At 37.1% G+C, this 288,358-nt stretch overlaps 2 protein-coding genes across 3 annotated transcripts; one reads left to right on the plus strand and one right to left on the minus strand.

Moving 5' to 3' along the window:
• The first annotated feature begins 100,168 nt into the window (after window positions 1-100,168).
• ABCB5 (ATP binding cassette subfamily B member 5) lies at window positions 100,169-202,035 on the plus strand. The gene is given in 27 exon segments (XM_059073986.1): window positions 100,169-100,221; window positions 102,408-102,462; window positions 104,099-104,249; window positions 106,617-106,671; window positions 114,066-114,272; window positions 114,339-114,510; window positions 117,119-117,161; window positions 117,164-117,231; window positions 118,514-118,717; window positions 130,083-130,106; window positions 130,108-130,203; window positions 144,155-144,316; window positions 148,212-148,358; window positions 160,558-160,695; window positions 161,656-161,760; window positions 161,955-162,032; window positions 166,426-166,509; window positions 175,524-175,635; window positions 175,638-175,726; window positions 178,484-178,584; window positions 179,455-179,595; window positions 189,036-189,180; window positions 189,182-189,193; window positions 192,202-192,399; window positions 194,217-194,423; window positions 199,829-199,975; window positions 201,838-202,035. Coding segments are annotated over 27 exon segments (3,192 nt in total).
• Window positions 202,036-224,300: 22,265 nt separating this feature from the next.
• Window positions 224,301-227,023, minus strand: SP8 (Sp8 transcription factor). 2 transcript variants are annotated; one of them, XM_067041686.1, is made up of 2 exons: window positions 226,897-227,023; window positions 224,301-225,895 (listed from the first exon to the last, which is right to left on the minus strand). In XM_067041686.1, exon 2 carries the CDS (start codon window positions 225,864-225,866, stop codon window positions 224,394-224,396), a length of 1,473 nt encoding a protein of 490 aa, XP_066897787.1. In that variant the 5' UTR covers window positions 225,867-225,895; window positions 226,897-227,023; the 3' UTR covers window positions 224,301-224,393. The 2 variants fall into 2 exon arrangements, with proteins under 2 accessions (XP_066897787.1, XP_058929695.1); XM_059073712.2 differs by having other exon boundaries at window positions 224,301-225,899.
• Between the last annotated feature and the right edge of the window lie 61,335 nt (window positions 227,024-288,358).

Genomic DNA, 288,358 nt, shown 5'->3' on the forward strand with positions numbered 1-288,358 from the left:
CGCTAAGAGACTAGATATCAATTACAGGAAAAAAAATCTGTAAAAAAATACAAACACAGGGAGTTGAAACAATACAGTACTTAATAACCAAGAGATCACTGAAGACATCAAAGAGGAAATCAAAAAATACCTAGAAACAAATGACAATGAAAACAAAATGACCCAAAACCTATGGGATGCAACAAAAACAGTTCTAAGAGGGAAGTTTATAGCAATACAATCCTACCATAAGAAACAAGAAGTATCTCAAATAAACAATGTAACCTTACACCTAAAGCAATTAGAGAAAGAAGAACAAAAAAAGCCCCAAAGTCAGCAGAAGGAAAGAAATCATAAGACCAGATCAGAAATAAATGAAAAAGAAATGAAGGAAATGATAGCAAAGATTAAAAAAAAATAAAAGCTGGTTCTTGGAGAAGATAAACAAAATTGATAAACCATTAGTCAGACTCATCAAGAAAAAACGGGAGAAGACTCAAATCATTAGAATTAGAAAGGAAAAAGGAGAAGTAACAACTGACACTGCAGAACTACAAAGGATTATGATAGATTACTACAAGCAACTATATGCCAATAAAATGGACAAGCTGGAAGAAATGGACAAATTCCTAGAAAAGCACAACCTTCTGACTAAACCAGGAAGAAATAGAAAATATAAACAGACCAATCACAAGCACTGAAATTGAAACTGCGATTGAAAATCTTCCAACAAACAAAAGCCCAGGACCACAAGGCTTCACAGGTGAATTTTATCAAACATTTAGGGAAGAGCTAACACCTAAACTTCTAAAACTCTTCCAAAGTATAGTAGAGTGAGTAACACTCCCAAACTCATTCTATGAGGTCACCCATCACCCTGATACCAAACCCAGACAAAGAGGTCACAAAGAAAGAAAACTAGAGGCCAATATCACTGATGAACATAGATGCAAAAGTCCTCAACAAAATACTAGTAAACGGAATCCACCAGCACATTAAAAGGATCATACACCATGATCAAGTGGGGTTTATTCTAGGAATGTAAGGATTCTTCAATATACACAAATCAATCACTGTGATACACCATATTAACAAACTGGAGAATAAAAACCATATGATCATCGCAATAGATGCAGAAAAAGCTTTTGACAAAATTCAACACTGATTTATGGTAAAAACCCTCCAGAAAGCAGGCATAGAGGGAACTTACCTCAACATAATAAAGGCCATATATGATAAACCCACAGCCAACATTGTTCTCAGTGGTGAAATACTGAAACCATTTCCTCTAAGATCAGGAACAAGACAAGGTTGCCCACTCTCATCACTATTATTCAACATTTTGGAAGATTTAGCCACAGCAATCAGAGAAGAAAAAGAAATAGGAGGAATCCAAATCAGAAAAGAAGAATTAAAGCTCTCACTGCTTGCAGATGACATGATACTATACTTAGAGAATCCTAAAGATGCTACCAGAAAACAACTAGAGCTAATCAATGAATTTGGTAAAGTAGCAGGATACAAAATTAATGCACAGAAATCTCTTGCATTCCTATACACTAATGATGGAAAATCTGAAAGTGAAATTAATAAAACACTCCCATTTACCACTGCAAAAAAAGAATAAAATACCTAGGAATAAACCTACCTAAGGAGATAAAAGACCTGTATGCAGAAAACTATAAGACACTGATGAAAGAAATTAAAGATGATACAAACAGATGGAGAGATATGCCACATACCTGGATTGGAAGAATCAACATTGTGAAAAAGACTATACTACCCAGATCAATCTACAGATTCAATGCAATCCCTATTAAACTACCACTGGCATTCTTCACAGAACTAGAACAAAAAAAATTCACAATTTGTATGGAAACACAAAAGACCCCGAATAGACAAAGCAATCTTGAGAATGAAAAATGGAGCTGGAGGAATCAGGCTCCCTGACTTCAGACTATACTACAAAGCTACAGTAATCAAGACAGTATGGTACTGACACAAAAACAGAAATATAGATCAATGGAACAGGACAGAAAGCCTAAAGATAAACCCATGCACATATGGTCACCTTATCTTTGAGAAAGGAGGCAAGAATATACAGTGGAGAAAAGACAGCCTCTTCAATAAGTGGTGCTGGGAAAACTGGACAGGTACATGTAAAAGTATGAAATTAGAACACTCCCTAACACCATACACAAAAATAAACTCAAAATGGATTAAAGACCTAAATGTAAGGCCAGACACTATCAAACTCGTAGAGGAAAACATAGGCAGAACACTCTATGACATCAATCACAGCAAGATCCTTTTTGACCCCCCTCCAAGAGAAATGGAAATAAAAACAAAAATAAACAAATGGGACCTAATGAAACTTAAAAGCTTTTGCACAGCAAAGGATACCATAAACAAGACCAAAAGACAACCCTCAGAATAGGAGAAAATTGTTGCAAATAAAGCAACTGACAAAGGATTAATCTCCAAAATTTATAAGCAACACATGCAGCTCAATATCAAAAAAACAAACAACCCAATCCAAAAATGGGCAGAAGACCTAAATAGACATTTCTCCAAAGAAGATATACAGATTGCCAACAAACACATGAAAGAATGCTCAACATCATTAATCATTAGAGAAATGCAAATCAAAACTACAATGAGATATCACCTCACACCAGTCAGAATGGCCATCATCAAAAAATCTAGATACAGTAAATGCTGGAGAGGGTGTGGAGAAAAGGGAACACTCTTGCACTGTTGGTGGGAATGTAAACTCATACAGTCACTATGGAAAACAGTTTGGAGGTTCCTTAAAAAACTACAAATAGAACTACCATATGACCCAGCAATCCCACTACTGGTCATATACCCTGAGAACACCATAATTCAAAAAGAGTCATATACCAAAATGTTCATTGCAGCTCTATTTACAATAGCCAGGACATGGAAGCAACCTAAGTGTCCATCAACAGATGAATGGATAAAGAAGATGTGGCACATATATACAATGGAATCTTACTCAGCCATAACAAGATACGAAACAATTATCTGTAATGAGGTGGATGGACCTAGAGTCTGTCATACAGAGTGAAGTAAGTCTGAAGGAGAAAAACAAATACCGTATGCTAACACATATATATGGAATCTAAGAAAAAAATATGTCATGAAGAGCCTAGAGGTAAGACGGGAATAAAACACAGACCTACTAGAGCATGGCCTTGAGGATATGGGGAGGGGGAAGGGTAAGCTGTGACGAAGTGAGAGAGTGGCATGGACATAGATACACCACCAAACGTAGGGTGGATAGCTAGTTGGAAGCAGCCGGCATGGCACAGGGAGATCAGCTAGGTGGTTTGTGACCACCCAGAGGGGTGGGATAGGGAAGGTGGGAGGGAGGGAGACTCAAGAGGGAAGAGATACGGGAACATATGTATATGTATAACTGATTCACTTTGTTGTAAAGCAGAAGCTAACACACCACTGTAAAGCAATTATACTCCAATAAAGATGTTAAAAAAAATTGCTCTAGACAGAATTTAACAGGCAAGGGAGATTTTATTCAAGACTATTGCAAAAGAGGAGACAGAAAGAGCTCAATTCTGCTGAAATAAAAGGCGGGAGAGTTTTTAAGTACCTGGTGAGCTATTGGAAAATAGTGCAGGGTATTAAGGAAGAATTTGCTCAATGTGATTAGACCAGCTCTGTTTGCTAACTGGTGCTTATCAAAGTCAGCCTCCTAACCTTCCACAGAGAGTGTGAAATTAGGCTGCTATCTTTCTTGATAATTAAAGGAATACCTCCTATCCTTGAGAAAGACATTCCTGGGTTATAAAACTGGCAAGTGCTAGGAGGATTTACATCTCAAAGGGGCAGAAAAAGTATTTATAATTTCAATTTTTCCAAAGTAAATGCTCCAAGAAAATGGAAGTCAGGGGACTATGTTCAAAAGCAAACTTGTGTGAAGATTAGTCATGCTGAAGGGAATATTAAGGCAATCTGGTTAGGAGAGAACATCCATGAGAAGGCAGCTGGCTAGGATCATGTTTGTTTGGGAATCATATCTTTCTGGACTGCCTTGTATCAATAATGGTACCATACTGTCATCAATTTTATTATTTTATTCTAATGGCTGGGTAGATGCAATGTAATTTTGCATGTTCAGCTGCTTATCAATTACATCTGTGACAGGTCAGATGAAAGCAGATTCTGGGAAACCAACTGGACGACAGATTTGTGTGCCAGAAGTTTACTGGCAAGTGTTTTTCTCGGGATCCAACTCTGTGGGGGGAGTGAAGAAAGCAGGGTTGGGCAGAAGGAGAAGTACAAACGTGTTGCAATCTCAGTGAAAGTCTCAGTCAACCCTGTGGGGAGCTTTAAAGCTAAGAAGGTCGGTATGGTTGTCTTTTATTAGGATGAGGTGCTCAGGTCTCTGAAAGCTTACTTGATGATTCATTCCATGTAAACTCCCTCAATAGCCTCTTGGAAGGAAACATGACCTTGGGTGAAGCAGTTCTCTTCAGCTGAAGGCAATAACTAAAGGGGGAAACTCAATTTCAAGGTGACTATACAATTTAATATATCCCATTCAGACTCTCCTGATCACAATTATAAATTATGCTTCACAATATTTACATGTATCATCACCTGAAACTGTCATGTTTATTTGTATAATTGTTTGTGTCTCTCCCTCCAACTAGAATATAAATTCCATGAAGACAGAGACCTTGTCTGTTTTATTTAACCTTGTGTTCACAACACATATGTAGCATGTTTCATGGATTATAGTAAATAGTAATATCAATATTTGCTGAGTAAATAAAAAAAAAATCCTCAACAAAATATTAGCAAACAGAATCCAACAGCACATTAAAAGGATCATACACCATGATCAGGTGGGGTTTATCCTAGGATTGCAAGGATTCTTCAATATACACAAATCAATCACTGTGATACACCATATTAACAAACTGGAGAATAAAAACCATATGATCATCGCAATAGATGCAGAAAAAGCTTTTGACAAAATTCAACACCCATTTATGATAAAAACACTCCAAAAAGTAGGCATAGAGGGAACTTACTTCAACATAATAAAGGCCATGTATGACAAACCCACAGCCAACATTGTTCTCAGTGGTGAAAAACTGAAACCATTTCCTCTAAGATCAGGAACAAGACAAGGTTGCCCACTCTCATCACTATTATTCAACATTTTGGAAGTGTTAGCCACAGCAATCAGAGAAAAAAAAGAAATAGAAGGAATCCAAATCAGAAAAGAAGAATTAAAGTTCTCACTGCTTGCAGACGACATGATACTATACTTAGAGAATCCTAAAGATGCTACCAGAAAACTAGAGCTAATCAATGAATTTGGTAAAGTAGAAGGATACAAAATTAATGCACAGAAATCTCTTGCATTCCTATACACTGATGGAAAATCTGAAAGTGAAATAAAGAAAACTCTCCCATTTACCATTGCAACAAAAAGAACAAAATACCTAGGAATAAACCTACCTAAGGAGATAAAAGACCTGTATGCAGAAAACTATAAGACACTGATGAAAGAAATTAAAGATGATACAAACAGATGGAGAGATATGCCATGTACCTGGATTGGAAGAATCAACATTGTGAAAAAGACTATACTACCCAGATCAATCTACAGATTCAATGCAATCCCTATTAAACTACCACTGGCATTCTTCACAGAACTAGAACAAAAAATTTCACAGTTTGTATGGAAACACAAAAGACCCCGAATAGGCAAAGCAATCTTGAGAAAAAAAAAAGAGCTGGAGTAATCGGGCTCCCCAACTTCAGACTATACTACAAAGCTACAGTAATCAAGACAGTATGGTACTGACACAAAAACAGAAATATAGATCAATGGAACAGGATAGAAAGCCCAGAGATAAACCCACACACGTATGGTCACTTTACTTTTGATAAAGCAGGCAACAATATACAATGGAGAAGAGACAGCCTCTTCAATAAGTGGTGCTGGGAAAACTGGACAGGTACATGTAAAAGTATGAAATTAGAACACTCCCTAACACCATACACAAAAATAAACTCAAAATGGATTAAAGACCTAAATGTAAGGCCAGACACTATCAAACTCTTAGAGGAAAACATAGGCAGAACACTCTATGACATAAATCACAGTAAGATCATTTTTGACCCCCCTCCAAGAGAAATGGAAATTAAAAACACAAATAAACAAATGGGACCTAATGAAACTTAAAAGCTTTTGCACAGCAAAGGATACCATAAACAAGACCAAAAGACAACCCTCAGAATGGGAGAAAATAGTTGCAAATGAAGCAACTGACAAAGGGTTAATCTCCAAAATTTTCAAGCAGCTCATGCAGCTCAATATCAAAAAAACAAATAATCCAATCCAAATATGGGCAGAAAACCTAAACAGACATTTCTCCAAAGAAGGTGTACAGATTGCCAACAAACACATGAAAGAATGCTCAACATCATCAATCATTAGAGAAATGTAAATCAAAACTACAATGAGATATCATCTCACACCAGTCAGAATGGGCATCTCAAAAAATCTACAAATGATAAATGCTGGAGAGGGTGTGGAGAAAAGGGAACACTCTTGCACTGTTGGTGGGAATGTAAATTGATACAGCCACTATGGAGAACAGGATGGAGTTTCCTTAACCAACTAAAAATAGAACTACCATACGACCCAGCAATCCCACTACTGGGCATATACCCTGAGAAAACCATAATTCAAAAAGAGTCATGTACCAAAATGTTCATTGCAGCTCTATTTACAATAGCCATGACATGGAAGCAACCTAAGTGTCCATTGACAGTTGAATGGATAAAGAAGATGTGGCACACATATACAATGGAATATTACTCAGTCATAAAAGGAAACGAAATTGAGTTACTTGTAGTGAGGTGGATGGACCTAGAGTCTGTCATACAGAGTGAAGTAAGTCAGAAAGAGAAAAACAAATACCTTATGGTAACACATGTGTATGGAATCTAAAAAAAAGAAAAAATGGTTCTGAAGAACCTAGGGGCAGGACAGGAGTAAAGACATAGATGTGGAAAGTGGACTTGAGGACACAGGGAGAGGGAGGGGTGGGCTGGGACGAGGTGAGAGAGCAGCATGGACATATATACACTACCAAATGTAGAATGGATGGCTGGTGGGAAACAGCTGCTTAGCACAGGGAGATCTGCTCGGTACTTTGTGACCACCTAGAGGGGTAGAATAGGGAGGCTGGGAGGGAGACGCAAGAGGGAGAGGATATGGGGATATATGTATATGTATAGCTGACTCACTTTGTTATAAAGCAAAAACTAACATATTATTGTAAAGCAACTATACTCCAATAAAGATATTTTTTAATTTTTTTAAAAAGACACAGAAGTTTGAAAAATCAATGTTGTGATTGGGGTCTGCTTTAGCACGTAGGCTCAGCTGTGCATACATTGGTAACATTAAATATGGGTATAACTACATGGCACATATTTTTTTTCGATATTTTGTTTTTATAATGAAACCAGCACTTCACTGGTTCCATCCAATATTCTATTTCTTTCTAATTTACTAATACCAGTTTATGACATGGAAGTCTCTTTTTAAGAAATTGCAAAGAAAATTTGGATATGTATTCCAAAAATGTATACAGTATTTCTTAGTCAGAATCAGAACTTTCTTTCAGAGCAGTCTCTTTTGTCTTCTTTCCTTCATTCCACATTTACTGAATCTTTTCTATTTTGATAGTTCTATGATTATGCATTAAATATCAGGTGGCTAGAAGAAGAAGGGCCTAATGCCAATTTATACCCAGTTACTATATAACTTGGTTTGTATCTGTTTTGAGTACATACAGTTCTTTTCTACACGGAGGAAAACAATGATTGTTTGTAAGCCATAGATAAACTAGAATTTAAATATTAAACAAAAAAAAAATGAAAGTGCTATCTAAACAAATTCTTAAAACTTTAGGTAGATCTAATTTTTATAACCTATAATATGTTTCTTATAATATTTAGAAACAGGACTAACATAAAAAATAACTAGGTAAAAGTGGGAATTACATGCTAGAACAGTTATGGAGTTTGACTAAATTAATCTAAAAATGTATTTTGATTAAATAAAGTAGAATTTATTACCTAGTAATAGACACTCCAGAGAAGTCAAAAAAAATATTACAATCTTACACTTTGAAACTAGGACAGTCTACAGGAAATTTTCAGAACATCTATGTACCTAATTTTTAAATTCCCATGTAAATTTCATTCCTTTTTCAGATATAAAGAAGTACTAAAATTTATAGTTATAATAGTAAAACAAAAATATAAGAAATAGACATACAGACAAATAAAATAGAATAGAGTACCCAGACTTCCAGGCTCCACAACTATGAGAAAATTAATTTATGTTGTTTAAGCCACTCAGTCTATGGTAGTTTGTTATGGCAGCCCCAGTAGGCTAATATAGGTGCCAAAACTAAAGGACAGTCTCTTTAACAAATGGTGCTGGGAAAACTAGATATCCACATGCAAAAGAATGAAGTTGGACCTTTAAATTATACTATATACAGAAATTAATGCAAAATGGGTCAAAGACCTAAACATAAAACCTAAAACCATAAAATTTTTAGAATATACAGGGGAAAAGCTTCATGACACTGGATTTATCAAGGATGTCCTGAATATGACACCAAAAGCACAGGCAACAAAAGTAAAAATAGATTGTACTATATCAAACTTAAAAACTTCTGATCATCAAAAGACACAATCAACATAGTAAAAAAAGGCAACCTACCAAATGAGAGAAAATATTTGGAAATCATATATCTGATAATGGGTTAATATCCAGAACATAAAAAGAACTCCTACTACTCAACAACAACAAAATAACCTGACTAAAAAATGCATAAAGGACTTAAGTAGACATTTTTCTGAAAATTATATACAAATGGCCAAGAAATTTATGGAAGTATGCTTAATATCACTAATCATTAACAAAAATGAAAATCAAAAGCACAGTGCAAAATCAACTCACACCCATTAGGATGGATACTGTTAAAGAAAAAAGAAAAAAAAAACAGAAAGTAACAAGTATTGGCAAGGCTGTGCAGAAATTAGAACCTTATGAATTATTGGTGGGAATGTAAAATGGTACAGGTGGGAAACAGTATGTCAAATCCCTCAAAAGTTAAAAGCAGAATTACCATGATTGAGCAATTCCACTTCAGGGTATATATCAAAAGAAGTGAAAGCAGAATCTCAAAAAGATATTTGTACATCCATGATCATAGCACCACTATTCTTAATAGCTAAGAGGTAAAACAACCCAAGTGTCCATGGACAGATGAATGGATAAATAAAATGTGGTATATGTATGTGATGGAGTATTATTCAGCCTTAAAAACAAAGGAAATTCTGACACATTACAATATGGACAAACCTTGAGGACTTTATGCTTAGTGAAATAAGCCAATCACAAAACACAAATACTGTATGATTCCATTTAAATGAGATATCTAGAGAAGTCAAATTCATAGAGATAGAAAGTAGAAATCAGGAGATTGGGATTGACATATATACAACTACTATGTATAAAACAGAAAACTAACGAGAACCTACTGATAGCACAGGGAACTCTACTCGGTGCCCTGTGGTGACTTAAATAAGAAGGAAATACAAAAAAGAGTGGATATATGTATACGTATGGCTGATTCACTTTGCTGTACAACAGAAACTGACACAGCAGTGTAAAGCAACTATACTCCAATTTTTAAAAAAAGAGAGAAAGTAGAATGGTGGTTACCAGCAGCCTGGGTAGAGGGAAATGGAGAGTTGTTGTTTAGTGGGTATAGAGTTTCAGTTTTGCAAGATGAAAAAGTTCTAGAGACTTATCGCCTAACAATGTGAATATACTTAACATTATTGAGCTGTAAGATGGTTAAGATGCTGTTATGTTATGCATTTTTTACTACAATAATAAAAAAATACAAGAAATCCACAGGATCCTTTTTTAAGCATAAAGTTAACATCTACCTCAATAGTGTTCCAGGAAAAGCACATTGAAAAAAAGAAAAATCTCTATAAAAGAGACCACTCCATGGTGAAATGGTCAGTGGTTTATACTCCAGATATGGATTAATCAGTCCCATTTTTAATTAAAATAAGTTTAATATGTTGGGAAATGCTTCTTTGCCTTGGTCAGAGGTGGGGAGAGAGAGAATTTAGACCAAGGAAACAATGGTTCATTCAGCACTGAAGGCAGCAAGTGTTGGCCTCTTTCTCCCTCTCTTTTTGTCCTGTAAGATATTTAACAAAAGTGTGATGTCACACAGATCTTACTGAGCTGAATAACTATGGCATCCATGGTGACCTTAACATCTGAATTCACACTCCTACTCAATGAGTAGCTTTTTTCAGAACAAAGGCTTTTTTTACATATTTGCTACAAAGCACAGCAAGATAGCAGGGAAAGAATATGTGACAGCTGAAGAAAATGACTACCCAGAAAAATTAGTAATATGGCAATTTATGGATGAAACACACATACACACTGGCTGCACTGGCTGCACTAATTAATTTCTAGCTAATTTCCAAGGAACAATGAATCACATGTCATTTGCAAATACTGGGCTTTTTGTTTCATAAACACCAACAAATGTGTGGCTATTTGGAATGTGAATATGGACACATAATAATTATCCCTTAGTCTGAAGACAGTGCTGGTAGGTCAAGAGAAAGGATTAAAGACACAGGAAGATACATCCAAGGGGGATGTGACTTTGTAAAGGAGGAAGAGTAATACACTCTGTTTCTTTCTATTGTTTTCTTAATTCTTTCTTGGAGAAAAGTTATCACCATCACTTATAGAATTCAAAAGACTCTACTGGATTTTTTGAAGGCTTACCATGTGCTGTGTCAAAGCAGGACCCTAATATCCTAGTTGCTCACAGTGTACTCTGGAGTCTGGCTCTTGAAGAGTTTCTGATACCTAGGGAAGCAGACAGGAATGTACACGAATGTAAAACTAAAGTGTTGGAACCCAGTCAGCCTAGCTCTTTAACAAATGTCAAGTTCTTTTTGGTAGATATTGGAAGCCTCTCATATTTAGACGTAGAAGTGGAGGCAATAGTCCCCACCCCATCCCTCACTTCCAAAGGGTCTTTTTAAATAAGAGAAATCTCAGACCACCTTCTGCCAAAAGCAACAGCATTTATTAGCAAGTAGCTGTGACCACTCTGAAGCTTCAGAGTTCTTCTCTCCAACCTAAAAAATAGCCAGCAGCCCCTTGCATGGAATGCTCACTGAAAAGGGGACTCAAAGTCGGATCCTGTAGTTTGCTCCCCATCTGCTAGGGCAAAGAGGTCTGCAGGTCCACCAGAGCACAAACCCGGAGTTCTGCTCCATTGACAGACACTTCTGGGCTAGTGGGTGTCTTCGCTTATATATTTGTTCAGGCTAAGGTAGTAGGTCCTGTATTACCATTCCAACCAACCCCATAACGTAAATATCATTCATTTCAATTTCACCAAAAACAACATTTTATTAATTAACTAATGCTAAGGCATTTATTTAGGATAAGGAACTCATCTACTAATTAACTCTCCCTAAATTGTTGACTATAGGTAACTTGTAGTTAACCATGTAGTACAATATTTAGCATGAATTATCCCACAGACAGTATAACCAGATGAGGAAGAACTGGAGCTGGGACTTGAATCCAAACTAAACTGAACACTTTCTAATTGCTAAGTCCTCCAGCTTTAAGATAAATAAGAAAAGGAAAGAAGAATAGAAAAAAGAAAGAGGAGAGAAGAAGAGAGAAGGAGTGGGGAGGGGAGGGGAGGGGGAGGGAACAAAAGAGAAAAGAAAAGAATGATTTTCTTTTCCCCCATGATTTAGCATCTATTCATGAATGATAACCAGGATGGTTGTTTTATTTGTTTGGTGGGTGGAGTGGGTGCAAATGGGAAAGTATTTCAAGCTAAGAATATCTGATTTCTACAGAAGCCTCTATGTGACTTCTTTATAAATAACTAATATATTGGGTGATTAAACAGAATAACTGAAAAATTTAGGAAAACATTTTCTTTCCTTCTTTTCTTCTTCTCTTCCTTCCTATCTTCCATTTTTAATTAGAAAAGTACATGTGGCCATAAACACAGATGCACAAGTAAAAGCTGAGACTAGAGAGCAGAAGAATCTCTGATTGATCTGGAGGAATCTGGCCTGTGACTATGTGGCTGGGAATTTTTTTTCTAATAGACTCGCTTGTACATAGTGGCTAGATCTAATACTTTCTCATCTCCCCTGAAACAGTCTCCAAAATTTGGAAGAAATCCTTCAGTAGTCAGCATATGAAGACACAAATCATAACATAATGAGGCAAATAAACTGATGCAGAAGTGATATTTGCATGAAGAAGCAGGTACTAAAGCCCCATCCTACTACCCCCAGCCCCACAGGCCACCATAAGATTGGTGGCGTCAACAGAGGGCCCCCTTTCACCACCCCTACATAATGTACAGGGTTTCTAGGGGACGTGCATACTTGGGCCTGGAGCTGGAGTCATGGAACTGGAAAATATCAAGTGTTCTCCTCTTGTCCTCCATGTGAGATCTTGGAAACACTAACACAAAGTGACTTCATTGTGGTCATTGTCCAATCTTAACTTTGTTAAGTGTGACCAACACCTCCCAGAAAAATGGGTTGCTAATTTTTGCCTCAGAGGAGCTGAAGAAATCCCAAATTGACAATATTAAGCACCAGCAAGGAGAGTGGTATTAACTTACATAAGGAACAGACAATTTTCTGTTGGAAGCAAAACCCAGAACTTGGTGCAACATTACCGGCTGTGATGTGTGTGCTTTGGGCCCCAAAGTAAATTCTTGATACTCAAACAATGACAAGTTAGAAAAACAACAATGGGAAACCACAAGCCAGATCTGGTATTAAGAGAGAGCTGATCACCTCCCCAGCCACAATATGGACAATGCTTTAAAAATGTAAGGAAAAAAGAGAAATAGAATCTTACCACAGCTAACACTCTGCTCATAAAACATAGAAACAGATTTTTTTTCAAGTCAGGAGATGAAACTATCTACTTTAAAACCTAGATGACAAGCAGATGGAATTATAATGCTCCTTTTAATCCCCAACTAGCTGACTCATTGCAGAAGGGTATGGTGATCTTAGTTTATAGCAGAGCCACCCACTAACACAGAAATTAGCAAGGAATGATGATTTTGCAGTGGAAGTAAAATTACAATATAAGGGGCTAGGTCTAAAATTTCATTACAACCAGAATCAGATACTCTAAACTACGCTCTAGATAAAATCAACTAAAATCACAAACAAATATATATGTATAATTTTAACTTTAAATGCATTACTGAGTTAAAAACTAAGAAAGGAACAAAAGGACCCCCACACAGCTGCACAGGAAACTTGGGAGACAAGCCAGATAGCTTTTCTCTCTGAGAGTTTCTGCCCAATCCTGGACAAATGAGTTTTCTCTAAAGACTGACCAGCATGCAGGGGGCAGGTGATAATGCTTAGGAATTGCCCAAAGTAGGAAATCCAATAAGGTTTCCTATCAGTAGTATAATAGTGAAGAATAAATAAAACCTGCTACCCAAAAGGTGGTAGCAAAGAAGCTCATCTGTCTTAAGCCAGGACATAGATGAGGATGAGGTAGGGGGCGCAGGAAGGAGAGGAGGATCTCTCCTGAAAATTCATAACCACAAAGTAACATTCATGGATCTATAATTGAATGTATAACACCTCTGTTGACTGAAAAATCTTAGGTAGAGAAGAAAACTTAAGTAACTTAATGAAATGCAAAGGTGATTGAAAGAAGCAAGAGAAAATCTAAGGAGAGAATTGGTGAACTGAAGAATATTCAAATAAATTATCCAAAATGTAGAGAAAGAAAACTATGGTAAATAAAATGAGAGGTTAAGATGGCATATGTGTAAGCGCTCCAAAGGAAATAACAGAAGAAACTGAGATGAGACAATACTAAAAGAAATAAAGGCTAAGAATTTTCCAGAAATATTGAAACACACTAACCATGAGAATGAGAAACAGCAACTATGAATTCAAAACCTAGGTGCAATTCCAAAAATAGTTAAATTTAACCAATAAAACTTAAAAATTTCTATATGGGCAAAAAACTAAGCAAAGTAAAAAAATAACAATAAAGGTGCAAGAAAGGCGTTAGGGAGAAACAGAAAAGCTGAGGCAAATAGCCCATAATAAAATGATACAACCAATCAAAATATATCAGTGATCATTATAAACATAAACTAATTCTTCATGATAAAAAAAAATTCATCACACTAAATTTTTTAAAGTTTTAAGGGCCTGTTAAATTTTGTTTGAGAGCTAAAAGAATGGAAAAGATATAACAGGCAAATCCTAAACAAAAGAAAGCTGGAGTAACTGTATTACAACAGGTAAAGTAAATATAAAGGCAAAAAATATTATTAAAGATAAAAATGGTCACCATAAAACAACATGGGGGTACCTTCAAGATGGCAGAGGAGTGAGATGTGGAGATCACCTTCTTCCCCACAAATACATCAGAAATACATCTACATGTGGAACAACTCCTACAGAATACCTATTGAATGCTGGCAGAAGAGCTCAGACCTCCCCAAAGTCAAGAAACTCCCCACGTACCTGGGTAGGGCAAAAGAAAAAAGAAAAAACAGACACAAAAGAATAGGGATAGGACCTGCCACTCTGGGAGGGAGCTGTGAGGAGGAAAAGTTTCCACACACTAGGAAGCCCACGGCGGGTGAAAGGGGGGAAGCTTCAGAGCCATGGAGGAGAGCGCAGCAACAGGGGTGCAGAGGGCAAAGCAGAGAGATTCCTGAACAGAGGATCAGTGCCAACCAGCACTCACCAGCCTCAGAGGCTTGTCTGCTCACTGGCTGCGGCAAGTAGGGGCTGGTAGCTGAGGCTCGGGCTTCGGAGGTCGGATCCCAGGGAGAGGATTGGGGTTGGCTGCGTGAACACAGCCTGCAGGTGCTAGTGCACCATGGCTAGCTGGGAGGGAGTCTGGGAAAAAGTCTGGACCTGCCTAAGAAGCAAGAGACCATTGGTTGTGGGTGTGCAAGGAGAGGGGATTAAGAGTGCTGCTGCTGCCTAAGCAAGCTCCAGAGATACACACGAGCCACAGCTATCAGCGTGGACCCCAGAGATGGGCATGAAACGCTAAGGCTGCTGCTGCAACCACCAAGATGCCTGTGTGCAAGCACAGGTCGCTATCCACACCTCCCTTCCTGGGAGCCTGTGCAGCCCGCCACTGTCAGGGTCCTGTGATCCAGGGACAACTTCGCCGGGAGAACACACGGCGCACCTCAGGCTGTTGCAATGTCACGCCGGCCTCTGCCGCCACAGGTTCGCCCCACATTCTGTACCCCTCCATCCCCCCAGCCTGAGTGACCCAGAGACCCCTAATCAGCTGCTCCTTTAACCCCGTCCTGTCTGGGTGAAGAACAGATGCCCCCAGGCAACCTACACACAGAGGCGGGGACAAATCCAAATCTGAACCCCAGGAGCTGTGTGAACAAAGAAGAGAAAAGGAAATCTCTCCCAGCAAACTCAGGAGACGCAGATTAAATCGCCACAATTAACTTGATGTAACCTGCATCGGTGGAATACCTGAATAGAAAAGGAATCATTCCAAAACTGAGGCGGTAGACCTTGGGAGCAACTGTAGACTTGGGGTTTGCTTTCTGCATCTAATTTGTTTCTGGTTTTATGTTTATCTTAGTTTAGTATTTAGAGCTTATTATCATTGGTAGATTTGTTTACTGATTTGGTTGCTCTCTTCCATCTTTTTATATATACATATATTTTTTTCCTTTTTCCCTTTTTCTGAGTGTGTATTTGTATGCTTCTTTGTGTGATTTTGTATAGCTCTGCATTTACCATTTGTCCTAGGGTTCTGACTGTATGTTCTTCTTCTTTTTTTTTTTTTTTTTGTTAGAATAGTTTTTAGTGCTTGTTATCATTGGTGGATCTGTTTATTGGTTTGGTTGCCCTCTTCTTTCTTTATTTCTTTCTTGTTTATTTTTTAAAATATTTTAAATTTTTTATTTTTTTTATTTATTTTTCTCCCTTTTCTTCTGAGCCATGTGGCTGACAGGGTATTGGTGCTCCGGCTGGGTGTCAGCCCTGAGCCTCTTAGGTGGGAGAGCCGAGTTTAGGACATTGGTCCACCAGAGACCTCCCAGCCCCACATAATATCAAATGGCAAAAGCTCTCCCAGAGATCTCCATCTCAACACTAAGACCCAGTTCCACTCAACAACCAGCAAGCTACAGTTCTGGACACCCCATACCAAACAACTAGCAAGACAGGAACGCAACCCCACCCATTAGCAGAGAGGCTGCCTAAAATCATAATAAGGTCACAGACATCCCAAAACATACCACCGGACATGGTCCTGCCCGCCAGAAAGACAAGATCCAGCCTCATCCACCAGAACGCAGGCACCAGTCCCCTCCACCAGGAAGACTACACAACCCACTGAACCAAACTTAGCCACTGGAGGCAGACACCAAACATAACGGGATTTATGGACCTGTAGCCTGCGAAAACGAGAAACCAAACACAGTAAGTTAAGCAAAATGAGAAGATGGAGAAACACACAGCAGATGAAGGAGCAAGGTGAAAACCCACTCGACCAAACTAATGAAGAGGGAATAGGCAGTCTCCCTGAAAATGAATTCAGAATACTGATAGTAAAGATGATCCAAAATCATGGAAATAGAATGGAGAAAATACAAGAAACGTTGAACAAGGACCTAGAAGAGCTAAAGAGCAAACAAACAATGATGAACAACACAATAAATGAAATTAAAAATTCTCTAGAAAGAATCAATAGAAGAATAACTGAGGCAGAAGAACAGATAAGTGACCTGGAAGATAAAATAGTGGAAATAACTACCACAGAGCAGAATAAAGAAAAAAGAATGAAAAGAATTGAGGACAGTCTCAGAGACTTATGGAACAACATTAAATGCACTAACATTCGAATTATAGGGGTCCGAAGAGAAGAAGAGAAAAAGAAAAGGGACTGAGAAAATATTTGAAGACATCATAGTTGAAAACTTCCCTAATATGGGAAAGGAAACAGTCCAGTCCAGGAAGCGCAGAGAGTCCCATAAAGGATAAATCCAAGGAGAAACATGCCAAAACACATATTAATCAAACTATCAAAAATTAAATACAAAGAAAAAATATGAAGAGGAACAAGGGAAAAACAACAAATACCATACAAGGGAATACCCATAAGGTTAACAGCTGATCATTCAGCAGAAACTCTGCACCCAGAAGAAAGTGGCAGGACATATTTAAAGTGATGAAAGGGAAAAACCTACAACCGAGATTACTCTAACCACCAAGGATCTCATTCAGATTCAACAGAGAAATTAAAACCTTTACAGACAAGCAAAAGCTGAGAGAATTCAGCACCACCAAACCAGCTTTACAACAAATGTTAAAGGAACTTCTCTAGGCAGGAAACATAAGAGAAGGAAAAGACCTACAATAACAAACCCCAAACAATGAAGAAAATGGTAATAGGAACATACATATCAATAATTACCTTAAATGTAAATGGATTAAATTCTCCAATCAAAAGACATGGACTAGCTGAATGAATACAAAAACAAGACATGTATATATGCTGTCTACAGTAGACTAACTTCAGACGTAGGGACACATACAGACTGAAAGTGAGGGGAAGGAAAAAGATATTCCATGCAAATGGAAATCAAAAGAAAGCTGAAGTAGCAATACTCATATCAGACAAAATAAGCTTTAAAATGAAGACTATTACAAGAGACAAAGAAGGACACTACATAGTGATCAAGGGATCAATCCAAGAAGAAGATATAACAATTGTAAATATTTATGAGCCCAACATAGGATCACCTCAATACATAAGGCAAAGGCTAACAGTCATCAAAGGGGAAATCGACCGTAACACAATCATAGTAGGGGACTTTAACACCCCACTTACACCAATGGACAGGTCATCCAAAATGAAAATAAATAAAGAAATACAAGTTTTAAATGCTACATTAAACAAGATGGACTTAATTGATTATTTATAGGACATTCCATACAAAAACAACAGAATACACATTGTTCTCAAGTGCTCATGGAACATTCTCCAGGACGGATCATATCTTAGGTCACAAATCAAGCCTTGGTAAATTTAAGAAAATTGAAATTGTATCAAATATATTTTCCAACCACAACGCTATGAGACTAGATATCAATTACAAGAAAAAAATCTGTAAAATATACAAACACATGGAGGCTAAACAATACACTACTAAATATCCAAGAGATCACTGAAGACATCAAAGAGGAAATCAAAAAGTACCTAGAAACAAATGACAATTAAAACAAAACGACCCAAAACCTATGGGACGGAGGAAAAGCAGTTCTAAGAGGGAAGTTTATAGCAATAGAATCCTACCTCAAGAAACAAGAAACATCTCAAATAAACAACCTAGCCTTACACCTAAAGCAATAAGAAAAAGAAGAATTTAAAAAATCCCTAAGTTAGCAGAAGGAAAGAAATCATAAAGATCAGATCAGAAATAAATGAAAAAGAAATGAAGGAAACGATAGCAAAGATCAATAAAAACAAAAGTTGGTTCTTTGAGAAGATACACAAAATTGATAAACCATTAGCCAGACTCATCAAGAAAAAAAGGGAGAAGTCTCAAATCAATAGAATTAGAAATGAAAAAGGAAAGGTAACAACTGACACTGAAGAAATACAAAGGATCATGAGAGATTGCTATAAGCAACTATATGCCAATAAAATGGACAACCTGAAGAAATGGACGAAATTCTTAGAAAAGCACAACCTTCTGACACTGAACCAGGAAGAAATAGAAAATATAAAGAGACCAAACACAAGCACTGAAATCGAAACTGTGATTAAAAATCTTCCAACAAACAAAAGCCCAGGACAAGATGGCTTCACAGGCGAATTCTATCAAACATTTAGAGAAGAGCTAACATCTATCCTTCTCAAACTCTTCCAAAATATAGCAGAGGGAGGGACAATCACAAGCTCATTCTACGAGGCCACCATCACCCTGATACCAAAACCAGACAAAGAGGTCACAAAGAAAGAAAACTACACGCCAATATCACTGACGAACACAGATGCAAAAATCCTCAACAAAATACTAGCAAACAGAATCCAACAGCACATTAAAAGGATTATACACCGTGATCAAGTGGGGTTTATCCCAGGAATGCAAGGATCCTTCAATATACGCAAATCAATCAATGTGATACACTATATTAACAAATTGAAGGAGAAAAACCATATGATCATCTCAGTCGATGCAGAGAAAGCTTTTGACAAAATTCAACAACCATGTAAACAGCCAACAACCATAAAAACCCTGCAGAAGGTAGGCATAGAGGGAACTTTCCTCAACATAATAAAGGCCATATGACAAACCCACAGCCAACATCGTCCTCAATGGTGAAAAACTGAAACCATTTCCTCTAAGATCAGGAACAGGACAAGGTTGTCCACTCTCATGACTATTATTCAACATAGTTTTGGAAGTTTTAGCCACAGCAATCAGAGAAGAAAAAGAAATAAAAGGAATCCAAATCCGAAAAGAAGAAGTAAAGCTGTCACTATTTGCAGATGACATGACACTATACATAGAGAATATCAAAGATGCTACCAGAAAACTACTAGAGCTAATCAATGAATTTGGTAAAGTAGTAGTATAAAAAATTAATGCACAGATATTTCTTGCATTCCTATACACTAATGATGAAAAATCTGAAAGTGAAATTAAGGAAACACTCCCATTTTCCATTACAACAAGAATAATAAAATACCTAGGAATTACCTACCAAAGGAAATAAAAGACCTATAAGCAGAAAACTATAAAACACTGATGAAAGAAATTAAAGATGATACAAACAGATGGAGAGATATACCATGTTCTTGAATTGGAAGAATCAACAATGTGAAAACGATTATACTACCCAAAGCAATCTACAGATTCAATGCAATCCCTCTTAAACTACCAATGGCGTTTTTCACAGAACTAGAAAAAATTTCACACTTTGTTTGGAAACACAAAAGACCTCAAATAGCCAAAGCAATCTTGAGAAAGAAAAAAAAGAGCTGGAGGAATCAGGCTCCCTGACTCAAACTATACTACAAAGCTACAGTAATCAAGGGAGTATGGTACTGGCACAAAAACAGAAATATAGATCAATGGAGCCAGATGGAAATCCCAGAGATAAAGCCATGCATATATGGTTACCTTATTTTTGAAAAACGAGGCAATAATATACAATGGAGAAAAGACAGCCTCTTCACTAAGTGGTGGTGGGAAAACTGGACAGCTAAATGTAAAAGAATGAAATTAGAACACTCCCTAACACCATACACAAAAATAAACTCAAAATGGATTACAGACATAAATGTAAGGCCAGACACTATAAAACTCTTAGAGGAAAACATAGGCAGAATGCTGTATGACATAAATCACAGCAAGATCCTTTTTGACCCACCTCCTGGAGAAATAGAAATAAAAACAAAAATAAACAAATGGGACCTAATGAAACTTAAAAGCTTTTGCACAGCAAAGGAAACCATAAAGAAGTTGAAAAGACAACACTCATAATGGGAGGAAATATTTGTAAATGAAGCAACTGACAAAGGATTAATCCCCAAAATTTACAGGCAGCTCATGCAGCTCAATATCAAAAAAACAAATAACCCAATCCAAAAATGGGCAGAAGACCTAAATAGACATTTCTCCAAAGAAGATATACAGATTGCCAACAAACACATGAAAGAATGCTCAACATCACTAATCATTAGAGAAATGCAAATCAAAACTACAATGAGGTATCACCTCACACCAGTCAGAATGGCCATCATCAAAAAATCTAGAAACAATAAATGCTGGAGAGGGTGTGAAGAAAAGGGAACCCTCTTGCACTGTTGGTGGGAATGTAAATTGATAGAGCCACTATGTATCAATTTGTATGTATCAGTATGGAGGTTCCTTAAAAAACTAAAATAGAACTACCATAGGACGCAGTAATCCCACTACTGGGCATATAATGTGAGAAAACCATAATTCAAAAAGAGTCATGTACCACAATGTTCACTGTACCTCTATTTACAATAGCCTATGGAAGCCACCTACATGTCCATCAACAGATGAATGGATAAAGAAGCTGTGGCACATATATACAATAGAATATTACTCAGCCATAAAAAGAAACGAAACTGAGTTATTTGTAGTGAGGTAGATGGTCCTAGAGTCTGTCATACAGAGTGAAGTAAGTCAGAATGAAAAACAAATACCATATGCTAACACATATATATGGAATCTAAAAACAAAATAATAATAATGGTCATGCCTAGGGGCAAGACGGGAATGAAGATGAAGACCTACTAGAGAATGGACTTCAGGACACAGGGAGGGGGAAGGGTAAGCTGGGACAAAGTGAGAGAGTGGCATAGACATATATACACTACCAAATGTAAAATAGCTAGCTAGTGGGAAGCAGCTGCATAGCACAGGGAGATCAGCTCGGTGCTTTGTGACCACCTAGAGGGGTGGAAGAGAGATGCAAGAGGGAGGAGATATGGGGATATATGTATATGTATAGCTGATTCATTTTGTTATAAAGTAGAAACTAACACACCACTGTAAAGCAATTATACTCTAATAAAAATGTTTTAAAAAAAGTCATCTTGTTAATAAAATGAACAAGGACAGAAGCTATTAAAAATGATTAGTGGAATAGAAATACAAAGCACTATGGAAGAGAAATTTTTCTCTTTATTATTTTCTTTTCTACAAAGCAATTTGCACCCTTCTGTGCCACGAATTTAACATGTATCCTTTGTTTCCAAACTGAGCCATTCCCAAATTTTGTAGTTATGTTCATCCTTCTGATAGGAGAAACCCTATGAGTGCAACATAGATTACACTTTGAGGGGGAAAATAATAATGAAAGATTTAGAATTCATCACACTTCAGCAATAAAAATACATTATGTGGATCAGCCTACTCTAAATGTTTTTAAAGCCGTTTAGAGATAATATCACCAATTATCAGAAGAAGGCAGATTAAAGTGAGCTGTTTTTAACCTCTCAAATTAGCAACAGCAAAACCAAAAAAAATCAGGCAATTTCCAATACTAGTGACAACCTGAGAAAATAGTTGTTCTCATATATATGGTGGGAACTTAATTTGGTCTAATCTTGTTTTAAAATAAAATTTACAATATTTACTAAGAGTCTTGAAAATATTCACATACTTTGATCTTGAATTCAACTGAGGTATGAAAATTAGAACATTTATACATGAACATGATTGTTGCAGAACTAGTTTAATAGAAAGAAAGATAAAAGAAAGAGAGAGGGGTGAGGAAGAGAAAGAAAGAAAGAGAAAGAAAGAAAGAAAGAAAGAAAGAAAGAAAGAAAGAAAGAAAGAAAGAAAGAAAGAAAGAAAGAAAGAAAGAAAGAAAGAAAGAAAGAAAGAAAGAAAGAAAGAAAGAAAGAAAGAAAGAGGGAGGGAGAAAGAAAGAGGAAGGGAGAGAGGAAGGGAGGGAGGGAGAAAGGAAGAAGTAAAGAAGGAAAGAAAGGGAAAGAGCCAAGAGTAGATGGTATATACCCATTAAAGATATAAAATTTGGGAAAATGAATATCAAAAGAAAGTTAAATATCAGGATTCTAAATTGTGCACATACACACACACACACACACACACACACACACACAATTACAACTTTATGAAAAAAAAAACTACAGACAGGAATATGTCATAATCTTAACGATGGCTGGGTTTGGATGGTGATGAGGCTATGGATAATTTTTATTTGTTATTGTTGTTTATATTTTATGTATTCTGTTTAATAAACATGTAACTTCTAGCTAAGAAAAATAAACAAAAATAAATAAAATAAAGGAAGTTAAACGATGCAATCTAAAGTATCAATGCAGTCATAAATTCAACTTCTTTTTCCTTCTATGAAAGATAGCACTATTGATTATTAAGGCTTACATATCAAATTTATAGGCCCTTAACATATTGATCCACTTCATAGCATTGATTAGTAATTAAAAAGAAAGACAAAATAAAATTTTAAATTTCATGAGGTATAATGAGTTAGCAGAGAGAGCAAGTGATTAATTTTGTTTTGCATTTCATGTAGTGTATTGAATAATACTAAATATTTGATATAACTGCAGTAATTTTTATCAATTGGTAAAAGCCAACTCTGAAGAAAGAATCAAGATATGATACCTCTAATAGGAATTTTTATTTTCTCCTCCTCAAATAGCAACCAAGCTCTATTCCTTTTAGACTGAGATTTGTTCACATTGCTTAAAGAAGCAGCCTAATGCATATATAAAAGTATGGTACTAAAAGGAAAATTATTTGAACCATTTCAGGACCAAAATTGATTTATTTCAATATATACTTGTAGGGACTTCCCTGGTGGTGCAGTAGTTAAGAATCCATCTGTCAATGCAGGGGACACGGGTTTGAGCCCTGCTCCAGGAAGATCTCACATGCCGTGGAGCAACTAAGCCCATGCGCCACAACTACTGAACCTGTGCTCTAGAGCCCACAAGCCACAACTACTGAGCCCATGTGCCACAACTACTGAAGCCCACATGCCTAGAGTCCGTGCTCTGCAACAAGAGAAGCCATCGCAATAAGAAGCACACGCAGTGCAATGAAAGAGTAGCCCCCGCTCACTACAACTAGAGAAAGCTTGTGCACAGCAAGGAAGACCCAACAGAGCCAAAAATAAAATAATTAATTAATTAATTCAAAATATATATATATATATACTTGTTAAAAATTTCTGTAGATACATAGATATCTAATGATGAATACTAGTTTACTCTATGCTTTTTCATTTCTCAAGTTATATTTGTAATAATTTGATGATATTACAATTATATTCTTTTTCAGGGAAATCTAGGAAGAGCACTTTAGAATATGATTAGTAATTATTTCCACTGAAGATACTAAGCACTGAAATAATAATTACAGTATAAAGTATTTAGGCCAAGTTAAGAATCTTCTAATAGTATTAAATAGAGACTTATGAGGTTAAATTCCTAGAAAATTATAAAACTAAGGTGGTTTATATTCCAATGATTATATCTAATGGAAATTCTTGCTAGATTTAAGATTCTATTTCGAGGGTTTGCTTGCTTATTATTGAGCAATCAATCTAACGTACATAACTAACTCCTTATTGCAATCTTAATCTCTACCTCTGTAACTTCCTCATAGGCTTGGACTTTTGGTCATTATCTTGTGAATTTTTATAAGGGCATTTTTATAATATTTTAAGGTTGAATTTTCCTTTGTATAAAAAAGTATGATTTTATTGTTTGATTTCACTTAATTTTCACATCTTTAGAAGGTATCACATAGATTCCTCTACCAAGTGGCATTTTTAAAGGTTGTGTATATATAAGTGACATTCGAGGTTTATTTAATGCAAATCTGAACCTGTGCTCTAGAGCCCACAAGCCACAACTACTTAGTACTTATCAGGATGACCAGTCATGATAATCATGATGGTAGAAATGATTTTCAACTCCTAAGTAAGTCATTAGGGTCCTGCAGCCCAATGAAGGAGTGAAATAAAGCTCTGGGAACAGGAGCAAGTCCCCAGGGTAAGGTCATCTTGAAGTGGTAAGGGAAAAGGAAAGACAGGGATACTAGCAGTAAAGGCACTTCTCCCTCAGTCTGTGGGGATGCTTCAGTGCTGTGTTGAAGGAACATGCTAGACTGTGATATACGGGAGCAATTCTGGCACAAGTAAATGTTGATTAAGTCACCCACTGACTCTGTGTTGTTTATACTTCAATACACAGTCTATGAGCCCCATGAAAGGAGAGGCTGTGGTGCTTTTTGAACCATACCCTTGATTCACATTATATCTTAGTGAGGGGGCCACTACACTGTTGGCAATAATATTATTGAGCAAATTGATTCTACTTCATCTTTAACATGCTGTCATTGTATTTACTTTAAAATCTAGATTGTTTACGTTGGTTCATATTTATTATTGCACCCCCATCCCCAGGACAGCTATATCTGGCATTAATCTGCAAGTGGCACCTGGAAACAAATACAACCACTCCATCACACACAGTCACACATACCCAAAACAGCCCTGTCAAACTCCAAGCTCAATAAGTAAATAAAATTTAAAAATCATGTAAAAATACTGCTAAAGGAAAATAGAAGGGACCTGTTTTTCAAGCTAATCAATCCTCTGTATTACATAGATAGGTATGTATATAATTAAATTTTACTTCTTGTGATAGTGATTTCAAATTGGCCTAAACCCTTGGTGATGAACAATTCTCACCTATTCTCAAGTTTCATGTGCTAAGGATTAACTCTGAGTTAATCCTAAAGTAGGATTCAAGGATTTTTAACCAGAGCATGGGCAAGGGCAATGGCAGCTTGTACCCTCCATATAACTACATTTATCTTTTTCACATTTGAATGTTAAATTTATGAAAATAAAAAATCAAAATGTTTAACTGGAATATTTATTATAATATGCAAAGGAATGATAAGATTGAGTAATACACTTACTTCAATACTACCTTCAATGTAGGTTCACAACTGAAAATATAATTATAATGGCTTTATAAAAAAGCACTAACTTAAGGAAAAACTAGTTAGGGATAAATAATGAAAAGAAGTTTCTACAATTTAAATGCAAGAAAAGATCATTGGAGGTTGAAATATCTACAGTCTTACAGAACTGACCATATTAGTCACGGTAGGCTAACTGCTATAACAAACAGTACCAATATCACTGAAGCTTAACACAAGATTTATTTCTTGTTCATGTCACATTCTCTTGCAGTCATTCAGAGACCCAGGTTTCTTCTAATTAGTGACTCTACCATTCCCTAGGACCTCAAAGTTTTTCAACTTCTTCCCTGAACCTACTGCCTCCCACTGCTAAATGATGGAAGAAAGCAAGTGTGGAATAATATAAATGTTATTTATGTATATACACACACACATATATATGCATATATATATTTAGGAGTCAAGAGATGTTTCCAACATACACTGAATTCTAATTCAAAGTATATTTTTATTATGATGTGGCAAAATCTAAAGGTTTTTTTTATAAAGTAAGACAATATAAAGAGATCCATTAAGTAATTAACAATACCACTATTGAATTTCACTGATGTGGCAATAGGTTTGTGAATGGCTGAAATGTGATACCTAAGATCCCTTCCAAGTTAAAATTCTATTACTCTACTTCATGAGTCTGACTTCCCTCAAGTTTCTCAGTTTCAGGTAATCATTTACAGTTAAGTCAATGTGTATAACACATGGTTTTGCTGAGGAAAAAGTTATGGGTATGCTGAGAGGACTCCCTCAGGCTTCAGCAGTCACAAGCATCTGTTAAACTGATCCCTGTGTGAAGACCAATATTACCATTTCCTATACATGCTCTGCGCTTGAAATAGAGAGAATTACTAAGATAAGTATACAAACAATACTTAGACTTGATTTTTTAAGTTTCATACGGCAAGAAGACAGTTCCCTTTTTAACAGATCATCAAAAATCTAGAGAAATTCACAGAAAAGCAAAGTGAGGCTTTGCTTTTATCCATGGGCCACGAAATTTTGCAATATTTTTGCTGAAATTTTGCTTGTCTGTGAAATGTTCCCAATATGTTTGACCTAATGGAATACACTCAGAAGACTGCTGACCAAGGATTATTCATTATTGTGGGCTGAATTATGTCTCCCTAAAATCCATATGTTGAAGTCCTAACCTCCCAGTATCTCAGAATGTGACTATATTTAGAGACAGGGTCTTTACAGAGTTAAATTAATTAATTCGAGTTAAATGAGCTCATTAGGTGAGCCCTAATGTCATATGACTGGTGTCCTTATAAGAAGAAGAGATCAGAACAGAGACATGCACAGAGGAAAGACCAAGTGAAGATAGAGAGAGAAAACAACTGTCTACAAGCTAAGAAGAGAAAACTCAAAAGGAATCAATGCCACCAATACCCTGCTCTCAGACTTTTAGCCTTCGGAACTCTGAGAAAATAAATCTCTGTTGTTTAAGCCACCTAGTCTGTGCTACTTCGTTATGGCAGTCCTATTAAGCTAACACACCCATGTTTACCTAAAATCCTGCACCTCAGTGTTTTCAAACAGATGCTCTCCCAACTCCTAGGACAACTTTGGTTTTCTCTAGAGTGGATTAAGGAAATTTATTGTGAATAAGATAGCCATCCTATCCAAGGGACTTGGATGAAAGGTCACTTAAAATTATAAATGATTTATGGTGGGGCCCATAGTTTCCCAATGACTCTTCCAGGCATCAATGCAGAAACAGCCCTCTAAGGCAGGCTCTAAAATACAAGACAAAATTCCCTCTTAGAAAGTCTTTGTACCAGTAGCCTCTTCTCTTGAGAAGGACCCCTTTAAGGGACTTGATTTCAGAGCAATACTTGGGTCTAGATAGTCTTATGCTCGGGACCCCAACAATTTGCAATTTTAAATTTAGAGGCTGCTTCTCAAGGTGACCTTATCTTTTCGGCAAAATGCACCAAAGCAGAATTTGGTAAACCACACTGTTCACCAAGAACATCACTATGAACACTGTTCACTATGAACAGAGAAAGAGGAGGAACAGGTGGCTGAGAAATTTTCAATCTGTGTCCCTTAAGAAGGGATAACTTGTCTTACTGCTATCCAAAAAGCAGAAAGAAGGAGTAAGTCCTGAATGGGAACCCTTTTAATGTGTTCTTGTAGACCACAGCAGTGTTTCCGAGAGTGATCCTCTTAGAATTCTAGATTCAGTAGATGCTCCTCATTAGAAGCGTTTCATGATCAAATGGATTTTGAAAATACTGCCCTCTCTATCACACACTTAGGGACTCACAATTTACAGATATATATATAAGGCCCTGAGAAATCCTGCAAGTAAAAAAATAAAAACAACCATTCAAGTCTGTCAAACCCAGAATTTCTCAAACCAACCTAACCATAAAACCTTTATTAGAATTATTAGCAAGCACCATGTGATATACAGTTTGGGACTAAGTTTTGAACAGGGAGTCATGAAGAAACTCTGCTATAAAGTGATGAACCAGATGAATATACATATACTGGAGTCAGAATGTCAAAGGAATTGAAATTCCCTTCCCTTAAAAATATTTAGTTGTTTTGAGCAAAGCAAAAATATACCAATATTTCCGTCATGACCTCTCACTTCTTAAAATGCTTATTTGATTATGTATTTCTTTAACTGCATAAACTATACTAAATGCTAAAGCACATACATGAACTTACAATTCAGCCTTATTTTTTATTTCCAAAGAATGTTTGGCATTTATTTGTAGTGGAGTTAATAGCCCCTCTGAACCGGGTTAAGAGGCAGCATGAAGAACAAAGAAGGAACCTTCTGTAAGCATGACTTGACTCCAATTACTTCTAACTGAGTAAGCTGAGTAGTTCTTTAAATATCTGTCAAAAATATGACTGGCTCTGAGAGGTTTGGCCCTTACCCCTTGGCAATCATTTTAGCTTTGTGATTACTTATGCCAAAAACAGTCAGGCCAAACTGTACATACTTCAGACAGAAAAGAAAAAAAAACTTATCCAAAATGGTACCAAGTGAAGTGAGGTGTTACCCTTTTTATATAAATTGATAGTTTTACAGTTTTATATGGAATATTTTCCTAACAGCCTTGACTGTAAAGGGTAGCAGAGCAAGTAAGATATATTTGAGATGTGAAATTAATATTGGATTGATTTTGTTTAATTTTAAAATATTTAGCCTGCATTTTTTAGAAGAACCTGGCCTTTGGAGATTTATTCACATTTGTCTGAAAAAAAACAGGTATCGTCAAAGCTAGGAAATATACCCAGGGTGACTCATCACAATGGAGTAGGTGAATGCTAACAATTTCTAACTAGCAGAGACCAAATTGCTTCATTACTTCAATTTACTCTGAAGATTCATAAGCAAATGAGCTAGTTGCCACTGTTGGTTACATGAGGTTTTAAGACGGTTCAGAGACAAACTGAGTCTGGCTTATTTCTTGATAAACATGTCCCAATCCCACCCAACCAAATATAACCCAATCAAAGGAATTTCTCCAATATCTTAGCATTGCTGAGGAATGACCTTTCCACTTAAAAGTTCAATTAATTCTAATTACTAATTACAACATTATTATTATTATTTTGACTCATTTTAAGAAATTGTACCAGTTATAAAATCAACATGAACATTAAATAATATATGCTCCTTTTTCACCAGTAAATCTTATAACTGACAACATCTTAAAGTAAAAGAAATAGAGGTCCATTATTTGTTTCTCTTTACAAGTCTTTTGAACATCATTGAATTAATGTTATGTGTTGGTTCATGACACAGTCATTAGTCTATATATGCACCTAGTAACAGAACACCAAAATGCACAAAGCAAAATTGATAGCAATGAAAGGCAAAAACGACACTTCAACAATAGGAGTCAGACATTTAAATAACCCACTATTGATAGTGGACAGAACAGCTGGACATAAGATCAACAGGGAAATGGGAGACTTGAATAAAACTCTAAACCAACTAGGCCTAACAGACATTCATGAAGTATTCAATACAACAACAACAGAATAAACATTCTTCTCAAGTACACATGGAACATTCTCCAGGACAGACTATATGCTAGGCCATAAAGCAAACCTCAGTAATTTGAAAAGATTAAAACAATAAAGAGTATGTACTTTGACCACAATGGAATGAAATTAGAACTCAATAGCAGAAAACATATTTGGTAAAATCACAAATACATGGAAACTACACAATTCACTCCTCAATAACAAATGGGTCAAAGAAGAAATCAGAAGGGAAATAATAAAATATACTGAGAAGAAAACAAAATGGAAACGCAGCATAGCAAAACTTAGAGGGAAATTTATAAATGTCTAAATTAAGAAATAATAAAGATTATAAATCAATAACTTAGTCTTCCTCCTTAAAACACTGAAAAAGAAGTGCAAACTAAAACTAAAGCAAGCAGAAGAAATAATAAAGATTAGAGCAGAAACAAATAGAGAACAGAAAAACAACAGAGTATTAATTAAACTAAAAGCTAGTTCTTTGAAAAGATCAACAAAGTTGGAAAATGTTTAGCTCTATAGACCTAGAAAAAAATAGAATACTCAAATTACTAAAATCAGTAGTGAAAGAAGGGACATTACTGCTGACATTATAGAAGTAAAAAAAATTATAAAAGAATACTATAAATAATTAAATGCCAACATATTAGATAACTTAGAGGAAATGGAAAAAATCCTGGAAAGACACCCTCTAACAAAATTAACTCAAGAAGAATACTCTGAAAAGTGAAAAATATTGTTGAAAGAAATTAAAGATGATCAAAATAATACTCTGAAAGAGAATAACAAAGTAGAAAAACTCATACTTCCTGATTTCAAAATTTAACTACAAAGCAATAGTAATCAAGACAATGTAGGAGTGGCACAAGGATAGACATATAAGTCAATGGAATATAATTGAGAGTACTGAAATGAAAACATTGTTATCTATAGTCAACTGACTTTTGACAAGGGTGCCAAGACCATTCAATGGACAAAGAATAGTCTTTTCATCAAATGGTGCTAGGACAACTGAATAGCTATATGCAAAAGAATAAAGCTGGGGCTTTCCTGGTGGCGCAGTGGTTGAGAGTCCACCTGCCAATGCAGGGGACACGAGTTTGTGCCCCAGTCCGGGAAGATCCCACATGCCGTGGAGCAGCTAGGCCCGTGAGCCACGGCCACTGAGCCTGCGCGTCTGGAGCCAGTGCTCCGCAATGGGAGAGGCCACAACAGTGAGAGGCCCACATACCGCAAAAAAAAGAATAAAGCTGGACACTTACCTCACACATTCACAAAAATTAACTCAAGATGGATCAAACACATAAATATAAGAGCTAATACTATATAAAACTTTTAGAAGAAAGCATGGGCTAAGTCTTCATGACCTTGGATTTGGCAATGGATTCTTAGCTTTGACATCAAAAACATGAGCTTAAAAACAGATAAATTGGACTTGATCAAAAGTAAAAACTTTTGTGCTTTAAAGAACACAAAAAAGAAAGTAAAACCCCACAGAATTATAAATAAATATATATACATATATATACACACAAGCATGTGTTTTGCAAATCAGATATCTGACAAAGGACTCATAACTAGAATATATTAAAAAAAATTCTTACAACTCAATAAAGACAACCTAATTTAAGCAACATACAAAGGATCCAAATACACATTTCTCCAAGGAAGATACGACAAAGGCCAATAGGCACATCAAAGGATGCTCAACATCATTATTCATCAGAAAAATTCAAATCAAAACTACAGCGAGATACCAATTCATGTCCACTAAGATGGCTAAAATCAAAAAGTCAGATAATAACAAGTGTCAGTGAAGATATGGAAAAATTGGAATCCTTATATACTGATAGTGGGAATGTAAAATGATGCAACGATTTTGGAAAACAGCCCGGCATTTCCTCAAACAATTAAACACAGAGTCATCATATCACCCAGCAGTTCTACTCCTAGGTATATACTCAAGAAATACAAACATATATGCACACACAAAATTGTACATGAGTGTTTATAGCAGCATTGTTCCTAATAGCTAAAAGGTTAGGAACAACGCAGATGTTGATCAGTGGACAAATGGATAACCAAAATGTGGTAAATTCAGTCAATGGAATATTATTTGTCCATAAAAAGGAATGAATACTAGTGCATGCTACAACATGGATAAACCTTGAAAACATTATGCTAAGTGAAAGAAGCCAGTCATAAAAGTCCACATATTATATTATTTCATTCATATGAAAGTTCAGATTAGGGAATCCCATAGAAATAGAAAGTAAATTAGTAGCCCTTAGGACAGGAAGGAAGGGTATGAGGGCTAGGCAGGTGATAGCAAAGGGTACGGGGTGTCTTTTTGAGATGATGAGAATGTTCTAAAATTGACAGTGATAACAGTCACATATATCTGTGAATATACTAAAAACCATTGAATTTTACACTTTAAGTGGGTGAACTGTATGATACATGAATTGTATTTCTAGAAAGCTATTTTAAAAATTAATAATAGAGCAAAAAATAGTTAATAATATGGCAAATTGATAAAAAATGACAATACAGAAAAACGTACTAATGGAATAATTAGACCATTTCACCAGCATAATGAGAGATTTGAACATATCTCTTCCAACTATTGATAAATCAAGCAGATAAAGAATCAGCTTACTATAGAAAATTTCAACAACCTAACTAAATAATATTGAACAAATGGACCCCAATATTAGAGTATACATTTTTCTCAAGCACAGATGGAACATTTACAAAATCAATGATGTATAATGCAATAAAACAGCTCCCCAAAGTTGAAAAAAATGTGTCACACAAAATCCCATTCTGTGACTAGAATGTAATTTAGAAATTAATAACAAAAAGAAATTTAGAGCCCATATATTTAGAAACTATCTCCTTGGTCAAAGGAGAAATCATAATAGAAATTTTTAAAATATTTTGACATATTTTATCCATTTCTAAGAAATATGAAATATGATAAGGCTATAAACACTACCTATAACACAATAAAATTTTTCACAGATAAGTATATTAGAGTTTTGCAGTTTCTCAAGGACTGCTGGGCTTATAAATATCAGTACCAAAACACAAGTAAGAATAAATTTCTATCTCATAGGAAACATGAATGGTTCTACAGGTAAAAAAGCTAATAAAGCCAAACATTTTTTTAGCTATTCTTATAAATACATAATTCTCCATATCTATTTCCATGGGGAGAAGTGTCAGAGAGTTCCTGAGTTTTGAGATCACTCTCCCAGCAACAATTATTCCAAACAAAAAGATACTCGGATATGAAGAGCCTGAATAAACAAGGCTTTATAAATAAAATTCTTTCCTAAGATTTTCCTTTCCCCACCTAAATCAGTCAAAGTTTAAGTACACCTATTTTAATAGGCCTCCCAGAAACAACATCAGAACTTCAACAAGCAAAAACAAAACAATATTTTTATTTCATGGGGCATCAGTTGACACAATGATTGCATAAATGCTACAGATACTTTATTGACCAACTTAAAATGTATTTTCCCTGGTAAAAATGGTATGTTACATACAGACAAAGTTGTACAGAATACTTAAGTACAAATAATTAGGAATACCACTAAGTTAAAATATTTTTCTAAGTTATGTAGATACAACTTCCAAAGTTATTTTTAGAACAAGAGTAATTGGCTAAAATATGTCCAGTATATATCTGATAGATACAACTTTAGCTACCAAACTAACATTTCTGGAGTCTAAATTGTCTTCTGACATTTAGAACAAAACTTAAAAAGCTAGAGGCTCAAACTGTAGCCATGGAACATAATAGAATTTTTGTTCTATACATGTATCAGAAATATGAAGTATTATATGGAATAAAAATCTAAGAAAAGTTTCAACAATATTAAGTTACTATATTAAAATTCTCAGTAATGTTTCAAGACATATGATGATAGAATTATTTATAGAATGTATTGGTTTCCTCTGGACAATTCTCAAAGTCAGGTATATCTCTCTATTCACTGCTTTACCGTCATATACACTAGAGCTTATTCTCTTAAATATACATGTTATGAGCACATTTCAATTCTATTTACTCTTTAATAAATGTCGTTAATAATGATGATGTCATGTTACCATTAACTATTTTCTTTGTACTAGGCTTTGTGTCATGTACTTTACATGATTTATCTCTAATCCTCATGGCAACATAACAAGGTTTTAGTTGTTATTTCATTTTAAAGAAATCAAATCTGAGACTACAAAAGTTTTATTAGGTCATCTACCCAGTAAACACTCAATCCCTAATCTGTAGTTCTCTTGAGAGTCCAGAATCTTTCCTCCATTCCATGATTTCATTTGCATTTCCTTGCTCATCAGTCGGTTATAAAACCAAATCCAAATAGGTATGTCTACACCCAAGTGTGTGAAAAATATAGTATACACTTGACAGTCTTTTAGACTCCAAAATAAAACAAAAGAATTCTGTTGATCTCGGGCTACAGACTTCTTGTCTTGCTTTTGGCTGGCTGTGCCTACCAGTGAATATCCATGTGTTCCCTTAGGCTTCTTTTATGGAGTTGGGGCTGTTGATTTACTTTCAAATAGCTTCCTGTTCTCAGGCACTTGTGTGTTACACTCGGTTTTGAATAACTTTAAAAGGTGAAATGGGGCAAGTATCATTTTCAATTTATGTTTTTCCAGCCTTCAGTACCCTCTTCTAAAGCAGCAGCTCTCAAATTTTAATGTGCATAATAAAGTGTGCTGTGGGACTTGTTATAATTGCCATATCCCAGACCTTTCTCCAAGATTCTGGCTCTATAGGTCTGGAATGGGACTGGGGATGTCCAAATAATTCTTTTTTTTCCAAATGATTCTGATGCAGGTGGTGTTCAGATGACACTGAGGAAAACGATTGGATTTTTATCCTTCTCCATGGTAAACGGAATATGATTATAATCATATTTAAATAATAAGAGTAGCGAGAAGATGAGCTCCAGGTTTGGATTGACAGATGGTTATGTTCTACTTCTGCAGCTTTCTAGCTCTGACCTAAGACAAATCTCTTAAACTCACTGAGCCCCAGTGTTATGAGGATTTAATAACATAAAATGTTAAAGCCCTTAACCCAGTGCCTACTACTCACCAAAGCCCTCAGAAAACATTTGCACCCTGTCGTTCACTCCACCCTTTTAAAGCTCAGATCTTCGCACTCCAAATCTTGTTTTCTTTCTCCTCCACAATATGACTAAGAGCAAAATACTGCCTGCTAGAAATGCTACAGCTCTAATATGCTGTCTGTCTTCTTAAACTCCTATGCATTAAAGCAAAGCTACTACTCATTTCCTCGATGATTTACCTTCTACTCGTCACTAGTTGAATTTTCCACTGGCACCAGTTCGTTTTGACATTTTGAGCCTTCTGTGGGCAATAATGACATTTATTTGGAAAAAAAAATCATGATAGAAATTCAAAACTTAAAAAAAAAAAATTTATAAGGTACTATGTTCCAAGCAGTAGGAATTCACCTGAGCTTTGTCATAGAGACTCACTGCTTTTCTGGTTCCTTGTGAATATGGCTGGCAGATAGCTTCAGTCATCACAGCCTGACCAGCTTTCACTCTGTCTTCAAATAGATGTAAGTTATCTTCTATTACTGGACACACTTCATGAGACATAAGTGCCTTGGAAGAGGCTAAAAGAGTACATTCTCTACACTGCATAACAGCTGTGCTATGGAAGAGGACAGCAAAGAAATGTAAAAGGTTGGGTAGTTTATACTTTAACCTTCATGTATATAGATCCTTGATATAGATTCAGGTTCAGGTTGGTGAAATACAAAAGAATATTCTCTCATTTATTAACTTCTCACAGTCTCTGGACTTTTCATCTTAAAGAGGCTCTTAATTTAAAATGATTTTCTAATGGAAAGCAAATGATAGTAAACTTTAAGAAAGAATAGAATGGTATAGTCATTAAAACATTATTGAAGGAATATGAAATACTTGTTTGAAATGACTACTGGCATAGCTAGAAAGGTTTTTTAACCTTTCAGTTAACTTTATAGCTGTAATTCTTGTTTCCAAATTTAGATTTCACCAGCATCAACAAAATAATAAAAAAATTAGCCTCAGTGTAGGTTTGATATATATTTAGGATTCGTTTTGCCATCTTTCACTTATAGTTCTCCTATAGAAAAAAAAATAAATATTTGGAAACAAAAATGAGATCAAATTATCTTTACTAGTACTTTATTTTGTAGCTTATTTCTTTCAGACAATAACCTACTCTCTTATTTCATCCAGAACTAAGTCTGAACCCTGGTTCTGCTGCTTCTAAGCTGTGTGCCATTGGCAATGCTACTCAGTTTCTCTGACACTCCATTTTCTTATGTGTAATACAGAAATAACATTAATTTGCTCATAGAGTTATTGTGAGGATTAAACTAAGTAAGCATCTATGACCAATGCTGGAACATAGTGGGCACTCAACAAGTAAGAATTTTTAACATACTATGGATAGTTAAAAATAAATTAAATAACAATAAAGACCAATTACAACTACAAAAGAAGAAAGGCAGAGTATTTTCACACAATGTCTAGTTGTTTGAGGACTAGAATCATAAAAACTTAGTTGCCACAGGAAACTTAGGAAGTCAAAATGTATGCATTTCTTTAGAACCAAAAGTTTGAGCTTTTGCTGTTTGAAGGTTGAGGTCATCACATTAGTCTTTGGTTTTAATGAATTTATTAGTGTTTGTTACTACAACCACTGTGTCTGAAACTCTCCCCTATAAGTTTACCTACAGAAGAATGCAGCATATCTACCACTTATTAATGTGGAGGTCTTGAGATATGGAATATAGCCTACTGTACCATGATACCTAGGATTTGAAAGCACATTTCTGTAAGAAGAATTTATTATAACTGTAATAAATTAAAGATACAATTTTCAAAATTCTAATTGTGTACAGGCAAAATTACTGAAGCTGCTAAATATGCAACAGCTTGAAGTTTAATTGCAACTGGAAAACTATGCTTTGGAAACTGTATGTGGATGGAAATATTTATGAGTTAGCACCAAGAGCTGGCACAGTACATTTGCTATGGAATAATTTTAACTGTAACCTTGTTTTACATTGCATACCTTTACGGGAGAGTTGAACAAGTCTATACATTTACTCTACATGCTGAGGTTTCTGTTTTTGTTTCAATTCCAGATATGCTTGAGAAGCTTTTGGTAAACTTTTTACACGAAAGTTATCAAATGAAACAAACTAGGGACATTTTCCATATAAGAATGACATGATATTTCACATGCTGTATTGTTTCATATATCATCAATTTTGCACCAGATTTTGGCAAAGGAAAAGATCCTGCCTCAAGAATTTTTATTTTTTGGACCACAAGCAAAAATCCAAAAGTAAACAAAGACCAAACCAAAGAAGAAGGCATAAAACAATAAAAATCAGAACATGACTTGCATATAAATTGGAAAAAGAAACCATATAATAAGTTTTATGCTCAATCTGATTACAATCAAAGTTTGTCAAAACAGAGTGGTCTTTCTCACAAAAAATTCAAAATCCCTAAGTTTACTCTTAAATATGAAAATAGCTACACTTTGGAAATATTATTAATCCTACGTGTTCACCTCTGAATGCATACCTCAAAAATACTTAATTTTAGGAATATATCTTATAGAAATATCATGGGTCTACCAAAGACGTTCACTCAATATTATTAAAATAGAAAAAGATATTTAAAATCTATATTTGTCCAAAGTAAGGAACTGATAAATGACATACATTCACAGTACATTATTCTGCAGCCATTGAAAACTTATATTGTAGGAAAATATAATGACATGGGGAAACTGGCATTTGACCTTAAGTGAAAAAATAAATAATAATCTGATCTTATTCTTGTTTAAAAAATGGTACTTATGCACCAGAAAAATGGTTTTTAGTTCTATTCACCAGTGTTTTTCTCAATGTGATATAAACTTACAGTAGTTTATTTGACATTGAAATTAAATGTATTTTCTAAGATTTCTAGCAATGTATATATATTATCTATATGATAATAAAGTATATAATAATTAAAAATAAAACCTATATAAATAGTGGCAACTACCTTTTTAAAGATAAGTAGACTGCTTCTCTATTGACATTTCTGCTTCCAAACTCTGTCAGAATGTTCAGGTGTGTCTAACTGAGACAAATCACCAGAAGAGCCAAGTTATGAATCAAGGAGGAAACCTGAACAAAGGCCAATAGCAAGTTAAGAACTAGAGAACCAGAGAAAGGTTGGAATCCAGGGAACCTGAGAATGTTACACAGGTCATCCCAGTGATCAAAGAGCCAGAAGCTGAAACCCAAGAGATAGAAGGCAATTGTTTCCTGCCCAGTTCCATCTTCCACATTAAAGGGTTTCTTTCTCCCTCAGATTTTAACAGAATTCTAGGCAAGCCCTAATTTTCCTGAAATTATATTAGGAAAGGCAACTTTAAAATAAATACATGAATTATGGTCTTCCTCAGATATATGCTCAGAAGTGGGATTGCAGGATCATATGGTAGCTCTATTCTTAGTTTTTTAAGGAACCTCCATACTGTTCTCCATAGTGGCTGTACCAGTTTACACTCCCACCAACAGTGCAGGAGGGTTCCCTTTTCTCCACACCCTCTCCAGCATTTAGTTTGTAGATTTTTTGATGATGGCCATTCTGACTGGTGTGAGGTGATACCCCATTGTAGTTTTGATATGCATTTCTCTAATAATTAGTGATGTTGAGCATTTTTTTATGAGCCTCTTGGCCATCTGTTATGTCTTCTTTGGAGAAGTGTCTGTTTAGATCTCCTGCCCATTTTTTGATTGGTTTGTTTTTTTGATATTGAGATGCATGAGCTGTTTGCATATTTTGGAGATTAATCCTTTGTCAGTTGCTTCATTTGCAAATATTTTCTCCCATTCTGAGGGTTGTCTTTTGGACTTCTTTATAGTTTCCTTTGCTGTACAAAAGTTTTTAAGTTTCATTAGGTCCCATTTGTTTATTTTTGTTTTTACTTTCATTACTCTACGAGTTTTATAGTATCCAGGCTTACATTTAGATCTTTAATCAATTTTGAGTTTATTTTTGTGTATGGTGTTAGGAAGTGTTCCAATTTCATTCTTTTACATGTAGCTGTCCAGTCTTCCTAACACCACTTATTGAAGAGACTGGCTTTTCTCCATCATATATTCTTGCCTACTTTCTCATGGATTAAGTGACCAGAGGTGCATGGGTTTTTCTCAGGACTTTCTATCCTGTTTCATTGATTTATATTTCTGTTTTTGTGCCAGTACCATACTGTTTTGATGACCACAGCTTTGTAGTATAGTCTTAAGTCAGGGAGCCTGATTCCTCCTGCTCCATTTTTCTTTCTCAAGATTGCTTTGGCTATTTAGGGCCTTTTGTGTTTCCATACAAAATGTAATTTTTTTGTTGTTCCAATTCTGTTAAACATGCTATTGGCAATTTGGTAGGGATTGCATTGAATCTGTAGATTGCTTTAGGTAGTACAGTCATTTTGACAATACTGATTCTTCCAATCTAAGATCATGCTTTCCACCTTTTTGTGTCACCTTTAATTTCTTTCATCAATATCTTATAAGATACATGCACCCCAATGTTCATTGAAGCACTATTTACAATAGCCAGGACATGGAAGCAACCTAAATGTCCATCGACAGAGGAATGGATAAAGATAATGTGGTACACAAATACAATGGAATATTACTCAGCCATAAAAAAGAACAAAATAATGCCATTTGTAGCAACTTGGATGGAGACCTAGAGATTATCATACTAAGTGAAGTAAGTCAGACAGAGAAAGACAAATATCACATGATATCACTTATATGTGGAGTCTAAAAAAATGGTACAAATGAACTTATTTACAAAAGAGAAATAGAGTCACAGATGTGGAAAACAAACTTATGGTTACTGGGGTGGAAGGGGGAGGGATAAATTGGGAGATTTGGTTTGACATATACATACTACTATATATAAAATAGATAACTAATAAGGACCTATGATTATAGCACAGGGAACTCTATCAATACTCTGTAATGGGCTATATGGGAAAAGAATCTAAAAAAGAATGGATATATGTATATGTATAACTGATTCACCTTGCTGTACAGCAGAAACACAACATTGTAAATCAACTATACTCCAATAAAAAAATTTTTAATAAATAAAAGAAAATAAATACACAAAATTCTAGAGGAAACCAATGGCCTAAATTTAAATTCTAAACTCCAAAGCAAAACTTCAGTCTCCAATTCCAGAGTGGTTTTGGTGTGCATATTATGAAGAGAATATGAGGTTGTATACTGCTTGGGAATGCACCTGCTAATGTGCCCCCAAACTATAAAGACTCTTCCAATATTACTAACAGCTATAGTGGGAGATGATTACTTAATTAATTTAAAATTTTTATCTCCAGATTAAAGTAATCTCAATTCAATTAAATTTTCTTCATAGGCTGACAGGTGGTTTGGTTTCTTTAATTCATCCCTGAATTTCTCCATTTTTTCTGAAAATAAGATGTCCAAAATTGAAGCTAGCACTAGTGCATTGACTATTACACGGATTCCATTCCCAGAACTTTTATGATAATTAATCTCAGATTATGAATAGGCAACAACTTTTAGAACAACCTGTGTGTAGGTACAAAGATAAAACAGAACGTGTTGATCAGATGATAATTTCAACTAGTGATTGTTATCTATTAAGTTGGTAATAGTAATGATATAGTTTTATTTCATTACATCTGTGATAAAAGTATGACCCAAAGGCTGGCTCTTCAAGCAGAAGTTTTCCAGCTGGCTTCCCAAATATTCCCAGCTTTCCATAGAGTCCCATTATCCCCCACTGGCAAGGCTCAAGGGTCAGAGCTTCTTCAAGCATTTGATCCCTCATCCTAAGGGTCTTTCCTTATACTTCTTATGAGACCTCCTTCACAGTTCATTTCAGTAGAGCTGCCCAAAACAGCTACTTTAAGTGCAGAGGCCAGTTTTCTCTCTGTGTGAAGATCTCAGGGTACAATATATTTCACCTAGTACAGACTGGCTACTCAATTTATGTTAGTATAGGTTAACATATAAATCCAGGATTTACAGCCATCTCCAATTATACTCTAGGTTCAGTCTGTGACATTTGAGCATCTGTGCTTAATCACACACCTACGGAGCCAACCTGACTAATTTCATACAGTCCACTAGGTGGCAGAGGTGTTTACAAGGAAGTAAAGATGAACAATGCCCAAGTCTCCTTAAATAGTTCAGCAAGCAGGAAATGAAAGAGAACCTAATTAGAGAAATATATGGCATTTATAAGTTACATAATACATATGTATTAAACTGTAAAACCACACAGACACACACACACACACACACACACAGACACACACACAAATTTGAATTCTGAACAAGAAACAAAAGTCCACCACAAATAGCAACAGCTACCTGGCTCAGCTAACACTGCTTGTGTTTAATAATTATTTAAATAAAATGGGCCTCTTTTCTTTAATTCTTTTTTGTTTTTTTTTTTTTTTTGCGGTACGCGGGGCTCTCACTGCTGCGGCCTCTCCCATTGGGGAGCACAGGCTCCGGACACACAGGCTCAGCGGCCATAGCTCAGGGGCCCAGCCGCTCTGCGGCATGTGGGATCTTCCCGGACCGGGGCACGAATCCATGTCCGCTGCATCGGCAGGCGGACTCCCAACCACTGCGCCACCAGGGAAGCCCTTTTAATTCTTAAAAATAGCTGACATTAAGAGGTAAATGGCCACTGTGTCAGGTCCCAGTTTGGCATTGATTCCGACTACAGCATTGCTCAAAATATTAAATATGGGAATGCTATAAAGATTATTAGCCAGGAAGAGGCTGAAGAGGCAGATAAAAGAAAAAAAATTCATGGCTTCACTGATATTGGCCTAAGGCACCATGGAAACTTTTCTCAATTTTTCTTCTTCATTATATAATCTGTTTATGAAATTCCTAATTCTGCATGACCTGCCATTATGGAGCAATAATAGAAAATTATCCAGAGTAGGTTGTGGCTTCGCTTATCGAGGTAAAGATGAAAACCCTATTTAAAAAGAACGATGAAATAAGAAGAGTGAGGAGAAACAGAGTTACATACAATGGCTACTCAGAGGACACAGGAGGGCACAGAATAGGAACTTTAGGTTTCAACATTCAGAAGAAGATTCGGGGTGGCCAAGGATAAGGAAATAATCACAGAGATATGGGCAAGATTGAACCCTGAAGACGTGCATCCAGACAGATATGAGGAATCAACTCTTTTCTTAGCACACAAAGTAGGACTTAACAAGGTTTCTTGCAACACGAGTTGAGAGTACCAGTAATACGTGTGTATCATACTTTGATTTTAGGAATGAATCAATATTCAAAGTGATTCTTTTTTTAAAGTATTCTATAAATGGGAAAACACTCAGAACCATATTGCTAAAAACATAACATATAAGATATCATAACAACCAAAATATCACATTATTAAATTACAATATTATGTAAATTGTGTAAAATCACAATATTATTAAAGCTCAAAATATTGCCATTGCAAATTAGAAAGCAGCTTGGATTCTGGAGATCTCAATCAGAAAAAACATTGGGTCCTTTAAATTGCAGTTTAGAATAAACAAATGCAGGGAATGACCAAGGATGACTATATAACATCTAATTATAAACTCACTATAATTGAGACCTTGTAAGCCTTATAAAGAATTCTACAGCTTGAAGCCATAGATTACAGGGTAAACTCAAGTAGAGATTAGTTTACTTTGTAGAAGTTACAGTTTTCTGCATGTCATTTTAGCCAATTTGTCTAACACTGATTACTAACCCTCACTTTACCTGGCTTAATTTATACAAGCTAACAACACAATAGTCCTGTTTTCCGACCTACAGTCTGGTGGGGATGTTTTTCCTAATTTTTGAAAGTCTTGCAAAGGCATAACAATTAAATGTATTCATCAAAGCATGTAAGAAATCATTTTTATTGAAAAGCATAAAATCACATGCAATAAAGGCTAGGAAAAACTGAGATAGTTAATCACAGTTAATCTTATCTATGAATTCAAATCATTGATGTATAACCAACTAAAAGTGTTTGATAGCCTTACATGAAAAATTATAATTTAATGTAATACTTTTATATTTTATTAGAAAAAAAATCAAGATTTTTGAGTACTCAGAAGAGTATAGCATGTTTAAGGTGTTCCACTTATTTATTCCTTTAAATTATTGTGTATGAATGAATTTGATTAGCACATTCACATAATTGATTTCTTACCAGAAGGAAGAAACCAGAAATAAATAAAACCACTACCTTCCCCCCAGTGCAGAATTGAAGAGGCAGCTCTCCAGGGGTACTTGTTTTCAGTCTGACAGGAAGGAAGCATTCAGAGAATCCAATTCCTGTAGCTACTACTATCAGTCTCCACAACCATAATGGAAGTCTCTCACCCTTCCTTGCTTTCAGATGTCCTAAAAAGTCATAGATATGCTTTCTCATTGTTTTAAAAATGCAAAAATAAAATACATGGATTAATAAAATACACATGGTGCCCAGAAATATATATTCGCTTTTGCTTAACTCTTAATTTGAAGGCATATTTTCTTTCTTGTTCTGAAATAATTTCAAACTTACAGAAATGTTGCAAGAATTATACAAAGGACTCTTGTACCCTTCACTCAGATTCATCAATTGCTAATTTTTGGCCATATTTGCATACTCTCTCTCTCTCACTCTCTATTTATTTGTATGTGCATGTACATGTAAAAAAATTTCCAGAACCTACTGAGAGACAACCTTAGACATAGTACTTCATTACCCCGTTAATGTGTGTATCTCTTGAGAAAAGGACATTCTCTTACAAAGCTCTAGTACAATAACAATTTTAGGAAATTAACATTGATGCTGTTATCTAATCCACAGTCCATATTCAAATTTCACCAATTATTTAGCCACATCAACTCAACAAGCAGACTTTACAAATAAACTGGACATTCTATCTTCTTTAAAATACAGTGGACCACTAGAAGCTATAAAGAGCCATTTATTTCCCCGAAGGCACTAGGTACCAACATAGATTTATAACTATGAACAAACATAATAGAATGTCTTCTGTCTACACAGAAAAAAAAATTCTTTAACTATGGTAACACAGCCTAGCTACCTACTAGAAATGGGTAACTAGGAGAATATACAAATAACAGAATTAATATGTAATGAGCTCTTTCATTATATTATAATCATGGAAGAAAAGTAGAAAGGTCCTTGTTTTTCTCTTGGAGCCTTAATGAATGAATTCAAACACATTTGCAGTCTGTAGAATTCTGATCTCACAGATTCATAAAGTTAATTTTCGCCTACTGCCATTTTTCAAAGTTTAACAGTGTGAAGATCTTCCAGTAGCATAGCAAAGGCTAAAGAACAAGTATTTTCTCAAAGTTTGAGTACAGTACTTGTGGGAAAAGAAGACTCCCTTCTGCTGAAGCATTCTTAGGGCTTAAAATAAAACCTACCCTTCATACCATGACAATTTACAATGAAATCACCAATATGGGAGAAATGGGATTAACAATTCAATCAATAAGGAGACTGCTAGGAGCAATCTATTTAAAAAAAACAAAACACAATATTCTTTGCATGACTGTACAGACTGCTCAGGAAACCTTGCAAGACATCACAAAAGATAAAAGTACTAATGTTAAGGCTGATTCCAGGACAACTATACAAGATGCAGACATCATGGCCACTTCTCTGAACAGCGACTGGTGAAACAGGAAATTCCAGCAGCTTTCAGTAAAAGACAGTCAATATTTAACTTTGTAAATGCATAAATACCACATTTGATAAACACTCTTATTAAAGTTAGAGCATTCTAGTCAAACAAAAATAATACTAGAATGAAGTTTAACCTAATGTACAATAGTACTGAGAGGGGGCATAGGGCTGTAAGGAGCAAATATGAGTGGAAATCTCAGTTCTCTTACTTTTTCACCTAAATAAAATCTTTCACTTCTATTTAAACTTTCAGAATTTCAGCCACCACAATACCTGATTTCTCCATATCTGCAATGGACTCTCTTAAATGTTAATAAAGAAAAACAACTGAGTCTGTATCTACTGACTGCATCACAACTGTATTGTACAATAGGTATGATGTATAGCTTAATATGCTCTATGTACTATGAGCTCTCAAATATTTCCAAGAAAAAAATAAAGAACCTATGCTCAGTGGGTATTTAGCCAAAGAATTTTCACCATAACTGCTACTATACTTTAGAATTACATATATATAAATATATAAACTTTTCTACCAATTCAAAATTTAAAAGATTAATTTTTAAAGGTATGTCATGCTTTTCCTTTAAAAAGAGATTATGTATCTCAGTCAATTTTTCTTAGTTTAATAAGAAAAGTCATTCTTATCTATTTCTGACTCAATTTTAACAATTACTTGGGTTTTTTTGTTTATTTATATATTTTTTTCATTTAGAGAATGCTTTTAAAAACCACTAGTTGGGAATTATGTAAACAATACTTACAATCATTTCATTTCAATCCCCTCTGTGTGGTTATGTAAGGAAGTCTTCTAATTATTTTGTTCAATTACGTTATATATATTTTATTTAAAATATTTTGTTTTTAACAAAATTCCATTGAGCTAAATTACAGATAAAGATAAAAAATTAAAAGGGCTTGGCAGATAATTCAATTATAATGTTCATCTTATGGAAATAAGGAATTTTAAATAAAGCAAGACATAAAAAATAATGTCCAAACCAAATCAAATGTGATACCTCATCTGTACATCATGTTCACATGAATAATATGGAAGAAGAAATTTAAACACTGTATATAAATTTTAATGCTTAGTTCATTCTTAGCTTCATTTTTAAGGATAATTAGGTTTTAATTTGAAAATTTTTTCTTTTAAAATGTATTGTCTGCTGATGCTATTACCAACAACTCTGGATTAAAATATTCCTGGAACCATCCCACCTCCTGACAGCCCATCCTACATGCTCCCTGCCTAAATCATCCAACTAATTCACATCTTTAAATTGTAATATTTAATCCTGAAGTCAAAGTTTTTAAAAGAATGGCCACCTAGGAAAAAAATTCAAAACTCCTTGGAACAGGGAATGTGAAAACATGGTAAGAGCTGCTAGGCACAGACGAAGGTTTTTTTTTTTTTTTATCCAGAGTAGAAAATCATTAAACACTCCAAGAAGAGTCAGAGACAGCTTTGACTTTCTGTGCTGTTTTTCAAAGCTTTACTACATCTCCAAGGAAGGGAGCAGCTGCCTTTAACATTTATTTGGTGGCAATTTACTTGGAGCAAAAACTGAGGGCACCTACTGAGCAGAATAAACTAAAAGTGCCACATTCTCTTAGATTCATCTCCCCGGATTTCAAATTCCCGCTTCTTCCTTCTGCTTTTCAAACTTGTATCAGTAAGAAGCAACTGGGGTAGGAGTTGACTTCACTACAAACTAGAGGGGCTTATGAGCAAACAACCTAAAGAAAACAAGATGAGTTCTCTGCTTACTAGGCTTCTTAAGCTGCTCTGACCAATTCTTTTCTCCAAAATGTACTGCAATTTTAAGTAAACTCAAACCAATTATTTCTGTTTGCTTTCTGAGTCATAAAATAAATCAAATTCCTAATCTAGATCATCATTCTCTTTGCTGTGCTTTTTTCTGAAGATGAGAATCTTTACATTCTGTTTTCAAAGGTATAAATTTCATAAATGTGGGTAACTTTGTCATGGAACCATTTAGGGAGGAAAAATCCAATGAAGGATGTTCTACTGCACCTGGACTCCAAAACAGACATAGTTTGTATGAATTCCATCAGAGTATTTATCAGCATTATGTGCTAGAATCTGACAACTTGATTTTTTTTTAACATCTTTATTGGAGTATAACTGTTTTACAACAGTGTGTTAGTTTTTCGTTTACAACAAAGTGAATCAGTTATACATATACATATGTTCCCATATCTCTTCCCTCTTGCATCACCCTCTCTCCCACCCTCCCTATCCCACTCCTCTAGATGGTCACAAAGCACAGAGGTGATCTCCCTGTGCTATGTGGCAGCTTCCCACTAGCTATCTAATTTACATTTGGTAGTGCATATATGTCCCTGCCACTCTCTCACTTTGTTACAGCTTACCCTTCCCCCTCCCCATATCCTCAAGTCCATGCTCTAGTAGGTCTGTGTTTTATTCCCATCCTACCGCTAATCTCTTCATGACATTTTTTTTTTTGTTAGAGTCCATATATATGTGTTAGTATCTGGTATTTGTTTTTCTCCTTCTGACTTACTTCACTCTGTATGACAGACTCCAGGTCTATCCACCTCATTACAAATAACTCATTTTCATTTCTTTTTATGGCTGAGTAACATTCCATTGTATATATGTGCCACATCTTCTTTATCCATTCATCTGTTGATGGACACTTAGGTTGCTTCCATGTCCTGGCTATCGTAAACAGAGCTGACAACTTGATTTTGAATTCCAACTCTAATGCAGGAAAGATCCCAGAAGAGCAAATCTCTTTACCTCTGTACCTCATTGATACATCTCTTTACCTCATTCATACATAATACTTGGCTCATCATATGGTAAGGGTGAAACTTAATATAATGTGTATAACTTTCAGAGCATATAATAGTATTCAACCATGTTTTTGGCTGCAAGTACCAGAATTCCTGAGTAACAGCATGTTGAACTCATACACCAAGTTGCTGAACGTGGGCAGTTGCACACATGGGCTAAATGACTCAACACTGTGAGGGTCACATCTCAGACTCATAGCCTTTTCCTTATGTTTGTAAACTCATGGTTACAAAATGACTTCCTTAGTTCTGATCATCACGTTAATGTTCTCTAGCCAGCCCCATCCCCCGGTTTCATTAACTGGAAATATGCAATCCCTATCAAATTACCAATGGCACTTTTCACAGAATTAGAACAAAAAATTTTACAATATGTATGGAAACACCAAAGACCCCAAATAGCCAAAGCAATCTTAAAAAACAAACCTGGAGGAATCAGGCTCCCTGACTTCAGACTATACTACAAAGCTACACTCATCAAAACAGTATGGTACTGGCACAAAAACAGAAATATAGATCAATGGAACAGGATAGAAAGCCCAGAGATAAACCCACACACCTATGGTTACCTAATCTATGACAAAGGAGGCAAGAATATACAATGGAGAAAAGACAATCTCTTCAATAAGTGGTGTTGGGAAAACTGGACAGCTACACCTAAAAGAATGAAATTAGAACACTTCCTAACACCATACACAAAAATAAACTCAAAATAGATTAAAGAACTAAATGTAAGGCCGGACACTATAAAACTCTTAGAGGAAAACATAGGCAGAATACTCTTTGACATAAATCACAGCAAGATCTTTTTTGATCCACCTCCTAGAGTAATGGAAATTAAAAAAAATAATAAACAAATGGGACCTAATGAAACTTAAAAGCTTTTGCACAGCAAAGGAAACTAGAAACAAGACGAAAAGACAGCCCTCAGAATGGGAGAAAATATTTGCAAACAAAGCAACCAACAGGGATTAATCTCCAAACTATACAAACAGCTCATGCAGCTCAATATCAAAAATAACTGGAAATAGATCACATGCTTAACTTCAAGAGAAGTGCCCAAGGGAGAAGGGGTGGAAGTGGGTGTTAGAAAAAATAATTGACAGTATCTACCATATTATTTCCTTTGAAGAATTGTGAAAAGTATGTTCATAATGCTAATACATCCCCCTAAAACAAAATATTTTGTTTTTACTCTACATAGTGTACATTTATTTTTGTCCTGAGCTTATTTACTTTATCGACTCCCACAACCCTCCCTTACTCTGATCTCAACAGCACATGATAGCATGTGTTTTTTCACAAAAGCTGATTAATTTGCCTTCTGTAAAACCTGGCACAGTCATCAGAACAACAGAGGGGACCTGTTCCAGGATCACCCTAAGGAAGAAAAAAATCAAATATATCCAATTATTTTATTTAAGCAATTTCCTAAAATTCTATTTTTTAATAACTTAATTATCAAATGGAGCAATTTAAATACAGTGTTTCTCAATGCTTTGTGACGACCTAGAGGGTTGGGATAGGGAGGGTGGGAGGGAGGCTCAAGAGAGAGGGGATATGGCGATTCATATATATAGCTGATTCACTTCATTGTACAGCAGAAACTAAAACAATATTGTAAAGCAATTATAATCCAATAAAGATGTGAAAAACAATAATAAATAAATACAGTGTTTCCTTTAAGTAACTACTCCGTAATTAGTTGAGTGAGGTAAGATGTCCTGCCTGAGGTTGCAAAACCTGACTCTATGCCTTGCACATTGCTTCTGCTAGCTCACACATGATTAATCTTTATTGCCATCTTCTGGAGGATTTGCTTTTATATGCAAGTAGGTAATACTGGGCCAATACAGCTCCTCTGGAACTGGGATCTGGAAACACAGGCCCTTTTTGGTGTCTCAAATTAAAACATAGGTCAAATGCCATAACCACAGAGCACCTTAGCCTGGGCCATGGAGGCAGTCACCTCAGAGTGCATTTCAGAAATAACAAGAGAGCCACTTGCCCAGAAAAACAAGTGCCCATTTATAAGCAAAAGCTTGTATTTCCACTGTTAGAGTTCCATCTTAATAGTATAAAACTGAACCATGGCAAAAACCAGGTACTACTGGAAATGGTGATCTTTTTACTGATATCAATCGACTCCACTTCAGTGTAAATGAGTTTGGAGTGCTATCCTATTATGATAGATCATGAATGGAGGCAGGGGTGAAGAATACAATACATGAATAACATGAATATCATATCTCTGAACATCACCTAGCACAGCCCTGCTGCCCAAGAGGTAGACAAAGAAGACATACTTTGAATCTGGAACTGCTTAGAGGAGGGAAAGACCAAGCTGTGAAAACAAATAGAATGATAATTTGGCAGCCAAGGCATGGAATCCAAGGGACTATGGCACCACAGTTTGTAAGCAGTTCGCATCTGGGAATCTGACCTCAATTCATTGATCATCCATAATACAAGCTGAGCAGTCATGGGAAATCCAGTGATGGCAGTGGTCATACTTCTGGTAGAGAGGCTGACAGGTAAAAACCAGAGAAGTCCATCAGCATAGAGTAGCACCTCAGCCACCAAGCCAGGGCTCATGGGTAAATACCAGTCTCTGAGTCCATGGCTATGAAAAGTAGAACAAATGCTCAGCCCTAGAGTTATTACGGTTTTGAAAGTATATTATGACAGGAAACAGACTTAGGACAGTGCAGTTCAACCTTCTTGCTTCTTGGTTTACAAAAATGGACACAGCTGCTCACAGAATTGGCTCTGGGCACTCAGCACTTCTGTAACCCTCCATCTCCACATACCAGATGGTACGATCCAATGGAGAGAAGAGACCAGACACTGGTTCTCTGAATGGCACACAAGGGCAGAGACAGAGGGAAGAAAGTAAGAGAAACTTGAAGCTCAAACTCAGGTCAGCAAGGGACCTAGGGTTGTGGCTGAGCTCTGAGTACAAGGCAGATGGCTCTCGTTATGCAAGGAGAAGGCCCAATACCTATAGTGTCCTTTATTTAAAGGACATACTCGTATTGTTCAAGCATTCACTCATGAAAAAATATTTACTGAATCTGCACTACATGAGGAGCAGAGTGTTCAGCACTACAGATACACCATGAACAAAATAGGTCTATTCTGTAAATTATTACTGACATTAAGTAACAAATTCAGAACAGAAGGCTTGTCCTAAGAAAGCACAATAGGGCCAGGTGGCCAACTACTTTGGGTTAAGAGACCAAAAATGATCTTTCTAAGGAAGGTATATTCAAAGAACATGCAACAGAAAAATGTAAGAAATTCTTTTTTAATATTTTAAATAAATTTAAACTTTAATATTATATATTATATATGTGATAGTATAGATGTATCAATAGTAATATATAATAATATATACAGATACATTTCTATAGAGGGATTATTGTCCAATGACAAATGGCAAACAACTAAAATCAACTTTCAAAAGGCTGGTTTTGCTATGAAATAAAACACACTACTGCTGGATTCTTAATGACCTTTCCTCTCATGTAAGAGAAGAGTTAACCTTTCATAAGAGACCCAGAAGATAAAGAGGGAAGAGAAAATCCCATATACAACTTATATATAGGTGTATCTACTTCTAAAACATCAATATTTAATCTTGGTTACTATTTATGCAATCTGAATATAACAGCTAAAATCTGGGCAAACAGGCAGACTCAAATAGGCACCTATGTTCAAGATCAGAGGCTTCCAAGTTGATAGAAGAATTCTGGGTGCTAGTGGATGAACCTAGCTCTGGTAAAAATATCAGAGTAATTTCAAGTAGTATCTACAGAATAAGCAGACAAACTTATTTGGGTATAATGTAAAATCAAATTCACAATGCTGTCAATTCCCAAAGGAGGGTAAGAATTCTAAACTCTGAATGACCTAAAGAGGATAATGGGCCTACAAATTTTGCTTTTATATATAGAAGTTTGTGAGTATATAGAAGGAAATATGAAGGGGTCCTCCTGGGGTGCATATTATATGGTGTGTTAAATGTGTGAAAATTTCACCAAGTATACACTTATGATTTGTACAAACTTTTCTGTTTGTATATAATATGTCAATGTCAATTAAAAGTGGTTTGTTTGGGGTTTTTTAGTCTGAGAGGGAAAAAATCAAGTCCAGGAAAATATAGACATCTTTTATGGGATACAATGGAACAAAATCTTAAAAGGAAAATTTAGAGCAGCTTTTACAAAATTGTGAATCAGTTAGTAAGCTGTAGCCAAGCATGTTACTTATTTTAAATAACGGGAGAATATTCAAGAGGTACACAAAAGCTAATGAAATGAGAGGTCATTGTATTTATCTAAAATAAAATTTCACCTTAACTGCAGATTTTAAAAATCAATGTCATCCTTTGATCTATGTTCTAATCATAGCTTTATCTTCACATATGGTCTTCATTTACACACACCTGTAAAGTTTTATATTTGCTCTTTTGCAACTTGAATCATTGATGCCTAAGGCAAGTGCTCATAAAACTATAAAAACTACACTTGCATCTTTCATCTATCAAGTAAAAAATAAAAGGAACAGGATGCTTAGTCTATAAGAACAATGGAGGAAAATCTGAAGTTGTATTTACTCAATAGTTATGCAACAATCTAAGTTAAATTAAAAAGTATCTCTCTTTGTCAAGACTCATTTTGCTATTCTTTTCTCTACTTTTGTATTTTGCAGATATTTTGAGACATGAAACAACTTCTTCCAAATGTTCATCCTAATTCTTTTGGGTATTTCCCATTTACTAATATATTTTTGATACCTTAATCCACTTGAAATTTTGGATTTCTAAATCACAGGTAATTATATAAGGATAAGGTTCTCTTCATTCTATCCTCATGGATTTTTCTTAGATACATACAATTGATGATGATTACTCCCTCTAAATGTATAATAGCGATGAAGCTCTTGAAAAGAATTAGGGTCAAATTTAGCCCCTAAGTAGTATATCATTACTCTTAAAGAACTTTTCAAACAATAACCTAGGACATAAGTTATACAGATTCACAACAGTCATTTACTTGTGAACAAAAGATAAAGGGAAAGAAAGGAGCAGAGTTTGAGTACAATGGAAAATTACAGTTTTCAATATTTGTGATTTTCTTAATGAATGGAGCCTTAAATTCACTGGAGAAAAAAAAAAATCCCTGAGTATTTGCTCATGCAGCGATTTGTCCCAACAGTTACTTCACATCAGATTATACAATCCTTCATTCACTTTGTGAAACCAATTACTCATGGTCACTCAGTTTCCATTTCTTTCTTATTGGACCCTAACAGAAGCATTCACCAGGCCTATTGTTCTCAAAGGTTAAAATACCCTGTGAGCCACGACATCACTTTGAAAGTATGTCCTGGTCATAGGAACAAACTCAACAACATGACTCCAGGAAAGGGAGGGGGGAGACCAGAATTTTAATCTGTTCTCTGCTACTATCTAGATGAGAAAAGCTCAGTTAATTGTTCCATCTCAAGCCTCTGCCTCACATACAATTTTTTTAATAAAAGAGCAGTTGTCTAGCGTAGCAGTTCATAAAACGTATTGCAAAGCACTAAGTTGCTTCACAAAAAGTTTGGTCAATACTGAGACCTATATAGCCCTCTTGGAAATTCACAAGGAACATTAACACAGTAAAGGTTCTGAGAATTCCTGCAGTTCTGTTTAATTTTGTTCAACCTATACAGAATATTTTACATTTTTTACAACCTAACATCCCTAAACATCTGTGAAGCCTGCACTGAGAAACTCTGCACTGGTGATTTTCAAATTATGTTTTGTAAAATCCTCTCAGGGTTTGCCAGCAACCAGAGTGAGGGGAAGCAAGGCGGTGAAGAGAAAGCAGACAGCAAGTAGGATATTGGGTTCTCTACCCCACTTCAATCTTTCTACTTTGGGGCCTCAAAATACAATATCACTTTGAATAAAAGAATCATTACTTTAAAAATTATTTTGTTTCTAAAACTCTCTGACTTAGAAATAATTTATTTCTAGTCTGAATTGACAAGTTGAGCTTATTATGGGATTACCCAGAAAGGGTCCACAGTATTTCCAAGACAGGTTCTTGTGGTAGATTGAATTACTATTCATGTCATTCCCTCCTCACCCTTGCCATGCTTTCCTAGAGGCCAAGTTCACTTCTCTGTCCCACTGATTTGGGGCCAGGTCATGTGACCTGCTTTGGTTAATGGGATGTGAGGGTCCAATGTACTTGTGTGATCTACCCCCTTGACCTCTCTTCACCATAAGAAGAGAATGCCCCAGAAATTAGAAAATACATGAAGCCCAGCTGATACCAACAAAGCAACAGCCAACCCACAGCCCTCATGCAACATGAACAAGAAATTAATGTTTATTATTGTAAGCCTCTAAAATTTGGGGATTATTTGTTGACACAGCAGAAGTTGAAAATGTAAATCAAATCTAAGCTGATCTGACTCTAAATCATATGCCTGCAATGTTAGCCTTGAATAGCTTTGGGCTAGAAAATAAAGTTTAAGGTAGGAATTGTTAAATTCACTAATAGTTTTGCAATATATTTGTATAACTTTAAGAAAGTACAATAATGCTATATTTCCTCACTCTATACACAGTTCCCTTTCCTCACCCTCCAAAGATAAATGCTTTACCCACCATGATTTGTAGGACAATCAATGATTAACAACATTGCCAATAAAACTCACTGTATATAGTTTTCAGTCATGGGAATCAAATGATTATCCCTTTGTTTATAAAGCCAAATACTGCTTTTGGGTTGGGATTTAATAAGAAAAATTCTAATATGCATTATCCATGGCTATAATTGTTTTCAGACTGCTTAATTACATCAGAATTAAAACACAGCTATGTTTAACCAAGTTGTAAATCAAACAAGAGCATTCTCAACCAACACACATGAAAAGCAATCCAGAAAGAATTTTTTTAAAAGCTTATATTCACTTTCATCCTAAAAATTGAAACCACATCTACTAAAAACAGGTATATAGGGAATGAATAAGCTTTCACTTTCCTCAAGTTCTTTAAATTTACAGGAGAGTTATATATGAAAATAATGTCCCATAGTATATGGAATGACCATTAAATTACTCTACTTAATAGAAATATAGCTGGAAAAACACTTAAAGAAAAAATTCTACTGGTGAGGTATCAACCCATGGTCATGTATAAAGAAACGAAAAATAAAGGCTTCTGAAAGTAATCTATCCTTATGGAGTTAAACATGTGCACAGAAGGGCCATACAATTAAAAGGAGAATTATATAAGAATGATGAGACAAAACAGCAGCAAGATTTAAAATTCCTAAGCAGTGAATACTAATAATACGTGTGAACTTAGAGTTCATGATTCTTTTGAAAAAGAATGAGAAAAGGATTTGTGATCTACAGGGGGAGAGAAATTTCTCTCTTACTTAAATAATTTAAAATGATACTAACTACTATTTATTCAGCACCAAGAATGTGACAGTAAAGAGTTGAATGTAAGTAGGAGACAGCAACCTGGCACAGTAAAGATACACTCATTTTACAGATGAACAAATGAAAACTTCCAGGGTTTAAGTAACATGTTCTCAAAACAATTAAAAAATGGATTTGCTTAGGGCTTCCCTGGTGGCACAGTGGTTGAGAGTCTGCCTGCCGATGCAGAGGACAAGGGTTCGTGCCCCGGTCCGGGAAGATCCCACATGCTGCGGAGCGGCTGGGCCCGTAAGCCATGGCTGCTGAGCCTGCGCGTCCGGAGCCTGTGCTCCGCAACGGGAGAGGCCACAGCAGTGAGAGGCCCGAGTACCACCACCAGAAAAAAAAAAAAAAAGGATTTGCTTAAATATAAATTAAAATGATAAACGATTAAGAAAAAAAGAGAAAATATTCAACTAAAATCAGAAACAAAAGAGAAGACATTATTATAACTAATACCACAGAAATAAAAAAGATCACAAGGGAGTATTGTGAAAAATTATACCAATAAACTGGACAATCTAGAAGAAAAGGGTAATTTCTAGAAACATACAAGGTACCAAGACTGAATTATGAAGAAATAGAAAATATGAACAGACCTATAACTAGTCAGGAGGATGAATCAGTAATCAAAAAACTCTCAACAAAAGAAAAACCCAGGACCAGACGGATTCACTGATGAATTCTACGAAACATTTGAAGAATTAATACTGATCCTTCTTAAACCCTTCCAAAAAACAGAAGAGGGAACCCTTCTAAACTCATTTTATGATGTAAGCGTTTCCCTGATACAAGCCAGAAAACACACTACAAAAAAAGAAAACTTAAAAACCATTATCTCTGATTAATGCTGATGCAAAAATCCTCAACAAAATACTAGCAAACCAAATTTAACAGCGCATTAAAAACGTGGTATTTATTCTTGCAATGCAAAGATGGTTCAGCATACAAAAATCAATCAAACGTAATCACCACATGAACAAAATGAAGGACAAAAAGATCTCAGTTGATGCAGAAAAAGCCTTTGACAAAATTCAACAATTATTTATGATTTTAAAACAAACTAGAAATAGAAGGAAATAATATCAACATAATAAAGGTCATATATGAAAAGCCATATATGAAAATTTCTGTAGATCCATTGCACAACAATATGAACACACTTAACACTACTGAACTGTACACTTAAAAATGGTAAAGATGATGAATTTTATGTCATGTGTTTTTTACAACAATTTGTTTAAAGTAGAGAGAGAACTCATGACCAGTTTTTTTCACAGATGTTTTCCTGCAACATGCACTTGGAGGTGGTTGAAAGGAATAAACAGAAAGTAGTCCACGTGGAATGAAGGAAGTGGTCAGATAAACAAGTATCAACAGTTATATGTGTTAAATGAGAATAACATGATAGGAATGAGAATTGTTACATGAGTACCAACATATACAGGAGCCTGTAGTTCAGATGTCAGGATGCGTACCTTTATAATAGATTTAAATGACTCAATGCCTTTTCTCTTCAAAGATTTAGTACTTACCTCATTATTATCACTGCATTAGTTTGCTAGGATTGCCATAACAAAATACCACATTCTGGTGCTTTTCCTCACAATTCTGGAGGCTGAAAGCCCAAGATCAAGATGTCAACAGGTTTGGTTTCTCCCAAGGTCTCTCTCCTTGGCCTGCTGATGGCCTTTTCTCAGTGCACATGCATCCCTGATGTTGCTCTCTGTATGTCCTAGACTCTTTATAAGGACACCAGTCAGATTGGATTAGGGCTCACCATAATAGCCTCACTTAACCATAATTACCTCTTTAAAAACCCTATTTCCAAATACAGTAATATCCTGAGGTAATGGGGGGTTACGACTTCAGCATAGGAATTTAGGGGGAACACAATTCAATCCATATCAATCACACAGTTTAATCTCCTAGTTAATTGTACATGTGGTTTTTCCTAAAGAAAAACAGAAGAGCTATGGACAAATAGTTCAGGTCATATGCTGTCAACCAGGGAAAATAGGAGAATGTAATTATTTTCTGCTCTCAGCATCACCAGCCACTTATGCTTCAAACCATATTTTTGAGACATTCACTACAGGCAATTTCACAAATTATACATTTCTACAGATGCAGCTTTTGTTTGTTTGTTTGGTTGGTTGGTTGGTTGGTTAGTTGATTGGTTAGCTATTCTACATTTTACTCAGTAGCAGGAAAAAAACATCAAAAAGCAGGCTGTCAGGGCCAAGTGAAAGCTTGGAAGAACAAGCTCTCTATAATTCTGCAAGACTGTTCCCAAGAGATTTCACCACATCCTTGGGGAAGTCTGAAAGCAAAACTTTTCCTCAAAAGGTTTTAATATTCTGGCCTCCAGACTTACTCTGGACTGGGAAGTCCCTAAGTATTTTTAAATGAAATTTAAAAGAATTGTAGAAATATTTCAAAAGATTTTTTAATATTCTAAATGAAAAGGCAATTTAATTCTGACCCCTGGAAACCAGATATATTTTCTCTTTTCCAGGTTCATTTTACAGTCATTTCTATAATACACTCAACAGCCATTTATTTTCTCTTCTGAATTTTTAACTGATTTAAATTCTTAAGAAAATTATATTCTTGCACACACTGACTAATTTTCTCAGTTGTCACTGATATCAGTAAATATTTATAAAGACCAGCTGGGTAAGCTGCATTAACTAAATACATATATTCTTGACAAAATACAGCTCAAGAGCTATTTTTAATTTAAGAGGCTAAATGGTATATTTAAGTGAATATTAATATGTGTGTTTATTTGTTGGTTTAGTCTCTATTAATGTAAATTCACAGAATTGAGGAAAACAACCCAATTCACAGCTTTGTGTAATTTATGAAGAGCTATGTACTAAATATATTCCCTTTTCAATAATATGAGATCTGGCACATTTTTCAACCTATAAACTAGAAAAATATAGGATAATAATTTAGAACAATTTCTAAATGGATGAGAAAATGAGATTGTTCAAATTTAATTATAATCTGAGAGACCAGTTCACCATATCAATTAGAACATCTTTGTTTATACAGATTAGATGTTTCCAACCACTGTATTTTTAAATGTACAATCAAATTTATGAACTTTACACCCCAAATACTGTTTACAAAGGCCCAAATTTTTCCATGATTTTATCTTACAAATATTGATCTACATTAAACATTATTTTTAAAGTTAAATATTTCTATTTGTAGGCTAGAGTGCTTATTAAATATTTCATTTAATCTCTCTATTACACTAATAACATTCTTAAATACAGCTTACTACATTAAAGAAAAAAGGCATTCTAGTTCAATGGGAATATCAGCTAGAGAACTGAATATCTATAATAGAACATTCAACATTTAAGTGAGGTGATCAGAATGTTAAACTTCAAATAGATTGATATAATATCAAATTTTCCTCTATCAACCTAGAGATACTGGCACACAATATTTTTCTACCTCCCTGAAAAGTTCAGGAAACAAATAAAGCAATGTCATATTAGTATTTAAAATGGTAACATCAAGGAAATAATGATGATGACCTATATGTTGCTCCCCTTTTTTTTAACTTTCCTTGGAGACACAGAAGAACCAATTTTTTATAACTCCCAGATTAGATTGGACACTGGTGTCCATTAATACAGCATAAAATAGGGGATAGGATGAGTTGAGAGTAAATTGTATTTAAATGTCAACTTCCACCTAGCTTTCAGAACACTGATGTCTTCTTGGCTTCTGAGATCATCCTAACAAAGTAAATATGAGAGCACTAATATGAGGAAATATTCCTGCCAGACAGTCTAAAAACATGAGAAGACAAGCCCATGACAGCCATTAAAATAAGCCTTCATCCTCTGCATAAGACTAACATAAGGCAAACATTTTCATCTCCTAATTGTTTATCTGTCACCCAGTGTACTTCTGGACTATCTTTTATCATCAATTTTTTGGCCTGATGAAACATAAATTAACTTTAGTACCAGATTTTTTTTAATTTTTATTAAAATTATATATATATAATATATTCTTTTTTTACATTGTCTTCCATTATACATTATTACAAGATATTGAGTACAGTTCCCTGCGATGTACAGTAGATCTTTGTTGGTTATCTATTTTATATATATTCGTGTGTATATTTTAATCCCAAACTCGTAATTTATCCCTCCCTTCCTCCCCTTTGATAGTCATGTTTGTTTTCTATGTCTGTGAGTCTGTTTTTTAAGAAAGTTCACTTGTATCATTTTCTTAAGATTCTGTATATAAGTGATATCATATGATATTTGGCTTTCTCTGCCTGACTTACTTCACTTAGTATGATAATCTCTAGGTCCTTCTGTACCTATATATATATATACCACATCCTCTTTATCTAGTAATCTGTCGATGGACACTTAGGTTGCTTTCATGTCTTGGATATTGTAAACAGGGCTGCTATGAATACTGGGGTGCATGTATCTTTTCAAATTTTCTCTGGATATATGTCCAGGAGTGGGATTGCAGGATCATATGGTAGCTCTATTTTTAGTTTTTTAAGGAACCCCCATACTGTTCTCCAGAGTAGCTGTACCAATTTACATTTTCATCAACAGTGTAGGAGGATTCCTTTTTCTCCACACCCTCTCTAGCATTTATTATTTGTAGATTTTTTAATGATGGCCATTCTGACTGGTGTGAGGTGATACCTTATTGTAGTTTTGATTTGTATTTCTCTAATAATTAGCAATACTGAGCATTTTTACATGTGTCTATTAGCCATCTGTATGTCTTCTTTGGAGAAATGTCTTTTCAGATCTTCTGCCCATTTTTTGATTGGGTTGGTTTTTTTGTATTTTGTTTTTTGTTTTTGTTTTTGTTTTTGTTTTTTGATATTGAACTGTATGAGCTGTTTGTAGATTTTGGAGATTAATCCCTTGTCAGTCACATCGCTTGCAAATATTTTCTCCCATTCTATAGGTTGTCTTTTTGTTTATGGTTTCCCTTGCTGTTTAAAAGCTTTCAAGTTTAATTAGTTCCCATTTGTTTATTTTTGTTTTTATTTCCATTACTCTAGGAGATGGATCCAAAAAGATATTGCTGCAATTTATGTCAAAGAGTGTTCTATGTTTTCCTCTAGGAGTTTCAGAGTATCTGGTCTTAACATTTAGGTCTTTAATCCATTTTTACTTTATTTTTGTGTATGATGTTAGTGAATGTTCTAATTTCATTCTTTTACATGTAGCTATCCAGTTTTCCCAGCACCACTTATTGAAGATACTGTCTTTTCTCCATTGTATATTCTTGTCTCCTTTGCCATAGATAAATTGACCATATCTGCATGGGTTTATTTCTGGACTTCCTATCCTGTTCTGTTGATCTATATTTCTGTTTTTGTACCAGTACCCATACTATTTTGATGACTGTCGCTTTGTAGAATAGTCTGAAATCAGGGAGCCTGATTCCTCCAGCTCCATTTTTCTTTCTCAAGATTGCTTTGGCCATTTGGGGACTTTAGTGTTTCCATACAAATTTAAAACTTTTTTATTCTAGTCTGTGAAAAATGCCATTGGTAACTTGATAGGAATTGCATAGAACCTGTGAACTGCTTTGGGTAGTATAGCCATTTTCACAATATTGATTCTTCCAGTACAAGAATACAGTATGTCTTTCCATTTGTTTGTGTCATCTTTGATTTCTTTCATCAGAGTCTTATAGTTCTCAGAGTATAGGTCTTTTGCCTCCTTAGGTAGGTTTGTTCCTAGGTATTTTATTCTTTTTGATATGATGGTAAATGGGACTGTTTCCTTAATTTCTCTTTCTCACCTTTCATTGTTAGTGTATAGAAATACAACAGAATTCTGTGTAGTAATTTTATCCTGCAACTTTACCAAATTCACTGATGAGCTCTAGTAGTTTTCTGGTAGCATCTTTAGGATTTTTTATGTATAGTAAGTATAATGTCATCTGCAAACAGTGACAGTTTTACTTCTTCTTTTCCAATTTGGATTCCTTTTATTTCTTTTTCTTCTCTGACTACTCTGGCTAGGACTTCCAAAACTATGTTGAATAAAAGTGGCGAGAGCGGACATCCTTTTCTTATTCCTGATCTTAGAGGAAATGTTTTCAGCTTTTCACCAGTGAGTATGATGTTAGCTGTGGGTTTGTCATATATCATGTTGAAGAACACCGAGATAAAAATATGGAGCCACATAGAGTATATAAGAAGGTCAAAGAAAAATACTTTTATATGTTTTTTGCCATTTCTTACTTTCTTGAGTGAGAAGTTGATTATAAATTATTTTATAACTGATTTTTATGCCTCTATTTCTCCATTAAAATATTACCAAGTCATCAGTGATTCTACCTTTGGTCAGAAAACCTCTCCTGCCAACACTCCTATCTAATCTTATAAAGAAAAAAATTACATGTTTACATACAAGAGCTGACATGCTGACTGTGTTTGATGGTTGGCAGGAATTGTAAAGGAAACACATTATCCAACAACCACAGTACTAAGAAAACAGGCTCCTTTTGCAAGATTTATCCCTAATTCTTTTGGGGTTACAGAGCAAAATGTGATAAGAAGGATTATTGCTTCTGACACCAGTTGTATTCCATTTGTCTCTCTCTAAAGGCTCTCCTGTTATCTCAGCAATCATTTTGATGTGGCTGACTCTAGCCCAACTCCTGCCCTGCCCTCCAGACCAACATTTCAGCTTTTCAACCTAACAGTTGACACTTCAAACTGGATGTTCAGCAAACACCTCTGGCTCCAAAATGTTCAAACTGGAGCCTCCCATCTCTGCCCTCCATCTACTTCCCTTTCCCCTATCTTAATAAACCTCCTTTCTCACGTTTCTGTTTCCTATTTGCCACTACTATCTGTCACCTGTCTTTGAAGTCATGTATGGGTCCTTCTTCCATCTAGATGCTACATCAGCCTGTCTTTACAAAGCTAAGTTCCTATTTTTGTGTCTACTATTGTCAAAGCCCTCAGTTTCTCCTTGAAGCAACTGGTCCTATATTCTGCTATAAGATATGTCTCCCTACAGTACAGCTGTCCCAGGCTACCACTAGCCCATCTGGTGATTTTGTACAAATCAGAAAAGACACCTCATCTTCAACACACTTGACTTATCTGTCAGGAAACCTGTCATAACATATTTACAATGACTGGTCATAATAAGTATAGAAATATACAGAGTTATCTTGTGAATGGCACCCTCTAAGATTTTCAGTGGACAATCTGCACACAACACTGGGTAGCCCTATGACCGCATCATCCCTCCACTCTACACATTTTAACAACCTCATCACCTGTGAAAATAAATGCACACCTGTCAGCCTAGTACAGGAAATTCACCATGCTTGGCGTCAGCCTGAATCTCCTGTATTATTTCCTATTTCTCACCTCCTTACATACCTATGCTCCACTCTAGCTGGCACACTTTCTCAGAACTGACTCACACCTGCCTATCATCTTGCTTTTAATCCTTTGTCTCCCTGGTATGCACTCTCTCCCTCTTTTCACCTATAAATATCCCAATATCCCATCTATTTTTCAAATGTCATTTCTTCCACGAAGCTGTATGTTTTCCCAACCCCAAACAGAAGTGAGCATTCTCTCCTTTGAATCTCGCTGAACTTTGTTTATACCTCAGTTACAATATGTATAATATACTGCCTTTTATTAGAGTTATTGGCTCATTTGATTAATTCTGTACTAGATGGTAAACGTCTTGAAGTTCTGGATATTATGTTAGATTTTATGTCTTTTTCAGGGTCAAATCGAGGATTTCATGCAGAATTTTTTTTTTAATTTGTTTAATTGAACTAAATTAGTAAGTCTCACTCCCAATAAATATGCATTAGATTTTTGTGGGTAAAAGTCTTCCTTATGCCTTAGGAACATTATCAATAAGGAATTTTTAATTTTTTATTTAATTGACAAAAAAAATTAGAATAAATAATAATGTTTTTAGTCTCCTTATCTACATCATATTCCATTTACTTCACTTCTCCATTAGCTGGATAACAGTCCATTGTTACAAGATGTATAACCCATAAGTCATATGCTCACTATTTTATTTTGTTCAACCAAGCAGTGTTAAATATGATTCCTTTTTTGTCTTTGTCTTATAAAGTTAGCCTATCACTGATTATATAGGTCTCATTCCTCCAACAACTTCAGTGTAAATACATAAGAAAAGTCTTTCAAAGAGAGTGGGTGGGCTTCCCTGGTGGCGCAGTGGTTGAGAGTCCGCCTGCCGATGCGGGGGACGCGGGTTCGTGCCCCGGTCCGGGAAGATCCCACATGCCGCGGAGTGGCGGGGCCCGTGAGCCATGGCCGCTGAGCCTGCGCGTCCGGAGCCTGTGCTCCGCGACGGGAGAGGCCACAACAGTGAGAGGCCCGCGTACCACAAAAAAAAAAAAAAAAAAAAAAAAAAAAAAAAAAAAGAGAGTGGGTGACGAGGTATTTTCTTATTCAAAAAGGAGCAGATCCAGCTCACAAATAATTATGGGACAGGAAGCATCTTTAATCCTCCACCTGCTGTGACTACTGCACCACTGTGGATTTTAAAGAGCTCAAGATCTCAACTGAATTGAGAACTATTCATTCATTTTATCATTTTGTTGTTAAAGCTATACAGAGACAGTACTAATGAGACATCTTTATTATTTGATTCAATTCGGATAACATAAATATGTGATAAATACATGATTTGTAAAGATTATGTCTCTCAGCCCCAAGGAACCATAAGCATGTGTCAGAAACTGGGCCCTGGATGTCAATTAAAAATTGTGAGGATCAATAATACACAGATACAAATGAAAGCAAGACTGACAATATTTATAATTTAAAATCATTTTAAAGTCCCTGCTATGCCATACTTCTTTCATTGATTGACGCCAGCAACCAAATACAGACACTTGCATTCAATTGCCCTCTGAGATGAGAGCAAAGAAAAGGTTCACTTGCACTGATAAACTCATTTTCTACCTGTTTATCAACTTGAGGATACATTTTCCTTTTTTGTTTTGTCTCTTAGGAAGATCAGAATTACCTGAGATTAAACTCTTACTTTCTAGGCCCCAAAATACATATGAATGCTGGCGTTAAGGAATTCCAAGGGTGGTAATTTTCAATCACAGGGATTTGAAATTCACCTGTTTACCATTCCCACTCATATCTGAAATTCCTCTACAGCTTCTCTAACATGTGATCATCTAATCTCCACTTTTAATGTGTCTAGTATTAGGAAGCTCACTGTTACACAAAGACGCCTTTTCCCTGAATTAATTCAAACTTCAGAAAGCCCTTCCTAATGATGTACTGAAACCTACCTTTTTGTCTAACTTCCCTTTCATTCCTATTTCTACTATTTCTACCCTCCAGAGCTACAAATGTTTTTAACTCCCATTTAAATCATGTTCCTCCTTTGAATATTTAATTAAAATTGCCTTGCCTGTCCTTAGATTTTAATCCTAGCTCTGCTACTTACCAGCTTTATTTGTCTTTATATGTCTTTAAAGACACTAAAGACCCTGGAAAAGTTACTCAATATCTTTAATCTTCAGTGTTTTCCTCTATAACAGGGAGATGAAAATAGGATCTATCTCATATGGTTTATCTTAAGGATTTCATGAGAAAAACTCTTATAGAAGTGCTTAGCACATTTTCAGTACCCCCTTTGATTATTGCAAACACCTCCTGTTTTTATATGGGAAGCCCTCTTTCTCTCAGTCCATCACCATCCCTCCATTTTTGTTTTTGTTCAAATTGCTCTTTCACAATGCTTTTTCCACCTGCCCAACAAACAAAGAGAAAATGGCAGTGATGTTGCTATGACCTCACACAATTCTAGTGACTCCTAGTAATACACTCAAGTCTCATTTGTTCCTTTGAGGTACCTTCTCTGTAGGCTGGAGCTCAGCACAATGTTAAAGAAGGTCACAATGCTGAGTAGCATTGACCATTGCCCTCTTGGAATTTCCACTCAGGGCTCCTCATCCCAGCCATTAATCCCCTCTCAGAGCTACAGAATCTAGACTGTCACAGATACTCTTTCTCCCCCAGCTTCTCTGAGGCCCCAACAGAGAAAACGTTAAGCAAACTCATATGCTCCATGTTCTTTTTTGTCAGGGCCCTTGCTAATCTAACAAATTTCGCTATCGAGCTAATGAGAACTAATGGTTTAATATTTTGTCTTTCCAAGTAACAAAAAAATGCTATATTTTATACCAACAACAGAAATTTGACTTGACTTTAAGTCTTGGAGAACACTTGATTTTATCCTGTAAGTATCTTAACAACTATGCTTATAAGTTTATTTTTCTTAGTACTTTAAATTTACCTTAATTTAATGTTCTGTGTGTGTGTGTGCAGGGCATCACAGATCCCCATATCTGTTAATAAGAAGTGGTAACTTCCTTAGAACACCAATGACGGCAATCTGAGGCAATGGTCAGAGATGGTTTTCTCAGTAAGAAATCTTGAGAATTTTTGTTCCCACAGAAGTCCACACCATATACTGCTTAGTCTAATCCTAAAACAAATTAATTCTGATCCTATGCTATGAACATACTTATATATAAAGAGATATTTCACAACTGCTGCTGTTGCTTTTTGGAGGTGAATGTTCACTGTCAACATATGATTACGTAAAGATTAAGAAATTAACCTAAAAAGAGAAAGGAAGAGATGAATGACAAATGTCCTAAAGCTAGAAGTAGTGAGCCTCTCTTTTCCCAATATTTTCCAATGCTTTATTAATGCCAGACTTCAAAATGAATCATCCAAGAAACTGAAAAGATACTTATCATTAAATAGACTTTTAACCAAAGTCAACAAAAGCACAACTTACTGGCATATTTTATGTATCTCCAAAACAGGAAGGGACTGAAATTCCTCTAAAAGACTATTCTCCAAACAGCATCCCCTCAACCTTTTCCATTTAGAAGTTGTCCATGCTAAATATGAGATCACTCTTCGAAGTAAGTTTACAGTAATATGTTCAAATTGAGTTTGCTTACATTAGTAGCTGGCTTTTCTGAGAAACATCTTCTATTGGCTTGTTTTCTATTTTGAGGGAAGTGGCAAATTTCAAGAAGCCTATCTTAGGGGACTTCCCTCGTGGCGCAGTGGTCAACAATCTGCCTGCCGATGCAGAGGACACGGGTTTGAGCCCTGCTCCGGGAAGATCCCACATGCCGCAGAGCGGCTAAGCCCGTGTGCCACAACTACTGAGCCTGCGCTCTGGCACCTGCGAGCCAGAACTACTGAGCCCACAGGCCTAGAGCCTGTGCTCTGCAACGGGAGAAGCCACTGCAATAAGAATCCTGCACACCTCAAGGAAGAGTAGCCCCCGCTCCTCACAACTAGAGAAAGCCCGTGTGCAGCAACCAAGACCCAAAGCAGGCCAAAAAAAAAAAAAAAAAGAAGGCTATCTTAGAGAAATTTAAATGGAAATAAAATAAGAAAACCAATCAGTGACTTGAAGGGTTGTTTCAGCTATTAAACAAGACACTTTGGGTCTTCTGTGCCACTCACCATAAAGAAACTATTTGTGTTGATCAAGTTGATTAAGTTGATAAAGACTAAGCATCAGTAAAGTTCATCTTTTGTTTTCACATTCAAAATTCTCATTTGTAAAACAAGGAGGAACATGATTATTACTCCACAAAAAATTGTAGAAACGACACAGACATGTCACGAACAAAAGACATTAAAGAGACTTTTTCTATGGAAATTGGATGGGGGTGTGGGGGGAAGATGTGAGCCAATAGGAATATTTAACTGGGGTCAACCAGTTAACCAGTTAACTGGGCTTGCAATCTGATGTCAGAGATGTTTCTTAAAATAATCAAAGAATAAAATACTTAAGTATCTCACATTCTTAAATACTTTAATTTCTAAGGAGATTAAACCACATTTTGAGTCAATATTCTACACATCCTAGATGTGCCATTGTTTTCAAGAATATGACAATTTCCTAATGTAACCAAAAGTGGGGTCCAGCTGCTCACCGCTCAAAAGCCAATAAAGAGGCCAGGTTGGTGGAAAGGAAAGTTTGCTTTATTTTGGATGACGGCAACCAGTTGCGGGGGGAGGATGGACATCTGTCCAAAGGCCGACTCCCCCTGCCCCAACAATCAGGGGGCAAGAGCTTTTATAGACAGAGGGAGGGGGCTACATGCAGAAACAATACAATCAGCTCTGCAGTCATCTTGAAATTGGTCATCAGTGGTCTGACCAGCATCATCTTGATTGTTTTAGGTACAGTTAATCTTCAGTTCCAGGGTTGTTTGTTTCCATTCCTTTGAGGCCACTTCTCGGAACTGTGGCAGCTTATGTCATGGCTACAGCCTGATCATGTAGTTAACTTCTTCCACCTGGTGGGGGTTTCATTATCTATAAGACAGCTCACAGGATATGGCTCAGAATATTATCTATACCCCTTAAGGAAGAACTAAACATCCTTGACTATGCTTAATGACTAAACTATTATTATTTGGTCTCCTTTGACAGTTTTCCTTTGTTTCTGCATTTTCTCACTTCTCTGATTAAACTTATTTTTGGCTAACGTTTTTCCACAGACAAAAGGCAGGCTGAGGACATGGGGCAGCAAGGACCATAGGGTCCTGCTCCATTTCACTAACACATGTGTTATCTTACTCTCTAGAAGCCCCTCTTGACCTCAAGGTTCCCTTCCCTTTCCCCTTTAGAACATGTATCAGGGGACTTTTCACAGTTATATGTCACCTTAGGTCAGCCCCATGCTGCTGAGACCTTAAATCTGATAAGGGATTACACAATGGCAGTAACTTACTCTGCAGCTCATCTTCTTACCCCTGACAAGTAAAGTATCGGAAAAAATCCTTTTGGAGTTAGCAGTCTTTGAGTGTCATATCAACTATGCCACCCATTAGCAATTTGACTTTGGGGAAATTACTATACTTCATACAACTTCAGCTTTTTTTTTTTTTTTTTGGCTGCTTTGGGTCTGTTGCTGCACGCGAGCTTTCTCTAGTTGCAGTGAGTGGGGGCTACTCTTTGTTGCAGGGTGTGGGCTTCTCATTGTGGTGGTTTCTCTTGTCGTGGAGCACAGGCTCTAGGCATGTGGGCCTCAGTAGTTGTGGCATGTGGGCTCAGTAGTTGTGGCTCATGGGCTCTAGAGCGCAGGCTCAGTAGTTGAGGTGCATGGGCTTAGTTGCTCCGCAGCATGAGGGATCTTCCCAGACCAGGGCTCGAACCCGTGTCCCCTGCATTGGCAGGTGGATTCTTAACCACTGCACCACCAGGGAAGTTTCAACTTCAGCTTTTTGAGTGTTTAATGAGAATAATACTTTGCTCATTTGCTCATTCAGGATGTATTGGGGTCTACTGAGTCCAGACATGATCTTCAAACCTGGAGACACCTCTTGAAACCAGACCCCGCCTCTCACCTTGAGAAGTTTATGATTTAAAAGAGGATGCAGAGGACTTCCCTGGTGGTGCAGTGGTTAAGAATCTGCCTGCCAATACAGAGGACACAGGTTCAATCCCTGGTCTGGTAAGATCCCACATGCCGTGGAACAACTAAGCCCGTGCACCACAACTACTGAACCTGCACTCTAGAGACCACAAGCCACAACTACTGAGCCTGCATGCCACAACTACTGAAGCCTGCACGCCCTAGAGCCTGCGCACCGCAACTACTGAGACCACGTACCACAACTACTGAAGCCCACATGCTCTAGGGCCCATGTGCCACAACTACTGAGCCCGCATGCCGCAACTACTGAAGCCCACAAGCCTAGAGCCCGTGCTCCGCAACGGGAAGCCACCGCAATGAGAAGCTCGTGCACCGCAACAAAGAGTAGCCCCCGCTCAACATAACCAGAGAAAGCCCGTGCACAGCAACAAAAACCCCACGCAGCCAAAAGTAAGATAAAATAAAATTAAAATTAAAAATAAATATAACATTTTAAATAATTTATAATAAATATTACTAGTAGAAATAATCTATATAAATATTCTATTCATAGTAAAATGTTTTATAGATTAAAAACTGACTAAAACATATCTTATTGATAGAATATATAGCTACAAGAGCAGAGCAAGTAACAACTGTACTTTATACAAATAAACAATAAAAAATTAAAGTTAACAGTAGTTAAGCCTCAATATCTTTTCACTTAAAAATACTTATACAGGGCTTCCCTGGTGGCGCAGTGGTTGAGAGTCCGCCTGCCGATGCAGGGGACGCGGGTTCTTGCCCTGGTCCGGGAGGATCCCACGTGCCGCGGAGTGGCTGGGCCCGTGAGCCATGGCCACTGAGCCTGCGCGTCCGGAGCCTGTGCTCCGCAATGGGAGAGGCCGCAGCGGTGAGAGGCCCGTGTACCGCAAAAAAAAAAAAAAAAAAAAAAAACTTAAACAGCTTCTATAGTTCCAGGCACTACTCTGAGAGCTTTAAAAAAACATAGTTTACAGGCATACCTCAGAGATATCGCAAGTTCAGTTCCAGACCACTGCAATAAAGTGAATATTGTAATAAAGCGAGTCACACAAATTTTTTGGTTTCCCAGTACATACTATAAAAATTATGTTTACACTATACTGTAATCTATTAAGTATGTAACAGCGTATCTAAAAAAATGTACATACCTTAATTTAAAAATACTTTAATGCTAAAAAATGCCAAGACAATTATAATAGTAACATAGAAGATCACTGATGACAGATCACCATAACAAATATAATAATGAAAACATTTGAAATATTGCAAGAATTAGAAAATGTGACACAGAGACATGAAGTGAGTAAATGCTGTTGGAAAAATGATGCTGATAAACTTGATCAACACAAAGTTGCCACAAATCTTGTTTGTAAAAAATGTATTATCTGCGAAGTGCAATAAAGCAAATGCAATAAAATGAGGTATGCATGTGTTAACTCTCATCATAGGATTAATCACAGACTTATCACGGGACATTATAAAAACATCCTATGAGTTAGATGCTAATATTATCCTCATTTTTTAATAGATGAGAGGAGTAAAACAGAGAAAGTTAAGAAACTTATCCCAAGTAACGCAGCTGGCAGTGGCAGAGACAGTTTTGGAATCCATCAATCTAGTCCCTGAGTTTGTTGTATGTACTGCTTCCTTTCTAATAAAACTTTATCATTGATTAGAACATTAAAGAAGACTCACATCTTCGTATCGGAATTTATATCTGCAAATTTTGATACAAGCAAACTGAGCTTGTTAAAAATAATAGCCACAAAACTCACAATGCAAAAGCTAAAATCAGTGTGACATGATATGAACAAAACAACTATGAATTAATAATTTCTGGGAATTTACACAAAAAACTGATTGTAAAAATAATTTTTGAAAAAAATAAAATAAACTTTTTAAATGACATAAGTATGCTATATGAAATAGCTATCTACTAGTGAAATAGGTTTTATGCAGTTAGCTTGTCTATATGAGTTGGGATGGGCCAAGTAAAGCTATGGTAACAGATGACAAACACATTCCAATTACTTCAGTGGTTTGAAGCTGAAAAGTTTATTCTTCATTCATGTTATATGTCTATCACATTTTGGCAGGGGTTTCTGTACCCATTGTTCTCTCTTGGGACTTTCTGGAGTGTCACTGATTGAGGTGACAAGTATCATCTCTCTTATTTCTTTGGCCACAGCAAGTCATCTAGCCATGGCTACCTTCAAGCAGGTGGGGAAATACCATCAGAAACAGAGGGGAACTACTTATTAGTGAGAAGTTTTCAATCAAGATTTATCAGCACACAGCTCCCAGATAAATACACAAAATCAGTGCTCAGATTAAAAGGAAGATAGAGAAGCAGGATGTGTCTATAGGTAGGCAACCAACATTTTCTGCCACCATCAATGCTAGAAATAGTAATAAACATGATAACAACAGCCAACATTCATTGAGAACTCACAAAATGCCAGTCACTGTGTTCTGTATGCACTTGTCATTTAATCCCAAAATCCCACCAAGAAAGTGTTTGTCTCTTTTCTAGAAAACAAAACTGAAGTACAGAGAAGTAAAATACCTTTCTGGACCTTAGAGCTGGTAACCTGTTGGAGCTAGGACAATAAACTAGACAATCTGATAAATACCCCCTCTTAGAATTGCTCCCCTAGACTACTTCCCTATAGTGTTTCTCTTCTGAATTGCACAAGATTCAGAGTTTAGAGCATTTTATTTCTGGATATTGCAGGCTTTGCAACTATATTCATCAGTGGATCTTGACTGCAAAGTAGAAACTGACCCTGGTGGTTTAGCTATAACTGGAAAAGACAACTTCCACAAAATTTTCTCATAAAGCCTGTTGCCAAGATCGTTGAGAACAGCATGTGCTTTTCCAGATTACAGTGCTAAGAAGGTCGACGTTGCTGAGGGCTGCAAGTCCTAACGAAGCAGCACGTCTCCAGGAGAGGGATATTTCCGCTGGCCTCCACAAAAGCCTGTGCAATGGTTTCTTGGGGAGCAGCTGGCTAAGACTGTTGGGAAACCACACTGAAGAGATTCATGCTGTTGGAAGGGCCATCAACAGGAAATGGTCACTAGATTGCCTTAAATCCACTGAGCTCGCAGAGGGCTGCTGCTGTAACAGGCTGGACATTACCATGCTGTCCATTCACTTGAAGACTAAAGGACCCCTCCTGTTCTAAAGGGGGAGTAATTAAAGAAAAAATGAGCTTCTGCCTAAATAAATTGTATTCAAATTACTCACTTACCCACACCTGGGAATTTACACCAATCATACCAAGAAAAAAGTAACTATTACAGTGTCTGGTATCTGCTGAGCTGTAAATCTCTTCAATAGGTGCTTCTCATGGGTTAGCAGGTGCTGATGTTAAATGGCCTCTAGCAAACACACGCAAACACACACACACACTCCCTCTCTCTCTCCCTCTCTCTCTCTCTCTCTCTCTCTCTCTCTCTCTCTCTCTCTCTCTCTCTCTCTCTCTCTCTCTCTCTTTCTCCCTATGTCTTCCTTTTATGCCCCAAGTTCTTTCAATAACATTGGATCTCTTTCTGCACCTCCACTGGATCCTTTCTCTCACCCTCGGGACACATAAAACTCTGAGGAGATCCTCAGAGCTATTAGATCAGGCACTTCATCAGGCCATAGCTGGTCTGCCACTCCAGCCCCAAGATAACCAAGGGTTTCTAACAGTATTCCACTCTCCCCTGACTACACCTTGGAACCCTGGGACATGATGAACCAATTCCCTTCTGCTTGGGAGGTGGGAGTGAGGGAACACAGGGCAGGATTTGGGTCTCTCTCATTAACTCTTACATCATCATACATTCTTTGATTTTGGCATAATCTCCATGCCTTATTACCTCAGGACTTTGGATTCTGATATCCAAAGCCAAGCACTTGAACTTTAAAGCACCTTATCTGTCTCAAGCACTTGGCTTCCAAAAATTTCATCTCTGCTCTACGTTTCAAAATCCATTCATCAATGCAACTGATGTTTCCTTTCAAAGCTACACATGTCCTCCCTCTGTGGGTGGTGTACAAAGAAAATTATATTGCAGAAGAAAGGTAATGGGTTCCAAGCTGCCCTACAGAGGAATAGGAAAGGAGGGTCAAGAACTCTGACAAATGTATCTCAAAATATCATTTGTTGGATATGTGTTCTGGAATGCTGGTGTTTCTCCTATTTTGAGGTTACTCTAATAACTGTAATAGCTACATTTATGTAGCATTTACTATGCGTCAGCACCTTAGATGACTTTACCCTCTAATCCTCACAAAACATATGAGTTGGAACTTTTATCTCCTTTCACAGATAAGGAAAGGGAGTCTTGGATATGTTTATTAATTTGGCTAAGTTCACACAGGTAGTAGATGGTGGAGCCAGGCACTATGTGAGTCCCTGAGCGTACAAAGATTAATGATACAAAGACAAATAATACAAAGATGAATGCACCAACAAGGTGTAGACATCAGACACTCAAATGGACCCTAATAGCCCATGTGGCTAGGACTGTTACTGAGGTTTACACACATAGGCAGGGGATTTGACTAGGATTATGGCTGACTTCCTAAAGATATTAAGACCTGAGGTGATTCAAGAAGGCTAAGCAGGAAGTTTAGGCAAGTGAAAGAAATGAGAGAGGAAGAAAATAAAGGGTATTTCAGGCCCAAGAAATAGAATCAACAAAAGCATAGAGGCAAGCTTAAATAGAATGATTTGCTCCCTATTTAGGCCTATTTCTCCAGTTACCTTCTGCTGTGTAACAAGTCACCTGAAAACTTGGTGTCTTATAACAGCAGTTATTTTGCTTACGAACCTGTAATTTGGACAGGGCTTTGTGGGAACCCCTTATCTCTGCGCTGCCTGGCTTCATCTGGGAGAGCTTAAAGGCTAGAGCTAGAATCAATGAAGGCTGTCTCGTATGTGAGTTGATAATGGCAACAGGCTGAGACCTTAGCTGAGTCTGTGGCCTGATAAACCTATCCCTGGCCTGTCCCTGTGGCTTAAGCTTCTTCACAACATGGTGGCTGGGTTACAAGGGTGAGCATCCTGAGAGACAGTAAACCAGGTAGAAGCCATATCACGTTTTTTGACTTAGCCTTGTAGTCATGCAGTGTCACTTCTACCACCTTCTCTTTGTCAAGGCAGCCACAAAACGCCATCCAGTTTCAACAGAGGAGCAAAGACCTCAACCCTTGAGGGTGTATGGCAAGGTTTTGGAGGAGCATGTGGAACTGGAAATATGGCTGTGATCATTTTTTCAATACACAATCTGACATAGCTATAAACATGAAAGAACAATATACAATGCATGTAGCCCTCTCCCATAGCAATTTTGTCATTCCTGATTTAATCACACTATTAGCTGGATGAGATCACTGATTGACTCACATCTTTCTTGGAGGAGGTTAACAGCATTAAGCCAAGAAAAGAATTTAAGTCCTTCACTATCCACACAATAAGTTGGGCACAGGGAGATCCTGTCATCTCTGCACAAAATCCAAAGAACACATTCATGAACTGTCTGCAACAAGGACTCAACTAAAAATTGTGTCCAAAGGCTTGAATTTGACTCTTCAATTAAAAGACCATTTGAACCAGTTTGTCCCAGACTGCCACGGGTGCCTCTCTTTCTCTAGGCAGTAATCTGTACATCTTGACCAAGAATCCCTAATGATTCTGTAGTCATTTCAGGAAGGGTTTTATTGTTTGTGGAAATGTCTTCAGAACGGTTTGAACACTTTTAGCTTCATCTCACTTACGGAGTACAACAATCACAGCCCCATGCCATTTAATCCTAAAGTTGTAAGAAGCTGAGGTTTCTATGCCCTACAGGACTCAGAGTACAAGTGGCTTGGTATTTCATGCCCTGTTAATAAAATGTAAAGTGGCTTTTCTCAGGCAACTTGGAATGAAGCTAAAAAGATAAGAGCCCTCTTATCTAGAAGAATTTCGCTCTGAATTTTCAGTTCCTTAACCATGTCCCCTCCCACTCCCATGGAATCATAAGAGACCCAGAGTAGAGCACCAATGTTTTCACCACCGGTCTGCCACAGTGATGAGATTAGAAATAAGGAATTTACATTCCAGTTGGAGGGACAGAGGTTTACCAAAGTCACACAAATATGGGACGTAATTGAGAAGATAAATGCTACGAAGGAAAAGCACCTAATGCTATGAAGAAAGCCTACGTGGGGAAGGCTTCCCTGAGGGAAGTGACAGTTGGGCTGAAGCTGCAGAATGAGTATGAGTTAACCTGGAGTCCGCAGTGAGAAGGGGAAAAGGGGGACGGAAGGGCGTTCCAGACAGAACAAACTGAACAGGGGCCTCGCAGGCCGGAGCCTGGTGAACCCCAGGGCAGAAGACACAGCACCCAGGACGCCTGGAACCGTGGGACTAGGGGAGCCTGGAGGGCCTCTGTCCTGAGGACAGTGAGAAGCCACTCACAAGCTTTAAGCCGCTAGGTTTGTAAATTCACTGCGTTCCGCATCACGTAATTCTCAACTAGAGAAAGCCAAGCGGGCGCGGCGCGGGAGTTGGCGTTGAGCGTACACGTCTTCTGCCACAGCCCGCCACTTGGACACCACCGCTGCCGTCCGCTTTGTTTAACAGCACATGGCCTTCTTACCGTGAACTCCTCTGCCAGGGCCTTCAGTGGTCCACACCGCTGAGTAGGAACCCAGCCACCTCAGGACTGCGACGGCTGCGTCCGTCCGTTAGCTGTGGCGGGAAAGCGGACGCCGGCGGCGGACCCGGATGTTGAGGACTCGCCCTCTGTGAGAAGAGCCCGGGCTCCCAGGGTGACCGCGGCGAGCATTTGTGACCCTCTGGAACGTGCTGCTCGTCTTCCCCTGTGGCTTCTCCATCATCTTGGTCCTTGGCGACACGTTTCGTGGCTTCTCTGCCTGAGGACAGGATGCCGGAGTGGGCGCCCGCGAAACTGAGAGGCTTGTGAAAGTCCAAGAGGCCAACGGCTCCGCGTCCGCTTCGACCCCAGCAAGGTCCGCCTGCCTGCCGGACAGAGGTGAGGACAGACCGGTTGCCGCATGGGGCTCAAGAAGCGCCGCCTTCTCCACTCGCTGGCCGCCCTCCGCACTCTCCTCAGAGCACCTAAGTAAAGGAGCTGAAAGTGTGAACGTTGTTAGGGTTTGTTGTGGTTTTTTCCTTTTTCCCCTCATGTTCTCAGATCTTTATTAGGTGACGTTTGGGCAAAAAAGAAAATCCCTGAAACTGTCGCCCACTTGGTTCAGGACAAGTGGAATAGAGGCGCCTTTGCTTGCAGACGTTTCTCTCACTGAGGTGAAAGCCTAGTTTTGATTTTTTTTTTTTTTTTCCTAAAGGGGGGCTGACCAGCTGAATACATCAGAGCACAAATTCACATTTTGTTAAAAATGGTCAAGCAGAGGAAGGCAAGTCTCTGGGGACGAGCCAAGCAGAAGCACCTGCTCTATAGGAAGACAGACAGGTGCCAGTTTTATGTTGGGCTTGGGGAAGGGTGGGGAGGGGTTATCTCTGCTCTTTCTAGATGGAGATTTGGCGAGAAGGGAACATGAAAAATGGAGAAAGGACCGGGATAAAGTAATTACACGGGGAAGCAAACTCAAATCACGCAGCTCGAGAAGTCGTGATCCTTCGTTGGTACCTGACCCCAGTACCCAAACAGTTCATCTTCCTACAGTGAAATGTTCGTCACATCATTCTGCTCAGAAACTTTTAGAGGCACATTCAAGAAGGAGAATAAATTCCTCCTCCTTGTTATTTGTTATTTCTGTTTCTATACAATCTGTCTCCTCCACAACCAACTCCCACTCTTCCCCAAAGGAATCTTCCCCTTCACCAGAAGTCAGTATCTGTTTCCACCTCTTTGCTTGTGCTCATGTCACTCCTCCTCATAGGAATCAGCTTGCTCTCTTCCGACCTTGGCCAGCTCTTACTCATCATTAGAACATCATCTTAATCACACATCTGTGGAAACTTCCACAGCGACTCCAGTTTACATTTATTTCTCTCTCTCAGATCGTACAGCTCCTGTTACCTCTACCCTTCCTATTTGCAATCAGTCACGAATGAATGCACACTCCTTTGCTACTCTGTAACTATTCACATAGGTGTGTCTTGTCTCTTCCAAGAAAAACACAAGATCCTTGTCAGGAGCCACATGTGTTTAATCTCTTGATGAACATTAGAGTTCACCGGAGTGGGCAATTCCATTTCGTAAGCAACAGTGACATCTAGTGGTTGAAAGTTTGCATGGATTCTTCTGACTTTTTAATAGTTGGATTTATAAGGAGAACGATATAGATTTAAGTAATGAACCCAAATGATTCCTATCACTTACGCTTGCTCATGAAGGGACTTCAAATGCAAATTTATGATCTCTGCCTTCCCAGTGCTTTCCTCACTCTCCTGTGGTCCAGTGGCCCACAAACTGCTGGTAAGTGGTCCCTGCGTGTGCTCATTGCAAACCACAACTTCCCTTTCCCGTAGGAAGATCACTTGAAGATTTCATGGTGATTATGCGATTTTTAATTCTGTGCTTCCTGTTGAGATAGAGGTTTATGTGCATAAATATTTATTTTGGAAATAAAATATGTAATTGAGGAAGAAACTTGAGATGATAAATATGATAGCCAGAGTAGAAACTCATTTCAAAGCCAAATGGGAGAGGCACTGTGGTGTAGAGGAAAGCTTGTGGACTTTGGCTTCTGAGGGACTTGGGATCAAATGCCAGGTCTTTCCGTTAAAGTCATGTGGTAGTTATGACAACTAACGTCTCTGGGACTCATCCCAAACAATGAAGACAACATATACCTTGCCAAGCTGCTTTGGAGAGGATTAAAAAGAATCATGTACCAAAAAATTCTGGTCCAGAGTAGGTAGTCAATAAATGATAGCTACTATTATTATTATTTACACTTTGCTAAGAATTATTATCATCATGTTTCCACTTTGATATCTTTTAAAAACAAAATCCTGGTTTTTAAATTTAGGAACTTCGGTAACTAATTTTGATTCTGATTAAAATTACCTCATCTCTCTTGGTTTCAGAGGCTTCAGCTATAGAAAAATGAGTTTGGGAAAACGACTTTAAATCTCTGAAAATGAAATAGAAATTCTAATCTACCATAGACATCAAAATTTGAATAGTAGTGAAGGGTTTAGAAGAACTGAAGCAGACTGAAATTGTCCTTATATAGAGAACTTGAAAAACAACCTCTTTAGCTCAAGTTATAAATTGTGAGACAACCTGGATTTCTGGAAGGAGAAAAAGCACTAGGAATAAGTATGTAAACAAGTTTATCACAAGAAAATATTAAGTACTTATATGGAATCTTAAAAGAAAATGGTTCTGATGAACCTAGGTGCAGGACAGGAATAAAGACTCAGATGTAGAGAATGGACTTGAGGACACGGGGAGGGGGAAGGGTAAGCTGGGACGAAGTGAGAGAGTGGCATGGACATATATACACTACCAAACGTAAAATAGATAGCTAGTGGGAAGCAGCCGCATAGCACAGGGAGATCAGCTCAGTGCTTTGTGACCACCTAGAGGGGTGGGATAGGGAGGGTGGGAGGGAGACACAAGAGGGAGGGGATATGGGGACATATGTATACATATAGCTGATTCACTTTGTTGTACATCAGGAAACTAACACACCATTGTAAAGCAATTATACTCCAATAAAGTTTAAAAAATAATAATAATAAAATATTAGAAACATTGGAAAAAAATTAAGTACTGACTTGTGTGGCCCCCCTGTGGGCAAAAAGTGAATAACACCCTTTTTAAATGTATGTATTTTTTTTTTAGAAAATATCATTTGAGCTTTACCTGAACCCTAAAGTAAAGCAAGAACTTGTTTCAAAAGTTTACCCTTTCTGCCTATTATTTGAAACTTGGAAAGCTTTTTTTCCATATAAGGGATGTTATATATGGTGATTTATTTCCCTGTCAATCCCAGATTAATGCCACAGTTAAGCCTCAACTATAAAGCCCACAAACTGTATTAGCCCAAGTAGCAACAATGGACAGTGATGTTTCTTCAGGAGTGTCAGAGAACAATAGAATTTCTGGGTTGGAAGAAATTTGAGATCTCTATTCTAAATTCAAGCCGAGCATACCAAAAACACACCTTCCCCCCAGTTGCCGCCCTAGCAAAGGGAGCAAATAATCCCCTCTCCACCTAGATCAGATATAACTCTCTTCTCCTGCTGAGAATTATAACAGAAACAGCAAGTCATGGACAGAAGACCTGGGCTCAAATTCTCACTCTTTTTTCTGCTATAGGAGAAGGGAGTGAAGAGTGGGGATTATCATCCCAAAATCCCATAAGGTTAAGCAAAGGTCTCTTTTGTGCTCAAGTTAATGACCACTGCAGGTTGACTGCAACTGCATTCCAAGTCTTTTTCATTCTGTGACCTTGACTGAAATAGCAGCCACTGACAGGGACATGGTAGTCTGGTGGTAGAAGGAAAAAATAAATTGACCAATGAAATGCCTCAAGATTTCTGCCTGGAAGTGGCATGGCCTCTTGCACTCACACTCCTCAATCAAAGCAAGTTATAGGGCCAAGCTTGATGTCAATAGAACAATAAGTATACTCTCATGGGGTAGAGCTCCAGAGAAGGGCAAAGTAGGGAAGGTCAGCAAATATTTTGAACAAATACTGAAATATGTTGTCTTTTGTGACTGTAAACAGATCACCTATGGTCTCTTAGTCCTAAGACTCAACCCCAAAATTGCAGGTAACAATCCTTTCCAGCCTAAGCTCAGGATTGTGGTAAAGATCAAGTAAGACTATGGATATATTTTTATGTGTGTTTCTGTTATTTTATACTTTTCCAGAGATTCTGTACAGTAAGTCTCATGTGGAACCCTACTGTCTCTATTTTTTAAATGTTCCCATGCATCTCAGAACCCAGAGAGCTTTTAGAAAATGCATACTTCTGGGCCTTATGCCAAAGATTCTGATTCACCGGGACTGGGATGGAGTTCCAGATATTGTATTTTTAAAAGCTCCTCTGAGATTCTGACATAAAACCAGGCAGGAAAACCTGAGCTATAGATCCTTTTCAACAACAAAATTCTGCAACCTGTAGTCAATAACTTCCCCTTTTTTGTCAGGGAGCAGGGAATTTTTATTGATTGTTTATATAACTTTCTGTTAGAAACTTCTTTTTTTGTATCTCAATCTAATACAGATTGAGTTGACTAATGTTAACCCGGGAAGAACAGGTATTAATTTGTTCATAACAAAGTCGTAATGAAAATTTGCTCAGCTGGCGAAAGAGATGGATGACAGAAAAGTAAAGAGGAAAGGTAAAGGGGAGAGATACTTAAAGTGACTATATAGCACTGAATGCAAAAAAAACAGTAATGACAGCACCCATTTATTCTGTGATCACAGGCTCTGGCTTAACATGAAGCTTCAAGACAGCCTTATGAAATAGGAAATATTATACCTATATTAATCTGGGTGCCAGAAAAGTTGAGTCACACAGAAGTGGTAAAGCATGATTCACATTCAAGTCTGTCTAACTTCAAAGCATAGGATCTCAGCCACAGCAGTACCCAGATGTCAGTGTCACATACACCTTCCAGGAAATTCCATCAAAGAGGCCACAAAAGGAGGGGGAGCAAAGAGTAACAAAATCATCAAGGAAGCAGTATTTGCCAGGTGGCAACATCTCAGTGATCTCTCCTCATTGCTGTGTCCCAGAGGCTTCCGCTCCACTTCCAGACTTCCCTTTCTGCCACTGTCACTGTGAAGGCAACACTCAGACTGATGACCACAAGTATTGCTACACTTTGTCATTTACTGTATGCTTTCACAACTATCTCATTTACTATCCTCAAAAACAGTATTCAATAAAATGCAGAAGCCAAGAATGAGGTGATTTATATACATCAGTATTTCCAAACGTAAGTATTATAGGTCTGGATAATTTCAATTGCAGGGCTGTGTCCTATGCATTGCCTGATTTTTAGCAGCAACCATGGATTCTACCCACTAGATGAACTACCACCCCCAATTATAACAAAATGTTTTCAGATATTGCCAGATGTTCTCTGGAGGAGGAAGGGGGGCAGCACAAAATTACCCCTGGTTCAGAACCACTGGCCTAAAGTGATGTAACAAACAGGTAGAAATTACTGTCAAACCCACATCTTCTGGCTACAAACTAATGCATATTCCATTGCATCCCTAAAGCCTCCCTAGAAACATAAAATTTTGGAGCCCAGAATTTTTAGTAACATCCAGGAAACTCCTTTGTTTAGCTGATGAGCAAGCTAAAACATAGAGATATGAGGTGACTCTCACAATTTTATGGTTCAAAGTCATTTAAAATTAATTTTAAGCATTCCTAAGGTAGTTGTGAAAAGTCGTGTTACTGATGCCCATCATTTGATAAGGGCACATCTCGTCCTATGGCTACATCTGTTAGCCATCACATCCCTCACAGAAGAGCACATCTGTCATGCCAGTCTTTGGATCATGACTCTCCTTCACCTTCCACCCCAAACTCCCCACAGGATCCAGCAGTGCTGATTAAGTTACCAAATTAGAATAGTGACTTAATGGCATTGATTCTTATGGATGAGCTTCCTTAAACTAAGATTTTTTTTTTTAATCAGCCAATAAACAACATCTGATAGCAAACAGAAAACTAGCTAGGGTATCTTTCTTTACAAAATCCAGGGACCTCTATGAGACTTACAGACACAGGGTATTTTAACAGTGGAGAAATCGAGATCATTCCCAGAGAGAGAAAGTTTCATTGGAACAGCAGACTTGTCCAAGATATGTTATCCTGTTCCCCACTCAGAACATGCCTCCATTTGGAGGTTATTTCCTCATAATCATTTTTGGCCCTTTGCTGAGATCAAGAAGAATATTCATTCTTATCATTTTAACATCTAATATAGTCTTTACTAGCCTTGGAGCAACTTGAAGACAAAGGCTCTCCTTCGTTTATTATATACTGCACCCTCAATAAGCAACACAAACTAGGTGGCCAATTAATATTTATTAGGCAGCTTAAAAGGAAAAATTAGGGCTTCCTGATTGACTTTCATGATCTCAGTATCCACCAGGAAGCATTATTCTTCTGCAGGTGAGATGGACCCAGAGATAGAAGAAGCTTATGAAAAGTTTTGTTTGGAATAAAGCATAGGTGAAAACAGTAAAATTAAATTTCAGCACATCAATTTTATAAAGCAGTTTAGGTTATGGTGATTTAGCAGAACACAGGAAAGCAAGAAAATGTGTCACACATACCAAATTAAGGATGTTATGTTACTAATGTATGCAACTTTAATTTTAACACTCTCTGCCAAAATAAACTTTATTCCCTATAACTTAAAAAGAAAAAACAAAACAAAACAAAAAAAACCTTTCAGAATTCTTCCTCTTTCTTCCCACCCAGGAAAACCTACAGGTAAGATCATCCTAATCCAGTGAGCACCTTGGGGTTTCTAACACTAGTGCTTTGGCCCACCAGACTTTCATATCTACTCGTAGGGTGAGACTTGGGGAAAATAAACTAGTCCCTAGTCCCAGCAAACCCAAAGACTGTTTTTTGCTTAAACTATTTGGCCCTGGATTTCTGTCACTTGTAACCTAGAGTCCTAACTAATATGCTCTAGTCAGGAATATTCAACTTTTAACACATAAAATTTGTAAAGTAAACCAGGTAGGTAACCATGTTCAGACTACCAGTGCTAAAACAATTCATGCCATACCATTGTTGCCTTTGACTTTGAGGTCTTTTGGTCACCTACAGAAGTTCCTATGCTACTAGAAGCCAGACTTCCAAGAAACATAAAAGCTGTTGTAGGTGTTCCAGGAAGGTAAAAGGAAAACCACCTTTCTGACCAGATGAGAACGTTTGGAAAATGGAGGAATGCCGTGCTCAAAGAACCTTTCTTTCTTCTAAGCTTCTCTGACTCTCCCCTCCTGTCCCTTTTGTCTACATGCTGATACACTCCACGCCTGAGCCCTTTACCCAGTTCCATTTTCTCAGAGATTCTTTAGATAGCATTAGCTCTGTGTGAGAAAGTATCCCTTTCATCAAGAAACTAACCGGATCTTAGCTCCTCCCCTCACCTTCATGCCTGTAGTGGCAGCTGTTGAGATGTAGCCGTTCCTTAGATTTACAACTTTCTCAAGCAGGTCTTCTCCATCCTTAACTCATGATATTCAGTTCTTTGCTGCTCCAATTATTACTTCTTTGGTCATACACAGAATTTCAGAACAGATGGACCTGGATTCCAAATGTTGCTGTAAAGTTTAACTTTTTTCTTGCTCTTAATTTAAAATGTCACTATAATACTCAGTCTATGAAGAATTTAAAGCTATTGTTTTTAAAAAGTGCCCTATAACTCCTGGAGAAGTAGTAGAATATTAACACATTACCTCAAAATAGAGTTAGTATATAGAAAACCACCCATCCACATATGCTACAAGTACATCTAATATATGAATATAAGAATTTGTCTTGTTTTATAGCAATAGCACAAGAACTTCTGTGTTAGTCATGTTTTTTTATTTTCTCATGCTTTGACATTTTGGGGCCTTATTGACCCTAGAGGGACTACCCCTTCTATGATTAGCTAATTCCTAGAGATAGCAGATAATTCATCCTGGAGTACTCCTTTTCTATGCAAACCATATAAACTCCAGAGCCCATACCTTTAGCCATCTCCTTTATTAGGCTATCACTTGCTGAGCAAGCCACTATCCTGCCCTAATTACCACAAGGAAGGTAAGGTGCCAAGACAACTAGAGACAGCCCCTACACCCCAGAGTCCACCGAAATTATTCACACTAGCCAATTCTAAGCCTGCTTATCCTGCTTTGCCTTGCCTTTTTCACAGAAACTACAGTAAAGGCTCTTGCACACAGTTTCCTCTGCTTCCTCCGCCTGCTTTCCAACACTGGTGCTTTCTTGGGTGGCATTGATGGAGAAGTATGCTTCATGTTTCTAGGGATCTGTGAGTATGAACTTCTTCCTTCATGAAAGTCATTTGTGTGTCTATATGTCTTACCATATCTGATTAAAATAAATCTTGGGTACATTTAAAAATACATACTAATCCTATTAACTATTCAGCAAAATAGCTTCTAGTAGTAAATGTATTATTAATCTAATATTTTCTACAATATTCAGAGGTTTCCTTGTGAAACATTTTCTTTTTAAGTAAGACTTCAAGAGAGGAAAATTCAACCCCACTGAGATTATTTTGTAATGAATCACTTCCATATTCTTTAGGAAAAACTCCGTAATAATCAAAGTTTATTGAGTTGGATTAGTGGTCTAATAATCTCTATAATCTTTTTGATATGAATAAAATACTGTGAATCAGCTAAGGAAAAATAATTTTCCCTTTTGTAGATTAGAAGTGATTTCAGAAAATTTTACAAAACTCAAGGGGAAAGGCATTGCTTCTAACAACTTCCCTAATTGTTCATTCAGAACTGGTGGTTTATCTTGTAATTTATTTAGGAGGGAGCTATTAAGAAGCAAGTGACCCTCACATGTGACTAGCTAGTGTTTCCTCCCCTGGAGGAAATTAATCTTGCGGCAAATTATGCATTTTCTTTTAGTTGTTGTTTAAAATGAGAATGGAGTTGATGGCCTGGATGTGGACAAAATATATTTATAAATGCCTGGCTCTGGGCTTCCCTGGTGGCGCAGTGGTTGAGAGTCCACCTGCCGATGCAGAGGACACAGGTTAGTGCCCCGGTCTGGGAAGATCCCACATGCCGCCGCGGAGCGGCTGGGCCCGCGAGCCATGGCCGCTGAGCCTGCGCGTACGGAGCTTGTGCTCCGCAGCGGGAGAGGCCACAACAGTGAGAGGCCTGCGTACCGCAAAAAAATAAATAAAAATAAATAAATAAATGCCTGGCTGGGAGATTTTACACACAAGAGCTACATTAATGTAACCTTTCATAATTCATATTATGAAATAAAAAACATCATTGTCCCAGAGAAGTTATTTTTCCTCCATTTAGAAGAGGAACTTGAAAAAATTCTGTATATAAAAACAACCAGGGGTAGAGCCAGGTGCCCATTACTTTATGCAATGGACCTCAAACTCTAATTTGAATAAAATCACTTGTAGAGCTTGTTAAAAATGTGTATTCATGGGCCATACTCTCCAGAGATTCTAATTCAAAAGTCTGAAGAGAGTGTCAAGAATCTGCATTTTTATCAAGAAGTCTGTATCCTGACACAGGTGTTCCAAGAATCACAATATAATAATCACAGGGAAACCACTAGTCTGCTTTGCCTGCTTTGGAAGACTCGTTGTTGACCCATGTATGCAGTCAGCTGCCAGCTTTTGGGTCCTAAAGTATCTCCTAGTAGCAGCTTCTCTCTAAAGATCGGGTTGATAATATTAAGTTCATGTATATAGTATATATACATTTATAGATAGGTAGATCTAGATACCTAGATATAGATATGTTACTGATACCACCTCATCTGATCCAGACATAAATGGGTAAAATTTCCAGCTCAGTCACTTACTGACTATCCAAGTCAAACCAAGTTAAACACTTTGAATCTGCTTCCTCATTTTTTAAATGGAATTATAATGCCACTTCACAAAATTGTGATGAGGATTAAAGGAGCATTTGTATATAATGCATTTAACCCAGTACCCAGCAAAGAGCAAGGATAGGAGTGGAGACAGTACAACTGATTGATGTTTTACACATTTGTAAAGAAATTGTTGTATGGTTTCCAGAGCTCTTTCAAACACATCATTTAATTATATCCTCACAATGTGCATGTGAGGTAGAGGGTACAGATTATTGTTCCAGTTTTAAAATGAGGTTTAATCTTAGTCTGCTGCCATGATCATTTGGTCATAGGCTCAGTGGGAAAAAATGAGCCTCAAAGTGGTTGAGACAGTAGGAGTTTCTTTTGCCTTTTGAAGCCAAGGAGTTAGTATGCCCCCGAATGCTTCTTAAAACTTCAGAGTTCAAGGTGAATTTCAAATCTGTAGAATGGCAGCATAGTAGTGGTTAAGAGCATAGGTTTTGGAGTAGACAAATTTGGCTCTGCCACTTTAATAGTTGTGTTAACTCGACAATGTTATTTAAGTCTTCTAAGCCTCAATAGCTTCTAATAAAAATGAGACTAATAAAGCAATGATTAAATATGATAATTTTCATAATAGCAATAATAATATCTAATATTTATTGATGCCTCCATAAAATATTTTGTACAGTGTATAGCAGAGTAATGCTCAGAATAGAGCTAGTATATAAGAAACCACCCACCCACACATGCTACAGGTATTGCTAATGCATAGGAACTGTTATTACTGTTGCTAACAAAGAGTAAAGCAATAAATTTTTTATTAATGTGAAGAGATAGCTAATGGACAAATTATTAGTCAGTATTATAACCACTTACTTTATTAGGAAACAGAGTAAACATGAGGAAACTATGTAGCTAGTTTCCTACATGGAGTCACAAAATGACTCCATGGCAGGGTCAGATTTCTGCCCTGTCCAAGACCTGGTCTCTTCTCCAGGGATCACTGTGATCCTTTCATTTCACTCAAAAGAAAGACTTACACTTGGAGAATTCCCTCGTAGAGTTCCATGGCTTTATACCAAATGCTTTGGGATCTGGAAAATTACCTTATACCCTGATGTTTAATATTCTGAGTTTCTGTTAAACATGGAGTTTTTGCTGAGTTAAAGGCCCACACAGTTCTTACAGGTTCCAGTTTGGAACCAACCCTAAATCTTTTGTGGCTTTGAGCTAGTCTTGGCAAAACACTTCCAGAGTGGGAGGATTTTTTAATGGGTTCCTTTAAAGAGCCACTTTAAAGCATTCATTTAGGCTCAAACCAAAGTAAACTGACCAATCTATTCCCATGGATTTTAGAGGAACAAGGGTTAGAATTCAGAGGAAATGTGGTAAGCAAAGCCTACTGAGAATTTGGTTGATACTGCAGGCCGTTAAGTGACCATGGTGTCCCTAAAAGGAACTTTCTCACAAAGGAATTTTCTCACAAAAGTTCCTACTGTGTTATGCTCCCATAATATTAGAAGTGTTTTGAATATATATCTATATATCTACACATATAATATTTATACTTTGTACCAATGCCAAAGGTTGTCATAAAGTTGATATTTTGCTGAATATCAAATATAAAACTTCCAGTGTAAAAGAATAACTCTAAAAAATTTTTATTGACTAGCAGTGAAAATTTAAAAGTCTAACACGACAGTGAAGAACCATAATTTTCCAAACACTGTCAGCTGCTAACAGCTCCTACAGTTATTACAGAGCACATCTGCCTTACTGAGTAGATATTTTTCTAAGTAAAAGACAAAGATATTTTCCCACAATACTTTTTTTTCCTCTTCTCCATAGTTTTTATATTCTTTGTTAGATCTGAAAATTGTATATGATTTTGGAGCTTTTTCACCCTCAGGAATATTTGAGATGGGAAAGTGATATTCTGCTCTTAATTCTTTCTCATAAGTTATGAAGAATTTTAAATGGGGCTTTTTTTCTTGAAAGAACTCATGGCTCCAATATATTTTAAAAGTTAAAAAATATGTCTTATATTGGTGCCATTGTTTAGTATTAGGATGAATGTTAGTATCCAATGATTCAATAAAGATTGAAAGAATACCATTTTATTTCTATTGTACTCTATCTTTAAAATAATGTAATAATTGTTTTTAATAGTTTTCCTAAATCTATCTAGCTAAAGTACCTTCTCTTCTTTTAACATTCAGTCAAATTTCTTACTTTGTTAACACTTATCTTTTTTTAATTGAGATATAATTGACATACAACATTGTGTAAGTTTAAGGTGTACAACATGTTGATTTGATACCTTTATATATTGCAATATGATTACCACTGTAGCATTAGCTAACACCTCTAGCACATCACATAAGTATAATTTCATTTTGTGTGAGAACATTTAAGATCTAATCTCTTAGCAACTTTAAAGCACATAATACATGATTGTTTTTGTTGTAGTTGTTGTTGTTTGCAGTACGCGGGCCTCTCACTGCTGTGGCCTCTCCCGTTGGGGAGCACAGGCTCCGGACGCGCAGGCTCAGCGGCCATGGCTCACAGGCCTAGCCGCTCCACAGCATGTGGGATCTTCCCAGACTAGGGCACGAACCCGTGTCCCCTGCATCGGCAGGCGGACTCCCAACCACTGTGCCACCAGGGAAGCCCCATGATTGTTGACTATTGTCTCACTACTGTGCATTAGGTCTTCAGAACTTATTTATCTTCTAACCACAAACTTTTTACCCCTTGGCTATCATCTCCATCTCCCCATTTCTCCCACTTCCCAGCCCCTGGAAATAGTCATACTACCCTGTGTCTATGAATTAGCTTTTTTAGATTTCACATACAGCAAACCTCAGAGATATTGCAGCTTTGGTTCCAGACCACTGAAATAAAGCAAGTCACACAAATTTTTGGTTTCCCAAAAATTATGAAAGTTATGTTTACGTGGTACTACTGTCTATTAAACATACTATGGTATTATGTCTTTAAAAACATGTATATACCTTAATTAAATAATACTTTATTACTAAAAGTGCTAACCATCATCTGGGCCTTCAGCAAGTTGTAATCTTTTTGCAATACTATGATCAGATATAACTGATCATAGGTCACCATAACAAAATACAATAATAATGAAAAAGTTTGAAATATCACAAGAATTACCAAATGTGAAACAGAGACATGAAGTGAGCAAATCCTCTTGGGAAAAAATGGCACTGATAGACTTGCTCAACACAGGATTGCAACAAAACTTCAATTTGTAAAAAACTGGATATCTGCGAAGTACAATAAAGCTAAATGCAGTAAAATGATCACGTAGTATTTGTCTTTGTCTGACTTATCTCACTTGGCATAATGGGTCCATCCATGTTGTTAAAAATAGCAAGATTTCCTCCTTTTCCATGGAGGAAAATATTCCATTGTATACATATACCACATCTTCTTTATCCATTCATCCATTGATGGACGCTTAGGTTGTTTCCATATTTTGACTATTGTAAGTAATGCTGCAATAAACATGAGATGCAGCTATCTCTTCAATATGCTGTTTTTATTTCCTTTGTATATCTACCCAAATGTGGGATTGCTGAATCATTATGGCAGTTCTATATTTAATATTTTGAGCAACCTCCATACTGGCTTCAGTATCAGGGTAATGCTGGTTTTGTAAAATGAGTTTGGGTGGGTTCCCTACTCTTCAAATTTTGGAAGAGTATGAGAAGGATTGGCATTAATTCTTCTCTAAGTGCTTGGTAAAATTTACAGGGAAACCATGTGTTCCTGGCCTTTTCTTTCTTGGGAGCTTTTTGATTACTGATTGAATATTCTTACTTATTATTGGTCTGTTCAGATCTTCTACTGCGCGGCATGCAGTATCTTAGTTTCCCTGACCAGGGATCGAACCCACGCCCCCTGCAGTGGAACTGCAGAGTCTTAACCATTGGGCCACCAGGGAAGTCCCAATTTTGTTTATCTTTTTAAAAAATCAGCCCTTAGTTTCTTTTTTTCTGTTGTTTTTCTAGTCTCAATGTCATTTATTTACATTCTGATCTTTCTTATTTCCTTCCTTCTATTAGCTTTAGGCTTAGTTTGTTCTTTTTCTAGTTCCTTGAAGTGTACAGTTAGGTGTTTATTTGAGATTTTTCTTTTTCTTAATGTAGGCATTTATCATTATAATCTCTCTGAGAACTACTTTTGCTGCATCCTATAAATTTTGGTATGTTGTGTCTCCATTTTCATTTGTTTCAAGACTTTTTAAATTTCCCTTTTGATTAAATGTTTGTTCAGGGGTATGTTGTCTTAATTTCCACATATTTGTGAATTTTCCTTTTTTTTTCCATTATTGACTTTTAGTTTCATATTATTATGGTCCAAAAAGATACTTGGTATTTCAATCTTCTTAAATTTGCTAAGACTTGTTTCGTGAGCTAACATATGATATATCCTGGAGAATGTTCTGTGCATGCTTGAGAAGAATGTGTATTCTGCTGCTGTCGGATGGAATGTTCTGTATATGTCTGATAGGTTCATTTGGTCTAAAGTAAAATTCTAGTCCAATGTCTCCTTATTAATTTTCTCTCTGGATTACTTATCCACTGTTGAAAGTGAGATACTGAAGTTCCCTACTATTATTATATTGTTCTCTGTTTCTCCCTTTAGATTTGTTAGTATTTGCTTAATATGTTTAGGTGCTCCAATGTTAGGTGTATACATATTAACAATTGTTATATCCTCTTGATGAATTGACCTCTTTATCATTATATAATGATTACCTTCTTTGTCTCTTGTTACAAATTTTACTTAAAGTCCATTTTGTCTGATATAAATGTGGCTACCCCTGTTCTCTTTTGATTTCCACTTGCATGGAATATCTTTTTCCATCCCTTCACTTTGCACCTATGTGTGTCCTTAAAGGTGAAGTTAATCTCTTGTAGGCATATACTTGGGTCTTGGGGGGTTTTTTATTCTGTCAGCCACTTTATGCCTTTTGATTGGAGAATTTAATCTGTTTACATTTTAGTAATTATTGATAGGTGAGGACTTACTAATGCCATCTTATTCTTTTCTGGCTATTTTGTAGTTCCATTGCTTCTCTCTTCCTCTCTTGCTAGCTTCCTTTGTGAATTCATGATTATCATAGTGGTATGTTTTAATTCCCTTCTCTTTATCTATTGTGTGTCTACTGTAGGTTTTTACTCTCTGGTTACCATGAGGGTTATTTAAAACATCTTTTGCCACTTATTTTAAGCTGATAACAACCTAACCTTGATCACATTTAGAAACTCTACCCTTTTACCACTCCCTCCCTTTTATGTTTTAATGTAATAATTTAACTCTTTTTATTATATTGCATATCCATTAACTAATTATTGTAGCTATGGTTATTTTAATACTTTTGTCCTTTAACCTTTATACTTAGAGTTAAGTAGTGCCAACATATGACAGTGTTGGACTATTCTGAATTTGACTATATACTTAACTTTACCTGTGTTTTTTATATTTTTATATATTTACATGTTACTAATTAATGGCCTTTTATTTCAACTTTAAGAACTCCTGTCAGCATAGGCAGGTCTTGTGGTAATGAATTCCCTCAGCTTTTGTTTGTCTGGAAAAGTCTTTATCTCTCCTTCATTTATGAATGACAGCTTTGCCAAAGTATTCTTGGTTGGCAGTTTTCTTCTTTCAATGCTTTGAATATATCATCCCACTTTCTCCTGGCCTGCAAGGTTTCTGCTGAAAAATCTGCTGTTAGCCTTATCAGAGGGTTCCCTTATAGTGAGGAATTTCTTTTATCTTTCTGCTTTTAAAATTCTTTGTCTTTGATTTTAGACAATTTTATCATAATATGTCTTGGAGAAGATCATTTTGAGTTGAAATTGTTTGTAAACTTATGTGCCTCATGAACTAGAATGTCGAATCTCTCCCCAGATTTGGGAAGTTCACAGTCATTATTTCTTAAAATAAGCTTTCTACCACTTTCTCCCTCTCTTCTCTTTCTATGACTAATAACACATAGATTATTTCTCTTGATAGTATCCTATAGTTCATGTAAGCCTTCTTCACCTTCTTCACTCGTTTTCATTCATTCATTTATCATTTTATTTTCATTTTTTCTTTGTTATCCTCTGGCTGGTAATTTCAAATGACCTGTCTTGTACTTCATAGATTCTTCCTTCTGCTTCATTGATAGGCTGTTGACAGTTTCTATTTTATTTTTTTCCATTCATTGCATTCTTCATCTCCAGAATTAGTTTGGTTCTCTTTTTATGATTTTTGTTTCTTTTATACTTCTCATTTTGTTCATGTATTGTATCCCTGGTTTTGTTGAATTGTCTTTCTGTTTTCTAGTAGCTCACTGAGCTTCCTTAAAACACTTATTTTGAATTCTTTATCAGGCAAATCTCAGATCTCCATTTCTTTGGGATCACTTATTGGAAAATTATTGTGTTCCTTTGGTAGGGACCAGTTTCCTTGATTTTTTATATTTCTTGAAGTCTTACATTGCTGTCTTTGCATTTGAAGAAGCATCCACCTCTTCTAGTCTTTACTGACTGACTTCAGGAGAGAAATATACTCCATCAGCCCTGTTAGGGATTCTGAGGTTTTCTTAGACCTTTTCTGTGGGTATGTCTATTCCACACTTCTTACTTACACTTCTTACTTAAATTCTTAAGACTGTATGCCTTCTCTTGATCCTGCAAAGCCAAACCAGGTTCTGACAGCTTCTCATTTTCTTTATTTTCCTAAGGCATTTCTCAGTTTTGTGTGCTTTTTCCAAGTCCTGTAAACTTAGGTCAGCTCTCTACACATATGCATACATGCTCACTAGCTATTTGCAAAGCCTTGCTTCCACCATCCCCAGGGGTGTACACAGGGAGCCAGCCACAGGGTTGGGAGGTAGTAGAGTGTGGGTGAGGCATGCAGAATGTTGGGGGTACCCATGGGCCAATTGGGGAAATCTGTAGGCAAGGCATCTCAAGCAGCTTAAGAGCTGGCTTATTGATGGAGTCTGCCATATGGCTAGTAGGATCTGCATCCCTTCTATATGTTCAGTTCTGAGCTCTGACTGCTATTATCCCAGCCACTCTCTATCACTTAGTCATGCAGCACACCTCAGTGTTCTAGATGGGGCAAGAAAGGAATTGGTGTCTTTAACGGCCTCCTGCATAGCTGAGAAAGTGAAACTGAGATTGAGAGTACTTACTGAGAGTAAGAAGAACACTCTTACTCTCTTCAATCCATTCAATCTCAGATTTTTGCTCCAACAGTGTACTGGAACTTTTCCGCTGGACTACCCCCAGACATCTCCAAAGGCACTCTTGTCTGTGAGTGATTGTCTAAATCAGTGTTTTCTGGATGGAAGATGGTAGAAAGTTCCTACTTCACCATTTTGATATCTAACTCTGCCGTCACCTCTTTTTTTTAAATCATGATGTTACACTGACATCTTGTGGTAATTGATATGGCTTGTTTGTCCTAAACTGACAAAATTAAGCAAGTAGTGGCATAATTCATAAAGGAAGAGAGGTATTATTGAGTTGTAGACATTGTGCTTAGTGCTGGAGTAAGAATTAAATAGCTTGCCCAAAGTTATATGTGTGGGGAATCCAGAATTTGACTTTAGGTAGTTTGACTCTAGCAATGTGCATTCCAATATGATAGTGACTAGCCATGTGTGGCGTTTTTAATTTAAATTAATTAAATTATATAAAACTAGAAATTCAGTTCCCTTAACAGCCACATTACAAGTGCTCAATAGCTACACATGCCTAGTGAGTACCATCTTGGACAATGTAGAGAATCCCTCCATTTTTGCAGAAACTTTTATTGGACAACACTGCCCTAGAAGCAAAACTCGTGACATCTCTACTACACCACTTCACCTGTGCTTTTATATAACATTGTCAGATTATTAAAGCAAGTTTATTCTCAAAATTTTAATTATTCCTTCTCTGCAGATGACTATTACAAGTATATATCTAGCTTGGCAATTTTCCTAATTATCAGTGCCACATTTCCATCTGTATGGCAGATTTGTTCATTTGGATACTCTAATACAAACCCAAACTTTCATTTTTAAACAGAATATCACTTTTCCCCCCAAACCAGCTTCCTCTCCTCACTTCCCCATTTCCATCTTTCCTACTCTTTTATTCCCAGTTTCTGAAGTTTAGTCATTGAACTTTTATTTTTGATTCCTTCTTTCTTGTCCTCTGAATCTGTATCTTGTCAACCCTTCCTTAAAAATATCTATCAAATATGACTTTCTTACTGCTACCAAACTAGACCATAATGGGTCTACCTGAATCTTGTCTTTTCCCAAGTCCTTATATTCAACCCTTGACATCAGATTAAATGTATCAAATATCAATGGCCCTGTCACTCTCATTCTCAGAAAATTATAATAGTTGCCTGAAAAATTGGGCAGTGCCTTCTACAATCTTATCTACCTTATCTCTTTCTTGATTTTGGCATGAACCGTTCTTTCTAACCAGACCGGTCTCAGGCCTCTCTTGTGAAATAATTCACCTTTGCATTCCTGAAATTATGTTCTTGTTCCTCCTCCACAAATCTCCATTTATTGACATCTTAACCATCCTCCAAAGACTAACCTCAGGGCCCTTCTCATCTGTGTGGTAAAACCATTTCGGTCATAATGTTCTTTGTAGATCCTGGAATAGTCACTCTATGTACTATTCATCACATAACTTCCTGTCTTGCTGGGTGTGATAGTCAGGATTCTCCAGAAAAAACTATTTGTTTTGTCTATATCTATATCTATGTGTATCTGTCTATCTAGAGAGAGAGAGATTGGAAATGGGGAGCATTGATTTTTAAAAATTGGCTCACATGAATGTTGTGGCTGGCAAGCCCAAAATCCTCAGGGGTAGCTAGGAGGCTAGAAATTCTGGCAAGAAGTTGATATTTTGAGTCTGAAGACAGTCCTTGAAGCAGAATTATTTCCTTTTTAGAGGACCTCAGTCTTCACTCTTAGGGCTTTAACAGATTAGATGATGCCCACCCACGTTATGAAGGGTAATCTGCTATACTCAAAATCTACTAACTTAAATGTCAATCACAACTAAAAAATTACCTTCACAACATCCTTTAGATTGGTGTTTAATCAAAAAACTTGGTGCCATTGCCTAGACAAACTGACACATAAAATAAACCATCACATCAGATATATATAATTTTAGAGCTCTTATATATAATTCTCAACTCTGCAATCTAGGTAGACATGTGGAGGGAAGAAGATAACAGCATTTGAGGAAATGCAGTAAGACTAAGTATAAATATTAGAGGATATGTAAACAATTGGAGCTTTTTTAAAAATTTTTATTGGAGTATAGTTGCTTTACAATGTTGTGTTAGTTTCTACTGCAGCAAAGTGAATCAGCTATACATATACATGTATCCCCTCTTTTTTGGATTTCCTTCCCATTTAGGTCACTACAGAGCATCGAGTACAGTTCCCTGTGCTATACAGTAGGTTCTCATTAGTTACCTATTTTATACATAGTATCAATAGTGTATATATGTCAATCCCAATCTCCCAATTCCTCGCACCCCCCCTTTCCTCCTTGACATCCATATATTTGTTCTCTCTGCCTGTATCTCTACTTCTGTTTTGCAAATAAGATCATCTATACCATTTTTCAAGATTCCACATATATGCATTAATATGTGATATTTGTTTTTCTCCTTCTGACTTACTTCACTCTGTAATGACAGTCTCTAGGTCCATCCACGTCTCTACAAATGACCCAATTTCGTTGATTTTTATGCCTGAGTAATATTCCATTGTATATATCTACCTGATCTTCTTTATCCATTGCTCTGTCGATGGACGTTTAGGTTGCTTCCATGTCCTAGCTATTGTAAATAGTGCTTCAATGAACATTGGAGTGCATGTATTTTTTTGAATTATGGTTTTCTCTGGATACATGCCCAGGCAAGGGATTGCTGGATCATATGGTAGCTCTATTTTTAGTTTTTTAAGAAACCACCATACTGTACTCCATAGTGGCTGTACCAATTTATATTCCCTCCTTCACTAAGGAGGGTTTCTTTTTCTCCATAACCTCTCCAGCATTTATTATTTGTAGACTTTTTAATGATGGTTATTCTGACTGGTGTGAGGTGATGCCTCATTGTAGTGTTCATTTGCATTTCTCCAATAATAAGCAATATTGAGCATCTTTTTGTGTGCCTATTGGCCACCTGTATGTCTTCTTTGGAGAAATGTCTATTTATGTCTCCTGCCCATTTTTTGATTGGGTTGTTCGTTTGTTTTTTTTTTATGTTAAGCTGTATGAACTGTATGTTTGTATATTTTGGAAATTAATCCCTTGCCAGTAGCATTGTTTGCAAATATTTTCTCCCAGACCACAGGTTGTCTGTTTTGTTTATGGTTTCCTTTGCTGTGCGAAAGCTTTTCCATTGAATTAGGTCCCATTTGTTTACTTCTGGTTTTATTTCCATTACTCTAGGAGAGGGATCCAAAAAAAATATTGCTGCAATTGATGTCAAAGAGTGTTCTGCCTATGTTTTCCTCTAGGAGTGTTAGAGTATCTGGTCTTAACATTTAGGTCTTCAATCCATTTTGAGTTTATTTTTGTATGTGGTGTTAGAGAATGTTCTAATTTCATTCCTTTACATGTAACTGCCAGTTTTCCCAGCACCACTTATTGCACATACTGTCTTTTCTCCATTGTATATCCTTGCCTCCTTTGTCATAGATTAATTGACCGTAACTGTGTGGGTTTATCTCTGGGCTTTCTATAAGCATGCCCATTCTGGCCACTTTTATTCAACATAGGTTTGGAAGTCCTAGCCACAGCAATCAGAGAAGAAAAAGAAATAAAAGGAATCAAAAATTGGAAAAGAAGAAGTAAAACTGTCCCTGTCCACAGATGACATGACACCATACATAGAAAATCCTAAAATACTACCAGAAAACTATTGATACTACAGTCATCAATGAATTTGGTAAAGTTTCAGGATACAAAATTAATACACAGGAATCTATTGCATTTTTATACACAAACAACAAAAGATCAGAAAGAAAAATTAAGTATATCACATCTTATACACTGGAATATTACTCAGCCATAATAAAAGAATGAAATAATACAATTTGCAGCAACATGGATGGACCTAGGGGTTCCATAGTAAGTGAAGTAAGTCAGACAGAGAAATATATAATTTATATGTGGAATCTTAAAAAAAAAATGATACAAATGAACTTATATACTAAACAGAAATAGACCCACAGACAGAAAACAAACTTATAGTAACCAAAAGGAAAGGGTGGGGGAGGGATAAATTAGGAGTTGGGGATTAACATATACACACTACTATATATAAAACAGTTAACCAACAAGGACCTACTGTATAGCACAGGGAACTCTACTCAATATTTTGTAATAACCTACAAGGGAAAAGGGTCTAATATATATGTATGTATAACTGAGTCACTTTGCTGTAAACCTGAAACTAACACAACATTGTAAATCAACTATACTTCAATTTTTTAAAAGAAAGAAATTAGGAAGACAATCCCATCTGCCACCACATAAAAACAAAAATTAAATACCTAGGGATAAACTTACTTAAGGAAGCAAAAGACCTGAAAACTATAGATGCTGATGAAAGAAATCAAAGATGACACAAACAGATGGAAGGATATTCCATATTCTTGGATTAGAAGAATTAACATTGTTAAAATGACCATACTACTAAAAGCAATATACAGATGCAATGCAACCCCTATCAAATTACTAATGGAATTTTTCACAGTATCAGAAAAAAAGGTTTTTTAAATTTCTATGGAAACACAAAAGACCTTGAATAGCCAAAATAATCTTGAGAAGGAAGAATGGAGCCAGAGGATTCATGCTCCCTGACTTCAGACTATACTACAAAGCTACAGTAATCAAAACATTATGGTACTGGCATAAAAACAGATATTTAAATCAATGGAACAGGATTTACCACAATTTTTTTTTAATTTAAATTATACAAGGTCCCAGGTATTGCTGATTCTGCTGGTCTTGGGACCACACTGAGTAGTGAGGCTGTAGTACAGAGAAAAACCATGTGTGAGTTCCTTAGGAGATGGGAAAATACCTTTTTATTTTTATAAACTAGGAGCCACATTATATAAGCTCAAAATTTGTTTCAGTGAATTCATGAAGGAATAGGTAAATAAATATAATCTAATAGGGTAACTGTGAATCGTAATACAAGTCAGAATGCTTCAATGAACATAATACAGCTTTGAGCAAAGTTCAGAAGGAAATCAGAGAAGGAGGTGATTATTTACAGGTAACGACAATGAGATAATTAAATGAATGCTTTCATATAGGATTAGTCAATGAATATTTGTTGTGCAAATGTGCAATTGACATTGAAAAGATTTATTTTATTTATTATAATTACAAACTCAGCTAACTAAAAAATATTATGGGACTAAACAATAGAAAACTGGGTATATAGACACTACACATCTTTAAAAAGAGTGTTTTTTTAGATTCCATGTATGTGCCTTAGCACATGGTATTTGTTTTTCTCTTTCTGACTTACTTCACTCTGTATGATAGACTCTAGGTCCATCCACCTCGTTACAAATAACTCAATTTCATTCCTTTTTATGGTGAGTAATATTCCATTGCATATATGTGCCACATCTTCTTTAGCCATTCATCTCTCGATGGACACTTAGGTTGCTTCCATGTCCTGACAATTGTAAATAGTGCTGCAATAAACACAGTGGTACATGTATCTTTTTGAATTATGGTTTTCTTAGGGTATATGCCCAGTAGTGGGATTGCTGGGTCATATGGTCGTTCTATTTTTAGTTTTTTAAGGAACCTCCATATTGTTCTCCAAGGTGGCTATATCAATTTACATTCCCACCAACAGTGCAGGAGGGTTCCCTTTTCTCCACACCTTCTCCAGCATTTATTGTTTGTAAATTTTTTAATGATGGCCATTCTGACCAGTGTGAGGTGATATCTCATTGTGGTTTTGATATGCATTTCTCTAATGATTAGTGATGTTGAGAATCTTTTCATGTGTTTGTTGGCAATCTGTATATCTTCTTTGGAGAAATGTCTATTTAGGTCTTCTGCCCATTTTTGGATTGGGTTGTTTGTCTTTTTGATATTGAGCTGTGTGAGCTGCTTGTATATTTTGCAGATTAATCCTTTGTCAGTTGCTTCATTTGCAAACCTTTTCTCCCATTCTGAGGGTTGTCTTTTTGTCTTGTTTATGGTTTCCTTTGCTGTGCAAAAGCTTTTACGTTTCCTTAGGCCCCGTTTGTTTATTTTTTATTTTATTTCCATTACTCTAGGAGATAGGTCAAAAAAGATCTAAAAAAAACGGTACTGATGAACCTAGTGGCAGGGCAGGAATAAAGACGCAGACATAGAGAACGGGCTTGAGGACAAGGGGAAGGAGAAGCTGGGACAAAGTGAGAGAGTAGCATTGACATATATACACTACCAAATGTAAAATGGTTGGCTAGTGGGAAGCTGCCTCATAGCACAGAGAGATCAGCTAGATACTTTGTGATGACCTAAAAGGGTGGGATAGGGAGGATGGGAAGGAGGCTCAAGAGGGAGGGGGATATGGGGATATATGTATACTTATAGCTTATTCACTTTGTTGTACAACAGAAACTAACACAACATTGTAAAGCAATTATACTCCAATAAAGATATTTTAAAAAGATAAAAAAATTTTTAAAAACAAAAGTCATGTAAGAACTAAAAATAAATAAATTAAATTGTAGAGGACTAAAAAAATTTTTTTAATTAAAAAAATAAAAAGAGTGTTTATTTGGCTCAATGAATTTTCTTTGCTCACTTTGTTTCCCAAGTACAGTATGACAAGAAAAACACAGTGTGCTTTACCTGGAAATTCACCATTGTTGTAATCAGATATTAAGGCGTAATCAGAAAATAAGCTTAGCAAAACACAGTTCTGAAAGAGCAGTTAGTTATTTGTTGAGGGGGGAAATTACACATAATTTTGGTGTAAATGAAGAGATCATGCACTTACCAAGGTAGGCCTAAATTGTTTTGGTTTCTTTTTATGAATTTATGAGTTTTATTATATAACTGTTAATTTCTATTAACTGTAATTATTGATAGAGTTTATTTACATATACGTTAAATAACTGGAGATAGTATAACATCAGTACAGCAGTTATGAAGATTTCTTGTATGAAGTTATGACCATTGGTTTCCAAAACAGGAAGCATATGCCAATGTATTTGTATCATATCTTCCTTCTCAAGTGCTGAAACCATTTCTGACTCATTGTGATCATTTCTTCATGGAGAAGCATACTATTTGAAAGTGTATTTTACAGGTTTTTACAGAGGCTTAGGAAGTATTTAATTTATTACTAATTTCACTCTAGAGTTTAAATTTGTATTTGTTATAATCATCCTAATATAGGTAATATGTTATATGGTCTAACAAATCAGATTGAGGCAAAAATATCTCTGCATATTTGCAATGAAATGATAGTTTATATTGATAATTGCAACTTAAGACAAGCTAAGATCCTAAAGTATCATCTAAAGGAATAATACATTATGCTTAATATAATTTTAATAATAAATGAGGTTTTTTACTATTCTAATTTTTAAGAGCTGTTAATTCATATATGGTAGAAGCTCTAACTTCCTTATATTTGGTGAACTAAAAACCTTAGTCCTTCAAGCTGCTGGCTAACAGAAACTACTGCATCAGTTTTTTTACAGAGAAAACTAAGCAATAGTTAATTTAAAGATTTTCATCAGTAACAATAAAATCAGGATCAGAGTAGGAATAAAATCTAACGTTCTGGGAAAACATGCATTGTTCATGGAGTCTGGCTTTCCTCCTTCCATTCCATTTCTAGAATTTTATTAGCTCCAAATCTAAGCCCAGAATGAAGCAAAGTAGTTATAAATTCATTTTTAAAAAAGTCTGAGTTGGTGAGTTAGGTAACAAGAAATTTCATTTGGAGTGGGGGTGGTGGAGGCACCACCACCCCCCACTGAAACTCAGAAGCATGCTTCTTTAGAAGCTGTTAGGGACGTAAAGAATGCTTTATATCGAGTAAGTGATAAAAATTCACATCATCATGATATACTTGTTAATATTTTATTTCAGAAGAGTTACATTGTAAATAAGATGGCAAATTCTGAAAGAGTTGAAGAAATGCAAGAAAATTATCAGAGAAATAGGTAAGCTTTGTCTAAATTCTACAAAAACTGTTCTGCAACTTCAAATATACCTTACCCTTTTCTCAGGTGTAGCAAAAATGTTTATAGTATTTTTTTACAAAAATAGCAGGGCTGTTTGCATTTTGCTGGACTTCAACATAATCAGTGTTATAAGTGGTTTAATAGTAAATTTAGGAAGTGTAATAGCTACAGGATTTACTGATTTAGTATTTACTTCAGATATTTATTCTTCTGAATTTCTTATAGTTTACCAGCATATAGAGAGAAAATACTTGAATATCTATGTTTTAATTCTCCATGAATCCTTCATTCCATGTGGTACATAACAAAATATTGGATTCTGATTATTTTTTTAGTAAATAGGTGTCTATGTGTGTGTTTGTATGTGTGTTATAAAATTTCCTACACCTATAATTCATTAATTTAGAGATTTTAAATGGAAATGATTTAAAATCTTTAATTTCCACTTTTACCATAATAATTGTGTTACATTTTGATGTATAAACTGTAAAATGGTAGTGAACCCCTCTAGATCACTAGTTATTTAATATTCCTGAAACAAAATTTATCAAAACAAGATAACTTACTAGGTCTTAAGCTTTAAAATCCACATTTGGGTAGGGAGAAGGGGTTGTAGCTTTTATAATCTTGAAGGAATATTTTTTTGTCATCTATAAATCATCTCAGAGAAAGCTGGCCCAATGCCTAAGTAAATTATTAACTTCAGATGGAATAAAATTAAGTGACTTGTCATTTATCAAAGCCACCAGAACAATATGTTAGAAAGCTGAAGAAAAGACTTGGAAGTTCATCCTTCTGTGACATCTCTCTTAGAAAATTTAATCTGATCCCCTCCACCCTTCTTTTAAAGTTTCATAATCTTATATGTATGTGTGTGTGTGTGTATGTGTGTAATTGACTACAGATTTCTCTGAAATCAATGGACAAATATTTACATTCTTCATCTGGAACTGCTTGAAATGTGAGCTAAGAAATGAAATTTTCAATGGGGGACAAAATTCTCAGTACATTTGTTTAATGTGTATTTAATAGAACTTCTTTCATTTAAAACTCTCAGTTGCTCTTGAGTAATTTGTTACAAAGGGTTTGAAAATTCTAATCTACCACCTCATACCCATTAGCAAGGCTACTATTAAAAAAATAGTAATAATAAAATAAAACAGAAAATATGAAGTGTTGTTGAGGATATAGAGAAATTGGAACACTTGTGCATAGTTGGTGGGAATGTAAAATGATGCAGGTACTATGGAAAACAGTACAGTGACTCCTCAAGAAATTAAAAATAGAATTACCACATGATCCAGTTTTTCTACTCTTGGATACAAAAGAATTGAAAACAAGGACTTAGAGATATTTGTATACCCATATTCATAGCAGCATTATTCACAATAGCCAGAAAGAAGAAACCTAAGTGTTCATTGCTAGTGAATGAATGAACAAAGTGTGGGATATATATATATATATATATATATATATATATATATATATATATATACACACACACACACACACACACACACACACACACACACACACACAATGGAATAGTATTCAGCCTTAAAAAGGAGGAAAATTCTGACGTGCTACAACATGGATAAAACTTGAAGACATTATGCTAAGCGAGATAAGCCTTTCAGAAAAAAACAAAATATTGTATGATTCCACTAAAACGAAGTACCTATAGTAGGCAGATTCCTAGAGACAGAAAGTACAATGGTGATTGCCAGTGGCTACGGGGGAGGAGTTATTTAATGGGTATAGAGTTTCAGTTTGGCAAGATGAGAGTTCTATGGGTGGGTGATGGTGATGGTAGCACAACGGTGTGATTGTACTTAATACCACTGAACTACACACTTTAAAATAGTTAAGATGGTAAGTTCTAATATTATGTGTCTTTTATCACAATAAAAAAAAAATTCTACTCCAGATGTGTGTCTTCAGTTGTTACCTAAATAATGTAGAGACAACCAGTGATGACTTAAACTTTCCCAGTGATTATACTAAAAATCTTTGTACTGTGTATCAAGTTTGCTTGTAAAATGTCAGTGTTGATATAAACTTGTTACCAATGAGTGAAATTTGACACTTCAACACAATTTTAATTAGATAATTTTGCAAATTATATTCACATGATAATCTTTCCATTGTAAACACTTGTTTTCCAGAAAACTGCAAGAACTGCCCAAAGTAAGACAGCAAGTTGTTGGACCTATTGAGATAGTAAGTGAAATTAGTTAGAAAGTATGTCGATGTATCAGAAAATTTTTGAGAATTGTCAGGAGTGCATAGAATGATTGTTTTTGTTTGATAATTTACATCTATTTGGGGAAAAGGGGAATTTTAAGAAAAGAATTCATTAAACTGTTATTTCCAATAGGAAAAATATCAATATATATAAATAACCCATAAGTTCCACAATAAGAGATAAGAAAAATAACACAATATCCATACAATGATCCAATTTTGCCCAAAAAAGCGTGTATATGTGTGTGCAGGCAAGTGTGTGTGTGTGTGCTGCATAAATGTTATCAGAGGTTATTTCTCAGTAGTGGGGAATTATGAGTGACTCTTGCTTTTGTATGTTTACATTTCAGTATTTTCCAATGATAATACATTGAAATAAGTTGCTTTTATTATTTTTTAAATGTTATAAATCCTTTTTAAATAAAAAAATTACATAAATATTTTATAAATCCTATGCATGAAAAAGTGTGGCAGCACAATTCTTTGGGACTATGTTCAAGGAACATTTTCAGACGTGTTCCTAAAATATCACCTCCACCGACCCTAATCTCTATGCCAGCCTGATTGTCATTGTCATTAGAAATACATAGGCAGCAGTGCCTGTTTTTTCAAAAGTCAAAAATTTAAAAACCTGGAAAGTAGCAGAACATGACAAGCTTTATCAAGGAGATAACATACTATTCTAGGGGAGGGTGGAGGAGCAGATAGCTTATTATCATCTGTAGTACTGAGTACAATACTATGGCAGTTACTCCATAAATATTTATTAGCTATTGCATGAGTGAATGGAAAAACATGAAATTTTCTCAATATCCATTCATAAAATATGTACTGTTCCTTTTGCTGCTATTCAAATCTAATTTTATTTCAATACCTTATACGTTTTATCTTGACCTCTCTCAGTAAGATAACTAATCCACTTTTTCAAGTTTTGTTCATGTTTTGGTTTTGGAATAGTGCTGTAGGGACTATTAGCATAGAATACAAAGCGTTCACTATTTGACTTTCAGGCATTCCTTTCTCATTCCAAACAGCCTTAAAATTATCATAGACCCTTGTTTACAGGATAGATATTGTCCTGGATAAAAAAAAATTGAGGAATTTAAAATAAGAATGAAAAATATGATTCATTACATTTGGTGAACTAATTTTTACTAGATAGTTACTGTTCTCTGCACTTAGTTTTGTCATTGCTGTTACGTTGATATACCTAGGGAACTAAAAATTTGAAGATCAACTTTCATAAGGAAAGATATTCCATTAAGCCAAGATATTGTCATTACAGACCTTTCAAATATCATAATTTATTTCAGAATCAACCAAATGGAAGGAAGTTTCTGATTTATATGTACATCTGACCTGTGTCACAGGTCTACAATTTGTACTGATTTTTCTACCTTATTTTTCAATAGTTTCTCCAAAGTACATTGTAAATCCTTAAGATCAGGGGCTATTTTTACTTTATATATAAATACTTATCCATGATTTTATAAATTTATTTGGCCTCTTAATTTGTAAAATAACATTTACTTGATGGCAAAAACTGTAGGTTGGTTTTTGGTGTTTGTTTTTAACAGCTATCATGCTACCATGTTTTACTTGTTTTCCTCAGTTTCGCTTTGCTGATGGACTGGACATCATACTCATGATCCTAGGATTACTAGCATCACTAGTAAATGGGGCCTGTCTTCCTGTAATGTCACTGATTTTAGGAGAAATGAGTGACAGCCTTATCAGTGGATGTCTAGTCAAAACCAACACAAGTGAGTACAATATTTACTTTTCTATATTGATAGGGACTCAAAAGCATTAAATAAAACAAACATTAAACTCATAATACAGATTATTTTCTTGTCAAAGAGTATCTATATAATATTTAAGTCATTTATTCTTCTGTATTGCCAGGGACCAAAGAACCAAAATCTGTATTTGTCAAAATTCTTCAAAGAAACAGAACCAATACAATGTGTGTGTGTGTGTGTGTGTGTGTGTGTGTGTGTGTGTGTGTGTGCGCGCGCGCGCGCATGTGTTTATGTAGAGAGAGAGGGAGAGAGAGAGAGAGATTTATTTTAAGAAATTGGTTCACACAATTATGGAAGCTGGCAAGTCCAAAATCTGTAAGGTGAGTTGGCAGGCTGGAGACCATCTGTGCCCTATTTGACTTTAAATACTAATACAAACCCTCTTATTTTCCACCCAAAGCCTAATTTTTCAAATGCCCCAGTCTTGTTTAAGTGAATAAATCCATAGCTTCCATCTTCCATGTAAGGATATCCTGTCTACACAGTTATTAATTTTTTGATATTTTAATGATAGAAGGTAAAGATGCCACTTTGTTTGTTAAACAAATGGAACTGCCAATTCACTGAGCAGATATTTATTGATTGCCAAATATGTCTCTCTCTCTCTCTCTCTCTCTCTGAATGAGTGAGTGAAGAAAAGGAAGGAGGGAGGGAGGGAAGGAGGACAGGAGGGAGAAAGAATAAACCTAGCAACCTAAGGCAGTCTGTTTAGGAGTACTCCTTTGGTTAGGTCTGCTCTGTAATTGATTGCTTTGTCAGCTTTAGATAGGATAGTCAATACATACCTGACTGATATTACTGAATTTTAGTTTTGTTTTTGTTTAAGGCTTCTCCATGTTTCTCGAGTTTCATTGTATGTTTTTTCAAATGTAATGAACACATAAAGAGGTTGATAAAGATTTACATAAATGTATGGATATTATTGGTATAACATTATTAAAGAGAAGTGGAGATATTAAGGCATATGTCCTCAACCTTCTAACATTTGTTTTCTAAAGAATAACAGAGGAGGATATTTTTGCTCCTACAATTAAAAATATGAATAATAACTTATCATATTGATCAGAGGCCCATTTTTATACCAGCACTGAACTTTTGCACATTCTATGTCTATTAATATAATCTCCAAAATGACATTATGCCATTTTTATGTGACTGTAGGAACCACTTTTAGAAACAATATGTATTCTCTTTATTAACTCAGTTAAATTTCATTAAAACTTTCTACTGAGTTTTAATACTTTTATGTCAATTCTGATATTTGTAATAAGCTGCTTTAAAAATGCTTCCTACCGGGCTTCCCTGGTGGCGCAGCGGTTGAGAATCCGCCTGCCGATGCAGGGGTCACGGGTTCGTGCCCTGGTACGGGAAGATCCCACATGCCGCGGAGCAACTAAGCCCGTGAGCCATGGCCGCTAGGCCTGCGCGTCCGGAGCCTGTGCTCCGCAACGGGAGAGGCCACAACAGTGAGAGGCCCGCATACCGCAAAAAAAAAAAAAAAAAAAAAAAAAAATGCTTCCTACCACAATTCCAAAAATAGAATAAAGGAAAAATGATTGTTTGCACATAAATAAAGATCATAGACATCATCATATGTCATGCTACTGTAGTTATGTAAGATATGAAGAGCATGTTGTCTGCAATTTATTACAAATGTTTATTATGGTCATTTAAGAAAGAAAATTATGATAGTTGATATCAACCACTGTTTTGTGCTTCCGGTAAAATTACAACCTTGGTATACTAATTAATGTATGATGTAGTTTTTGCTAGAATATATATAGAAAAGTTTACACGGCAAACTGGTAAGCCAGGGATTATTTAAATACCACTTTATGATGTTGCTATCCTTGTTATACCCAACAAATTTCGATGAGCTTCTTTTAAATTTTTCCTGTGACTCCTACCTCTACAACTTTCATTTGTGTTCTTGCTTTTCTTGGACTTTCTAAATTACTCCCTGGAGTATCTCAAACTGAATTCTAAATGCATAATTTTGACAGGAAAGGAAAATTCTATTACTATTACTTACATACCTGTTACCTGAAATCAGAGATGTCCTAAAGAATTCTTACCACGTTTGAGCTACATGGTTAATATTTCCTTACAATTTTTCATGTTGCATGTTTGCTTCTTGAGACCAGAGATAACAATTTCAAATTTTAGGTTAAAGAATAGAAAATAAGATGATCATTAGCCAGTGTGTAGTCATTAAGTCCATTTTCTTGAGAAGGGACTATATTTGGTTTGGAGGTCTATGTATAAAAGACATCATGGCCAATTATAAATTTATTAACTTCCTTTATAATTTAAAAAACTTTTTTACAGCAAATTATCGGAACTGTACTCAGTCTCAAGGAAAAGTGAATGAAGATATGATTGTGTAAGTCCAAATGAAATGTTAATATCATATTCATTGCATGCTGCTTTATTCAATATTTATAAGGAAGAAAACTGAAATGTTTGTCTGATCATTAATATTACATATAAATGAGTAAAGCAAACATGTCCTCTTCTTTCATTTGGTATAGAAAATATAATTACACAATTATAATTGTGTAACTATAATTTTTTCTCCTACTTGAAAGGTATATAAGTTCATATGCTTTCAGTTTTGACAAAATTGTCATCAATAGAAATGTTGTTTGGGGATTTGCATTTTTACAAAAATTTTGTTTCCTAGAACTGAAGGTACATAACCTAGAGGTTAAATGACTACTTTTTCCTTTTTAAATATTTTTTCTTAACAAAACTTACAGAAAAAATGCCACTTCTGTAAACTTTAAAAGCCAAGAAGATGTGTGCAACAAATAGTAAAATAAAAAAATAAATAAAAAGAGTAAAGTTTTATTCAGGCTAATTTTGGAGACTAATTATTCAGACTATTATAGTAAAGTTGTATTCAGACTAAAAATTGTAAAGTCTGAAATAGATAATTTATAGGGACGTTTTGTTTTTGTAGGCTTGTGTATTAAGCAATATGCTTTCCTCTGTCACATGTGTTGAGTTTGTTAGAGAAATGCAACCTTACTGAGTATATTCGCTGGATTTCAGTAGTGTCTCAATGAAACTAACAGAGTCTTATCAGACCTAAGTGATCTCTTATTCTTTTCCCCCCAAAATGAAGCCTCCATCCTACACAACCCCAAGAGGCATCCATCACATTGTAATGACACCCTCTGGGCCATAATTCTTGACCTTCCACACTGTTAGCCACAGCCTCATGTGACTACTTCATCTTCAATTAATTAAAATTAGATAAACTTTAAAATTCAGTTTCTCATTCTCAGTCACTTGCCAAGTGTTCAAGTCACACATGGCTGGCTGCCATATTGTACAGCACAAATATGGAACATTTTCTTCATCACAGAACATTCTATTGGACAGTGCTGCTCTGGACTACAGTGTGAGTAATGCCGCCTCAAGTTGTGCTTTGCTGTAGTCTCAACTTTCTTTGAGGGAAAGTTTCTATTTTTTAACAGTTTTTACATAAAGTTATTTATGTTACATCTTTTAAAAATTCCTGATTAGGATCCAGGCACTGCCTTCTACTGAATTCTAGTTTTATAATATTAAAGCAGGGTTCTGATGTTACAATCATTAAGTATGAGTTTCTTAAAAAAAGCTTGGAACTTTTAAAAATAGGGGCCTCTATCTTAAAAACAGATAATAAAAGGGAGGATAGGATATGTCTATGTAATCTATGTATGGTTATTAAGAGATTACTAAACTTATAAGGAAACATTATTAACATTTATAATGTTGTATTTGTTATGCTATTGTTTCTCAAACCAGTGTACTGTTTTGGAAATATTTGAGGTATATGGTGAAGCAGGGTTCCATAGTCAAAATGGTTCAGAAAACACTGTATATGACAGCCTCCTTGAATACACTTAGGACAGATAAGCATACTAAAGGCTCAATTTAATCAAAGTTTTCCAAACCTGTTTGACTATGGAAACTAAACATCCTGCTGAGCTAATGTTTTGATGAACACATTTCTGGGAAACCTTGTTTTATATAACTTTTTATATAAGTTATATAAGGTAGGGATAAGATAACACCTCTTACATCTATAATAATCAAGAACTAAAAAATTTTATTTTACCTATTTTCCAAAGACAATGACTCATGGTTTTATGTAATTTTAATGTTTTAATATTGTCTGTGCCTTTGTCTTACTTATCAATTATTCTGAAAATAAGATTCCTCCTTTGCAACCAATCCCCATTTCCACCCCCAGCCCCAAGCAACTTCTTATCTGCTATCTTTAAAGATTTGCATTTTTTAGTCATTACATTTGCTTGGAAACATACATGTAGGGTTTTGCACCTCGCTTCTTTTATTAAGTGTAATGATTTCGAGGTTCATCCATGTTATGATGTGTATCAGTAGTTTATTCCTTTTTATTGCTTAATAGTAATCCATTGCAAGTATATATCATGTTTTGTTTATCTGTTCACCAGATGATGGACTTCTGGAGTGTTTCCATTTTTTTGCTATTTAAAAATAACAAATCTATGAACACTGATATATAAATCTTTGTGTGGACATATGTTTTTATTTCTCCTGGGTAGATACCTAGAGGTAGAATCGCTGGGTCATATGGTAAGTTTATGTTTATCTTTTTAAGAAACTGCCAAACTGTTTTCCAAAGTGGATATATCATTTTACTTTCCCACCACAATGTGTAAGTGTTCCAGTTTCTCCACATCTTCACCAACACTTGTTATTGTCTTTTTTATTATAGCCATTGTGTAGGTATGACGTGGTATCGTATTGTGACTTTAATTTTCATTTCCCTAATGAGTGTATTTTTATTTACTTTTTAAGCATTCATATATTTCTTTGGCGAAGTGCATATTCAAATATTTTGCCTATTTTATTGTGTTGTTTGTCTTAATGTTGAATTCTGAAAGTTCTTTGTAAATTCTAGATACAAGTTCTTTGTCAGATATATGATTGGCATATATTTTCTCCTAATGTGTGGCTAGTCTTTTCATTTTCTTAAAGATTTCTTTTGAAACAGAAAAGTTTTAAATTTTGATTAGGTACAGTTTACCGGTTTTTCTTTTATGGATTTTCCTTTTCGATTTAAGAATTCTTTGCATAGGATCGTGAAGATTCTCTTCTACATTTTCTTCTAGAAATTTCAACATTTTAGCTCAGACACTTAGGTCTGTGATCCACTTTGAGTTCATTTTTGACTGTTGTGAGGTAAGGGCCTCACTTCTTTTTTGCACTTCTTTTTTTCATTTGTCCCAAGACAGTTTCTTGAAAAAACTATTTTTTCTACATTGAATTGCCTGGGCACCTTTGCTAAAAATCAAATGCCCATAAATGTAAGGGCTAGCTTCTGTTCTCTCATTTTTGTTGCATTTATTGACAGTCTGTCTTTATGCTGGTATCACACTGTCTTGAGTACTACAGTTTTAGAGTTTAAATAAATAAATTTTTTAAAATCAGGACATGAAAGTCCTCCAACTTCAATCTTCTTTTTTAGACATTTCATTTCCGTATATATTTCTACATATATTTTGGGATTACTCTTCAAATTCTGCAAAATAGCCTGCTGGGATTTTGATAGGGATTAATTGAATCTATAGATTAATTTGGGCAGATTGTCATCTCAACAACATTGAGTCTTCCAATTCATTTATTCAGATCTTCTTTAATTTCTGCCAACAATATTTTGTAGTTTTTGGTGTACAAGTCTTTATTTTCTCCTTTGCATTTGATCTTTTAACCCAGCTTTCTCTTACAATATTGCAAACATTTTCCCCACAACGTTAAAAAAAGTTCAAAAGGATTTCTATTAAACCTATATAGTGTTCTATGCTGTCCCTGAACAGTCCCTCTTATTAGAAAACAGTCAATTCTCATTATTGTAATAATTATGTTCTATTAAAGTCATCATGAACACTGAATTAGCAAATACTGAACCATTCCTTCCTGGTTTCTGTGAACCTCCAGTCACAACATTTTCATCAATCGATTATCATTGAACTCACGGTCAACAGCACTATAACTCATGTCTGAATGACGCTTATCTAACACATGTATTTTCATTTGCCATAGGGCACATCACAGCTTCCTTGGACTTAGGAACACTAGACAGCACTTCAGCATGCTTCTTGACAGTCATTTTAAACAGTGAAAACATCAACAAAAAGCACAAAAATTAGAAAAACTTGCCACTACCTAGATCACAAAAATGAAACTTGTTTACAGTATGAGGGCACAAACAAAAAAGCAGAGTGTTGCCTTGTTCAGCCTGAGCTGGGAGTACCTGTGTTGGGTGACTCAAAATTTTTGCCACTCTACACATGTCCATAAATAACAATGAAAACAACAAAAATTGATTTTTGGATTACAATTACAAATAAATTTCATTGAGCAGGCAAATTTGCCAACACAGAATCTGGGAATAATGAGACTCAAGTGTATGGTCCTCTGTGTTTTCTTGGTACTTTACTCTCCTGGATATCCAACTACCTCATTGGCCACTTCTCAGCTTTCTTTACTGGCTCTTTGCCTTCATCTTAAACTCTACCATGTTTGGAGAGTCCCTGAGCTCAGTCCTTTGTCCTCTTTTTTATCTATACTTTATTCTGTGTCTCTGTAGATGATCTCAGCTAATACTTTGTTTTAATTGCCACCTATAAGCTGGTGACTTTCAAATTTCCATTTCCAGCCTATACCCCTCTCCAGCACTTCAGACTCTCATTTTCAACTTCTTACTTGATATCCACTTTGATGTTTGATATGCATGTCAGACTTATGTCTAAATCAAAACACTCGGTATCTCCTGCAAATATGTACCTCTCAGTCTCCCACATCTGTAAATGGCACCCCATTCACTTAGTTGCTGAAGACAAAATCTAAGGAGTTATCCTTACTTTCTTCCCTTCCTGCATTCCTCACATCCATTACATTGGCAATTCTTGTTTGTTGTTGTATTTCCAAAATATATCTAGAATCTGTCTACTTCTTTGCAATCAGCTTCTACCATCTACATTCAAGCCTCCATCCTTCTCACCTTGACCACTGCAATAACCTACTAACTAAACTGTTTGTTTTGCTTTGTTGTAACCTCCATCCATTCTCCACAGAGGACCCAGAGTAATATTTTTTAAAGTTGAATAGATAAGAACATTCTACGCCTAAATGGTCTTCTGTTTCTCTTGGAAGAAAACATGTACAAAGCACCATAGCTAAGAGCCCTATGATATGCCAAATTCTCCAGCCTCATAATTTCATAACTCTTTGGACCTCTTTTCTTCTCGGAACATGCTAAGCTCTTTCCTGCCTCTGACCTTATTACTTGCTGTTCTCTGTCCCTGGAATGCTCTTCTTGCTTTTTTATGGCTGGCTCCATTTCTCCTTTTGGATCCCAGCCATAATATCATTTCCTCAAAGAAATTTTTCTTAATCACTCTTTTTATCTTCACTAGCTCTCCCAACTCACCTTTACCCGCCAGTTACTCCATGACCTATCACCCTGTTTACTTTCCTCATAGAACAACCTGAAATTCCTTTTCTTTGTGTGTTGTCTGTCTCCTCCCACAGGAATGTAAACTCTTCATGAATAGGGACTTCTTATCTTGCTCTTGACTGTATTAATTTCTAGAACTTTATACTAGGGGGCACCCCATATAGGTTTATTAAATGATTACTTTTCTTTTTAACTGAAGTAACATTGGTTTATAACATTATATAAGTTTCATTATAATTATAATGAAACATTATAATTCAACTTCTGTATATACTACAGCATACTCACCACCAAAAGTTTAGTTTCCATTCATCACCACATACTTGACCCCCTTCACCCATTTCACCCTCTTCCCATTCCCTTCCCCTCTGGTAGTCACTACTCTGTTCTCTGTATCTATGTGTTAGTTTTTTGTTTTGCTTTGTTTGTTCATTTATTTTGCTTTTTAAAAATATTCCACATATGAGTGAAATCATGCAGTATTTGTCTATCTACATCTGACTTATTTCACTTAGCATAATATCCTCAAGGTCCATCCATGTTGCTGCAGATGGAAAGATTTTTTTCTTTTTTATGGCTGAGTAGTATTCCACTGTGTGTGTGTGTCTGTGTGTGTGTGTACCACATCTTCTTTAGCCATTCATCCATCGGTGAGCACTCAGATTGTTTTCATATCTTGGCTATTGTAAATAATGCTGTGATGAATGTAGAGGTGCATATGTCTTTTCAAATTAGTGGTTTTGACTTCTTCAGATAAATACCCAGATTGGAATAGCTGGATCATATGATAGTTCTATTCTTAATTTTTTGAGGAATCTCTGTACTGTTTTCCATAGTGGTTTCACCAATTTAAATTCCCACCAGCAGTGCACAAGTGTTCCCTTTTCTCCACATCCTCACCAACACTTGTTATTTCTTGTCTTTGTATAATAGCCATTCTGATGGAAGTGAGGTGATATCTCATTGTGGTTTTGATTTACATTTCCCTGATGATTAGTGATGTTGAAGATCTTTTCATGTGTCTCTTGGCCATCTGTATGCATTCTCTGGAAAAATGTCTACTCAGATCCTCTGCCTATTTTTTAGTTGGGTTGTTTGGTTTTTTGTTGTTGATTTTTATGAATTCTTAATATATTTTGGATGTTAACCCTTCATTGGATATATGACTTGCAGATATCTTCCTCCATTCAGTAGGTCATCTTTCATTGTGTTGATAATTTCCTTTGTTGTACAAAACTTTTTAGTTTGGTGTAGTCCCATTTGTTTATTTGAAAGGTTGTCTGATTCTAAGAATTTATCCATTTCTTCTAGGTTGTCCAATTAGTTGGCAAATAGCTGTTCGTTATATTCTCTTATAATCCTTTGTATTTCTGTGGTATCTTGTGATTTCTCCTCTTTTGTTTCTGATTTTGTTTATCTGAGCTTTCTCTTTTTTCTTAGTGAGTCTAGCTAAAGGTCTATCAATTTTGTTTATCTTTTCAAAGAACCAGCTCTTAGTTTCATTGATCTTTTCCATTGTCATTTTAGTCTCTATTTCATTTATTTCTGCTCTGATTTTTATTATTTGCTTCCTTCTACTGACTTTGGGCTTCATTTGTTTTCTTTTTCTAGTTCCTTTAGGTGTTAAGCTAGATTGTTTATTTGAGATTTTTCCTGTTTATAGGCCTGCTATAAACTTCCCCTTAGTACCTCTTAGTATTGCATTTGCTGCATCCCATAGATTTTGCTATGAAATGACTACATTTCTTATCTGGTCTCCTACTGGTAGCTATTTAGAATGTTTTCAGTTTTATGTATTATAATTAATGCTGTAATGAACAATCATTTAGATTAATCTTTGTACATATTTCCTTAGGGTAAATTCCTTAAGTTAAATTTTGGATTTAAGTATATGTATTTAAAGAATTTTATAAAATGCTTTTGACTACTATCATTTCTTTACCCTCCTTTTCCACATACAACTATCATAATTACATCAATGTAACATTTTCAAATGAAAGTATTAAAAATATGGACAGAAGCTATAAGTAGTAAATATATTTTGAAATGCTAATCTTTGCTAATAATATAAGAGAGACATACTCTAAATGTCTTACAACGGTAACCTAGATTCCCACATCAGCATACTTCAGTCTTTCTCACCGTGGTTTATTTTTAGTTATCTTATAGGCTTTAGCCCAAATTCTCTTAATCAAATATTATGACAGATTTCACTTTTTTGGTAACAAGGGAAAAAAGTTGTGTTTCAGTCTCACTAAAATTTCCAATAATCTTTTTTTCAGGTTGATCCTGTATTATGTTGGAATTGGAGTTACTGCCTTGATTTCTGGCTAAATACAGATTTCCTTTGGGGTTATGACTGCAGCTCGACAGACCAAGAGGATTTGAAAACAGTTTTTTCATTCAATTTTGTCTCAGGACATCAGCTGGTTTGACAGTTGTGACATCGGTGAAGTTAATACTCACATGACTAAGAGGATGGATGTGCAGTTTATCAACTTTGTTCTCATATATGATGTATAAATAACTTAACTGCATTTATTTTCTTGTTTCAGTGACATCAACAAAATCAATGATGGTGTTGGAGACAAGGTTGCTGTGTTGTTTCAAAACATGTCTACTTTTTCTGTTGGCCTGGTGATTGGTTTGGTGAAGGGCTGGAAACTCACCCTGGTGACTCTGTCCACATCACCTCTTATAACTGCTTCAGCAGCCATGTTTTGTAGGGTAGGCAAAATGACTAACGTAGAGTTACCTGGAAGCAGGAATGTGAACTAGATATTTTACTGGGTTTGTATAAAAAAGAAGGCATTTCTATTTTTTTTCTGTGTCCCAAAATAGGAAGGAATATTAACTACCCTTCTATCTTCAAGTTATTTGGCTACAGTGAGGTTTGGTTTTAATACCTTACTAACATTTTATAAAATTCCACTTCATTTAGAACCTAATGCAGTTTCAAATAATAGCATGGATAAAGCTTTATGCTGTTATACACTGAATGCTGGGAAAGCCTTGTATTGTCTAAATTCCCAGATAAATGTGTTTCAATTCATTTCACTAGAACAGAATGAGAAAATCCTAAAACAGTAAACACCTGAGCTATTATGTGACTATTTTATGTCAGCCATTTCAAGTTTATATTTTTATAAGCCTCTGAATTACCATTTTAAATGTCTGCTGATGTATACTTTTATGTAGTATGTAAATGTTTCAATTTTTTTAAACAAACTTTGTATTTACATTTAAATTATATTTTTAGCATTTGTTATACTATTTTAATCTTAATCTCTTTACAAGATATTAATCTATTTACAGCCTGGTTTTGAAACCAATGCTCTTTGTGCAAGGCAAAATATATATATATATATATCTGCCAATATAGTTCTACCAATGTGTATACCCATTTCCTAGATTGGAGGCACAGTGTATTTTTAAGAGATGGAGTTTTATTTTGTTTGGGGTTTTTTTTGGAGTTTAAAATTTTCAAAGCCAGTTGTTCTTTATGGAAGTCAAAGCCATAAAACTTGCTGAGTTTATTTGCTAGGAACATACAAATTCAACCAAACAAGAATTTTCAGCAATAAAAATATTCTGTGTTTGAATAATTCCTTCACAATAGACTTGGGTGTATAGACAGCAGATCTTTATTTAGTGTGACTTCTAGTGTTGACCTTGCAACACTTGTCAAAATCTTCATCCCCAGCTTATTTGAAATGAGGACCCCTCAGTAGGAAGATTACCCACAGTATGTTCCTAAAATCAGAGCCTTAACTGCCCAAGAATTGAAGTGGACAATGAGTTTTAAAAGAACAGCAATGGGGGGGGGGGGCTTCCCTGGTGGCACCGTGGTTGAGAGTCCTCCTGCCGATGCAGGGGACACGGGTTCGTGCCCCGGTCCGGGAAGATCCCACATGCCGCGGAGCGGCTGGGCCCGTGAGCCATGGCCGCTGAGCCTGGCATCCAGAGCCTGTGTTCCGCAACGTGAGACGCCACGACAGTAAGAGGCCCGCGTACCGGGAAAAAAAAAAAAAAAAAAAAAAAATATATATATATATATATATAATATATATATATATATATATTATATATATATACTCCTACTTCCTTATTTTTCTCTAAGTCTTTGATTGAAATTCTTTTTTCAAAGTTATTTTTTAAATTTTTTGTTACTTAATTACCATTATTGGAATAGTGTTGTCTTCTATCATTTTTCTTAACATAAATAGAGCATTTTAATTCCATTTTGCAACTACATTTGGGTTGGCTTCCTGAAGACTTAAGCACCGATTTTGTCGTTACATTGTGTGGGTTTTAAACAAGTATTTTTTAAATGAACATTTGAAACAAAGGCTTTTTTGTTAAATTGAAAAATAAATAATTACCCCCCCCAAAAGTCCACCCGCTTTAAATAAACAAACAAAGCACAGATTCTTCCAAAGAAAGAACAGATGTGAATTCTAGAGTAAAAGTGCAGGTGGGAGAGGAGGTACTCTCACTGGGGGTCCTTGATTTTTCACCTCCTTTAGAGAATTTTTCTTTGCTTGGCGCTTTGAAGGTTTTATATTAGTTTGTTTACAGAGTCTCTTTCTTTACAAATGAGGAGATCAAAGTGAAAGAATCCAAGGGTGTATTCCCATGTTTTGGGAAAATGTAAGCAAAGATAGGTGAGAGTTTCTCAACAGGATTACTGTTGTCATTTTGGGAAGGTAATTTTTTGTGAGGTTTCTCTCATATTGCAGGTCCCTGGGACACTAAATGCTGGTAACAACCCCCAGTTATTGAGAAAATTGTAAAAGTACTCCCCCTAAGTTGAAATGTCCCTATGAGATCCACTGCTAGAAAAAGAGGCTTTCTAGTGGTGAAATCCTATTCGTGGGAGTCGCTAAGAAGTCTGCCAATTGTTTTAGTTTGGAGTCTATTTTGCAACAATGTTACATATATTCTAAGAAAGAACTTCCTTAAATAGCTCACAGGGATATCTGGCAAGATTTCATTCAACTCTTGTAAGTTAGAAGATATAACTTTCACTAACTTGGTAGTCATGAAATTCACATAAATTATTTTGGTTGAAAATGTGAAAAAAAGGTTCCTGTGGCTAGTTAATAATCTTTAAGTACTCAAGTTAGATCTCCTCCTTATATAGCAAGATGATTAGCGTTTTTCTCCAAAATTATGTAGGTTATTATACACATACATGAAACAAACATAATAAGATCTAAATTTGTTTTTAGGTGCCAAAGAATATTTTCCTGTTTATAACATTGCATTTCTGAAGATAGGTAAATCATATTCTTATCCTAGTTTTATGGAATTTTTCCCCCATACTTTCCAATAGATTCTGAAAGGTCTGAATCTCAGAATTAAGTCTGGAGAGACAGTAGCAACGGCAGTGGGAAGAGTACAGCAGTCCAATTTCTGCAGAGGTTATATGATACTGATGACGGCTTTGTAAGTGCACCTAGCAAAATCACACGCAGTCCACACAATGAGATTTGGAAATTCCACCTATTACAGAGAGCTTACAGCTGTGTCAACTTTTAATTTTTAACAGTGGAACTGGGAGAGAAACCATATTGTTTTCTTTCCTGCATATTCATTCATTCAACAAATATTTACTGCACACCTACAAAGTGCCAGACATTCTTCTAGGTGCTGGGAATACATTGGTGAACAAAGCATAAAAACCTCTCTTCCCTCATCAAGTTTACATTCTAATATGTAGAGACAGACAATAAATAAAATAAGTAAATTATATACTATGTTAGAAGATAATAAATGCTACAGAGAAAAATAAAATAGTAATTTGTAGTATGCAGAACTTATCAAGAATTTCAGTTTCTCAAAACATCCCAAAAGAATAATATCTGTAGAAAATATACTCGCTCATTTTTTTCTGTCATCCATATGTTGCACTTAACTTTCTCACCCTTGTAAAGAGAACAAGACTATGATAGTCACAGAAGCACAATTCTTAATGCTTCTATTCAGTTTTTCAACTGTTATTTTTAAAAGAAAATCTACTCTTCTAAAACTTAAATTTGATTTCTTAAGTCTTCATTTGGAGTATACTAGACTCATGTATCCATGCTGATATTGAATAAATAAATGACTGGATTAGCATTCCTTACATAAAGCTGTTGCATAGAATATCCATGCCCAGACAGAATACCAGTTGGTGTGAAATACCAGAGTTATAATTGTGAAACCTTGGCTTCTGTCATTGGAATATGTTGGGATAATAGGTAATGGTACTATCTATGGAGAAGACAATGTTCATTTAATATTATTTATAGCAGTGAATAGAGTGCACTTTTACCTTTTGCAGAGGAGTGGGCTGTTGAAGGGAAGGAAGGATGTTTCCTAAAAAAAAATGCAAAGGTCACATCAGTCTTAAAATAACAAAACTGCAGTTTTTTACATGTGTTTACATGATAATATTTGTGGCTCCTAAAGTATATATCCTCATAATACCTAATTTGTGGATGGTAGAGTAAAGATACTCAGGTAGTTTGGCCAAATTTTAAGTCATTTTTTTTAGGTTTTATTAATTCCCAACTACCAGAAAAAGTCTATTGGCATTATACATGCTATAAATATTTTATCAAAATATAGTCAGTCATTGTTTCCTGAAATAACCTGCTTCTCAGCTTATGTTCTGGAGTAGTAAAAAGGACTCTAACCCAATGCAGTGAAAGGCATCACAACGTGATTCATTCCTTTGGATTCACAGATCACAGTGGATGGTAACGACATCAGAACTTTAAATGTGCAGCATTATCGAGAACATTTTGGAATGGTCAGCCAAGAGCCTGTTTTGTTTGGGACCACCATTAATAACAATATTAGATATGGACGAGATGGCGTGACTGATGAAGACACTGAGAAAGCAGCAAAGGAAGCAAATACTTTTGATTTTAGAATGGAGTTCCCCATGGTAAGTACACTATGTAGCCTATATCCTTAGCTTAAGTGTAAAGCACTGAAATACTCCAAAATAAGTTAAATAACAATAACATCTACAGAGTAGGGGGAGTGTGATTAATTTTTGCATTGTCCTAGGTGACACATCTGAAAATGAGAGAGCGTGATAACAACCAAAAGAAGAAATACATCCTTGAAAGGTCCAATTTTTAATCTGTTTAGTTCTTACTGGTTCTCACTGCAAATGGAAAAGAACAAAATAAGGGCTATGTTAAAATATAACAAAGAAATATGAAACAAAATCATCAGTGCAAGCTGAGGGAATAGCATGTATCTGCAAAAATGTTGGTTTGCAGCGCCATCTTGTGGCTAAGTGTGGGAATGTCACACCCAATGTTCAGATCGGTTCTGTGATAAGGCAAAGGAAAAATACCATTGAATTTAGAAGTACATGGAGCTAATATTGGACAAGACATGTGAAATGATAGTTGGAAAGAGATGCAGTAAACTATAATTTTGGGTATTAGGACATATAGGATCCTAATGGCTATTTAAAATTGATAGAGAGCTCTAAAAATATTTCTATTTCTCAAAGTATTTGTTCATCAGCATCCTCTGAAATTGTTGTGGGGAGCACCTCGTGAAATATGAAAGGATGAGATTTGAAATTAAAAACACAAATAAAATTCCAACATCCCAGAAGTCAACCATAACAAAAAAAGTTTGTTTTAATGGATATATTTTACAAACTACACTCCATAGGTCATAATAATTTTGTTCTCTTTTATTTCATAAAAACTTATGTTTGCCATTCATTACCACCTATCCCCATTATTAAGGGTCATAATTAGGACAGAAAACATTAAAGGCTTGAGTTCATTCTTTGCCGTGTGGTTTGGGAAAACACAGACTTCCTTTCTTTGACCTTTTGACACTTTCAGTGACTTCCTTTCCTCAAAACACCAACGATATTCAGTTTCCCACCTGGAATTAGAAAGTTTTCTAGTGCCTCTTAAATCATTCCCTACAAGTTATGACTTGCTTTTAATAAAAGTCCAATATTTACACAAAGATGTCCCTTGCTATAAATCTAAGAGTAAATCCTAAAGACATAATCCAAAGAACAAATTTAAGATGCTGGGTTATTATGATAGAAACTAAATTCCACAGTCATGGATAACCAGGGAAATAAGAATAAGCATAATAATAAATAAAAGTTACAAAAGTGGTTAATTCGTATAGGTGAAAATTTAGGGAAAGCTATACTGAGAAATAAATACCATTACTCCTTCTGTGATATACACATTTTTTTTTTTTTTTCGGTACACGGGCTTCTCACTGCTGTGGCCTCTCCCGTTGTGGAACACAGGCTCCAGGCGTGCAGGCTCAGCGGCCATGGCTCACGGGCCCTGCCACTCCACGGCACGTGGGATCCTCCCGGACCGGGGCACGAACCCGTGTCTCCTGCATCAGCAGGCAGACTCCCAACCACTGCGCCACCAGGGAAGCCCCACACATATTTTTGAATTAATATATTAGGATTAACTGATACTTGCTAGCCTTTTCCCATAAACAGCCATAAAACTGGCCAAAATATATGAGACATAGTACAATTGTTTCCAAGCACTGGATAAGAGGTATCACAAAACTGTAATTCCTGAGAGAAAGGAAAGTCATTAAGAAAGTCCATGAATTTTCAGCATGCTTCCTGGGAACAAATTTCTGACCATATCTCTGTAACATGGAATCCAGAGAGAACATGGCAGTCCCACTGAGCTAAAATGCAGAGATAGAATTTCAGGGCAGCTTAAGCAACTGGAGAGGCAAAATGAGAGAGCTGTGGACATGAGGTAGGGGGCAGAAGTCCATGTAGGCATCCCTTGGGAATCCTTCTCTGAGGATAAGATTACCCGTGGCTTACCAGAAAGCAGCTGCTACAAAGCCGAGAGTAGAGCAGAGATAGTAGAAGTCAAGCAGTATAGTGGAGATGTTGAAAACACAACCCAGCCAGAGTGGAGAGGTCACATTAACACCATTTTTAATACCTCAGGCATATAGCTGAGACACCAAAAAAAGTCACACCTTAGGGGTAAAGACCACACCTTAGAGTAAGGCTGACTCTAGACCTGCTCTAACAAATCCTAAAACCAAGCCATGACAAGATCCCTAAAGGAGATAGAACTTGGATGTTGGGTCCTGCCAAGTTTTGAGACTTTCTGTAGATTAACCCCAACAAAGCATAAAACCAAGATTACATAGTTCAAGATGATCAGTCAATATTTGAATTGCCTATGAGGATAAAAATCAACATTTTCTTCAGAAGAAAACAGAATTCAGAGTCTCTTCAACATTCATGCACAGAATTCAGTATATATTCTACAATACCTAGATGTGCAAAGAAACAGGAAACTATGACCCATAGGCAAAAAAAAAAAAAGAAAAAAACCTAAATGTTTATGCACTTAAGAAAAACTTCAAAATGCAAGAAGAAAAACTGGTACATCTGAAAGGAGAAAGAGACACATCCACATTTTTAGCTGAAGGCTTTAGTACTTGATAGAAAAAGCAGGCAAAAAATTACTAAGGATATAGATGACCTGAACAATACTATCAACCAACTAGATCTAACTGATATTTACAGAACACTTCACCCAATAACAGCAGAAAACATTTCTCTCAAGTGCACGGGACTGTTCACTGAGCTAAACAATATGCTTTTTTTTTAACATCTTTTTTGGAGTATAATTGCTTTACAATGGTGTGTTAGTTTCTGCTTTATAACAAAGTGAATCAAGTGTACATATACATATATCCCCATATCTCCTCCATCTTGCATCTCCCTCCCACCCCTCTAGGTGGACACAAAGCACGGAGCTGATCTCCCTGTGCTATGCGGCTGCTTCCCACTAGCTATCGATTTTACCATTGGAAGAAAAAACTTATAAATTCAAAGGAAATATGTAAAGTATGTTCTTAGGCCATAATAGAATTAAAATGTAGAAATTGATAACAGAAATATATCTGGAAAATCCACAAATATTTGAAAATTAAAGAACCTACTTCTACATAACCTATGGCTCAAAGAGGAAGTTTCGAGGAAAATTAAAAACTATTTTGAAGTAAATGAAAATGCAAGATATCAGTATTTGTGGAATACAGTTGATCTTTGAACAACATGAGTTTGAACTGTATGTGTTCACTTATACATGGATTCTTTTTTCAATAAATACATACTGTAGTACTACACGACCCACAGCTGGATGAATTCAAGGATGTGGACACAGAGGACCAACTGTAAAGTTATACTTGGTTTTTGACTGCACGGGGGTTGGTGCCCCTAAAACCTACATTGTTCAAGCATCAACGTACAGTTAAAGCCCTGCTTTAAGAGAAACTTACAGCATTATGTGCTTACTTTTTAGAAAAGAAAAAGATCTAAAATCTGTAAACTAAGTTTCCACCTTGAGAAACTAGAGTAAGAAGAGCAAATCAAACCCAAAGCAAGTACAAGAGAAATAATAAAGACTAGAGCAGAAATCTGTAAAATCAAAAACAGAAAAACATTAGAAACAGTCATTGAAACCAAAAGCTGTTTCCTTAAAAGATCAATAAAATCAGTAAAACTGTAGGAAGCCTGATGAAAAACAAGAAAGAGAAGAGAATTTACCAATATCGGGGATCAAAGAAGGTACATCACTATTAATCCCAAAGACATTAAAAGGTTAATACAGGAATACTATGAACAAAGATATGCCTATAAATTTGCTAACTTAGATGAAGTTCTATTCCTTGAAAGACACAAACTACCAAGACTCACTCAAAGAGAAGTAAATAAATAACTTTAGTAAGACCTATAACTGAAAAAATAAACGATCTCTAAATAGTAGCAACAAGTACAAATAAAATTTTAAAAAGTGGCATTCACAATAGCATCAAAAAATATAAAGTAGAATAATGAAAGATCTGTAAATCTTCTATGTAAAAAAGACAGAACATTGCTGAGAGAAATTAAAGAATACCTAAATAGAGAGGAGCTTCAAAATGGCGGAAAAGTCACGGAGAGCAACTTCCTCTCCACAAATACATCAGAAATACATCTACACGTGGAACTGCTCCTACAGAACACCTACTGAATGCTGGCAGAAGACCTCAGACATCCCAAAAGGCAAGAAACTCCCCATGTACCTGGGTAGGGCAAAAGAAAAAAGAAAAAAACAGAGACAAAAGAATAGGGACGGTACCTGCACCAGTGGGAGGGAGCTGTGAAGGTGGAAAGGTTTCCACACACTAGAAGCCCCTTCACTGGCAAAGACTGCGGGTGGCAGAGGGGGGAAGCTTCGGAGCCACGGAGGAGAGCGCAGTAACAAGGTGCGGAGGGCAAAGCGGAGAGATTCCCGCACAGAGGAGCGGTGCCGACCAGCACTCACCAGCCCGAGAGGCTTGTCTGCTCACCCGCCGGGGTGGGCGGGGGCTGGGAGGTGAGGCTTGGGCTTTGTCGGAAGCCGGGAAAGGACTGGGGTTGGCTGCGTGAACACAGCCTGAAGGGGTTAGTACGCCACGGCTAGCCAGGAGGGAGTCCGGGAAAAGTCTGGAGCTGCCGAAGAGGCAAGAGTCTTGTTCTTGCCTCTTTGCTTCCAGGTGTGCGAGGGGAGGGGATTCAGATCACTGCTTAAAGGAGCTCCAGAGACTGGCGCGAGCCACGGCTATCAGCGCGGACCCGAGACAGGCATGAGATGCTAAGGCTGTGGCTGCCGCCACCAAGAAGCCTGTGTGAGAGCACAGGTCACTATCCACACCTCACTTCCCAGGAGCCTGTGCAGCCCGCCACTGCCAGGATCCCGAGATCCAGGGACACCTTCCCCGGGAGAACACATGGCGCGCCTCAGGCTGGTGCAACGTCATGCCGGCCTCTGCCGCCGCAGACTCGCCCCGCACTTCGTGCCCCTCCCTCCCCCCAGCCTGAGTGAGCCAGAGCCGCCGCCGAATCAGCTGCTCCTATAACCCCATTGTGTCTGAGCGGAAACAGACACCCTCAGGCGACCTACACGCACAGGCAGGGCCAAATCCAAAGCTGAACCCCAGGAGCTGTGTGAACAAAGAAGAAAAAGGGAAATTTCTCCCAGCAGCCTCAGGAGCAGCGGATTAAATCTCCACCATCAACTTGATGTACCCTGCATCGGTGGAAAACCTGAATAGACAACGAATCATCCAAAATTGAGGAGGTGGACTTTGGGAGCAAAGATATATATATATATATATATTTTTTTTTTTTTTTTTTTCCCTTTTCCTCCTTTTGTGAGTATGTATGTGTATGCTTCTGTGTGTATTTTGTCTGTACAGCTTTTCTTTTACCATTGCTCCTAGGGTTCTTTCTGTCCGTTCTTTGGGTTTGTTTTTACTTTTTAAAATTTTTTTCTTACTAATTATTTTTTCTGTTTTATTTTAATAACTTTATTTTATGTTACTTTATTTTATTTTATCTTCTTTCCTTCTTTCTATTTTTTCTCCCTTTTATTCTGAGCTGTGTGGATGAAAGGCTGTTGGTGCTCCAGCCACGCATCAGGGCTGTGCCTCTGAGGTGGGAGAGCCCAGTTCAGGACACTGGTCCACAAGAGACCTCCCAGCTCCACGTAATATCAAATGGCGAAAATCTCCCAGAGATCTCCTTCTCAACACCAAGACCCAGCTTCACTCAATGACCAGCAAGCTACAGTGCAGGACACCCTATGCCAAACAACTAGCAAGACAGGAACACACCCCATCCATTAGTAGAGAGGCTGCCTAAAATCATAATAAGGCCACAGACACCCCAAAACACACCACCAGACATGGACCTGCCTACCAGAAAGACAAGATCCAGCCTCATCCACCAGAACACAGGCAATAGTCCCCTCCACCAGGAAGCCTACACAACCCACTGAACCAGCCTTAGCCACTGGGGACAGACACCAAAAACAACGGGAACCTTGAACCTGCAGCCTGTGAAAAGGAGACCCCAAACACAGTAAGTTAAGCAAAATGAGGAGACAGGAAAACACACCACAGATGAAGGAGCAAGGCAAAAACCCACCAGACCTAACAAATAAAGAGGAAATAGGCAGTCTACCTGAAAAAGAATTCAGAATAATGATAGTAAAGATCCAAAATCTTGGAAATAGAATAGAGAAAATACAAGAAATGTTTAACAAGGACCTAGAAGAACTAAAGAGCAAACAAACAAAGATGAACAAGACAATAAATGAAATTTAAAATTCTCTAGAAGGGATCAATAGCAGAATAACTTAGGCAGAAGAACAGATAAGTGACCTGGAAGATAAAATAGTGGAAATAACTACTGCAGAGCAGAATAAAGAAAAAAGAATGAAAAGAACTGAGGACAGTCTCAGAGACCTCTGGGACAACATTAAATGCACCAATATTTGAGTTATAGGGGTCCCAGAAGAAGAGAAAAAGAAAGGGACTGAGAAAATATTTGAAGAGATTATAGTTGAAAACTTCCCTAATGTGGGAAAGGAAATAGTTGATCAAGTCCAGAAAGAACAGAGAGTCCCATACAGGATAAATCCAAGGAGAAACACACCAAGACACATCTTAATCAAACTATCAAAAATTAAATACAAAGAAAATATATTAAAAGCAGCAAGGGAAAAACAACAAATAACACACCAGGGAATCCCCATAAGGTTAACAGCTGATCTTTCAGCAGAAACTCTGCAAGCCAGAAGGGAGTGGCAGGACATATTTAAAGTGATGAAGGAGAAAAACCTACAACCAAGATTACTCTACCCAGCAAGGATCTCATTCAGATTCGACAGAGAAATTAAAACCTTTAGAGACAAGCAAAGCTAAGAGAATTCAGCACCACCAAACCAGCTTTACAACAAATGCTAAAGGAACTTCTCTAGGCAGGAAACACAAGAGAAGGAAAAGACCTACAATAACAAACCCCAAACAAGTAAGAAAATGGTAATAGGAACATACATATCGATAATTGCCTTAAATGTAAATGCATTAAATGCTCCAACCAAAAGACATAGACTGGCTGAATGGATTCAAAAACAAGACATGTATATATGCTGTCTACAAGAGACCCACTTCAGACCTGGGGACACATACAGACTGAAAGTGAGGGGATGGAAAAAGATTCCATGCAAATGGAAATCAGAAGAAAGCTGGGGTAGCAATTCTCATATCAGACAAAATAGACTTTAAAATAAAGACTATTACAAGAGACAAAGAAGGCCACTACATAAGGATAAAGAGATCAATCCAAGAAGAAGATATAACAATTGTAAATATTTATGCACACAACATAGAAGCCCCTCAATACATAAGGCAAATACAAACAGCCATAAAAGGGGAAATGGACAGTAACACAATCATAGTAAGGGACTTGAACAACCCCACTTTCACCAATGGACAGATCATCCAAAATGAAAATAAATAAGGAAACACAGGCTTTAAATGATACATTACACAAGATGGACTTAATTGTTATTTTTAGGACATTCCATCCAAAAACAACAGGATACACTTTCTTCTCAAGTGCTCGTGGAACAGTCTCCAGGATAGATCATAACTTGGGTCACAAATCAAGCCTTGGTAAAATTAAGAAAATTGAAAGTGTATCAAGTATCTTTTCTGACCACAATGCTATGAGACTAGATATCAATTACAGGAAAAAATCTGTAAAAAATACAAACACACAGAGGTAAACAATACACTACTTAATAAACAAGAGATCACTGAAGAAATCAAAGAGGAAATCAAAAAATACCTAGAAACAAATGACAATGAAAACACGATGACACAAAATCTATGGGATGCAGCAAGAGCAGTTCTAAGAGGGAAGTTTATAGCAATACAATCCTACCTCAAGAAACAAGAAACATCTCAAATACACAAACTAACCTTACACCTCAAGCAATTAGAGAAAGAAGAACAAAAAACCCTCAAAGTTAAGAGAAGGAAAGAAATCATAAAGATCAGGTCAGAAATAAATGAAAAAGAAATGAAGGAAACAATAGCAAAGATCAATAAAACTAAAAGCTGGTTCTTTGAGAAGATAAACAAAGTTGATAAACCATTAGCCAGACTCATCAAGAAAAAAAGGGACAAGGAAGAAAAGGGAGAAAAATCTACAAACAATAAATGCTGGAGAGGGTGTGGAGAAAAAGGAACACTCTTGCACTGTTGGTGGGAATGTAAATTGATACAGCCACTATGGAGAACAGTATGGAGGTTCCTTTAAAAACTACCATATGACCCAGCAATCCCACTACTGGGCATATACCCTGAGAAAACCATAATTCAAAAAGAGACATGCACCAAAATGTTCATTGCAGCTCTATTTACAATAGCCAGGACATGGAAGCAACCTAAGTGTCCATCAACAGATGAATGGATAAAGAAGATGTGGCACATATATTCAATGGAATATTACTCAGCCATAAAAAGAAACGAAATTGAGTTATTTGTAGTGAGGTGGATGGACCTAGAGTGTGTCATACAGAGTGAAGTAAGTCAGAAAGAGAAAAACAAATACTGTATGCTAACACATATATATGGAATCTAAAAAGAAAAGAAAACATCATGAAGAAACTAGGGGCAAGAGGAGAATAAAGACACAGACCTACTAGAGAATGGACTTGAGGATATGGGGAGGGGGAAGGGTAAGCTGTGACAAAGTGAGAGAGTGGCATGGACATATATACACTACCAAACGTAAAATAGATAGCTAGTGGGAAGCAGCCACGTAGCACAGGGAGATCAGCTGGGTGCTTTGTGACCACCTAGAGTAGTGGGATAGGGAGGGCGGGAAGGAGGGAGACCCAAGAGGGAAGAGATATGGGAACATATGTATATATATAACTGATTCATTTTGTTATAAAGCAGAAACTAACACACCATTGTAAAGCAATTATACTCCAATAAAGATGTTAAAAAAATAAAAAATAAAAACATAAAGAATACCTAAATAAATAGGATGTACCTTATTCCTTGATTTAGAGATTGAATATTTTTAAAGGTATGGATTCTCCCCAAATCGATCTATAAATTTAATGCTATTTCAATCAAAATCCCAGCAGTCTTTTTTCATGTGCAGAAATCAACATGCTGATTACAAAATTTATTTGGAAATTTAAAGGACCAAAAATAACCAAAACAATTTTGATAAAAGAACAACAAAGCTTGAAGACCTACAATAGCTAATTTTAAGACAACAATTAAGACAGTGGTAATGACATAACAATGGACTTGTAGGTCAGTGGAACACAATAGAGAGTCTAGAAATAGACCCACACATACCTAGTCAATTGATTTTTGACAAGGTCAATGTAATTCAATGGGAGAAAGGAAAGTCTTTTCAACAAATGGTGTTGGAAAAATTGGATATCCATATGGAAAAAAAAAAAAAGAAATGTGTCCCTTACCTCATACTATATACACGTATAATTTGCCATGAATCTTAGACCAAATGTAAAAACTTAAGCCATAAAACTTCAAAATAAAAACTTAGGAGAAAATCTTTGTGACCTTAAGGTAGGCAAAAATTTCTGGGAAAAGCACTTACTATTTTAAAAAATTATAAACTGGGCTTTATTGAAAATAAAACCCTTTAAAAGACACCATTTAGAGAATAAAAAGGCAAGACACAGAGTGAAAGAAAATATTCAATACACAGACCTGACAAAGGATGTGCACCCAGAATATATAAAGAACTTTGCAAAATGGTAATTAGACAAAAAAATAAAATAAAATAAAAACCGGACAAAAACTTGAGCAGACATTTCACCAAAAAATAATCAAATGAGAAAATGTACATGAAAAATATTCAACATTATTAGTCACCAGGGAAACCCTAAGTAAAACCACAATGAGATACCATTTCACATTCAATAGAATGGCCAGAATTAAAAGGAATAACAATTATAACTTCTGGTTAGGATATAAAGCGATTGGATCTCTCTTTCATTCTAAATAAAGTGAGATTGGTACAATCATTTTAGAAAGAAATTTTACAGTTTACTATAATGTTAAACATAACACTTATGACTCAGCATTCTATTCCTACATATTTTTCCAAAAGAAATGAAAATATGACTACAAGAGTATCATGTACATGAATGTTCTAACAGCTTTATTCATAATATTCAAAAAGTGGAAATAGCCCAAATGTTCATCAGCAGCTGAAGGTATAAACAAATTGTGATTTATATAGGGTTGCCAGATGAAATACAGAATTTTCAGTAAAATTTGAATCTCAGATAAACAATAATTTTTAGTATGAATATATCCCAAGTATTGTATGAAATATACTAAAAGAGTATTCCATTGTTACCTGAAAATCAAAATTAACTGAGTTCCATGATTCTTGGTGTGTTTTTGTTTTTGCTAAATCTGGCAACCCAAGATAGATGCACATTGTGAATAAATAGGAGTGAATTACTGATACACATAACATGGATGAATCTCAAAAATATTATGCTAGATAAAACAGACCAAAAAAGTACACAATGCAATTATATCAAGGCTGCAGGATACAAGATTAATATACAAAAGTCACCTTTCTATATACCAACAATGAACAAGTAGAATTGGACATTAAAAACACAATACCATTTATATTAGGACTCCAACAAATGAAATACTTAAGTATAAATCTAACAAGATACGTACAAGATTTATATAAAGAAAACTACAAAACTCTGACAAATAAAATCAAAGAATTAAATAAATGGAGAGATAGTCCATATTCATGGAAAGGAAAACTCAATATTGTCAAGACGTCAGTTCTTCCAACTTGATCTATAGATTCTATGCAATCTCAAAATCCCAGCAAGTTATTTTGTGGATATCAACAAACTGATTCTAAAGTTTATGTGGAGAGGCAAAAGACCAAGAATTGCCAACACGATGTTGAAGAAGAACAAAGTTAAAAGACTACACTATCCAACTTTCCAAGATTTATTGTAAAGCTACAGTAATCAAGGCAGTACAGTATTGGTGAAAGAAAAACAAATAGATCAGTTCAACAGAGTCCAGATAGTGTTTCTTTTAAAGATACCAGTGCATTCTAAAAATGTCTTTAAAACTTTGAAAATCGGTTCAGATTATTATTAATCTTCCTTAAAATCCTTGATTATCCTATGTTCTCATGTCTTTTAGTCCTAGCCAAATTTTTCTTAGGGCTTCTCTTCACTACACTCTTTTAAAATAGTTGTTTGTTTTTACAAAGAACAAATCATAAGTCAATACCAGCCAGGCTGAAGTAGAGATTAAGCTGGCACTAAAACACAACTGTGATTGCCATTTCCTGTTCTAATCATCTGACCATGCTGCCTTCTGTTGCTGTTTTCTTTCCTATTTTTCATTAGAAACTTAATACCTTGGTAGGGGAAAAAAGGAGCTCAGAGGAGTGGAGGACAGAAACAGAGAATCACGATTGCTCGAGCTTTAGTTCAAAACCCGAAGAAAATAATTTTATTATCTTCAGTTGTTTGTTAAGTTATTTAGAAGTGAGAATGAAGAGATTCCAGGCTATAAAAAGAAAACATTGTTCTATAGTGTACTATTCCAAGTTCCTAATTAGGTAGTACACATGGCTTCAACTCAGCAAAGAGTTTAGATTTTGAATGTGTTTTCTTTTCTAAAGGATCTTAACCTAAGCATGCATATGTATTCACATGCAAGTTGAAAGGAAGAGATCGGTGAGGAAGTGAGTCCCTTATTAAATATAGCTTCTAAGTGCCAGAAATTTTTCTTTTTGCCACCACGTTTTACAAAAGAGAAAGCATTCTCAGACAAGCACAGTGATGTGACAGTAATTCCATATTGTTCAGCTACGGTACCAATATTGACCCAGAAGAATGCCAAGCCAATTGGCTTTCAACATCATAATGATGTTGTTAAGACACCAAAATTCCTGTATTTCCCATATAACTACCATAGAGACTTTCTTATAGCAGATGATCAGTTAAACTTTGGTAGCTAAAAGATGTGGAAATTTGTTAAAGAGTAGTGAGAGGTTTGTCAGACTGTATTTTTGAAGTATTGGGTACTAGGGTTTTCCAGGAGCCTCTTGAGGTATGAAAGAAGGTGGGGAGGTGAGGTAGATGAGCAGGCAGGGCTGCACCTCCCCCCACCCCTGCCATCGACAATTCATAAAGAGGAGTTACTCATTAACTTGTATGGTTTATTTACATATATCAAGTTTTCACATGTGCTTTCATTTGATGAAAGGATTTTTCATCTTAAAAAAAAGTTTGAAGACCATAGGACTGCATCATGGAGCAAATGTTATCAGTAGGCCCCAAGTCCACCTGAGGCAAACTTCCAGGAGGCAGTCAGTGGGAACTTGTGGTCCCATAGGTTTCCCACCTCATGCTTTCTGTGAGACACTAGAACTCTGTGTTTCCAGGCTTCTCCAGAGAGTATATTACCCTGTTAACTGACCCAGCAGTCAAATGCAGGCCCTCTCAACTGCTCACAGCTTTGCATTGTTCTCCTTTCTTTTCTCCTTTCTCTGCCCATCCTTATTCAAGGCCCATGGCCACCAATGGTGAGAAGCTAGCTGGTCTCCTCAGGCCTTTATCTCTGCCCTAGCAATTCTGGGAGGAATGTTATAAAGCACCCTCTATTTCAAAATCCAAGCTAATTACCTGATGACTTATGGTTGTGCATGGAATTGTGAAGTAATCTGAAAATGCCAGCAGTGTCAAGTAGAGATCTTCCTGTTGACCTTTCTTTGGTCATATAACTAATTGTTTGGATTTTAGCTTTGTATAAACTGTGAAGGAGGAGAGGAGATGCTAGGAAATCCTTTCAAATAGATAGTTTCTAGAAGAAATAATAGCAACAGAGACATATTGAAAATCTATCACACCTAGGCATCTGAGGAAAACAGTGGAATGGATTGCACTACCTTCCTTATCTTTACAGTAATTCTTGCTAAAAGACAAAGCATATGCTCTAATTTCTTTGATCAGTTTTCTAAGAGGCCTTGGCTTCCAAAGTCTTTTCTCTATTTTAAGTCTGAAATGATTAGTTTGGAATTTTTTTTTCCCTATGGCTAGTATATCAGTTTTAGGTCCCACATATGATGTAGTGAAGTTGTATTCTTGTAGTGTACTTTATAGTACCTTAAGTGTGTATGGTATTTGTAGGCTCATTTGATAGGCCTTTGGAGCAGTTTTTCCCTTTTAAATTATTACGTGTTTCTGTAATTTATTTCATATACTCACATACTAATTCATGATATAACAAATTAAATTGTAACATAATACAGACTTTATTCAAATGTTTGTAGTTTAGACCAGGAGCCTGGCAGCATAAAGATGATATAACTGGGTAAGCTCAGGCCGTTCCTGTCTGGGGAACATCAATGCACACTAAGGCACAAATGTAGAAATGGTCATCACTTATTGTCAGTTTTCAGGTGTCAGACAACAGTATGAACTTTCGCAAAATAAGTAAACCTGCACCATGTGTAATACCTAATAAGTGAAGAAATATGAGAATATATGTGTATAAAAATGCCTGTAAGCCCCTCTTTGAAGATGAGAAGAGCTAGAATAGTACAAACCTGCACCAAGAAAACTTGTGATTCTGATTCTGTCACAAGAGGCTGCACAACATTCTCGACCTTTTCTAGTTGCAATCTCCTAATTGTTTGATTTTACAGCATTCTCTCTCCCCACATTCTTCTTTAAGTATGATGTGTTATATGTGCCCTTTTATATTTTAAAATTAAACTTCATATACATCACTTTGTTTTAAGAAATGTTTGCTAGTACTGTGAAAACCATTGAGCTAATTGGTAACATAGCTTCATCAGTAAGGTTTGAGCTCTGTTTGCTTTTAGGAAATAATATTTGTAACCTCAAGGAAATGTAATTGAATCAATGGGAGAAATATGGGCCAGGAGCCTGGGTGTCTGGGTGTTTTCACTTTTGCAGTGATAGTTCTTCTAATGCATTCCCACTCAACAACAGTGTTCTTAACATTCTCTTTTAAGTCACTGTAATTAAGTCCTAGGGTCTCCAAGACCCAAAACAGAATTCAGACTTCAAGTTTGAATGAGAGAACAGGAATCAGTATAGTCTGAATGTCTTACCCCTAAAAACTAGGCACATCAGACAAACCCAACCTGAGGGACCTTCTATCAAGTATGAGACAGGTATTCCTCAAAACTGTCAAGTACCTCAAAAATAAGAACTATCTGATAAATTGTCCCAGCCAAGAGGAGCTTAAGGAGACATGATGACTAAATGCAATATGATATTCTGGAGAGGATCCTGGAACAGAAAAAGGATAATAGATTAAAATTAAGGATATCTGAATAAAGTTTGAAGTCTAGTTAGTGATTAGTTTTATATTATTTTGTTAGTTGTGACAAAAGCACTATAGAAATCTCAGATGTTGATACTGGAGTATACTATGTGCAGGGTACATGGATATTGTACTACCTCTGCAAATTTTTTATAAGTCTAAAATTATTCTAAAATAAAAATTTTATTTAAAAAACTAAAACGAAAAAGCTAATTACATTTTTTACTAATTTTTCATACCATTCATAAGAATGTTTCTATATAAGCAAGGCTTAGAATTACCACATAAAAGTAAATAAGAGACTGAGGAAAACAAAAGGCTAAGAATAAAAACTCATTCCCCAAGTATTATCCACTCATCAGTTTAATAAAATGTCTATGTATTTGGCAATATGAAAAATAAAGGAAGCACTAAGCATTGCAGTACTTAGACCTCTCTTCTATGGCAGAGTATGTTACACATAAATATCATCTATAGAAACTCACATATATCCATTATCAGATCTTGCTGAAGTTAAAAAAAAGAAATCTTCCTACCTACAATGAAGTTAGTTGCTCCTCAATCCGCTTTTTCATTATATTTACAAAACATTCATTAAAATGTCTCAGTCTCATCGGGGATTCTTGCAGAACTTCAAGAATGGCCAGCTGGGGTGCTGTATACCAATGTTTCTTTTGTTTGATTTTCTTTTTCTTAAGTTTTTTTGAGGTTTGATTGACTTACAATAAACTGCATATACTAAAGTATACAACTGGAAAAGTTTGGGCATATATGTATACCTGTGAAGCCATCACCACAGTCAAGCTTGTCAACCAATCACTCCCCAAAATTTTTTCATGCTTTTTGTAATCACTGCACCCCAACCTTCCCAACTCTTCTTCCCTGAATCTTAACAGCAACTGATTTGTTTACTGCACTATAGACTAGTGTGTATTTTCTAGAGCTTTATGTAAATGGAATCAGATGGTATGTATCCTGTTCTATGTGGCTTCTTTCACTAAGCATAATTGTTTTGAGACTCGTGCATGTTGTGGAATGTATTAGTAGTTCCTTCCTTTTTGTTGGTGAATGGTATTCCATTATATGGATATACCACAGTTTGAGCTATTGGTATTGATGCCCACTTGAGTTATTTGGTTTGTTTGCAGGTTTTAAATATTATAGGTAAGGCTGCTCTGAACATTCACGTGTAAGTCTTTCTGTGGACCTGAGCTTTTATTTCTCTTGGGTAAATACCTAGGATTTGAATGGATGAATCTTATGATAGGAGTATGTTTAACTTTTTAATTAAGTGCCAAACTATTTTCCTTATGTTCCTATAATATATGAGAATTCCAGCTACTCCACATACTTGTTAATACTTGATATATCCAGGAATTTTGATTTTAGAAATGTGTAGTGGTGTCTTATTTTTCTTTTAATCTGAGTTATCCCGATGACTAATGATGTTGAGCATTTTTATGTGCTTATTGACCATCCATATCTCTTCTTTGTTAAAGTGTCTGTTCACATGTTATGCTCATACCATTTTTTGATTGGTCATTTGTTTTCTTGTCTTTGAGTTTTGAGAGTTCTTTATATATTCTTTACATTCTGGATATAAGGATTTTATTAGATAACTGATTGGAAAATATTTCTCTCATCTGGGACTTGTCTTTCATCCTCTTATGAGATCTTCCAAAGAACAGAAGTCTTTGATTTTGAAGAAGTTCAATTTATCATTTTTTCTTTTATAAATCAAGCTTTTAGTGTTCTACTTGAGAAATCTTTGCCAACTCCAAGATCACAAATATTTTCCCCTACACTGTCTTCTAGAAGTATTATAGTTTTAGTTTTACATTTAGGTTTATGATAAATTTTGAGTTAATTTCTGTTCATGGTGTTTTGTATGGTGAGAACTTTGTTTCATTGTTGTTTTGTTTTATTTTGTTTGCACATTGCAGTTGTTCCAGTTGAAAAGACTGTTTTTCTGCATGGAACTGCCTTTACACCTTTGTAGAAAATCAGTTTGTGCATATGTATATATGGGTCTATCTTTAGACTCTCTGTTATACTGATGTCTCTATGGCTTATTTTCCTTCTTTATATTTAATTGATTTCAGCTTGGATCTTTATTATTTCCTTTCTTCTTCTTACTTTAAGTTTAACTTGCTCTTCCCTCTTTGTTTTCTTAGGTTGAATCTGAGGTCATTTACTTGAGAAATGTTATTTGGATTCCAAGCATTTGGGGATTTTCCAGAGATGTTTCTATATTGAATTCTAATTTAACGATTTTGTGGTCAGAGAACATACTTTGTATGACTTGAATTTTTTTAAATTTATTAAGACTTTATTTATGACACAGAATATGGTCTCTCTTGGTAAATATTCTATGTAGACTTGGAAATAATGTGCATTGCTGTTGTTGGATGAAGTGTTCTATGAATATCGATTATGTGAAGTTGGTTAATAGTGTTATTCAAGTCTTCCTTATCCTTATAGATTCTCTGTGTACTTGTTCTATAAATTATTGAGAGAGGGATATTGAATTCTCCAACTATTATTGTGGATTGGATTTGTCCTTGCAGTTGTATCCGTTTTGGTGTCATGTATTTGAGATCTCTGTTATGATGGGCATAAACATTCAGGATTGTCAGGTCCTCTTGATGAATTGATCCCTCTATCATTATGAAGTAAACTTCTCTACTCTGGTTATGTCCTTTGCTCCTCAGTCTTCTTTTTCTGATACTCATATAGCCCACCCCAGCTCTCTTTTACTTAGAGTTATCATAGTATATCTTGTTCCATCCTTTTAATGTAGACCTATTTGTGTCTTTATTTAAAAAATGTGTTTCTTGTAGGTGGCATACAGTTGGTTCTTGGCTTTTTTTTTTTTTTTTTTCGGTATGCGGGCCTCACACTTTTGTGGCCTCTCCCGTTGCAGAGCGCAGGCTCCGGAAGCACAGGCTGAGTGGCCATGGCTCACGGGCCCAGCTGCTCCGTGGCATGTGGGATCTTCCCGGACCGGGGCACAAACCCGTGTCCCCTACATTGGCAGGCGGATTCTCAACCACTGCGCCACCAGGGAAGCCCGGTTCTTGGCTTTGTATTCAGTCTGACAATCCTTGACTTAATTGGAGTATTTAGACCATTTACATTGAATGTGATTATTGATATGAATTAACTTAAATAGATCATTTTGCTATTTTTCTGCTCTTGTTCCTGTTTTCCTCATGTTCTCCCTTCACTTGGATTACCTGAGTACTTTTTATGATTCCTTTTCATCTCTTTTGTAAGTTTATTAGCTATAACTCTTTGTTATTTCAGTGATGGGTTTAGGGTTTATAGTATATACCTTTAACTGATCACAGTCTACCTTCAAATTATATTACATCACGTCTCATATAGTAAAAAAATTTACATTTGTATACTTCCATTCCTCCATTTCTGGCCTTCAAGCTATTATTATTATAATTATCTAATTATCTAATAGTAATATACATGTGTTATAAACTTATAGATGTATTATAAACCCAATGCTACATTGTTTTCACTGTTGTTATTTTCTTTTTTTTTTGCTTAAATCATCAATTATTTTTAAAGAGATTTAAATAATAAGGAAAAAATTATATAATTTCCCATGTATTTACCATTTCCAGTGCTATTTATTTCTTTAATGTCCTTGTCTGCTAAATTTTACATCTGTGTTAGTTCTGGAGCAGTCCCCATTAATTGATTTTTCTTCTTGTTATTAGTTGTATTTTCTAGCTTTTTGGCATGCCTGGCCAATTTTTATTGGGTGTCATAAATTGTGAATTTTACCTTGTAGGGTTCTGGTTATTTTTATATTCTTAGAAATATTCTTGACTTTTGCTGAGAGATGCAACTTTTACTTAAAACAAGTTGACATTTTTTTCTTTGCTTTTAATTTTTGTTAGGCTAGACCAGAGCTATTTTTAGTCTAAAGCAAATTATTCTCCACTATGGAGGCAGGACTCTTTTGAGTACTCTACCCAATGCCCCTGTGAATTATAAAGCTTCGCAGTCATGCTGGTTGGAACAGGTATGACACCCTCTAATCCTTTCAGGTGCCTCCTTCTCTAGCCTTGAGTAGTTTCCACATTCTTCTACAGTCAGTTCTCCATTGAATACTTGAGAGGGATCCTCTAAAGATTTCCCAAGTTCTCTCTGCATTTTTTTCCTCTATAACACTCTTCTCTGTGAACTCTTGCTGTCTTGGTCTTCCCAAACCCTTAACCCCACCTCCTTAACTCAGCAAGTCAACCAACTCCACTTGCATTCCTCCTCCACACACTGCACCCTGAAAACTCTGTCAAGGAAATAGCTGGGGCAATTGTAGTATTCTGTGTTCTGAAACACTTTCTGTGTTTCAAGGGATCACTGTGCTTCATTGCCTAATAAATATTCAGTGTTTTGAAAACCATTTTTTTCAGTTGTTTTCTTGGTTTCAGGTGGGAGAATAAATCTTATCATTGATACTCCATCTTGGTTCAAAGGAAAAGTCTGTCTTTTATTTTATACAATTGACTCTTCATTTTTCGAGGCACTGTCTTGGTATTCTCCTTTCCCAATATATTTATTTCTTATATTTTACAAAGTTCAGAAATCACCCATTTTTTAAATCATACAATATAAACTATTAGAGAGTAGAGTTTGTAAATATTATTTGAATGAAGTATATATTATAGAATATAATATATATAATATATAATATTTATATAATTATATATATAATATATAAATATATATAATATATATAATATAATATATAGTATATATTATAGAATTGAAAATAGCTCTTTGGTATGCATGCTTAGTATTGTAAGATCACTATTAAGGATCAGTAATTCTCATCATTACCTGCATTTCAACACAAGGAGTTTAAATAGTTCTACTTTGTTCATGTGTAAAACTGTTTACAGAAGTGTACAAAAAGAGTAGGCCGAATGAAAAGCCTACACTTAGTGCTGTTGTAAGGTACAGGAAAAGAAAACTTGCAGGGTATAAGAAGCAATCAATGCAAAGGGCTTTAGTCACATTAACAGGAAGACATCTCACAGAGATGCAGTGGGGTTTGTGGACTTAAAGCATTCAAAGGACCTGAGTGTGCATTTCAGCATTACCACCTGCCTGCTATGTGGACTGACATCCATTACATAACTTTCTGAGCCTCAGTTTCTCTATCTCTTAGAGGAAAATAAGCATACATTCCAAATCAGCTCATGGGACAGTGTGAGCAAAACCAAACAGAGAACTGTTAGTTATAGAACCTTTTAAACTCTAACATTCTTTAAAATGTAAGATATTTTCAAAAGTAATAATTATTTTTGCCATCAGTCATTAATAATTAATCATAGGGCTTCCCTGGTGGCGCAGTGGTTGAGAGTCCGCCTGCCAATGCAGGGGACATGGGTTCGTGCCCCGGTCTGGGAAGATTCCCACATGCTCCAGAGCGGCTGGGCCCGTGAGCCATGGCCACTGAGCCTGCTTGTCCAGAGCCTGTGCTCCGCAACGGGAGAGGCCACAACAGTGAGGGGCCCGCGTACCACAAAAAAAATAATAATAATAATAATAATTAATCATATATATATAAAGTTGTCTTAAGGAGTAAAAATAGAAAAAAGCAATAAAAACAGTTCAAACTATGTCTGTAGCTATTTACCACAGCATCAACATTTTTACCTTGATTATTTTGTAACCTCTTAAATCTCAAAAACATGATAAAATAGCTTGTATGGAAAAAATAGAATCTAAGGGTTTAGAAAGACCTTAAAAGTCCTGAAACCATATGTAAATACAGAGTGATGGATAGTTTGTAAAGAACACATTTCATTTATATACACCATTCCCCTGCTCAGAAACTTCCCATAAATTCTGTTCCATACAGAAGAAACACTCTTTAGAATTGCTTTACATTAACTAGCCCTAAATACTATTCCTAGCTCCATGACCTTCCATTCTTCAAACAACTCTGCTACATGTGAACCTCAATATTCTTCACAAATCCATGTCCTTTTAAAAATTGAAGTATAGTTGATTTACAATGTTGTGTTAGTTTCTGGTGTACAGCAAAGTGATTCAGATATATGTATATGTGTGTGTGTGTATATATATATATTCTTTTTCAGATTCTTTTCCATTATAGTTTTTTACAAGATATTGAATATTGTTTCCTGTGCTATACAGTAGGATCTGGTTGTCTGGTTGTTTATCTATTTTATATATAATAGTTTGTATCTGCTAATCCCAAACTCCTAATTTATCCCTTCCCCCCTCTTTACCCTTTGGTAACCATAAGTTTGTTTTCTATATCTGTGAGTCTGTTTCTGTTTTGTAAATAAGTTCATTTGTACCAATTTTTAGATTCCACATGTAAGTGATATCATATAATATTTATCTTTCTCTGACTTATTTCACGTAGTTTGATAATCTTTATGTTGCTACAAATAGCATTATTTCATTCTTTTTATGGCTGAGTAATATTCCATTGTATATGTGCACCTATCCATTCACCTGTTGAATGCATGCCCTTTTAAGCCCAACTGCCTGATTTGCTGTAGCCTCTATCATAATTACCCCTCATCTTTTCCTCCCTGGCAAACTACTATTCTTTCATTAAGACCCTACTCAAAATCATCTATTTGACAACCTTCATTCAACTAGACAGTTAATCACTCTGTGCTCCTGTGGTATTTTTATAAAACTTCAATTACAGATTTATTACTTTATGTTGTAATTATTTTTCTGCCTCCCTTATTAGCTCTCTCAAGGTTAAAGACCTTGACTTATCTTTGGGCTTGCTCTTAGTAAATAGTCAAGGGTCTGTAGCCTGAAGACAGTTAATAGTATGAAAGCTATTATTTACTGCAAAGTTTCCATGTTTGAGGCATGGCACCAAGAATATTAATCTGCGCAATAACCCTAAAATATAGGTAGCATAATTTTCCCCATTTAACAAATGAGGAAACTAAGACTCAAAGAAGTTAGGCAACTAGTCTAAGATTGCAGACCCCAAAAAATGGCAGAAACAAGACTCAAACCTAGGAACTGTGACTTCAGAGAACAGAAATGATGAAAAAAATATTGAAAATTAATATTTCCTCTATAAACATGGTACTCTTTATGGTCTATATATGAGATTGCTTACCATTTGTACTTAATTGGCATGTAATACAATAACAGTTATGTCCATCATTATATATGTCAGAGTTACTGTATTGTGAGTTTTAATTGAAACAGTGGACTCCATTCCTAGTCTGTTGCTTGCTTATCTATTCATGCGGTGTGATGATCTGCTTTCAGACTAAAAAAATCAAGGGGAATTTGGTGCCAATCATATTGTCTCATTATCTTGTATTTTTTAAAAAGAAGTCTGAAACACAGTAGGGCTGCTGAAGGCAGAAGTAACTATTCTATCTACTCTATATGACAGGAGATGTAGGTTAACTGTAATACAAATTTAGATGCTTCGAATAATAATTACAGTCTGATTATTAGAATGTTATTGAGGTCATGACAAGAAGGAATCCTAACTTGGATAGATGTTAAATTATCTTTTTTTTCTTTTTAGCTACCTGTTTAAAGAGCTCTCTTAATATCTATGCTTGAGACAAACCAGCTAGGTACACCCACATGGAAACCTTTTTATCTTTAACAATGATCAGGGCCACCTACATGATTGTAGGGCCTAGTGAAAATGAAAATGTGGGCCCTCTTGCTCAAAAATTATTAAGAATTACAAGATGGCAACAGCAGAGCATTAAACCAAGAATGGGACCCTTCTAAGCATGGGGTCCTGAGCAACTGCATAGCTCATACACCCATGAAGCTCGTTCTGCCAGTGATCTCTTTACTTCCACCACAACTAGGAGGAACTTTAGATGACTGTGATACAGTGACCTAGCCCCTCCTATGAACTTTAGGCATCATTCCTCATTACTAACCCAAATTATAACATTCTTGGTTGTTGGTTGGCTGAGTACAAAATGCGCATGCATACACACACACATATACACATATCAAGTATGTATATGTCTATACATATATTGAATATGTTTATATACGTGCATGTATTCCTGACATAAATATACGTGTGCATACATATATATGATATTTACAGATAAGTCTGTTTCAAGAGCCAAACTTAGTAACAATATCTGCTTAATGCAGAAACCTAGGTTTGATAAGTTATAGTGTCTTCATTCCCAATCCTATTTCCCTGGGTATTTTTAAAAATTAAGGCCCAGTTTGAATATTCGATGTATGTAGTAAGCATTTCTCTACTGCTATTTGGAACCTGAGTGGTATACATGATTTCTCTTTAACTTTCCTGACCCTAGACCATAAATTCAAATGATTTTAAGTTAAAATTACATCTCCTAGTTGTCCTGAAAAATTTCCAGTTTGCCCCTTTTGTCCCACTCGAGTGGCCTTCTTTTGATGATACTTTAGATGATCACCTTAATATTAGCCAAATATATTAGAATATAACTTTCATCCTTTTTTATTTTAAATAAGGTGCTGTATATATAATAGTTAAAAAGGCCTTTAATCAAAACAGTGTATTTTCAGTTTTTCATAATAGCATCTACTTTTTGCTCATGAGCATATAGCTATTACTCATAAGAACAAAAGGTATTAAAAATAGAACATATTTTTCCAAATTGTTTTAGCTTTCTTTTAAACAAAAATGAAATACATGTACATTAAATAAAATTGAGAAAATTGAAACAAGAAGAATACAACACATAGGCCCAATAGTTAAATATTGGCACCCTTAGTATTTTGCTACATTACTATATAGCTGTCTTTTTCTACGGATAGATTTTTTTTAACTTAGTTATAACATGATGCAACTTTTTTTCCTGTATTTTTTTCCATATAATATTATATCAGAAATCTGTTTCCACATTATTATTTAATCTTAATAACTATTGTTTTCAAGTTTCCTTCTCTTATAGATTTGGAATAGAGAAGTTTGAAAGAAATACTTATCTGCTTCATCAACTACTGCAATGGAGAGACCCTTCTTAGAGAATAGAGAACATCATACCAGATTCTAGTATACCAGTCTTTCCCATGACTGGCTGAAGCCTTGAGCAAGCTTCTAAAGTTTTCTGAGCTCCAATTTTCTTCTCTGTAATACATAAGGATAAAATATGAGAATGATAAAAATAAATAACAGTAATAATAATTGTAATAATATTAACTGTCAGTCCTTGAATATCCAGAAATGTTTAGTGTGCCTGTAGTATGCCAAATGTATCAGTTATTGTGCTAAGCATTTACAAAAAATATATTACCTTAGGAATAGTTAAGACACTCTTGTAGAGTAGCAATAAAGCTAGAAGACTTAGATTAGTATATATAAAGACCTATAGACAAACTGAATAGTAGAACAATATACAGAATACAGAAACAGACCCAAAATAATGGTCACCTGATTTAATAACAAAAACTGCTCTGTAGTGCAATAGAGAAAGGATTTTTTTTTCCAAAAAATGCTGCTGGGACAATTGGTTAACTACATAGGGAAATGTCCATTGACTCCTACTTAACACCACACACAAAAGTCAATTCCAGATGAATTATAGATCTAAATATGAAATGCAAAATGATAAAGATTGTAAAAGATAGAAAAACATTCACGTAACGTTGGAGTAAATAAAGATTTCTTTAACAGGAAACAATATAAATTATTAGAGAAAAGTTGATAAATTGGACTTCATTAAAATTTTAAATTTTATTCATCAAAAGACACCATTAAGAGAGTGAAAACACAACAATATAGGGGGGAAAATAATTGTAATACATAGTATCTGACAAAGTCCTCATATATAGAATATATAAACAACTTCTGAAAATTGACAAGAAAAAGATAGTTCCAATAGAAAAACAAACAAAAACATGCAGTTTACAGGAGAGAATATCCAAATTGCCACTAACCATATGAAAAGTTTTTCAATTTTATCAGTCACCAGGAAAGTGCAAATAAAAGCCACAATATGATAGTATTCACCTGCCAGACAAAGAAAATACCAAGTGTTGGTGAGAATATAGAGTAAACGTAACTCTCTTTCACTGTTGGAAAACATTTATAAACTGGGACAACCACTTTGAAAAGCTGTTTGGAAGAATCTAAAAAAGCTGAGCATATGACTCAATAATTCCCCTCCTAGGTATACAACTACTAGAATTGAGGACATATGTTCACCAAGTAAATATGTGTAGGAATCTATTCATAATAGGAAAACCCTGAAACTACCCAAATGTCAATGACCAGTAGAATGGAAAATAAATTGTGATATCTTCACACAATGCAATACTCTTCAGCAATAAGAATGATCTCCAATGATATAAAACAAAATGGATGAATCTCAAAAACATAATGTTAAGCAAAAATGCCTGGACATAGAAGGGTATGCACTGTGTAATTCCATTTATATAAAAGAAAATAAAGTAAATCTAACCTTTTAGAAATTAGGAGAGTGGTTACCGTTGGTGTAGGTGAGTGGTAACAGTGATTAGAAGAGAGCTTCAAGAGGGTTTCAGGGTTCTGGTAATGATCTGTTTTGTAATCTGGGTACTATGCATCTGGATGTATTTGGTTTGTGAAAGTGCATTACTGTACACTTATGTGTACTTTTCCTTATGTATTGATATATAATATTTGTTAAAAAGTTAAAAACATATTATCTTGAATCTGTACCCCCATTTTAGAGATGAAAAAATAAGAAATAATAAGTTTAAGTTACTTAAACTTAGTTATTTTTAGTTACTAACAGCCGCTCCGCGGCATGTGGGATCTTCCCGGATCGGGGCACGAACCTGTGTCTCCTGCATCAGCAGGCAGATTCTCAACCACTGCGCCACCAGGGAAACCCTAGTTTCCTTTCTAGTTCTAAGATACTATAGTTTTATAAACCCACCAATTTGGAATCTAACTTCCTGCCTTTTTATTTTAATTTCTATTGGCCTCCCTAATCAAAGTTTTCAAACTTCTATATCCAGAGGTAAGATTCTTTGATACTTAAATAATACTCTAAGAAGTTTTCTTGAATATTCAGAGTTTTTTATTTCTGCTAATTTATATTTATTTTCTATGCTTATTGTTTTATAGTCAAGGAAAGGTCGGACTACAATTGTGGTAGCTCACTGGATTTCCACTGTTCGAAGTGCAGATATGATTGTGACTATAAAAGGTATGATGGTGGTGGAAAAAGGAACACATGCTGAACTAATGGCAAAACAGGGTCTATATTATTCACTTGCAATGTCACAGGTAATGTTTACATGACATAATGTTATGTTTGCAGATTTTTTTTTACTTTTCAGAAATCACACCATGCTAGAAAATAGAAGTCTTGAATTATAATCTTAGGTTTCACAAGGCAACCAAGATTTATTTATAGTTCCTTAGTGAAGAAATTCATTGAGTCTAATATCCTCAGCATTGTGCTAGATAATGGTGAAAGTTAAAGAACTAATTGTCACATAGTACCTAATATTTGCCAGGCACACTACAAATAGGCTTCAAATCTTGTATGTGGCAGATCCAGAACAATCTGACTCTATATTCCGTGATCTTTTTGTTAAAACACAAAGAAATATAACACACAATCCCTACTTAAAGACTTAAAACTTAGCTACAGAGGCAATATGCAGAATCATGCATACAGATATTACAAGTTGTAGAAATAAGAAGCAAGATTGATGGGAATATAGGGAACTAGATTACCCATGGAAGTATTCATGAAGAAATCTTGAAGGCAAGAAGGTAGGAGGGGGACTTCCCTGGTGGTGCAGTGGTTAAGAATCCTCCTGCCAATGCAGGGGACACGGGTTCAATCCCTGGCCTGGGAAGATCCCACATACCGTGGAGCAACTAAGCCCGTGCACCACAACTACTGGGCCCGCATGCTGCAATTACTGAGGCCTGTGCACCTAGAGCCCATGCTCCACAACAAGAGAAGCCACCACAATGAGAAGCTCGCGCACCATAACAAAAAGAAGCCCCCACTTGCCACAACTAGAGAAAGCCTGCGCACAGCAATGAAGACCCAATGCAGCCAAAAATAGATAAATAAAATTTTAAAAACAATAAAGGTAGGAGGTGGAAAAGGAGGATAAATCTAGGTAATGTGGAAGTAATAAGGAACTTGGTTTGTAACTAAATGGAAAGGAGACCAGCCTTCCATGAGTAATGAGTGTTGGGGGAATAATGGAAAATTTGGATAATGAAGGTCAGAGTGTGAAAAGGCTGAGACTTCCTGTGTCGGAAGCACCTACCCCAGTGCTTGGCACAGTCAAAATCTATCTGCTGAATGAAAGGATGCACACATATATCCACACCGTGTACACACCAAATTCTCACAGGTAGACCAGAAAGCTCATATTGGGCAATGAAGAGGAGGCACTATAATCCTGAAGGCACACTGACAAACTCCTGTTTTTGAGGATCCACATGTTTGCATGCATATGATCTACCCTACTGAATTTCACATGGTTCTTTCATGAGGGCACATTAACATAAGTGATAGTGATTAGACTCTAGCTCTCTTCTTCATTCTGCTTTCATCTCTTGGTCTAGAAGGCAGCCTTCTTTCCAAGGGGTCTTCTGCAGACAACTAATATCAACCTTTTTTGGTTTATTTTACTTCTTCAACTTTATGATTATATTTTTGATATCAACATTATTATTTCACAAATTAGGAAATTTAGAAAGTTCTGAGTCTCCATCTCATCAAACTTAGAATTTCAAACCCCAGCCTTCTCCACAATTCTAGAATGAAGGATTTTTAAACACATACTCTAAAGCAATGATAATAATAAAAAAAAAATGTTTGAAAATGTAATCTTATATTGATTTAAAAACTGCTTGATTTAAAAATTGCTTGATTCCAATTTTATTTTATATTAGGCTATATTTTTTTTAAAAAATAAAATGTACATTTTATTTGCCACTTGAATTTGCATGATTTTCATTCCATAGTATACTTAATAATTTATGAAGTTATTAAGTTCAATATTTTCAAACTAATAATTGTAACAATAAAAGGAAATAACTGTAGTCAAATTAACCCTATTTTGAGATTTTAAAAAACTGCTACACTCAGATCTTTCTTTGAAGCAACACTTCTTTATTTTTCATTATAACTAAACTAAAACTCCATTTTTAGGTGTTAGCTGAAAGAGTTCCACAACATAAGGAGAACAAAAATGGAGTGTTTGTGGTATAAGTGTATAAAAATTTAAAATACCTTATTCAAAATGGATTAGTACTCTCTGATTACCTAAAATAATGTTCATTCTGATACAATAATACAATTTTAAATATTAATACTCAATGAACAGCTCTAATATTCTGGGAAATGTATAGTAAACATAACATATGTGATATCTACACAAACAGTACCACATTTCTGAAACTCTGTATGCATTTATTTGCCACTATTGCCTATAGTGTCCAAATGAATCAATTTATGACAATTCATGATTTTCATAAGTATTACAAAGTTAATGCTTCTAAGAAAATCAATCCCCAAAAGCAGCATAGGAAAATGGTTACAGTCACAAGCTCTGGAGACACAGCAAGTTGAAATCCGTACTCTTCCACTTAATAGTTTTAGGACTGTGGGTAAGTTGTTTAAATTCTCTGTGCCTCAGTTTTCTAAACTGTAAAGTGAGGAAAATAATAACATATTAATTAATTACTCTGAGTATTAAATGAGTTCAATTATGTAAAGTACCTAGAATTATTGTTAGCATAATAAATTTTACTATATTACCATTCTTAGCATTAGCGTTTGTGATCCAATCAAACTTTTAAGGAAAGTTCAAACCATGGTTATTGCTGTAATCAGGTGCAGATTTAATGCTGTAATTATTTATCTAGGATGTACATAATTATTTACAGACATAGTGAGTCTGTGAGCTTCCTTTAGTGAGTTTTCACACAAAACTGAAATAAAAACAGGTAGAGATACATACATACCAAAACTTCTTGTCATTGTTATTTTTTCTAGCAGGCTTCTCAGGAAAAGGAATTGTCTTTGATCTGTTAAAGCACCTCTTTAGAAAATTTTATTATGAGAAGTAAAAATTTTATTTTAAACTTGCCACAAAGTAAATAGCTCCTGAAAAAATGCCAAATAAAAAATTTCTTTCTTGGTAGAGAAATTTACTGAAAAAAAGAAGGTGATAGCATAAAGGAATGTCTGATTAAAGATATTAGGATAGCTGGCTAAAGTTCATGGTAGTTTGAAATGCCTGATTAACAGTTGTTAACCTTGTTAAAGAATCACAGTGTCCCTGGGAAGCCTTCCGTGTACATACTCTTGTTTGCACCTAAAATTATCTAAGTCTTTCCATCTCTACTCCCCACTATGGTCAAGGCCACCATCACCCTAACTGGCCTCTTCATTTCCGTCTTCACCCCTCCTCCATCTCTTCACGAGGAAGTCACAAATTTACTCGCACCACATTCAGATAAGCAGAGAATATGTAACTCCTTTATTTCACTGAAACTGGTCTTATTTCTTGGAGTAGCAAGAAAAACAAAAACTAGACTTAGAGCAATCTGGTTTAGAACTTTATCCTATTCTATGATTTAAGCAGCTTTAAGGTTAACTTGATGGCTTCGGAATTTCTCATTCTTTTGGAGCTGGCCCCACCAATTTTGCTTTTTGGTCAGATTGGAAAGGGCAGCAATGGCAAGCCTGGAAAATGTTATTGTCCCCTGAGATCTATCTCAGGCCCAGGACCAATCTCACATTTAACTGCCTTGCTATATGTTATCAATTTGTAAGCTCCAGAGAAGGCTGGGAAGAAGGGATCAGAGGGAGGGTATATTTGAGTCATCTCCCTCACAAACTCCTTTTACTAAGATCCGTCCTTGCTAGTGGAATAACTGTTTTGAATTAAGACATTGTTTTCTCTAGTTAATTGTACAGGTCTTTGGGGGAAAAGGCACAATAAAAACTATTGTTACTCGCTAACATTTTAGTATGAGTTGGGCTTACTGTCTCTGTATCGAGTCTGAAAACTTTAGCAAGAACTGCTCAGGAATACACCACTTTCAATAACAGAGGCAGTACAATTTTAGAGGGATGCTTAATAAAGTTGCTTTGAATTTTTAAGGCATTCTTCTAGTGGTAACATGTATATTCTTCATTTAGGATATTTTAAAAGCTGATGAATAGATGAACTCAATGGCATATTCTACTGAAAAAGATATCAGCTCAATTCCTCTGTGCTCTATGAATAGCATCAAGTCAGACTTTACTGACAAGTCTGAGGAATCCATCCAAAATAAAGAGGTAATGGTTCAACTATCAAGTTACCAACATGTTCTCCAGTGAATTTTGATACAATCCTTATAACATTTAGAACTTATTTACAATAAAATGTTACTATAGCACTAAGTTTACCAAACCAAATTATTTCCCAAACTTCACTCTAACATCACTGTGACACTATAAGAAAGAGGCCCTCAAATAAGACTGCATTTATGTCAGAGGAAATTGTTGGGGCAAGAAATCTCATGAGACTCCTTTCCTATGTGGCAAACCATGGGTAAAAACATTGGCTCAGGAGGTGTGGTACAGATCACCAACAGTGATGCTCAAGATCAATTTGAGTCATATAAGGAGCCAAACCCACTCCACTCACTGGACGCAGATAAGGACTAGCATGTACGGGATCCAGTCCTCCAATCCCAGGGTACGACCCTAATAGCTTTGTTCAGTTGGGCAAGGAACACTTGTTTCCATGCTTGCTTCCCCACTCTTACCCCCAGGCTCTTCCTGAGTCCAGATCCAGATCACCAGATCACCCTGCTTCAACCCTCTGTACATCTCATACCACTCAGAACTACCTCTCTTCAGTCTCCACTCTTACCTCAAGTCTAATTTCTCTATCCCGTTCAGCCTCCTTCTCTTAACATGCCCAGCACCTACTTTGGACCTCAGTCTCCACTCTAAACACTTTTCTCAGTGTTCTTTCATAAAACGTCGTTCCATCTCACCTCAGCCTGTGCTTCTTCCAGCCTCCCCGTTCCCTAAGCCCAACCCTCTCCTCAACCCCAGTCAACCTCACTCAGCCCCCTTTTTCTGCTTCTCAGTTGTAACCTCATACACCATGACATCTCTCATCCAGCCCCTGAATATTAGCTTCTGTCTTCCTAAACCCCAGTTTCCATATCATCCCACTCCTCTCTTTGGTCCACTATTTCCTCCCAAACTGGAATTCCCTTCTTCTCCTTGGGTCTGACAGATACTTGAGGTTGACCGCCCATTAACTATTCCCACCATCATCCTACCCACTCTTCTCGGTCTCATCTGCCAATTATCAGCGTGAAGCCCTGGGATTATCTGCCCCAAACCTCCTCCTCTGCCCTTCTCCGGCATTGCCCGTCTACTGCTTTTAATTCTAGATTCAGTCTTTCCCTTTAGGTACGTGGTCGTACATAGAATTCACACATAATTTTTCTTATCTATTAATTTTCTTAAAAAATCATTTATGTAAACATGCAAAGAAAAATAGTAAGTAAATAATAGCATAGATAATTTGCCATATGGCAAAAGGCCTGAGTATAAGAATACAGTACAAGGGTTTGTACCATATTGTAAAAAACACTGTGTGAAAACATCTATTAATAGCTGTTGGACCTGCCACTGTAATTGCTGCAAACAAAATGAAAATGTACCTCAAAGTCTGCAAATTCACTAGGTCTATAAAGTGGATTTTCAAAACCTAAGAAAGGTGAAATTCATAAAATTAAAAAGCAACTTCCAGACTTTGGAGAAAATGGTAGGGTAAATTTACACTCTGATACAACTGCTCTGCTCCATACACACAGGAATAATAGATAAAACATAAAAAGAGAAAAGCCAATTAGACATACCCAGGCTCCAAACAAGATAAACACCTCTACCAACCAGAAATGGAGCAAAAGTACAAAGTGGTGAGCTGTGCTACAGTCATGGACCTACTCTTAACAGGAGGCTGCAAACTTGGTTACCAGTGCCTGGAGCTATAGTGAGTACAAAGCTGAGAGCCTGGAAGGATAAGTCTTACAACCAAGAACTGAAACAAGCCAAGCAACAGCTCCATGGCCATATTTGTAAAGGATTCTTTCAGGCTGTGGTATTGCAGTGAAAAGTGAACAAGGAAATGAAGGGACTATAAAAATGAATAACGAAATGAAAAATGTGAAGCAGGATTTTAGAATAGTTAATGGGAGGTTATATTAGTCTGGGTTGAGTCAGGAGACAGAAATCACACAATGATTTTAACAGAGAAAGTTTAGTGTAATGAATCATTAGGGAACTGGAGTAATAGGAATTGGCTAGTGGAAATTAAGGGAACTCTAGAGAATGCAGAGGTCGCAATAAAAAGTACCAACCACCACCCCTTGGGGTGAAAAGAGACCCAAGGAAGAGCCCTCATTATTGCCCGAAACTGAAGCAGAGATACAGGCCTTACTGCAAAGGGCACAGCTTTGGCTCACTGAATAGCAGAGAAGATGCCCAGGTACCTCACTGGTGGAGCTTGCTTGAAATCTGTCCTCCAAGGTGCCAAGGGAGACCTTCCACAGGGAGGTTCTGAGCTTCAGAACCCACTAGGTGTCAGTAGAAGCTACTGGGCACTGCTGAAACCAGGGGCTGGAGAGGTTGCCTTCTGCAGGAGTCAAGTGCAGTTCTGTGTATAAGAGGTGCAGACATCAGCGACCTGGCTGAAACAATCCTGTGCTGTCTGGGCCCCATGGTTACACTTATAATGGGTAAGTCAAGAGCTGGAGAATGCGCTTGATGGCCAAACACAGAAGAAAATTGCACTCTACAGGCACCCAACTCTGAAAAAACTGTGCAGGCAAAACAGCAGAGAAAAAAGTTCATCATGCAGGAGTTTTCCCAGTAAGCTACCAGTAAGAGCAGGAAGAATAATCCCCTCCTACAATGTCTTTCCAGCATCCTCTACTGACGGAGCTTGACATCTCACCAACTGGTAAAAGAGAAAAGTTTATCAGACAAAAGGGTGACTTTGGACCTAAGAAGCAAAAAATCAGTAACCAGGACAGAGCTGGTATTATTTTAAACAGGGGAATCAGCAAACATAAGGGCCTGGAATTGGGAGCCACAGTGACTAAGGAGGAGAGAGGTGGGCAGAGAAGTGTATGAAATACTCAGGGACCAGATCACGTAGTGCCTTGTAGGACATAAAAACAATTTAGGATTCTATTCTTACTCTAACAGAAAGGCATTGGGGGTTTTTAACCAGTGGTTCATGACTCACAGGAATTAACCTGAATGGGCAAAAAAAAAATCACAACTATTTTTTCTACCTATACTTGATAGAAATTTAATTTACTTTAATTATGAATATAAACAACAGACTACATTAGTATTACCAGGGCCTGTGATGTCACCAATGAAAATCAAAGAACTATTTATATCACATTCTTGTTATTACAGATATCTTAGAATATCTTTTTTTTTTTTTTTGGCCATGCCATGCAGTATGCGGGATCTAAGTTCCCCAACCAGGGATCTAACCCATCCTCCCTGAAGTGGAAGCACAGAGCCCTAAGCCACCAGGGAATTCCCAAGATATCTTTATATTCATCACTATTAGATCTTGTTATTTAATGTGCCAATAATGAAGCACATAACTATATCAGAGCTTCGAATTTTTTGTTAAACATTTTGAATATTATATCTCAATATAATTGGCTTTCTTTGAGACGTGTTATTTGGTACATTGTTATAAATTATTTTAGGAAGGATTCCATAGACTTCATCAGTTTTCTGAAGGGGTCCATGACCCAAACAGGTTAAGAACTGTAATGACGCATATGGGAAAAGAATCTAAAAAAGAGTAGATATATGTACATGTAGAACTGATTCACTTTGCTGTACACCTGAAACTAACACAACATTGTAAATCAACTATACTCAAATGAAAAAAATATTTTTAATCTACTTAAAAAAAAAACTGTTGCATGAGAGGGTCTTATTCAGAAGAGTGCATGAACTGATTTGCTTGATGTGGCTGCTGTGTGGAGAATGGTACTTGGGAGCCAAAGTGGGATCAGGGAGAGCAGAGCAGAGAAGAGATGATAGTGGTGAAAAAAAATGGACTGATATGCCTGACTAAAGCAGTCTAAGGAGAAATAAAGAATAGATGGAGGAACAACTAGGACAGGAGGTTGAGACCCAGGATACTGCAAAATTTAAATTCAGGTAGAAAAGCAGTAGCCAGAAAAGGACACCTAAAGAATGGCTGGAAAATAAAAGGAAAGCTAAGATTGTGTGGCATCATAGAGGCCAACTAAGAAAAGTAATACAAAAAGAGAAATAGATCATTTATGTCAATTGCTGTGGAAACCAGATGAAATTAGAGATTTCTACTTCCAGCCAAGATAGGGACGAGATCTACCTTCCCACGTGACACACCTAAGAAACTAGAAAAAAGTATGTGAAACAGTTTTCTAACATTGGACATCAGGCATAACAAGACAGTGATCCCTGAGGAAAAGGAAACAAATGAAATGAATCTTATCATTGACCCAGGTTACTGTCAAATTATAAGCCTCAGAGATGGAATGGGAACCTAGGCAGAGTCCAGGAGGCCAAAGTAGGCAGTCTTCAGAGCAAAGAAGCAGAGGGAAGAGAGCAGCTCAGAGAGAGAGAGAGAGAGAGAGAGAGAGAGAGAGAGAGTTCCAGAAATATGCAGAGGTTCTCCCTTGACTCTTCATCTGAGTACTAATTAGTGCATTTACTGAGAAAACTGACAAAGGCAAAGGAAAGTATAAGAAGGAACAATCCTTGGAGCTCACAAAGGGCCAGGAATAGTTCTTATTAAGCCAACCAAAGTGAGGAATCTCTAAATTCATGGGGAATTGAGTTGAATCTTAAGAAAAATATTAACTCAGAGTGGGAAAATTATTCCCAGACTAAACTCAGCTCTGAGCCCAGCAACCAAAGCCCAAGAGCAAATTTCAAAAGTATCAAACTGTTTCCAAGTAATTTAAATGTGTTCCAGAACAAAGTTCAATAATATATATAAGAATTCAAAAATAACCAATGAGTAAAATTTACAATGTCTGGCATCTAATCAAAAACCTCCAGGCAAGAAAAATAGCAGGAAAATAGTACCCAAAATGAAGGGGAAAAAAATCAATAGAAATAGACCCAGAAATGACACACTTGATAGAAATAGTAGGAACATTAAACAATTATTATAACTATATTTTATATGTTCCCAAAGGAGAGAGGGAACCAAAAATCATTTGAACAAATAATGAAAAAAATTTTCCAAATTTGATGAAAACTGAAAACCCACAGATCTAAGAAGCTCAATAGATTCCAAGTGCAAGAAACACAAGGAACACTATGCCAAGGCACACCATAGTCAAATTGCTTAAAAACAGTGATAAGGAGAAAAATTATAAAGCATCCAGAGAAAATCATCACAATTTATATAAAGGAAAAAACAAGAAATATCATAGAGTTCTCATCAGAAACAATGTAAACCATAAGACAATAGAGTAATATCTTTAAAGTAATGAAAGGGAAAATACTCAAATTAGAATGCTACCTGCAGAAAAATACCTTTCAAAAGTGAAGGCAACATGCAGAATTTTTAGGTAAAAGAAGGCTAAAACAATTCATCACCTGTAGATGTAATGCAGACTACAAGAAATGTTAAAGGAAGTCCTTCAGGCAAAAGACAATGGTACCAGGTGGAAATCTGAATCTATACAAAGGAATGAAGAGTATCAAAATGCTCTATCTATACAAAGGAATGAAGAGTATCAAAATGCTCTATCTATACAAAGGAATGAAGAGTATCAATAATGTTTTGTAAATAATCTACTTTAAAGAAAAAAGCATTACAGTGTGAGGTTTATAATAACGATAAAAATGTATAAAAACAATAGCCAAAAGACTGGAAATGGAAGTATTCTATTCAAGGTTCTTAAATGGTATATACTATTAAATTACTTGAAGGTAGATTGTGATGTTAGTGGCAGTCAAAGTATATTTCAGAGCAAAACAGTTACCCGGGATAAAGAAAGTTATTTGAAAATTATAAAAGGATCAACCTATCAAGAACTGAAAAAAGAAACAGACAAATTCACAATTATATTCATAGATTTTAATACCCTCTCTTAAATATTGATAGAATAGATAGATAAAAATTCAACTGGGATATAGATGACTTTAATAGCACTGTCAACTAACTTGACAACAACCAAGCTGACAACCAACTAACAGACATTTATGCAAGGATCCACCTATCAACAGAAAAATACACATTCTTTTCAAATGTACCTGAAACATTTACCAAGATAGATCATAACACAAGCCTCAAAAAACTTTAAAAAATGCAAGTAATGCAAAGTATATTACCTGACCAAAATAGAATTAAATCAGAAATCAAGAATAAAAGTGGCCTGGGAAATCTTGAAATATTTGGAAGCTAAATAACTCACTTCTAAATAATATACAATCAAAGAACGTATCAAAAGAGAAATTCAAAAGTATTTTGAACTGAATGAAAATAAAAACCAAACATAATCAAAACATGTGGTATGAAGCTTAAAGTGGTACTGAGTAAGAAATTTATACTACTAAACACTTATATTATATTAAAAAGAAAGATCTCAAATGAATAAACTTCTCTTTTAAGAAACTAGAAGGAAGAAAATAATTATAAAGAAGAAACATCAATGAAATCCAAAGCTGCTTCTTTGAGAACATCAATAAACTAAAAAGCTCTGGACTGACTGTGCAAATGAAAAGAGAGAAGACACAAATTACCAATATTAAGAATGAGAGTGGTGATATCACTACAGATTCTATAGCTATTAAAAGAATAATAAAATAATCTTATGAAAACATTTATGGAAACTAATCCTACAACTCCAATGAAATGGACAAATTCTTTGAAGGACACAAACTACCAAAGCCTACTCAAGAATAAAATAATAGCTTGAATAATCTTATACCAATTAAAAAGAAATTGAATTTGAAGTTAAAACCTTTTTCATAAAGAAAACTGAAGGCCCAGGTGGCTTTACTTGTGAATTCTAGAAAGTAGAAAATTGAAGAGGAAGAAGATCCCGTTCTGAGCACATTACTCTGATATCAAAATTAGAGCTATTACAAGAAAAGAAAATTATAGACAAATATCCTTTATGAACACAGATGGAAAAATTGTTAACAAAATTTTAGCAAATCTAACCAACAATATATGAAAAGAATAATACATAATCACCAAGTAGGGTTTATCCAAGGAGTGCAAGTTTGGTTTAAAGTTCAGAAATTAATGTAATTTCCCTTACTAAAAAAATAAAAGAAAATACTATCTAATCTTCTCAATCAAAGCAAAAAAACTCATTTGGCAAAATGCACCATCCATTCCTGATAACTCTCAGGAAACTAGGAATTTAAAGAAATTCCCTCAACCTGATAGAGGGAATCAACCAAAAATCTACAGCTGACAATATACTAAATGGTGAAAGATCAGGAATGAGGCAAGTATGTATACTTTCACCACTTCTACTCAACTGAAAGTTCCAGCCTGTGCAATAGGGCCAGAAAATAAAAGGCATCCAGATAGAAAAGAAACAAACAACGTGATTACAACATTATTATCATTCTATGGAATCCACAAGAAAATGTACTATGGAATCACACCATAAAAAGGTACTACAACTGACAACTGAGTTTGGCTGACAACTGATCAGAATATGTGATCAATATATAAAAATCAACTCTAATTCTATAATCTAAAAACAAAAAGTAGGAAAATGAAATTCAAAACAGTGTCATGTACAGTAGTATCAAAAATATTAAATACTTGGGGATAAACTTGATAAAGATTATAAGATCCCCACACTGAAATATATAAAATATTACTAAGAAAAATGGAAGCAGACCTAAATTGAGAGAAATACCATGTATGTGAATTTAAAAATTCAATATTATTAAGTCAGTTCTCCCCAAATTGGTCTATAGGTTCAAAGCAATCCCAGTAAACATCTTAGCAGGCTTTTTTGTAGAATTTGACAAACTGATTCTAGATGGAAATTCAAAAGGATAAAATGGGTAAAACAACTTTTAAAAAGAATAAAGTTGTAGAATTTATAATTCCTAATTCCAATTTTTAATATAAAGCTATAGTAATCAAAATAATGTGCTATCGGAACAAAAGTTAGACAAATAGATCAATAGAGCAAAATAAAGTGTCAAGAAATAGACCCACGCACATATGGTCAACTGTTTAGACAAAAGTGGCCAAGGCAGTTCAATAGAGAATGTATAGTCTTTTTAAGAAATGATGCTGAGGGCTTCCCTTCCCTGGTGGCGCAGTGGTTGAGAATCCGCCTCCCGATGCAGGGGACACGGGTTCGTGCCCCAGTCTGGGAAGATCCCACATGCCGCGGAGCTGCTGGGCCTGTGAACCATGGCCACTGAGCCTGTGCATCCGGAGCCTGTGCTCCGCAACGGGAGAGGCCACGGCAGTGAGAGGCCTGCGTACCGCCAAAAAAAAAAAAAAAAAAAAATGATGCTGAAAGAATTATATATCTATTCAAAAGACTCATCCTCAATCCATACCGCAAAGCACAGATGAAAATTAACTATAAATGGAATACAGACCTTACTGAAAAACCTAAAGTTAGAAACTTTTCATAAGAAAATACAGTAGAAAATCTTCATTACTTTGAATTAAGCAAAGATTTCCTAGCTATAAACACCAAAAACACAATTCATAAAAGAAAAAAATTGATAAATTAGATTTCACCAAAATCCATAAAATTGCTATTTGTAAAATTTCCTTTTTTTGGCTGCACCACATGGATCTTAATTCCCTGACCAGGGATCGAACCTGGACTCCATCTGTGAAAGTGCTGAGTCCTAACCACTGGACCGCCAGGGAATTCCCTGTAAAACTTTTTAAGAAATGAAAACATAGGCCATAAACTGGAAGAAAATATTTGTAAGTCACATATGTGATAAAGGACTGTGTCCAGAATATACAAAGAATTTCCAAAGCACAGTAATAAAAATACTAGTAACCCAATTTAAAAATGGGCAGAAGATTTTAATAGACATTTTGCCAAAGAAGATGTGCATATGGGAAATGAGCACACAAAAAAATGCCTAAAATCATTAGGCATTAGAGAAATGCAAATTAAATCATAACCGAAATGTCATGATACACCTGTTAGAATGGTTAAATCTAAATAGATTGTACCAAGTATTGGTGATGATGTAGAGCATCTAGAACTCCACATTTTGTTGGTGGGAGTAAAAAATTAGTAATCCCACTTCAGAAAATCATTTAGCAGTTTCTTAAAAAGTTAAACATACACTTACTATGATCCAGCCACTCCTTTTCTAGGTTTTTACCCAAGAGAAATGAAAGCATATGTCCACACAAAGTCTTGTATGTGGGTATTTATAGTAGCTTTATTTGTAATAGCCCAAAACTTGGAATGACCCAAACTTATGTCAACAGATAAATTGTGGTATATCCATACAATGGAATACTACACAGCAATGAAAATGAATAAAATATTAATTCATGCAACAGAATGAATAAATATCAAAGTAATTATGTTGAACAAAAGAATCCAGATGAAAAGATCACATACTATGTGATTCCATTTATTAAAAGAAAAATCTAGAAATTGCAAAACAATCTATAGTGACAGAAAACACATTAGTGTTTTAGTGGAAGAGCACTGGCAGCTGAGAGGTATGGAAGAAATGGAATACAAAAGGGGGAGAAAACTTACAGGGGTAATGGATATGTTCACTATGTTGACTGTGGTGAAGGTTTCATGGGTGTGTAGTTATGTCTAAACTTTTCAAATTGTACATTTTAAATATGTGCAGCTTATTGCAAGAAAATTATAAGGCAATAAAGCTCTAAAATATATCAGATTAAATGTTTAAATCTTTAAGAGATTTGTTTAGCTTTTTAAAATGTTTTCATATCTCTGCAAAATGCCTCTAATTTCATATATTTTTATATCAAATTCTGTTAAAACATGCTATAACCTGTAACACAGTTGGGTAGCACAGAGTCCTTCATGATTTTACTAAAAATTTTCATTTTGTTTTTATCTTATTTCATTTTACTCTTTTCTATCTTATAACTTTAAGTAATACCCATTTTTTTCCATCTGTTTTATATTTTTAGAGGCAAAAGTGTAGATTATTCTGTAGCAGCAAGACAGCCCTCCAACATTTACTGGCTCTGTAATTTACTGGTGGTGTTCCTAGGACATGCTAGGCCTTAGTTTCCTTACAAAATGAGGTAATTTTATAAAGAATTTGACAAAAAAGAAAATCTGTATTTAGTGCTCCACAAAGAGTTGGAATGGAACTTTTAAAATTTCTGTATATTCTGTTGGACAGTGACCTAACTGAAAAGTAAGACTCTTTATGATGTTAATCTTCAGAAAACTTCAGAAAAAAGACAATAGGTAATCAAATTATTAAGTAACCCCAAGTTTAGCCATCCTGAAAATAGACTTTAAAGGCTTTAGAATTTTAAAAGTTCCTCTGTTCAAACAATGGAGTTTCTAGTATAGTTGCCAGATTAAAATTAAAGCAAGAATTATAAACTATTTTATCATCTTTCCTGACGTCTTTCTCTGGTTATTAGGTTCATAAACACCATTACTTCAGTGTGAATGCCGTGAGGAAGTTTTAACATATGAAATGCGTAGTAGTTCACTGTCTACTTTCCTATTCAAAATAATTACTCACTACAAAATTATTCTTAAGATTTTTTAAGTTTCTGAAATAAATCCCCTACATATTCCAGACAAGAGTAAGGGGAATTCACCATTGTGTTATTTATCCTCTGATTATTGTGACCACTACCTCCGCATAGCACCCTCCATGGATCTCAGGAAAGACTGGCAGATACCAGAGCTACTTGCAGTGTTCCTTCTCTGTATAAGATCTGGGATTTTGCATAACATTATCCTTCCTTTCATAATAACATCAGCAACAGCTAACATTTATTGGGTACTTACTGTTTGCAAATACTGAGTTAAGCTTAATTCTAAAAACAATCCTCGGGCTTCCCTCGTGGCTCAGTTGTTAAGAATCTACCTGCCAATGCAGGGGACACGGGTTCAAACCCTAGTCCACAAAGATCCCACATGCTGTGGAGCAACTAAACCCATGCGCCACAACTACTGAGCCTGCGCTCTAGAGCCTAAGAGCCACAATCACTGAAGCCCACACACCTAGTGAGAGAAGCCACAGCAATGAGAAGCCCGCGCACCGCAATGAAGAGTAGCCCCCACTCACCACAACTAGAGAAAGCCCGTGCACAGCAACGAAGACCCAACGCAGCCAAAAATAAATAAATAAATTTAATACAATAAAAAAATTAAAACAATCCTCTACTCAGCCATAAAAAGGAATGAAATAATGCCATTTGCAGCAACATGAATGGACCTAGAGATTATTTTACTAAGTGAAGTAAATCAGACAGAGAAAGACAAATATCATATTATATCACTTATATGTGGAATCTAAAAGAATGATACAAATCAACTTATTTACAAAATAGAAACAGACTCACAAACTTAGAAAACAAACGTACAGTTACCAAAGGGGAAAGGTGGGCGGTGAGGGATAAATTAGGAGTTTGGGATCATATACTCACTGCTATACATAAAATAGATAATCAACAAGTACCTACTGTATAGCACAGGGAACTCTACTCAGTATTCTGTAATAACCTATATGGGAAAAGAATCTGATAAAGAATGGGTATATGCATAACTGAATCACTTTGCTGTACACCTGAAACTAACACAACATTGTAAATCAACTATCCTCCAATATAAAATAAAACTTTTTTTTAAATCCTGTAAGATAGGAACTGATACCTTCCTCAAAAAGATAAGGAAACTGAGGCTTGGTGATTGTAAGTAATATGTTCAGATATTGCAGCACTTAACTTATAAATGGGAACCCCCAAACAAGCTTTTAACCAAGATATTAGAAAAATATTTCCATAAATAAGTCACAAAACTAGAAAACTTTCAAGCTTAAAATGCTAGAAAAACTTTTATCTTTTGTCTCTGCTTAGTTCCTGTCTAGGTTTGTCCTATGCTAGAGCATGATATTCAATCCAGTTTAACAGGTGTAAAGGAAAATATGCCTGTCATTTCTTCTGTGAGTCTTAGCTCTGAGAACATGTGGGTTAATTTGTACTTTATTAACCATAGTGACTGAGTGAAATGCCAAAAGGTGATAAGTTGCACAAATAGTCACTTTTGTGTAAAATTTATTTTATGTTTTGAGATCTTTATCAGTAATATGGGAAGTAAAATTTTTCTAAGAAAAATTCTACTTTCTACTCTGTTACCTATTTATATTTGACATTTTACATTATAGATTTATTCAAGATTGGCTAACTTCTCTAGGATCCATTATGCTCTCAAACTGGGGTTATAACCAAGGTATTTTATTTATAAACAAGTTTCCTGAAGTTTCTCTATTAAAAATTTTTTAATTAAACAAGTCTCAATGGCCTTCTGTGGATCTGGGGACATTGGCTTCTGTTCTAAATGGAACTGTTCATCCAGTATTTTCCATCATCTTTGCAAAAATTGTAACTGTAAGTAAAATTTATTTGCTAATATTTTTAACAATTTTAAACAAAGTGTAACCTGAGAGAACAGACCTGGTATACTTTGACCCAGCAAGGGGGAAATTGGGAAGCGTAGTAGGTCACTCCTAGTGTGGGATCCATGATAGAAAGGTTAACTAATGTTCTCAGGGGATAAGCCATCCTCTATTGTGAAGTGTTTGGCTGGACCTTGTTGACTGGGCAATCAGTAAAGAAATTGCTTTGTTTTCTAATTCTGACTCCCATGCTGTATCAGCATTCCAAAGCACTGAAGTAATAAAAGAGACAAATACGACCACTCTTTCTTTCAACTGGTCTGAACAATGGCCATTTTTTATTACCAGCCAGCTCAGAGAGAGGAAGTAATGAGAGTTTGGGATTGTGCTGGGGAACCCAGGAGAGCTGATGAATTCATGGATCTTATTACAGCCACCTTAAGTCTTCAGTCTCTTGGACTGTTGCTACACTGTGTCAACAAAGATGCCAGTATATGTATAACTACTAATTTTAGGAACAGTTTCTAGAGAAATTTATAAAGGTCTCACTCATATTGCAGGTAGTACTCTGAATACAGGAATATTAAGAAACCTGAGTTATGAGAAGTTATTAGAAATAATAACTCAATCAGAAAACTAATTTCAATAGTTTCTTGGAAAATATGTGGTAATATTAATAGCAGATAGAGGACTCATTTGTCTGATCCTATATTTACATAGCTTAAGTGAGAGAATTGAGTGAATTTTTTTTTTTATTGAAGTAGTTAATTTTTTTAATGTAATGAATGTAAAGGATAGAATAATGGTTCATTTTTTCCCCAGAAATGTGTGGAAATTACTACGTTGAAATTCATTTTTTAAATCCTGATGAATAGACATTTTAGTTTTTTCTCCTTCTTTTATAATATATTCTCCTCCAATCATCTGATTTTAAAAATCTATTCCCTTTCAGATGTTTGAAAATGATGATAAAACCACATTGAAGCATGATGCTGAAATTCATTCCATGATATTTGTAATTTGGGGTATTATCTGCTTTGTCAGTTATTTCATTCAGGTAAGCTTTTAATGAATTAAACAAATATGTACGTGATTACTGTTTTATATCATCCTATTTGAGTTAAAAATAGTAACTAAATATAATAACTAAATAAAATACAAATATGTAAATATAGTAACTAAATGTTCCAAAGAAATAGATAAGACAGTTAAGAATAAATGTAGATTTTTGTTTGTTTGTTTCTTTTCCAGGGATTATTTTATGGCAGAGCAGGGGAAATTTTAACCATGAGATTAAGACACTTGGCATTTAAAGCCATGTTATATCACGTCAGTGTTTAGTTGGGCTTTTTTCTTATTTTATTTTAAATGTGTTTTAAAATATTCTAGCTTTTAGTTTTTCTTCACATCAATTTCTTGACATAACCTTTCGTTTGATCATTTAAAAGCATCCTTTTTTGTGTACCAAGCAGCAACTGTATTAGAATTATTGTACTGTATTTTCTAACAAAAGCAAGTCCAAAATTGTTATGTTCAAAAATGCAGTTTATAAAAAACAAGATTTAGAGTCCACTCCCTGTTCCTTGCATTTATTTTGACATATCTCTTTTAATGTATAATGTAGTTCTAGAATCAGAATGGAGGCTAAATTAAAACTGAAAAGGAGTGTTAAGAACAACAATATCTTGGGGAACGTGTTTAAAAAGAAGTTAATTTCTATAGTTCTCATCCATATGCACAGTTTAAGTTTTTTTATTGCTGATTTCTTAAGGCAGCCATTCTCTGAATTCAGATAACATCAGTCTAGCTGGCAGGTTGGCTTGCCACAGATGATCATTCACACCTGTGAAATAACTAAAACTAGGTGTATCAAATAGTAATCTTGAAAAGTGAGTCTTGGGGGCAAATGGCAGGAATGTCTCAGACTGGCACCTCTAAAATTCTTTCAGAAGGCCAAGGTATATTGGGTTACACTGAAAGCCAGTAATCATTTGAAGCCCTTTGCCACACTTTCTGTCACCAGAGCTCACCGAGTAGGGGCAAATAGCTTCCTGCCAGGGTCATTTCTTTTCAAAAGTAGAGTTACTGTCACTCCAGCGGAGTCATCAAAACCAGTTTTTACATCTTGTGACTTTTAGCAGTAGTGCTCAAAGGACTGCTGAGTAACAAAACTCCTCCGCCTTTGTGTGCTCTTAGAGGACAGCAAGATACAAAATGAAGTGAGTGGGAGGTTTCCCATAGCAACTTAATGCTCTGAAGCAGTTGGTGCCTAACTTCTTCTCTCAAAAAGGTCCTGTCAGAGACAACTGCAGACACTCCTTAATCCAGAAAAACAAATCTACTTGAAGGGTCATAAAATGATTTAATGACTGCACATCTTGTCTCGCTCACATTAAGCTTGTACTTTTGGGGTGTTTTAAATGAACAATTTATGTCTTTACCTCAAATCTTTGATGAAATTAGGTGGGGTTTTAATTAACTAATACTATGTTTCACACGACAATTTTTGCTCGTTTTTGTTTTTCTTTCTGTATTTATGTTTTTACACATTCAAGGACATTTATTTTCAATTTTCAGGAACTTTTGAAAATGTTCCCTGAATCTCTGAATATCCTAAATAAAAGAGTATAAACTTTAACTTTTCCAATCATTACTTTGAACTTTCTTTCTAGAGGATTACAGGATGCTTTTGCTGGAGGAGTCCCAAGGCCACAAGCCAGTTAAACCAGTGGATATTGTTAATCCAGTATCCTGATAGCTGATACTGGACCTTACTCCTTTGCCTAGCATTAGCCATGTGAACAGGAGGACAGTAACATTCTTGGATTAAGTAGCTTCTGCCCATAAGAATACAGCAATCTCTAAGCCATAAACTCTTCCTCTTCAAAACACATAAAAAGACAAACAGACAGAAACTCTGTGCTATTCAGCAGATGTTATTAAATTCTCCCATAAATTCACCTGAGCCCCTTTCAGCTTACCATTTGTTTTCCCTCTTCATTCTTTAGCACTCTTTTTGCTTATTTGCTTTCTTAAATTGAAAGAAAAGAGTAATGTATTTGGCCTTTTCTCAATAAATGTCTTAACGAATTTCACTTTTGTGTGTAGTAAGGGAAGTTCCCAATGTACAGTTTTGCCCTAACTCCTATTACCTGTTTGTTGTTTTTTCTCTAAGATATTTTAAGTCTTAGAAATCATGCTGAGACTTGCAGTGCTTTTTATAACCATTTTGAAACCTCAGTTGAAGTAGAGGTATTTATGGAATCAGGTGTGGTCTTTTTGTAGGTATAAAATCTCTATTTTATTTGATGACTTGAGATCCTTCCAGTTGAAAAGAATGTTCTAATTGTTGCTGACTTCAGTGGTTATAAATAATCTATTGCTTATTGTGTTTAAAGCTAAATTTATATTTCTTAATGATAAATATTGACCTATAGACCTATTCGGTTTTTTAAAAGATATGAAGTGGTTTTTTGCCTATTTCTCTCTAAATTGGATTGGCTAGGGCTTTTGTGGAGGGTCACTAAATCATAAGATGATGTCATTAATGGAGATCACTAAGGAATCTCAAAAGGCTACTTCCAAAAGGATCTGAGGTAACAAACTCTGAAGCGGGAAAAACAAGTCAGGAAACTCAGCTGTAACGTTTCAGTTAGACAGGAGGCAGAACAGGATAGTTGATTAAAAACTCTGGCATCTGGTTGCCTAGGTTTAAATCCTGGCCTCAGTACCTCTGTTTCCTCATATATAAAATATGGATAGTCATAGTATCTATCTTATAGAGTTGTGATGATTAAATGAGAAAAGACATACCACGCACTTATGATAGTGCTTCTGTAATTTTTTATTTCTAATAGAATTACTGGCAGGGAAAAAATGGATTTACTAGTATCAGAAAACCTGCTAGCCTAGCTTATAATCATTTTACCATTAGGAAGAGAAGAAGCAAGCTAAGTTTTACTCAATACCAGCTGTGTTCCAGAAACTCTGCTAAGTGTTTTAGCATATAATGCCTAGGCTGGGAAACAATCCCTAGAGTACATAATTGCTGACTTGTTGAAAAGCAGTTTTGGATATCTTGTTGTTTGACCATCAGAGAAAGACAAAGACTAGTCATATATGTATCCTTTGCCTTGCATATTATAGCAATTACTATACTATAGAATTAGGAATGTAATAGTAAATGATAAATTCTTTTTCTATATTTTTACTTTATATTGTATCTAAAACTTCTTTGTGTATTCCATGTCATGTTGAAATATAGAAAGAATTATGCAATGTAAAATATATATATATTTTTTTTAGTATACAATAAAAAACAGGTAGGGCTTCCCTGGTGGCACAGTGGTTGAGAATCCGCCTGCCGATGCAGGGCACACGGGTTCGCGCCCCGGTCTGGGAAGATCCCACATGCCGCGGAGCTGCTGGGCCCGTGAGCCATGGCTGCTGAGCCTGCGCGTCCGGAGCCTGTACTCCGCAACAGGAGAGGCCTCAACAGTGAGAGGCCCGCCTAGCACACACACACAAAGAAAACAGGTAATGTCTTCTAGATCAAGAGTGCTGTAGTTACTATCATTGCTGATGTGTGTTCATGATATGTTAGGCTCTTGACTCGGGTTGTGGTCTCAAAGTGGCTACCATGTAGTGCATATCATGATCTCTATAAGATGCCCTTTGGGTGTCTAGGACCCTAAACTCTTTGGGACACCTTCCCAATCCAGGGGTTTAAAGAGTAGAGATGTCATTGCCAGGGTTGTAATCCCCCTGGCCGCTGCCGTATTCCTCCACGGGAGCTTTCTTCTCACACAACAGCATGATTAATGCACAGCCTTCTATCTCTCTTACTTTTGTTTCCTTAGTTGGCAAAAATGTGTAACCTGGGCATCAGGGCCCTGGCTGAGTTGTAGTAAGCCAACAGTTCTTTTGCTCTTCGCTCACTAAAAATCAGTCATTTTTTAGAGACAGTCTGCATGTAGTTTAATCCACAAGAGATATAAGTGGTTTGAGTGCATGGGAGGAAACAGTCAATAACTAATAAAAGGAAATCAGCATTCCTCAAGTTGAGAGGTGCTAAGAAGTGCTCTCTCTATTTGCTGTTGAAAATGAAATTGGTTATAACATTAGGCTTTTATTGCTTGTATTTTTGACCTGTCTCCTTCAAATTGCATGCTTTTTGGCTGCAGGGTTTTTACAGCAGCCTTTCTGCCTCTTTAGCTTCCCACAAGGCCCAGTACTTATAACATCTAAGGGGGAATATGAAGTGTCAGGGAAAATCTCACCTATCTGGGTCCTGAAGAGAAGGAGACAGACTTCTTTTTTATTTTTTATCATTTACATGTTTAGACAGAAAGGTTTGGAAATATTTCTAAATTGTGTTGTGCATTACTTTACTTTCTAAGTAAAATCTGCTCTCCACAAATTACTTGTGGAGTAAAATTACAAATTATTTTGTGGTTCGAAATGACCATTTTAAACATTGATTATTATACAATATTGCAGCATGGCAGTGAGTCCAAGCTGTTGGGCTTAAGTTCTTCAGTTTGTATCTAAATATAGATCTTTGTGAAGTAAGAAACAAAAGTTATTTGACCCATAGTTTTTACAAGAATTAAGTGCCTGTGAGTAAGGAGGCAGGCAAATGGCTTCTAAGTTAATGTAGCAAAATCGTAAGTCAGAAAAGAATCTTTTTGATGACCATATGTTAATTCCCTTTTTTCTCTAGGATATCTCCTGGTTTGATGATAAGGAAAACAGCACAGGAACCTTGACAACAATATTAGCCATAGATATAGCACAAATTCAAGGAGTATGTATATTGCTTTTACTTTTAATTAATTAATTAATTTTTGGCTGCGTTGGGTCTGTTGCTGTGCGCGGGCTTTCTCTAGTTGTGGCGAGCGGGGGCTACTCTTCGTTGGGGTGCGTGGGCTTCTAAATTCAGTGCTTTCTCTTATTGCGGAGCATGGACTTTAGGCTTTCGGGCTTCAGTAGCTGTGGGGCGCAGGCTCCAGAGCTCAGGCTCAGTAGTCGTGGCTCAGGGGCTTAGTTGCTACACCATGTGGGATCTTCCCGGATCAGGGTTCGAACCCATGTCCCCTGAATTGGCCGGCAGATTCTTAACCACTGTGCCACCAGGGAAGTCCCTGCTTTTATTTTTAAGTGGTGTATGTATATGGTATGCATGCATGCATGTACATACATGGCTATGCATATATGTAAGCTCTGCTGAGATGACCCACATCATTAAGGAGACCAGGTAAGTCTAAGGGCTAACAGGGAGCTCTCAATGAAAGATATAAAGAAGCCTTTCGGTTCTGGACATTTTTAACCAAAAATAAAGGAGATTTAGGACATGTAATAGGATAACCAGAGGACTAAAGAAGATACCAAGAATGAGTTAGAGAAAAGAGCTCAGAATTAAATAGTAAGATAGGAAAAAGTAATAAAATGAAAACACACACATGTAACTTAGAAGTTTTAATAAAAGAATGAAGTTTAGTTTTTCCTTCCCCACAGAAAATAAAATCTTATTTAGCATAATATGTAACATGTTAAATTCATATGCATCTGGAAATGGGTCTGTGCTAGTTACTATACAGATCAAGTTAAAGAGATATGTGTGATCATGACTGGTCACAATATGTATAAATAAAATTCATGTTTATGAACCATATTCAAAATCAATGACAGAATGACCAGCATAATGTACATCAAAGTGATGCTTAAATATTTATGGGGAGTAGTGTGGAAGAGATGAAGAGTAATTTATTAGTTTTCTTCCAATTATTTTAATAAAATTAACCTTTATATTACAAGCAGGATTTCAACTATAATTGAGAAAAGGAATGCAAAACAAGATTTCCCACTTTTAATTTAAGTGAGATAAAGTTTTTGATCTCTGTTAAAATAAGAACTCTAGCAGAATTATAGACTTTCCTTTTTCCTTATCATTCATGTGGGAGAAAAGGAAAGTAAATGATGCACCTCCGAATGACAGAAAAATCTTAAAAGTATTTTTTTTGTTGTTTAGAAATACTGAAATGTTGATTACAGCATTGCTACCAGAGCAACAAATTGTCAACTAAAACAGTTCTTCAAAACTGTATTTTCTTTTGGAAGCTATTTCCACAGGACATGGCTACTATTCTAATTTTTGTAACTTTTGCAAGACTTCTTTGTTCAATATATTCATACAAGGATAGATTTATATTACTAGAGAATAAAACAAGTTGGTTACAATTATGAATATTCACATGCTTCTGTATTGGTTTGGAAAACTAATTTTATGATGTAGAAAGAGCTCAAGAGGAAAGGGGGCATCATCTTCATCTCTTCCTGAAACTCTTTTTGATAATTTTGAAAGCAAGACTCTAAATTTCACTAGGTAGTATTTAAATTTTAAAGTAAGGCTGAGGAGCTGGATTTTACTTGTATAAGTGGGAAGAAAATGATGGATAAAATTTCACTTAATAGTTAACTAATGAGCATAGCATTAATCTTCCATAGCACAATAGAATCAGATAAATGACAACATCTGTGCTTAGAAATTCAATGGTTCACTAATTTTGGCAGAAGTATCAATCCCTATAATTCCCTTTAATCCCCATTCTACAAAACTTGTTTTTTTTCCTTTTCTGTGTACATGTTTTTCTCTTACTACCTATCATCATTCAGATCTTTTAAGAATCCAGTGAAATATTCTTACTATAAGCTATACTTGATATGTGAGACATCTCTTTTAGTATTTACTTCAATGAAAAGAAAAAATTAGTACTAAAGACCAACATTACTCTCCGAATACCCATTAGTTGTTTCTAATACATAATGTTGTCTCTCATCAAGAAAAATTAATGAGAATATTTGTCAGTGTGATTCCTTATAAGCCTTTGACTAATACTATTTGAATCATTTGAAAATTTCCTGTTTCAGTTAGTAAATGTTGGTCTCATGATAACTTCTGGGCAACTCAAATCATTTTCATTAAATAAGAAGTAGTAGCCAAACACTAGATGGCTGGAATACTCATGGCACATTTAAAGTTGCAGAATTTGGAAAGCATAAAAACCAAAAAGGATTCCAAGAATAAGACTGTATCTACTGGCATATAATTCACATAAACCCTTGCTTTGCCATATATAGGTAGATTCATATCTAACTTGAATGGATTCTCTTTCTATCGAAGGAAGATTATTTACTAATCCTGTTTGTCCACTATTTCTTTTATCACAAAGACACACCACACTAGAGATGAATCAGAAAACAATAATTTGGGGTTATATATCCTATCATATCAACTTAAGATATTTCCATCTCAGTTTCTTCATCATGTAATTTCAGTTACATGTTATTTTATCAAATATATTAGGGTGAATGTTTATAAACTAGACCTTTAATAACAGGAAATTTTATTTTTAAACCCTTACTATCACCAAAAATATAAGCTCCTGGCTATTTTTAGATGTTCTGATACTTTGAGAGTCATGAGAAAAACATGTTAGTGAAATAAGGTTATAGGACAAAATGATTCCTGAAATAGTTGATTGAATACAACCAATTTAACTGGTATTATTTCAGCCCAAGGTAATGGCTTACTGCCAGTACATCTGTCAACAGACTATTTTCTGTGTAGTATGTAGTTTTATTAAAGGTATAAAGCCATTTTAAATTCTTTGGGAGACTGAATTTCACAAAATTACAAAGTATTATTTCTGTATATTTTAGCAACCTCTTTTCATCAACCAGAAGTCTTATCTCACTTTTGTCTACATGAAAGTGTGTAATTGATGCCACAGTGTACACTTGATATACCAACAGACACAATATTAGTTCCAAGAATTCTCACCAGAACTACAGTTACATTGCCCCAAGAAATAAAAATTTCCTTTATTAATTCCTAGAGCCCAGTGAATTGATTAGGTAGAACTAGGGTATCATTACGTGGACAATCGTGACCTCACTTTTTGGTTTAACTTTTTGACATGGAAAGTGTATAAAACAGCTTAACATTATTTATAATTCAAACAATGTGAGTAGTCATTGAAATCACTTTACCACAGTTAAGTTTGGCATATAATTGCTGTTTTGCATTACAATTTTAGGTTGAATTCATTGAGACATTATCAAGTCTACAGCAAAAGCTAATATCCAAAACCATAGTGGTTAAAGGTGGTCCTTCCTATTAAAAAAAAATTTCAATCTCAGCCCTGAACTCAAAATTTTGCAGTGAAACTTTACCACTGCTAAGCCCTCAAACTGTTGTCTGGAAAGACAAGTCAAGAAATTCAGCTTCCACTTTTGACAAAAAAAGAAATAAAGATAGTAAGGTCTATAGGAGCAAATGAACTGGTCCAATAATGTGTGATAAATTCATTTATTTTCCACAAAATACTTGCTAATGAATAATACAATGAATAACAATAGGCCTTAAACACCTTACATTTTCACAGACTTTGTAAATTTGTCCATCCAAACCTTTTTTTTTTCTGCTCGACAAATATTTTTGCCACCATCAGTTGTAAAACATCTTAGCAGATTACACTTCAGGTTATACTCATCTAGTTTATCTCTCAACTTCTTTGAAAATATTCTCACCTTCAGTTGTTCCACACAGACTATTCATAGCAGCTAATTTTAAAGTCGCTTCAAACTCAGTATCGACTCCTCAAAAAAACCAACAGCTGAGCAGTATCAGTAACATATGTCGACCCATCAAGAGCCAGGAAAACTACTCAATATGACCTACCTTGGTTTTCAATTGACGATGGATATTGCTGTCCTTTTTCTCAACTTTTTGAGCAGTTGTTCTCATCAAAATGCTAATCATCTGATATTAGTTTATGCTCTCTGAACACATTTATTCCACTGCTACAATCAAACATGATTTTTTTTTTTTTCCTGTATTTGGGTGTGGCCTCTCCCATTGCGGAGCACAGGCTCCGGACGCGCAGGCTCAGCGGCCATGGCTCACGGGCCCAGCCGCTCCGCGGCATGTGGGACCTTCCCGGACCAGGGCACGAACCCATGTCCCCTTCATCAGCAGGTGGATTCTCAACCACTGCGCCACCAGGGAAGCCCTCTCTTAACGTTTTGAATGTATGTTATACACTGATAATAACTTTTAATGTCATTGTCTGCTAAATCTAACATTTGTGTCAGTTCTGGGTCAGTTTCAACTGATTGATTTTTATGCTCATTATGGGTTCTTTTTTGCTGCTTTTTGTCATACCTGGTAATTTTTGAGTAGATGCCACACATTGTGAATTTAACATTTTGGGGTGCTGAATATTTTTGTATTTCTAGAAATATTCTTGTTTTGTTCTGGGATGCAGTTAAGTTACTTGGGAACAGTTTGATCTTTGGGGCGGTGTTGATTTTAAGATTTATTAAGCAGGACTGGAGCCAACTACTGAGGCAAGACCCTTCAATATAGTCTACCCAATGACCAGTAAATCATGAGGTTATTCATTCAGGCTGGTATGACCAAGCATATGGTCTTGGTATGACTAGCCCTCACACATGCATTGTTCAGTTGAATACTCAAGGAGGACCCTCTGCAGATATCCAGGTTTCTCTTTTTGTATACCTCTCTCTTCTTCAGTGTTCTGTGCTGCAAACTCTAGCTTCCTTGGCCTCTCCAGACTCAGCTTTGTCTACTCCACTTACGGAGTCTGTTGGGCTCTATCTCAGTTTACCCTTCCTATTCTGAAGCCTGGAAGCTCTTTTAAGGGGTAAACTGTGGCAAACATAGGGCTCACCTCATTTGTTTCTCATTTCTACCCTTGGTTGCCTTAGGTCTAGTATCTTGAAAACTATTGGTTCATATATTTTGTCTATTTTTTATTTGTTTCAGATGGCAGGACAAATCCATTCCCTCTCTTCATGTTAGCCAGAAGCAGAAATCCTGCTATATAGAATTTTATTTCTACAATTGCTTACTGAGTATCTTTCCATTTATTTTTTTATGGGAGCCATTCCTCTGGAACTTTCTTATCAAAGTTGTATTACCCACATTTAGCATAGTATTTGGACATAGTAGATACTCCATAAATAACTGTTATCTGCAGAACTATTTAATTATGACTTTCTGCTCTTGATTTCCAAGGAAAAATTCTATCTTCATGCATGTTGATAAAGAATCTAAAGAAGTTTAATCAAATTTCCTCTGATTCCAGTTCTAAATTCTTTCCAGAGCTACACTATTCCTCTAGGTCTTTAAGGCAATTTTTAATTTTCTTTTAGTTCTTGTAGTATTTTTCAAGGCCAAATGTCTGTTGTTTTCTGTTAATTCTTCCTGGAACAGGAAAGATATATTCAGACCCTTCTTATCCTACTACCATCACCAAAAGGCAGGGTTTGTGGCCTGTCCATGGCTGCGTTGACTCAATATTTCAGTAAGTTTCTGGTAGCTTAAACTAAAATGCTATTTAGAAAGGTATATGATCTTACTTTCAAGAAGCAGATTAGTACAAGAGTGGATAACTCAAGCTTATTGAATAAGCAAGGTTATGCAAGTGCAAGTCACTTTATAGAAAGTTCTTATGTCCCAAACTAAAAGCTCAAATACAAGACCGTTCCATCAAAAATTTGGCAAGTTTACACTTGGATGTTTTTAGACATGAGGTTGGTGTGCATACTCCTTAGACTAATTTTAAGTGACTCTCAAATGTTCATCTGATGTGCCTCTGATAAGTACCTCTGCCTCTTTTTCCAACACACTGCATAATTTCATACACAAAAACTACAATCCTCAGCATGCTTTCTGTCTTTGCTTTTCCTGTTTTTCACCTTTTTGCTTCATTTTCTTTTGATTTCCTGTAAAGAGCTGTAATCTTAAAGTAAATAGGATAAAAACAGAGGAAGGTGGTGAAAAAAGGAACTATATTATGGCCACCTAATAGGAAATACCCAAACAGAAAAGAATAACTCTTCACTGGATATGTTTTACACTTTTGTTAATATAGATATCATACCAAAATCTGAGATCTGAAAAAGGAAAAGTCATTGACCTCAAAATAAGAAAGTACGAAGTGGGAATTAATGAATGTATAAAGGCCTAAAAATATAGCTATCAGGTAATTGATGGAAAGTAATTTCTTAGTAATATTTAGATAAATTTTACATTAAAAGAACAGTGACTACCTTATTCTTAACGAAACTTCATTATAATTTTTTAAAATACTACTAACTATTTTATAGCAAAAAATGTATATGTTTATGTAGCTGTAGGAGCATTCCATAGTTAATCTGATGTGGCGTGGGACTTTCAACAATACAAGTACTTAAGTTCCACAGCCTCTTCATCCAGCTATCTGATCTATATAGCTTTGAAACTCATGGTGAGGGTGGGAGGAGAGGAGCAAGTACAGTATATTGGTCTGCAAGGGCTGCCATAACGAAGTACCACAGACTGAGTGGCTTAAACAACAGGAATTTATTTCCTCATGGTTCTAGAGCTTAGAAGTCCAAGATCAAGGTGTTGGCATGGTTGGTTTCATTCTGAGTCCTCTCACCTTGACTTATAGTTTTCTTCTTGTTGTGTACTCACATGGTCTTTCTCTATGCAAGCATGCCTGCAACCAAATTTCCTTTTCTTATAAGGACACTAGTCATATTGGAGTAGGGCTCACCCTCAAAACCTCATTTTAATCTAATTACCTCTTTAAAGACCTTATCTCCAAATACAGTCACATTCTGAGGAACTAGGAGTCAGGACCTCAACATATGAATTTGGGTGGGGGGTATAGGACCATTCAGTCCATAATATACAGCATCATTTATCTCTGCATCATCCTTAAACTCTCAAAAGGCAGAGTGTAAGCAAGCATTAGTACCAAATGACATTTTTATTTCAGCCTCATAGCTTAGAGATAGTGTATAATGCCCTAAAGCATGTGTTACCTGTCTGAGTTTTCAGTATTTAGTGGTTTGTTTGGTGTTTGCTATTGTTATTTGTTTTTACTTTTTCGGAGTTTTCTTTGATAGTTCAGTGAAAAAAATGGGAAAATAGTGGATCATTATCAGATGCAGCCTTGAAACTGAAACCACAAAAGTTTTTTAGGAATAAGTCAGAGCCCTGTGGAGAAAGAGGGCTTTTATTGTTATTTTAATGATGATACTAATTTGGGAGATACTTCAGTGAATATTGATATCATCTTTTAGAGAAGCAATTTGACAATATCTATGAAGAATATAAGAGTATATACCCTTTAACATATAACTCCAGGTTAGGAATTTAACATTAGGAAATAAAAGATGAGCACAAATATTTTGCACAAAGATGTTCATTACATCTTTGCTTTTAATAGTGAAAAATTGGAAACAATCTACTATATATTTTTTGAAGACTATTTAGTGACCCAGGAAAAAGCTTGCTGTATAATGTAAAGGGATAAAAGCAGGATACAAAGCTGAATACACACAATAATCCTAATCTGAATGTGTGTATGTATTTATGTCTGGAAGGATGTAATTTTTAACATTATTTAGACCTTTTCCAATGGCTGTGTTTTCATCAGAGCAAAACTTATGTTTGAAAATGTGATTTGATATCTTGGTTGATTATAGCTGTGTTTCTAGGTAAATAGGTGTTTCATTTTTTCATCACAGCATAAAGGAATTTAACATTTCAGTTTATTACTTAACGTGTCCCACTGAAAGTTAATTCATAAGACATGCAGTTCTCATAAAACAGTTATGAAGATATTTCTACTTAATTTAAGATTTTTTTCCAAATTTCTTTTGTTACCTCATACCATGATGTTTCCAACTCCTTTTCTATCTTGATATTGCCTCTTTAGACCTTTGCTGAGTGAAACCAAGTTATAAAGTGCAGAAAAGGGAATGCAAGATATCATATCCAAAGTATATACTTCAATGAATATCCTCAGTCATTCCATTCAGCACTACTACAGTGTAGTGGCTAAAAAGTACCGGCCCTTTTTCAGTGTAAGAGGAAGGGGCAGGGTTGATTTTGGAGCCCTCATATGGTAAGGTGGGCATCCATGTGAAGCAGCAGCCTCATGTGGGAAAGCCAAGCCATAGAAGAGTGAGGAGGGTATGTGTGCAGGGGAGAGACAGGGGTCATGATAGCAGATTGGTCACGATCTGCATGATAGCAGAGAGACTGATCACAGAACTCTGTTAAAGAAAGTGGGAGCCAGGTTTCTCACTCTTGAAGAAGGGGATAACAAATATTAGAAGGGAGAAAGCTGGAAATAACCTTGTGTTTTGGGATTGGAACTGGAGGTATTGGTATGAACTCATGGATTTCAAGAAATGTAAATAGAGAAATAAATATAGATTTCAATATGTGCATACATCTACATGCACACACACACACACACACACACACACACACTCTCTCTCTCTCCCCAGTTCTATCTACTAACATTCCACGGATAATGAGCACAACTAGCACCATATATTGATTGTTTTTTAATTAAAAAATTTTTTTCTTTATATAGTAACTCCTAAATAACATTCTCCACTAACAGGAACTGGGACTCCTTGAAGAAATGACAGATTTAAGGTGCAGGGCCTGGAAAATCTTTTTGTGTCAGAAAGTAAGAACATATTCAAAAATAATAGGAACATGTCAAAGGACAATATCAAACCTAATATAGACAAATAAAACATAATGACTCCTTAGTAGTGGACATTTTTAAACTATAACTATTATTTAATCTCTAAGTATAAATTCAAAATAAAAATCTATGTATAAATCCTAAAAAGAAAGCTTATCTTATTTTGCAAGGAACTATAACAGCAATGCTTGTAAATTTAAAATTAACTGACTTTTTTCCAAAATATGTCTGATTATAGGCAACAGGTTCAAGGGTTGGTGTCTTAACACAAAACGCAACTAACATGGGACTTTCAGTTATCATTTCCTTCATGTATGGATGGGACATGACACTCTTGATTCTGAGTATTGCTCTGTACTTGCTCTGACAGGAATGATTGAAATGGCAGCAATGACTGGATTTGCCAACAAGGATAAGCAAGAACTTAAGCATGCTGGAAAAGTAAAATAAAGACTGTTGTTCCCATCATAACATTTTAAGAGAAAATCAATAAGAGCTTCTATCCTTACAATATGTAACTTCCTTTCCTAGGAATCTGTAAAGTGTTGTATATGTATTGAAATTCATACAGATCAGTTTAAGATGGGGTGTAGATAATGTCATAGCAATAGGGTGCATAATTTAGGCTCTGGAGTCAAATAGGCTGAATTAGAATCCAGATTCTACCACTAACAAATGTGTGATCTGAGCAAGTTACATCAACCTTTCTGTACTTCAGTTTCTTCCTCTGTAAAGTGGAAATAAAATAGTATTCCCTTACAGATCTTTATGACTATTACAGAAAACACTTAGTCTTATTAGCATATGCAATAGTATCTGGAAAACAGTAAGCACTCAGTAATGTTAGCCATTATTACTGTTACCAAATCGTGGGGGAATTTGTTAACATTGTGATTCCACATTCTCTGATTATTGAATAATTGAATGTCTTGAACAATTCTGAATGCTTTATTTTTCAAAATAAAGAGGAAATATAATAGTTACTAAATTTAAGGCAAGGTACTGATATTGGTGGTGCCTAAAACAAAGCTTTAGAGACAAGGACCATTTTTAAAATGATCAAAATGAACAATGTATTTACTTGGAAAATTTTTTGACATATATAGGTTTCTCAGGATCAGTCATATTCATAAAAATAATCATTGTAGTAGCGATTTAGAGAAACATTAGTAATGTAGTACCATAATATCTAAAAGTTGAAAGAGATGTCATTTGTTCCAGCCACTCACCCAAAGTAGAAATCTCTTGTACAACATCCCTGTTGAGTGTCTATCCATCTTTTATCCACCCTTTTCTCTAGTGGCAGGCAGTGGATTACTTTCCCAGGCTGCTGCCTACCCCTTAGATGGTAGGGAGTTCTTTTTTTTTTTTTTTTTTTTTTTTTTTTTTTGTGGCCTTCTATCCTTCTCTTCTTGGCTTTCATCTTGATAGAGGTCCAAAACCTGTTTCTCGTTTCTCGTGACGTTATGAAGCTGCATCATGTAAATGCCAAGTCTTCTCTTGGTCACCCAGCCCCAACTCCTCTCATGATACAGTTTCAAAGATCTGTATCACATTGGTGAAAGGCCTGAATATTAAAATGATTTTAATATCATTATACTCTGTATCACAGTGACTGTATCATTATAAATAGCATGAATATTAATGAATAGGGATCCAACCAAGCACAGGACTCATTGAAATCTGGTTTTCATGACCCTTGGACTTTTCCACCTTTCCTGCACTAGATAAGGACCCTTGGAATGTCTGCTTGAGCAGTACAGACTGAACTACTTAGCACATATTTGCTTCAGAAAGACAGAAAAGTTGTTCAGCCCTCCCTGTGAGCAAATTATCACAATTTCCAAGTTAATCTGGCCCTAATTAATTATATTTTATTCATCTTAATTTTTATGTCATGAGCTTTAGTTGTATATGTGCCGTTTGATTTTTGTATTATTAAAGTAACCTCAGACTACACAATCAATAACTGCAATCAAATAGGCAATGTTTCCTTTCCCACTAGCTTTTCAATCAGTCACTTTACCAAACACCAAAACTTAGAATATGGACCAACAAAACACATTGGTCCTTCTTTGGTAGCATGTGTAGATTTGGAAAAATCATCAAATGTTTTATTTTTCAGATTTTAAATGACCATATTAGTAAAAAATAAGTAAATAAAATGACCATATTAGTTTTTTAAAAAGGACTATTTTCTAAGGTTCTGTTTTCAGTCCTTTCTCTATTGTGAACAATGATCACAAGACTTTTTTGTTCATTTGTTTTTGTTTTCCTCAAGATTTCAGCATTCTCATCCATTTTCCTCATGCACTACAAAATGTTACAGATGGAGATTTCTTTGAGTTCTTTTAGAAACTATGAGAATTTTGAGCAGAATCCCAGGTGTCCTGACCATGGTCTACATATCTAGTTCTCTCCCATAACCCAAATTCTACTTCAAACAATCTTGGGTGTCCACCTAGGTCTTCATCTGTCCCACAGTCTACTCTGCCAGCCTGGAAAAAGAATGTGAAAGCAGGAAGTTTCTCTTTCAAGTCAACATGTGTTCTCATGTCCAAGAAGTTATTCTGAGCCAAAAGTCTCCTCCATTTTTGATCCCCCTTCTTTCTGAAAACTATATAACTATGAAGAAGCATTACATTTGAACTAAATATCTTTTTAAGTTCACAGACATCAAAATGAAAAACGGCTATACAGTCTCTTATACAGAATTCAAAAGCCACACTCCGTGTTACTTTACAGCAGTGTTCCTGAGAACTTTGGTTGCTATTTGCATTTCTGTGCTAGAATAAAATAATTATTTATTTGACTCTTTCTGCTGTCTTCTTCTTAAATCAGCTCATAATTCATAGGACAGCTCCTTTGCATAATTACATACGGACGTAATGCTCACTAATGTTTGATCCCTCTGCTTATGGAACTAGCTTAAATAGAAACTCAATGAAGACTTAAAGAGGGCTAACTTTAGACCAGTGGACTAAATCTTTTCAAAAGGAATTTTCCTTGAGCTTATTATCTTAATATATTATTGTCCTGTCTTATTTGGGGGAAGGAAAACAAAGAAGCTAAGAAAACTCATCAGAAAAACTTATTGACTTAATGTACTTAATATGTCCTCGTTGTGACTGTAACTCACAACCAGAAGTTTAGCCACTACTAATTTTATTTCCCTATTTTATTATCTTGTTTTATCAGATAGCAACCGAAGTTGTGGAGAATATATGCACTACTGTGTCATTAACAAGAGAAAAAGCCTTCGAGCAAATGTATGAGGAGACGCTTCAGACTCAGCACAGGTGATTGTAGATTCATACTGACTGTATTAACTATAGTTTGTTCCTATAAAGGCAATACTCCTGGGTGACTCCAGTGGTTTGCCTGCCAACTCATTTGCTCTGGGATCTTTCCGAGTAATGGCATATCATAATTCCTTATGACTCCACCAAGAGGAAACTAGAAAGAGGAGTTGAGAGCAAGCATATTTAGAATATATGTTTTAGGTCCCCCCACATTGCCATGAACTATAACAAAGTGTGTATATTTTTCTTATTTCCATGAAACAAGATTGATGAAATAACATATTTAAGAAAGAAAATAATATTGCTTAGCCCTTTATATTGAATCTCTAAAAGAGTTCACATTTTAAAACGAATATATGCACAACAAATGTGATCAATTCTTTTAATTTTAAACTAGTCCTCTTTACCACATTTACTTAGTGATACTCTTTGTATTACTTTATCAGAAAGATAGCTTTGTACTCTTTTACACTCATGCTTGTGGTTGGTACCACCATTTAATTCCCACTATTTATTCTATTAGTGCAACATTAGGATAGAAAATATTTTTAAACCAAATCTCTTTAACTCTTTCAGTAACTATTCTTTCACAGACCTTGTCCATTCATTTGAAAATATATAGAGGCAGCTTTGTTACATTGAACTATAGAGCATATAGCTATAGAGAAAATCATTATATTTATTGTTTTCTCTATAATAATTCTCATTCTCAGTAGTTAAAAAGTCATTTTCTCTTTAATAATTAGAAAAAGTGTATACCCCCTAAATGATAACATGTCTTACCTTCTGTATTCATTACTCTACATTTATTTAAAGGACCTTACTATACCTCATGCCCCATTATCTAGTAAATTTTGTGCATTTCAGAAATACCTTAAAGGAAGCACAGATCATTGGAATCTGTTACACATTCAGCCATGCCTTCGTATATTTTGCCTATGCAGCGTGTTTTCGATTTGGAACTTATTTAATTCAAGTAGGACGAATGACCCCAGAGGGCATGTTCATGTAAGTTGTACAAATATATAAACCCTGTAAATGGGTTAAGTACTTAAATTAACCAGAAAGATGTCTAGTTTAGAGTGTATTATCATTTAAATCATATATGTGCAAAAGACATGTTGGGGAAATTAAAAAAATTTTTGTTATTTAATATCTATTGATATAAGTACAGTCAAGCTGGTAAAATACGGATATAACACAGGTACTCTGAGTTAAACTCCCAGATGAATTGCTTCCTACTTCAGTTTACTAGACGTGGGAATGTAGGGGTAAAGTATGCCTTCTTGTTATCCATTATCTCCCAAGGTGGAGATGGCTTTATCAAGTGTGACTGTAAATCAGTGAGGTAAGTTCCTTGCTAAGCAAATACTCCAGGAGAAACACATGTAAATGAGTATTTCTCTTTAGAAAAGTCATATTGAGAATTGATCATGGCATCCCAATGAGGCTGCCTCTTCCCAAAGCATTTGTTGGTGCTTCTATTTGGAACTCTGTTCACATAGTTGTGAATTTCTTTACTTCAGAGAAACACCTAAATTCAACTTCTGAAATTAGAAAAATTTATTTTGGGTATTAATTCTGAGCTTCTTAAGTCTCCCTAAAATGTCAGATTGTTACTAATCTATATCATAAATGTCACTGCTAAACATTTAGAGCTAGAGAAATCCATACAATATTTGACTCCAAAAAGTAACGTTATTTTTTTTTTAAGAAGTCCACCAAAACATACACATCAAAGCAAGGATCAGCCTCTTCAAAATAATGACTTGGGAGATTACACCTGTTTCAAGGATACTGCCATTTGGCAAAAAATGTTGAGAACTCCTCTTTGGGATTTACCTCTCAAGACTCAGACACATTCTTTTGAATATCCTTATTGGTGGCACATATTTGTACTTTGAGGATATGTTCAATTTGAAGAAATGACCAAAAGTCATTTGAAGCCAAATAATTTCAGAATAACTTGGAATAATTTTCAGTTCCTATTCATGTGTTTGTTTGTTTGTTTATCTATCAAACATTAACTGAGTTCCCAGGAAGTTTCTTTTCTTTTTTTTTTTTTTTTGGTACGCGGGCCTCTCACTGCTGCGGCCTCTCCCGCCGCGGAGCACAGGCTCCGGACGCGCAGGCTCAGTGGCCATGGTTCACGGTCCCAGCTGCTCCGCGGCATGTGGGATCCTCTCGGACCAGGGCACGAACCCGCGTCCCCTGCATCGGCAGGCGGACTCTCAACCACTGCGCCACCAGGGAAGCCCCCCAGGAAGTTTCTTTGCTAGGCACTCAGAAGGAAAGCATCCACAGTTCACCAAGCTAATATTTTTGAATCTATGAGGCCACTTAGAGGTTTCATGAAGCAGATATTCTTATAAAATGGAATATCTGTGTGTAAAATGTCAACAGGAATTTTAGGCTCCCTGTTCTACCATGTTTTCCTACCCTCTAAAACAGTGTGCAGTATTGTCTGTGTGAACATATAAATCACAATTATGACATTTAGCCTTGGACTTCATTCTGATTACACAGACTAGTTTACAGAGATAAATTAACAAGAAACCAATTGTAGAATCACCTAATTACTTCATTCAGCTCACCAGCCTGCACTAAATTAGCAAGTTGTTTCCCTGGTTCTTATGAAATGCAGGCAATCACAAGCTTAAAAGTTGATTGTATTCCAAAAGTTTGCTTGCAAGCCAATTGTTTGAAATTCAGAACATGTCTTCCTTACATTGCTCTAAACTTTCTGCAGCCATCTTTAAATCCCCATTGTCCCATTCCTTCATATAACTGTTCCTTGGTATTAGTAGAGAGCAAATCAATTAAATATATTTATACTAATTTAGGATGTCTGATGATTTTATCAATTCTCACAGAAGAATTTTCATTTATAAAAGCAATTATAAAAATAAATAAATAAATAAATAAAATAAAAGCAATTATAATCCCAGTTACTTTCTAATGGATTTACTTGAAGATAGTGTAACAAAGCAATCAAGAGAGGACCACCTCATTTCCCATCACCAAACTCACTAGGGTACTACTTACTGATCCACCATGCCTGCCATCTCCATGCAAGAACTAAGGTCCTTGTCTGCAACAGGTCCCTGCAATCATCTCTTCACATCAGTTTCTGTCACTACTATTTCTTTGCTTTATAATCACCTGTCATAAGAAAAAGAAAGAAATCTCTCCCATGACCTTAAGTCCCCTTCTGCCTACTTTCAATGTCTCTGTTATCCTTTGCAGCATAACAAATTGTAGAGTAGCCTATTCTTGTTATCTGCACCTTTTCACCTCCAACCTCTCCTAAACTCATTCCAGTCAAGCCTTGATTCCCACCATTCCACTAGAAAGGCTCATTATCAAGGTCACCACTGACCTCCATCTTGCCCACCCATAGACCCATCCAGTGTCCGGTTTGCCCATCTCATTTAACTTGACCTCTCAGCAGCATTTTATACTCTCCTTCCTGAAACATTTTCTTCTCTAGGCTTTTTCTCCTTTGTTATTGGCCCCTCCTCCTCTATTTCCTTTATGGGCTCCTGATTTTCTGCTGGGCCTCCATGTGTTGCGGGGCTTTAGAGCTCTCAGGGCTTTTCATCCACACACTCTAATTGGTAATTTCATCCAATCTGATGGTTTTTTAAATATTACCTGTATCCTGATGACTCCCTTCTGTGTATTTCCAACTCTGACCCCACTCCTAAATACCACATGTGTATCCAACTACCTACTGGACATCTCCACTTAGAAGTCTAATCATATCTTAATGTGTCCAGAACAGAATTTGAAGTTTTTCCTTCCCAAAGTGTCTCTTCTCCAAAACTTCTCCATCTTAATAAACAGCACCACCATCTATGCTGTTGCTTGGCCCAAAAATCTAAGAGTCATCCTTATTGCTTCTCTTGCCTTCACCCACTACATACAGCACCAAGTCTTAACAGCTGTAACTCCAAAATACTTCTTACCATCTCTACCCATGTTACCTTCCTTTTTACCTCTTTGCCTGTCTTGACTGGACCACTGCAACTACCTGCTCACTGATGTCCCTGTACTCACTCTCTTGCTTCCCTGTAATCCATTCTCCACACAGTAGCTAGACTGATCTTTTAAAACACAAATCCAATTCCATCAATTTACTAAAATACTGTAATGAATTCCCATTGAAATTTGAATAAAACCAAATTCCTTACTCTGACCTGAAAGCTCTACACATTTGGGCCTCTGCTTTCCTTTCCAACCTCATCTACCATTGTCTTTTTTTGTGATCTGCACATCAGGCCCCTACTTGCATTTCTGTCCCTGGAACTCTCTTCTTAGTGTTTTTGCACTTGTTCTTTCCTCTGTCTGGAATAATCATTCAGTTCTTTACTGGGCTGCCTCTTTCTCACCATCCAAGCCTCTGCTCCTAAGTCCACTCCTCAGAGGCACTTCTTCTGATGGCTCAGAGTAGTCCTCTTAGCCCTTCTCCTCATCACTCTCTATCCTATTACCATGGTTTAGTTTGTGTATAGCACTTACCACTATGTGAAATTATCTTTTTTGTTCCCAGATTTATTGAGTGCATAGACTGTAAGCTCAGTCAGAGCAGAGCTTAGCCTGTTTTGGTCACTGATGTTTCCCTAGAGCCAAAAACAAGAGCTTGGAACATCATAGGCACACAATAAATATTCACTGAATAAATGACTGAACCGAAAATAAAGGGAGAGATTTGGAGTGGTGCATAATTAAGCAGTCCAGTCATTCCTGGAAATGTTTTCCCAGATTCAACTTTTCCACATCACTCCTGTTTTTTACAGATTGTTCTCTTTTTCTTCCCTTCTACATCCAAGTGCTTTGGCATAAGGACTGGGTGTAAGTCAAAGACAGCCATTTATAGAAAAGTAGAATATTTGTAGCTGGGAGTCTACTTCTCCATACTGAGATTTGTTTAGATTAAAACTAAGCAAAGAATTTTCTCAATTAAAGAATGATACAACTTCAAAATCATGCAATCACTATCATGCCTGCAAATGACATCAGGCAGGACATTTCTTGAATGGGGCGTCTCAAGGCTGCCAACCATTCTGTTTCATATAATAATCACTATAACAACAAACTTGATTGAGTCCTTACTTAGTATTAAGAATTTGTAATACATTTTCTGCTTAATCTTCTCCACTACCCTGTGAAATACTATGATTCCCATTGTACAGATGGGGAAAATTAACACTCCAGGAAGTTACCTAACTTGCCCAAAGTCAGTTAATCAGCAAGTGGCAGAGCACAGATTCAAGTTCATGACTCAAGATGCTAGGGGCTTTGCTTAGTTGACATTTATTATTATTAATTATTATTATTATTACTAATTCTCTGACAAACTTTCATAGAACTTTCTATAAAATTATTGTTTTTTTTTTTAAATTCTTGTGTAGTTTCCCAAACATTTAAATATCCAGAGCTGGGCTGATTCTTACCATAAATGGAACAAGTAGCTCGCTTAGTATTAGTTTATGACCCTAAAATATAGAAGAATCAAAAGGCCCCCACACAAAAATTCATCCTCCTACTGGACTACCATACTTCCTGAATTTTTTTTCATTAAATTCATTGAAAAGGGTCATTTCTGGAGATGTAAGAATTTTAGCTGTCAGAACACATGTAGGACTATTAACATGAGAGCAACGATTAATGAACAGTAATCACACTGGTATTTCCTAGTGCCCTGAGGGAAGGAAGAAACAAGGAGCTATCTGAGCTTGGACCATGAGTATCATTTCTGATTTGAGTTTCATTCTACAAACAAAGTAAGGATACCCATACTTTTATAGTATGGACAAAGAAGAGAGGCTCTGGGAAATATGGATATGGGGCTCTGCAAAATGTGAACAGATGAGATTTGTCTTCAATAGCAAAATCTTCAGTTTTCTTAGAGACCCAAAGTGGTCCCCAACTACCATAAACATGTCACAAGTGTCCCTTTAGACAGACTAAACTACACCTGGCCTAAAGGACTCTGTGCCTTCCAGAATCTAAGAACACAGACAGCTTTCTATCTAATCAGCTAATTGAGTGGAAGATTTTACAAAGAAAACTCTCTCCTACTAGAACCCTCCTTACATAAAAAGAACTTTGTGCCATTCTCTAAATCAATGGTTTCCCAACTCATCAATCGAGGAGCTGGTTAAAAATGCAGATACCTGGAGCTCACCCTACAGATCTAACCCAGAGATCTGTAGATCTGGTGTAGGGCCAGGAAACTACGTTTTACCAAACATCCCAGACTGTTCTGAGGCACAGAATCTGAAGATCACTCTTTAAGAAATATGAGCATAGGGACTGAATTCCAGGCTGCTCTCCGTAGCTACTTGAAACCTCAGGGTTTTCTTTTGGCCATTACCAGAAACTTTTCTAGAATTATATAAAAATTGGGGAAGTCACATTTTAGTTTATTATATAAAATAAAGATGCTTTATTCACTCTATAAAATGTGAATGTACTTTCATGATTTATAGCTACCAGGATGGATAAGCTGTCTCTCTTTCAGAAATGACAGTGTGCCTTATAGAAGGAGATGCACAAAGGGAGTTTTAACAGCAGAATCCCTTGAGGTGCTCATAATGTTACTTTATCAGCAAGCCTATTTAGCTAAAACCTTAGCTTTTTCTTCTAAAAAAATAGGCAACATCCATTTCTTATGGTAAAAACTGTCTCCATCCATCTCTATTATTGTAGAAGTTTCTCTGAAATGAGCATTTTTTAAAAGGTGATAACATTTTCCCTCTGCTGCCTTGCAGCCAATGCATAGGCATTCAGAAAATATCTTATTACTTACGTTCTCATACACATATGTGTAGTAAAAATCTCCCCTCCTGCTTCTGTTAGCCCTGGCAACACTTTGGATTTACTTCAGTATAAAAGTACAGACTTTGAGAAATACAACATAAGTTTATTTTCTCCCGTCTGAATTTTAGTGCCTTTAGGTTAGTTTCTAGCTAACTTGCCTTTTGCAGTATAGTCCAGAAACCACTAGTGCCCAGCAAAGGTTTCTCTTATTCTCCATACTCCCACGTCAGAACTTTCCTCTCTCTGTTTCTTCCTTCTTTGCTACACATATTAGCAGGAAGCTAAGTAGAGCAGGTGGGTAAGAAAGAATCAAAGCATGACAGCCTTCAGGACAGTAATTATAAAAGCCACAGCTTTGAAAACTGCCTGATAAGCAGAGAGCCAAGCAGCTTATGTGTTGTGGCCTAGTCCTCCAAAAATCCAAATGTAGTTCTTGACAGGAAGTCATATTGAACTTTGAATATTTAATGTGGTTATTGGCCAAAAGAACAATAGGTGCATTTTCAGTGAATAGTAACAGTAGGTTAACAGCTTGGAATAAAAAAGGATAGAAAGCAAGCTAGGTCTCCACCATCATCTTTGCTCGGGTAGGCCAGGCAGCCATGGAACTGTGTTAACATAATTAGGAAAACAACCTTAGTTAGCCAAAACAAGGAAAACAGGAAAGTCTTCTTTCAGTGTTCATTGTCATGGCAGCCACCCAGCTTCTGCCAGGCTCCTCCCCAGAGATTATCCAGAGGTTAGGAGGAAAAGATAAGGAGACCAGATAGAGGGATCAACCATTGAAGGGATCTAAAGGAGACAAGTCAAGGAGGATTTGCTATCTAGGGTCCTCTGAAGATTCTAAAATGGGAAACAAGTGGTAACAAACCCCAACATGCAGAGAGAGACAGTTCAGGTCAGCTTTCCACTAGAAGGAGCACTGTGTTAGGGAAAACAGTAAACAAGGAGGTTCAAGTTCCAGTCCTACAGTTTCATAGCTATGTGATTCTGGGCAAATTGCTTATTTCTCTGAGATAAAGAGTCTCCTTATTTATTAAAAAGTGATGCCTTACTCCTAGGTGATCAAATGGTATCATGTATACAAAAACATTCTATAAAACTCGAAGTACCAAATAAATATAAATTGTATATTTTCTCTCTCCCTTCTGTTGAGAAAGGGATTTATGGTGAAAAGAAAAGGATCTTTGTACTTTTATATGGATGTTAGGGGAAAAGAGTATGAGTATGGGAATAATTGTAATGGCCACCCCTGTGAGGAAAGATACTCTATCTTCCAATCAAAAAAAGAAACCTGGACTTCCCTGGTGGCACAGTGGTTGAGAGTCCGCCTGCCGATGCAGGGGACACGGGTCCGTGACCCGGTCCGGGAGGATCCCACATGCCGCAGAGCGGCTGGGCCCTTGGGCCGTGGCCGCTGAGCCTGCGCGTCCGGAGCCTGTGCTCCGCAACGGGAGAGACCACAGCAGTGAGAGGCCCGCGTACCGAAAAAAAAAAAAAAAAATTCATCATTATAGCAAACCATTCCTCTTTGTATATCCCAAATGGGTGAAATTCCCAAGACCAACATTGGCATGGGAAGTCAGCCTGAACATTTCTCTAGAGTAAGCTCTTGGTTCAGATGCCTCCAGGAGGTCGGACCAACTTGAAGGATCTGGTTTAACTCTCTCATGGAGTTAGAGCACTGGTTATTGTTCAATAAATACTTTCTAAGTGGAAGTGAAATGCAACTTAGTTCACTCTAGCTAACTGGGCCAGACTAGGTTAGGACAGATTCTATAGCAGACCAGCTTTGTCCTCTTTATACAGAACCCACCTGGGGAAAAAGTAAAAAGGAGATTAATGTCCCTGACTCAACCCCCAGATAGTCCCATCACCACAAAGTTAGGTTCCTCAGTGTAATCCTCATCAACGTTAACCCCCATCCCACTTAGCCTCCCCTCAAAATATACACAATAAAGACGGCATCAGGGCTTTTAGCTGGTACTCTCCCTTCTCTACTAAAACTTTTCTTCTTGCTCTATTGTGCATCCTATGGATCATTTACCTCTCACAGAAACAAGTTCTCCCTTCTACCCTTCTCAGTAAATTTCATTTTATGGGAGACCTAACAAAGACATTAGCCTTTGTACATTTATGCCAAATGATTAAATTGACTTTTAATGATGCAAATTTTAGGACAGGTAGATATTTTGGCACATCTCAAATCAGAGAAAAATGGTATTTTCTTAGTTGTTCTGAGAAGCCTCCATCCCTGTGGGACTAGAATCCAGGTCTCCTGACTCATAATCCAATTCTCTTCCCATCTTACCTGCTGACTCTTGGATCAGACTGAGGCTGGAGTCTGATTCAGCCTGGTTTTTTTTTTTTTTTTTCTTGCATTAAAAAAAACAAAACAAAACAAACCCTCTGATGTGTAACCTAAATTCAATAACCACTTCTGATATTTTTAGCTGAGTATTAAGTATTTTGAATGGCATTTTGAGCTCTAAATAATTTTAGTAAATATTAGTACTAAAAATGCCTTGACATCACAGAACTAGTGGCTACAAAATTTTAGCATCTCACATCCCAGTAAACTGGTTGTTTGTATATTTTATACTGTGTTTGACCTTTGTAAAGACAACAAGATTCAATATCTGAGGTCTGTGTCACTGAAGAGATTGCATCAAAATCCACCCCTTAGTAGGTCCCATGTCTGGAGAAATTCACAAGGAGACCAGCATGTTTACCTCGCTGTGATCCAGCACAGCAAACAAACAACTGGGTTCTGTGATGTCTTTTTACTGCCTAATGTTTAAATATTGCCAGTGAAACGGAATTATACCTTTAGCTCTGCCACTGAGATGCATTATTTTTCATTCTAGTAATATGTTTTCATGGCTAAAATGAAAAAGAAAATGAGAGGAAAATATTTAACCATGGCCACATGATATGCCACATTTCTGTGAACAATCTGTTTGCTTCCAAACATCATTTGCATACTTACCATTTTATAATTAACATATTTTAAGACTGAGATCATAATCTATAGCAGACCAAAGATCAAAGCTCTTCTTCCAGCCTGGCTAAGGTATATTTTAGTCAGATATTGTTTTGAGGACCTTAACAAAGTACAATCTCCATGCTTTGCTCTCTTTAAATCATGTAGCACTTCAGACAGATAACCAATCATCTGACATCAGTTATCTGTTCTAACTACATTATATGCAAAAAAAAGAAAAAAAACCTTCATATCTACTGTGTAAATTCAGATCTCACTACTGGTGACACATTCTTCCTATTGTTAGTTGAATTCTCTGTTAAATCTCCAAGCAAATGAGCCTTATATCAAGGATGCTAAGAAGTTTTATATTCATTAGTTAGAGCCTTTGAGCTATCTTTCTAATTGGAAAAGAAATTTTTAAGATTACCTGAGTTCCAAAGGTTATTTTGGTGTACAAGGCAAGGGATGATCACTATGTGGTAGAAAATTACAAAAGAGATATCATTGTTGGCCTTCGGCATTAATGGTACTGTCTGGGCCAAAAGATTATATTCCAGTGCCTGATTTTTCCTTCACTTTTACAGCTCTTGTTTGAAAACAGACCTAATTGAGATTCAAATGCTTTATATTTTGATAGAGTTTTTACTGCAGTTGCATATGGAGCTGTGGCCATTGGAGAAACACTTGTTTTGGCACCTGGATATTCGAGAGCCAAATCTGGGGCTGCACATCTGTTTGCTTTGTTGAAAAAGAAACCAACTATAAACAGCTATAGTCAAGAACGGAAAAAAACCCGTAAGCACAACTCTGATTTTAAATGTCCACTTATTATTAATTGTCTATATGCATGCTCTCTAAATAGAGACTTAAATGAAGGCATTATCTGCTAACTGCAAAAGAGAGTGCTATAAAGAGTTAAAAGCTTGCATAAATAATTGTTACGGCTACAAAGGGAGAAAGGGGGTCTTGTCTTAAATTTTCACCTCTGTTACTAAAATGTACAGATTTTATATTTAAAAATATGTGCTTCTAGTTTATTTATTTGCCTGATGCCATGAGAATATTCTGGAACAAATGATTGATTTATATATTTGATTTTACTTAGACTGCAAAAGTTTTAGTCTTGGATAAAGATTTGCATTAGGATTTATTCATTTTTTTCCTCTGATAACATATGCAAAGTAAATAGTGCCCTGCTACTTCAGATGCCATTTTTCCTGGAAAATATATCTGTAAACAAAAGAGAGAAAAAGGGAACTATATTTGTTAAATTATTAAATATTAAAAAACATGCACATATTTAGTCACATACTCTAAAAGACTGTGACTATTAAAAGGGAAGTAATAGGAAGATTGTATAATTTCAAAATAAGCCTCTCAATAGTAGTCTTATACATTAAACATATATTCAATTTTTCTAGACATTTTAAATTTAAAAGAATAGCTATTAGGTATATACTTAAAAGAAAATTTTCATTTAAAAGTATTTCCCTCTAGAATTTTAACAGTAGATTTATATGTATGACAGCTTAAAATAGTACATTATCACTAGAACGTCATAATTATTAAAAGAAATGCTGGTTGTTAGAAACAAAAAGATCATGAAATTCTCAAAATAGAATACTCTAAGATACATTATTGTCAAAATAAGATTTTATACTTGTCTTTTGGAAAGTGAAGTATGTCGGAAACTTTTTTAATCTTAGGATTTAGATATTTAATAATATTACTACTCATTTCTTTCTAAACATTACAATAGAGGGATTGAGCATCTCATTGATAAATGTCCTCATAGAACTGTATACAAGACACAGAATGTGGAAATATTCCTTATAAAGACTACAAAATTGTTATTTAATCTTTATTTTATTTAATATATGAATACTTCTAAATATCAGTCCCTATGCTTTAAAAAAGTTAAAGTCTGATAAAACAAAATTGGCAAATATTGATAATTATTGAAGCTGGGAGATAGACATATAGCAGTCCGTTACATATTATTCTCTCTACTTTTATAGATGTTTGAAATATTCCATAATGAAATGTTTAAATTAGTAGGAATAAATTTTTAAACGCATTAAGTCTAGAAATCTAGAACATCTCTCTATGCCTTGCCAAAAGGCACCAGAGCATGCACAGAAATAATTGCACTCTCATTATTCAGCAGTATCCTGAGGTTTTTTTAAAAACTTATTATTTTTCACAAATAATATTCATGTGTTGTAGTGGGCAAAACAGAAAGCATTGAATAAGCCAAAAATAAGCTACTACTAAACTTAATATTTTGGCATATATCCTTCCAGGTATTTTTTTCTAATTCTAGACAACCACATGCTAACATTTCTTTCCTTTGACAACAGAATAATTTCATTGTCAAACATTTTTTGGTACTCCTCCCCTCCACCTACCCCACCTCCTACCTATATACTGGGCTTGGAATATGCTGAGCATGACTATTAAACCTGACTACTTAAAATGCAGTTGATTGAGGGCAAACATAAAGTTCAGAGAAACCTAAAATCTTATGAACCAAATATATAAATGGAAAGTTAATCATCATTTAGTGATCATTCTGGAAAGTCTTTTATAAACATCCCTGGTGTACGTAAGTATTGGTTTACAAATTACCAACCACTAAAGAGAATGAAGCATAGAGAGAAAGATAAACTTTTAGGCAAGTGTCACTGCCAAAAAATGATCAATTAACAATGATAAATCTGAATTCAAAATATAATGTATAATAACTGTAAAACATGGTCCAACCTACAAAAATAACATTTATATGTACAGTTGATGAGGACCCCATCTATGCTGAATTAAGCAATAAATGTCTATAAAGCACAAACTAATTTTTTTTAATGTATTTATTTACAGCAGCTGGTCAAACAGCTAATCTACAGATTGCACTGTGACTGGGCACTGAAGCCAAAGGAAACTAGTGATTTTAGGAACTTTGTGAAGTCCCGTAGTGAAGACAAGAACTACAGATATAAAAATCTCAACAGAAGTGACAGAAACAAATGTGCAGTCAGCAACTCTATAGAGAGGAATACAATATTTAAAATTAAAATGGTTGGACTTCCCTGGTGGCGCAATGGTTAAGAATCTGCCTGCCAATGCAGGAGACACGGGTTCGAGCCCTGGTCCGGAAAGATCCCAGATGCCGCGAAGTAACTAAGCTCATGCGCAGCAACTACTGAGCCTGTGCTCTAGACCCTCGCGAGCCACAACTACTGAGTCCATGTGCCACAACTACTGAAGGCCGCGCACTCTAGGGCCCACAACAAGAGAAGCCACCACAATGAGAAGCCTGCACACTGCAACGAAGAGCAGCCTCCCCTCGCCGCAACTAGAGAAAGCCCGTGCACAGCAACAAAGACCCAATGCAGCCAAAAATAAATAAATTTATTTTTAAAATAATAAAATTAGGGGCTTCCCTGGTGGCGCAGTGGTTGGGAGTCCGCCTGCCGATGCAGGAGACACGGGTTCGTGCCCTGGTCCGGGAGGATCCCACATGCCGCGGCGCGGCTGGGCCCGTGAGCCATGGCCGCTGGGCCTGTGCGTCCGGAGCCTGTGCTCCGCGGCGGGAGAGGCCACAGCGGTGAGAGGCCCGCATACCGCAAAAAAAAAAAAAAAAAAAAAAAAAAAAAAAAAAAAAAAAAAAAAAAAAAAAAAAATAAAATAATAAAATTAAAATGGTTGTGGAAACATGCACAATTTTCAGAAAGCACTCAGCCAGTGTGCTGTAATTTGTTACAGCCTTTCTAAGTCATCCTCTAAACACTGCCAGCTTTCTTTCACAGGACATATGTGAAGGGAATATAGAGTTCCGAGAAGTCTCTTTCTTGTATCCATGCCACGCAGATGTTCTAATCCTTCACAGTTTATCCCTCAGCATTGAGAAAGGGAAGACTGTAGCATTTGTTGGGAGCAGTGGCTGTGGGAAAAGCACTTCTGTCCAACTTCTGCAGAGATTTTATGACCCAGTGAAAGGACAAGTGGTAAGACTGAATTCAAATACAACTTATCTGGGGGTTAGTGGGGCTATTCTTAAACATTCCCTTGGGCTTAAGCATCCTCGCTGATTTGGGGAGGGCAAACAGTGCAGTAGTTAAAAAAAAAAAAAAAAAAAAACTATGCCTTAACTAAGAGGATAAGCAAACCAATAACAGAAATGATGGATAGGACTTTGAGGCTAAGATCAAAGCTCCAAAGATTCTTCAACCATTATAGAGCAGAAATTTTGATCTTATAAGCCATGGAATTCTCTAAGAATACAGGTGTTGGAAGATGGGTGTAATATCAACATCTGGGCTCTTTTGTCACTCTGTTCTGCCTCCCTGGTTCAGGCTTCCTGCTATTCACTCTGGCTATCTCCACCTCCCAACTCTCAAAACCTTAGGCATGATTAGAGTTTCTTTGAATCAGCTCTGTTAAGTTCTGCATCCTGATCTCAAAAAAGTGCAACCTCTCCCTCCTTTGAACTCCAAGGACTGTTTTTCTCACCTGGCACTTTTCTTACTTTAACTTGTATTCAGATTTTCAATTACCCTCTGCCCACAACCACCACCAAATTACACGCACACAAAGACAATCTCCTGTTCTGCCTTCTTCTACCCCCACAAAAACCCATAAGCCCATAAAAGTCAAAAACTGTCATGTCAGTCATCCTTCTGCTGCAATTTACAGTCTTTTCCCCATCACAGAGTCTCAAAGACTCTTTGCAAAATGGAACAGTCCAAAATGGCTGCCTTGTTACAAGAGAAAACAGTGAGTTAACAATGAGTATGAAAATCAGGCGACATTCACCTATTTGCACATAGCATAGCACACTCCCTCCTTTAAACTCTCCAATGAGTTCCCAGCACCATTACAATAAACCAGAGTCCATACCATCAAATCAAGGTCGTTCATGATCTGGGCCCTGCCTCTCTCTCCAAACTCCTCTCCTATCCCTCCTACCTCGTTGTGCACTGTGTATCAGTCTCACTGGCTTCTTTATATCCTTTAAACACACTGGACTTTTGTTCTTGCTATTCCTCTGCTTTGAATGTTCTTACTCTACGTTCTTTGCCAATGGCTTCTCATCATTCATGTCTCAGTCTAAATGCTACTTCCTTAGATAGAATATAATGCATCCACTCGCCCCCTTCCCAAATCCTCGCCACACCCTTAGTCATCCTCTATCCCATTATCTTGTCTTCATGACACTTTCTTTTTCTGATGTTATTGAGTTGTTTGTGTGCTTATTGCCTGCCTCTCTCCACCAGAATATAAGCTACAGGAGGGTAAGAGCTTTGTCTTGTTTATTACTGTTTCCCCAGTGTCAGAAGAGTCCCCATCACATAATAGGTATGCTCATCAAATGTAACTTGAATTTTGTTATACGTCCATGTGAATAAACATGGCTTTGTACAAAATGACTTATTTCTGCATGTGGACTACTGTATCAATCTGCACCTACTCTCTCACCAGGCTTTAATAAAGTGGGGTCCTGTTGCAGTGGAGGTTGGTATTTTTTCATCTGACTTCAGTACAGAGCACCAGATGTTATTCTAGACTCTGAGCAGGTCTCTAGAATATATAGCCATTCCTAGAAATGTCAAGTAAGTTTAGGAGTCGGTACTTTAGTCAGTTACATGCTGTCTGCTTCTATACAACATATGATTTATGAACCTTCCCTGGGTAACGTTATACTATGAAACAGCTTGAATTCCTAACCTTCTTGTTATGATTTGTATATGTTTGAATACAGTGAACCGTAACATGATACAGTTGTTGGATCTTCACTTACCATTTTCCATTCTGCTTTTGGCAGCTCTTTGATGGTATGGATACAAAGGAATTGAATGTACAGTGGCTCCGCTCCCAAATAGGAATCGTTTCTCAAGAGCCTGTGCTATTCAACTGTAGCATTGCTGAGAACATTGTCTATGGTGATAACAGCCATGTCGTGCCATTGAATGAGATAAAAGAAGTAGCAAATGCAGCGAATATCCACTCTTTTATTGAGAGTCTCCCTGAGGTAAGAAAATGTCTGAAATCTTGAATTACAAAGCTGTCAAGTAAGCCCAAGTATTTTATTGGGCCTAAGTGGTTATTTTTATGTGCTCCATGGATTATACAATTTAGTTATTGCTAGCATCTAATGTAAAGTTAGATATAAAAAGCAAAATTTGAGATTTTTGTGTGACTCTTTTTTCTAAGACCAAACTGTATTAATATTCGCTGAATTAATTTTCACATTGTGATTCTACACCTTCTATTCATTTATACTCTGCCATGTCTACACCACCATCATCCCCCTCTGGACAACCTTAGTAGCCTCTTAATCTATCTTCCTGCTTCCAGTCTTGCCCCTTTATAATTCTTCCTCAGAGCAACTGGAAGGATCTTTTAAAAACATAAAGTAAATCATACCCCTCCCTGCTTAAAACCTCCTAATGGCATGCCTTTACACGAAGAATGAAGTCAAAACTCCTTATGTGGCTGGCAAAGCCTTCTATGATCTGGCCCTGCTTACCTCTCCAGCTCCTTGCTCATCATGTGCTCCCTCTCCTCCAGCAACACTGATTTCTTTGTGTCTCATCAATTGGCCAAGTTCTTCCCTACCACAGGACATTTACATTTGCTATTTCTTCAGCTGCGGCCTCCCTTCCTGGCTCTTTGAATAGCCAGGTCCTTAACTTTCAAGATCTTTCAGATGTCACTCTTGCAGAGGCCTTCCTTGGCCACCTTATTTGAAAGAGTCCCCACCAGCCCTTACAGCCTATCACATAGTCTTCAGGGTGCTCATCACAGTCTAAAACTACCCTGGTGCTTATTGACTTGTTTAGGGCCTCCTTTTCCCACTAAAGTGTTAAGTAAATGCCTGCCATTTTTGTCACCTCTCTGTATTGGCTGTGATGGCCGACACAAAATCTCAGAAAAGTTAAAAATCTTGACTAACGGTAGAGAAGCCTTTAGCATAGCAATCATTGATACAAATCCAGAAGTAGCACATAGAGACACTGTAATTGCAGCTTCAAATTCTTGTCATATCTGTTTAAATCTACATATACACATAGATAAAGTAAAAATATAGATACCTACTTTTGATTGGAAACAATTTTTATAATGTAATTTTCTAGCTCACTTTAAAAGGAAATGCCAAAGTTTAGTAAGCATTATATCAAACAACTAATCTAGTGCCCTGTTCTTTGGGGGAGTATACTGGTTACCATACTCTTTTTTATACTACTAGATCTTCCCTCACCATCTCCTGTCCACACTAATTGATGCCTCTAACTATAAATGGGCCTTTACTACAATTTCCCTAACTCCAGTATGGTTCTTCATTACTACCTATAATAGAAGGAGTAACATTTTTATCAATATTGTGACCCTATGTCTTTCCCTTTTTTTACTAAGGCATTCACTGCGTTATTGATTCAGGGTCAGATTATTATCCACATACTCCTGATAGGTTTTTTTCTTTAATTTATATATGGTAAAATGCTATCCATTTTATATTTGTACCATTTGACTTTTGTCCTTAAATTGCTTATTATCTTTCATTCTTTTCATTGTACTATTTCTCAGATTTACCCAAAACTACATACTGCAGAGATTCAGTGTGCTTTTTACAATAAACTTTGAGAATCAAGATGATGTTATTTCCAAAAGAAAGAATAGCTTGTTTCTCAGTGTTTTTAACTTTAGTTTACCTTCATATCACTGTTACCCCTAAAATATATACAACCATAGAGAAATCTGGTGCCAAAATATCATTCTGGAATAGGACAGTGGACCTACTAGTCTAGCAGCAATGAAAATGACCATTTGGAGTGAAGAAAAGATAGGAAATTTGGGAGATCACTTAGGAGCTATTTCCAGGGTTAAGTTATGAGGGCCTGAATTAATAATTATAAAGTGAAGTAAAACAAGGAAAAGGATGTAAAAGATATCATAAAAGTGGATTGTCAGGACTTAGTTTAAGGTTGTCTGTAGAAAGTGAGCAAGAAAGTACATAATATACTGGGCAGCTTGCTGGAATAAAAACACACAGAGCATATGGTGAGAGTACAGAAGAAAGAATGACAAAGTCTCCTTTTTTTAAAAAAAAAAAATGCAACAAAACCTTTATTAACATTTTGAACAGGTTTAGCTATTACTAAAACTGGTAACTTCTAATCTTAAATTGGGGCAAATGGCTAGAGTGCAGAGTGATGCCATGATTGGGCATTATGAATGCAACACTGAATAATTATCAGCCACCCCTCAGATGGAGGACCAGGTGCAGGGTCGACTCTTTCTGGATGCTGTAATCAGAAAGAGTGCGGCCATCTTCCAGCTGTTTGCCTGCAAAGACGAGCCTCTGCTGATCAGGGGGATGCCTTCTTTATCCTCGATCTTGGCCTTCACATTCTCGGTGGTGTCACTGGAGCTCAGAGAAAACCACACAGAGGATGTTGCTTTGAACTGGGTTTTGAAGAATGAGTAGTTCACTAGGCAGAGAGGGGACAACACCATTCTTAGGAGACAGAATAAGCTCATGAAGAAACACATATATGTGAAAGGGTTTTAGGTATCTGGGGGAAAATAAATTTAAAATTCTGAGCATAAAGCATAAACTGGGGAATTGAGAAGAAGCCAAACAAAATATGCACATGGACTAAATGCTAAGGTTCTGATTTACCAGGCTAAGTTTGGAAATAGGAAACCGCTAGACATTTTTAGGCAGAGAAATGACATGATCAAATTTTTAAAGAAAATAATTGCATTTGAAGCTCAGCCTTTTGTTTGCTCATTCAAGAGGCTCTGTGGTCTCTGTGGCAATGGCATAGACTGCATGAGAGGGGCAAGTCCTGGTACATTACGACAGTCTAGATGAGAGAAATTCAGGACCACATTTTCTTTCCGCCAGTTCCTATTTCCAAAAGTTCTTAAACTCCATGCCCTCCTCTCCCCTCCACACACAAAGACCATGTGTTTGATGTCAATTTGTTGGGTGGCCAAAATGATGTGAGGCTTTATGAAATCTTTATTAGTCCTACTTAGAATGACTTGTCAAATATTTCTACAGAAATATTCATATATTTGATTACGGGTTGCTACCCAGCCCTTTCTGGGGGTGTTAAATAATGTATATCACATATTAAATATAAATAATATATAATATGTTCAATTTACAGTATATTTTCTTCTAAAGTAAAAAAACCAATAGAATTCTTAAACAAATATAGCCCTGTGGGTTTCAGATAAAGGATTATGGACCTATCTGGCAGATCAAGGCAGGAGGGTGAATAGCAGAGCGTCAACTCAGAGCGTGCTAAGGGTAACACATCTATGGTATGTGCCATGGAGATAACCTGCAGGCATTTGGAAATATCAGCCTGGAAGATGAGTTGATATAACACTGACTTGGTCTTGAGGATCCTCGGAGAAACACAACAGGTGTAGATATCCCCTGGTGGCCACAATTTCACACGGTGGCAGCTCTCAGTCAAGCCACATCATGTCTCCCACTGGAACCACCCAGAAACTCCTTTCCAGGGCCTGCAGGGAATCTCCAGAATGCAGTTGGTTTAGGATTAGACTCTTTCTGATGTTCCCTCCAGGATCCAACTGGTATTTAGACCCAGGTTCACCCTGAACAGCCATTGCCTCTTGAGTGTCTCATAAAACAGGTGATTTCAGGGCACTCACTATCCCAGTGTTTGCCAGAAATTTTAGATTTTCAGTTTAAACAGGAAAGAATGAAATCCTATAATTCATTAAAAACAAACAAAAAAACAAAAACCTTCAGTTTAAGTGTCTAAAAATGTTTTGGGGTTGTTATTGAGACAACGTATATAGTCACATTTATAATCTGTTCTGCTTAATGATAGGCAAAAACATCTGAATTGTATTTTCAACCAATTCATTATTGAGACTTACATCTCCCTGAAAGCCAGAGAAGGCCAAGAGATGCAAAGTGATTTCTAAGCTAGTATTGTATCTTCTTCAGCTATAAGAGAGGAATCCACATACAATTTAAGCTGGACTGGCAGAAAGAGCTACAAGCCCATTATCATTCCCACCCAATCCTCTCTCAATTTTTGGCTTAAGATTGAATTCTCTAATTAGATGGGAACTTTGCAGTGTGTGGAAATGAACCACAGAGTTTTACCTGATTATCTGTAGCCCTATGATTCCAATTTTAATAAAATGCATTTTAGGAGGAAGAGGCCCAGCGTGATGGCAGTCCCAGATAAAATCGCAGAGGAGCTAGCTAAAGTCTGTTTACTTCGTAGAGCATTCACTTCAGAAAAGATGCTTTTACTGGGCGTTAGTAATTCAGATACCCATTGTTTGATATAAAGTAAGCAACTGAGCATTTTAAGTTGAAAACTGAACTTTGAGATGAAGCAGACACATTTGTTATAAAGTTATATCATAGGCTCTCTCGAAACCCACTCTGCTGGAAAGGCACCTCCTGAAGGCAGCCAGGTATGGAGGGAAAGCAATTGAATCAGGCTTCTCCAGGGCACTAAGATAAATAGCAGCACATCAGTCATGTGCTGCATCTTCTCTATAATGCTGCTACAGGATCCACCTTTAGAAGCCTGTACACTTGGACTCACTTTCCCAGTGGAGCTCATCTATCCACACATCCTTGCCTGGGTACCAATGGCACGTATTTCTCAGACAACTGGCAAGGGCTACTAGAAAGCAGTGTGAAACCTTGGAGGGAAGCAGAGTTAATAGGACAATCTAGAAAGCAAGTGGGAGCCTGCTTGCTGATCCATTGTGATTTAGGATGGCTTCAGGATGAGTGAAAAACTTCCTTTACCCTTCCATGGAGGGTAATACTGAAAAAGGGGTCATTAGTATGTAGGAGAGTGTAGAAACATTGTGAAGTGCTAAATGTCACTATCATGGCCTGAAAAGGTGAATGGACTGTCTCAAGATGTCAGCCTAACTTACTTCTAGGATGATACCTGCACCTCTGAGAAGGGCATCATGGCATCTGGAGAGATGTGCCCATAGAGGGTTGGTGAAAGTCAAAGTTAAGGAACCCATTGATTTCCTTAAAATGATACTTCAAATCATTTTGATCTGAAAACAGAAGACAATTTAACTTAATGGGGAAAGATTTGTGCTTACTGAGAACTTTTTTTCCCTAATAATTTTTTTTCTTATGTTTTAATTTGAACAATTCCTTTGTAGAAGCACAATGGCAAAGGTCTACTGTTTGTGATCAGATTAGATATGTAAATAAGATGGTAGTGTTTACTGCTGGTTTACCATTTATTTGCAACAAAGCCCAAGAATAGATTTTAGTACTTGTTGGGACACAAATTTTAGAGAGTAGCAAAATTTGAAATATTTAGATGGCTCTCGCCCACAGTTGCCATGTTAATTTAAATAACCAAGCCTCGCTTTCTTAATTGCATGTTCCTGTAATAGAAATACAACACACAAGTTGGACTGAAAGGCACACAGCTTTCTGGCGGCCAGAAACAAAGACTAGCTATTGCAAGAGCTCTTCTCCGAAAAGCAAAAATTTTATTGTTGGATGAGGCCACTTCAGCCCTTGATAATGAGAGTGAAAAGGTAACATCCTCTTCTTTCATCTCAGAATGTAATATGAAATATGAGAGTGGAGTATTGTCGAAGAAATCAAGGTCAGTTTGGGGAAGAAAGGTCTGGAGAGAATTGTAGTCATAGGGTCACCAGTTGTAATTAAGGTTTGGGCATTTATAAAAAGGTTAGAGGCTGGTGGGGAGGTGGGAGAGAGTTGGGACACAGGGCATCTCATGTTTTAGAAAGGTTTTCTTATTTGAATTGGTCTCATTATCAAAAGGGACCCAGTTGTTGAAATGTTTCTCCACTCAAGGAAAAAGCCCAATGAAAATTACTTTCCTGTTTTGTTATTATTTTAATGATACCAAACAAAATAATAAGGCAATCTACATATATAAAAGAGTGATCTACACTGCAGTGTTGGAGCCTGCTAGTTACTCTACCTTCTATAGTCTATTAGCTCTGTTTGAGAAGGAAACAAGGGGGCAAACAGACATGTAACAATAAACCTACACTGCAAGGTCCTTCAGATGTTTAATTTTACTATGTCCTTGTCCCATAATAGTTCTTGGATATAACATGTTCTTGTGTGTGTGTGTGTGTGTGTGTGTGTGTGTGTGTGTGTGTGTGTGTGTGTGTGGTACGTGGGCCTCTCACTGTTGTGGCCTCTCCTGTTGAGGAGCACAGGCTCCGGACGCACAGGCTCAGCGGCCATGGCTCACGGGCCCAGCCGCTCCCGTGTCCCCTGCATCGGCAGGCAGACTCCCAACCACTGCACCACCAGGGAAGCCCACATGTTCTTATTTTTTAAATGAATGTTGGTTGAATAAATTATAATCTTTCATATTTATCAAGGGCTTATTATGTACTACTATCTCAATCCTCACAACAACTTGATGAATTAGCTTATTTTATGCTCATTTTATAGATCAGCACACTAAGGCTTAGAAAAGTTAAGAAACTTTCCTAAATTTTAATAGATGGTGTCTGACCTAAGATCCCATGTGATTAATCACCACACAATTGCTATTTGTACATGATTATCATTCTTGATTTCCAAGGAGACAGTGTGTTATGAAAGAAAAAAATGGGACTTTTGGAACCAGACATATATGGGCTGTAATCCTGGATTCATCAGTTACTAGCAGTGTGACCTAGGTCAAGGGACCTGGACTTTTCAAATCTTGGTTTACTCATCAGGGAAATGAAAATAATCCTCACAGAGTTACTGAAAGGATTTAAATGAAATATCCATCATTGGAATATCTTATATACTCAGCAAATATTGGTTTTCACCCTCCACTTTCATTTCTTTTTTGTTGTTGTTTTTTTGGCCGTGCTTCATGGCATGCAGGATCTTAGTTCCCCAACCAGGGAATGAACCCATGCCCACGGCAGTGGAAGCACAGAGTCCTAACCACTGGACCGCCAGGGAATTCCCTCATTTCTCTTATATAGCATTATAATCTCATTGTAGCTGAGATGCTGTTTTAGCCAGGACAGTTTTATAACTAAATATTTTTTTAAAAAAACAACAAATAAAAAAATAAAATTGTGAGAAGAAATGAAGTAAGTAAATAAGACAATTCCACTTGGGTATGGAAATACTACTTTCTGGCTTTGACTTTGGAACCACTTACTTACACACACAAATAATCACCTAATTTTTACTCATTGTCACGAAAGCTCTTCAAATTAAAAGTCTTACTTAATGTGTCTATAATTACTTTTTCTAGATTTCTATTGAGTAGGGTATTTCACAAAGTAGGGTAGTTTCCTTGGAGATAAGCAAATACACAATAAATGTTATTAGATTACCTTAATTAATTTGACTTGCACAAGTTTATTAGCATTTAACCCATGGTAGCAACACAGGTCCTTCTCTCTTCCAGGTGGTTCAGCATGCCCTTGATAAGGCCAGTAAGGGGAGGATGTGCCTAGTGGTGGCTCACAGACTCTCCACAATACACAACGCAGATTTGATAGTGGTTCTGCACAATGGAAAAATAAAGGAACAAGGAACTCATCAAGAGCTCCTGAGAAATCGAGACATATATTTTAAATTAGTAAATGAACAGTCAGTGCAGTGATGCTGTTGGAGTTAACACGTATTTTGATCTTTGCATAATGCAAAGAATAAATAGTAATTCGTAGGAATTAGGAATTACTTAGTAATTATTTGGCATGCTTTGATGTCCTTTATTGCATGTATCAATAGAATCATGCTATTCAAGTACAGACATGTTCTGTTTACACACCATCTTCCCTTCAGGTTTTTAAAAGGAAAGAAAAATTACTAAATTCATTTAAGTGAGATAATCCCTGTATCCCTCACTTTATAAAAAGCACATTTGCTTATAAAGCAATTTGCTGCAAAATGAATATTTTCCTTTCAACTTCCACTATAAAATCAAGAATATATTCCCAGAGGGAAAAATTACCCAGTTAACTAAATTAAAAGATTTTAGCAAAGAGAGAGTAAGATGTAGTTGGGCCTGTGGCATTGCAGGGAGAATGATTTTAATTTGGAACTTCCCAAATTTTGTACCAAATTAGAGTACTTTGAGGTAGTCCTTCACTCCAGACCATAGGATGTTCTCTCATAATATCTCTCAATGCTTGTTTCAGTGAATATCCACTGTTTCCCAAAATTCCATTATATTCCTTTGTCGGGGGATAAGGAGAATTACAGTGTAAAATTTCTGGCAGAATTAGGTAGTTATCTTCCACTTCAGTAGGTGAAATGCCTTACATGATCCATTCTGAAGATTCCATTATTCCAAGCTTTCGGTTTGGCAGAATAAGTGACAAGCTTACCTGTATATGAACACTTATTTACTTAAAATAAGAGCTACTTTTATTACGGGTGAAAAAATTTTTAATGCCTTTCTCTATTATTATTATTCAATCAAGTAATTTGTTTAAACTTTATATGTACTTTATTTTATGTAATATATGTATGATTTTAAAATTCTGTGAAAATAACAATATTGGTAAACTGAATCATGTTTTCAGTTACTTAAATATGTAATTTCATCTAATGATTTATCTCCATTCTTAACTGTATTTTCTTCCATTAACAGTAATACTTACAACCAGCCTCTCTAAAGTACCCTCTGCCAGTAATCTGAAATCTTGTGAAAAAAATTAAAACCATTTGTGTCTTATGCCACTTTTTAGAAAATGCAAAATAAAAATAGGCTTGGGGGATTGAGAACCAGATTATTGTTTAAAAGCATTGGCACTGGGCTTCCCTGGTGGCGCAGTGGTTGAGAGTCTGCCTGCAGATGCAGGGGACACGGGTTCGTGCCCCGGTCCGGGAGGATCCCACATGCCGCGGAGCGGCTGGGCCCGTGAGCCATGGCCGCTGAGCCTGCGCGTCCAGAGCCTGTGCTCCGCCAACGGGAGAGGCCACAGCAGTGAGAGGACCGCGTACCGCAAAAAAAAAAAAAGCGTTGGCACTGAAAGCCTGTGGCCCTTTTGCTATGTGTGAATGTAGAGCCCTTGGTGTGTTCTCTTTCCAGAGTAGGGTGGGAAGGAGGGACGGGGCAATATGATATGGATGTGCTTAATTCCTCAGAGCAGGAGCAGCCCAGGCTCCAAGTCTGTAATGCCTCCTAGATTAGCAAATACCTGCAGTGCCTACTTTCCCCTTGAGCCTATCCATAGCAATCCTACCGTCATACCTACAGATGTCAGAGAAACACTTTCCTTTCTAATTAATAGCCCTGTCTAATTGTTTATTTGCATTTTTATTTCAAAAGATTTTCAAGGATGCTCCACAAACAGCATTCTCTTAAAGTCACTGCCTTCATGGGAACAAGCAACCATGCTAAGAATTAGGATCCCAGATAGTATACAAGGATCTGTGGGGTTATCAGCTGATGAAGGCAGAAAATAAGTAGAGACCAGCTGCTTTTAGGGACTGCCACAGTTTAAAAGTTTAAAATTGCTGTACTGTTCTTAAAATGGTTTTAAAATATATCATTTTATTTAAGACACTAGTTTTAATAGAACCAAGGCACCCCATCCCCAAAATTATTCCAGCCAGCTGTGGAATTACTTCAGTGAGGTCAGGATTTTAGGAATACCTGTAAAAATTTTTTCAAAATTAACTACCATTTACACATACCTTATCAGTTTTGTAAGTGTGACTTTTTAATCCGTATACTTTTTCTTAAATCGGGGTACTCTATAACTGGAAAAGAAGCTAAGTTAGGAACTGAGATTTTTATCTTAAAAAAAATGAAATGAAAAGGTACTTTAGGAGATTTAAGTCTACATTTTAAATTTTAAATCACTCCTTAAAGCTCTTATAAGTTAATTATTAAATAATAATATGTTTAGGTTTATAGTTCCCAACTTGATATTTACATAAGGGCTGTAAGTAATGAATGCTGCATTATTCAGGGCACCAAATCAGCACATTTAGCTGATTCAGCATTATCTTCTTATAGTGCCTTAGATACTGTAGATATTAAATAAATACTAGGTGACTCAGCTCAGAAGGACATCTCTCATAGCAGGTACGCTTTATTGATACAGAAATGAGGCTTATATTTTACTGAAAAGATGAGCTGGTGGGCTGCAAATTGTTTTTGCTTCAACAGTTGCATATTGCCATCCCTTTGTCACGGGTATTATCCATCACTGGTGACCCATTGGATGGTTAGCTTTTATTCTAGGCTAGCCTAAGTCCATAAAAATGTTTTCTTTCCACTCACATGCAATTTTAATTTTACTTTAACTAACTTTAATTTAATTAATTATAGTCTTTTATCATAGTGCAATATTGAGTTGGTTTAATTTATTTAATTTTGAAATAATTTGGCACTTGAGTGTACCTTGCCAAATCCCATTTAGATCCTTGTGGGCCTAATTTCCCACAAGACTTCTATCTATATTACTAGGCATTCATTAGTCTTGAGGACTTCCTGGTCTCAGGAAAACACTGACTTCTGCCGTCATGATTCATAGCCTAATACTCATTTAGGCTGACCTCAATCCAAACCTGTCCAAGCACTCTTGCCCTCTGCTTCTACTTGACCTTTGGGCTTGGATATGTTACAGGTGACAAAAAGGAGGCACCGGTGGAAGGGGGGCGGGGTTTGGGCAGGGGAAGGTGGGTAGTGGGGTGGGTACAGGAGAACCTCTAAATACCTGGCCTGGAAAGTCCTAAATATAGTGAAGGCAGCAGACCAGGGAGGTCAGGATACATCAGAGTCATCCTTTAAATGTTAGTATGTTATAGTAGCTCTCAGCCATCGTCACATCTTGTCCTTTGCACCACCCTTCCTTCCTGGGAAGGAGGGCTGTTCACTGAGTCTTAAAATAATTGAAACATCAATGAGGGTACCAGTGGAACTGAACCAATGTAGCAAGGATAAGGCACAGATATTAACAAAAAGAAATAAACCACTATGTCACACCTCTTTTATAACTAACCCAACCAACCTACCTTATATCTTATCATTCCTTAAAACAAGCTGTGGTTTGTTTTTATTTTAAGTCAACTTAGGTCATAGCTAATAACCTGGTTTTTAGCCTACTCAATGTGTCAGTTTCATCATATGTATAGCGTGCTTTGCATATGACCTGTTATATGAAAATATTTCCTGTTAGTGTCCACCTGTGTATTCATTGTTCAAATTTGAGCTCTTATTCCCAGAGGGCTACTGAAGTGGAATCATAGGTTGACTGGCAAGTTCACTCATAAGAACTCGTGAAGGGAAGAAACTGGGAAAATTGGAAGTAATAAAACAGAAATTTAAAAGCTCATTTAAAAGCCATAATTATTTTAAAAATGTATGGATCATCAAATGTCTACATAGTACCTCAAGTAACATAGCTTGCCACCTTTTAGCAAAACCACACTGATAAAGCCTGTATTACTTTTCTATTGCTGCTGTAACAAATTACCACAAATTTAGTGGATTAAAACAACACACATTTATTATCCTATAGTTCTAGAGGACAAAAGTCTAAAATCAGTCTCTGAGGGCTCTAGAGAAAAATCTATTCCTTGTTCTTTTCCCATGTTCCTCAGTGTGCATCCTGAGGGTATCTGATTCCTTCATCATACCTCCATCTCTCTCTGCTTTTGTCCTTCCTCTCTTACTCTTATAAGGACCCATGTGATTACATTGGGCCCACGTAGGGAATCCAGGATAATTTTCCCATCTCAAGATTCTTAATCACATCTTCAAAGACCCTTTTGACATGTGGACATCTTTGGGAGGCCCAGCCTACTACAAAGCATTCAAACTTTTATTCCATTGAAAAGAAAAGACAATTTTTCTTAGATTTCCACTGAATAAAAGCTCACAAAGAACTCTGAAAACATCCAATTGAACATCATCGTTATATGTTGATGAGAGAGCAAAAACTCACAAATCTTGCCTCCAAGCCCTGTGCTATTTCCATTGCAACATGCTACCCATCCTCATTGCTAGGCAAAGATTTGGAATGCATTTGTCTTTCTCCCTTCACTTTTCTACTGAATTCTGCTGTTACTGGTATTCGCTTTTATCCTGAGACTAGATTTATTAAATAGAAGTTTATACTAAGTTCTACTTTCTTAACCTTTTTCTCTTTCCACTAAAATGCTTTATGCATTAGCAAGTAAAAATAGCATCCTTAATACTGTAAATATATGAGCTTTCACACACTTCTGACTCAGTATACTTTTGAATTTTCCTAAAACCATTTTAAACTACTGCTTCTAATCAGAGCTAATTTTTTTGTGTGAAATTTTTCACATAGGCATGGGATAAGCACTTTATGTACATTGTCTCTTTAGTCCTTATATCAACCCTATAATGACAAATATTAACATTATCTTTCTTTAAAGAGAAGAAAACTGAAGCTTAAGGGAATTAAGTAATTTGTTGAGGCCTGGGCTTTGGGATTCACAGCGTTATCTAACTCCAGAGCCCACAGTCTCCATCATAACACCAAGTACTTCTGTCCACAATTTATTCAGGAAGATGGCTAGCCAAACTGAGAGTATAGTCATTGCTCACAGGAGTATATCAATGTGAGGATCAAAGTAAAGTTTTGGCAGCAGTTATATGGTCTAATAAAATTAACAAGCCACACCCTAAAATTATTCTCTACATCCACACTGCTGAAACAAGATTGAATTCAGCCCAAGTTACGAGATATGTTTTTCCTTTTGTGCTTACTTACATGTATAAGTGTTGTGGATTTGGACACTTTTTACCTGGGTAATATTGTAGAAATATGAGAATTCCAAGCTAAAAAATTCTTGAAAGAGTCACACTTCTTAGACAAAAGCATAGTATCTGTGATTATAATGTCTACAGAAATATGCTGAAAAACATCACCAATGTAATTGAGTTTGTTAGGCATGTTTTCTTAATGATTTATACTTATATATCAAGGTCTAATTTAATCCTACTAAAATGTTTTACTTTTTAAACTGCTTGAGGATCTGTTTATTGAGATTTCAGAAAAGCAAAAGTTAGACAATTGGGTGTGAAATTCTATAAATGAATGCAATCACTGCTGCATTATTAAACTGAGGGAAAGAATGGTCTTGTAAACTGATCTGTGTTTTTGTAGATGTAGTAAATGATGGAATGCTATTCTTTATAAGCCAAGTAAAATTTGCTATTGAATGGAGGTATTTTGTTTGATCATCAACTTTACTACAATCCAGTAATGTAATACATGGCTAAAATATTTTCTCCCCAGTTGAAAGTCAGGAAGAGATTCTAGGAAAAGAGTTGAAGCTGTTAAATTACCAGAACATTCTGGACAACTGTAAAGAAAAAAAGAAAGAGAGAGAACAGGAGAAAGAATGAACTAGAGAAAGAAGAAAAACCTATTTGAAAATACTCAAACAATAAAGAATGAAATACACTCAAGCAATCAGCTTAGGATTGGAAGGGAAAAATATTCTACCATCAAATCCTCAGAAACCTAAAAAAGGTGTACAAATTTAAATGTAAAATTTTTACTTCCATGGCCCCAGGTAAAGCAGAATTACACCTTTGCCTACACTAGTTTCATAAATTCCTTTAGTCCCCAGTTTCCTAGAGATAAATCCCTTGAGAAGAGATAGGTTAAGAGCAACATATACCCCAAAAAGGAAAAGCCTGGCTCTCACAAGATGGTATGAGGACACCAAAGGAAAGTAGGAGCAAGAGAGGTTCACCAAATAAGAGCAAAGTCAACAGGGCTACCAAGGATGGAGACAGGGAAAAAAAAAACACCTCCAAAGTAACAAAGAGAATGCTTTCTGTTACAAAATGAAATATTCCTGTCATTAGTAGTAGCAATAATAAGATCAATAATATAAAATAAGCTAGATTTATAAGTTCTAGGTTTATATCCAATATACAGTTTTTATATAGAACTTATAAAATTAAGTTCACAATGAGCACTCATCTATCAGGCACTATGATTGAGCCTTATAGGCATTAACTTACTGACAGTTAAGATTCATTCTTTTATTCAAATTTTACCAAATGGGGAAACTGAGGCACAGAGTAATTAAGGAATCTTCCCAAGGTCAAACACCGAGGAAGTGACAGAATGAGGATTCAGCTCAGAAAATCTGACTCTATAACCCACACGCAACTAACCCATTAGGCCTCTAAGATGGAACCGGAAATGGTAAAGTAGTACTTTTGAATTATTTACATAGAAAACAACTTGCACTGTGCCTCCCCCTTACACTGCAGAAATACAAAGGTTCACGGTTCCTCTTTGGTTAACATTCTGACGTGAAGCTGGATTTTTTTCTTCTGCCCACCTACACTCTGAAAAAAACTCTCGTACACAATCCAATTACAATTTGGAAGGGTTAGAAATATAGCTGCTCTGGCAATAGCACATTTTCCCCACAAACGTTCAGTTTTCTCTACCTTCAGACACACACACTCACAAGTGTAGAGGAAGATTAGACCCTGAGATCTACATAGATTGTTTCTCTCACTGTTGAATCACTCCAGCTATCTTATTTTCGGGGTGTTTATCATAACTCTTTTGTTCCATTTGCAGCCCACTTGCTGATGCATCATTTCTCTCTTTGCCTAAGATAAAAAAGATCTTGATAGCTATGTTATGCAAAAACTAAGACAGATTTACAAATGTTGCAACTAAAAAAGAAAAAAGGTAGTAACATATGCATTGGGTTATGTATTGGCTAAGGTGGAGCCACCAAAAGTGGTTCAGGTTTGCTCAACTATACTGAGGCTCCTGTTCATAAGAACGACTTTCCAAATACTGTACAATAAATACTGCTTCAGTAATAAAATTATTTTAAAATGAGATATTTAATGACGGACTATAAAATTCCACTTATTTCCATATTGATGGAAGGCCTATGACATTAACCTAGACAAAACATTCGGAACCCAGCATACACAGAATAAGCAAGATAAGTACAAAACATCACAAAATTTTAATCATTAACTTCTGAAATGTGAAGGACAACAATCCCGTGGTTCTTCACTGATGTTATGTATTTCAAGTTGCTCCTTAAGTGAATATTGGAATCTTCACAGAAACTCCAGTCTCGTCAGAAAAGAGTTAACCTTTCTCCTTTCTCCACATTCATTTTTACCAAGGTAGATTACAAAGCCAAAGATAAAAGACATTTTCTTTGATTTACTCAGGTAAAAGTCTTCTAAAATGTGTAACATTTTAGTAGGGCATACAAACTAAGGACTCAACAGTACACCTCTAGCTCTAAATTTTAAATCTATTTATAGGTGTCAGAGAGGTATTAATTTGAGATTAGCATATTCTTAAATTAAGGTCTATAGCCTGCATCAAATTCTCAAAGGGGTTTATTAACAACAACAAAATTGAGAACCATTGTTTGAGACCAGAATTAAAAAAAAAAAAACAAAAACCAAAAAACTATCTCCAAAACCAGCCACTTTAAATATAGGAATCATAAATAAAAGTTGTAAACCTAAGCATGGATAGAATAAGTAATGAAATCCAATAAGTGTTAACTTATTTTCTTTGCTGTAGTATAGTTTTAAAAAGGCATAGGCTCTTGTATCCATTTTTTTTTCTTTTGGTATATTCAGAATTTCCTGTGTATAGTTAAAAGAAGAGCAGTTACTTTTACAAAAGTCTATTTAGCAACATCAGTGAGCTCTATTAGTTTGTTATACACAATAGAATATTTAAATTTACTTAATAATCAAGTAACTTTATTTGGAGGACAAACTAAATTAACCTCTGTCCCCTTGTAACAATTTTAGATCAAAATAGATTGGGCTTAATTCCGAGTAAGTACATATACACTCACAGACCAAGGTTTAAGTTATTTTAACACACTTTGAGCATTTTAAAATTATAATGCTATAATGCCTACATATTATTAAATTTTTAAATTGTTAATTTTAGAGTCATAAGGTCAGAATGATGGGATGATTTTTATTTTTTTCAAATGATCATTTTTTCCTTAAAGAAAGAACTCAAGAAATATTTTACTTCTGTTTTACAATTTTAAGTTAAGTTCTCAAATTATGACTGTGATTCACAATCATGCTTAAGGCTTATTTTTAACCCAAAGTACTGAACACAAGTAGGCTGTTGACTTGTTTTTAAATTTTTTTGAACGACAGCAAATGTATCATTTAAAATATCACTATGAGATACAGTTAACTCTACTACAAGCTGAGGCTATATTAGAGATATGATATATGTCCAATCTACTTACCCTCTTCTTCTCTTCTCCCAACATTTCAAGAGTGAGAGCCTCTTTAGTGGCTGTATTTAAGCATTCCTTTCAAGGGCTAATGAATATGTCATGCATGTATTACTTCAAGCTTGTTAAAGAATAACTTAATTATGTAGAATTATATAAAAACTTTTAAAGAAAGTTAGAACTAATTAGTGATTAAGTAGACCTAACTTTACTCTTGGACGTTATTTCTCCAACGGTCATAAAATATCAACATTTTAAAACAGATCTTTTCATCCCGCTAAGACAGCTGATTCAAATCAGACTCATGTATGGTGGCCATGAATGAATTACCTCTCTTTAAAGGTCAATTCTGTGGCTTCATGAAGCCAGAGGCCAAAACATCTGGCTAATTCAGTTAAAAAAGTAAACTATAAAAATCATAAGTCATTTTTGGGGAGTATCCTATAGACTCATTGATTGAATCTTTTTTTTTTTTTTTAACTTTTCAACCAGTTATAGCTAACATGTTCAAGTGAATCTATATTTAGTACCATGTGACAGTGGTGTCCACTCTCAGTTGGGAAATACAACAGATTGTTTCCCAAAATTCTTTTGTAAAATGATAGCACATGTTATGTTCCATTTTGCCCACTTACTGTAATTAATCTGGTACTAACAAATGGAAACCGATCTGCAGGTTTCAGTTTACTGGAACTGTATGGTACAAAGCCTTAAAAGGAGTTTCTGCTTCCAGAGCCAGCACTCTCTTTCCCCACAATGTTCTCCATTGGCCCAGATCATCTGCTTGATTTTGCAACCAAGTGGACCCTCATTCAAAAGGTCATAACCATGGAAGGACAATTCACAAAAGAGGAAATAAAAATAGCAAATAAAGATGTGGAAGAAAAGGTTAGGAATCTAAAATATATAACTTAAAGTAATAATGAGATTCATTTCTTCCTTATTAAGGGAACAAAGAATTCAGTGCACTTAAGGCTGGTTCTTTCAACTGCTGTTTCCTGAAGTATAAACTGCTACAGGGACAGTAATCTGGTCATCCCTATCTAGAGCCTTTAAAATGTTCTTATCCCTCAAGAATTCCCGTCTCTTTTAGTATCCTAAGGAAATAATCAGAAATTAGAACAAAAAGTCATGCAAAAGGATGTTCAATCATTTGGAAACAGCTGAATGCCCAGTATTGGGGAAGTAGTAAAATTTTGATATATGAGGTCCATAACCATTTAAAATTGTGTTTGCAGATAATTTATAATAGTGGGGGGAATTTATTTTAATCTTAATTTCTTACATGTACATACATGTAAGAAAAAAGTCACTTGGCAAAAAGATTATAAGACATAATTGTGGTTTCTCAGAAGTGGCTTTAAGGTAATTTGTGTTTTCTCTGCTTCTTTACAATTCCTTGTACTTTCTAGGATATCTTCAGTGAGCATCTAATAGTCTCCAAAAAAATGAAGTTTAAAACTTCTGTTGAAATGGAAAATCTTTGGATTAGGATAGAGGTATTATGAGTTGACAAATTTGCATTTGTATGTGAAGGCCTCCTTTAAAATTCACAGAGGTAATTATATTTTTTAAAATATTTATTAATCCAAATGAATATCTAATTAGCTTTATAAAACAAAGTGGGAAAAAAAAGTAGGGCAGTTTGTGGAAACTTGTTTACAATTTAATTTTCAGGGAGTGCTACCACCAAGGCAGCCTCCAAAATAAATTTTCCTATACTTCCCACTTACCCATTTCTTCTGGACCCTTACAGTAATACGTGTATTGCCTGGTAAAAGCAGCTACCTTTAAAGCCTGGGTTTTTGATAAATTCCCTGTTTATGGATAAAAGACTGCCTGTATTGTTCTTAATGATTTACCTGATTGGCATACATGGCCTGTAAATATTGTTTTTACTTACCCTTTGAGCTGTGTGAAAGCAAGATGGATAAACCTCAGATGCCAGGTTCATCCTCCCCCTCACTTCTTATTAGCCTGTATTGTGTCTAAGCTACACAGAATTGTACTCATTATTTCTGGGGATAATCACAAACAATAATTATCAAAAGATAGGAAATTGTTAGAAAAATTAAATTAATAGTATAAAGAAAGAATAGTATCAAGAAAGAAAACTGTTACATTAGGATAATGGATTGCTTCTTGAGAAAGTGTCATGAATAAATAAGTGGCTATTACCTTTATGTCCTAAATAGCACTACTTGCCCAGAAGGAAAAACAAACTCTCCTGCTATAGAGAACTTTAACTTCTGGTTATTTAGGTGTAATAGATGGAATACCTGGCAACTGAATTTCATATGCAGTACTACTACTACAACTTATACATGACTTCTGGAAATATAGGAATCCACGTTTATGCAGTTTAAGTAAGAGCAATTAAACTGGGGGTAGTGTAAAGTATCTAGGGAATAGAATTTGTAAGAGCAAAACTTCAGTATAGGGTCTTAACTGCATGAAACTAATGAATAGAAATTACGGTGATTTTTTAGATACCTCCTTTTTTTTTTTTTTTTTTTTTTTTTTTTTTTTTTTTTTTTTTGCGGTACGCGAGACTCTCACTGCTGTGGCCTCTCCCATTGCGGAGCACAGGCTCCGGACACGCAGGCTCAGCGGCCATGGCACGAACCTGTGTCCCCTGCATCGGCAGGCAGACTCTCAACCACTGCGCCACCAGGGAAGCTCCTAGATACCTCCTTTTATATAGCATTAATATTAGAAAGAAGAGTGCACACATCCGTATAATATTACTTTCTTGAAAGCTAGATAAATGTAGTTTCTTAGTATGGCAGGGTAGTACTAGCATTCTAAAAGTGTAAAGCCCAGATTGAAGCCAAACAAGCTGAAAAATAAGAAACAGAAAAGAGTGATAGGCAAAATCAATTTTATATTTTCACCCTACAGGTAGCAAGTAACTTTTAACTTCATTATGTCTTGCATTTCCCTTTTAAATAGTACAGCATGCTATCCTTAGCATGAGTTACTTTGTATATTGCCTTCTATTTTTAGATTTGTCCTTATAGATACATGAATTTCATTCAAAAAATGAAAAAAAAAAGAAAAATCAGGACGTCCAGTTAAATCTGAATTTAATAAAAAAACATCAAATCACATTTAGTATAATTACATCCCAAATATTGCATGGGGCATACTCATGCTAAAAAAAAATATTTGTTGTTTATCTAAAATTCAAATGTAACTGTGTATCCTGTGTTTTATCCAACAACTCTATGTAGAGTGAAAATACATTTTAAATAAAGGATAGTTTCCTTTTTTCTGAAACTCCTTATAATCTCACTTAAATGAGACAAAGACCATGCAAGTGTATTGCTGCATGGAGTGTAGAGACACATTTATTTGTGCTTAAAAAAAAAAAAAAAAGACTCAACCATTAAGTTTTAAAGCTTTCTATATTCTGACAAACTCAGTTCCTTAGTAAAAATGATCCTAAAATTTAACTTGAAAAATATGGAGGAAATAAAAAGAATCATTAGATTATTTGCATTTTGTAGTATAATAATAATGAGTAAATAAGTCATTTTAAATTGTAGAACAAAAAATAGGTCTAGGCTACAAGTAGAACATTGCTAAGAATAAATTTTTGATAATTTTAAGTGAAACTGTCAACCATGCAAAATTTAATCTGATGCTTCCATACATAAAATAAAAAATGAAAACTGAACTAGATATGTTTTCTTAGATTTTAATTAACTATGAAAGAAATAAAATCTTTTTATTCTAAGACACTATATTTTTAAAACTTCCCTGAGGAATAGCTTTCTACATAACTTGCTAATGTAGTACATAGCCTCTGCATAGGCAAGTTGGCTATAAGAAGCTGAGCAAAAAGAAGTCAGCATTTTCCTAAGCTGCAGTCTACCACTGACTGATGTGCAGTGCAACATTTGTTGCCTTTAATTCTTTATTTAAAAAAATTATCTACCAGTATTGATTTCCTGGGTTTGACAAATATACCATCATAATGTAAGATGTTAATAATAGAGAAAACTACTAGAGCTCACTATACTATTTTTACAACTTTTCTGTAAATCTAAAATTATTCCAAAATGAAAAGTTTACTTTTAAAAAAGAAGTTAAAAATGCTACTTCTTTTGGAGTATAAAGTAATAAGTCATTCTAAACCACTTCACAGACATAAATGCCACTCCTCTACAATAGGGATCACTATTATACCCCTCTTTGAAACTAAAATTTTCTCTGCAAAACAACAGGTGAATTTTAAGAATGGAACACTTCACTGATTCTGATTTTCCTGGGTATACATATTAAAACATTCAAATGAACATGTCACTAAGCAAAGTATGTTCACATTTAATCATTACACCATATACTAAATAAATTATATCATATGCTTTCTACAAAGTGTATGCAACTGAAGAATATATAATGTTCTGTTGCCAAAATATTTACAAGGTTGTTTTACTGCTTTCTATTCATTACAATTACAACATTCAATTGTGATAATAAACTAAAATATGTCACTATTGAGGGCATAGGAAATATATGTATACCACTACAGTTTTAAACCAAATATTTACTTGGAGAAAGAGCAAAACTTAGTTTGCTCTTAACTTAGTACAAAGGCTACTGAATTGTCACCTACAAGAACCTTATTTTCTTAAAGTTTGGGAAAAATAGAATTTAATGTTATAAAAATGATTATTTTCTCTTAAATTGAGATTTCATATATCTATAGTCAAATTCTGTTACAGTATGTATAACTTGATAATATTCATTCACTAAATCAATGTGAATAACTTAAATTCATTTCTACCTACTAGGTTCCCCCTCCCTTACAAAGGCCATTGTTTGTTTAATTGAAAGGGGAAAGTGCTTATAAAAACAACAAAACAAACAAACAAATAAGGGACAGGTATGTAGGAGAGAAACGAAGCATTGAAGAAGAATGAGCACAAAACTTCCTGAAATGATGGGAAACCTGATGATAGGGTACCTGGATAATTAGGGACATTAAATTGGGTGCAAAATTGGGCAGTACAAATCCCTTATTTTCAGTTGAACTAGACAATCACCTGAACTGTGGGGGATGCGGAGGGCACGACATCTACTTTCTTTCTTCTATTTCAGTGCTTAAAATGGAGTGGCTAGAAAACTTAAATCTGGAAGGATAGGTTGCCTCAAAGATGTAAACATAACCCTTGATAAAGTATTGAGGTATTTTTCCAACATTCCCATAGAGAACGGGGAGAAATGAGCATAATATAAATCAACTCATTGTTTGGGCCCTTTCAAATTAGTTGCCAAGAGAGGAGTGAAAACTTGATAAGCAGGCTCCAGTTTCTATGTGTTGATTTAGAAATCTTAAAACTTGTGGGAGCTCAATTCATTTAAAGGAAGAAATTTAAAGGGAAGAAAAATAAACAAGGAAAATTCTAAGCAATGAAACACTGATGTATAAAGGATTTTTTTAAAGGATTTTCCTTAAAGGATAAAACTATAAAGAGTTCCCCTGTGCTTTTAAATTACAAATTTAGATTTCTTTGATTTCAGCTAAGAGTCTGATTTTAAAATGTCTGTCAAAATGTCGTGATCCATTTAAATATTCAAACTGTTGATGCTGTTTCTTATCTATCTTAGGGGAAAACTAAATATAAATCAAAATCTTAAAGAAGCCCACATTTTCAAATAGGTAGATGGCTATTTTGAATGAAGCAGCAATGCATTATGGTTTTTAGCCTCCCCCTCCCCCATAGAAAGTACATTTCTGAACTGCAAACCAGGTAGGTTCAGAACACTGATTGTACCAGTTCCAGGTCTTGACCCTTTTTCTCAGGAAGCAAGCAAAAAAGCACTAATTCACTAAAATAAGTGAAGAGAGATAGCAAGACTAAATCCAGGTATTTGGTGGCAAATCCCAGGTGGCTTGTCTGCCTTTTTCCAGGAAAATGCGGCGTCCTCTTTCATCAATGTGTACTTTGTCTTGATAGGAATGCATATTTAATCATCAAAGCAAAACTTTTTTACATTCAGACATAAGATCCTTTAGTAGAGATTTTTAAAGTACTTTTAAGCCACGAATAAAACTTTAATTTAAAAAGTGACACCAAACTGCTTTGCAGGGGCAAGAAAGGTGAGGGCAGGGAAGGATTATCCACACGTAGATTTTGAAAGACGCTTGTAGCTTACTTGTGAAGCTTCATTTAGCATTGAGGTACAGGGGAAATGCTGTTCCTGGTGACAGCGCAGTGGGAATTCCCACTCCAACAACCCATGAAATGTTACTGCATAATTATTCACCTTCTGAGGCCCATTAGAACTTATCAGCAGAGAAAGAAATTTAATTTAAACTCACCCCTCTGTGCTAAAGAATGACCGGGGACATGAGATCAAAGCCCGAAGCTCTGTCCTCCAGTGGTTTGCAACACCTAGGCACAATAGGGTGAGAGAACGCGACATTCCAGCGCTTCCCGGCTTTCCGGACCCTGGAGAGAGGGGTGGAGGGGGGGGGGTCTCGTCACCGGCTGGTTTGAGGGGGGAGGGTGAGGGAGGCTCCGGAGGTGGATGTGTCAAATATATCCTGCAGCTCCAGGAGGCCAGACTGCTTCTACTGAGAGGCTCCAGGGGCTTGGCGCGCGAGGCCGTCACTGCAGACCAGATAGGCCATTTCCCTCCCTTCCCTGCTACTGGGATTGGGGTCAGTGGAGCCCGTGGATTTAACCACAAGCAGGAATGGCTGGAGCCATATCACACGCAGGTGTGCAGCTCTGAGAACTCTTGAGTATTGAGGAAGATGCTTATACTGCAGCGCATCACAGGGTGCCTTAAACGCGTATAGACGGTGCATGCATAACCAAAATTACATGCCAAGTTGAATCCCTGGCATATCTAGAGAGTATAAAGTGGAACCCACAGATCCAAACCTGCACGATGAGCTTTCAAGACCAGAGGGCCCAAGTCCTAGAGGCGCCTAAGAGAGTCGGGGGCAGGGAGAAGTTTCCTGGGAGAGGGCTCTCTTCCTCAGGACCCCCCAGGGAGCGGCAGGTAGTTCTCAAAGATCTTTAAAGGGAGTACGGTACTCTTTCCGAGAGATTGATCTATCCTCCCCTTCCTTCAGATGTCACCAAAATACGGGGCCTGGAGAATGTGGCTAGTGCTCCCCAAATATCCAGCTGCCCGAAGGGTAGAGGGGCAAGAAGGGAAGGGAAGAAGGCCCAAGAGAGGTTGTTGGGTTTTAGGTACAACTTGGTAAAGACAAGTTGAGTTCTGTTCAACAGGTACACTGATTATATGTTTATATCTATCTATCGGTAAGATGCTCCCCTAGATAGTCCCTTAAGTGGCTAAACTGTTCTTCTGATTCCTGAAATCAAAAATCACAGCCAATCAGACTTGACTCTGCTTCCCTTAAGATAACAGTGTGAGAATAGGTGCACAAGTTCCTGGCAAACCCATAATAAAATGACAAGAAGAACACTTCCTGCCGACGGAGGACGCTGCAGTTTGTTGAACTGCCACGGGAGAGGAAAGGGGGAGGAGGCGGGTGAGAGTGAACAAAGTAGTTTGGCCAAGAAAAGAGAACAGTCGTTGCTAAAGCCAGGAGAGAAATATCCAGCAAGTTCGGGAAGAACCCCCTCGGCCCGTCCACGACGCGGCAGGGCCGGGTGGCACCGGCAGGACACAGAACTTGGCCTGTCAGCCCGGATAGGGTGGGACAGAGGCCCCAGGGTCCAGGCGCTCGGATGGCCAAGGGCAGCGGAAGGATGCTTGGGGATTCGGAGAGAAAAAGAAGGGAAGGGAATCCCCCCATCCCTATCCGGCCCGAGTGTCTTGAGCTGGGAGGTGAGGGCGGGGGAGGCTCACCGCGGCGATTCCCACGGTGGGTTTTGGTGGAGCCAGAGAGGCTCCGGGAATCGCGGGCTGCTCGGGTTGGTGTCGCCTGCGGCGGGCGCGCTGCAGCGCGGGCGCGGGGCACGTGGTGGCGCTCGCAGTCCGCGCAGCGGGCGGAGGCGGCCGCGACGCCTTTGTGTGCGCTGGCACCGCGCGGGGCGGCTCGGCCAGCAACACGAGGGGGAATGCGGGAGGAGACCTGGACTCGCGGGTAGACCCGACTGCCGCCCCACCCTTCACTGCCACCCTCGGGCGGACGACGCGTCTCGTCTCCTCCGAACTCTTCCCGGGGGTCTCGGAGGGTCATTTTGAGAGCAGCCGGCACGTCGAGTACAGAGAGGAAAGAGGAGGTAGCGTTTAGAAAGGCTGGGAAATTCTCCTGGGCTCAAAACCTACCCTTGAACTCACTGAAACAGAGAACGAGGGGAACTTTGGGCAGCCCAGACCTCCGCCTCGAACCCCGCAAGGGATGCAGAGGGCGCCTCCACCTTTCCCTCCTGCGCAGCAAGAAATGCTTGTATGAGGAGTAAAGTTAGGGAGTGGGCTTAAAAGAAGCCCTAATAAGATGGACTTGAAAGAACACCATGAAAAGCGGCAGTTTTGAGCGGGCGCTTTATTTCTTCTCAGTCACTCCCCACTCCCCACCAGCTCTCCTCGCTGTCTCTAGCGCTCTAGAAGCCCCGACTGTCATTAGGCACCAAAGTAAAATGTATAGGCTGCTTCCTCACCGCCAGGAGACTCCAAAGAAAATTAAATTAAATTAAACACGCGCCCAGGGACGAAAAAAAAAAAAAGATTCCACCACCCCAGCCCACCCCCGCCCCCAAGCAAATCAACACTTCTGCGCGCAGGGAATACAGCGAACCTAAAGAGATGGCCACTGACGCGCATCCCCTTAAACCTCAGCCGCTGGAGCCCAGGACAGCAAGGAATTATCGGCTTTCCTTTAATCCGGAAGCAGGGAATAAATAGGGCGAAAGCAAATTCTGAATCTTACTTTTTAAACAACAGCAACAATTGTATATCGAGCAAAGTCTTCAAAGGATGCCACCCATAACTACAGTCCTAACTTAAAAATGAGTACACTTCACTCCTGTTGATCCCTTAATACGATTTTCTTTAAAGACAGTGATAGAATTAATCTGCTGGGGCATTTTTTAAAGAAGGGGGAAAAAAGCAAACAACTACAGAAACCATGTTTTTAAAAGAGAGAGAGAGAGGAGACTTCATCATACCTGAGTTTTTCTTAGGGGTGTAGGAAGAAATAATAATTCCTGCCTGTTTGGACAGAAGCAGCAAAAGGCAGCAGGAAATTAAAAGCCCCAGTTTATTCAAAATACCTGCATCAAATTAACCCCTCTTTGAGGCTATTTGTGTGAAAAATTGAGCAAAATGTAGAACTTCTTTCATTATAATATTCATCTTTACCATTTTAGGCAACCAGAGAATAATCAAATCTACTTTTTTTCTCTCAAGTTCCTACCTTAATTTACCAGCCTAAAAGATCATCTGACCTTTGAGCTAATCCCAATAAAATATTTGTTTAAAAAATTCCTCCAGTGGCCTTCTGTAACATTCCATTCAATAATCAAACCAAAAGATTCATGGGGAGATGAAAATGTTGATGGCAGGATTATCGATCTGTCCACCCAGGAGCCCAGTCTCATCACGTGCTTGTCTTTAATTTTTAATTTCAGCATTCTGTCCCCACGGGAACCCCAGCTGAAAAATTATACCAAGATTGGAGTTAAGAGGACAGTGGAAGGAGGGCAAACCCATCCAGGAACTTTTTCTAATATCAGTTGTTATAGGAGAGGGAGGAGGAAAACTCATCACATTTGTTCAAATTAAGTTTTAGCCTAAAATATTTTTGTTGAAAGCCCAACCTTAACAAATCACAGTCACGTCCCTAAGCAAAAGACATCATCCAAAAAGAAGTTGAACCAGAACAGGAAAAAGCAGGATAAGGAAGAAACACTCAAGTTTGGGGAAGAAATGAGACAGGTTAACAGAAAAGCTGGACTGAGCTGCAGCCCTATTCTAGTCTCCAGAGGGTGGACTGATATATGCTGGCCTGACCTTTGGGTCAACAACTAGTTTAACTCTACCTTGATCTGTAAGACTGGAAGCTTGTCCCTTGGTTCAAAGTGAGACCAAGACTTTGGCTTCATTTGAGTGAGCCTGCAGGCACTGTTAAGAGGTGCTTTAGCATAGATAAGCAGGAAGAAACCACAATTTTGCACTTCATCCTCTATCCTCCAAAATGCTGTTCATCCCCAAAAGGGAACCCTGCCCACCCTGCAGAAAATGAATCTAGAAATACTGCTCAATAACCAACAATACAAAATAAACCAAAGGTAGAACAGACAGGAGGAGCCAAAGAAAGAAAGTGAAAGTTTGAACATCTATGCTACAGAAAACTGTCCCCATTCATCCACCCCAAAGAAATCTACTTCCAGACAATATCTCTCCTTGTCATCACCCACTTTGTAAATCAAATGTGATTCTGCGTATAATACAACTGATATTATAAATGTACCAAGCTGCTTTCTGCTTACCTGCCACTACATTTAACTCATTCAGAACTGTTTTCTGCGAATCCCTCAGCTCTGCAACTTTCAATAAAAAAGAAGCAACACTTAAATTGTGTTCTGTGTGTGATTCCTAGGAAGAAAGTGACGAAGGAGACTATTTTACTTTTTAAAACCATTATTTAGAGCTATAGTATAGCAAAGAATCAGACAGAGCTAACTTGCTTGCCTAAAACCATAGGGATTGGAAGTCTCATAGGCAACAGGATTAAGGCACTCTGCTACTTGGGCACAAACTGCATTATTCTAAAATATTTTATCCCTAATTGTTTTTTTCTTCTGAATTTACAGTATTTATAGCATTCTATTTTCAATTCCATTTATATGGATCATAAAGACTATATAAATTTCATTGGAAAATTTTCAGTTCAAGATACACACCAAGACTGAACTTAGGGTGGGGGAATGCAAACGGAAAGAAAGAAGCTAAACTTATAAGAATCTGAACACTCTAACTTTTTATTCAGTTTGTTTCAAAATAATAATATTAATCTAATAGTGAAATAGTTTGATAAAACAGCAATCAACATTTAAAGTATTTTATGTTTCAAAGTATGGCTCAAGGAACACCCATTGCTTAAATGCACTTAGACATAACAAGACAATATTTTTTTATTGGCATCATTGACACCTATGAACAGTAGCCTAGTAGATAGATTAAGGTTTAACCTTCCTTTTCTTTGGTGGCTGTTTAGAGACTTTAAAAGAACAGATAACTCATTTCAGCAGGAATCTACTACTGATATTTACCTCTACATAATCTTTAGCTAAGACATGGAATGCCAAAAACCAGCTTTTGTTAGCCTGACCTCCTCCACCCCCTAACAACAAAAGTTATCCCCAAACCCATGTTTTTATTTTAGATGTATTGATCTTCTAGTGTAAGACTTGGCCTTTTAAATACCAAATGCAATCAATGGCCAACAACCTGAATCCTTCTGGAGAATGAGAAGCAGAACAGAGAAATTTCTTTGAATTGTTTGGTGACTTTGTACAAATTTTAAGAGGTCAGTAAATCCTGATGCTTGGAGCTAAATCTACTGGTAAATAATTAATTACATTTCTTAGACACTACAGTCTTTATCTTGGTAAATAAAGAAAACACAGCTTCGCCAAATATAGCATTCCATCTAAGTAATATCTTAAAGGCAATTATTTAAATATTACTACAAACAGGATTATATTTTGTTTAAATTAGACATTTAACTGAAGATAAATGCAAATGTCCATAGTTTAAAAAGGAAAAAAAATACAAATTAACTGACCTAGTCTTTTATGTGAGTTTATTAATACCATTTAAAATATTACAAATAAATCAATTACATTTCATGCATTTAAAATGCAAGTCTAAAATGTTCCAGAGAAAGGCTTTTCATTTCAATGTGAAATATCCAAATTATTTCAACATTACAAAGAGCAATTAGTTTGCAGAATCTGCAAACATTTAAATGTAGTGTCAAGAGTGTTTATTAACAGTTAACAATATTACCTTCAGGAAATACACAAAGGCCAAAATTAGTTGAGATTCACTTGGACAATTTATTTAACACATGGGTTTTGGCAGACCCAGTTATTATGAAATATAGGAGAACTCTCACTTTAACTATGCCTGAACTGCCAGCAAATGCAAATAAGTACATGCTCCATTAAATTAAGTGTCATCCCACATTTATCAAATATTGTCTTAGTTACAGTTTGATACCTATCTAAATTCATACTCGAGCAAAACTAGGCCCGGAAAGTGCGTTTGTGGCTCTGCACCTCCAGAAGTGAGTTCAAAAAACCTGCAGCTCATCAGAACTGCAAGAATAACTCTTAATATTTTCTTGTGACAAAAAAAAAAAAAAAAAAATCAAGTTTACTTCAATATATTTTCAAATATTTACTGGAAGTAATGTACAAGAAAAATACTATACAAAATCGTCTCCTGGACAACTGCACCTCGCACCCATACACTGGTGGAGTTATAATTGATACCTAATCTAGAACGATTCCCCAGTTGTACAAACCATTAGGTTCAGAAATATCTTACAATTTTTTTTCTATTTTCCCTTTTGGCATTTAAACTACAGCCTCGTCTGAAATAAACGACAGCTTCTTCACTTCTTTATAAGTTTGAATCACAGACACACAAAAAGTTTAACCCTAAGAATCTTCAACGAATTGCAAAAATTTACAGAAATGGGTACTATACAAATTGACGGCTAGACTAGCAAAAAAAAAAAAAAAAAAAAAAAAGGAGATTATGCTCGGGAGTGGTGAAAACGAGGTAGAAAAGGACAAACACGGAAATAGTTAATCTGGTCTCACCGGAAAGGGGTATTTTTGCATAAGAAAAAGACACTTACCCTCACCCCCACCCCCACCCCATAAGTTAAGTTACTGCGATCAAAATAACTTTGGGATCAATATTAGCAAAGTTTCGAGAGAAAGACTTGCTCACTGCTAGAGGAAAAGCCATCTAGAAGGGAAACCAAATGGAAGAATGCTGTTTGTTTTTTTAATTTTCTTTAGTTTTTTTTTTTCGTTAAAAAAAAAAAAGTTATAAAGATAAAAGAAGGCTGCTGCATCGATTCACCAAGACTGCCCTTAGCTGAAACTTGCTTCGGTTCCACCCCAGGGAACAAAGAAAAAGAGGCAGAGCTGACGTCGGAGAGCTAAACTAGGAAACTCTGGTCTCGGTGCCGCCAGATGGGCTCCCGACGGCTCTGCGCAGGACAGGGAGCGGCGCGCAGCGGCAGGGCAGGGCGCTCCGCAGCCTAGACGCCCAAGACTGAGGTTCTGGTACCAAGTCGCTAGCCCGGGGGGAAGGGGGGGGCATGGGTGGGCCTACTGCCTCGCCCTCCCCACGGCGCCGCTCAACCTTACTCAGCCTAGTTGTTACCGCCCGTGCGGAGGCCCCTGGTCTCCCAGGCACTGGATCGGTCCAGCTCTACCTCCAGTGGCCGCTTTCCTCTAAAAGATGTGCCCGTCAAAGCTGGGGATGACTCAGGGAGGACAAGGAGGAGAGGACCAGAATTAAAGGCCCGGCGAGGCGCTAGCTTGGGCTGTACTGGGCTCCGACAGTGTCACCCGGTGGAGAGAGACAGCCAGGGCCCAGGAGAGCAACGCGTGTTACTTACATGTCCACATTCCCTTTACAAAGTTGTCACAGAGGGAGTTAAGAGAGAGGGACACGGACAGAAAGAGGGTGAGCAGGGTGCAGCGTAGAGAGGGTGGAACTGAGGCCAGGACCCACAGGGCCCAAGCGGACCAAGGTGGGAGGGGGAAGGCGAGAGGGGCAGGGGCGGGGTGCGCGTCACTCCAGGCCGTTGCGGTGCCCAGGCTCGGGGGGCTGCAGCAGCTCCGGGGAGTGGCAGGGCGGGCTGCCCGCGGCGCTGTGCTCGCTGTCGGTGTCGCTGCCCTTCTTGCCGCCGCTGCCTGACCCCGCCGAGCCGCCGCCGCCGCCGCCGCCGCCGCTGTGCGTCTTCACGTGCTTGCTGAGGTGGTCGCTGCGCATGAAGCGCTTGTTGCAGACCGGGCAGGCGAAGCGCTTCTCGCCGGTGTGGGTCCGCAGGTGCCGCTGCAGCTCGTCGGAGCGCGTGAACCGCTTGCCGCAAAAGAGCCAGTTGCACACGAAGGGCCGCTCGCCCGTGTGCCAGCGCAGGTGCGCCTTGAGGTGCGACGTCTTGCCGTACACTTTGCCGCAGCCCGGGATGTGGCAGCTGTGCAGGCCCTTGCGCCGCAGGCTCGCCCCGGCCGGACCCAGCCGCTCCGCCTCCTGGCAGTTCGGGCAGTCGCAGGTGGCGCGGCCGGAGTAGCGGCGGGCGGAAGAGCGCGGGGAGCCCCCCAGCGGCGCAGACGGCCCCGCGCTCAGCATGGAGCCCCCAGCTCCAGCCAGCGGTGATGGGGCCGAGTCCGGGTAGGAGCCAGGCAGCACCGGCTTGAAGCCGTCCATGAGGTGCTGCCCGGCGGGGCTGAGCAGGTGTGAAGAGGCGCCGCTGCTGAAGGCTGAGTGGCTCAGGCCTGAGTAATCCGAGTTGTAGCCTCCGAGCGGCGAGTGCAGCGAGGTTTGGAGCCCCCCGGCGGCGGGGTGCAGCGAGCCGGGCAGCGCCGCCGCGCCGTTCGGGTTCTGCACGTCGATCCAGCCCGCGCCCACGTCCCACCAGCTGGAGGCGCCGGCCGAGCCCACGTCGCCGGCGGCGCCCAGGCCGGGGTGCGAGGGCTTGAACCACGACTCGTATGGGTGAGCCATGCCCACGCGCGGGTAGATGCCCTGCAGCCCGTCCACAGAGGTGTGCACCTTGGAGATGAACACTGGCTGGTGGGAGCCGTCCTGCGAGTGCGCGGAGGAGCCGCCGCCGCCGCCGCCCCCGCCGCCGCCGCCCCCCGACACGCCAGGGGCCTGGAACACCGAGTAGTCGTTTGCGAAGGGAGAGCTCGAGGCGGCGGCGGCGGCTGCCGCGGCGGCAGCGGCGGCGCTGCTGGAGGTTAGGGAGAAGGCGCTAGAGCCCGGCGAGCCGCCGCAGCTGAACGAGTCGGTCACCAGGGCCGCAGCCGCAGCCGCCGCAGCCGCGGCAGCCGCCGCGGCCGAGGACGAGCCGCCGTTCCTGGAGGGGCCCGACACGCCGAAGCTCGAGAGACTGGAGCCCACTACGTTGCAGCTGCCGGAGGAGGAGGACGAGGAACGTTTCCAGGGGTGGAAGCCTTTGCCGAAGGAAGATGAGCTGTCCGAGAGGGAGGAGGGAGAAGGGCTGGGGCTGCCGATCTTATTACAGGTAGCAGCAAGCATGGCCAAAGGAGTTGATCCCAACCTCGGTTCTTCCTGAGACAAGGAGGAGAGGAGAAGGGGTGGGGGAGGGGAGGTGGGCAAAGGGCCAGTGGGGGAGGGAGGAAGGAAATGTGCATCAGTCCTCCGGTAGCCTCCAAGACGCCCCACTGCACCCCATTTCTCGCTGCGGCGCGGCGCCACCAACTCACCTGGCTCCCCCAACAGCCCCGGCGCCCGGCTGCTTTCTACTCTACGGGAGGGAACAAGTTTGGCTGCCGGCGTCTGATTCGGGAGCAAAGCGCCATGCTAAAGAAGAGTTTGACAAGTATTCTCAGCTAAAACAACACTCTTATGCACACAAGGCCCCAGGCACTTCGAAACAAACAAGCAAGCAAAAAGTCCAGATTGGGGAGGAAGGAAGATTCCTTTGCGGAGAAGCCTGGGGAAAAACCATTGGATTGCTTTTAAGAGCGCTACCCCTGTAATCCACAGAAGAGCTTTGAAAATCCTGTTCCGGTCCCCAGAAACCCATCCTGGGTTGTTTCTCCCAGGCCAAAAGACGTCAAACTATAGGGCTGGCTCGCTCTTCCTGATTTTCTTTAAAAAAAAAAAAGTCTACAATAGTAAAAAAGAGTAAGAAAGAGAGAGAGAGACGGGTTTAACGTACCTGCAAGACAAGGCGGGCTGCGGAATTTTCTAAGGGGAAGAGGGAAAATCTGCAGTTTGCCCAGGAGGAAAAACTTGCTTTCTTTACCCCCGCAATCGTCGCACGTAAAATGGGCTGGGCGCACGTCTCCCGGGCGGGGAGAGGCCGGGCGCTGCGAGGTGGCTTGTCTAAATGCCCTTCGAACCTTTTCCTTCTCTGAAAAAAGTGACTCTGCCCCCCTCTCCCCCTCTTTCTGTTCTCCAAACTCACTTGTATTTAAAGGGGGGGAAAAAAGCTCTCAATAGAGACTGATAGCCCGTGGCCTGGCCGGGGCGACTTTAACCCCCTCCGATCGGCAATAAAAGGAAACTAATTAAACCAGAAAGAGAAAATCCTGAGACTCACCCCTAGAAGTGAAGTTGCCATCACACAAAAGTGCCCTCCTCCTCTCAGAGGATCTTTTTTATATTGATAAATCAGAGGCAGTGTTTTTTTTAGAGGTGTGCAATACAATGATCAGTTCCGCCCATTCCACCACAATTGTAGCTCCCTCTCCGGCTTTGAAGTGCCGCGGAGGCGCGGCCAGCCAATCTGCGGCCTCGCCGGGCCGCGCCGTGCGCGCGCCGTGAGGTCATCGGCGCCGCCGCCGGCCGCCTCGTGGGGGGGGGGGGGGATGGGGGGTGTTTGGAGCGGGAGCGGCGCGGGTGGACCGCGTGTGTGTTGCAAAGCGGTTGTGTGTGTGTATAACAGTGTAACTGTACCAGTGTGACCAAGCTGAGAAGAAAACAGTGCAGACTGAGGGATGGGATGGGGGGAGGTTGGGGGCCAGAGTACGGCAATGTAACAGTGACGGGGGGAGGGGAGGGACAGTGCAGAGAGGGAGGGGGGTTGTGAGTGACAGTTTAGCTGCATGTGTGACAAAGGGGGGTAAGAGGGACGGACCAGTAAAGTGTTGAGGGGAAGGGTGTGAGTGTAGTGTACCTGTGAGTGACAGACCTCGGGAGAGATGAGGGACAGTGCAATAAAGTGTGTGTGGGTGGGGGAGGTGGTGGCTCAGTGTGTTTGGTGTGGGGGGAGAGGAAGGAGTGTGAATATGGGTGTTTGTGTGAAAAGGGGGGGAGGGTGGATGAGTGTGTGTCCGTTTGATGTGAGAGAGACGAAGGCTGTGTGAATGTTTGTGTGAGAGAGAAGGGGGTAATCGTGTGTGCTTGTGTGTGTCTGTGCCACAGAACTGGGGGTGGAGAACAGGAACAGTGCAGTAAAGTGCACATACGTAAAAGAGAGACATGGTGATTTTAAGAGTGAAACTGCGAAGTTGAGTGAGGCTGAATAAATAAATATTCACAAACGCTATCACTGTCGCCAACTTCCTCTGGTTTCCTGTAGCTCAAATCTTGAGTGATTTTTTTTCCCCCTTAATTTCTTGGATACTATCACTACATTTTAAAAGAAAATCGTATTAATACCTTCCTCTCCTTTCCTGGCTCTACAGCCGAAGGGTTGAAATTTAGGGAGGCTGAGGGGTATTTTTTTAAGAGAGTTAGGGCTTGTGTGCGCCTGCGTCAAAGAGTTGTTACTTTGCTGCAGTAGCTTTTTTTTTTTTTCTTCTGAGGTGGGATTCCGCTTTGGAAGTGCAAGTCTCACTCTAGGGGAGAGGGTGTGTTTGTCCCGTGGCGATGAGTAAATTTCAATACAAAAGGATTAGATAGAGAAGGGGGTGGGAGAGTATTGTTTTTTCTGGGGGTGAGAAATTGAGATCTTTATGGAATTTAGGAGTTTTCGCAGGAAATCCTGCCGCCTCTTTCTGAGGAAAAAAATCAGGATTTTGACTGAAATCTTTGAGTTTTATTTATCTGAGAATAGAAACAAGCTGTTGACAAATCGTGTACCACATGTATGGAGGCGTCTGTGTCTAATGGCGTTTGGGCCAGATATTTATGAGTGTGTATGCATGTCAATAGACAGTTCAAATTTGGTGGGTTTTAGAACTTGCTTGCCATTTGTATTATTAGTTGCCTTCAGAAATGTAATTACAATTTCACTGCCATCACAAGGGAACATCATAAACTACAGAAAGCACCATACCAGTGTAACAAAAAGTCCACAGCCCTTGGAGCCCTATTGAATATTCATATGTTTAAAAAAAGTAATTCACATTTTTAAGCAGTTGCAAATGCTCCCAGAAATCTAATTTTAAGTCGGAGTTGATTAAAATTATACTAGCTGAGAGAAGTGTTTTGTTTTGACTGGGGAAACATGTTAATTTTATTATTGTTTTTGAACCTTCCTCAAGTACATCACAGCTTCTGGAGATGTCAAAAAAAAAAAAAAAAAAAAAAAATCCTCCTGGGGTTTACTGAACTCCAAAGTCAGGTTGTGGCATTTGTTTCATGGAGCAGAGTTGAGGCTGATGTTCGTGGTATGAGAGTGTGTGTTTCTGACCCCTTTTTAACAATGTTGGGATATTGACTGTATATCATATATATCTATTGATTAAGGGGGTAAGGTACACTCTTATACTTTGAAGTAAGTGTGAAGTAAATTAATGAACTGCTTTCTTTCTCTGAAGGCTGACGCTTACCATAAATGTCGTGTTTCTCCCTGCAAGCCACTCTGAATGATTTTAGCGTGTTGAGAAGGCGTGACAGGCCAGCCCAGAAGGAGGAAGGGGTGGGGGAAAGGAGGGAACAATGTTTAACAAATAAAAGAGAATTAACTTCATTGCTTTGGTCTCCTTCTATAATGATATTCATTTTAAGAACCTAATATACAGTTGTTCAAATTTGGGGTTTAATTCTAATCAATACCATCATCCTCAAAGGTGGAGAAAAAAAGCTTTGAGGGAAGACTCTCTTCTATGAATAGTTATTTATTTTATCTTTTTATCCTCCTATCTCTGGTAGGAAGTGAGGCAGGACTATTGAAAATTTAAATACTGATTCTGAGAGTAAACAGAGGCATTAACCACTGTTTCCTAAAAAAATGCTAGGAATTGGAAAAACTCAGCATCATGTGATTACAATTTTGAGTATCTACTTCTAAGATTTCATTTATATAAATTCACTTTAGAATCATATGTAATTCTGCCTATAACAATGGATCACAGTGTTGGTATGGATTTAATGAACATACTGGATTTCTCAGTTTGCATAAGGTTGGCTAGCAGCAGATTTTCACAAAGGTTTGCACGTGCATCTTTCTTCATTATGAAAAAATATATTTATGTTTTCATGTATATGTGTATTCCATTTATTCCCATTTTTAAGTTAGGTGTTTATTTTATAGTAGTAGTGTCAAAGGTTTTTTCTCATCCTACCCCCCCACCCCAAAAGAAGTGGTTAGTGTTTGTCATAAGGCATAAGACAGCAGCATTTAAAAGGAAAGACAAAGAGAATTATGTAATTGACCAAAAATTAAAACAACAATAATCTTGCTTCTGGTTTCAGTGAAACTGGTCTTAATAGCAGCTCTTTCTCCACTTTGCAGAAGTGACTATTAATTTTTGAATCGCCCACAGGAGGGAACATCTGTAATCCATTGTAGATAGAGCCTGTCCGGCAAAACATTTCATGGCACATCCAGTTCAGTTTACCTTTGGTGATACTGATCACTGCTCTTGAGTATTATACCATAATAATATGGAGGTTTGGAAGGGGAAGAAAGTCAGAAAGTGCAGGCTTTCTAACGTTAATTAAAAGTTTCCCCACCCCATATGAAGTTTAAGTGCTGGCAGAGAGAGTGGTAGACAGATATTCTGCTGTTTCTTGCAAACCTGTGAGATCCACTTTCAATAAAGCTAAAATCTATTAGCATTCTGTATGCATCTGCAGCATAAATTTCATTTGAATTTCAAATTTAATAAACCAGGAGGTTTTTAATCATCCCTGGTTTTATTTGTTTGATATTAACATGCTTATTGACCGGGTCTGGTGACCAGTTTGATCATTACAGGACAGCAAAAAGTTAATTAAAACGACCACAGCCCCTTAATCATATCATCTGTCTCATCCATGTCGCTCTCTTTATTACCGGTGATGATGGATAGTCTCCCAGATTAATTTCTCTGTTTCTTCGATTTGGACAACAGCTTTTGGGGCCTAATTTACATCCTGGGAACAACTTGCTCAAGTATATCTAACACCTTGCAGCTACAATATACATCAACATCTCCTTAGATGGAGTGGAGAAGGGGAGCTTTTTTGCAGCCGGGTTTGAAGACTAATCAATGCTGCGATCTGAAGCTCTTACGCTTTCACAACCAAAGAAATGGAAGGTCCAAAAAAAATTAGAGGCCTCGATCCCTGCTTTTCCTTTTCGGGGAGTGAGGAATGAAATATGCCCCTGCTGTTTGGTTAAATAGATTAAAATGTGTAGATAGGACGACAAGTAAATAAAACCATTTGTAACCATTAAGTACAAGTGGGGATTTATAGTTGAAAACATCAAAGTTATCCAGGCTTTCAAGTGTCCGGCCACGTATCTACACCAAATAAGGTTTTGAACGTATTAAGTGTGGTCTGGCAAATACACAGCGTTGAAAAAGCCTAATAGGAAAAAAAAGTACACATGAACTATATAGGCGCCTGTCTCTGCTGGGTACGTTTAAACCGGGCTCTTCGCATCTGGGTTTCCTGGGCGTTGGCAGGGACGCGCGAGCTCTGGAAGCTGACCGGCCAGTGCCCGCTGAGGACCCAGGTGCCCTGGTGGGTGCCTCTCCCCAAATAGGGAGACAGCCCCCAACCCCTGGCCACTGTGCGGGGACCTCGTGCGCGGACTCGTTGGCTATTAAATAAAGCCTGAAGAAGGGTGGGGAGAGAGCGGAGCGCCGCCGGCGGCTGCGGGGAGGAGCGGTCCGGGCCAGGTTGGGGGTGTCTCCTCGCCCGGAGCTCCCTAGTCAAAGTTTCTTTCCTGCTGAAAAGAAAATCTGGCCAGGCATGGACCTGTGGATTCCTGAGGAGTGCCCTTTTGCTGTCCATTCCTGCTTTCGGGCAGCTTTACTAGGAAGTTGCCTAACATTTCCTGGGAAGGGAGGTAATAAAAGCCCCTAGCTGGTGGCAGATTGTTGAGCTGTAGGTGGGAAGGGATCAGTCAGCCAGAGCCCAGAGAGGGCTGTATTTTCCTGATTGGAAAATGGGAACTTCCATACCGAACAATAGCCCCTATTAGTGAGGCTCTTCGGTTTCAAACTATCCGGCCACATTTACAGCCGAGTCCTTACTTTCCTGGTACTGCTTAATTGGATGCATTTGTTGACCACAGCGAAGCAGTTGTGACTCTTGATCTACTTGCATAGGATCTCCGGCTGGATGCAAAGCCTTGCCTTGGTGACTCTTTTTAAATAAATAGGACTGCTTGAGAAAGCACATTATTTCTTAACTGACTCGATCCCCCCACCATCACACTGCCTAATATTTATTTTTTCTCTGACGCTTCCAAACATTCAAAAGTTAGGGACATTTTAATTAAAAGAGACTCATCTAACTTAGGATATTACATCCTTTGATTCCCTTTAGCTAGGGCATTCAAATTGCCTATATTCAGAAAGACAAGGGAGAGTTTTCCAGTATCTCAATCATATGAATGTGTTGGTAAATTCATAGATAGGAAAAATATGAAGATATTTAGCCAAATAGGTATTTCTTCCTATAGTAAAGGAAGAAAAATCATAATTCCTTATTTGTTGTATGTATGCATAATGTTCATATCCTCATAGTATGTTGATATGATCGTGTGCTAGGTCTACAGGCAGACGTGTACTCTATGGTATATGTCGTATTCATCTCCCTGACAGCCCACAGATGAAATTGATAATTAATTCTACAGCACTTCATATTTCTCTTTCATCACGTAAATGAAGGAAACACATGTAGGGAAAGAGAGTTTGCTCATTTGGGGGTGGTGTGTGTGTTTGTGTATTCTTGTTGTGCAAGGCAGGAGAGAGAAAGAGAGAGGCTTAGACATTCAGACAAGTTTGTCCCTGATTTTTTCCTAGAGTGTATTTGTTTCGGCTGTTTTCTCTTTTGGTATTATATATCACTTTCTCACAGCTAACACGCAGAGTTAAAAACTACTAAATTCTTATCCTCAACAATATTGATTTCTTTTCATTCTGTTCTGTTACTGGAGGAGGTAATGCTCCCAGATTACCCCGTCGTCTCCACCAGACGGGTGACAATTGCAATCGCAGTTTCGCGAAGATAAATGTTACTCTGGGAATTGTGTTTAATTACAAATAATCTAGGAGCTGCACCGGGTCTCTAGGTTTAACTGCACATGTGTTCACATCATTGTACAAGGTTTACAAATGGGTGATATTTGTGAAAGGGGATACAGTTCGCTTTTCTAAAATCAGGGGACAAACTAGGATGCCCCCACTTGGGGTTTGTCTCAGAGATAACACAGACCAAAAATCACCAATAACAAAAAGTTGGGGCCTCAGAGTACTTGAAAGCCTAAGAAAATATTTTTCCATTGACGTTTACCTTCAGATCAATTTTATTAAAATGAAAACCTGAAAATAAACCAGTCTTTGTTGAGTTCGTAAAAATCTCTTAACGTAAAACAATTTTTGTAGAGAGCATTTCTGAACTCACAGATTAATTTTATTTTGTTTCTTTTTTTTTCCTCGCAGCCCTGTAGATTTTCACTGAAATAGCCCAATGGTTATTTTTTACAGTTCCTCTTGTAACTCAGCTGCTACCTTTGTGTGTCTGATTCTTTGCTTCTACGGCAGCTCAATTAGTGTTGTTTGTGTGTGTGCTCGCTTTTTTTTCTAATAGTCTTATTAACAAAAAAAAAAAAAAAAAAAAAAAAAAAAAGGTGGCGAACAGGTTATTCTCTTAACCTGACCTGGCTGTAAGAGTAAGATGAGCAGCACTGAACAGATGTCCCCATTTAAGCCGTTCTTTTCCCACATGCCTGCTGGATATTGCAGGCGCGCAGGAAGCTCGCTTCAAACCTGGCCCATTTCAGGCCATAATGGCCACGTTATTTCGGCCCAGTGAACACGAACAAAATCGCGTGCTTTAGAATCATTCGACTCTGAGTCCAGGAAAAGCAGGGGGTGTGGTGGCAGTGGGGGTGGCTAGGGAGGGGTGTGTATGAGGGGGAGCTGGGGTGGGGAGCCGATTTCATCTCGGATCGCAGGAAGAGAACTTGCTCAAAAGAATTTTTCCCCAGCAAATATGGTATAATTTACAGCGCAACTTAATAATCCGAGGGGCAATGCAAAAGCCCTTTGCGTTGTAAACCGCTTCTAATTACCTGCCAGAGCAATTAGCTGACTATCACGAAGAAATTAGATCGCTCAATGTAGCATAAATAATGCGAATAATTTTGTAAGAAGAATGGAAAGCGAGACCTGGTGTTTCTTTATAAGGAAATAACACCTCGTACTGTACGAGCCCTCCATGAACACATATAAATGTCCAGGCATGCATGGCAATGAGTCCGAGCAGGAGCCCTCTGGCTGCGGTTCAGCACTTTTTCCGTTTACGTATGCGGGGTGAAAGTCGGCTTCCAGGCGTTCGATCTCCAGTCTTCCAGCTCACAGTAATTAACACATAGCGACTTCAATGGGAAAACCTGTTTTCCAGATGATTTTTACAATGCAGCTTTATGTCTCATTTGGCAGTTTAAATAGCTGGAGTTGTTTTCTGGCTTCATCTCTACTATCATCTGTTGAGCATATTTTGCTTAGTATATTGAATCCCACCCAAAACTTGGGTGCAGGCTTTCTCTAACTTTTTTTTTTTTTTTTTTAAGAAGTGGGGATATCAGAAGTCACTCTGAGGACACTAGGGCAAAGAATGCTTGTGGGGACGTGAAAGATATATGCTTTTCTGAATGAGGTTGTATAGTATATTGGAATATTTTTTGTGTGCCTCACTTTAACTTTTTATTTAAAAATCTACCTCAATCATTTTATATATATAACTCATTTCTCTTGACTGAGTGATTCCTATAGGAGGATTCATATGGTGAGTTCACACATTTCTAAAAGATTTTTAAAGAGTAAACAGAAAACCCAATTTTGGGGGAAAGCTGACCGTGCATTTAAGGTGTCTGATAACACCATCAAGCTCCTTGGAATTTACTGGTTTTGTAAATCACAAAGGAGAAAACAAATTCAAAAGATGTTTGGAAATCGAATATGTGTGCCACCCACCCCCCCCCCACACACACACACAAGCTGTTGCTCGCAGCTCTACGCGTTCCAGTGCCGCCAAAGTGAAGGGAGTCACGGGTCCCTCTTTCCCTTGTGAAAGAGATGGGCCACACGTTTGGGTCAAGTTGAATCGGCCTGCAGAGCTTCCGTGGTAATCGAACTGGACGTCTGCATTGGTCACTGCAAAGGGTGTCTTGTGAATCCTGGCGTAGCTTGGTCCCGCACAGCCGTCGGGGTGAGTCCCGCCCCCGCAGACCCTAGTGGATTAGGGTTAGCGCCGCCACACCCCCATACCCCGCTCATCCCTACGCATCGCCCAGGTAGTGTGTGAGCATCTTTTATGCCTGTTTTCAGTGAATTTTTTCAGGACTTCCCAGTGTTCTTGGCCCGAACAGCCTCACATGCCCAGTGTCCTCCTTCTGAGAAGACAGAGACGGTTTGGCTTGTGACTGGAGAGTTCTAGATGGAAACGGAAGGAACCTCAGTGATTAATTTCGTCAAGCCTACAAATTGGGTTACTGCTGCTTACGGCATCACGTCTATGCAGTCCTCCTCCCTCTTCAAACAGGCGCTAGCCACCTCAGGCTCCTTTCCAGGAGCTCAGGGCTGCTGGGTTAGCGGGAAGGATGGATACAAGCCTACAGAAAAGGGGACCCACTTAGCAGATACCGCCCCCACTCTTGAAGGTGTTGGAAATAAAATATCTACAGCAATTCTAGGAAATTCGTGACGTGATGCGCTAAACACTTGAGTTCAAGGGCGTCTACCTTACCCGCGCGAAGTCCCCCTTCCAAATCCAGACAGAAACGCCCATCTCGACTAAAGGAGGGGGCACGTTTTCATTGAAGGCTTGACAAGTAACTACTTCTGTACTCAGCAGAGGTTACTTTTCAAGAGGAAATAAAATCTTGATTCTTGCTTATGGATTCTGGAAAAGTAATAAAGTTTGCTCAGATACTGAGAACGCAATTTTCCATAATCGCCTCACCGGAACGTAACCGACTCATGGAATTGGATTTTGCAGCTCGGTTTCTTCCTAACACTTAGCACCACCCCTCCCCCAACGTCTCTGTGAAGATTCTCCCTCTTAAATAACAAGGACCCTGCTGGCCACCAAGGAAGGCTGCTGCCCCATTTTAATTCAAAACAAGACCAGGACTGCAGGGTTTAGAGAGTGGGCGAGTGAGGTTCCAACTTTTTCCTCTTGAAATGTCTGCACTTTAACCCGCAATAGGCAATATAGTCCTTTTTTCCTTCTCCGTTGTCTTCATTGAAAGGTTTCTTTCTCCGATTTTTTGCAACGTTTCTTAAGGTGAGATAAATAAGCTGAACTAATTATTGTCATGTCTGTAATTGCTCTAAAAACATTTTCCAAAGGGGCCTCATAAGGCAAACACATAGCTCTTTGATCAACACTGAAGAAAGCAAACATTGGAAGGACCAAAGCCCACTACTTTGGAGTCTACACTCTACATTTACAGCCCTGAAATGGAATGGCCATTACCTTCAAAAGGGCAGCTATTAACGGCAGAACGTTCTCATTTTTCTGTAGGTGGTACTTCAAGTAGTTTTTTCAAGATGACACCTATCCTAACAGAGGCATAACCCCCGCGTCACCTTAGCCCCGCCACCGTGAAGCTGAAAAAAACAGTTGCTGCAAATTGAAACGATTTGACTAGTACTGTCCAAGGTCAGTTTATTTGAAACTTTCTGTACAAAAATGTTGGAAGAACTAAGGAATCCACTTCAAAACTTTTTCTGCTCTAGTTCAAGAAGAAGCTTCAGAGAACAAAAGGAAGACGAAACTGATTTCTGCAATTCTAGCATACTTATCAATTGGAACTCTCGTAGCAAACTAATAAAAGCCAAAGTCAAACCAAAAGAAGCATTGTTTGTTGTTGCTAAAAGACACCCGCACTATCGATTTTATTGACTGGTATTATGGCATTAAAAAGAGTGTTTTGCTCAACTTCAGTGTTTCGCTCAACTTCAGTGTTTCAACAGATTTTAGCAGATTTAACTGAAAATAGGCCAATTGATATACGTAAAGTTTCAAAATAAACCTTAGACAGATATGCACAACTTGTTTTATTAGGCGATTTGCTGTTGATTGAGCAGCTGAGTCAAAACTGTTGTTTCTCGTAAGCTTCGGTGATTTCGAATTTCCTTCCCCTTAGGTACCTAAGATTTAAGAACAGAAATTCCAGAACGGTCAGAAATAAGTAGGAAAATTGTAGGTTTAGAAATCTGCGGGAGGAAATTAAAGTAAACTTTAATTGTTGTCTTTAAAAAGGTCTGATATGTGCAAGTTCATAACTCATTTAGAGGGGAGAACCTCGCGGATATCACGTAATGCATCGCCAGCCACCACGCTCTGCGCAGAGGCAAGGCTCGCGGAGGCCGCCGTAGCCACAGGAAGCCGCGAAGATCCCTGCGTTCCCGCGATTAATTGTCCGGGCAACCGCAGAGGTGTTCCCGCTCTCGGCTTGCACGTATCCCCGGGGTGTTTTGCCCTCCCGAGGGTACTTTTGGTCTCATGTACCTTCTCTGTGCTGTGGCCATCTAAGAGGTCGGGAGACAGGCAAGGAAAAACCCAAGACTATAGCCGAGGGATGGGGTAGGGGGATTAGAAGGAAGAGGAGACGCTCCCCCTCACATCCGCCTGCAAAGGTGGCAACCGCCCAGCGCTTTCCCGGAGCTGAAGCTCCTCAAGAAGTCAGCTTAGTATCCCGTCCTTGGGGACTCTAGGATAAAAGGTGAGTAGTGGACTGCTTTCCCCACCCGTCGCAGTGGGGTAGAAATGAGCGACGGTTGTCTGGGAGGCGGTCAGGAAGACCTTGCAAACGAGGGGTCGTCAGGCTTCTCAGCCGTCTTCCGGAGCCTGGAGCTGGGATCTCTGACAGACTGGCACCCAGCAGTCACAGAACCTGCACTCCCCCTTCTTTTCTCCCCTCGCCCCCGCCCCCACCGCGTTTGCCGGCCGTCCCGGGACCCGCGCGCCAGCCACTACCAGCCTAGCGCGCAGGCCCGCGCCGCCTCGCACCTTCTGGCCCCGGGCGCAGGCCGCCCGCCGGGGGGCACACGCGTCCCCGCCCGCCCGCGCTGTCCCGGCTGCGGCGGCAGCCGGAGCGGGAGGCGGAGGCGCGGGCGTAGGGCTCCGCCGCGGCCCGGCCCAGCCCCGCCCCGCCCCACCCTCCGGCCCTCCCCTCCGCTTAGCCGCGCTCTCCCGCCGAGCGCCGCCGCCGGCTCCGCGCTCGGCCCGGCCCGGACGCCGCCGGCCGCCGCGGCCCCCCGGCCTGGAAGGCTGCGTCGGCTCCCGCCGAGGGGGAGGCACCATCCCGCCCCGCGGCGGTCATTTCGCGGGGACTCCCGGGCCGGCCACAGAAGCCTCTTTCCGCGGGCCGGACAGGACGGGAGTCGGCTGTGAGGCGGCGGCTCCCTTCCCCGGCACTCAGCCGCCCGCCCCGCTCCTCCTCCTCCCCTCCCCGGTCCCTCCTCCTTTCCCACCCCCCGAGGGTTCGCACACCCCGCGGGCGGGAAGGTGCCGCCCTCGGGGCGGACAAAGGGGCAGGCCGGGCGGAAGGGGGTTGCGGCCGGCACGCGCGGCTGCGGGAGGGGCCCGCCGCGCCCTGGCCGTCGACCTGACTCCTGCTGGGCGGCCGGCGCGGCCTGGGGGCGGAGGGAGGTGGGCGGTGAGGCCGGGGCGGGGTGCCCCCCCAGCCCGCCGCTGGGGCCGCAGGGGTGCGGGAGGGGGTCGCGGACAGGTCAGGTGGCCTGGGACCCGTCCCACCCGGGCGGTGGTTTGAACCTCCCTCCGCTCGTCTCCCCCTCCAGGTTTTGACCCGACTGGATGGAGAACCTTTGGAAAATTTATATTGTTTCTCTGTCAGTGATAATACCTCAGAATCACCCAAAGGGCTAGTTAAACGCAGATTGCTGGGCCCCATCGCCAGAGCTTCTGCTTAAGTAGGTCTGGGGTAGAGACGGATAATTTGCATTTCCAAGTAGTTCCCACGTGATGCTGAGCTGCAGATTCGGGTACCGCACTTGAGAATCACTGCTACACCATTCCTTCCTCACCACTCTTCCTGTAGAAGTGGGGAGAGGATCTTCCACAGGGATTCCCAAATGCACTGCTTGTGTTTTCACTGCCAAAGCAGTCTTACCTCTTTTGAAGGTAAGCTGTACATCGAGTATGAATTGGATTTTCTTGCCAGAGCTCTATAATCCTAGCGCCAGTGGTGCTTGAGAAAATGAGGCTGCATAGATGTGAACGCCATAGTTCAGCTGGTCATTTCCCCACACTGAAAGCCTGAACAGAGAGATGGGTCCTGCCGCCCCAGCACACATTCAAAAGGGAATCAAGTAAATTCCCTTTTGGTATAAAGACAATCTCCTGTCTGCTTTTCTTTATAAATTTTTGATATTTTTCCGTCCTGTATTCTTCATATTTTTGTTTTATATTTTACTGAGGGACCTAAAAGTGTTAAAATAGGGCACAAGAACTAGGTAAGCAGATAAGGTATTGGAATGAAACTTTTTTTTTTTTTGCGGTACCTGTATTCTTCATATTTTTGTTTTATATTTTACTGAGGGACCTAAAAGTGTTAAAATAGGGCACAAGAACTAGGTAAGCAGATAAGATATTGGAATGAAACTTTTTTTTTTTTTTTGCGGTACGCGGGCCTCTCACTGTTGTGGCCTCTCCCATTGCGGAGCACAGGCTCCGGACGCGCAGGCTCAGCGGCCGTGGCTCACGGGCCCAGCCGCTCTGCGGCATGTGGGATCCTCCCGGACCGGGGCACGAACCCGTGTCCCCTGAATCGGCAGGCGGACTCTCAACCACTGCGCCACCAGGGAAGGCCCTGGAATGAAACTTTTTAAAAAGCCACATTACTGTTGAAAATTCCTCTGTTGTTTTTTTAAAAGCCTATCTATGTATTTAAAGGGAACATAATATTATCGTTTTAAATGCACCCCCTGCACTCTCAAATCTGATTCCTCCAAAAATTTTATTTGAAAATCTAGTGTGAAAGGAATTTTGACATTCCAATCCAGTGAGAGTTAGTTGAGGAAAACTCCCGAAAAAGAGACACGCTAAAGTTTTCTTATCCCCAGTGGGCGGTGTTAATCATCTGGTTTGAGCCTTGTAGGTTTCATTGTCAAATACTTGGGTTCTCTCAAAGGGAAGAAAGTTGGGGACTTGCATTCACTGTTTTTAAAGAGGAGATTAAACACAAAATCGATTTAATGGAGCATCTGTAATCTTAAATACAAGAAGTCAAGAGCTAAGGCTATAATAGAAAGGTTAGCTTTCCTCCATTGTTCACACACTCTAACTCATATTTTTGGAACTTAATTATCAATGAAAGCCACTACATCAGTGCAATACAGTATAGGCAAATTACAAGAACCTTTTACTTCTCCCAACTGGGTTTAAATTGCAAATCTTAACAGTGAACAGTGTGCTTTTGGCACTGAATATTCAATACAGTGAAATGTGTTTTAAGTGAACCACCCAAGGGCCCAGGAACATTTGCTTAATAATGATACTTTGCAATTCTATAGGGCCTTTCAGGCAAAGATCTCAAGTGGAATGCTCTTTAACTATACCCTGCATGGGAAACCTTGGGAATATTTTAAAGTACTCACTTAAGGTCTATTGGAAAGAATCTTTAGTATAGATTTCACAGTATGGTTTTAAGAAATGAGGTACTGCCGAATTTTCGATCTCAGGGGTATCATATTCATGGGGGTTTGATGGGTACTGAATATTTATTAGTTATTTAATGTGAAGCTTAAAGTGTATATTTCCCCAAACTTTTTATTTTGAAAAATTTCCAACCTACACAAAAGTTGAAATAATAATACAATGAAACATTTCAATGAACACCCATATTCCTTTCATCTAGGTTAACATTGTTAACATTTTGTGACAATTGCTTAGGTGCTCTCTCTCTCCCTTTAGATAGATAGATCGATAGATAGGTGTCAACATACTGTATCTAAATAGGTAGATATGGATATAGAATAAAATTGTTTTCTTGTTTGTGTATTCATTACATGCACATAGTTCTGTCCCTACCCATTTAAATTAAGAACATTGTTGCACTTCCCTCTTAAATGTTTCAGCACACTTCTGGTAAAAGGACATTCTTTTGTCTACCTATAATGCCTATACAGAATATATTTTTATTGTTGATTTTTAAAAAGCTTTCTACTGACTTTATTTTTGAGTTCAGAATGTACATAAATTTTATCAATGTTGTCTATGAACTTAGGAAGTGAGATTTAAGCCAATGCTGGCATAAACAATCTAAAATACTATTGTATTACCTAGGTGTCTTGGGAATTTAAGAACCTGATTAAAGAATTATTATAGAATCAATATATACTAAGTATTTTGAAATCAGATTTCAAAAACAATTCAAGAAACAGAAGACCTTTTTGACATGCTATAGAACATGAGACGAACATTTATATTCCAATCCAAGCCCCTCTCCCCTGCAAATTTAATCTGCTTTTACCTTAATTAATGTTTGATCTAAATTATCAGAATAATTGTCTTAATTATCCACTTCATTTTGCTAGCTAGTGTAGACTTGACCAAACTGAAAATAGCATTGGCAGTTATGTACTTTGAGAAGTGTATGCAGACAATTTACATAATTTAGCCAAAATGGCCAATTAATTGGTGTAATTATGAATGTCTAGACTTGGCCTTTATGGGTAAGCAGAAGAAGTAGACCCACTCCTCTTTCCAATGGTTGCCCTCCCCTAGCTTTAAAGATCCATATTTTTCTTGTATTGAATATTTTTACATTCCTAATTTAAAATATTCTCATATTTTTTATAATATAGGCATGTTAATTAAAAGTAGTTATCCAAAGACTATCAAGTACATCTTCTTGCCTCTTACAAGTGCTTGAATTATGGTATAACTTAATGTGTGGTTTATCTCTCTTTTGGAAATGTATATAATTACATATTTACCTCTGTAGTGTTAGTGCCTTATACTTAATATTCACTCATTAGCATCATTCTCTCTTCTATGGAAAGTCAGCTTCTAACTGCATGAAATTCCTGGAGCTCAAAGCCATCTTACAAATAAATGTTGATGATTTTTGCAGTTTTTCAGGTGTGAAATTCATACAGCTTTATGAAAGAATTAGCGGGAACTTTAAATTTTATATATACCATTACCTCCTTGGGTTAGAATCACCGTTACTTTAACTATTTAAATGTAATTTAATGTTTTCTTTTATTCTTATGTAAATAGCTCACATTTTAAAACATGTCTCTCTACTATATTTCAATAAAGTCTTTATCTTCTAAAGCTATTTGTCCCGCTTCCCTGGTGGCGCAGTGGTTGAGAGTCCCCCTGCCAATGCAGGGGACACGGGTTCATGCCCCGGTCCGGGAAGATCCCACATGCCGCGCAGCGGCTGGGCCCGTGAGCCATGGCCACTGAGCCTGTGCGTCCGGAGCCTGTGCTCCGCAACGGGACAGGCCACAGCAGTGAGAGGCCAGCGTACTGCAAAAAATAAATAAATAAAAAATAAAAATTAAAAAAAAAAAGCTATTTGGCAAAGCAAAAGTGCTGATGGTTGTGTTAATCCTATAAAGCCAAGAACTGCAGTATGAATAATTTTAATCAGAACCTAAGCTTCAGAAATGTACAACCTAAATTATAAAACATGTTTTTTGACAACTAGTAATGGTTATTGTCTCTGTCCCTGGGAAATTTGTTAGTACTACTCAACGTAAGGAAATTAAGAATAAAAGTACTTTTACAATTGGTATATTTGTCCATACATTGGACAAGCTATAAGTATAACGAATACTGACTTATAAATTAGGAAAACTAGTTTCTATTTCTAGTTTCCCCACTGATTCTCTGTATTAGGTTAGATGACATATCACTTAACCTGCTTGAGCCTCAGGTTTTTCATTTCTAAAATAGGGCTATTACTTGCTCTGCCAACTCCACAAGATGGCTCTGAGGCTCCAATGAGATAAGGTATCTGAATAACCCTTTTTACGGAGCACCTACTGTAGGGAAAAAAAAAAACCCAAAACAAAAATAATAATAGATACCTGATTTCAAGATATTTACAGTCACTGAGTAGGAGAGGAAAAGTGCAGGAAGTCACCAGCACAACATATGGTAGAGAATTGAATATGTGTTTAATGAGTTGTACAAATCATTACTTTGGGTCAGTAGGGAGTTTGAAGAAGACAAAACCTAAGGGTCTTTGGTGGATTGTAAGATGATACATGTAACAGATGTGGAACATTCTGAAGATTAAAATTTTCATTTTTCAGATTTTTGATGGGTAAACCTAAGACACATCTAGAGCTGCCCTTATTATTTGACACATGTGATAAAGCTATAGATGGAGCTGTAGTATATAATATATACATATATATACATATATATATATATATATACACACACACATATAATTAAAAGGTAATAATGAGTTAGGGAAAAACTAATTGTTGGTGTTTTGCTTGGATTATCGGGTAAAATGGTGTTTTGAGACTTAATCTGTAAATACTACCTTGTACCAGTATCTTGTATACGTAAAAAAGACAGCTGGCTTAAATTTTTTTTTTCATTGAAGTAAATGGGGCTCCGAGACTGTCATTCTCTTTTGTTTGTCAGGGGTAAGGTCCTGCCCACTTTGGGACACTGCTCTACATCTGTCATTCCATTCACCAGTGAGTCTCAAAAGTCAGGACACTACAGCTGTCCTGTTCTTTTCAACCTTTTCTGTGATGGAGGAGATGAGATGACTGGCTGGCTGGTCAAGGCTTCATCGCATATTCAGTACTTCTGTACAAGTACTATCCTGTAATTGTATTGTTCTCCCCTTTATTTGTAGAGCAAAACTTTTCAGTCTAAAAGGTCATTGGAATGTTTATTTTACTATGTGTCCCTATTTAATTATTTTGCTTTGAGTTGTGTTTGTTAATAAAACAGTGGTGTCAAACTGTTAGCCATAATTTATGTTCTACCATGCACATTCGTGTATTTGCATAGCCAGGAATAGTTAGTGAATGGAAGAGGAAAGGACACTCCAGGTGGAAGGTTCAGGTTAGGTTTCCTTCCAAATAAGGACTAATCTGTTGACTTCCCTCATAAGACTTGTGTGCATAAGCAAAGTGTCTTTTGTGTTTGGAAGTAGCAAATTCTACTAATTCGGTATTAATGGCTTGGATTTGTCAGAGGAACTTGAATATAGAGAATCAAATGATTTTTCTATCGGTTGGTGACTGGGCTCATTCTGGCTCAACTGCAGCTTTGAGTTGAATGGAATTGGTGGAGACAAAATCAGAGTTCATTTGCACTTTCTTTTCCTTGGCTGTTATGTGGTTGTGTGTTTGAATTAGTCTTTAATCATCCCAAAAGTTTTGATGGAAAAGTAGTAATTCTAATTTCTTGCCCCAGAAATTTAGATCAGTCTACAGGTGGGTTTGGGGCAGTTCCAATGAAACAGAGTAGAGCCAACAAACAGCACAAGTTCCTAGGAAGACTCCAAATACAAATTGTGGGAGAAATACATGAATTCTGAAGATATTTTCCGTTTAGAAATTCAAATTTATTTTCTAGACCTAAGAGTATTTTGCCAAAGAATACCATGCCCAGCTACTTACCTTTCAGAGACTTAGTGACATAAATAACCAAGAATATAAGATTTCTACACATACTAATACATACCCGGAGATTTGAGCAGAGTAGCTAGAATTAAAACTAAATAAAACACTAAATAAGAAAAAGAAAATAACTTTATTACTTCTTTTTAATTGTTGAGAAAAAATGAGAAGACTTTTTGTTACTTGGAAGATTAGTCTGTCAGCTCTTACTACTGTACTGTAGATTTTAGCAAGATGGGAGTCATTTAACCTAAACCTAGCTGTGACTGCATCCGGACTTCAGCTTCAAGTAACTCTTAGGTTTGCCTGTTCTTTTTCTTTCAGCTTTGTTTCTATTCTAAACTGTTAAATGTTCAACAGCAGAGAAATCAGAAAATTACCTTAATTACTCTATTATGTTCTACCCAAATCCCCAGGAAGCATTGTAATAAGGCATCTGTGAGGGTGCTATCTGATAGTCCTTGCTCAATTGCCATGAACTTGAATGCATAATATTGAAGCATGGCCATCACATCCTTTGCGTTCTCCCTTGAGTCTCAGTTGTTTTTAACCTTGGCTGTACTGTCATACTTTCTTGAGAAGGTTTCAGAAATCTTGATGTCTGGACCTGACACTCAGAGGTTGATTTAATTCATCTGGAATGTGGCCTGGGGATTGGGATTTTGAAAACTCCTCCAAAGAGTTTTGACAGATGATTCTAATTTACAGCTGAGGCAGGGAACCATGGACTCAAGGGTGGACTGTTTGGAGTATGCTCAAGAGCTTACTTGAGGAGTTTGGCATCTCTTCTCCAGGTCTTTCCTGCAGGTCTTCAGTTAGTGCTGACAATCCCAAATATCTACAGGAGAGAAGCAGGTAGGGTAAGTTACATAAATTCGAATGGGGCCAAAGTAAACAGGATTCAGAGCCCTGTAGTTTAGACACTTTTCTCATTTAATTACCTTACTATCCTGCACTAAATGTCTCCATTTGTGTTAAAACTGCTGCCTTAGATTTTAAACTTTTTTTTTAAACGGAAGTATGACTGGCCTACAATAATATGTTAGTTGCAGGTGTACAACATGTTGGTTCTTTATTTCTGTACATTACAGAATGATCACCATGATAAGTCTAATTACTGTCCATCACCATAAAAAGTTATTAGTATATTCCCCATGCTATACGGTTCATCCCCATAACTCATTTAGTTTTCAACTGGAAGTTTGTACTTCTTAATTTCCTTCACCTGTTTCACTTATCACCCATCCCTCTCCCTTCTGGCAACTTCCTGTTTGTTCTCTATATCTATGAATCTGTTTCAGTTTTCTTAAGTTTGTTCATTTGTTTTTTCAGATGCTACATGTAAGTGAAATCATATGTATTTGTCTTTGTCTTATTTCACTTAGTATGATACACTCTAGGTCCATTCATATTGTCACAAATGGCAAGATTTCATTCTTTTTTATGGCTAAGTAATATTCTATTGTGTATAAATATACCACATTTTCTTCATCCCTTCACCTATTGATGGACACTTTAGGTTGCTTCCATATCTTGGCTATTTTAATATACTGCAGTGAACATAGGGGTGCACATACCTTTTCATATTAGTGTTTTTGTTTTCTTTGGAAAAATACCCAGAAGTGGAATTTCTGGATCCTATGGTAGTTCTATTTTTATATATTTTTAGGAAATTCCACACTCTTTTCTATAGTGGCTGCACCAATTTATAATCCTACCAACAGTGCACAAGGGTTCCCTTATCTCACCAACCCTTGTTATTTGTCGCCTTTTTGATGATAGCCATTTTGACAGGTGTAATATGTCATTGTGGTTTTGATTTGCATTTCCCTGATGATTAGTGATGTTGAGCGTCTTTTCATGTGTGTATTGACCATCTGTATGTCTTCTTTGAAAAATGTCTATTTGGGTCCTCTGCCCATTTTTAAAATTCGTTTCTTTTTTGATGTTGAGTTGTATGTTCTTTGTATATTTTGGATATCAACCCCTTATCAAATATATTATTTGTAGGGATCTTCTACCATTCAATAGGCCATCTTTTCATTTTCTTGATAGTATCCTTCACTGTGCAAAGCTTTTTGGTTTGATGTAGTCCTATTTGTTTATTTTTGCATTTATTTTCCTTCCCTGAGGAGACAGATGTAAAAAAATATTGCTAAGACTAATGTCAAAGAGCATACTGCCTGTGTTTTCTGCTAGGAGTTTTATGGTTTCATGTCTTACATTTAAGTCTTTAATCCGTTTTGGGTTCTTTTTGTGTGGTATGAGAAAGTAGTTTAGTTTGATTCTTTTGTGTATAGCTGTCCAGGTTTCCCAGCACCATTTATTGAAGGGACTGTCTTTTCCTCATTGTATATTCTTGCTCCCTTTGTTGTAGATTAAATGACCATAGAAGTGTGGGTTTGTTTCTGGGCTCTCTATTCTGTTCTCTCAATCTATGTCTATTTTTGTGCCAGTATTATACAGTTGTGATTACTGTAGCTTTGTACTATAGTTTGAAATCAGGGAGCAAGTTCTTCTTCCTCAAGATTATTTTGGCTATTCAGGGTCTTTTTTGTTTCCATACAAATTTTAGAATTTGTTCTAGTTCTGTGAAAAATGCCATTGGTATTTTGATAGGGACTGCACTGAATCTGTAGATTACTTTGGGTGGTATGGCCATTTAAACAATATTAGTTCTTCCAATCTATGAATATGGTGTATCTTTCCATTTGTTTATATCATCTTAGGTATTAGCTTAGGTTGTTTGAGGTTTTTCTTATTTCCAGAGGTAGGCTTGTATCACTTATAAACTTTCCTCTTAGAACTGCTTTTGCTCTGTCCCATAAATTTTGGATTATTATGTTCCCATTTTCATTTGTCTCTGGGTTTTTTTTTTTTTTTTTGGATTTCTTTTTTGATTTCTTCAGTGATCCATTCATTGTTTAGAAGCATATTGTTTAGTCTCTATGTGTTGTGTTTTTTGCAGTTTTTTTCTTGTAGTTGATTTCTAGTCTCAAACTGTCGTGTTCAGAGAGATGCTTGATATGATTTCAGTCCTCTTAAATTTACTGAGAGTTGTTTTGTGGCCTATCATGTGATCTATTTTGGAGAATGTTCTGTGTGCACTTGAAAAGAATGTGTACTCTGCTCCTTTTAGATATAATGTTCTATATATATATCTATTAATTTTATCTGTTCTAATGTGTTGTTTTAGATTTTAAACTCTTAAAAGGCATTGTTCTTTCCTTATATAATACCATGTACTTGGAAGCACTTTGTAGATATCTTTAAATAATAGTTATTTCAGCTCTCTTTCATCATACCCCTCCCCTGATACATGTACAATAAACTCAGCCTAATGTTGTTATTATTGTATTAGGGAAAAATGTCATAAGTTGAATATTTCTCCATTGATAGTTACAGGGAAAGGAATCCTCTCTCAGAACTTTATCTGTAGAAACCTACCTTGTACTCTTGATCTTTAAAAAAATTCTTATAAATTCTTTATAAAAATTCTTATAAACTCCTTTATAAATTCTTATTATAATTTTCCAGTTAATCCTCTGAGGTTTTTTTGGGCGGTCTACTGGTAATCATAATTTTGTCTCTCCTTTTTTAATCATAGTTTACAATTTCTTATTTGCATTTCATTTTGAAAGTGGAAAGTTTGTAAGTTTGGCACTAAAACCTTACTTGAATGGATGTGAAGCTGTTTTGGTTTTTTTGTTTCCACTTTGGGTCACTGTTTATACAATTTAATGTAGAAATATTGTTGATTACAGACTGCTGCATCAGTTTCTGTTATTATGTAGTATGTAGAAAATTAACTTTTCTAAAATGTGAAAAATTTTAAATTCTGGAATATATCTAACCCCAGAGTCAAAGAAGGAATGTGGACTGTATTTATTCCTTTACCTTGGTGTGTTTAGTTTTTTACCTCTTTACATTCCTATTTACTGTCTAAATCCCTACTTAATAATTTTTAAAATTAGTCATCTCCTAGAACTTTGTATGTATATCTCCCTCATTGGTTTGAAAGTTCTTTGAGAGCAATGACAGTATCTTGGGCTTCTTTATTTCCCTCCCAGCATACATTATCTTGCCTTGCACATAGAAAATAATAAATGAATACTCAAGTGAATTAAATGAACATCAAACGTGATGAAATTGAGGTCTGAAATTTTTGGAATGAACTCTAATTTAATTTTTTATCTGGGTCTAATAATTCTTATTCATATTATTTTTAACCTCTATCACTTTTGGTTAGGTTTTAGAAGATCAAGCTTTGAGTTAATTTGCAACATTAGACAGGATTCATCATGTTGTTTTGGAAAAAAAAACAAAACACTGGGTTTGTGGACAAGATATGCTCAGTGAAATATTTTGATGAACATATATCTCTTCAAAATATTATTGTAAAATAATGGTTTGGATGAACATATGGAATCATTTGTGTAAGGTAGACTGCTTCTAATTCTGTTTTTTTGGAACACTAAATATTAGACATGAAATGGAATGAAATTAATATTCAAAATACATAGTGTCTTTGGTTCTTTTAAAATCTTCTTTTTTTCTTCCTTTTTTTAAAAAAATGGCTACCGTAGCACTTGGAAAATCATATACACTTCAGTCCCAGAAATAGTGATATTTCCAAAGCAAAACATCTTCTATTTACATATAAATATCCTCATTCAGCATGACTGAATACCTTTCTCATTTATAATGAAGTGACAACAACCACAACAATCAAATTCCAAGACATAGATACTAAATTAAAGTGACTGAGCATATCTCAGGATCAAAAACAATCTTTCAGAAAATTCAGCCTGGTCCCACTGTACAGTCCTTCTTCTTTTTTTTAAAGAAAGCTTCATTTTTTTTCTTTTTTTAAAAAAAATTATTTATTTATTTATACATTTTTTTCTGTGTTGGGTCTTCATTTCTGTGTGAGGACTTTCTCTAGTTGTGGCAAGCGGGGGCCACTCTTCATCATGGTGCGTGGGCCTCTCACTATCACGGCCTCTGTTGTTGCGGAGCACAGGCTCCAGACACGCAGGCTCAGTAGTTGTGGCTCACGGGGCTAGTTGCTCCGCGGCATGTGGGATCTTCTCAGACCAGGGCTCAAATCCGTGTCCCCTGCATTAGCAGGCAGATTCTCAACCACTGCGCCACCAGGGAAGCCCTGTAGTCCTTCTTAAAGCTATTTTGAATTACTGCCAGATCCCTGGGTATGATTTTGCAATCCTAGCCAAATAATTCTTAAAACTTTTGGAGGAGAATATCGCAGCTTCCTGCCTCATCCAGTGACACAGAGGGAATGTTGATCTATTTTCACTATACCATCTATCTCTTGCTGAGAGACCAATATTTTGAATTTATAAAGTGACCTATAGAAGTCAGTGAACATTGTGGTTTCACATTAACCACAATATTGTTATTTCAAATGTAATGTACTAGTTCATCACAGTCCATCTTAACCCTTTTATGTCTGCAAGGCAGCAGGAAGCCAGTTTATGTGGTCAGTTAAATGGCTGTTGACTTTGACTTACATATTTTGTGTCATGCTCTTTTCACTGAACTTGAAATATCTTTAAAAAACAAATCGGGACACAAAAAACTGAGCACAATTTATTCTGCAATTTTTAATTTTTAAATTTAAAATAGTCCATTTATTATTTTGTTATTTAATCTTTGAATAAATATCATTTATCTATCACTCTCACTACCAATTTAGCATGATCTTATAAATCATTTCTCTCCTATTACATGCATTTTTGTATCTTCCATTTTTGACTCTTTAACCCCCCATTGATGCAGCATGATTCCATAAAACTGTTAAAGGACTAAAAGTATCTCAAGTAGAATGAGCAAGAAGAAAGATCAGTACCAGTGATTTTCATAAAGTTTACAGTACTTCAGCTCCTGCATTCAATGAATTATTTATTTTTTAAAGAGATTCCATAAATCTTTGACTTCAATACATGATGATTTCTATAGAAGGAATGATAAATAATGTGATTGGTGTATGACTGGAAAAATAATTATTTTGAATATTTGAATTAAGCTCATTTTTACAGAGTATAAGAAAAATTAATAAATTGAATTAAAGAATCTTCCAAGATTGTCCATTTAATATTAATACTTATAATTATTGGTTTTGTATTAATATTCAATCACTGTTACATTTTAAGAATCTAAACTATATGAGGTTAGTTATTGGTTAAACATCTACCATCTGATCCAGTGGTGTAGTTGCTAAGAAGGTGCTCAGATATAGGGTCTAAACTAGGCATCCCCAACTTTACCAAAGTAAATAGGGAATTGTTTTTGCTTAAGCGAGGGTAAGGATCTTTTGGGGAGTGCAAGTGGAATTAGTACCAACAAGTTTACCAGAGAATCAGAGATGGAGGCCTCGGAGCCTTAGGTAACTCAATTTCATTGCCCTGATGATGTTGAAGAACGTTCTTGGAAAACATGGCTGCTGCAGAATTGAGGTCTGTATATGCCATCACTATCTGAACAGAACAGTGGGGTGTAAGCAGAGGCTGTGATCCTAGACCACTGCTCCATCATGATATTAGAGCTGCCTCAGCTTGCCTTTATAAGTTTCCAGCATCCTTTCTATGCCAGTTTGTGCCCCATGCCAAATGTCTCTCTAGTAATGAGCTTTTATGGGACCCTTATAAAGCCTATGATCTGAATGGCAAAGTATTGGAGTTAAGTTTTGCCATCTCTGATTCCCCTACTCTGGAGCTAGACAGATGGCAGAAATGGAATTCCTTTTAAATGGAATTATGGGTACATGAAAATGAGGAGCATATGAAGCAGAGCATGGATTCACTTACTGAGTTCTCTTTTTAAATTGTTGGATATGGGGTAGAAGGAAAGGCCTTGGCAACCTGGATGAGAGGGAGAGGGGTAGAATATGGACAGGATATATACCCACAGAAGAGGGTGGTTGAGGTCACTGGACCATTGGTAACATATGTTGCTTTGTATTGGAACACACCAACAACCCCAAACCCTTGGCCTATGCTCTTCACTTGTTGGAATGCTTCACTTCCTCTCTTGTTTAGTGGAATCCTGTGCATCCCTTAAGGCCCTACTTGTTGACACCCTCCTCACCTTGCTTCTTCCTTTTCCCATCCTGCCCCTTCATTGTCTGAAGACTGCCAGCCCTATCTCCTGGGTTCTTGCACTGAATTTCTCTTATGGCATGTAGAGTTAGTTCATGATTACTTTCTTTTTTAAATTGAGATATCCTTATGGAAGAGACCTTATGTTTATAATCTTAGAGCATAACACAGTGGGTGACATATAATCTATATATGATCGATGTTCTTATAGTGAATTGATACTCAAAATAGCTGTTTAAATGACTCCAGAGAAAACAGAAAGGACTGGATTGCAGTAAGTTTTTTCCTAAAAAGTTTCATGTAAACATGAACTATATTCTTTTATGATATACATAGACTTGTTTGGTTGATACCTGGGAGAAAGAAGTGGCCAATGCCAAAACCTTCAGACTCCACTGTCAAATACCAAAGAGCCCACTGAAAGTCAACAGAGAACTTGCAATTAAAAATCATTTCACCAAGGAAACTAACTCCCTGGGATTTAGAAGCTGTCAGAGAGAGGTCAGAGAAAACCAGATTTACAAGAGTTTGTAAAATAAAGGAAAACAAATCAGGCATTTCTTCAGAAAAGAGCTCTCTTACAGGATGGTAGAAAAGCAAGCAAGCAAGAAAGGAAGGAAGGAAGAAAGGAAGGGAGAAATGGATTGTTTCTACTACTCTTTTCCAGGACTTTCCTAATCAACTCTTTTTAAATACATATATAACAGCTTTACTGAGCTGTAGCTCACATACCATAATAGTCACCTATGTAAAGTGTACAATTCAATGTTTTTTAGTATATTCATAGGGTTGTACAACCATCACCACAGTAAATTTTAGAGCATTTTTATCACCCCCAAAAGAAAACCCACGCCCTTTAGCTGTCACTTCCCAAACTTTCCATCTCTTCCTCACCCCTAGCCGGAAAGAGTTACTACTTTCTGTCTCTATAGATTTGCCTGTTTTGGACATTTTATATTAATGGAATCATATGACATGTAGCCTTTGTGACTGGCTTCTTTCACTTAGCATAATGTTTCCAAGTTTCATCTATACTGTAGCGTGTACCAGTACTTGATTCATCTTTATGAATGAATAATATTCCATTGTATGGATATATGACATTTTGTTTGTCGATACATCAGTCAGTGGACATTTGGGTTGTTCCCACCTTTTGGCTAAGGTGCATAATGCTGCTCTGCACATTCAAGTACAAGTTTTTGTGAGGACGTATGTTTTCATTTCTTTTGGGTATATCCCAAGGCCTTTTTTCCCGATGCTCAGAAGGCAAAGAGCCTCCACACATACAGCCAAGGCCCTTCTGTAAGGGTGGTGGTGGTGGTTTGGTTTTGTTTAAATATGACCCCTGAGCCCCTGACTCCAAACCTGACATGGTAAGCCAAAATTTACTCAACCTTCAAGGCCTACTTCATGCATTTATGCATTCTATATTTATTTAATCCCTACCATGTGCCAGGAACTGTGCTGTGTGCTGGGAATGCAATAGGAAACAACACAACCAAAGTTATTATCAGACCTTATTTATATTTTGGACAAATGAAATTCTGATAACTTGTTGAAATGAAAGAGGATGGACTAGGATTAGACAATTTAGGTTCAAATCCTATGCCCTTAGTCTGCCAATTTCTTGTTCTGTAATGTTGGGCAAGTGATGGAATTCTTTAATGTTTCCTACTCTGTGAAACAGATATAATATTTTCTACCTCATGGAGCTGTGAGGATTCAGTTTAATAATATACATTCTGTAATATATAACAACATGTTACTAATTACTGTTCTTTTTAGTCTTCTAGTCCTGATGAGACAGAGGAGGGCTGTAGTCAGAGGGGCCAGACTGTCTCGGCTGGATCTTAGCTCTGCCACTTACTTGCAAGGTTGTTGTGAGGAAAAATGAGTTAATACATGTAAAATATTTAGAATAGTGCCTCACACATAATAAGCACTCAGTAAATATTAGTTATTTTTTAATGAGGTAGACTGACATGGTAGAATCTTTTGCTTTTAAATTTCTATTAATTTTTTAATGCAAAAGCCCCTCTCTGCTTAAAAAATTCACAGCATTTCCCTTTCCCCAGTAACTAGAAGCAGATTTCACAAGCAAGTAAACATTTCACGAGTAAATGTAAACATTTCTAGGGGATGAGTGGTCTCAAAGACTTGCTATGTCACAAAATCAGGGTTGTCATTTGCAGGGTTGCAGAGCCAGCAATGAATGAATGAGGCTGAAAATTACCTCAATAAGTACATGAATGTCAGATGTACGATATAAAGTATGCTTTATATTTTCCCAGGCTACTTTCTGGATAAACAAGGAGATCATTGTAAACATCCCAAGATTGAATATTTAACTCTGGCAACACTTATCAGATGTTAAGTTTCAGACAAGGTCCAAATCTTTTTGTGTGTGAAACACTGATGGCATTTTATTCCCTTTGCTTCCTAGTTTTCTTTAATGAACTGTGTGTTAAATTGCTTAAGACCAAAATTCATTTATTAATATTACTAATATTTGTAAGGATTCATGGATGGTTAACTTAATTGGTTAGCATTAATCATAATTGGATACCAGTGTGGATGTGTGAACTTTGCCCCATTTAACAGTTACGGCCTATATCCTCTATCCATTATCTATGTCCTCACAAATATATGACATTCATTATCATGAGAAAAATCTGAGTCTTCAAGGGAAATATATTAGCTAAAGTCAAGCTGTTATAACAAACAGATGCTAAATGCAATGGCTTAAAAAACATAGAGGTTTATTTTTCTCTCTTGTATGTAACAAGGAGAACAGTTCAGGGCAGCTTGGCTCCATAAGATCATTCAGGGACCCAAGTACCTTTCTTCAGCTTGCACAAGCATCCCTTAGGGCATTTTTGCCATCTGCTTGATCAAAGTAGGATTGCCTCCTAACCAGTTCCCTTCAACTGGAAAGGGAAAAGAAGACATGAGGAAACATGCCCAGTGTCCTAAGGCTCAGGCCAAGTGGCATTTATCTCTCTCCTCACATTGTGAGGCTACACCTAACCACAACTAACCACAAGGGATGCTGGGAAATGTCTAGCTCCATAGTCATATGCCCAGAAATAGAAGGAAAATAGAATTTGGTAGATTGTTAGCAGTTTCCCCATATATATTGCTGATTTGCTGAATTATATCTCCAAGATAAATAATTTGTTATTTCAATAAACTTTTTCTTTCAGTCATTCATAGCAACTCAAACCTGCTTTCATAGTTCGTTGGTTTGCTATTTTATCATGCTATGTGGAGAACAAAACTCATGCTTGGGAGGAAAGTACTCACTGATTTGGGCCGAGTTTTCTTGAACAAAGACAGATAGCCCAAGAATCTTTTGGATGAAGAATACATTTTCCTCAGGGGCCAAAGATAAATACTTACTACTTGGGGATATCAAGAAACTATAATGAATGTAAAAGCACTTTGGAAAGTGTAAAGCCTTGTACAAATGCAAGATTGTTATTATTATAGTAATATTATCACACACGTGCAAGTGTTCTGTTCTTTATAGGATATTTTGTGAATTGGCTTAAGAAAGAGTTGAGCTCCATATATACAGACATTTTGTTCTTTACCTTTCCAGTTCACTTTTCCAGTCTATACTGGAGAGTTCCATGTGCTCTGCAAAGGTGACTAAAATATGATGATAAATATAACAGACTTTGTCACAGAAATGAATAATATAGGTAAACCCTTTGCTTTCATTATAATCTATATATTTATGCAATTTTACCTTCTTGTACTGAACTCATAAAATTTCCTATATTGTTAATACACTAGTTTCCCAAAATTATGTTTATTTCTTACAATTTGGTCTTACTCTTTCAGAAAAATCTTCTTTAAAATATACTTTTATTTACTGTGATACTGGCTTTTTCATCCAAGATTCTCATAATTGTTTAGAATGTTCTTTGGAGAAGAAACCCTTTGGAGAAGAAACAATTCCATAGTCAGATCTCCCAACAAAAGGAGCTTGTTTGTCCTGTGGCTGTGCGCCTGTTCTAGTGAGTGAGAAGAAACCTGTAAACATTTTTCCTCTTCTTGGGAAAAGGAAAAAAAAGCCATTTATTTTTAAAATAACCAGTTCATTTTTTTCTTATAATATGCTCTGTTATCATTGTTGAATGATGTGATTGTTGTCAAACAATAATTACGTCTTATAATTGTCTGTGATTTTCATTTTTGCACTCTTTATGTGGAATTTTCTCTCAATCTCCAGGAAAAACAAATGGAAGAGGAACTTTACAGTAACAATCGTACCTTTAGAGTGTCCAAGAATATAAGAGAGTATTAAGAGAGTGAATAACTTAAGTTTTTGTTAATTAGGTAATCCCTGCATATTAGAAGACTTGAAGCATGAAGAAACAGTTGCTTCCAAAAACTCACATTCTAATCTTAGAAAAATTGGACCAAGCTGAACAAATGAGTAGATAAAGTTAGTTTTGCCCCTCATGGAAAAATGTGTTGCTTTTAGAAAGTACCTCTCCTTAGTCACGGAAACAGTAGCCTAGATCTTACTTGGGTTAATTTTATACACCACTCCTATTGTTTTAAGAATGTTTGTCCTCTACAAATGTCTCTTCTTTCAAAAGTAAGCCCATTGGGGGATTATGGTAATCTTTGTTCCTGATTAAAATTTCTCTATCCTGTTTCTTTGTATTTTACCTTTCACAGTAGCTTAATCCAAATTCTGTGGTTTTGTGATTAACTCTGAATATGGAATCTTGGTGTAGGTTTCATGAGGCTCATCTGAACATGGAGCACATCTCTTTGTTTCATTTAAAATTTCTGCAGTAGCACTGATTTACCTTACCTTTAGTTTTGCTCACTAAGCGAAGAATTTTCTTTTGAGTTTTTTTTTCCCATTTCTTAATTGGTCTGCTCTGGTGGGTGATTTTGGGGATTTATTTTTGTTGTCGTTCAAAGCACCAATCAGTAATTCATAAAACTGATTTTCTTTTATTTCTTACAATTAAAATAAGCAGTGACATTTAGCCATCTACAAACCCTACCCATACTGTCCTTAGTGTTAAGAAAACTGATTAGTTCCGCAGCCCTGCCAACACCTCCCAGCATTCACCTATAATGGGTCATAAACTTGAAAGCCTCCCAGGCCTCTTTCCCTGTCCCTGGGTGAGGCTTGCAGGGTGGAGGAGGGGCACCAAGCCCAGCAGAGAATGAGTGAGAAACACTGACAGAATAACAGGGAGAATGGAAAAAAAGAACTTAAGAGGATTATAACAAGAAAGGAAGCATTTGGAGTCCTGGGAGGTGATGCCAGTCAGGATCTCTGAATTGTTAAGAAAAAAGAAAATTTTCCTGTCTACTTATAGGCCTTGGTCAAGGAATTTCTTTTTCCCTCTCATATCCCTTTCTATCTTTCTTCCTGAGAAGTGATGGTCCTGCACATCAGGAGGGAAGGGACCGGGCCAACCTCTCCCAAGAAGGACATTTCCTTGAAAAGTGGCTTTGATTTGACATTTTCATGGTGTAGGAAGGGGCAATCAGGAGAGGCATGAGTTTTAGCCAGATAAACTGATGACATCTGAAAAAGGCAGGCCAACATGACTCCTAGTGGAAGGTAGAAAATTGCCATTCAATTGTGGCTATTCAATTTGGGGCGTTCTAAGAAAGGCTTTTCCACAAAAAGCCTTGAACTTTCGTGAAGGAAGGTCAGGCAACATGGATCATTTAAATGAAGATTTTAATCTTGAAGTGTATTTTGATTATATTAGATTGTATAGGTCTTTTTTTTTTTCGTGAACATGTAGCAAATATTCAGTGCTAGAGATTACTGTAGTTTTGAATTTTAAAAAATATTATTAGACTCGTTACTAATCACATAATTTTCTCTCATAACCTTTTTCTAGTGCTTATAATTTAGATAGCAGATTGGCAGAAATATTCAAAATTATAAATATGTATAATTGCTGATTGTAGAGGTGAGAATGCTATTTTTTTAAAAACAACTGGAGAAATTTGCTTAGAATTTGCTTAAAGAATAGTGCCAAGTACTTTAATGGAAGCCAGTTCATAAATACTTATGATATTTTAATGTCCTACAAAAACATTGAGGCAGCAGCAAAGAGGTAACTATTAAACACAATCCTTCAATAACAGTGGAGCTTTGGGGCAGAGATGGGAGGAATTCCACTAATAGCTGACAACTGTAGGAATCCACAGAAAATTTATTTATTTAGGACCATAATACCAATGGACATGTGTGTCTGTATAACATTACTGTTTTTCCTAGATTTTTTAAAGAATTAAGACTTTATTTTTTAGAACTTTTTTAAGGTTCACAGCAAAATTGAGAGGAAGGTACAGAGACTTCTCATATACCTCCTGCCCACCACATTCATAGCCTCCTTCATTATCAATATCCCCCACCAAAGTGGCATGTTTGTTACAACTGATGAACTTACATTAACACATTGTAATCACCCAAAGTCCATAGTTTATGTTACAGTCCACTCTTGGCATTGTACAATCTATGGGTTTGGACAAATTTTAATGATATGTATATATCATTATGGTATCATATGGAATATTTTCACTGCTTAAAAATCCTCTGTGTTCCACCTATTCATCTCCCTCTCCCTTCCAACTCCTGGAAATCACTGAACTTTTTACTGTCTCCATAGTTTTGCCTTTTCAAGAATGTCATGTAGTTGGAATCACACAGTATGTAGCCTTTTCAGACTGGTTTCTTTCACTTTGTAATATGCATTTAAGATTTCTCCATGACTTTTCATGGCTTGATAGCTCATTTTTTTCAGTGCTTAATAATATTCCATTATCTGGATGTACCATAGTTTATGCATCCATTCACCTACTGAAGGATATCTTGGTTGCTTCCAAGTTTTGGCAATTATGAATAAAATGCTATAAACATTCATGTGCAGGTTTTTGTGAGGACATGAGTTTTCAATTTATTTGGGTAAATACCAAGGAGCACAATTGCTGGATTGTATCATAAGAGTATGTCTAGTCTTATAAACAAGTACCAAACTGTCTTCCAAAGTAGCTATACCATTTTGTAATTCCATCAGCAATGAATGAGAGTTCCTGTTGCTCCACATCCTCACCAACATTTGGTGTTGTTAGTTTTCTGGATTTTGGCCATTTTAATAAGAATGTAGTAGTATCTTACCGTTGTTTTAATTTGTATTTCCCTGATGACATATCATGTGGAACATTTTTTCATATGCTTATTTGCCACCTGTATATCTTCTTTGGTTAGGTGTTTGCCAAGGTCTTTGGCCATTTTTTAACTGGGTTGTTTGTTTTCTTATAGTGGAGTTTTAAAAGTTCTATACATATTTGGGTAACTGTCCTTTATCAGTTGTTTTTTGTAAAAGTTTTCTCCCAGTCTGTGAGTTATCTTTTCATTCTCTTGACATTAACTTCCCCATGAGAAGTTTTTAATTTTAATGAGGTCAGCTTATTAGTTGTTTCTTTCATGGATCATGCTTTTGGTATTGTATCTAAACAGTCATCACCACACCCATCTAGGTTTTCTCCTGTGTTATCTTCTAGGAATTTTATAGTTTTATATCTATTTGTAGTATAGGAGTTTATATTTTTAGGTCTGTGATCCATTTTGAGTTAATTATTGTGAAGGGTGTAAGGTCTGTCCAGATTAAATTTTTTGCATGTGGATATATACATAAGCACACATAATCAAGTACATTGTTGGTATTGTTTTTATGAACATATTATTATCTGTTAGATCAATAAAGAATAAGAAAAGTAAAAGTTTTAATTATACCTTTACTTGTTCTTTCTTTGATGCTCTCCCTTTCTTTATGTAGATGCAAGTTTTTGACATATTTTTTTCCTCCTCTCTAAAGAACTTCTTTTAACATTTCTTGAAAGACAGGTGTGTTGGCAACAAATTGCTTCAATTTTTGTTTGTCTGAGAAAGTCTTTATTTCTTTTCACTTTTGTTTTGTTTTGGTTTTTTTGTTTGTTTGTTTTGTGGTACGCGGGCTTCTCACTGTTGTGGCCTCTCCCGTTGCGGAGCACAGGCTCTGGACGCGCAGGCTCAGCAGCCATGGCTCACGGGCCCAGCCGCTCCGCGGCATGTGGGATCCTCCTGGACTGGGGCAAGAACCTGTGTCCCCTGCATCGGCAGGCGGACTCTCAACCACTGCACCACCAGGGAAGCCCTCAGGTGGCTTTTGACTACAAATTAATCAACTTGGTTGTGATAATTGTCAGAATCTACAGGACATTATTATCAGTGGGTTGCACTTGATCAGCAGGTACGCTGAGTGTTGCTGCTGAGGTTTGAGATGGAACTAGAAGCACTTCCAGCCCTTCCGATGGTAAGATATGATATCAGCCTCCTACCTTTCTCATTTCATCTTGTATGATTTCTTGCCTGACCACCTTCTTTCTGTTTCTTAAATGGAGCAAGATTGTGCCTGCTGCAGCTACTTTGCATCAGCTGTTTGCATTTCTCCCAGATTTTCCCATGCGGAACTCACTCGATCCCATCAGTAACTCATCTCATCAGTAGCTCATCCCATCTCAATTTGAATCATCTTCTCAGAAAGGTCTTTTGCATGGCAGTCCTCCCATCTCTCACCCCCAGTTATGATCAAGTTATTCTGTTTTATTTTCTTCATAGCATTTGTCACTCTGGAAGTTTTCTCTGTTATCTTTTTTTCTTTTCCTTTGATGGCATTCCCTACTAGAATGTAAGCTCCATGGAAGCTGGACCTTACTTACTTAACACTGTATCCCTAGCACCCAAAACAGTATGTGGCACTTAGTAGGAACCTGATAAATAAGTATTTACTAAATGAATAAAACAAATTCTTATCCAGTGCCCCATTCTTGCTTTTCTCAGCTGTCACATTTGATCTTATTTGTTCAAGCTCTCCATTTTCCAGACCAATCTAAACTAAAAGAGGTATAAAGTAAACAGCCTCAGATCCCCCTTCAGGTCAAGGCGGGGCCCAGGGTGCGGGTGTGTAGTGTTGGTGGTGCAGTGCTCACCAGCCCAGCACAGGATTCTGCAGACCCCTCTCCTGATCAGGACAGAGAGTCTTATAGGCTGCTCTTAGATCTGGAACTCTATGTCCCCAAATGACCTTGAGACCCTGCAGTGGTCACAGTTACACCCTCCTCCATTGGTTGTAGTTTTCAGGACTATCCTGCTGCTTGTTTTCTAACACCCCCTTGTCTCTTGACAAGGATCCCCTCCACATGGACAAAATGCCTAGATGACAGCCATCTGCCATCCACTGGCTCACTTTCCTTCCTAGCAACTTCTGCCTATTCCCCCACCCCCACTCAAGTTAATTACTGCCTGACAGTCCAGAAAGTGCCTGTAGGCTGGGGAAAGCAATGCCAGTACTCAACCTTGCTGAGAGTTGCTTGCTTTTGGGGAAAAGAAAAACAGTTGATAGTAAATAGCTTCAGTGAAACTTGAAGTTCCTGCTTTGCTTTTGGAGTAAGCATTTCTTATGTCACTTATGCTTTATTTTAAATGCAGTGAATACATGCAGCATTGATGTGATCCGAAGGGTCTAACAAATTGATTGGAATTTCTGATTTCTCCTTTCTTTCTGCCTCTTGCTTGCTTTTGTTTGTACCTTAAGAATCTAAATGTAGGAATTCTGATACCTTTCCTAAAATCCAACTTGTCTTGATACCATGCCCTTTATGGACTACATGAACTAGCTTCTTTGGCCTCTAGTGACAGCAGGCAGGAGGGAAGAAAGTGAAGTTAAGGTATGTATTCTCCTAGCTCTTGCCCTGCTGGGTTGACAGGCAGGCCACAGCTCCTGCTGTGGGGACTTTCTGAGCTAAAGCTGCTCCTTCTATGTCCTAGTACCTGCTTTTCCTCTTGCCTCATTAGGACTAGGGGTGGTAACAGTGTCCCACTGTTGCTACTTTCTGGGTGCTTCACCCTTGTTGATTTTTCTTTTCTCCTCCTATACCCATAAATGATCACTTTATTAAGCTTTTATCCAATTATCTGTTCAAGTGTGTCATTTTTTTCTGTTGAGACCCTAAGTACATGGGATATGAATTTGGATAAAAGTGTTAGTACAAAGGGTATGGTATATGTGTAAGCATTTAGAAGAAAACGTAGGAGAAAATCTTTAGGACCTAGCACTAGATGAAGTGTTCTTAGACATGGCATCAAAAGCACAATTCATATAAGAAAAAAATTAATAAATTGGGCTGCCTCAAAATCTTTTGCTCAAGGAATGATCCTTTTAAGAGGATGAACAGGCAAGCTACAGACTGAAAGGAAACATTTGTAAACCGTATATCTCATAAAGAACTCTCAAAACTCAACAGTAAAAAAAAAAAAAAAGCAAACAATCCAGTTGGAATCATACTGGCTAAAATTTTAAAAAAATTGATAACACCAAATACTGGGAAGGATGCAGATAAACTGAATCACTCATGCATTGCCAGTGGGAATGAAAAGCGGTTCAGTCACTCTGGATATATTTTGGCAGTTCCTTAAAAATGTAAACATTCTCTTACCATGCAGCCCAGAAATGACACTCCTGGGCATTTATCCCAGAGAAAAGAAAACTTATGACCATATTAAAATATCTATGTGACTGTTCCTAACAACAGTAATAGCCAAAAACTGGAAATGACCCATATATCTTTCTATGGATGAATGACTGATTAAACAAACTGTGAGGGGTGGGATAGGGAGGGTGGGAGGGGGGCACAAGAGGGAGGGGGTATGGGGATATATATACACATATACAGTTTGTTATGCAGCCGAAACTAACACAACAGTGTAAAGCAATTATACTCCAGTAAAGATATTAAACAAAACAAAACAAAACTGTATTGCATCCATACCATGGAAAATTACTCAGTAACAAAAAGAAATCAACTGTTGAAATACATGCATAGCTTGGCAGGGGGGCTTCATGATAATTATGCTGAATGAAAAAATTTACAAACAAAAGGTTATGTACTAAATTAATTAATTTATATAATATTATAAAAATAACAAAAGTATAGAGATGGAAAATAGATTTAGTTGTTGTTAGGGGTTAGGGACAGTGCCTGGGAGGGAGAAACATGGGTGTGATTATAAAAGGTACCACTTGGGATCCTTGTGGTGATGAAACAGTTCTGTACCTTGACTGTGTGGTAGTTATGTAAATCTGCATGTGGTACAATGGTATAGAATCTCATACACATGAGACTGCCTGTCAAAACTGGTAAAATCTGAACAAGGTTGTTTATTGTACCAGTGTCAGTTTTCTGGTTTTGATATTTATCGTAGTTATGTAGGATGTTACCTTTGAGGGAAAATGGGTGAACAGTACATGGAACCTGGCTATATTATGTTTGTAACTTCCTGTGGTTCTGTAATTACTGAAAAATAAAAAGTAAAACAAAATCAGTCCCATATTGGGACCATTAGCTTGGGAAACATGTTGTCTTGCTCTTTAGTGGGAGGGAGGCCAGAAGATGAGGGTAACACCATAAGCACTTTGCTATTAGCTGTATGTCATTGCTAAGCTGTATCAATAGTTGTTAAGTTGGCAAAAGGACTAAAATCAAGATCCCAATATTCCCAATGGGAAGATTTTATTTTCAATTGTTATTTAACTTAAAAACTTAAACTTGAAAAAATGGGTCTTCCATACATTATCTCTTTGTGGAAGCATTTACAAGAAAGAATACAAAATCCATAGAAAATTCCTCTTGACAAATGTAAATTTTCTACACCAAAATGCAAGTAATTTTCTCCTACAGAATATTCAAACTTTTACAGAGTTTTCACCCATCTTTAAGGAGCCCTGAGCACACTTCCAGAGACTTTCTAAAAAGATGTCACCGTTCAGTTAAACACTCCCCTGCACAATGAAATCAGGGTCTCTGGACACTGAGAAGCTAAATCTCTCCACCCAGCTCTAACCTTCTCCTAGGTCATGGCTGTTGTAGTTGCCAGCTCTAATATTTTTCTATGATGATCAAAACCACAGCTACAAAATGCTGTGAAGAGAACACAGGAGTGGTAGATATACCTACTGAGCAGTGTGGGGTTTGAGAGAGGCTCTGTCTGGTGGCAGTTTGATCTCATCCAGGGAGACAGGTTTCTCTCTTTGGTCACAGACCCAGGGAGCTTGGCTTTCAAGGCAGGTCACTGACCCAGGGTTTGGACACGGTAGAAGGTAGACAACATTTCAAACACCTCGTTAATTCAAATATCGATAAAAAGGAAGGACATTCGTCTGTTTTCATTAAACTTTAGACTTATACACCGTGCTTTCCAAAAGGCTAACATAATATATTCATATAGATCTGTGTCCAAAAATAAATAAGAAAATATGTGATAGCATTTCAGGCACTTGTATATGTTATTGTTATCTTGTAAGAAATTCCTTGACAATTTTTAGAGAGACCTCAAAAAATTCCCTAAGTGTTCCCAAAGCCCGGGTTGCATGTTTTGCTGGTACTGCCACGTTTAGGGGTGCTTCTGCAGCACTTGATACTAATGTAATTTCCAAAGAACATTACATATTTCCCTTGTAATCGTTGTCTTCTAGAGACACATAGGTCCTCTTTTTATATACCCATGTTTTGGTCCATCCAACTTATAAATAACATATTTTCTGAATGGATAAATGAAATCCAAAACTTGAGTTGCTATATTCTCATTTTATGGATTAAAATCATTTTATTACATGGTGAAAGAATACCTGGGTTTGGATAGAAGCATCTTTATCATCTGTGGGACTTTAAGTAAGTCACAAAATCAGTGAGTCTTGGTTTCCTTCCTAGTAACACTTACTATGTCACAGATTTTTTGGAAGGATGAATGAGATCTTAACTGTTGAAATGATTTGAAATGTAAAGTACTTACATTGGGGCTGGAGTCAGTGTAGTAACTCAAAGATCAAAGTTAGTGGTATTAAAAGAGATAGGGGATTTAGGTCTTCACAAATGGGCTTCCATGTTTAATGTTGTCGCTCATCTTTCAACATTTTCTAAAGCTGGTTTGAGGACAGTGAGTATAGTTTTCTACAACATGATACAGAGAATACCAGAGCAAGATTATATCTGTCACAGATGAAAATATTCTGTGTCTTAGTAATCTATTCATTGGTTTATGGACCCAGAATTCTCCAGGGGGACTCACAAATCCTCATAATGTTTCTAGGTGCCAGATTTTTCATTTGGAGCTCTGATTTAGTTGACAGATGTGTAAAACTCACATGTAGCTAAATGACTCTTCAGTCCTATCAAGCTGGTTATTCTAGCTAAGAGTCACTGGAACCTCTACCCAGACTAGGCTTTTCAAATCTTATACTAGAGTTTAATGTTATTCTATGCTAATGCCAGTGCTTTGCGCTGTATCTTTAAAATACAATGCCTCTTTCTAGTACAAACACTAACTTACAGAGAGAGCTCTCTTTGAGGACACAAGAAGGGATCAGTAACTGCATTCAGTTCCTCAAAGGTGTCAGTGAAACCCGTGGTTTGGAGATTCACACACAAGTCAGACTGGGAGAAAGTTTCTATTTAGAATAATAAATTATAAAATCTTAAAACATAAGAATTAGTTGGACATTAAATATTGAGTTCCTAGCTGTGCCTTGCCACTAATAAAGAAGATCTGTAGAGGTAAATTGATTTGCCAGGTCTTACAGACAGTAACTGGTAGAGCTGAGATTTGAATCCAGGTCTTCTGATTACTCCAATTTGAGTGCTTTTTCTGCTATTACTATCCTTTAGATTAAAAATTTTATGTTAAAAAGACAATTCTGGTAAGCACAGAAGTCATATTAATGCCAGTAGGAGCAATATTAAATATTAAGAAGTTGTATTAGGGTTTTCCAGAGAAAGAGAACCAAAGGAGATCATATGCATATATGTTTGTATGTATATATATGTATATATACACACACACACACACACATCTAAAATGATAAGGAGTTGACTCACACAGTTATGGAGGCTGAGAAGTTCCAGGATCTGCCCCAGGATCTGTAGTCAGCAAGCTGGAGGCCCAGGAGAGCAGATGGTATAGTTCCAGTCTGAGTCCAAAGGTCTGAGAACCAGGAGAGCCAGTGGTGTAAGTTCTAGTCCAAGTTTGAGTCTGAAGGCAGGGGGAGAAAACTCCAATGTCCCAATTTGAAGATAATCAGGCAGAGAGAGCAAATTCTCTCTTAATCCACCTTTTATTCTGTTCAGGATTTAAATGGATTGGATTAGGAAGGACAATCTGCTTTACTCAGTCTACCAAATTAAATGCTAATCTCATCCAAAGATGCTCTCACAGATACCTCCATATAATGTTTAACCAAATATTTGGGCACCCAGATATTTAAATTAACCATCACAGAAGTGGACAAATTCCTGGGTTATTTTTTTAGATTTTATAATGATAATGACCTTCAAGTAGGTTGGTTCTTTTATAGAAAAAACTCCACATATGTTGCATTTCTATCTTTTTGTCCTTTGCATAATTTCAGGGTATTTTTTTTCCCCTTTCATCTCTTTAACTGGAAAAAAATGATACTACATAAAAAAGGTTTATTAGCTTCATTTTTTCCCTAAAAAGTCTATTACTCTAAATAAGTGAAATTATCTATTTTTTTTTTTTTTGTGACAAGAACAAAGAAAAAGTTTCAATTTGTACTACATGTATTGTATATTAAACATGTACTAGGATGTATATCAGAAAAGTCTGGTCTTAAATAGAGTAGATCTTTTATATTTAAGTCTTTACAAATGACATCTTCTAGTCACTTTAAAATCCCTGAATTTCTAAAAACCACTATGGGGGTAAAAAACTAAATTACTTCCAAAGGTCAGGTAGATAATGTAAATGAAGGAAGCATTCTAGAGTAAGTTCATAGGGAACAGTAGGGACAAAGGCAAGCTGGAATGCACATGCCCTGTCTGTAGGGGGTGGTCTATAATCAGCTCCACTCTTGTGTTGCAGTGTGGAAATGTGAGTCCAGTATTGCAAGTTCCCATGATTTTTTAAAAAAGAATTTGAAGTGCTATGTTTTTATTTTTTAATGTAAAGTTGCAACTAATTCTAGTTCTAAAAAAAAGTTCAGACCAAGCTAAATACATGTCGTTGTATCTGGCCTATGGGTCTTTAGTTTTTGACATCTGATCTGAAGCATATAATTTCTTCCTAGAAAATTCATTCATGACAAGTAGAGGGCAACAAATCCTAATTGAGAGCAGATTCTGGACAATCAACCAGGCTCAGTCTTTTTATTTTATTTTTTAAGTTGAGGTAACGTTGGTTTATAAGTTTTATGTATACAACATTATAGTTCAACTTCTGTATGTACTACAGCATGCTCACCACCGAAATCTAGTTTCCATCCATCACAACAGTTGACCTCCTTTATCTATTTCGCTCTCCCTCAGCCCCTCTTTCCTTTGATGACTACCAATCTGTTCTCTGTATATTTGTGTTTGTTTTTATTTTGTTTTGTTTGTTCATTTATTATTTTTAAACATTCCACATATGAGTGAAATCATGGGTATTTCTCTTTCTTTCTCTGACTTATTTCACTTGGCATAGTACACCCAAGGTCTAACCATATCATTGCAAATGGCAATATTTCATCTTTTTATGGCTGAGTAATATTCCATTGTATTATATATCATGTCTTCACTTAGGTTGTCTCCATATCTTGGCTATTGTAAATAATGCTGCAGTGAACATAGGGGTGCATAAATCTTTTTTAATTAGTGTTTTTATATTCTTTGGATAAATATACAGAAGTGGAAAAGCTGGATCGTATGGTAGTTCTATTCTTAATTTTTTGAGGAATCTCCAAATTGTTTTCCATCGTAGTTGTACCAATTAACGTTTCTACCAACTGTGTATGACGGTTCCCTTTTTCTTCACATTCTCTCCAATTCCTGTTATTTCTTGTCTTTTTGATAATACAGGCTCAATCTTTAATACTCCTTTATATAATTATGTGATTCAAATTCACGATTTAGGAAAACGACACATCTCTACAAGCCATGGGTCTCAAGATCTCTAATGGAAACTTTGAATGAAATCTTTGAAACCAAGTATCTCCTGTACTTGGAAACTGGGTTAGCCCTTGGTGATTTGGAGGACCATCTCTGTTCCTTTCTGTTCTTATCCAGTGCCGGCATGGCCTGCCTCTGAAAAATAACCAATGAGTTTAACCCTCTCATGGTAGAATTTCAGCTGCTATTTGGCCATAAATGGTAGGGTTTTTCACTGAGGACAGCTGACAAATTTACTAATACATACGGCTGGTTTGGTTAAGGTAAAACAATGACATTCGTTTCCACAGAGCTGGAACTACCGGCTCGGGGTATCTTCCCTCCACCATCACGGAACTGCCCAGGAGCCCGAGGGGAGGGTGGCCTCACTGAGGCTGCAGGGTCTGGAGGGGCCCCGGCAGCTGAAGCTGTGACAGTTGCGGGGACGGTGGGACCGTCTGAGCCATGTGGATGAAAGGGTCTTGGTGCTGCAGCCAGGAGTCAGTGCTGTGCCTCTGAGGTGGGAGAGCCAACTTCAGGACACTGGTCCACAAGAGACCTCCCAGCTCCACGTAATACCAAATGGCGAAAATCTCCCAGAGATGCCCATCTCAACACCAACACCCAGCTTCACCCAAGGACCAGCAATGAACAGTGCTGGACACCCTATGCCAAACAATTAGCAAGACAGGAACACAACCCCACCCATTAGCAGAGAGGCTGCCTAAAATCATAATAAGGCCACAGGCACCCCAAAATGCACCACCAGACCTGGACATGCCCACCAGAAAGACAAGATCCAGCCTCATCCAACAGAACGCAGGCATTAGTCGCCTCCACCAGGAAGCCTACACAACCCACTTAACCAACCTTAGCCACTGGGGACAGACACCAAAAACAACGGGAACTATGAACCTGCAGCCTGCAAAAAGGAGACCCCAAACACAGTAAGATAAGCAAAATGAGAAGACAGAAAAACACACAGGAGATGAAGGAGCAAGATTAAAACCCACCTGACCTAACAAAGGAAGAAGAAGTAGGCAGTCTACCTGAAAAAGAATTCAGAATAATGATAGTAAAGATGATCCAAAATCTTGGAAATAGAATAGAGAAAATGCAAGAAACATTTAACAAGGACCTAGAAGAAATAAGGGGAAACAAACAATGATGAACAACACAATAAATGAAACTAAAAATACTCTAGATGGGATCAATAGCAGAATAACTAAGGCAGAAGAATGGATAAATGACCTGGAAGATAAAATAGTGGAAAAAACTACTGCAGAGCAGAATAAAGAAAAAAGAATGAAAAGAACTGAGGACAGTCTCAGAGACCTCTGGGACAACATTAAACGCACCAACATTCGAATTATAGGGGTCCCAGAAGAAGAAGAGAAAAAGAAAGGGACTGAGAAAATATTTGAAGAGATTATAGTTGAAAACTTCCCTAATGTGGGAAAGGAAATAGTTAATCAAGTCCAGGCCGCACAGAGAGTCCCATACAGGATAAATCCAAGGAGAAACACACCAAGACACATATTAATCAAACTGTCAAAAATTAAATACAAAGAAAACATATTAAAAGCAGCAAGGGAAAAACAACAAATAACACACCAGGGAATCCCTATAAGGTTGAGAGCTGATCTTTCAGCAGAAACTCTGCAAGCCAGAAGGGAGTGGCAGGACATACTTAAAGTGATGAAGGAGAAAAACCTACAACCAAGATTACTCTCCCCAGCAAGGATCTCATTCAGATATGATGGAGAAATTAAAACCTTTACAGACAAGCAAAAGCTGAGAGAGTTCAGCACCACCAAACCAGCTTTACAACAAATGCTAAAGGAACTTCTCTAGGCAAGAAACAAGAGAAGGAAAAGACCTACAATAGCAAACCCAAAACAATGAAGAAAATGGTAATAGGAACATACATATTGATAATTACATTAAATGTAAATGGATTAAATGCTCCCACCAAAACATACAGACCGGCTGAATGCATACAAAAACAATACCTATATATATGCTGTCTACAAGAGACCCACTTCAGACCTAGAGACATATACAGACTGAAAGTGAGGGGATGGAAAAGATATTCCATGCAAATGGAAATCAAAAGAAAGCTGGAGTAGCAATTCTCATATAAGACAAAATAGACTTTATAATAAAGATTATTACAGGCTTCCCTGGTGGCTCAGTGGTTGAGAATCTGCCTGGCAATGCAGGGGACATGGGTTCGAGCCCTGGTCAGGGAAGATCCCACATGCTGCAGAGCAGCTAGGCCCGTGAGCCACAACTACTGAGCCTGTGCGTCTGGAGTGTGTGCTTTGCAACAAGAGAGGCTGCGACAGTGAGAGGCCCACACACTGTGATGAAGAGTGGCCCCACTTGGTGCAACTAGAGAAAGCCCTCACACAGAAATGAAGACCCAACACAGCCAAAAATAAATAAATAAATTTAAAATAAAGACTATTACAAGAGACAAAGAAGGACACTACATAATGATCAAGGGGTCGATCCAAGAAGAAGATATAACAATTATAAATATTTATACACCGAACATAGAAGCACCTCAATACATAAGGCAAATACTAACAGCCATAAAAGGGGAAATTGACAGTAACACAATCATAGTAGGGGACTTTAACACCCCACTTTCACCAATGGACAGATCATCCAAAATGAAAACAAATAAGGAAACACAAGCTTTAAATGATACATTAAATAAGATGGAGTTAATTGATATTTATAGGACATTCCATCCAAAACAACAGAATACACATTTTTCTCAAGTGCTCATGGCACATTCTCCAGGATAGATCATATCTTGGGTCACAAATCAAGCCTTGGTAAATTTAAGAAAATTGAAAGTGTATGAAGTATCTTCTCCGACCACAATGCTATGAGACTAGATATCAGGTACAGGAAAAGATCTGTAAAAAATACAAACACATGGAGGCTACACAACACACTACTTAATAACGATGTGATCACTGAAGAAATCAAAGAGGAAACAAAAAAATACCTAGAAACAAATGACAATGGAGACACAACAACCCAAAACCTATGGGATGCAGGAAAAGCAGTTCTAAGAGGGAAGTTTATAGCAATACAATCCTACCTTAAGAAACAGGAAACATCTCAAATAAACAACCTACCCTTACACCTAAAGCAATTATAGAAAGAAGTACAAAAAACCCCCAAAGTTAGCAGAAGGAAAGAAATCATGAAGATCAGATCAGAAATAAATGAAAAAGAAATGAAGGAAACGATAACAAAGTTCAATAAAACTAAAAGATGGTTCCCTGAGAAGATAAACAAAATCGATAAACCATCATCCAGACTCATCAAGAAAAAAAGGGAGAAGACTCAAATCAATAGGATTAGAAATGAAAAAGGAGAAGTAACAACTGACACTGCAGAAATACAAAAGATCATGAGATTACCACAAGCATTCTCTATGCCAATAAAATGAAAAACCTGGAAGAAATGGACAAATTCGTAGAAATGCAAAACCTGCCAAGACTGAATCAGGAAGAAATAGAAAATATGGACAGACCAATCACAAGCAGTGATATTGAAGCTGTGATTAAAAATCTTCCAACAAACAAAAGCCCAGGACCAGATGGCTTCACAGGCAAATTCTATCAAACATTTAGAGAAGAGCTAACACCTGTCCTTCTCAAAGTCTTCCAAAAGATAGCAGAGGGAGGAACACTCCCAAACTCATTCTGCGAGGCCACCAACATCCTGATACCAAAACCAGACAAAGATGTCACAAAGAAAGAAAACTAGAGGCCAATATCACTGATGAACATAGATGCAAAAATCCTCAACAAAATACTAGCAAACAGAATCCAACAGCACATTAAAAGGATCATACACCATGATCAAGTGGGGTTTATTCCAGGAATGCAAGGATTCTTCAATATATGCAAATCAATCAACGTGATACACCATATTAACAAATTGAAGGACAAAAACCATATGATCATCTCAATAGATGCAGGGAAAGTTTTGGACAAAATTCAATACCCATTTATGATAAAAACCCTGCAGAAAGTAGGCATAGAGGGAACTTTGCTCAACATAATAAAGGCCATATATGACAAACCCACAGCCAACATCGTCCTCAATGGTGAAAAACTGAAACCATTTGCACTAAGATCAGGAACAACACAAGGTTGCCCACTCTCACCACGCTTATTCAACATAGTTTTGGAAGTTTTCACCGCAGCAATCAGAGAAGAAAAAGAATTAAAAGGAATCCAAACCGGAAAAGAAGTAAAGCTGTCACTGTTTGCAGATGACATGATACTATACATAGAGAATCCTAAAGATGCTACCAGAAAACTAGTAGAGCTAATCAATGAATTTGGTAGAGTAGCAGGATACAAAATTAATGCACAGAAATCTCTGGCATTCCTATACACGATTGATAAAAAATCTGAAAATGAAATTAAGAAAACACTTCCATTTACCATGGCAACAAAAAGAATAAAATATCTAGGAAAAAACCTACCTAAGGAGACAAAAGATCTTTATGCAGAAAATTATAAGACACTGATGAAAGAAATTAAAGATGATACAAATAGATGGAGAGATATACCATGTTCTTGGATTGCATGAATCAACACTGTGAAAATGACTCTATTACCCAAAGCAATCTACAGATTCAATGCAGTCCCTATCAAACTACCACTGGCATTTTTCACAGAACTAGAACAAAAAATTTTACAGTTTGTATGGAAACATAAAAGACCCTGAATCGCCAAAGCAATCTTGAGAACGAATAATGGACCTGGAGGAATCAGGCTCCCTGACTTCAGACACTACTACAAAGCTACAGGAATCAAGACAGTAGGGTACTGGCACAAAAACAGAAATATAGATCAATGGAACAGGATAGAAAGCCCAGAGATAAACCCACGCACATATGGTCACCTTATCTTTGATAAAAGAGGCAAGAATATACAGTGGAGAAAAGACAGCCTATTCAATAAGTGGTGCTAGGAAAACTAGACAGCTACATGTAAAAGTATGAAATTAGAACACTCCCTAACACCATACACAAAAATAAACTCAAAATGGATTAAAGACCTAAATGTAAGGCCAGGCACTATCAAACTCTTAGAGGAAAACATAGGCAGAACACTCTATGACATAAATCACAGCAAGATCCTTTTTGACCCACCTCCTAGAGAAATGGAAATAAAAACACAAATAAACAAATGGGACCTAATGAATCTTAAAAGCTTTTGCACAGCAAAGGAAACCATAAACAAGATGAAAAGACAACCCTCAGAATGGGAGAAAAGATTTTCAAATGAAGCAACTGACAAAGGATTAATCTCCAAAATTTACAAGTAGCTCATGCAGCTCAATATCAAAAAAAACAAACAACCCAACCCCAAAATGGGCAGAAGACCTAAATAGACATTTCTCCAAAGAAGATGTACAGATTGCCAACAAACTCATGAAAGAATGCTCAACATCATTAATCATTAGAGAAATGCAAATCAAGACTACAATGAGACATCATAGCACCCCAATCAGAATGGCCGTCGTCAAAAAATCTACAAAGAAGAAATGCTGGAGAAGGTGTGGGGAAAAGGGAACCCTCTTGCACTGTTGGTGGGAATGTAAATTGATACAGCCCCTATGGAGAACAGTATGGAGGTTCCTTAAAAAACTAAAAATGAAACTACCATACAACCCAGCAATCCCATTACTGGGCATATACCCTGAGAAAAGCATAATTCAAAAAGAGTCATGTACCAAAATGTTCATTGCAGCTCTATTTACAATAGCCAGGACATGAAAGCAACCTAAGTGTCCATCAGCAGATGAATGGATAAAGAAGATGTGGCACATATATACAATGGAATACTACTCAGCTATAGAAAGAAACGAAATTGAGTTATTTGTAGTGAGGTGGATGGACCTAGAGTGTGTCATACAGAGTGAAGTAAGTCAGAAAGAGTAAAACAAATACCGTATGCTAACACATATATATGGAATCTAATAAAAAATAAATTGTTCATGAAGAACCTAGGGGTAAGACGGGAATAAAGACACAGACCTACTAGAGAATGGACTTGAGGATATGGAGAGGGGAAGGGTAAGCTGTAACAAAGTGAGAGAGTGGCATGGACATATATACACTACCAACCGTAAAATAGATAGCTAGTGGGAAGCAGCTGCATAGCACAGGGAGGTCAACTGGGTGCTTTGTGACCACCTAGAGGGGTGGGATGGGGAGGGTGGGAGGGAGGGAAATGCAAGAGTGAAGAGATATGGGGCCATATGTATATGTATAACTGATTCACTTTGTTATAACGCAGAAAGTAACACACCATTGTAAAGCAATTATTCTCCAATAAAGATGTTTTTAAAAAAAATTACAGAGAGAAAAAACTGGAAGAAAATGTATCAAATGTTAACAGTGTTATCTGTAATAAATATTTATAAGAATTTAAAAAATAAATAAAAGAAACAACTTAGAAGCAGTCTTTAATATCCTGTCATCAGGTGTTAAACTAAAATGTGTGAAACAATTGAAGTGTATTATTATATTAATAATTTAATTAATATTATGTTCTTAGTGAGAATCATATTATAAAAATACAAATGACCAATAAAATACTTTAAAATATTGTGTGCTTCATTATCTTATTCCAAAATTTTTTCAATTTTTAAAAATGTATATTATTTAGATAATATAGTACATGTATATAATTTAAAAATAAGTAAATATTGACTATTTGAGGTTCATGCTTGAACATTTTTTACTGTTGCACTGTGCTATCCAAATAGTTTGAGAACCAACATTCTAGAACCTCAAGGATATTCTGTAGTATCTTCCATGCATATTATTGTGTGGAAAATAATGTATTTTTTTAACACCTTTATTAGAGTATAATTGCATTACAATGGTGTGTTAGTTTCTGCATTATAACAAAGTGAATCAGCTATACATATACATATATCCCCATATCTCCTCCCACCCTCCCTATCCCACCCCTCTAGGTGGTCACAAAGCACTGAGCTGATCTCCCTGTACTATGTGGCTGCTTCCCATTAGCTATCTGTTTTACATTTGGTAGTGTATATATGTCCATGCCACTCTCTCACTTCGTCCCAGCTTACCCTTCCCCCTCCCCATGTCCTCAAGTCCATTCTCTGTATCTGCATCTTTATTCCTGTCCTGCCCCTACGTTCTTCAGAACCATTTTTTTTCTTTAGATTTCATATATATGTGTTAACATATGGTATTTGTTTTTCCCTTTCTGACTTACTTCACTCTGTATGATAGGCTCTAGGTCCATCCACCTCACTACAGTAACTGAATTCTGTTTCTTTTTATGGCTGTGTAATATTCCATTGTATATATGTGCCACATCTTCTTTATCCATTCATCTGTTGATGGACACTTAGGTTGCTTCCTTGTCTTGGATCTTGTAAGTAGACCTGCAGTGAACATTGTGAGACATGACTCTTTTTGAATTATGGTTCTCTCAGGGTATACGCTCAGTAGTGGGATTGCTGGGTCGTATGGTAGTTCAATCTTTAGTTTTTTTAATTAACATCTTTATTGGAGTATAATCAATTTACAATGGTGTGTTAGTTTCTGCTTTACAACAAAGTGAATCAGTTATACATATACATATGTTCCCATATCTCTTCCCTCTTGCATCTCCCTACCTCCCACCCTCCTTATCCCACCCCTCTAGGTGGTCACAAACCACCTAGCTGATCTCCCTGTGCCATGTGGCTGCTTCCCACTAGCTATCCACCCTACATTTGATAGTGTATATATGTCCATGCCACTCTCTCACTTCGTCACAGCTTACCCTTCCCCCTCCCCATATCCTCAAGGCCATGCTCTAGTAGGTCTGTGTTTTATTCCCATCTTACCCCTAGGCTCTCCATGACATTTTTTTTTTTCTTAGATTCCATATATATGTGTTAGCATACGGTATTTGTTTTATTCTTTCTGACTTACTTCACTCTGTATGACAGACTCCAGGTCCATCCACCTCACTATAAATAACTCAGTTTCATTTCTTTTTATGGCTGTGTAATATTCCATTGTATATATGTGCCACATCTTCTTTATCCATTCATCTGGTGATGGACACTTAGGTTGCTTCTATGTCCCGGCTATTGTAAATAGAGCTGCAGTGAACACTGTGGGACATGACTGTTTTTGAATTATGGTTTTCTCAGGGTATATGACCAGTAGTGGGATTGCTGGGTCGTATGGTGTTCTATTTGTAGTTTTTAAAGGAATCTCCATACTGTTCTCCATAGTTGCTGTATCAATTTACATTCCCACCAACAGTGCAAGAGGGTTGACCTTTCGCCACACTGTCTCCAGCATTTATTCTTTGCAGATTTTTTGATGATGTCCATTCTGACTGGTGTGAGATGATACCTCATTGTAGTTTTGATTTGCATTTCTCTAATGATTAATGATGTTGAGCATTCTTTCATGTGTGTCTTGGCAATCTGTATATCTTCTTTGGAGAAATGTCTATTTAGGTCTTCTGCCCATTTTTGGATTGGGTTGTTTGTTTTTTTGATATCGAGCTGCATGAGCTGCTTGTAAATTTTGGAGATTAATCCTTTGTCAGTTGCTTCATTTGCAAATATTTTCTCCCATTCTGAGGGTTGTCTTTTGGTCTTGTTATGGTTTCCTTTGCTGTGCAAAAGCTTTTAAGTTTCATTAGGTCCCATTTGTTTATTTGTGTTTTTATTTCCATTTCTCTAGGAGGTGGGTCAAAAAGGATCTTGCTGTGATTTATGTCATACAGTGTTCTGCCTATGTTTTCCTCTAAGAGTTTGATAGTGTTCGGCCTTACATTTAAGTCTTTAATCCATTTGGAGTTTATTTTTGTGTATGTTGTTAGGGAGTGTTCTAATATCATTCTTTTACATGTAGCTGTCCAGTTTTCCCATCACCGGTTATTGAGGAGGCTGTCTTTTCTCCATTGTATAATCTTGCCCCCTTTATCAAAGATAAGGTGACCATATGTGTCTGGATTTATCTCTGGGCTTTCTATCCTGTTTCATTGATCTGTATTTCTTTTTTTGTGCTAGTACCATACTGTCTTGATTACTGTAGCTTTGTAGTATACTCTGAAGTTTGGAAGCCTGATTCCTCCAGCTTCATTTTTCTTTCTTAGGATTGCTTTGACTATTCGTGGTCTTTTGTGTTTCCATACAAATTGTGCGATTTTTTGTTCCAGTTCTGTGAAAAATGCCAATGGTAGTTTGATAGGGATTGTATTGAATCTATAGATTGCTTTGGGTAGGATAGTCATTTTCACAATGTTAATTTTTCTAATCCAAGAATGTGGTGTTTCTCTCCATCTCTTTGTATCATCTTTATTTTTTTTCATCAGTGTCTTATAATTTTCTGCATACAGGTCTTTTGTCTCCTTAGGTAGGTTTATTCCTAGGTATTTAATTCTTTTTGTTGCAGTGGTAAATGGGAGTCTTTCCTTAATTTCTCTTTCAGGTTTTTCATCATTAGTGTATAAGAATGCAAGAGATTTCTGAGCATTAACTTTGTATCCTGCTACTTTACCAAATTCATTGATTAGCTCTACTAATTTTCTGGTCGTATCTTTAGGATTCTCTATGTATATTACCATGTCATCTGTGAATAGTGACAGCTTTACTTTTTCTTTTCTGATCTGGATTCCTTTTATTTGTTTTTCTTCTCTGATTTCTGTGGCTAAAACTTCTAAAACTATGTTGAATAATTGTGGTGATAGTGGACAATCCTGTCTTCTTCCTGATCTTAGAGGAAATCGTATGTTTTTTCACCATTGAGAAGAATGTTGGTTGTGCATTTGTCATACATGACCTTTATTATGTTGAGGTAAGTTCCATCTATGCCTACTGTCTAGAGGGTTTTTATCATAAATGGGTGTTGAATTTTGTCGAAAGCTTTTCTGCATATATTGAGATGATCATATGGTTTTTGTCTTTCTCTTTGTTCATATGGTGTGTCACATTGATTGATTTGCGTATATTGAAGAATCTTTGCATTCCTGAGATAAACGCCACTTGATCATGCTGTATGATCCTTTTAATGTGCTGTTGGACTCTTTTGAGGATTTTTGCATCTGTGTTCATCAGTGCTATTGGCCTGTGGTTTTCTGTCTTTGTGACATCTTTGTCTGGTTTTGGTATCAGGGTGATGGTGGCATTGTAGAATGAGTTTGGGAGTGTTCCTCCCTCTGCTATATTTTGGAAGAGTTTGAGAAGGATAGGTGTTAACGCTTCTCTAAATATTTGTTAGAATTCACCTGTGAAGCCATCTGGTCCTGGGCTTTTGTTTGTTGGAAGATTTTTAATCACAGTTTAAATTCCAGTGCTTGTGGTTGGTCTGTTTATATTTTTTATTTCTTCCTGTTTCAGTCTTGGAAAGTTGTGCTTTTCTAAGAATTTGTCCATTTCTTCCAGGTTGTCCATTTTATTGGCAGAAAGTTGCTTGTTGTAATCTCATGTTCCTTTGTATTTCTGCAGTGTCAGTTGTTACTTCTCCTTTTTTGTGTCTGATTCTGTTGACTTGAGCCTTCTCCCTTTTTTTTGATGAGAATGGCTAATGGGTTATCAATGTCGTTTATCTTCTCAAAGAATCACCTTTTCGGTTTATTGATATTTGCTATCATTTCCTTCATTTCTTTTTCATTTATTTCTGATTTGATCTTTATGATTTGTTTCCTTCTGGTAACTTTGGGCTTTTTAAAAATCTTCTTTCTCTAATTGCTTTAGGTGTAAATTTAGGTTTTTTATTTGAGATATTTCTTGTTCCTTGACGTAGGATTGTATTGTAGATTTTCCTCTTAGAATGGCTTTTGTTGCATCCCATAGGTTTTGGGTCGTTGTGTTTTCACTTTCATTTCTTTCTAGGTATTTTTGATTTCCTCTATGAATTCTTCAGCGATCTCTTGGTTATTTAATAGTGTATTGTTTAGCCTACATGTGTTTTTATTTTTTACAGATTTTTTTTCCTGTGATTGATATCTAGTCTTATAGGATTGTGGTTGGAAAAGATACTTGATACAATTTCAATTTTCTTAAATTTACCAAGGCTTGATTTGTGACCCAAGATACAGTCTGTCCTGGACAATGTGCCATGAGCACTTGAGAAGTAAGTGTATTCTGTTGTTTTTGGATGGAATGTCCTATAAATATCAATTAACTCCATCTTGTTTAATGTATCATTTAAAGCTTGTGTTTCCTTATTTAGTTTCATTTTTGGCTGATCTGTCCATTGGTGAAAGTGGGGTTGTTCAACTCCCCTTCTACAATTGTGTTATTGTTGATTTCCCCTTTTATGGCTGTTAGCATTTGCCTTATGTATTGAGGTGCTCCTATGTTGGGTGCATAAATATTTACAATGGTTATATCTTCTTCTTTAATTGATCCCTTGATCATTATGTAGTGTCCTTCTTTGTCTCTTGTAATAGTCTTTATTTTAAAGTCTATTTTGTCTGATATGAGAATTGGTACTCCATCTTTCTTTTGATTTCCATTTGCATGGAATATCTTTTTCCATCCCCTCACTTTCAGTCTGTATGTGTCCCTAGGTCTGAAGTGGGTCTCTTGTAGATAGCATATATACATGTCCTGTTGTTGTATCCATTCAGGCAGTCTATGTTTTTTATTGGGAGCATTTAATCCATTTACATTTAAGGTAATTATCGATATGTATGTTCCTATTACCATTTTCTTCATTGTTTTGGGTTTGCTATTGTAGGTCTTTTCCTTCTCTTGTGTTTCCTGCCTAGAGAAGTTCCTTTAGCATTTGTTGTAATGCTGGTTTGGTGGTTCTGAATTCTCTTAACTTTTGCCTGTCTGTAAAGTTTTTAATTTTTCCATGAATCTGAATGAGATCCTTGCAGTGTAGAGTAACCTTGGTTGTAGGTTTTTCTCCTTCATCACTTTAAATATGTCCTACCACTCCCTTCTGGCTTGCAAAGTTTCTTTTGAAAGTTCAGCTGTTAACCTTATGGGAATTCCCTGGTATGTTTTTTGTTGTTTTTCCCTCGCTGCTTTTAATATTTTTTCTTTGTATTTAATTTTTAATAGTTTGATTAATATGTGTCTTGGCATGTTTCTCCTTGGATTTATCCTGTATGAGACTCTCTGTGCTTCCTGGACTTGATTGACTATTTCCTTTCCCATATTAGGGAAGTTTTCAACTATAATCTCTTCAAATATTTTCTCAGTCCCTTTGTTTCTCTCTTCTTCTGGGACCCCTATAATTCGAATGTTCATGTGTTTAATATTGTCCCAGAGGTCTCTGAGACTGTCCTCAATTCTTTTCATTCTTTTTTCTTTATTCTGTTCTGCGGTAGTTATTTCCAGTGTTTTATCCTCCAGATAACTTATCTGTTCTTCTGCCTCAGTTATTGTGCTATTGATTCCTTCTAGGGAATTTTAAATTTCATTTATTGGGTTGTTCATCATTGTTTGTTTCCTCTTTTGTTCTTCTAGGTCTTTGTTAAATGTTTCTTGTATTTTCTTCATTCTATTTCCAAGATTTTAGGTCATCTTTACTATTATTACTCTGAATTGTTTTTCAGGGAGACTGCCTATTTCCTCTTCATTTGTTTGGTCTGGTGGATTTTTACCTTGCTCCTTTGTCTGCTGTTTGTTTCTCCTTCTTCTCATTTTTCTTAACTTACTGTGTTTGTGGGTTCCCTTTTCGCAGGCTGAAGTTCATAGTTTCCTTTGTTTTTGGTGTCTAGTCCCAGTGGATAAGGTTGGTTAAATTGGTTTTGTAGGCTTCCTTGTGGAGAGGACTGGTGCCTGTGTTCTGGTGGATGAAGCTGGATCTTGTCTTTCTGGTGGGCAGGACCGTGTCTGGTGGTGTGTTTTGGGCTGTCTGTGACCTTATTATGATGTTAGGTAGCGTCTTTGATAATGGGTGGGATTGCATTCCTGTGTTGCTAGTTGCTTGGCACAGGGTGTCCAGCACTGTAGCTTTTTGGTCATTGAGTGGAGCTGGATGTTAGCATTCAGTTGGAGATCTCTGGGAGAGCTTTTGCTGTTTGATATTACATGGAGCCAGGGGGTATCTGGTGGACAAATGTCCTGAAATGGGCTCTCCCAGTTCAGAGGCACAGGCCTTATACCTGGCTAGATCACCAGGACCCGGTCATCCAGACGGCTCAGAAGGAAAGGGAGAAACAAACAAAGAAACAAATAAATAAAGTCATTAAAATAAAAAAAAATTTTAAATTATTAAAATGTTAAAAAGTAATTAAAAAAAACAAAAAAAAGAAAGAAAGAAAGGAAGAAGAAAACAACCAAACCAAAAAAGAATAAATTCACCAATGACAACAAGCGCTAAATACTATTCTAAAAAAAAAAAAAAAAAACGGAAAGACAGAATGCTAGGACAAATGGTAAAAGCGAAGCTATACAGGGAATATCTCACAAAGAAGCATACACACTCACAAAAAGAGAAAATGAAAAAAATATATATATTTATATATTAAAAAAAGAAAAATGGAAGAGAGCAACCAAATCAATAAACAAATCTACCAATGGTAATAAACTCTAAATACGAAACTAAGAGAAACATAAAACCAGAAACAAATTAGATGCAGAAAGGAAACCCCAAGTGTACAGTTGCTCCTAAAGTGCACCGCCTCAATTTTGGGATGATTCGTTGTCTATTTAGGTATTCCAGAGATGCAAGGTACATCAAGTTGATTATAGAGGTTTAATCTGCTGCTCCTGAGGCTGCTGGGAGAGCTTTCCCTTTCTCTACTTTGTTGGCACAGTTGCTGGGGTTCAACTTTGGATTTGGCCGTGTCACTGTGTGTAGGTCGCCTGAGGGCATCTCTTCCCCCCACCCCAGACAGGACGGGGTTAAAGGAGCAGCTGATTAGGTGGCTCTGGCTCACTCAGGCTGAGATGAGTGAGGGGTACGGAATGACGGGTGAGCCTGCGGCTGCAGAGGCCAGTGTGACGTTGCACCACCCTGAGGCACGCCATCTTTATCATGGGACCCTGGCAGTGGCGGGCTGCATAGGCTCCCGGGATGGGACGTGTGGATAGTGACCTGCGCTTGCACACAGGCTTCTTGGTGGATGCAGCTGCAGCCTTAGCATCTCATGTCCGTCTCTGGGGTCTGCGCTGATAGCCACAGCTCGCGCCCATCTCTGGAGCTCGTTTAGGCGGTGCTCTGAATCCCCTATCCTCCCGCACCCCATAGCAATGGTCTCTTGCCTCTTTGGCAGTTCCAGTCTTTTTCCTGGACTCCCTCCTGGCTAGCCGTGGTGCACTATCCCTTTTCAGGCTGTGTTCACGCAGCCAACCCCAGTTCTCTCCCTGGGATCTGACTTCTGAAGCCCAAGCCTCAGCTCCCAGACCCCACCCACCCTGACGGGTGAGCAGATAAGCCTCTCAGGCTGGTGAGTGCCGGTGGGCACCAATCATCTGTGTGGGAATCTCTCCTCTTTGCCCTCTGCACCCCTGTGGCTGGGCTCTCCTCTGTGGCTCCAAAGCTTCCCCCTTGTCCCACCCACCGTCTCCACCTTTGAAGGGGCTTCCTAGTGTGTGGAAACCTTTCCTCCTTCACAGCTCCCTCCCCAAGGTGCAGGTGCCGTCCCTATTCTTTTTTCTCTGCTCTTTCTCTTTTCTTTTGCCCTACCCAGGTACGTGGTGAGTTTCTTGCGTTTTGCTAAGTCTGAGTTCTTCTGCCAGCATTCAGTAGGTGTTCTGTAGGAGCTGTTCCACATGTAGATGTATTTCTGATGTATCTGTGGCGAGGAAGGTGATCTCCACATGTTACTCCTCTGCCATCCTGAAGATCTCCCGGTAATGTATTTCTGATTGTCGGTTGACGAAAAGTCTACAGAGCAGGAACGTATTTTTAGGCCTTTCATATATAAAAGACTGGGGTTCTGGGTTAGATTTATCTTTTGGCAGATCACTTGGATTTGATAAATTTAGCGTCTGTTCTAAAATAACATAGATATGCATATATGGCACCTTATGAGAATTCTATTTAGCATATACTACAAGGGATAACACGTTTCCAAATGGGTCAGCTACTACTTCTATAGTTTAGAATTGATATTTTCTTTTCTATCTTGAAAATAGACCAAGTGACAATGAAAACCTGACAAAACGGACTTTTTAATTCTATTTTTTTTTCTCTTTTTTTTAGCCTGATGCTGGGTAGGGGTTTGAGGGGGGGTAAGCATTATCAGGGAGAAGTAAACTTCATCCAGCAGAATTTTCTGGTCATTTTAACCCTTGGGAAGGGAACCCAGTTTTGTTTCCCATTCTTGTACTCTGGGAGAGCAGAAAGGGAGCATTTCAGTATAAGTACTTTTCACCCATGCGGTGGACAAGTACATCACTTAACAGTGCACATGCTTGTAGGTAAATGTATACTTCAGTAAGTGTAATGAAACCTTGCTGAACTGTGGTGAAGCAATTTAGACCATTTACTCCACTTCACTATTGAAGAATTTCACTATAAGCAACTTTACAAAGAGGGAGATTATAGAAAAACACACTGTGTGGCAAGCACTTTAGATGGCTTATATAATGTCAAAATGCAAGTCTTCTTTCAATTTATCAGGAATTTTCCCTTGATATTATAGATGTTATTAAATTGAAAACCACAAATGCCACACTAATTTGGGTAAAATATATGTTATCTTCATAGCAGAAGGGGTAATATAAATTTTAAAAATACCCTTAGAAGATACTTCCCATTCATACTTTATTACTTCTCTGTTTTTCTGTAATGTATTTAAACAGCTGTTGCAGTTTACCCTATACATATTTTAAAATGTAGTCACCCACATTGTTATTTTATCAACTAGATGGTGTAGATTAGTATTAGTTATTTACAACCTCTTCCTACCTGGTCCTTTTTTAGGCTAAGGAGGAAAGAGACTCCCAGGAACATGTTTATTATTTGTTTTGTGGAGGGGCTAATGGGTGAAGATATAAATTGGATAAATTTCTTTAAATAAGAAAAGAACAGAGACACTAAAGGGGGATTGGAGTTTGAGGAGAAAAAGGAAGGAGTTTCAGGTGATAGGAAAATGGAAGATAATCTGAGGGATTTCAAAGAAAGATAAAAGGGATCAGGGGTAAGAGGGAAAGAGTTTTAAAGATTTGTTGTGTCATCTATTATGTAACTCATTTCTTAGCCACCCCAGAAAACCTCTAGTAAAATTCAGTTGTTGGTCCATGCTTTTGGAGTGTTTATGTTTGTTTACAATTTTGGATGTATGTGTGAGGCTGGCTTTAAAGTGTCAGTGGCTATGAAAAGAGTGGAAACCTTTTAGAGTTTTGGGTAAAATAAGCAGTGGTATACTAAGTAGTAGAATACAGTTTGCTTGGGTAGGAAGGAATATTTTATCATTTATTTCGAATTTTCTGTGCTGGGTGATAATAAAAAGCAGATTTTTTTTTCACTTTTATTTTGTTTTTGAATTTGCTACGAATGTGTCTCCTGATTACAGTCTTCCAGGCAGACTGCTCCTCCCACCCTCCTACCTTGGTCTGTCATTATAAATAAGCAAAAACTCTAATTTAAAATAAGGTAAATGTTGTAGGAATTTCAATCAGAAGCTTATCACTCTTTTTTTTCAGATGTTCTGTACCAACTCAGAGGTCGTCTCAGGAACCTAAGTGACCAATACGCTTCAAAGTCCCTGGTGAGTTTGGTCCTAATTTGTAGCCATTCTATTGTACTTGTAGATCGGAGGCAGTTCCCAAAATAAGGAATGTGGAGAACGATGTTCTTGTCCTCCTGGTAGCTGAAATTCCTTTGTATGTTGATTTCTTAGCACATGTAAAGAGTTCAGAATAGGTTCTTGGGTTTGTTTTTTAGTTTTTGTCCTTTCTTTCTCATTTCCCTCCTGTTTTTATTTCTCTTATTTTATGTCTACCTGTTCTTTCTTTCTGGCTCTATTTTCCATACGTAAAATAGTGGATCATCAGTGACCAGTGAAGTTATGAAGGGATATAGTTAGAGCACCCACTGGTAACTTTTCTGGTTTCTTCATCGCTGGTCAAACTCAAGTTTAATGAATTTCAATTTCAGTTTTCTTTTGTTGGGGCAATCAAAAGGAAGAGCCAGGGAAAAAGAACATGAGGGAAAATGAGTAAGCAAGGATACTACGGTGGAAATAATGAGGGTAAGGCCATAAAAGTTACATTAGGCATTTGTTTCCAATACACTGTCCTCTCTTTCACCTTGTCTGTACTTGCAGAATATTTATAATTTATTATAAATTATAATTTATAAATGTATTTATTTATTATAAATTTATAATTTATTAAAATATTTAGAAATCTTAGTTGCTTGCTTTTTTTTAAATGTAAACTTAGATTTCCTCTCACAGTAAATAACTGCGTTCAATTGCTAAAGTTGGAGTTTTGTTGCTAGTTGTGTTGCTTCAGTTATATTGTACGGAGGCGAAAAAAGCTGGTGACAGCAAACACAGATTCCTCTCATGGTCTCTTAGGTCATTTGTGCCTTGTTTCCTTTTCTCCTTCTACTTTCACTTACTGCTGAAGGGTCCTGGTCATTTGTGGTGTACCTTTGCTCTTGTGATAGGATCTCACTGAACTCCACCTAGGGGTGGTGTCCTGTGGGTGTGAATGGTAGCCTGAAGCTTGTGCCTGGGCTGCCAAGACTTGGAACAGTCACCTTCCTTCTTAATGCCAAACTTTGGTGGCGCTATTTTTGACCATTTGTAAACAACTGAACTACAGCTAAAACAGGGGTCATCAAACTTTTTCTGTAAAGGACCAGATAGTGAATATTTTAGGCTTGCAGGTATCTAGTGGAAAAAAAAATGTGCAACCTAAAAGTTGAGAATTATGTTTTATTCAGTGGACATACTGAGGACTTAAGCCTGGGAGACAGCCTCTCAGCTAGTTCTGAGGGACTGTTCCGAAGAGGTAAGGGAGGAGCCAGGATATACAGGAGTTTTTGCAAAAACAAAACAAAACAAGACAAAACAGGTAGTCAGAACATCAAAAGATTACTGTTAATCTTTTGAAGAAGATTTGAAGAAAAACAGACACGCAAGATAGTGAATTTAGCATTTTTCTATGCCTGGGAACAAGCAAGAGTCTGGGCTCATTTAAATCCTTCCTTTGATATGCACTTTAACTATTTAGGATCGGGTATCCTGCTTTTATTTACCCTGAGTCCCCTCAGGGTGCACAGTTGGGGGTGGCTGCAGTGGCTGAGGGCTTGATGGCTACAACATCCTTTGTTTACTGATATGGCAGGTGACATTCTTCCTCAACATGGGCAATATAGTGTCTGTCTATTTAACTTTGCTGTTGCAGTGCAAAAGAAGCCATAGATAATGATAAACAAATGGGTGTGGCTGCATTCCAATAAAATTTAATTATGGACACTGAAGTTTGAGTTTCCCAAACTTTTACATGTCATGAAATATGTTCTTCTTTTGATTTTTTCAACCATTTACAAATGTAAAAACCATTCTTAATTTGTAGGCTGTACCAAAACAGGGAGCAGGCTAGATTTGGCCTGCAGACTGTAATTTGTTGGATGTGAACTAGAACATTATTCTTTGCCATGTTATTCTGCACCACAAATTTAGTGGTTTAAAACACTGTTTATTTATTTAGCTTGCCATTTGTTGGTCAGCAATTTGGATGGCCTCTACTGGGCGGTTCTTGACTAGTTTCATGTATGTGTCTGTGGTCAGCTGTTGGTCATATAGTTAGCTCTGTTTCTAGGGGTTACTGGCTATTGGCTGGGGTAATCAAGGCGATTGAAGGTCATGTATCTTTCATCAGCTAGCAGGCTAGCCTATGCTTGTTCACATGGTGGTTCTAAGAGAAGCCAAAATAGCCAAGCCTCTATGTCTGAGTACTTTTCGAGGTTCTGTGCTGTCCATTATGCTACTGTCTCATTGGCTGAAACAAGTCACATGGCCAAGTCCAGCATGTGGGAGAGGACTAACTAACTAAGGTATGGATACAGGCAAGTGTGAACAGTTAGAGTCTTACTGCCATAACCTACCATAGAAGCCCCCTGTCATGATGATTTTTATCCCTTCCATAGGTAAAATACATTTCCTCCCTCCTAAAACCCCCTAAGTTTCATCTAGTCACAACATCAGGCTCAAAGTCCAGGATCTTTTGATATATAATGATGTCTGAAATAAGTTTTTGGATGCAGCTCTTCTTTATCTCGTTGCACTAAAAAGATAAGTTACAACATACAGTGTTAAGACAAGAACATGATAACTACAATAGAGAGAACCATTTGAAAGGGGAAGAATGGGGGACATATAGCAGTCACTGGTCCATAGAAATTCTGAAATCCTGCCAGGCGTGTGCTGCCAGATCCCACCAGATCTCCTGTTCGCCAGGATCAGGAGATTTTCCTTGATTAGGCTGAGACTCAGCTTCCTGGGAGTGTTTCTCCTGTCTGTTGTTTTTTTTACAGCTCTCTGGGAGTGGTACCCTAGTCCATTGTTCTTCACAGTTCTTTACTCTGACCTCTGAGATGTCATACCTTATTTATAAAAAATGGATTGTGTATGCAGCTGAATATCGTCCTCAGCCTTCTTCATTCTTATGGAGTTTGGGGGGCCCAGAGGCTCTTTTTAGTTTGAGCTGATGTGGTCTCTTTCAACCCAGGATTGCTGTGCTTTTATCAGTGTAATTGACTTCAACATTCTGAGAGCTTCCTATGAATCTGATTGAGGTCTAGAAGCCACATTCACAATTCTTATAGAGACGGTTTTCTTTTTTACTTGGGTGTGTCAGGCTGCTGGGGGAAGCACCCTGAAGAATTTTGAAAGTCATTGGTTTTTTTTAATTTTTGGTCTGAGAATGTCTACTATAAATGTCCTTAAAAATTTTAGAGTTGTTAACAAAGGACTTACAGTCACACTTTGATTTGATCTTTATCCTGAAACTATTTATTACTCTGACATTTTTTTTACTGACTGGGGAGATTGAAGATAAAGAACAGTTAACTCTTTGCCCAGCATGTCCTGGCCCCTCTATATTCCCCCTAAGTTCTGCTTGCAAAAAGAACTTTCTTGAGCTCATCTCTCCTTTCCAGTACCTTACCATAGGCAGCTAAAGGAAGCCAATTGACAAGTTTAGCTTTTTGTGAGGTGATCTCCCTAGCCAAATCCAGAAGTTTATGAGCTATTACGGGCAAAGTTTTTATTATTTCACAACTACGTAACTTAGGTCACTATTTTTCTAGCCTGCTATAGCCGTTTCCTTATCACTTTCATAGCCTCTGCTAACTGCACTCACCACTTTTCCAGTTGGCATAGTTTCTTTGCAGCTTTTCCAGCCTCCACTAACCACCTATTCCAAAGCTAATGCCACATGTTTTGGACTTTTGTTACAGAAGCACCGTACTTCTTTGTACTAATTTCTTTATCAGTTCTTGTTTCAGCAAAACAAAGCATTCCAAAACTTAGTGGCTTAAAACAATCATTTGTGTCACTCATGTGCTTACTCACTTAGTGGCTTAAAACCATCATTTGTGACACATGTGTACTGGAAAATCTGAGCTAGGCTCAGCAGGGCAGAACTTGGCTGGTCTTGGCTGGACTCACTCATACATCCACAGTCTTTGACAGTTAGAGAAGAGGCTTGACTTCAAGTGTTGGCTGGCTGCTGAGGGGCAACAGGGAGACTGGGCCACATGTCTTTCATTATCAAGCTGGCTAGCCTGGGCTTGTTCAAGCAGTGGTGATGGTAAGGATTCCAAGATCAGCCAGAGAGGGCCAGCCCCAATGTGCAAGCACTTTTTAAGTCTCTGCTGTGTCACATTTACTGTTGTCACATTGGTTAAAGCAAATCACATGGCCAAGTCCAGACCAAAGTGAGTGTGGAATTACCC

The sequence above is a fragment of the Kogia breviceps genome, chromosome 9, assembly GCF_026419965.1.
Source record: "Kogia breviceps isolate mKogBre1 chromosome 9, mKogBre1 haplotype 1, whole genome shotgun sequence".
In the NCBI taxonomy this organism is placed as follows: Eukaryota; Metazoa; Chordata; class Mammalia; order Artiodactyla; family Physeteridae; genus Kogia; species Kogia breviceps.

Coding starts and splice junctions, on each gene's coding strand:
- SP8 (XM_059073712.2), bottom strand. CDS start 226,917: ATGGCAACTTCACTTCTAGGG. Junction 225,900..226,896: donor TGGCAACTTCACTTCTAGGG/GTGAGTCTCAGG, acceptor TCCTTGTCTCAG/GAAGAACCGAGGTTGGGATC.